The 222,576-nt window shown below is 32.4% G+C and overlaps 7 protein-coding genes and 2 long non-coding RNA genes across 15 annotated transcripts; 5 read left to right on the plus strand and 4 right to left on the minus strand.

The window, feature by feature from the left end:
- The first annotated feature begins 280 nt into the window (after nt 1-280).
- LOC148623707 (fermitin family homolog 2-like) lies at nt 281-32,866 on the plus strand. Its single transcript, XM_088565745.1, has 13 exons — nt 281-435; nt 619-891; nt 11,973-12,206; nt 12,782-12,993; nt 15,105-15,319; nt 18,694-18,796; nt 20,778-20,885; nt 22,417-22,613; nt 23,140-23,264; nt 24,572-24,678; nt 25,994-26,215; nt 27,221-27,367; nt 28,529-32,866. Exons 2-13 carry the CDS (start codon nt 768-770, stop codon nt 28,817-28,819), a joined length of 2,085 nt encoding a protein of 694 aa, XP_088421871.1. The 5' UTR covers nt 281-435; nt 619-767; the 3' UTR covers nt 28,820-32,866.
- Nucleotides 32,867-34,551: 1,685 nt separating this feature from the next.
- On the minus strand, nt 34,552-74,179 carry LOC148623708 (2-oxoadipate dehydrogenase complex component E1-like). The gene is made up of 23 exons (XM_088565741.1): nt 74,038-74,179; nt 70,052-70,169; nt 68,938-69,112; nt 68,146-68,250; nt 64,781-64,892; nt 63,725-63,822; nt 62,710-62,773; nt 61,520-61,593; nt 60,562-60,693; nt 59,233-59,348; nt 57,273-57,348; nt 56,854-57,045; nt 52,955-53,056; nt 52,085-52,216; nt 47,421-47,541; nt 46,419-46,558; nt 45,228-45,384; nt 44,137-44,237; nt 40,620-40,721; nt 39,970-40,215; nt 39,493-39,556; nt 39,172-39,257; nt 34,552-37,620 (listed from the first exon to the last, which is right to left on the minus strand). The coding sequence occupies exons 1-23, from the start codon at nt 74,159-74,161 to the stop codon at nt 37,516-37,518; spliced, it is 2,742 nt and encodes a 913-aa protein (XP_088421867.1). The 5' UTR covers nt 74,162-74,179; the 3' UTR covers nt 34,552-37,515.
- Nucleotides 74,160-75,883, plus strand: LOC148623709 (uncharacterized). The gene is made up of 2 exons (XR_015919476.1): nt 74,160-74,303; nt 75,423-75,883. It is a non-coding gene; the product is annotated as an uncharacterized LOC148623709 (long non-coding RNA).
- A 1,034-nt stretch (nt 75,884-76,917) lies between these two features.
- On the minus strand, nt 76,918-117,480 carry LOC148623710 (phospholipase DDHD1-like). 2 transcript variants are annotated; one of them, XM_088565744.1, is made up of 14 exons: nt 116,956-117,480; nt 114,942-115,103; nt 114,368-114,496; nt 107,896-108,034; nt 107,150-107,265; nt 106,456-106,562; nt 95,846-95,957; nt 93,533-93,609; nt 91,224-91,291; nt 89,722-89,797; nt 88,237-88,386; nt 84,744-84,906; nt 80,883-81,032; nt 76,918-80,598 (listed from the first exon to the last, which is right to left on the minus strand). In XM_088565744.1, exons 1-14 carry the CDS (start codon nt 117,410-117,412, stop codon nt 80,447-80,449), a joined length of 2,058 nt encoding a protein of 685 aa, XP_088421870.1. In that variant the 5' UTR covers nt 117,413-117,480; the 3' UTR covers nt 76,918-80,446. The 2 variants fall into 2 exon arrangements, with proteins under 2 accessions (XP_088421870.1, XP_088421868.1); XM_088565742.1 differs by having other exon boundaries at nt 84,645-84,906.
- Nucleotides 85,449-89,726, plus strand: LOC148623711 (uncharacterized). The gene is made up of 3 exons (XR_015919477.1): nt 85,449-87,466; nt 87,914-88,017; nt 89,598-89,726. It is a non-coding gene; the product is annotated as an uncharacterized LOC148623711 (long non-coding RNA).
- Nucleotides 117,481-122,301: 4,821 nt separating the features above from the next.
- LOC148623712 (neuroendocrine protein 7B2-like) lies at nt 122,302-131,994 on the plus strand. Of its 2 annotated transcripts, XM_088565753.1 has the most exons (7): nt 122,302-122,516; nt 125,881-126,170; nt 126,668-126,769; nt 128,717-128,907; nt 129,540-129,602; nt 130,089-130,182; nt 130,900-131,994. In XM_088565753.1, exons 2-7 carry the CDS (start codon nt 125,900-125,902, stop codon nt 130,920-130,922), a joined length of 744 nt encoding a protein of 247 aa, XP_088421879.1. In that variant the 5' UTR covers nt 122,302-122,516; nt 125,881-125,899; the 3' UTR covers nt 130,923-131,994. The 2 variants fall into 2 exon arrangements, with proteins under 2 accessions (XP_088421879.1, XP_088421878.1); XM_088565752.1 differs by lacking the exon at nt 130,900-131,994 and having other exon boundaries at nt 122,320-122,516; nt 130,089-130,602.
- Nucleotides 131,995-148,758: 16,764 nt separating this feature from the next.
- LOC148623713 (uncharacterized) lies at nt 148,759-172,325 on the minus strand. 5 transcript variants are annotated; one of them, XM_088565756.1, is made up of 7 exons: nt 172,186-172,325; nt 163,190-163,586; nt 161,116-161,697; nt 159,501-159,551; nt 157,308-157,411; nt 152,059-152,152; nt 148,759-150,575 (listed from the first exon to the last, which is right to left on the minus strand). In XM_088565756.1, exons 2-7 carry the CDS (start codon nt 163,559-163,561, stop codon nt 150,522-150,524), a joined length of 1,257 nt encoding a protein of 418 aa, XP_088421882.1. In that variant the 5' UTR covers nt 163,562-163,586; nt 172,186-172,325; the 3' UTR covers nt 148,759-150,521. The 5 variants fall into 5 exon arrangements, with proteins under 5 accessions (XP_088421882.1, XP_088421881.1, XP_088421884.1 ...); XM_088565755.1 differs by lacking the exon at nt 172,186-172,325 and adding an exon at nt 170,263-170,400; XM_088565758.1 differs by lacking the exon at nt 172,186-172,325 and adding an exon at nt 168,907-169,019.
- Nucleotides 172,326-179,908: 7,583 nt separating this feature from the next.
- Nucleotides 179,909-204,442, minus strand: LOC148623714 (kelch domain-containing protein 2-like). The gene is made up of 11 exons (XM_088565760.1): nt 204,318-204,442; nt 198,744-198,908; nt 196,895-197,054; nt 195,044-195,323; nt 191,867-191,992; nt 191,251-191,444; nt 188,295-188,491; nt 185,887-185,978; nt 181,697-181,751; nt 180,817-180,914; nt 179,909-180,483 (listed from the first exon to the last, which is right to left on the minus strand). The coding sequence occupies exons 1-11, from the start codon at nt 204,377-204,379 to the stop codon at nt 180,257-180,259; spliced, it is 1,656 nt and encodes a 551-aa protein (XP_088421886.1). The 5' UTR covers nt 204,380-204,442; the 3' UTR covers nt 179,909-180,256.
- A 4,308-nt stretch (nt 204,443-208,750) lies between these two features.
- Nucleotides 208,751-210,765, plus strand: LOC148623715 (uncharacterized). The gene has a single exon (XM_088565761.1). The coding sequence runs from the start codon at nt 208,801-208,803 to the stop codon at nt 209,626-209,628; it is 828 nt and encodes a 275-aa protein (XP_088421887.1). The 5' UTR covers nt 208,751-208,800; the 3' UTR covers nt 209,629-210,765.
- Nucleotides 210,766-222,576: the final 11,811 nt, after the last annotated feature.

Raw genomic sequence — 222,576 nt, forward strand, 5'->3', positions numbered from 1 at the left:
TCAATTAATTAACATTTAGTTTGCAAGGTCATAATTATGTCATTTCTTTTTGTCTCGTCATTGTTAATTTTAATGTTTTTTGTTTTTTGTTTTTTGTTTTTTTGTTAATTTTATGTGTATGTTTTTTTTCCGTAAAGAAGTATTTTCTACTTAGAGCTGGTAAATTCCAAAAAGTAACAGGAATTCCTCACCTATTACTTAGGGATTACCCCACTGTCATTGAAATTAAAAATAGCATCCAATCAAGATCGGTTTTACAAGAACGTATGCATGCCTATGTGCGCCCCATATAGGGAAGTTGATAAAGTTTGAGTCATGAAAATTGATGAACGAAAAATCTATTGTTTACAAGTGACCTTTTAACAGTTTCTTATAAGAACATAATTCAACAGTTGTTTTGGACTTGTCAGTTTGGCATTTTTAAAACAAAATAAGGTGAGTAAATTGGGAGAATATTCATTGCTTCATTTTGACACACTGGATCGGCCATTTCTTTGCTGAAATTTGACCTACAAAACTTTCTAATGGGAACATTTAAACTGTCATCGTTGACTTTCAGTAATTATCATTGTCTAATTGTGAACAATTTTAGCAATGTTTTTTTTTTTATTCTTACAGGGATGGAAAGATTTATCCGTATGTGTGCTGAATGAAAGTGAAAATGTGATAGCAGTGTAAATCATATCCGTTCAGACCAAGCCCAGTTTAATATTTCCGGATTAACATTCAGAATAATTTCTTAGTGTACCCTGTATAAAATAACAACAATGGCAACGGATGGAACGTGGGAATTAAACATTAATGTGACTGACTTGGCTGTAGACAAAACCCTGCGGGTGTCAGGTGACCTTCACATGGGTGGAGTTATGGTAAAACTAGTAGAGGCATTAGGTATGTTATTCTACAGCACCTTGTGTACCTTGTTATTGATAAAAAGGAACTGAAATTTTGCATTGTATATATCATAATAAACATAGATTGTGCGAACTTTTATACAATCACATTTAAACACAAATAGTTATTCATTCTAACACATTTGCACTAAATGGCTATGACATAGTTAATTGCAGTTAGGGACTTTGCTATATTTATTTGAGGGATGGGCTGGTGCAATTGCAGACAGGGAAAATACTTTTTTCGTAAAAAATAATAAGCAGGGTGATAAGTTTTTTTAAAAGTCTTGTGGCAGGGCATAAACTTTTTAAAACCTAATATTAAAGACATAATAAAAGAACCAAGTTTATTAACCAAAATAAATAAAATAACAGTAAATTATAAAAATCCATGAGTGGTCAAGAAATGTCCTGATTGAAATTAAGTACCTTGTAATATGATATAAAGTAGGGGGTGAACATACCAGAGACAAGTGCCTGTGCCACTGAAGGGGTTATGCAGAGTATAGTATACATATCGTCATGTGACATGCACAGTGAGAAAGTACATTATACAGCTACATTTTTACTTGGGGCCTTTCAGAGCTCACTACTAGATGAGGTTATCCTCATGTTGAAGGTCTTGTGACTGCTGAAGGCATGGGGAAGGTATTAAATTTACCACTGTTTGTAAGAGTGGTTTGCATAAATAGCAAGGCTGCAAGTTTTTTTTTAATAATGTGAAAGGGGGCATGAAGGTTTTTTTATATTTTTGACAGGAGGCAAAAAGATTTTTTAAAAGCTATTGATTGCTGTACACCTGCCCCTCCCTCATATATATTGCACTGTCCCTTATATATATTAATTGATAGTATATTGTTTGAAATTATCATAGACCCGAACCAACATGTACATGTAGCTTTTGAGCAGTTTATCCCATTGACCCTGTCTCGTTTAAGAGATTTTTATGTAAAAGCAATTTTTTTATGTAAAATTATGTAGTATTATTCACAGAAAATAACCATAAACTACTCACAAATCTTACATTTTTCCTGGGAGAATCCAAGTTTGTCATTGATTTTGTGGGAGTCTCCCCTCTAATGTATGCTTGGATTAAAAGCTATGAAATTATTAATAATTATTTTCTTTTTAATGTTTCAGTTGGTCTCATTTATAACAACTGTTTAGTACCTACTACATGTTTTTTTTTCAAGTACATGTATATTATGATATCATGTTTAGAAAGCAATGTCAAACAGTTATAATAAAGCCTGTCCAGTCTTACAAGTCAGTGTAATCAATACATTCATAATGTTTTAGTAATAATAATATTTCTACATATGTATATCTCGCCCTCATTTGATGTATTTGTTATTATTATTATACGATATTTATAAAGCACTTAACTAATATAAAAATACTCTAAGCGCTGTACAATATAAAAACGTACAGAAAATACTACATAAATAAATAAATAAATAAAAAAGTTAAAATTTTAAGACCAATTAATTCATGGTTAAAAATTTCTAACAAGATATGAATGCATTGAATATATGACACTATGAAAATATCATTAATTAAAAATATATATATATAAATAAAAAGGGAAAGTATCAGGCAAGCACGATAAAAATTTACTGAAAAAGGAATAGGAATATCAAAATAGAGTTGAAAAATTGCAAATTATCTACATTTAAAAATAGATAAAAATGAAAAAACACATTATTTACATTGTATAGTAAAAAGCTGATTGAGAATCAAAAAGATGCAATATCTTTTCTCAGATACTGTCACCATAGGCTTGTCTAAAAAGATGAGTCTTGGCAAGTTTCCTAAAAATATCTGTAGATTGCACATGCCGAATATTATCAGGGAGACTGTTCCATAATGTTGTTGATGCTTTGTCAAACTTGCTGTGCTATACATTTTCGTTCGAGTTCGAGGTATTGTTAAGAGTTTGTGATCTCCAGATCTTAAAGTTCAAATTGGATGGTATACACTCACAAGATCTTGCAGGTAAACAGGTGCCAAATTGTTGAGTGTCTTAAAGATATACAGTAAGATTTTGTACTGACTTCTATATTGCACTGGTAGCCAATGAAGTGAGATTAGGACCAGTGTTATATGGTCGTGCTTGCATTTTCTAGATATCAATCAATCGGCAGCGTTTTGTACTCACTGTAGTTTGTTGATGTTGCTGGAGTTTATTCCATACAGCAGCGCATTGCCGTAGTCTAGACGTGATGTCACTATAGAATTTAGGAAGGTTTTTGCAAGCATTGTCAGTTATATATTATCTTATATGTCGTATGTTGCATATTTGTAGAAAGCAAGACTTTGGCATTGTACTAAATTGTTTTTGCATGTTCAGGGTCTTATCGAAAAACATGCCTAGTTTTTTTTGACTACTGACACTTCGTTTTCTATGTACCAGTCAAAACTGATGCTACAATTGACAAAGTCTTTTGTGCATTGTTTTGTTGTAAATATAATGAGGTCGGTCTTGTCATTATTAAGTTTCAGCATGTTTAATTTCATCCATTCAGTGATTTCAATAAGACATGCCTCCATACGAGCTGATATGTTTACCCAATTGTCCGTTGGTTTAATGACTATATATGCCTGGGTGTTGTCAGCGTAACAGTGATATTCCATGTTATGTCTTTTACAAATTTTTCCAATCGGTTTCGAAAACATGCAGTACTTTTTCGGTCCCAAGACTGAATGTTGAGGGACGCCAAACGATAACATTTTTGCTGTTGCTTCCGTTTCGCCTATGCTAACACTTTGTCTTATGTCAGTTAAATAAGATCTAATCCATTTGAATGCATTATCAGTTATTCCAAATGCATACTGCAGACGTTCCATAAGAATAGGATGATCAATCACTTCGAAAGCAGCTGACAGATCGAGCATTCCAAGAACTGTGCAAGAGTTGCTGTAAATAGAAAATAATACGTCAACAAGTGAAGAATATATACAAAATAAATAAATAGAATGTCCTGAATTTTTAATGACATGACTAAATTGTTATCCCAACTGCAGTGCTCCGAATCAACGGAGGATATACACCTGAGAAACAGAACAAGGATATACATTGTATCTTACAATGAATTCCTTGTTATGCCTCATTGAATTTTATGACTACAGTCGAACCTCGTTAAGTCGAAGTTGAAAGGACCATGCAAAAATGTTTGAGTTATCCGAGGTCGAGGATAAACCAGAAATACAAGTAGTTTGGTCCATGATTGTTTCTGTATTTACATCATTTGTTATGCTTGTACATGTACATGTGCTTCACTTTACACTTTATGTTGGTTTAACACAGAGTTTCACTTAGGTTGGACTGATGTGTCAATGTTCTCCCCAAGCCATTATAGCACTGTAATTTGTGGCTTTATGATTCTTAGCACTGTGCTCTCAGTATCTACTTTTAGTTAGAATGCACTATGGACACTGTAGTCACTACAATTTTGGAGGAAGGCCAAAAGAGCTGTGCTGTGCCAGTAAGAACTTTGCTATTTAAAAATTATGTGGAGTACACTGGTTTGTTAGAGAACTATCCTACTGTGAATGTAGTGTATGCAAGACATTTGTTTTGTGGACCTTACAATTTTTCCTGACCTGAGCTTACATTGTAAAATAATTTGATTACAATCATTCATAATTTTGGGAAATTTTTTGTAAATGAACCTGTAATCAATTAATGAAGATAATTGTTCTGTGTCGCTATCAATTGGCAATGTTATGCTAATCAGAATACACAACTTTAAAACCGTTTAAATATGTAAACTAACTGAAAGACACGTTTATTGGATTGAGCATTCCAGAGTTATCGGTCCTTTAATATGCAAATTTATGCCCACTTGTGGTATATTGTAACACATTTGCATATGGCACTAACTAAAATCAATTAAAAGTGTGACCTAAATGGCTCATTTCAACCAGATTATAAGGTAACACAACTTGTTTGTAATTTGAAATACCTGGTAATGTTTTTATTATCAATTACCACTAGTAATTATGACCATTTATCAGACTAATTTCACACTTGAGTGTCCACACTGGACATGTTTACAATTTTGTACACCTGATGTAAGGGCTTCAGAGCAGTTGAATAAGACTAATTAAATTTGTGTTCAAGTTACTCTTTATTGAAAATATACTGGGGGGAAAATGCTCAACTTGATCTCCAATTACACATACGGACAATGAACATGGCTGTATACGATAGACTGGATCTTCATGTTTATTCAAAGTTGTGGTTATGGGTTGTGTTGGAGGGGTGACTGTTTATAAGGGGTCAGTTTGCACTATACATATAGGTTGTTAATGCTTTTGAAATGTGCTGGCATATGACTGGTGGCCATTGGTCAGGGGTCTGTTTCAGACAGGGAGTTCTGTATAACATCAAGAAGCAGTCCCATTACCTTATGTAACCAGTTCATGTCGGGAACTTCCCTACTATTTATGAACACTACACAAAAATGTAGTCCAAATGTACATTCAGTGTTTTTTTTGTTATTTTTTAATGTTATTTCTTTCAAAAATCTTCTCCTCTGACACTACTTGACCAATTGGAACCAAACTTGGTTATTGCTCTTGAAAGGCAAAAAGTTATCTTTTTGAAAGAAAAAAATTAACTAGGTGAGCGGTTCAGGATCCTAGGAGCCTCTTGTTAATGTTATTTCTTTCAAAAATCTTCTCCTCTGACACTACTTGACCAATTGGAACCAAACTTGGTACAAATGTTCCTAGGGGTATCCTGCATAGAACTGGTAGAAATATTGATAATACACACAGAATATTGTGATAACAATGTTTTTTTAATCAAAGAAGATCTACAGGTCTGATCTAATTATTTTTCGCCATTACTTACGAAAATTGCCGAAAGGACATTCACCTGGGTTAGAAATACTCTGACCTTGGTAAAAAAAAATAACAATAATGGATACACAGATAGCTTGTGTCTTGTTTTCATTTCATTTGATCTATTTCTTGATTAGATTGCAAATAAATAATGACCATATTTGAGTCGCATTATATAACATTACATAAATTCCAAAAGGATCCTTATGTTGTTTTTTAATTTTTTTTTTTATGGCTTGAGTCTGTCGGTCTTCCATGCCGTTGAATACCACTTTCACTTTGCAATCCGATTTGTGATTAAAGAAGCGACCTTTACAGCACATGGGCGGATTAAGGTCACCAGAAGTCACATGCATACGAACTTATCTAAGTCGATTTTTTGTCTTGCAAGACAATAAATATATAGACACCTATTTCATGTATGTAATGCATTTTATTTGTGGATATCAAATGAAATTGTACAAGAAAAGTACAATTTAGTGGAAATAATTCAAATTTCATAAGAAACAAAATTCACGAAAATGACAGCTAATGCAGCTTTATAATACATGCATAGAATACATGTACATACACATGTAGGTTATGATTTGGTTATGATATTAGTCTTGGGAAATCCTTTAAAAATATAACATACCACCAACGATTTTGGGGTTGTGACTTGAACCATGAAGGAATTAGGGGACAGAAACAAGCATTTTCTTTTGAGAAAATGATAATGGATTTCTTTGAAATTGTACCACAAGGTGTCATAACACAAAAGAAAGGCTAAGATTGATTTCAGGGAGTTTTGACTGTTTAGGAATCGGGGATCAAAAACAAGCATTTTCATGATGTCTGGACTATACATTTAACTTGATAAATTGTGATTGGATCTCTGAAATTGTACCATAGGGTGTCATACATTTGTACAACCTAAGGTAGGCTGGGATTGATTTGGCATTTATTTCTTAATCAGTTTATAAATTAAGTGTCAAAAACAAGCATTTTCATGATGTCCCAACAATAACTTAACTACACATGTATAAGTGAATTGATCTCTTTGACACCCAGTGCCATACCACAAAAGGATAGCTGGGACTGATAAGGAGAATTAGGGGCCAGAAACAAGCAATTTCCTGATGTGCAGATACAGTGAAACTTCTCCAAACCAGCCAGCACTGGGACAAGAAAAAATGGCCGGTTTTGTTAAAAACAGCAATGCATTCTAAGAGCTGTTTCCATTAATGTGTTCTGTAACCCTACACCTTGTCAGTTTGTTGGTCGTAACATGTTTAATGCCAATTCAAAACTTTTGGCCTTTTATTACATTTCAAAGCTTGCATCATTTGTAAATGATTTGACTTTACAAACGGTACTGCCGGCAAAATAATGTTCATGGTTTTGAAAGAATGTGTATTAAAGATCAAAGGGCTATTGATGGTAATTAATTATTTGTATTGTTTTCGTAAATTACCTATCAACAAAGTCTAATAATTTCACCCCGATGTTGTTTTCGCTTGGGTGCAGGTCACAGTAATTGACAGTTAGAAGATTGTAAAGGTCTAAAGATTGTACTATTAAATGACCCCGGTTGTCTGACGAGTGTACACACCAATTAACAGCCAACCAGTGACAAAATGTAATGTCTGGATTAATTTTGTTGTTTAAACTACTGTCCCCTGATGAAATGCAAACCGGACAGTGAATGAATTATTAATTACATAATATTACATAATCATTTACAGTTTTGTTGACACATTTATTACAGGTGAACAATAACCGGGCGGCTGGAATTGAGAGGTTGTTTTTATTTGAAATATGTAACTAAAACTGTGGAAAAAAACGGCCGATGTACGGTTTTAAGGGATGACTGGTCTATTGAAGACAAAACAAACAGGTTTTAAGGTGTATCGGCTGGGACTTTCGAAAACAGCCGGTTTGAAGTGAAGGCCAGTTTTCTGAGGGTCTGGTTTGGAGAAGTTTCACTGTAATAACTTGAGTGGAAATGAATGAATCTCTTTGATATTGAACCAAAAACCTTTAAAGGAAGTGGGGGTTGTGCTTATTTTGGAATATGGGACCAAATAGGGGCCACTATGATTTGGTAAAATTCTTTTCTTGTGTCTTATGTCAAGTATAAAAAAACAAATCATATTTAAAGCTGTATCAAGTTTGAATCATATATCCATACTTCCTCCAACTGTTTGGGGTTGTATCAAGCTGTGCCCTGCAAAGCATTTTTGTGAACCCTGACTGTACTACAAAAGTTTGAAGTTGTTATATTTTACCTGCACCTGAAAGGTGAAGGAAGGTCTAGACTCTCTCTGTCTGTCCTTTAAGCTTTTTTGGGACTTACACGTACATGTACATTGAGTTATTTGTAACTCTAAATGTAATGAACATGTATCACTTGTAGTGTTTATATATTTTCAAGATGTGCACCTTCTATAATAGAGAAATATGATAAGTCATTTCCTTAATTTTTTAAAGCCTAAATGGGTTAAATAGTATTCATTTGTACAGTACTTGTAATAGTATATACATGTATGTACATGGTATATCAAGCCTGATGTATAATTTACAATGTAATAAGTCTTTTTAAATTTAGCTTATGATTTTGTGTAACTGCATACTTTAGTACATTGTAAATGGTGAGATGATCCATTAGATTTACCTGTAAGATAAACTATTCAAAGAAGTTATGTTGTTATCTGTCATGACATAGTTTTAGATGAATTAACCAAGCAGTTTAATTTGATACTTGTTGGTCAGAATTAAAGACTTCGTGATTTTTTTCTCTCAAGCATGATGTACATTTATCAGTACAAGTGTACATTGCATTATATACATCCATATGCACTAGTATAATGTACCTGAATTCTATTTTATTAAAACAAAAAAAAACACTTTTTAGGATCCTATGTAAAAGGATAAAAATGTACATGTACATGTACTGGTACACTGTATATGTAGTATTTACAAGATAATGACAGTTTCTGTTTCTGTCAAATAACAAAAATGTGGAGTTTGAACAGATAACAATACCCCATTGACTAATGGAAAGATGAATTAAACATTTTCATAAAAAAAGTAATATTAAAAGAACAAACATTTGACCTACTTAAAACATTATTCAATTCAATTATAAATATTCATTTTTGTTTTGGTGTAAAAGGAAACTTAAAGGGGATGTATGTATTTGCTAGTGGTGAAGCTCTATTCATACTGTATGACTCCAAAATATATGGAGTCGTGTAATGGTATTATGCTGTCCTAGTTGTTGTACATACTGTACATGTATGTAGATAATTAGTGTTCAGACAATAACTTGAATATGAGTGTATGGTTCTCTATGAAATTGTACCAATAATCTCTCTGATACTGTGACATGTGGATTGAACACAAATTGAAAAGTTAACCTTGGCTGGCATTGATTTTGGGGTTGTGACTAAACGTTGAGGATTTTAATAGGGGTCTTAAAGGGTCCAAAATTGGCAATCTTTTTATACAACTGCATGCTTGGTTTTCGTATGATTACTTGAGTATTAGTTGGTTGATCTTTATAAAACTTAAAAACAAGGTTTCAAACCACAAAAGGAAGGTTGGTATTGATTTTGGTGGTTATAATCCCAACCATTTTATTATTATTGGCCATCTAATCTTTCATGTTTAGTTACAGATTGAGTTAAAGTTTCGTTCCGCTACGCTGAGTTTTACCAAAATTATGGGTCTTGGACTTAAAAATTCCATGGAAATAACAGTTTTCCGCACTTTTTTTGTAAACCCTTGAAGATATTGAACTGATTTTTTGTATGTGAGTCTGTCATGATTAGTTGCAGAATTAGATAAAGTTTTGTTCTGCTATGCTGAGTTTTACCAAAAATATGGGCCCTAGACTTAAAAATTTCATGGAAGAGTAATCAAGGGAACCAAGGTTATAGCGGTAATCAGAAGAATGTAATCCAGGGACAAAGACCCGACATGGAAAACAGACATACACAACAAAGAACATAAAGTAACTAAAATCATACATACAAAGTAACAAAAGTAAATGAGCAACTCCGACTCTACTAAAAACTGGGAGCATGGACCACGTGCACCGGTAGGGTAAGCGTCCTCTGCTTTTCTAGAAACACCCGCAGAGTTGCTCATAAAAGGTCAAGTCCGGGGTAGACAAACGGGGAAAGGAAAACTATGACCCGCTGAATAAATCAGTTTTCATGGTGCTGATGGGTACACAATAACGATCCACGAGTTAATGATGACAACCATAAAACTTCTGTACTGACGACTTCAATCTTGTAGCAACATAACCCTGTTCCAGAAGCCTGTTTGTTAGAGTTCTAGTGCAATACAAAAAGTCTGTGTAGTTTCAGCAAACTCTGGCATAACGTATGAGTTGTGATATGAACACTCCATACGCAGGAGACGAAGGGATGTTGCCACAGATGAAAGGAAAGTTGACAATTCTGAATGAAAAGTCATCACGTTTGTCGTAAAGTTTGGTCAATAGTTTTCCTTTACCATCGATTTCTAAGTGTAGGTCAAGATATGAGGCTGACTTCACAGTGTCTGTAGTATCCTTTATCTCAAGTTCTCTGCAGTTTTTTTGTAAACCCTTGAAGATATTGAACTGCTTTTTGTTATGTGAGTCTGTCATGATTAGTTACAAATCGAGTATAAGTTTCATTCTTCTACGCTGAGTTTTACCAAAATAATGGGCCCTGCACTTTAAAAATTGTATTGAAATAATAGTTTTTTCGCTTTATTTTTGTAAATGCTTGAAGATATTGACTGGTTTTTGGTATGTGAGTCTCTCATGATTAGTTACAGATTGATTTTAAGTTTTGTTCAGCTATGCCGAGTTTTACTCAAAACCACATGCGGGGGCATCATTTGTGTCTCACAGTCACAATAACACATCTGACAAAGTTCTTTTTAAATTATGAGTTATGATATAGCTGTATCACTTTATCTAGTTTCAAGGTCTGTAATAATGGTCTTAGACTAATGGTTCAACACAGTGTACATGTATTATAAAAATCATAACATTTAGCAGTGTAATTGTCATTTATTATTCCATTTTCTTGTCAAGTAATCAAGATTCTGGTTAAAAAGTTCAGTAAATATAGTAACATCAGACAATTGATATCAAGAATCAATAATATTGTGATTAATTTCATCACTGGCTTTGTTGCAGGAAAATAATTTAATCTAATTTCCTGTAATTCTAGTGATGTTGCATGTACTTATTCTAAGGCCTATACTATAAATTAAAACAATGTTTATTTGCTCCTTTCCCACACATTGTAGTCCCAACGTTCATTGTTGGTAGGAACATGTTCATATTTAGGTTGGAAATAAATATTTTTTTATTAAGAATCCCAAATTTTGATTAAAAAAATGGGAGTAGGAAAGATGTTATCAAACATAATTTTAATTGATGTCTAAATCAATTTCAACTTCGTAATGAAGACTAAATGAAATTCATTTTTATAAGACCCCCAAAAAATGGGGATTTTATGATAAACTAGGCTTGGATTCATTTTTGGGGATTGTGACTAACCCATTTTAGAGTAAAAAAAGTGGCCACAAACAAGCATTATGCTGATCTGTGTACTATAGTAACTAGTGAAAATAAATGTACCATTACCTGCCATACAAAGGCAGCTTATCGTAAACTGCTCTTTGGATTTTTATGAAGATTTTTAAGAAGGTTAAGCAATATACATTTGTACATGTATGTACATTGTAGATGTGCATGAAGAAGGATAATTTGTCAGGTTACTCTATGGGGAGATGATCTAAGATAAGGGTTTAACATAATTAAAGTGGGGAAGGGAATGTTCTTTTTCAGTTATACATGGATTGAATGCATTGTATTTAGTGTTTTATCCTATACTCTCCATTAATGGTCTGTGATAACTAATACAAATGTAGATTTTGTCCAAATGAAAATTTAATGACATTTTTCTTCTGAAATAGAAATGTGAAAAAAATGGTTCGGGCAAGTAGTTGATGAATAGCTTTTGGCAAAGACTGCACATTTCTTACTCATAAACGTAATCCAGTAAATCCATCCTTGAAGATTTTTTTCTCAATTCCAACTTGGGGTGATTTCAGATTCTTTACTTGATATAGTTTTATGGAGATTACATTTGTACATGTTCATTGTACCACAGTTATGTTTGAATGACTGGATAAATTTCATTGACTGTACAGGTTCATTGTATTCTGTAAATTTTGTTACAGATATTGCCATGGATTGGTCAGACCATGCCTTATGGTGGCCAGTTAAAAATATGTGGTTATCTCATCCTAGAACAACATTAGATCAGTATGGTGTGGGTGCAGATGCCAAGCTATTGTTTACACCAATGCATAAAGTAATGAAAGTACAAATCCCAGATTTACAGATCCTTGAGCTGAGAATGGATTTTTCTTGTAAAGTATTTTCTGCAGTTGTTCAACTCTGTAAAGAACTAGGTAATTTTTATTTATATTTCATTGTAAATTCATGATTTTGTAATGAATTAAGAGTTCAGTTGCTTTCATATATAAGCAAGTTTGTTATCATGTGGAACTTATATTAAGAAAGTTGATTTTTGATGATCCTCAATTTTCTTCCATTGTTAAAATTGTTTCTCTTGGAATTTCTTTTGAAGAAAAATTTTTTTTTTCAATTCTAGTCCTTTAGATAAGTTTTAATGCAAAAATGTTCTATTTTTATATAACAGTTATGTCTAGATATTTCATTGCTATAAATCTACATTATTCATGCTTTAATGGAAAAAAAAGCAAGAAATATTATATAAGTAAACTAGTCTCCGACATACATGTAGTAAGATATTTGACACAGAAAACCATACCTTGCTGTAATATTTATTTACCACAATAGTTCTCAGAAGTGTTGTCAGTAAGTTCAGATTTAGTTCTGACATACTCTCAGGGCATAGTGACAGTATGAAGTATCATTTATGAAGCATATTATCACATGATCAGAATTTGGTAAAAGACAATGAATTTGACAGCAAATAAAGACATCTACTTTCAAATTGTAGGTATTCGACATCCAGAGGAAATGTCTGTAATGAAGTATATGGACAAAGATGACTTAAAAAAGAATATTAAAGAAAGCCTAAATCAGAAGAAGAAGAAACAAACTTCTACGGAAAATCTCGGTGTAAATGGTAATGGTTTATATCATTCTCCATCAGGAAGTATGGAACGACTTAGTCCGTACAGCAGGAGTCCAGCAGGACCTTCTCCAACGGTAAGTTTTCTGTTTAAGTTCTTTAAAGTGTTTTAGGTGGTCCAATGTCAGACTTTTGTCATCTAAAACAGGATAAACTATGGTATTGCAGTGTTCATCTGTCAGTCACACTTAGCACAATAACTCATTAATTCTGCAAATATTTGTGAAATTTTGGTGAATTGTTTCTTTCTATTGATGTGAGCTCCCTTTCAATTCATATAAATTTCTGATTTTTCATTTTTGAGTTTTTGGACTTTAGTTGTTAAGAAGTGGGGTAAAGCATTTTACTTGACACATGGACTGAAACTTTGTATGTTGAAAGTGTATCAGTCCTAACTGAGAAAACTTTGATTGTCCTGACATTTTCAGAAAAAGGGTCAAATGTCTGGTACAAAAAGTACAGTGTTGCGTATATGACCTAGAGAATAAATTTCTGTCTGGCAGAACCTTTGAGTTGTTTGGTTCAAATAAGTTTTACGCACAAATGTACATAATTCCACTCATTTATCTTATTAGTGTCATTATTTACCGAAATATCTGAATAGTTTTTTATATGACTGCTATTATTTTGCAGTCCTATAAAGGTACGACACTATCGTTGTCTGTAGGTACTTGGTTTTTGTGTGATGGCTTGATTATTAGTCGGTTGATCTTTATGAATTTTTTTACGTTCTTTTTTTAAACCACAAAAGGAAGATTTGTATTGATTTTGGGACTGATGGCCCCAACGGTTTTGGAATCAGACTTATAAAATAAGCATTTCATAGAACTTACTATGTAACCCTAGTTAAAGCATAGGAACTTCTATGATATTTTTTCACAATTTTCTACCCTGCAATAGTCAGACTGGGAGTTAGGACTTTAACATATTAGATATTAAGGGGGTGGGGGAAAATGGGGTCAGAAACATACATTTTCCAGCCATGTCCAGACAATAACTTGACTAAGTAAATTGATTTCTTGGAAATTTTATTACAAGGTGCCAAACTTTAAAGGAAGACTGGGATTGGTGTTTTAGGTTTTGACTTCTACTTTATTGGAATTAGTGGCCAAATAGGGACCTAAAACAGGCATTTTCCTTATGTCTAGACAATAACTTTAGTTATAGTGGATGGATGATCTCATTTAAATTTTACAAGGCGCCACATCACTATAGGAAAACTGGAATTAATGTTTTGGCTTGTTGAGCCCGGTAAGAATAAAAATAATCTATGTTGTGAAGTGGCTCAAATTAAAAGTCAATAAGAATAATGAATTTGTGAACGATAGTCACATTTAAAAGGTAAAAAAAAGGTAACTAAATACAAATAAAATATGATTAAAATGTGAAAACAAATTGATAAATGTGAGCCCAAAGTATGAATAAGGGGCCAGAAACTACAAGGTGTCACATCCCCAAAGTAAGGTTGGGATTGGTTTGATATTTTGACTGAAACCATTTAGGAATAAGGCCCAAAAATTGACCACTTTGATTCTGGCCAAATATCGTAATAAAAGTTCAAAGCTGTATTTGAATTGTGTGTCAATACTTGCCCTAATTATTCAGGGTTCGACCTCTGCTGTTATTTCAAGCTGCACCCTGTGAAGAATTTTATTTTATTTATTAATCGGTGATGAGAAAAATCCTGCTATAATTGGAGTTAATTAGAGTGATTTTAACCCAATCATTCACATTTTTGTACTACTGCAAAATATATGTATATGACTGTATAATGGTGTCATGCTATTGTCCTTAATCGGCATTGTCAGGGATATTTCCTAACCAGACAAAAACATGAGTATAAGTAAATGGATCTCTTTGAAATTGTATCTCAAGGTCCCCCCCTAAAAGGGAGGCTAGGGTTGATTTTTGGGGTTGTGCTGACTGGGAATTAAGGGGCCACTTTGATGATGGTCAAACTCATTTATGGGTCAAATATATTAACCCTTATTAAATTTCAGAGCTGTAAGTAGCTTGAATAATGGGTCCATTCTTGTCCTAGTTTTTGAGGGGTTAATCTCTGCCATCGTATTAAGTTGTGCCCTGCAAAGCATTTTATCATATAATTGAAAAATGACCAAATTAACAGTATTTACATGTATACCTTAGTATGATTATCAGACTGTCATGTTAGTGTGTCTTCTTTCAGAATACTCTGGGTAGAACACCAGGATATAATGCTGCATCACCATACAATACATTAAATGCCAATGGAACTTTATCTCCTGGATCAATGTACAGTTTATCATTTGAAAGTGCAATGGAAAATTCTCTAGCAAATAGTCCACAAATAAGTGTGAAAGATGCTGCTCAATACCTACAGAAACACAAGAATCTAGTTGAGAAAGCCAGAGTAAACTATGCGTAAGTAATTTATTACTGGAAGAGTTTGCACAAATAATGTTAATTAATTAATTGAGTTTGTTCAAGTATTGTTTTATGACTATCCTCGTTGCTCTCACTTGATAATCTCTTACAGTGATTTTGTTCTGTTGTTGGTGGTTAAATTTAATTGTAGTGTTTTAGGACGTCTTTGTATTATGTTAAATTCTTAAACGAATGGCTCTTAATGAATCTGGTCTAGAATTTCTTGAAATTACTGCTAGGAGCATTGATTAAGAATGTGTAGTGTTTTGTCTTCAGAATAGTCCTGATAATATGATGTGATAGAAGACTGTAGATAAGGAGGAGTACATTCTACATGATTATACAACCATATGACTTGATAAGAGCAAGACTTCTTAGTTCTGTCATGAGATACTCACATCATCACTGCTTAAATAAACTATGGAAATGATCAGTCCACTGAAACAGAGAAAAATATAACATAATTGACAACATTTTAGTTTATGTAGATTTAGTACTGTTTAATCATGTAGTTTAATGTAGAATTTGGCACAGTTAATGATAAAGTTAACAATCTAGACGCTACAGAGTCATGATGTTGAGATAAATATTCCTTAGTATTCTTACTCACATGCCCTTTGTCTCTGATAATGAAAATGCCAAATGTGTGCTGTAATTCATAAGCAGGTGTTCAAATTAGCTTTTAAGAGTACCTAATTTGTCTTGGACAAAGGTTCTCAATGAAGAGTCAGTGTAGGAGGTCCAGTACAGAATCCAAAGGTCCTGAATCAGAAATTGATTTTAACAAGAACCAATATCTACCTAATAAATTACACAGTGTATTTTTTTTTCATTGGGGTTAAATGTAGATATATTGTTTTGTGTTAAGGTATTTGACCCTCTAGGATCAAAATTGTTTTTATGTCACTGGTTCATCAAAAAAAACTCTTACTATTTCTGAACAGTACTCAAAATATAGTCCAAATGTTATTCATTTTGTATCCATGTCATTCATGCACAATACCGTAATCTATCATTTGGTACAAATGAAATAAGATCTAGTATGTAAACAAATACTAGATTGCATGAACTCCTTTTCTGCCTTGTTACCCAGTAATATGTTTGCATCTAGGAAATACTTTTTGCTAGGTTTTAATATTGGCTATATTTGTATTGTTTTTGGAATTGAAAAAAATAAGCTTGCCAACTTTAAGTCCAGAATTTACCATTATACCTTATAGTTCTTGTACAGAGGGTCCACAAACATCAAATGGGCTAAATATGTTCCAGTTAATAAGTCAAAATCTTTATCCTTTCATCAAAAGTTAATGATTACATAAACTGGAAGTAAAATGATTGATATTGACTATACCACTACTCTCTTCAAAGAAGAGATAGTGGAAAACCATAGATCTGTGCTATTAAAAACATTATACATTGTTGTTACTCAAAAAAGATGGTACACCTAGATACAAATATGTAGTTCTTGGTAGTGATTCCTTATACTTTTGTAAAAAATAATTCCAAATCATCTTCAAAATATACCGAAGATGTTTTCAAAATGCTGGAGTTTTTTATCCGCAAAATGTTTGTCCACTGTGATGGGCACGTTTTTCAAAAGACGGTCGGCATTCCAATAGGAACAAATTGTCCTCCTCTACTTGCTTACCTATTCCTTCACTCTTATGAGGCTGACTTTATAGCTGACCTGATCCTAAAGAAGGAACATCAAGCTTGATCCTTTAATCTCGGTTTCCCTATATAGGTGACATATTATCGTTATACAATCCAAGTTTTGGAGATTCGATACATAGCATCTGCCCCTAAGAACTTGAGATAAAGGATATTACAGACACAGTGAAGTCAGTCTCATATCTTGACCTACACTTAGAGATCGATGGTAAAGGAAAACTATTGACCAAACTATATGACGAACGCAGTGACTTTTCATTCTGTATTGTCAACTTTCCTTTCATCTGTGGCAACATCCCTTCAGCATCTGCAGATGGAGTTTTCATATCATAACTCATACATTATGCCAGAGCTTGCCATAACTAAGCAGACTTTTTGTATCTTGCTAGACGTCTTACAATTAGGCTTCTGGAACAGGGTTATGTTGCTACAAGATTGAAGTCATCACTACTACTTGTTGATCATTACAATTTATCCATCTGCACCATAAAAACTGATTTGTTCAATGTGTCATAGTTTTCCTTTCCTCTTTCGTCTACCCTGGACTTGATTTTTTATGAACAACTAATCGGGTGTTGCTAGAAAAGCAGAGGACACTTACCTTACTGGTACACCTGGCCCATGTTCCCAGTTTTCAGTGGAGTCTGAGTTGCTAATTTACTTTTGAGTGGAAGGTCCTGGACTTTTTCAAATTTGAAAGTCAGGCAAAAAAAAATATGTATGTCTGTTTCTGGTTGCTAAGACAAAAAATGCAGGTTGGTAGGTTGGATTTAAAATTGTAATTTTCTTAATCATGTCCTGTGATATTGTTTGCCTTAAATTAACTCCAAAATGAAGTTATTTCCACTATTTGGGAACATTTGCAAATCAAAGGAACTTTGTACAAATAGCTGATGTTGTTATTATTGATCAATTATTTGAAGTTCTTTCTCCATATTTTAAAATGACAGCGAAAATTTTTGGTCATTATGGTATGATGTTGTTGTCCATGTTGTTACCATCATCTGTGGACACTTATTTTCTTTTCATACTCTCAATCCCGATAAACAAATTTCAAACCACAAAAGGAATGTTTGTATTGATTTTTTTTGGTTTGTTGCTTCAATAGTAGTGGAATTACATGGTGCCGGAAACAAGCATTTCATGAAATTTTAAAAGTCAACTCCAGTGTATGGATCTTTTTTAACTTGTATCACAAGCAAAGGTTCCAAACCACTAAAAGGAAGCTGGGATTGGCTTGGGGCTTGTGACTTTAACCTTGAAAAAATTTGGTCCAAAAACAATTTCCTGATTTCTAGGCATTTACTTGTGTAAAAGTGTATGGATGTTGATGAAATTTACCTTGCTGAAGTACCAACTGAGCCTGATTTGAAAATCACCATGGAAAGATCAATTGTTTTTCGCAACTTTTACCATTCCTACAGAATATTACCTTACCTTTTCAGTTCTTTATGATGGGAACATTTAGGTTAAGAGACCTGAAAACAGGCAGTAACAGACAAAATGAGTATCAGTATATGTTATGATTAAAATAGTTGTATGTATGATAGATATAACAGTTCACATACATGTAGTTAATGGACTAATATAGTACATAGAATGTAGATCTTTACATTGAAACAGTTTTTTTCCTGTATTCTTGATAGCAATGAATTGTTGGATGACTAACCCTCTAAATGGCTTATATCATTATTTTTTAGATGGCTGGACTCATCCAAATCACTGATGGAGCAGGGTGTGAAGGAAAATGATTTTGTTGTGATCAGATTTAAATATTTCTCATTTTATGACCTGAATCCTAAGGTTGGTACATAATAATAGAGTGGTTTTTGTGGTCAGCCACCTGCCCACAGCAGGTCACTCATTCATACATAGACTGTGTTTCTCAAGTTATTCAGGCTGTCAGCATAGTTGTTTTGACTGAAAAACAGAATAACCCATCCTTGGCTTTATTACTATAATAAGGACACTTTAAAATGAATGTGAGACATTATTTGAAATATATTTTGAAAAAGTAATGACTTTTTTCCTCAAATTGCCTATACTCTATGAGATGTTATATGATGATTTTATCCAAACATTGAAGCATGTGTGTGATGTTTAGACTTAGGACTGTGTAATATGTTAACTAGGTTATCACATTTCTAGCATTCCTCTCAACAACCTGCTAAAAATCCCTAAGTCTTAGATAAAATCAAAACACAGGTGTGACCCATGCCAAACTAATTAGTAGAAAATAATGAAGTACATTACTGTGATGATATTAACAGATAAATATGTTAATCAGATGACTAATACTAGGATGTCTTAATTGTTCTATAAAAATGTTGGTTTTCAATGTATTTATTTATATACTCGATAAGTGTGTGGGGAGGAAATACTTGGCAAAGATGTTTCTGAAAGATTGGAGCTTGGCCAAGCCTCTACTTCAGCTGCATAACATCCATTAATATTCTCCTGTAGTTTATAGTACAAGCATTGAAATATCTGTCTGTTTGTTAATAAGTAGCCATTTAACAGAAATCTGACCAACAGTACTTTACAGATTATACCTTTTATCATATTACCAAAAAACTGCACATATATTTAGATCAAATTTGTCTTCCAGTTTTGAGGAGGGGATTTGAACCAATTGTTCTTCAACCTATTACATGATTACATGTAGTAAACTACATCTTTTTATGGGTTTTTTTTAGATTTTTTTTTAGTTTAAAAAAAATGAAAAAATTGAATTCAACTTTAAAACTATTCAATTGAAAAGCTCTGTGAAAGAAAAATGATTCTGAAGGCTACAATTCATGATGCATTCATATTCATTTAAGGCAAGTAAATACTAAGTATTTCATCTGTGTTGATAATGATATGGAGATATTTGTATGGTGAAGTGTTCATAATTGTCTGCGACATAATTTATAGCCATTAAATTACAATGCTGTTGTGTTTATAATGCATACACATTTGTTAGGAATTTTAATTTTGAATCATTTAACCTTATTGTTAAAGTACAGAACATTGTATTTATTTTAAATGATGGATAATATGCCAGCTATATTTATTTGATAGATTTTTAAAATACAAATGCAAACTTGTAGTTTTTGATTTACCTGGGTCCTAGAGTAGACCTTTAGCCCTATTGATTTACCATTTATCTTGGACTTTTGATTTTTTTCAAGTGGACCATTAATTTGAAACTTGCAAAAGTTTAGGACTTTTCACTCTAGAAAGTTAATTAGAGCCTCTCACTTGCAAATAGTCAAATAGTTATTATCAGACCAAACTTTGTCCTCTCATCATTGGATTTGGTTGCAAACCATCTCTTTTCTTTTTTACCTAAACCAGCTGGAATATGAATGATTGTGAAAACCCTGACGTAAGTTCCACAGAATTACAACAAATACTTTTAATTATATACTGATCTATAGCTGGTTAGTGATATTTATCTAGTAATTGCATATGTTTTTCTTTTTCATAACCAAATGGTATGCAGGAAAATAATCACATTGAAGTTGTAGGAGTATTATATTTACTATTGTTTTTGTTTGGCTTTCATTTGTTAGGAGAACTTTCAATGCATGAAATGATCCTTAAGACAAGGTGTACAAAAGTTTCAATTTGGTTATTCTATGCAAGGCTTGTATTCCAGTTTTTTTTTGTCAGACAATTGTTTTTAGAGGAACTTAATCTATTTATGCTCCAATAAAATAAACTCATACTCTTTGCTAAGTTTTGTAAAACTTACAAGCTTTGTGTTAAGCATTAAAATAATCTATGTACTTATTTGTAGTATGATGCCATTAGAATTAACCAGTTATATGAGCAGGCTAAGTGGTCACTACTGTCAGAAGATGTTGAATGTACAGAGGAAGAAATGATGATGTTTGCTGCTATTCAGGTACATTAGTAGTCCATATAGACATGTTAGAAGAGAATGCATTCTGAAAGTCGGATTTTGTATTCATTTCAATTACTATTTATCAATTACTGATTATAAGAAATTTATTTGTATGAGTGTCTGGTCCATTTAAGTAGCCCCTTGATTGGAATCTGCTATATTTGTGTTAGTGAGTTTTTGGTGCTGAGTTGTATACACTCATCATACTCAGTTTGACATGGGTTTAATCTTAAATCACTGCATTTTAGTTTTATAATTATTTGGTGATAATGGGTTATGGAAGTGAGAGTTATAGGACATTATAAAGCCTGGTTAAAACCATCATTTCCTTTGGAAATGCCTGTACCAAGTCAGGACTATTGCAGTTGATACCAATTTTCTGGTTTTTGCTTCAGTTTAACCATTTGTCATATGGACTTTCCTATTTGACTATTGCTAAGGTTAATTAATTTCAATAAAATTGTTATTACCCTTTACTTCTACCCCTTATCCAAAGGAGAACAGAGTTTTACTTCTGTCTCTCTGTCTGTTCAAAACAAATATTTTTGTCACACTTTTCTTAGCAACAATATGTCAATGCCACTTTATATTTGTTATACTACCTATGCTAGGGTACAATACTGAGCTTACCAAAGGGCATGAAAGGCTCTTATTGGCCCAAAATAAAGCATCGAGTGTTGAAATAATTAATTATGAATTTGGCTACTGAATACATAACGCTCTCGAAAACAAGGATTTAATTCTTGCATTAAAATGACAAAAGAATCAAGATTACTAAAATATAGAAGTTTTGTGCTTCTGTGCCACCTTCATTTCATATTTCTCTCAGGGAAATGGTGTCTACAATCATGAAACAAATTTATATCTTAAGTAAATCATATGAGAAACATTGAGTAGTGGTAGTTCTTTGGTTGTTGATATAGTTTTCTGAATGTAAATATTAATGAGAAAATAGCATTTGTCAACAGTTTAGGTTATATGACCTACTTAGGCCAAAAATCATTTATTTTATTTATGTATAACATGAAATTAACAACATTAATGTTATAACAACAATGTCGATTGGTTTTTGTTTGTTTGTTGTTTTTTTTTTGGTTGGGGGTGTCTTTTTTTGTATGTGTTGGAAGGGGGGAGGTTTGGCAATAATCACAGCAAAGTGCCCCTTCACCTTAAAACCTTTTGCCTGGGTATTTACTTTTTACTGTCCCACTGTATATTTTCAAGCTTTCATGATTTATGACAATTTTTTTGTGACATTCTGCAACACCTTTTTCTGTATTTTTTTCATGTGGATATAATACATATACAGGGGTGTCACTAGTAGCCATTGGCTCTTTTAAGTTAAAAAAAAATGTTGAAACCTTTTCTTATTGTGTACTTTGATCATTAACTTTGCTACACAATTAACAGGTTGGAAGACATCAATACATCTGGAAGTAGTAATCTGGTGCAATTCTTTATATTTGTATAAGTGTATTAGATTGAGCAACATAAAAGCAAAGGTAAATTAAACCCTATTTTTGTTTTGCAGCTTCAGGTACAAATGCAGGCAGGACAACCTCAAACTAATGACTCTATGATGGATTCCAGTACCATGTCAAACCATCTACAGAGTGATGACATTGATGCTGATCTGACAAACCTTGAGGAGTCACTAGATAGTACAGTTCTATCAGCAGGAGATATCACTTCAATACCGGAACTTAGTGGATATGTCAGATATTTTAAGTGAGTTATTTTCTATTAGGCAAGGTTGTAGTATACTGAATGACATGCCTGTTACTAAGGAGTTAATATCTCTGCAGTCATCACAAAGTCTGTATGTCTGATAGACAAAATTGACAATATTGCCATTGGACAGGAAGAAACACATTTTTTTGTCAGTCAAGAAGTTTGTCGTTCTGGAGCTTAATTGGTGAAAATGTTAAAATGTAGCACCATGTCAGGACTGATATACAACATTTTTTGGTCAAGTAAAGGCTGCTTTTGTCCAGCATTTAAAAAAAATTGGTGGACAGATTATCTACCATTATCTGATAGAAGTTGTGAAGATTGGCACTGGTCATTTTAAGCCTTATACTAATGTTATGAAATAATGAATTCCTCACAATGTAATACATTTGTACTGGTAAGTATCTACACTAATGATACAGATTTTCAATTTTCCACTTATTATCTTATTTTACATCACAAATGTAAGATAAGATAAAAAATAGAGTTGTCTACTTCACTGCTATATTGGACTTTTTTGCAGACCAAAGAAACTAACATTAAGGAGTTATAAGAAAGCTTTCTGTAAATGCAAAGATACTCATATAGCCTTCTATAAATCAGAGGAAGAAGCAAACAGCACACCTGCTATGAAGATAAATATTAAAGGTATAGGGATTTATATTCCCATTTAAAATGAAGTATTATTAAGGTGTCTGTGATGTTTTTTGCATTCAATTTAAGACAGGATGAAAACATCATATTTGATGATGACCCTGTATGACAAGATATTTCTTTGTAATGGTAAATCTGTTACATAACTCATTGATTGTGTAGTTTTACATATAATATACAATGTACTTATAATATGAAACAGTTTTGTTTTGAATTACCATTTCATGAAAGTACAAAGTATGATTTAATTAAATAACTGAAGGTACATGTACTTTTCATAATGTCAAAAAGATGTGATTGACCAGATTTCATCTCCTGTAATTGTTTTCACTCTTTTTTCAGTGAAGGTTTTAATAAAAAAATATTCAGTTATAAAAGTTTTTTAGGGAGAAAACTGTTTTTCCTTCTATTTTTTGAATACATTAGATTTAATTGATTTTTTAGCTCACCAGGCCGTAGGCCATGTGAGCTATTCCCATCACTTTACGTCTGTCGTCATCGTGAATAGCTTTGCATGAAACTTATAAGGGTTCTTCCTTACAGTATCCTGCACAAATTGACTTTTGATTTTTGTTCTGTTAAAAAACATGGCTGTATTACTAAAAATAGAACGCATTGGTCAGACAATAGTTTTCAGCTTATATCTCCAAAACATTAGATTAAGCCGAATTCTGACTGAATAAAAGTCTTCAGCATGATCAGATCTAATTGTGATCAAATTTTCATTTTTATCTGTCAAGCCATTGAGGAGTTATTGCCCTTTTTTGATGCTTTTTTGCTATTTTTAATGTTATTTCATTCAAAAATCTTCTCCTCTGACACTACTTCACCAATTATGAACCAAACTTGGTATGAATGTTCCTTGGGGTATCTTGTTCAAAAGATATGTTATTTTATTGATCCATCAAAAAACATGGCAGCTGTTACTAAAAATAGAACAGGGGTCAGACTGCAGTTTTTCGCATATATCTCCAAAACCATTAGGTTTAGGCAAATTCTGACACGGGTAAAAGTGTTCAGCATGATGATATCTATCTATGGTCAAATTTTCATTTTGATCTGTTAAGCCTTGTATGTAATGGTCCTTATGATAAGTCCTACCAAAGTCTTCTTGAGTCAAAAATTGTTAGACAATTTCTTGTTAAATTTATTGCCATTGAAAGACAAAAGTTAACCAGGTGAATGATTCAGGCTCCTGGGAGCCTCTTGTTTATATTATCGTTTTAAGAATGTTTAAGTTAACATTAGAAGTACTTTCTAACAAGGAAGTAAATAATTAGTTGAATGTGTTGATTGAACAGGATGTGAAGCCCACCCAGACTTAAACTTGTCATCACAGAAGTATGGTATAAAGTTGTTTGTACCAGGTCAAGATGGCATGTCAGAAATATGGTTACGGTTTGACAGTGTAAGTAGCTTGAAATTTTTAATTGGTTGTCCTGAATTTGATTTGAAATGGTAGCCACCCATTGTATAATGGCTTTCAAGGAAGTAGAAAAGATAATTAGTGATTGACTTACTGATCTGCCTACAAACCTCTTTCTCCACCAATTTCTGATAATTCAGTAATTCATTCATAGTATGTTTATACAATTGCAAAAAAATAGAAGTTGTATAATTTTGTGGCAGTGGAACTTACATTATCTTTGTAAACATTTTATTTTTGGACATTAAATTGATTATTGATTTCTGTGAAATTATATCACGAAGTTCTAAACCATTAAAGGAAACTTGGGATAGATTGGTCTTGTGGTGTTCTGGAATTAGGGTTCATAGAAGAGTCAAAATAAGCAGTTTTTAGTTAAGCAACCAATAACTTGAATATAAGGGCATGAATCTCTGTGATATTGTTCCATACCACAAATATTATAATGTATTTCATGCTGACTCTAAATAAAATAAAACTTTTTTTTTTTATTTATTTATTTAAATGGGAGATTGGGGTTGAATTTTGAGGTCATTGTTTGAGTTTATTGTCCTATCGCTAAGAAATAAGGACCAAATTAAATATCAACCCCAACAAAAAAAAGAATTTTTAATTTTTTTTTATATAAATTGCTTATTTCTTTACCATGTGATTTCAATCTTTTGGGGTTCTTTAATACACTGTATCTTACTGTGTATTGAGTTATATGATGTTGTGCTCTGTTGTTAAATTGGTCCACATTAAGGCCCAAAGGTTTCAAAAGTTAATTTTGATTTCAACCAAAAAAAAATATATATAAAAAAATGGTTCAATTTTGAAAAAAAATATTAATTCCATATAAGATCCCAGCCTAAATACAAGAGCTTTAAGAAGTATGATTACCAAATTAACTCTTTATCATTTACTGTTTTTGAGATATGAGATATAAAGTGATCCATGAATGCACTGTGAAGCAGACCTTTATGATTAAATTAAATGTCGAAATATTGTGCAATATTGTGTCCGAATAAGTTGTGTCTATAATGATGTTTAGTGTGTCAAAAACTAATATTGTGTCCATACTTGCCTCAGATGAACAGAGTTCAACTGGCTGCAGTCATATCATGTTGTGTTTGGCAAAGCTTTTTATTTATTATTGGTCTAATTTTGAAATTTTCCTCATGAAAATCCCTGTCTTGCAATATATACAGATATAATCTTTTAGAAGTTTTCTGCGTTGCTGCCTTTCTACTAATGTATTGCACTTTTTAAATAAATATATTTGGGTACACAGGTGTTGTTTTATTTTTCTCAACAGGAGGAGCAATATTGCAAATGGATGGCAGCCTGTAAAATGGCATCCCAAGGGAAGACAATGGCAGACAGTTCTTATGTTACAGAAGTAGAATCTTTAAAGACTTTACTCAGTCGACAGCAACCTTCACAGGCTCCAGCACCGGTCACATTACAGTTTGATGTTAATGTTAATGCTGAAGACTTTGTAGCACCCAGATATCACAAGAGAATTAAAAACAAGACTGTACGTTGCTCTCCTTATTGAAAGTCTCCTCCAAGTCAATCAAGTTAAATGTTAATACATCATTGAGAATCTTCTGATGTTTATTTTCCTTAAAAAAACCAATAAGCTGTCAGTCCGGAATTTTGGCAGCATTAGTATGTAAGGGTAATACATTTTCTTTAAGACAGCTGTCAAAATATATTGAAAACCTGGGTATTCATTACAACAGACATACCAAGATCAATGAAGGACATCCCAACTGTGGTACTTAGGTATAAATATATCTCGAATTATTTTTTCTTTTCATTTCATTAAATAGATTATAGATTTTAGACCTCTAGCCTTCCTCAAGTATTAGAATATATGTTGTTTTTGGGTCAGGTATTTTTTTTTTTGCAGTATGCATTTTTTAAACAAGTTATCAGTTATTCAAGCTTCTAGATGTGTTAAACTGATATAGAATTATGTCTCTGGTTGTCTATCAGAACTATCGGGCAATCTTAATTTCGTACCTCTTTTTTCTATTCTGTATGAAATACAAAAAATATTCTGGTAAAAACCACATTACATTGTGCATATCAGTTAATGCAAAACTTCGTTAAAACACTTTTAATGCAATGACAATTCATTATGATAAATGTATCAAATTGAATACTGTTGATTAAGGAACTAATGCAAGTATTTTCACAAAAACACTTTAAGCATCACCATAATTTATAGTAGTACTGAATATGTTCTGGACTATATAATAAAGAAGAATAATATGAAAAAAAAACATTTTTCTGTTATATCCAGCTTCACTCTACAAAGTATTTCAAATTTCTGTTACATCTGAGTAGTAATATTTGTAGTTTACTCTCATATATTCACATAAAAATATCATTTTCATATTCAACTTTATTCCCATACCAGTTATGTCCGAAGGCAATTACTGAAAGAAAAGAATTGCAAGGATATGCCCTAATAACGTTTTCTTTTGCAAGCCTCCAGTTATTCTTTGAATTAAACTTCTCTTTAATTTTTCAGCTGGTACAAAGAATAATGGATGCTCATACTAATGTCCAGAACCTGAATCTAATTGATTCTAAAATGGCCTATATCAAGGCGTGGCAAGCTTTACCTGATTTTGGTATCACATACTTTGTGATTAAACAGAAAAATAGCAAGAAAGAGGTTAGAAAAAATTGTGTGTTAGTTCAGTCAAAATACAAATTGTTAACTTGTTGGTTTAACATGACTATTGCCGTGTTAACAATGGGATATAAGGTTACAGTAAATATTTTAATGTCGAGTTTCCCAGAATCTGCCAAATAAAGATATTAGTAGGTACTTTGTTTATCATTTTTGGAGGGAGATATTGTTGACAATTTTTTGTCTATGACAGAAATACTAATAACCAGATACTACATTATCAGTGTGTTTAAAGTTACATGGAATGATGTGAATATAGTATAGTATTAAACAGCTATTTTCGGTCGTTCATGCATGTATGAATGGTTCTTGGAGATCCATTCATACATCCATGAACAAATAGCTCTTTAATCCTTATAATTCTATTCCGACATTTGGGAATTGTTTTTTTACATGTGTTGAACCGGTAAATATATTTTTATAATCTAGTTCTGGGGAAATTTAATTTTGGGGCGAATTTACTTGTAGTTAGATTTTAAAAGTTTCCTTGAGCTGAAAATTGCTCTCTGTAAACAAACTGATCCGGTAAAATCACTGTGGATGTAATAAACTATTTTTACGGCTATATTATGCTGTTTAGTTTGTTGCCACACTCTGTCAAACTACACGGCCGCCACATTGTTTTCAAGTTGACCGTCATTCATGCATGTATGAACAATCTGAAGAAGTTCATGCAAGTATGAAATTTCTGGCAAAGATGTTCTTGACCAATCAAAAACAGCTATAAACATGAAGAATGACTGGTTGACCAATAGAAATGCTGTGATTATGGTTATAAGCTATGTATTAACATAGAATACTGTGATAGTATTATTGTTCATGGGATACCAATTTGTGGTTTTTGTGGATGATGCCAACCGCTAAATTTGGTTCCCAATGAATAGGATATTTTACATAAACATGTGTAATTGAGTAACAATGAATTCCAGAATCTGTGAACTTGTGTTTCTGCCAAAATCCATGAAAATTAGAACCCACAAATAAAATTACTTGTACAGTAAATTGGTATTCATTAGTATACTGTACATTTTAGTGAAAAAGATTATAATCTTCAGAATAGATGTAGTTGCAAAAGATGTATCATCAAACTTATGTAGATGCTTTACATGTACATCTTTAAAATTTAATGTAATGTTTTAACAGGAAGTACTTGGTGTGGCTTACAACAGAATAATGAGAGTAGACGTTAATAGTGGGGACGCTGTCAAAACATGGAGATATAACACTCTGAAATCATGGCATGTCAACTGGGAAATTCGACATGTAAACCTGGAATTTGAGGAAGAAACATTGACTTTCTCATGTCTAAGTTCTAGTTGTAAAACTGTTCATGAATTTATTGGTGGATATATATTCCTTTCAATGAGATCCTCAGAAAAAAACCAGACATTGAATGAAGAATTATTCTTAAAATTAACTGGTGGATGGAATTAAAATACTGGTATTGTTCTTGACCTTATAGTGCCTCTAGGTGAAGGTCATTCTGCCATATAGGAAGGTGCTGGGCATTTGGCTGAAGACTCAAGTATGTTATGGGTTTTAATCTGTGAATATTTAATCAATTATGTATTAATCATTGTTCACATTAAATGTGTTTTATACTGGATGCAGCTGTAGTTTGAATATTAAACACACATTATCTGTTGATTAGCCATTATAAAACTGAAGAGTTATAGTTGATGACAAGAGTCTGTAAATGCCCAGTAGTAAGAAATTCAATATATGCTTAATACCATCAGGTACCCATTTGTGGTAAAAAAAATTCTTATCACCAAGGGCACTTAAGCATGCAGGACTTATAAAACAAGTTTAATGTTTTGAATATGTAACTATAGGCATCTAGAGATCTAATGTTGTACAGCAATTATTTTGTATTTAGCATGATCATATATAATTTAAAAAATGGCTAAGACTAAGACTTGGCAAACAGGGTCGCTAAAAATATTCATCCTTTGGCTGGGTGATATACAGTGGATATAAAGTTACACATTATTTTTTGGGTTCCAAGTAAAATTTACCCCTTAAAGTTGATATTTGCATTCTATTATGTTTTTTAAGAAGCAAATTATTGTTTTTAATATTTTATTGTGTGTCTTGTAACTATGCCATGTATGTACAAATATTTTTATCTGTATGAAAATTCCTATGTACTATGGATAATACAATGTATAAACGAGTTAAACGTTTGTATTAGATTTTGTGTTATCAATATTTTTGACCGCAGTAAGATGCAGTTAAGCCTTTCTTGAGCACAAATTGTAGAAAGAGAAATCTCTGAAATTAAGTAAGAAAAAAGGTAAATTTTGCCTTGGTATTAACTAATGCTTTCTTTTGTTGTAGGGTATATATCATCCAACATGCATGTACTGCAAAAAAAAACCTGTTCTGTGTGTAAACTTAAGATTTTCCAAAACATGATTGAAAAGTAAGCCTCAAGATTTAAACACATTCGTTGCCTTGTGGCCTGTGGATTTTTACAACCAGTTTTTATATGACCACAAAAAATTTGCGTTCGTATATTAGTATGGCGCTGTCGTCTGTAGACACTAGGTTTTCATGTCATAACTTGAGTAAAAGTTTGTTGATTTGATGAAATTTTACAAGGTTCCGAACCACAAAAGGAAAGTTGCCTGTTGGTAATGATTTTGGGAGTTATGGCACCAAAAAGGGGCCTCAAACAAGCATTTCATGGAATTTAACTATATAACTCCAATAATAACAGAGGAAGTCTATGATATTGTTCCACAATGGTCAGACTTGGGTTTATTTTTTTGGTTAAACACTTGAACTTTTCAGAAATTAGGGGCCAGAAACATGCATTTCCTGATGAATAATGTTAAATTATGGATTTTTAAACATATTTAATCAAGTTAGGCCATATAACCAAATTTAGGACAGTCAACGCTTCATGATCCACAAAATTATTTATGAACAAGCGTAACTTGTCCTAAAGTTGGTTATGCAAGCATATTTTGGTAAAAATTTGAAACAATTCTTATAATTTGAATTTTTATGAATTCCAGTCCAAATGAGATTTGATCCTTTATGAGAACATAATTTAGTTGGGGATTATTTGAATCGTTGTCTGCTGACCATGGGATAGTATTGACGTCACAGTACAATGTTTGTGACTTAACAAGAAAGCTTATTACAAATCAAATTATTAGTGTTTTAACCATTAAGTTTATGATGAAACATATTGACTTTAATGTATTCTAATGCAGTTATTTTGCAATGAGTTAAGGTATTCTTTAAGAACAGTAACACATTTTCTCATTGCAAACTAAGAATTGTGGAGGCCAAAATTAGTTTTAGTCTAGAAATTTTATATTTTATTTTGAAAAAAATTGCAAGTTGGAAGTTTATCAATGTTGAATAGAGCATAGGCCAAGAATTTTTTCCTAATTCTTTGAATTTTTCTCGGTCCTGTTTTAATCATATGCAGTTTAGAGTTGTTGCCTTTGTAGAAATCTGGTTCAGTTATTTGTAACAAGTGTTATGATTGTCTGTGATATAAACAGATTATAATTGTCATATAAATGCCCAATTCAAAATTTTAAGAGATAAAAGTGTTGTATGAACCCACGAGTCTTACTGAAGTAAGCTGAATTCTTTTTTTTCTCATTACATTTTCCAACAAGAAATTTTCTCTTTACCAATACTACCTCAGCCTTATCTTAGTAAGGTTTAAGGATAATACATTTATATGTACTAAACACATTTCATTTTAAGGAAATTCCTTTGCAAAAATTGAGTAAATCAGTCCTTCTGTATATTACATATTGATATGCCTCCCATGCAGTTTGTACTAGCTGTTCTTCAATATTGAATGTCCATTTCGTTATCTTGGTATTATGAACTTATATGTAGATCCTTGTTCCTTTTTTATGCTTCTTACCAAATACTTTGATATTACTCGGTTTTATACACATATGTAAACATTCAATGTTTGTTATCGTTAAATATTTATTTATTATTTGTTTGGTGTATTCATTTGACAAATTTGCTGTTGCAAATATCATACTTGTGTGTACACATCTACTTGTTAGTTCAACACTGCATGTCAGTCTAAAAAAAGAAATCTGTTTTACTAATTAACAACCTTGCAACTTATAATGTGTGGTATTATCATACAGGTAACTGTATGAAGAAAGAATAATCTGGATCTAAATTGATTTACCATTGTCTGACATTACATGTACATATTTTCGGGTGGGCAAAGTGTTAACTGTTACTGAAGGTAGTTTCCATTACAAGGTACTATTTTGAAATGTCACAAAGTGAGGGTCATTCTAAAAAAAAAAATTTTTATTCCTTAGCGTATGTCAAAATATTTATTGTTTTTTATTGATTAGAAGATTAATAAACATCAGACTATTTCTATAGGTAAGTTAATTGTCATCATCTGGGATTCAATGATAACTTCGATTATAAGTAGCAATAAATGTAACAGGTATAGATTAGTTAATAGTTTAGGGACATTTTATGATGATCGGCCTCTGCTGAGTTCTGCCAAGTTTATGACTGTGAAGTAATTATTTCCTCCCCTCAAAATTTGTGTGAATTGTGTAATTTCTGTTTTTAAGAAATCAGGTATTATTTTGGGTCCAATTTACTGAAGTGGACTGGTAGTTAAAAAAAATAAGAGACATAATCAAATAGATTGATGGTGTATTTATTTGACTGTAGCAGATGATTAGTTAATACAATGGTTCGAGTAAACTGATGTTAGATAATAACAACAATACGGTATATGGAAAACAGATTTCTTAATTTAGCTGGATATTTGTTGAGTACTATTTTTATAGGTTTAACTCCCTGTATGTTCATATGTAGACTAAGGCTGTTTTCATTGCTTTGTCTTCCAAAAATTATAGACAGCTATTTGTAGCTGTGGTAGCCAATAAATTTGAATATTAAAAAATAAGATATTCCACTGAATATTTATTGTACCAAGATAATTTGCAAATAAATTATGTTGGAATTATTTACCTTGTTTTGTAGATGTTTCTACAGCATATAAAGAGTTGAAGTTAGAAAGTAAACAAACATTGAATTCAGCCTTCTTATCAGTTTAACATTTTCTTTGAATGAACAAAGAAGGTTCAGTTGTAATGTATATGTAAAAACACAGTACATTTTTTATTAGGAACTTGTTACATAAAATAGCATGTACTTCCCATACTCTCTTATTCAGTGTAAAAATTAGTTGTTATAGACACTGATATTATTTGTATAGCAATAATGTACATGTATTGGTATACCTATGTATATTGTATAAAACAGTATACCCTCAGATCTCAGTAATAGCTTTCTTCTATCATGGCAGATCTTTAGTGCTTGTTTTTTTGCATTTATCCTGCTGGAATATTAGATATTTTTAAAGTTCAGTAAAAGTTTCATAAACAAGATGTTCTGCAGCAAAAGTTTCAGTTGTATTTCTAGCATTTTTTACTGATTAAAGCTGTCAAAACCTTTGAATTATGTTATAACTATATATTTATATGTTATTGTTGTAAACATGTTCCTGTCCACATTTAGGAGGAAACAAAACCAAGATAACTAATGAATTAAGACTCAAATTAAACCCAAGTTCATGTTTAAATAAACAATAAAGAAATTGTTATCAGTGATTTGACAAATAATATCAATATCTGACATTCTGCAATTTGCATTGGTTTAATGGTATGCTCTCATCGTTATCTAAGCCACTTCATGTCCGAACAATAACTTGATTATAAGTGTGTACATCTTTATGAAATTATACCACAAAAAGATATCTGGGATTGATTTCATGGGTTGTGACTTGAACTGTTTAGGAATCAGGGGTCAGAAACAAGCCATTGAGTACATGTGAATGGATCTCTTTGAAATTTTACTACAATTTGTCATACCACAAAAGGAATAATTCATTTTGGGCTTTATGACTGAACCAGCAAGGAATTAAGGGCCAAAAACAAGAATTTTCATGATGTCTTGACAATAACTTGAATAAGTGAATGTATCTCTTTTAAGTAGTACCCTGTGGTGTCATATACGAAAGGAAGGCTGGGATTGATTTTGGGGGTTATGACTCAAACAGTTTAGGAATAAGGGGCCAGAAATGAGCTTTTTCTAGTTGCCTGGATAATGACTTGATTAAATGTGAATGGATCTCTATGAAATTGTACCACATGGTGTCACATACAAAAGGAAGGCTAGGATTGATTTTGAGGGTTGTAACTCAAACCCGTTAGGAATTAGAGGCCAGAAACAAGCTTTTTTATGATGTCTGGACAGTAGCTTGAGTATAAGTGTACAAATTTTATGAAATTATACCACAAATGGGAATCTTGGATTGATTTCAGGTTGTGACTTTGAACCAGAAACAAGCATTTTTCTGATGTACAGATAATAACTGAGTGGAAGAGAATGTATCTTTTAAATCTCTTTGAAATTGTACCAATGGTGCCATACCCCTAAATGAAGATTGGCATTGAATTTTAGGTTGGTGCTTATCAAGGAGTAAAGGGCGATTGTGATTCTGGTCAAATTCTTTTCCCGTGTCAAACATTTGATGGCAACCAAAATTCAGAGCTGTATCAAGCTGGATTTGCCCCAAATATTCATGGTCTGACCTCTGTGGTTGTATCAGGCTGCCCCTGCAAAGCATTTTATTGGACAATGATTTAGTGTTGGACACAGCATTAGTTTCTGACTACATATGATTGTTGAAGACCCAGTCACAAAGTGGTGAATGGCCTGTGGTAATCAGTCTGTCCATCTATATGTAACAAATCATGTCCAGGCTGTAACTTAATCATTAAAGACAGCGTTGATATTTGAGATGTAGGTAGACAACCTCAAGACAATGTGTGTGTGCCCTGGATAGGTGACCTTTGACCTATATGTCAACCAATATATATACTGCCACACAGAAATGGGTTCTATCTCATATGTACTGTAGTGAATAAATAACCAGCGAAGCCTGACTCAACATGATTTGACAAAAATTAACAAAGCAGTACAAAAAGTAAAGTCCACCATTAACCCAATATGATATACTCATATTACAACAGAGCAACTCGAAAACTGCAAGAGTCAGGAAAATTGTTGAGGAATACAGATGGACTAAGTTAAAGTATGTGCTTTTTGTCACTTCGTGGCAGGGCCATAATAAAAGTAAATGATTTTCCATTTTATTTAAAAGATATCTGAAATGACCTCTTTATCACAGCTTGTAAGTAATGAACAGATCTACAACTAAAATCTAAAACAATTCTTAATACAACCAGTTTATAAAAACTTTTCATTATAGCAGTAAATATATTTGCCTGATTTATTTAACAACATCCTGTTCATTACTTTTCTAAGCAGTCCATTGTATGGTTAACTGGTCTATTATAACTTAATATTGCTTTTTGAAACAGTCCATTTTGATATTCTAAAAATAGAGCTGATACACAGCATCATAAGGTGGAAGTGTAAGGATGTAAATTTCAATTTCTAATTTCTAGTTAAAATGAAACAAAAATTAAAGACCATATTTATATATATATAAAAAATATTCTCTGCTGGTGTTGTATGTATAGCCATATTTACTGTTTCGAATTTTATTATCTAATTTCTACAGACAGTAGCTTTTATGTAACTCTCAGATTATATTATAGACAAATTATTTTGCCATTTTAAATTTGAACTTGTACTGTTAATAAAACTTTGTATGTCATGTTGACTGATGAGGCAAAACATTTGTTTTAAGTAACTGATTGATAAATGTAATAAGAAATGTGCATTTTCATAATACATGTATACCATGTTTTTTGGTACTCATTCAGTAATAATTTTAGTAGTCCTTGGCATTTTTGTACCTAATGCCAGGACAAATTTTAACAACAAATTCCTCCAATGTAAATAGTCTATACAAGCATTTCAAGTAAACAGACATTAAAAACTACAAAAACTGACATTCTTTTCAGAAAAATAGCAATTCTATAGAAATGAGATCTGCGGAAAAAGGACAATATAAATACAGCATTTGGTGCTTGTGACTTGAATAAATTAAGAATTAGTGGCAATAAGCGGAGCAAGAAACAAGCATTTTGATGATGTCCGTACAATAACTTGGATCTCTTTAAAACTGTTCCATAAGGTGTCATGACTGGATTGATTTTGGGGGTTGTGACTTGAACAGTTCAGGAATTAAGGGCCAAAAAATGAGCCTGGAACATACGTTTTTACTATGCAAGGCCAATAACTTGACAATAAGTGAATGAATTTCTTTGATATTGTGTCACAAAAAGAAGACTGGGATTGAATTTGGGGGTTGTAGCATGAACTGATTATAAACTAGGGACCACAAACAATAATTTTTATGATGTCTGGACAATAACTTAACTATAAGAGAATTGATCTCTATGAAGTTGTACCACAAGGTGCCAAAAGAAGTGCTTATTTAGGGTTACGTCTGCAACTAGTGAGGAATAAGGGGTCACTTTGAATCTGGTAACATTTCTATCTTTTTGAATGGTAACATTTCTATCTTGTGTCAATTATTAATAGCAATTGCAATTCAGAGCTGTACCAAACAGTATGTTCAGATCTCCTCCAACTGTTCAAACTCTGTAGTCATATCAAACAGTACCCAGTGAAGTATTTTGTTTTGAAATGGATCCTTCAGGCACAATTTTATACAGAACTCATACTGATATTATTGTTCACAAACAGAATGTCAACTAAAATTGAATTAAATGCTGCAGATGACAATGATTAAGTCTCCATAACATTATTTTCAGCATTTGCATAATAAAAAGCTTTGCCGTGTGCAGTATGATACAACTGCAGTGGTCAAACCCTGAACAGTTGAGGCTAGTGTGGTCACAATATTAATTTTTGAAACACTTAAGCATAGGGATTTACAATTCATTATGGACACAACAACTGGATTGGACACTGTTGCACAAAATTTGAAATTCAAATATAAAAAAAAATCAAAATTGAACCAAAAATTAATTAAGTTAATTTTTTGGGGTGTGGTCCATTTGAACCCTTTTAACTGGACAACCATAACAGATATCTGAAATCTGATTGAAAAAATGCAGGCAGTTATTTTCATAAAAATTCAAATAAGGAAATAAATTATGAAATTGGAACAAAAATTTAAAAAAGTGATTTTTTGGGGTATGGCCCCTTTGACCTGTTATAACTCGAACACAGTCCAAAATGCATCAAATCTGCTGATACATTTGTTTACCGGAATTAAATCAGGAACACAATAAAAAAGGAATCATCATAATTGGAAGAAAAACTAACAATCTACATAGATTTTAATAAAACATCTATTTTTACCAATTTTTGCCACTTCTTCTTAAATCATAGGGGCCACAAACTCTAAATTAAATAGGAACCTTTCTGTAGTGGTTAGTAAAATCATATCAAAATTTCAAAATAATGGGTCAACCACAACTTAAGTTATCACACCAAAACCAAGTATTTACGACCAATGACAGTGCTATACCAATATATGACCACAATTTTTTTGCCGTCATATAAAAACATTCATGTAAAAGATATTATTCTGACTATAACCAAAATAAAAATATTTTAAATGCATTTGTATCTGTTAGTTATTATATAAATTTCATAAATAAAAAAGCAAAAAATAGAAAAAGAAAGGTGACATAGAAAACATGTATTGAATACTACCTGTAATTAAAATAAAACCAACATTTTGTGAGGATAATGACTAGAAAAACCTCTAAATTTTACCATAAAGTCTTTACTTGTACACATCAAATCTCTTCCTATGTGTACCAAGCCTAAAATTATGACAAATAAAAAAAGAATATTTGTAATGTCGAGATCATGTACACATTCCATAAGTGAAAATTCAAAAAATATCTGACTACAAATGATGTTTAACTTTAAAAAAATAACGTTACTATAATTCCAGATTTAACATAATCTTTTTCTAGAATACACAAATATATGTCACCAAAAGCACAAGGGATGCAAGACTGGAGTATTGGAAACTGTAAATAATTGTCAAATATTACTCAACAATGAAGAAATGGTGATTAGTGACAAAAAACACATTAGCTACATTTCCAAACGGCATTTTAAACACACAAACGTATATACTGAAGTAGTTATTATCTGCTAAAAATGTCTTCTACAATCTGAATATTTTCTTTCTTGTGTACTTCACCGATACCTGTAGCTGGAGTACCAAGGTGGTCTCTACCAGCATACTTCACCTATGTTGAAAAAAAAAGAGAATATAAAGTGATAAATTCACAAATAAGATTCAAAAAGTGAACTGTAATAGTTTTATGAGTATTTTGTTATGTGCTAAGTTATCTATTGTTACCTATAAGTTAAATATTGGAATTGAGGAAGTAATTAGCTTTTTTTTTTTTTTCAGTTTGTCAATTTTTGTTTAGATCAAACTAGACAAAGTGAAGCCCACCTCCTGGCTTCACGCTCAGCATGGAAACATGAATTTTACACACAAAACAAAATAGAAAAAGAGAAGCCCCCATACTCTGCATTGAAGCATGTAATTGACATAATTAACTCATATCAAGACTGCCTCAGCAACTTAAAAGGAATGGTGTATATTACAATGTACTACCGGTATATGAAAAAAGGGCATAGTCATATAAAGGAAAAGAAGTGGTATCTGAAAATACAAAATTAAAATCCAACATAACCAGGCAATCTGTTTCGATAAGATAATAGGTTCATTCCATAGAACATTTCGTAATGTAGGGACCAGTTTAATCGGATGCTGATGAGAGGGATTTTAAAAATTTTAATGACACTATTATCAGTGATTGTCACAAAAGTATGTGTTACTGTAGTTACACCCACCAATGTATAAAAAAAAAGGTATAAAAGGGGGGTGAACTCATATGTTCACTTAAAAATTAGCAATTCTATTGGCCATCGTAACATGTATAAACAATCTTCAAAATTTTAAAGCTACAATTGAACCTTGTTAAATCAAAGTCGAAGAGACCAGGCAAAAGTGTTCAGAGTTATCTAAGTATAACAAGGAAAAATTTGGTCATTGATTATTTCTGCTTTTACATCATTTGTTGCATTTGTACATGTACTTCACTTTATCAGGGTACTTCGTAAATGATTTTCATGTCATATCAGAAGATACTTTGTGTGTGTTGTATATCATATTTTAAATGCTGAGCAACACCGAGTGTTTTAGTAGAAATGCCTAGAATTCAATTCTTCTTACAACACAAGCTATTTTGGATGAATTAAATACAAAAATCAAGCCACAACATTGTCAACCAGTAATAACAAAAGCCACACTAATCAATGTGAAAACAAACATTGAACATAGTGTGTAATAAAGCAATCAGTTTTCTGACAAATTAGCTGACTTTGAGACATCAGGGTTAATTAACTTCGAAGCCCTATCCAGGGGACTGTTTGAAAACCTCAAGTTATCTGACATTTCAAGTCGGAGCAATCTGATGTAAAACTGGATTGGAGTAAGGGTAGTTTTGCATGGACAGTTAAATTAGTATGAGTTATCTAAGATTTTGACTCTTCCATGTTCAATATATTAAGGTTCCACTGTATAAAAAAATTACTAGGAGATTGGTCCTAACAAGACCTGTATCCCCTATCCAAACAAACAGACCAATGAATTTATAGGGGAACCTCAATCTGCCCTAACTTGTTTGCATGGGCAGAAAATGGGGGTTTGAATCCCTAGATCAGTTTAGTTAACCTTAATGAAGACATCATGTATGAATCAATGTGAGTTAACAGAGGTGGTATACCTTACATCCTACAAGGTTCTGAAATCTTGGTGCCACAAAGGACCAGGCTCCCATGTTTCTATGTTCTTCTTGGCTCCAAACAAAATCTATCAACATATAATACAGTAAATTTGTCTAATAAGGAATTACATACAATCTCTTACTTTTCAATGAATATATAACTAAACTGGAAAGTGATAAATGAAGTAATGTATGTACTTAGAGAAACTTAGAACTAAAGTTACAATAATATTTGTGTAGAAAACTACCATGTATAACTGGCTTACTGGAAGTAATTTGGGAGAGGTAATTTTTTATATGGGTATGTTAATTACTACCTACCACTTGCATTTGAATATTTTTTTACTTCACTTTGCAACTCTTCGGCAGGAAATGGACATAAACTCTACAAAATAAATTTATATATCATCACTTCAATTTTAATAATAAAAACTCTTCAGCAGGAAATAGGCACAAACTTTACAATATAAAATAATAAAGTGCTTCACAAAAACAGTTTGATACAATAGCAGAAGTCAAACCCTGCACAGTTGGGGCACACAATTCAGGCTTGAGCCTCTCCAAATAATTGAAATCATTAAAAATTTCATAGAAACAATAATTCATTTTCACATTTGAATGAAATAACGTTTTGTTTTTGTTTGTTTGTTTTTGGCCGGTTGCTAAAAAGACCGCAATGAAGTCTTTTGAATGAGTAAGCTTATATTTTCAATAAATATCACTTAAAGGGGCCAAAACAAGTGAAAGTATATATACCACTTCTTCATTTTGGGGGACAATCATCATAAAACATCTCACCTCTAATCGAATCAGTGCAACATCGTCATTTTTCTTAGTGTCTCTTTCTTTATCAAGAATGTAAAAATGTTTTCCACTACAAAAAACAACCTTCTTGACCTTTTCATTTTTGACTTTTTTATCACTGATTACAGGTAGAAATGATGTCCCTGCTTTCATTTCTTCCAAGTGTGATGTTGCTGCAGGAAGTCGTAAAATGACTTTTGGTGCTACAACAACAAGTGGTTTTCTAAAGTTTCTTAATACCTGAAAAATATTTTGAAACAATTGTCCAGTGATTTCCAACTATGAAAGGTAGTCCAACTTTCAACTAAATGTATATCAATTTTAATGAGGGCCCATATAACAAAGTCAGGAACCCTAAATAGTCATCACTTTGACTTTGTTCCTCAAACAAACTATTGTGTAACATTTTTATATATTAACTTTATATTCCCTTATAAAATCAAAGACAAAACATGTAATAGACTTAAAAATCATGGACTTTAATACAGATAAAGAAATTAAAATAGAAACAAGAACTTTACATCATAAATTAAGATGTATGAATATCAATAAAACTGTACAGCCATACAACAATCATACTATCTTTCCTAATAGAGTAACACAATTAAAGTTTAATATGACACGATATGACTATATGAGTATACCTGCCTCCGTAGGAGATGGAAATATTGTGCAGGAGTGGTTGGATTAATGACCTGGAAATTGACATTATCACCATCAACTGTATGTTCACTACTATCTGTCATCTATAAAACAGAAATAGTCATTAATGCTGTAGAAAATATAAGCAGTATCTAACTGTCCAAGAAAGTGAACTGGACTAGTCATTTCTAACTAATAAAAAGAATTAAAATATTGCTTATTCTGCACATCACATGTTGTAACAGCATCATTTATATACTATTAAGTAAAAACATTTTTGAAGGCTTCCTCTGAAAAACTAAATTGTTTATGGTTAGAGTTGTACACAAGAGTTTACATAAAAGTTATCATATCTTAACAAACATATCTTCCATATTTTCAAGTAGAAAAAGACTCAACTCATTTTCTACAAACGCCATGAATGTGCATCATAAGTAGGTGCCAATTACAAACCTGCAAACTCCAATGTTTCAGGGGTGATGTACACAATTTTGACCACTTTACCAACCAACATAAATATGAATGTCAAATCTGACCTAAAACTTTTTTTTTTTGCAAAAATGCTCAAGAAATCCCAAACTCAAACTAAATCATCTCCTAAATTTATTTTTCTGCCTACTTTCCATGTTTACTTGATTAGAAAATACATTAAACTAGCTAAAGGTGTTAATAACTGTAAAAAAGGTGGGGAAAAGAATTAGCCATCATCCTAGTTAAGATTACTACCACAAACTTCAGTAATGCTATCAGCTTATCAAGATTGACAATTGGAAAATAAATCCCATTACTCAGGAAAGGAAATTCAAATTTTCACTATTTGAATGAGACCATCATAATAAACAATTAAACATTATTGGAAATAAATCTGATAAGATGTTCTCAAGTTACAGTGTACCATACTACCTTGAACAAACATTTGTTTACCGTAATGGCAGTTTTAAAAGATCATCCTATAAGAAACACAATACATACAAAATAAACCGCTGTCACAGATACATGTCTAGCCTGTTGCATATGGACACTATGATTCCAAACTTGATTGATGGGACATTGTTACTAATCCTATATATTATGGATAACTTATGATATAAATATAACCATTTGAAACCATTGAAGTGGACATAACTGAATAATCAGAAATCTTAATATGAAATTTAAAGTCATTAGACCATGACTTTAGGGGCATATGCATGAAATGAATACAGGATTCTGATACAGTGATGCTAATGCAACTGTATACCAAATATGATTGACCTAGCACAATTGGTTCATGTTAATGGCAAATCACACTAACCAGTTCTGATGTTAGGAATTTCGTGAAATTTTACTGAAATGTTCTCAAGTGTAATGGCATTAAAATAAGCTTCTTAAAAATATAGGTCACCATGCTTTTAATGAAGATATAGCATTTCATAAATCGTGAAATCGGGAGTTTTTGTCATTTTCTGAATTCAATTCAGACGTCTCTAATCTTGTCTGGAAACAGAAAGAAAAAATAGATATTTAAAATGGCAATACAAAAACTTGACTGTGAGGATACAAACAAAAGACAACAGAATTACGACTGGAGAGAACAGAATATTGGGCAAACAATGAAATATACATAAAACTATTCTAGTATCATGATCGTGTCTCTTCACAAGAACATGTTATAATTCATATTCATAATTTAAGTTACCACAATACTTATTTATACTTCAATAGCCAATGACTTATCAGATCTAAAGTTCAACATTTTCAAATGTACGTGGAGCATCTCAACAGTTAGTAGTAATATTTTTACTGAAAAAAAGGAAGAAAATATCGCAAGACAGCCGCCAGTGAAGTATTTTTACATGTAAGAGAATGCACCTACCATATGTACTTGTACAAGTTTTTGTCTTCTTGAAGAAGCCTACTTTGAATCAAATTAGAAATGAAAAGGCAGGATTGAAATTTTCAAGAAATAAAAAGGCAGGATCTATTATTGTCCTAATATTTTTTGTTTACATTAAAAAATATTTCGGCACTCTATGCTGAAGAAAAAAGTTTTCTCAATATAAAAAGACAGGACAGAAAATTTGATCCTAGACCTCAATAAAAATCAAATGGTTGCTCCCTAAGTAGAAGTAGGAATCCTTATTTTAATGGCAAATATATTCCCATTTCTTACCTTATTTTGATTAAGGAGGAGAACAAACTCCCTTTCAAAGGAAGAGGGAAACTTGTGATCCATCTTTTGATGAAACATGACCCCCCTTATCCTGTTATAGAGAATTTAGATCATCAGTTAAGATTTTCCGAAAAAGCTTGATCAAGAAAATAACTTGGCAGACCAACCTTTTTGGTAAACATACATCCTAGTTATTATTTTTCCGGTGTTCTTACTCTGATACTGTAGATTTTTTTTGCAAATGGACAACAACCAATTATATGCATAAGATCAAGAATTTAAGTGGGGTAATAAATAAAATTTAAAGGCTAAGCGTGGTGATGCAAAAACATTTGTGGGGATAGATATTTGTAAAAAAAAAATCAAGATTTCATGCAAAAAAAAATATATCCTTAAATTTCAGGGGAGAAGCATTTGCCGGATCCAACCATCTGAATCACAGCCTGGATTAGATACTAGGAAATATTTTTCTACATTTTTAACTTAAATGAACTGGTAAATTATCTTTTATTTGCAATAATACAGGACTATCTTTAATATTCCTCAGTTCAACAACTTGTCAGGATTAGGAAAACTAGCTCAAATTCTCCAAGAAAAAAGAACATACTTCGATATCTCCCATCCGACCCTCCCTAAAATATTTGATAATCAAATTGGCATAACTCCCCCAAAACTATTGGACAATGCTGATTATCATTTTTTTTTCAACGTTTAAGTATTAGTAGCATTTGGTATAAGTTTCCTCGGAATCTGTTGTGAAATTGTAGTCGTGAGTTTGTGTAAGACAAACAAACACACAGATGGGTGCCTGGCATTTATGGAAGATTTTCCAAAGCCGCCCTTGAATCTGGACGTCATATTGCTTCTACGGTCATAGGGAGATAAATCCGAGAATTTCATGCAAAAAGCGATGTCACAAATTGATGGCAATGTAATAGTTTGCACCATACAATGTGCATAAACAATAGTGTGACTTGTCTTTGAAGTGACCTAATCAGGAAACTTAACATGAAAATCATACCTTGGACACAGATGCAACACTGTAAAGTACTACCTTAGTCTCACCTTTCGAGACAAAAAAATCATATACTTAAATAATTTTGTATCATTTATCTGCAAAAAGATACTGTTATATTCAAAATTCTGCAAGAAACGGACAACTTCATAATGTTCCCACATAGAAATCATAGTTTTAGTAATACTGGTATCTTCCAATGACAATCTTCATAGGCAGGTGCACTTCATTTATGGATTGTTATCCCAAAACGAGCCCTTATCCCCAAGAGTGCATTATTTCCCTTAAAAAATGGTACCCTACATATTATAATATAGAAGACTTATTTATTAACATAATAGAACCATTATACCTGTAAAAATCTTTCTAGCCTACACGAGGAATGTTCAGGTCCTGCACCATCCATACCATGTGGTAACAACATCACTAAATCACTCTGTAATAACCACTTAACTGTAAACATAAATCATCACTAGGTCAGGTATGACCCAAAATTATAACAAGGTCAGATAGGGCCCAAAAACATTAATCATCACAATTTCAGATGGGGACCAAAAACATTAATCATCACAATGTCAGATAGGGACCAAAATCATAAATAATCCCTAGGTTAGATAGAGACTAAAATCATAAATCATGACAAGGTCAGATATAACCTAAAAACATTAATCATCGCAATGTCAGATAGGGACCAAAATCATTAATCATCACAAGGTCAGTTGGACCCAGAAAAGAGCTTAAAGAAAGTTCTTTTTTCCATAATAGAATCAAAGTCAATTATGCACATCTTACAGTAACAAACTGCTTAATAAAAACTTCCTTTGACTACTATGTGTAGTTTTGACAATTTTCCTTCTAAAAAATTTGAATCTCAAAATCTGTATTTTACGAAACTATTTATTGAACTCTGACCAAAGTTTAATATACACATCACCAAATAGTAATTAATACATGTTAAAAGTTTTTTCGCAGCATAAGATATAAACATTTTACGGTTATATTTGCTCAAAAATCGGACTAATGAATCTGCTAGTTTGCATATAAATGAACACAAATCTTAATCTCATTTTGACCAAAATATGCCATGTTCATCTTTCAATGGAAGTTAAAATATACATTTCAATTCAGTTCAGTATAGAATTTGAAAATTCATGCACAAAAAATCAATTTTAAAATCTACCGGTAACTACGATATTTCTCGACCTATCAGCCAATGAGGAGAATAAGTTGAAATGCCAACTTTTGACCAAAATCAACAAAAAAATAGATAATGTAATACCAGTAAAGAATTTTGTCAATGTATCTTTTTAAATAGCTTTAACTGTCCTACTAAAATCAACAAAAAAATAGATAATGTAATACCAATAAAGAATTTTGTAAATGTATCTTCTTTAATAATTTTAACTGTTTGAAAATTGTGTATTCAGTTAGTTTTACACCTACGTTCTCCACTAGATATGTATGTGTCTATTATGATCTGAGCACCATTAAAGAAGTCACCAAACTGTGCCTCCCATATCACTAAACTGTTAGGATCATCTATACTCATACCATACTCAAACCCTAAAACAGCCTCTTCTGACAAGGAACTATTGGCCAACTATGAAACAAATCATTCATGGAGGTATACAAATGTAAATATATTAAAGCACTTGTGTATCAAGTAAGATGGCTAGCAGACAAATTTTTTAAGAAAGCACAAAATACAAACATCAATCTTGGGTAGAATGAATGGATGTATAAAGTGATGAATGTTATTTATTAAGCTTTCATCAACAAGAATCGAGATTGTAAGCTATAAAGGTCTTACTAGGAATTTCTATTTTTTTTCCTTTTGTAAACAATATTTGACACTTTACATTTGTTTAATTCTTAGTTTATTATATACAAAACAAACAACCAAATTTTTTTTGTAAAACTTTTTAATTAAAAAAAGTTACAAGAAGTACAAAAACATCATTTATCAAAAGTAATGACAAATAATCATTGAATGAATCCTTCTAGAATTTTTAATTAATTTTTAAATGTCCTGACTGATGTGGGGAAAATATTTCATTCTATAGAAAGATTTGAGTTCTCAGACACTGATTGGTCAAAATAGGAATGGGCTGTTGTGTACTTGTGTTGCATTGTCTATTAAATTTCATTGATCGAAAGCATTCTTACACTGTTCTCCTGGTGACATTAGCTAGAAATTCTGCCATGAAACAGATACTGATTGTCAAGTGGCTAAATATTCCAAATGAAATCAAAAAGAAAAAGGTTTTATAACTCATGAAATTTGAATATTGCAAAATATCAACTGGCGTTATTTAATTTCCACATAACATATCATCATAAATTGACTGCACATAACAACCATAATGCTTAAAAATAGATGTTGGGAGAATTTACAATTGGATTGTTTTCCATTTGAAATATTAAGAGAAACGGAATCTGCAACTTAAGCTCTTTGATTATGAAATTTCTTACATCTCGAGAAAAATCAACTCACCATCAGTGTAGATTCTTTATATTTCTAATTCTGGTGGGCTTGTCTCTCAGCAATTAAATAAAAGTATTTTTTTTAATTTTAAGACCACCAGCTACAAACATTAATGATCCTTCTGTATAATAAAACTCTGTATGACTAACCTCTAAAAATCCAGTCTGATTATCAGATATGTGATTCAATGGTACAAATACACTGTCTGTTTTCTGATCCACGATCATACCATGGCGATGACTAAAAGTGCCACGACCAACATCCTGGCCACTGATCCTGACATTGTAACCTTTGAACAATTATATTCATGATTAAGTAATGTGAATTAGTAATAAAGTTAGGAAACTCTTAATGACAATACCCTCCTTAAAATGGAGTAAAATGTAAAAGCCCTTGAATTAGATTATTTTGCTTTTGAAGTCCACCAACAATATCTAAATTCCTTCATTCTTATCTATATATGATGTCAAACCTTCCTTTAAAATTTCATCAAAATACCCCCCAAACTATATTTGTGAGGATACCCCAACCCAAACCAAAAACTGACATAAAAATTCCTAACATGAAGTACATTTTTACCAAATTTGCTGAGGTGACACCAAAACTGAACCTTTTAAGAAGAGGTGTTACAAGTAACAGCAAGGGTCGACAAACTATACAGAAATACAAACAGAAAACCTCTGCACAAATATTAGATTATAGGGCCTTTAGTTGATGCTATTGGAGTAGAATTTTATGCTGGTGACATTTGTAACCTACAAATAAAAGATAACAAGAGCAGTGCTCTAGGTCCTAAACCTTGCAACAAAAGTGATATTTCATGGTATATTAGTGATGAAAAGAAAATTTTATTGCCAAAATGTCAAAGTTTTCGTTTTATATACACACAACACTACTTCATAAAGTATGTGTGACCTTGACCTCTGACATAATGACCCCAAAATCAATAGGTGTCTTTCTTATCCTTTAGCCTCCAACTGTGTAAATGTCACAAAGATCTATGAAGGAATTCAAATGGTGTGCCCAAGAAACCAATTTCGAACAGATGGATGGACAGAAAGAAGGATGGATGGAAAGCAGAAATCTATACGACAAAAATATTCGCTACATTACAGTGAAATTTAAATTTTTCACCAGTTTTCAACACAGACCTTGATGTAACAATGATCCAATAGCTAAAGCTTCAGCAGTGGCCCAGTCTAAATCACATCCTTCTTCCATTTTCTGTAACCGTCTTTCTATATGAGTCTTTTGTATTGTTGAATGAACAGCCTAAAAGATAATTGTACAAATTGTCACATGTAAACCTTGTTTTAGTTCATCTTCATACTTAGCAACAATTCCACTTGAATTGATTGAAACTTGTTAAAACTAAACAACAACAAAATAGCTCTTCCACAATGAACAACCAATATACTTATAAATATGGATTGAACAGTATTTTGTTTTTAATACTGACTTAACCAAATAATTTTCTTGATCAAGTTAGTTTGCATATTAACCATGATCAGAAAAGTAATCATAACTTCATTAAAGAATTTTTTTTCATTTTTGACCAGATAATGCGAAACAACCAACTTAGGGGAAGTTTACACTTCACGAATAAGCTTAAACTGCCCCAAAGTTGGTTATGCAAGCATAACTAGGTCAAAAAATTTTTAAATACTTATAATTTAATTTCTAAACGATGAAAGTCAAAAATAAGATTTGTCCCTTCATCAAAGCCTTATTTAATTTGGAATTATTTGAATTGTGGACCGTGGACTGAACAATGTTAATGATGTCACAGTACCAAGTTAGTATAGGGAAAATAACTTATCTTGCCCAGATGAGAAATAAACAATCAAATTAAATTATTACAGATTAACATCAGTTTTGAAGTCAGGACAGAAAATCTCAAAGTGCACCCAATAGGCCCAGATGTGATATACTGAAAATTGGTATTATTCTGTTCATCTATAATGTCACAGTACATTTGACATAACATTGTCATTGGAAATTGCAGATATTCATTAGTATCAGGGCAGTAACCTGAGATAGAAAATATCTGGCTGTAAGAAGAATAGAACTAGAGGCTCAAGAGAGCCTGAATCACTTACCTGGTTTACCATTTGCTTATTTGAAAATCTTGACGAATGAGACAGGCTAAGTTAAAGACCTAAATTTTTTTTGGAAAACTTAGGATCATCATACCATACTCAAACCCTAGCTGAACTGAATTGCCAAATGCAGTAGGTGCTTTTAATTGCATTTTTATGACCTGAACCAGGATTTCTGACCCCTATGTTCTGTTTTTAGTATAGGCAGCCATATCTATTAACGAATTAAAATTCACAAGTCATTTCGAGCACAATACACTAAAGAACTAATATGCTTATTTTCATTAAATAATATTAAATGGTTTTAGAGAAAAAGATTTTCAAAGTTGCACATGTGAAAAAAAATTTAATAATTGATTTAGGAGCCTTAACTCCTACATCAGTAGAGTCTCACTAACCACTTCCGGGTCAAATGGCCACCCCTCTATATAGTACCAAAAACACACTGAACCTAGACATATGCATTGTAAGTGCATTATTTGTGTATAGTCTAATTAAAAGTAGTAAAAATAAAGCTGAGAATGTGTACTTTAAAATCATATATGTAATTTACTACAAAATTGTATTAATATTGTTTACATGTCTGAATAATTTGCCTCCATGCTGTCAGTTAGCAGAAAAGGTAAAATTGTGGACTTTCAATATTATTTATTCTAGTAAATTTTGTGAAGAATTTCTGCAATCATCATACCATTAGTATAATGATTTTGAAAGCCTTATTTTCCAAGCTTCGCAATGGTATGCAACTTTAAGATGTCATTTGTCCTGGAAATTCACAGTGAAACTTTGAAAATTACTTTTTTAACATGCAAATTAATGGAAATGTTAGAAGTGGTTAGTGAGACCAGATGAATCATTTGAAAAATTTCAGCATTGGTCAGTCTCATGATGCTGAACAATATAAACCTGCAAAAGTTTTGCTAAAAGCAATGGTTTTTGAGTTATTTGCAAAAACTGCCTTCTGACCCCTATGTTCTATTTTCAGTAATGGCAGCCATGTTTTTTCACAGATTATATACCCTAAAGAACAAATATGCCAACTTTCATTGAAATCTGTACAATGGTTTTAGAGAAGAAGATTTTAAAAGTTGCACATGCAAACAAAGAGCTGCGCTTTAAGTGCATTAATGGCCGTTGCCCTTTTAACTTGTCCTTATGCTTTTAATGAATTTATTTGATCAACTAGAAATACTGTGAGCCCTGTCAAATACCCTCCCCCCACCAAAAAAAAAAGTAAATAGAAAATGCACAAAAAAATTTGGCACTACTAAGGCTACCTCAAATTTAACAAAGTTCATTGTCTTGATTTTTCACCCATACATTTCTATCTTCAAAACACACTATTCTGACAAGGTTACCAAGTACCTTTTACGGTATATTTGTTAGTCAATCATCATAACAAATGGTCCTTTTTCAATGATTTTTCAACGATTAAAATTTCCTTGGCTATTTCCGCCAAAAAGAGTAAAACTTCGTAACATGGAAACGTAAAATTTGACATTTAAACAAATCGAAAGGGAGCTTTCTGCAATAGATATGAACAATTCACCGAAGTTTCATAAAAGTTACTGAAAGTGTTTTTGAGTAATTGTGCAGCTGCTCGGACGTTAAACCCCAACAAACAAAAGAGTAATTGTGCAAAAACTTGAAAATCCTCCTCTTTTTAAGTGTAAAAATTCATAACATGGAATCGATAAATCAGAAATTTATAAAGATCGAAAGGGAACTAACTTCAATAGATATGAACAATTCACCAAAGTTTCATGTAAGTTGATGAAAGTGTTTTTGAGTTTTTGTGTGAAAACTTGAAAAGCCCCCTATTTTTAAGTATAAAAATTCATAACACGGAAACGAAAAATCTGAAATTTATAAGACTTGAAAGGGAACCTAATAAATACTGTAAACCAAGAAATTTTTGCGTGATATAAACTTTTGCAAGCCTGTGAAAATTGCGAAAGTTTATATCCGCGAACAAGTCGGGGAATTTGGATTGATCAGGTTGGGTGTCTTGTGTGCAATTCTACCATTGAATTTTCAACTTCCGGTTGATTAAATACAGTTATCTTTCTTTCATTTTAATTTTTCGTCTTAATACCTGAAAAAACATAAGATAGCTATATAAAATATTTATTTTTAATTCACAATAAAATAATGGTTTGTAGCATTTTTAAACTTTAAAACATCCAGTTTAAAATCACTAAAACACAGGGGTTTCAAACGTTTGTAGTTCGTCAGGTACTAATAATAATAAACCTTGTAAAAACTTTTCAAAAGATCAACACCTAATTTACTGTTATACAAACAACTTGACCATCCAATCTATAACAAAACAACTTATTGTAATTGAAATCTCTGACACTAGTATTAAACACCTCCAGGGATTAAAAGGTAAAACAGAAATTTAAAATCCACTTAATTGTGAACAAAATATTGTTTATATAGCGATTTTTACCTTTATTTATTTTGATTTAAGCTTTTATTATTCACAAAATCATTCACCCATAAATATTGATAGGCAGTTGACAAGACAAAGTCAATAATGTTAACTTTACAATAAATGGCGGTTTCCTGTCATATGGGAGGGATATCCATAGAAAGACATGACAAGACAAAGAAAGATAACTCATTTTTATTTGTATTTTATTTGACAAGATAGTCGTAGATCCATGAATATTAATTTTCAGTGATGTCAATATAGTGAAAATTAGTATCCACGAATCAGTCCACTGACAAAAATTTCGCAAAAGTTTAATAACACGAATATTAGTTGGTTTACAGTAGATATGAACAATTTACCAAAGTTTCATAAAAGTACGTGAAAGTATTTTGGAGTAATTGTGCAAAAACTTGAAAGTCCCCCTTTTTTTAAGTAAAAAAATTCATAACACAGAAATGAAAAATCTGAAATTTATAAAAATAAGAAGGGAGCTTATGTCAATAAACATGAACAATTCACCAAAGTTTCATAAATGTTGGTGAAAGTGTTTTAAAGTTATTGTCCAAAGTATTGACGACAGACAGACAGCACAACGGACAACAGTATAGCACAATATGTCCCGTCTTAGACAGGATTATGAAAATGGCAAATAAACTGTTTCAAGGGCCATAACTCCTATATCAAATAATGATTTGTTTTGAAAATTGTGGCATAGGTCCGTCTCATGATGCTGAACAATATTACTCTGCCAGAATTTTGCTTAAGGCAACAGTTTTTAACTTATTTGCAAAAAATGCCATCAGACCCCTATTTTCTAATTTTAATAATAGCGGCCACATTTTTTCATGGATCATAAATCCCAAAGGTCATTTTGAGCACAATACTCTTAAGGAACAATCATGCCACCTTTACATCCTGTCGGTCCAATAGTTTCAGAGGAGAAGATTTCGAAAATTTGTCCACGACAAAGATGACGTACACCAAGTGATGGCATAAGCTCACTTGGCCTTTGGCCAGGTGAGCTAACAACAATACAGCTGCTGACAAAATGAAATTCACTGCAAGTATCAAATAACAATGCAATCAATAAGTACATTCGTACTAGGTAAATCAAATTTCAACTGATGACTGAAGGAAAATAATCATACCATATTTACTCAATATTTGTTTACAATGACCAGCATTTTTTGTAACCTTTATGAATTAAGTCAGGACTCTAAATTTTTGTGTACATTAAATTCTTGTTCAAGACAACTAAACCTCATGAGATTACACCTACCAAATCCTTGGGAACAGTTACAGACTTGGCACCAACATACTTCAATGTATCAATATTTACACCAGTGTCCCATGAAGTAATATGATTTCCAGCTTGCTGACAAACAGACCAGGCATCTTTAAAATTCACTGCCTTGAAATACAAGATAAAGAGGTTTGTTTGAAAATAAGATACTACATGAATGTTTGATTAACAAGAATATGCAACAACAAAAAAAGTTTTTTATTTGAACTGAAAATATCTTCCCTATATGTTTTCAATGTTCATCTGTATTTAAGTGAGATCAATTATTTTCTAAATGAAAGTACATGTTTGGTGCAGTGTACAATCAAAGAAATGGTTAAATATTGGTGTAAAAAAAAAAACTAATTTTAAACAAAAACTTAAAAATCTTAATAATGATGTATTGTTGTTTTCACCCATTAAGGTACATTTTTGAGCATATGCAAAAAAGAAATCTGTGGAATTTTCATTTTTTTTTTTGGTTATGCAAAAAAAGGATATTTTTTTAAATGTGCATACACTAGAGAACTGTTTTGTGTTTTCAGTTCAAAAATTATTATCAGAATGTTACTTCAATAGCCCAATAGAAACAGCACAGGTATCTTATATTCAGTTATTAATTTCATTTTTGAGCTGATTGAATTGTGAGCACTTAATAAAAACAGTGTGCATGTTTCTATAAAGGTCAGATAGGAAGGAATAAAATTCAATGATTTTAATATACTTTGTTTGCAAAAAAAAGCAAATGGGGTTGGAACACAAGCTATAATAACAGCAGGTATATTCTCTCCCTTATAAATCAATGGCTTGAATGTTTAACAACCTTAAAAAGGAAATTAAATAAGGCCAAACAACACATCTACAAACCTCAGGTATGTGGGTTTCAACTTGGTCTAAATTTTCAGACAACACTTTATTCCACTTAAAAACTTCTTCATCTAAGTCTTCTTTGCTACATACACCTTCAGTCTATAAAAAGCAAATCATTGGCTTCTAAAGTGCAATATAACATTTATTTAAAATTTCTTTTTACAAGGTACAAATGTAGTATATAACAATTGGAAGGGAGCAGATTGATAGGACCACAGGCATGAAATGCAGAACAGATAGGGCTATTATAAATTCAACATTCAAAGTGAATGCAGCTTGTAATTTATGATTAAATGTCTTTAAACAAGAACCATATACTTATAGGACCATATAAAATGCAACGAAAGTAAGAAAGTTAAATATTATTTTCATTCACAACCAAAGAGTAATAATATTCATTACATGACTTAGTTGTGAGAGAAAGTAAAAGAAATTTATTTGAAATGATTTTATTCTCAATCAATAAACATGTACACAACATAGTCAATAGTTATCTTCATTCATTTTACAATTGACACCGGTTAAATCAAAAGTTCTTGAAAACAATGTAACATTTAATGTCAAGGAATTAAAACAATCCCCAGAACTGCTAAGGCCACAGTTTTCAATTTGTTGGTTTATGGACTTTTGACCTAAAGAAATTGGGTCAATTGGTTGCAAAAAAAATATAATAAATTGGAACAAGAAATACATATCTACTTTTTGAATTTCAAATAAATATTTTTAATTTTTTTTTTTTAAAGAATCCATCATTTAACATGACATACGTATAGTTTAGAAGTAAATCTTATCAACAGCATGAAGCATAATTTACAAACACCAATGTTAAAGTTAAATTACTCTTAACATCTGTATATGTAACATTTCTAACAGTATAACATAGTTTTGTGAAAAAAGTAGTAAAAAGTCTCAGAGTAATAAGTTCACTAAAATTTTGTGTTCTAAAACAGTGTTGGTCAAAAGTATGTACTGTTTAACTACATTGTTAAACATGAACTGTTTAATGTATTAATCAGCATTGTTAAATATGAACTGTTTAATGTATTAATCAGCATTGTTAAATATGAACTGTTTATTGAGCATTGTTAAATATGTACTGTTTAATGTATTCATGAGCATGGTTAAACATGTACTGTTTAATGTATTCATGAGCATTGTTAAGCATGTACTGTTTAATGTGTTAATACGCATTGTTAAACATGAACTGTTTAATGTATTAATCAGCATTGTTAAATATGTACTGTTTAATGTATTAATGAGCATTGTTAAGCATGTACTGTTTAATGTGTTAATGCGCATGGTTAAGCATGTACTGTTTAATGTATTAATGAGCATGGTTAAGCATGTATTGTTTAATGTATTAATATGCATTGTTAAACATGAACTGTTTAATGTATTAATCAGCATTGTTAAATATGTACTGTTTAATGTATTCATGAGCATGGTTAAACATGTACTGTTTAATGTGTTAATGCGCATTGTTAAACATGAACTGTTTAATGTATTAATCAGCATTGTTAAATATGAACTGTATATTGAGCATTGTTAAATATGTACTGTTTAATGTATTCATAAGCATGGTTAAACATGTACTGTTTAATGTATTAATGAGCATTGTTAAGCATGTACTATTTAATGTATTAATTAGCACTGTTAAATATGAACTGTTTAATGTATTAATGAGCATTGTTAAGCATGTACTGTTCAATGTATTAATGTTTTGTGTCACAGGAGGGCTTAGTGATAAGTCAATATAAACAAGAAGCTCCCAGGAGCCTGAATCGCTCACCTTGTTGAATTTTGCCTTTCAAAGGCAATAAATTAAACAAGAAGTTGTCCAACAATTTTGACTAAAGAAGTCTTTGGTAGGACTTTTCACAAGATCTTTTCAACAATTAGGAGATATATGTGAAAAACTACTGTCTGACCGCTATGTTCTATTTTTAGTAATGGAAGCCATGTTTTTCGACAAATCGAAAATCCCCACATCAATTCTATGCAGGATACCCCAAGGAACATTCATACCAAAGTTTGGTTCTAATTAGTCAAGTAGTTTCAGAGGAAAAAAGTTTTGTATAATTGGTAACGAAGACGATAACGACCCCAAGTGATGGCAATAGCTCACATGGCCTTTGGCAAGATGAGCTAAAAACTACTAAGTACAGGAGGAATTTAGGGTAAAAAAAATTGCGTATGTAGTCTGATTTCATTAAAGCAGAAAAAAAAAAAGGTTTTTCTTATTACATTAGATTTATGATTACACAAATAGTTTTAGACCTAAAAAAAAAGGAATTGAAGTTTATGAAACTTGTCTTTCTTTCCCTATGAATATACACCCTGTCATTAAAAAAAAATAGTTCATGAAATTTCAATAATTATGAAGGGTGAGATGGTAAATAAGACAACAAATTATGTTTTACGGTAATTCTTTCAATTGTATATAAGCTCTTTTGCATATTCCAACACAAAGCTTCTTAAGTTTTAATTTTCCCACTAATTATGTCCCCTTTATTTATCTTCTTTCTGATGAGAATAGTGATTATTAACTTTTAAATCATTTAAATTCTTTTCAATTAAAGGTGTTATGATTTTATTATCACTAGCCAGTGTCAACTGGTTTCCAAAACAACCAAAACCCTTAATCATGATTTTATGAAGTGGTAAAATTAAAGCAGCCATATTCGTTCCACCTTTTTTTTCAATTTTGCCCAGTTTTTGAATTAATAAAACTAAAAGCAGCCATTTCCAGTAGCGTTACTTTAAAATCTGATGTTGCAAATTTGCAATTGCCAATTTCTTGTACCAGTAGTCAGTGGCAGTAAAAATAATAATTGAAAATTAAATTCCACATTTTATTTTTTCCAACTGGAAATATTGGATCAGCAGATCCTTAAACCAACAAAGAGGTTGGTTCACTTTTCAAGATAACTATGGCCTAATTGAGCTTTAAGCTTTGTTTAATCTAGTAGCATTTTTTTGGGATAAATATGCAGGAAAGGTAATTTTTTTAGATTATGCTTATATGAAAAATGAAAATGTATAGGAAAGAAGCTAGACTGTTCCAGTCACAAAAACTGTAAAGCCATTTATTTCTTTCATGTGGGTTTTCAGCTAAATACATGTACTTTGATAATTAACAACCATATAAGATAATAGTATTACTATGTTCGCACTTTTTAATTTATCTCAGGGCGATGTCAGGTTAATTTCATGGTAACTTCCTCCAACCCTCACCTGTCTTTCCAGCTGTATAATTTTAGAATTTTCTCTTTGTAAAAAATAAACCCTCACTGTCCAATTACATATAGACTTTTAACTAGTTAAATACACTAATATGAAGAAGGAACAGCCTTAAATACAAGAAAATAAAACATCTTAAAATAATTTCATACTACATCTCATTAGGCAGATCCAGTATCAAGTTAACTTTGTGGTGATATGAGTCAAGGTAGAACATGAAATTAGCTTGTGTCTTGCATATTTCTATTTTAAAACAATTTCACTTCATAAAAATAGCTTTACATAGTCTTTCATTGAGGACATGGAATTCTTATTTTCATAATTTATTAAGCCTCTCTATTATTTCAACTGAATTATGAAATGTAATGGAAGTTTTACAGTGGTCCATATACAGATTTTAGTAACCAATACCTATAAATTGAAGAACTCCTTTCACTTCCATATAGGAGTACATGTATTGAAGTGAAAAAAAAAATTGGATTAATTTTATTGTTCAGTAAAAACTTGAAGATCAATTCAGATAGCAATATTGCAATTCTAACTTACTTTGGAATTGATTTTAAACTGGGTTGCACCCTTTTATTACATTTCTTCTACCAATCAAACCCATAGCAAATGAATAGGGTCAAACTCAAGCTAAGGGATAAACGACTTACCACAAGGTGTTCTGCGAATGTATCAGGAATACTTTTTTTAGAGTTAATTATACTGTACATAGTAGGCTGAGTAAATGTTGGATCATCAAGCTCATTATGTCCATATTTACGAAAGCATATAAAGTCAATTATAACATCTTTACCAAACTTCTTCTGATATTCCATAGCTATAGATGTAGCTCTAATTACCTCCTACAAATTAAAATACATGTATAGGCTAAATATTTGATTATCAGATAGTTAAGCTAATCACAAAACATTCAAAATGAGAAATGCTTGCTTATACTATTTTACCAAATCATAAATAACCTCATACCTCTGAAAGTCTAAAACAAGACTGCAGTGATTTGAGACATACATGTCTTCCAAAATATAAACATATAATTGAGTATATGTAGAGCTTGTCTACTTAATCTTACCTCAGGATAATCTGCATTCACATGTATTATAGGATAACAGTTAATTTTGGCTAAACAGCTACTGTATAAAGATGATCTGGAAATATAAACACTGACCTTTTATGAACTGGAAATGGAAGAGTTTTAATACCTCACCACTGCATCATACATTGAAGACATCATCATATAATTACATTAGTTGAAGATATATCATACATGGAACATCTTGTAAATTTGTATAGAAATATTTCAGTTTGACCAGCAACAGTATTTCAAATAATGTAATGATAAAATAATTTGTCTAACAAAGTGAAGCATGAGACACCTGCAGAGGTCAAACACTGAGCAAATGAAATGGGAGCAAGTATGAACACAAATTCAAGCTTGATACACTCTAAACTTTGATTGTGATTATATTTTTGACATAGCAAAATACTTTGACAATGTAATTTTACTTCTGTAGGATATGATAAATAAAATTACAAGAGAACTTGCAATAACAGAAATGAGTAAAAGAACAGCACTCCAATGTCCCCTGCGAAAAAAAAAAGTGCAGAAAATTTTAAATTCACTGAAATTTTCTAAGTCCAAGGGCCATAATTTCAATCAACCATAACCAAACTCAAACTTAATCAGTAACTTCTCATAGTAAGACTACATACAAAAGATAAGACCGATTGGTGAAAGCATTATGAAAAAAAGTGCGGAAAACTAAATTCACTTAAATTTTGTAAGTCTAAGGGCCATAACTTCCATAAAAATTATTCAACCATAACCAAAGTCGAACTTGATCTGTAACTCTTCATAATAAGGCCATATACCAAAAACAAACGTATTTGGTAAAAGCATAACAAAAAAAAAAGTGCAGAAAACGTGGACAGACAGACATACAGACGGATGCTAGTCACAGGACACAACAATTCATCAAATTAATTAAAATAGAAACAGACTTTTGAGTTATAGCCTGAAAACAGGAAATCATCCTATTCATGTATGAATCAAGTCACATAAAACAAGAACAAAGAAAGATTTAAAAAGTCACAACAACAAAATTTAAATGTGTCGGCACAACATAAATGTCCTTGCCTGCAGTAGTCCATCAAAGTATATCATTGAATGTGGTAATCAGATTGTATGTTACACAATTTAGTACACAATTTAGTACATTGAAGAACTCAACAACAACCCTTTACATGTTTGAATCATACCTAAAGAAACTTCAACTTTTTAATGTTTTTATAAAAAGTCAGGAAAACTGGTCATGACATTATTTTTTTCTAAGTTAAAGGGGCACAAGCCCATTAAAAATCAAAGAACCGGAACGTAACTCACACTTAATCTGTAACTCATCAATATATACCTGCCTACCAAAGAAAAAAAAACAATTCAATATCTTAAACTGGACATTGCCAAAGGAAGGAATGACAGACAATGGTAAAACTATGTGCCCAAACCACTTTGTGGTGAGGACATACCATAAAAAAGTTTACCAGAATTTCATGAAAATGGCCACAAGAGTTTTGAGTGCAAATATAGGAAAATCCCCTCATAATGAATAGTGTCTTTTAACTCAAAAACTTAAAATCAGAATTCTATTAGAAGAAAAAACAGAATTCTTAATTTATTTTACAAAATTATGACCAAAAACTTGAGAATACCAAAACTTTTAAAAGAATTCTAAACAAGAAATAGTGATTCCCCTGCACTTGATTTAAGCATTGGTATTACAAAAAAACCAGGAGTAGGAATGTGTTAGGAAAAAAAAATTCTGTGAGGGAGAGACAGACAATGCCGACCCATATATGACATCCTTTATTTGAAAAAAAGGCATATATGTAAAATTAGGAGATATCGGTAAAAGAAAAGGCATGTTGAAACTCATAACCAACATTTCTAATTTTGAAAATTACTGACATAAAAGTCATATTAATTAGAGATAATTGGGAAAACCTATCAGATTTTTAAGTAACTTAAAGAATACCTGGCCCGACTAGGTTCAGTTGTGAATCCCAGCTGATTGTTGACAATTATATGTACACTTCCACCAACATTGAAATGTGGACACTCTGCAAAGCTAAATGTTTCCGCAACTACACCCTATCAAGAATAGATACTTGTTCTATTAGCTAAAAAATATAACTGCTGACCAACATCTTTCACCCTGATTTCTGTTCATCCCTGGTCGTTTTGCCTCAATGTAATATATTTCAAGACTTACATGTATCAGGTATTTGATCACATTGATAGAGGATGTGAAGTCCATGTTTCATTGTCAATGCCTAATTGACTAAAACAAATATGTATTTGTTTACATGAACCAAAAAAAAAATTTTAAAAAGTTTATATCTATTTTCAAATATCACATAAGGATACCCTGTTTTCGACTTTCTAGTTCTAGCCCACATCATAAAACTTCTACATCTTTCTTTTATAAAGTAAGCATATTTCCACAGAATTTCCACTAGCCTTCATCAATTTTTGCTGGAATCAAGCAAAGACCAACACTGTAGTTTTCTGATGTGAATAGTGAAAACTGTAAGGCAATTTATTTATAGAATTTGTTCTACATGTTGAGGAATTTTAACTTGTTCTCAATCCAATAAATTAACATAAAAACATATTCAAACTCATGAACTTAGATGTATACATTATTTGACTTAGATGTATACATTACTAGACTTAGATGTATACATTATTTGACTTTGATGTGTACATTATTTGACTTAGATGTATACATTATTTGACTCTGATGTGTACATTATTTGACTTAGATGTGTACATTATTTGACTTTGATGTGTACATTATTTGACTTAGATGTATACATTATTTGAAAAAAAGAACTGTTCATCAACATCTTATTTACTCAAGCAACCTTAACTAAAAGACTTTTTCCTTGTTGAATGCCATTGTTTTTATTGAAGTTGTCATAATTTATGACACCACATTATTTGAAGAAAACAATTTATTTACATGGGTTATAGAAATAGCAAGAAACAACCAAGGATGACAATCAAGCTGAAATAACTAGATACCTTATTATTTGAATTTTATTTACTTCATATTTCATACTAACCAAGAATTCAAACACCAAGACACTATGATCAACATTGCATTATATGACAAAGTTTTTCATGTAAGAAACAGTTCCAATTTAAAAGAAATCTTCATCACAAATGATAATAAAAAGGCATGTTATAATAATGAAAAACAGACTTCCTTTTTTGTAAATGTGGGTTGACTTCTGCTGAAACTTGTTAAAACTGAGCTGAAAATAAAGCACCACCATGAACCTGTACACAATTGTTATACCTGAGCTGAAAATGAAGCATCACCATGGACCTGTACACACAGTACTTTTCTATCATTATTCTGACTATATTCTCCTGCCTTTAATCTCTGTTGTTTGGACCTTGCCTTGCCTACAGCTACTGGGTTGTTCGCCTGTTTAATAGATGTAGAAAACTTCATTAAGTCATCAATCACATATTAGTAAGATTGTAAATAAAAAAGTAGTACATGCTCTTCTAACTTTCACACATAGCTATATTTTACTAAACTATTTAAGGAGTCTTTTTTTTCAATTTTAAAAGTGCAGTTCATTTCCAATAATGTTTCCAGTTCATGTTTTAAGTTGTGTCTAGTCACCATTGTTTTATAATAATACTCAATAGGAGAATTAAGTTTAACAAATCAATTTTGTAAGTACAGTCCTAAAACTCATTAAATCCATGAGCAGTTTAACCAAAATAGGCATCAGCTCTGGAGAAAAAAGACCTTGTACAAGCCAAGTCTAATGATGCTATTTACTGTCCAGACAATAGAACAATGCTTGTTTCTGGTCCTTTTTTGGCCCCTCAATTCTAAATGGCTTAAGTTTTAATCTCCAAAATAATCCCAAATCCGACCTTTGTTTTGTAGAATATTGTGGAACAAATTCACAGACATCCATATGCTTTTACTATAGTTATATAATTGATTTCGTTAAAATGTTTGTTTTTTGCCATTTTTTTCCCTTTATTAAAAATGGTTGGGTTCATAACCCCAAAATCAATACCAGCCTTCATTTTGTGTTTTGAAATCTTTTTATGAAATTTAGAAAGGATTAATCAATTAATATTCATGTTATAGTACAAAATCCAAGTGTTTATGCAAGATGACGACACAGACAATAATGGTGACATGGACAAAGATAGCAACCACATTTTTTTTGTCGTCATATACAAAGAAGGAATAACAGTAAAAAATATGACTATAGAAAAAAAATTACCTCAAGATGAGAAGGGTTGGGAATCAAGGATATATGGACATCTTTTCCATGATACTGAACATCTACAGATGTGTCTGAAATAAAGACAGGTGTGTGATGTAAAATCAATATATAACTATCATTAATTAGACATTGCTCCTAATGGGACTAATAACCCCAGAGCCTGTGGAACCCTGTACATTTGGGGACCAATGTGGGCACACGGTTTATATTGGACACAATTTTTATTGGGGGATAAACTAAGCACTTTTGACACACAATTTTGCTGCTGAAACAACAATCAGTACAATGACAGAATATTACTGCAAATTAACTTTAAACATCAATTCCTGACAATATACACACCAAAATATGGTAATTTTACCAAACTTTTAAGTTTCATAACAATTATGCAAGTTGTTGAGGAGGAAATGTGGACACCACATGAGAACAAGTTTTGCTATAATATGCTGAAATTCAACAGCCAATTTTTGTCCAAACTTAAATTCCTGACAGTATGCACATCTCAATGTGGTTATATTACATCCCACAAGTTTCAATCATAACAATGCTGCAAGCTGTTAAGAAAATAGTTTGGACAGACAGGGTTTAACCTATTTACCCCCAAAACTTTGTTTGCAGGGAGTATAAAAATGATTTTTCTTCACAGCTTTGGTCTTCATTTTCTTAATGGGGCTCAAAGTCTAATTAAACCAAGAAGGGTCCAATATTGTGATTTTGGAACTTGAGTTGACAATGTGATCTGAATTTGTGTAATTTTGAAAAATTTCCTGCATCAGTTATATTAAAAAAATCCATATTTCAAGTTATAATTGTGGCAATTTTAAGTCAAGACCTTTTTACAATAACAAAAATATTACAATTAATATCTAGGCTTACAGTATACTTGGAAATATAGGCAAAACATTTCTTATTACATAATTACAGCAAAGCAAGATTCGGATACTCTTTTTGCAATAATCTCTATTACACCGTGTATTTTACCAAAATTCAATGAATAAAGTTAACAATAGTGAATGCACAATGATTTACAAATGAATTAAGACACATTGCCCATAATACTGATTTTGAATGAAGAAAAACAGCATTGTTTGCGTCTCACAACATCAATCAAAAGCATGACAGCACTCCGAATGTAAATCATTGATCTGGACTTGAGAAAACAAAATTAATCAAAACTACCAACTTACAAAGATGAGACAGAACATCACCAGAACCTTTAAAACCTGGTGGAAATTCACACTTCCCTCTCATCTACAAATAATGATGTAAAATATTGATTGAAACCTGCTACACTACTTACTGAATACTTTTCATTGGAATGACTACTTACAGAATACTTTTCATTGGAATAACTTCTTACAGAATACTTTTTATTGGAAAGACTACTTAAAGAATACTTTTAACTAGAAAGGAAAAGATATTTATACAAAAATGTCATTTGATTCTACCAAGTTTTCCATTATTACATGTTATACCATTAACAATACAAGGAACATTGCTCCATGTTTCTTGCCCACTAAACTAGTAGCAATTTATCATTAAAATTTTATCAAAATCAACTGAGAAATGCAGGCTAACAAAACAAATTTTGAAAAAAGTTTTTATTTCAGAGGGAGACCACTCTAGCACTCTTGAGTCAGTCATTATTGAATAAGAGATTCATAGTTACAAACTCTGGTATAACTTTTATCGAAACCTGCATTGGAACATGGGCACAAAGTTGCTTACAAAACAATTTTTAAAAAATCAAAATTTCCAAGGGTGATACCTCTCACCATTACATTATCATGCCTAATATTACAACTCTATATTTTAAGACTGGTGTCATATTATAATGTATATAGAAGACCTCAAAGGCCTTGGTCAAACAAGTTATTGATTAAATATAAATGTATTACCTGTATAATTAACACATATATTTGTTGTTGTATTCTGTAAATGCACAAAGTTTTTTGGGCATTTTATGATCTACAATTCAATTATTATTGTTACACAACTTAAAAAAACAAAATCTCATAATAAAAGAATGTCTTGGGTATAACCTGAACATCCAATAGTATATCAATTTCTGGATAAATTGTTTAATAAAATCTCTATAAAGATATCTCCTCTCCCCTCCTATTGAATGTAAAACCTCTATTGGCGATCATTACTGAAGTATGTTATCTATCTAGGTTTTAACTGTGTCACTGGTATACTTACTTTTTGAAACATAATCACTGGAGGGAATTGTAACATACAGGACAGAAAATTTAATCTCCCTCTGTGTGGCATACACATTACAATGTTAGAGATATCCTCTGAAAAAAAAAATGTTATACAAACTGTATTACATATAAATTATGAAAAAAAAAAAACAAATAAAAAAATGATAAAATAAACTGTTATATAGAGAATGTTTTGACTGTTGCACCTGGTCACTGTTATTTGATAGTGACAGCAGGGGCATATGCATGAAACATATGGAGGTGTAACATAGTGAAGCTAATGCATGTATATACTAAATACCAAATACCTAGCATGAACTGATAATGTGAAACTGACCATATCAGAAAACTTAACATTAAAATCTATTAAAAAGAAATTTCAATGTTCTACTAACAACTCCAAAATCAATCCAGCCTTCTTGTTGTGACATGGCACCTTTTACAATTTCAAAGAAATGCATTTACATATAGTCAGGTTATTCTCTGGACGTCATTAAAATCATTGTTTCTAGCCCCTCTTGCCCCTAAAGCCTGAACAGTTCAAGTCACAATCATGAATCTGGACATCATGAAAATGCTTCTTTCTGGCCCTAAACAGTCAATGTCACAATCCCCCAAAATAGTTCAAGCCTTTCTTTTGTGGAAAAGCAGCTTGTGGTAAAATTTCATAAAGATCTATACTCTTATACTCAAGTTATTGTTCTGACATGAATTGGCTATGGTCAATGACAATGAAGCCAACATAATATTTTATATCTGCAATATTTTTGCAGTTGCATAAAAAGTTTAATCTTACAATCAAAAGCATGCTTTTTTCAGTAGCAGACATCTATTGCAACAACATGAAATTTAAAAAAAACCTTTGCAGACTCCTTTGTTTTTTGGTATCTTGGAAGTTCTAAGCAACTTATATTTGCACATAAGACCATGAAAATGGCAAGTTTCCATAACATACTCAGTATTTAGTAACTAAAATCAACACCTTAAGAAGTTTAAAGTGTCTACTCTTATGAGAGTTCACAAAAATAACTTTCACTGAAACATACTTCACCTTTTGCACAGTGAGAAAATATCTCATCAAAAATAGCCATCATACTTTCTCCTCCCTCTCCACCATACCGCTTCACTGTTGTAAATTTATTAGCAAGGAAGTGGTCAAATGCCTGCAAATATACACAATACATTATTTCAATGGATATTCAAGTGCTTGGCTGAGGACAGCTAGGCCATATTCCCAGATGTATCTAACTATTTACCAGTGGAATGTCATGCACTACATAGCAATAACATAATGTCCATTTTAAAGATATCAAAGAGATTTACCAACATGTTGAACTTTCAGTTTAAAAAAAAAAGGGCTTTAAACATTTAGGTACTGATAATGTCCTTTTCTTGAATATCTTGTTACAGTAGAAGTGAATGTTCTGTTTTATCCACAAACTGTATATATATTTGTTTATATCTTTAGCCACACAATATGCAACTTAATTTTATCAAAATCATGTAGATGTGACACCTTAAACAGCACAATATGAGTCCAGGGCACACGCTACTGGGCGATTCGGGCTAAGTAGTCACTCACTTCACCCTCATATGACATCTACAGTGAAGTGAAGTCGTTCTCATATTCAGACATCGCCCATGATCTGGACTATACTACGTCTTTAAGCGGTATTTTGACCAGACTTATCTTTCTTCAATAAGGTCTCACTGACCACTTCCAGGTCAAATGGCCACCCCTAAATAGTACCAAAAACACTGAACCTAAAAATGTGCATTGTAAGTGCATTATTTGTGTGTATCCTGATCAAAAGTAGTTAAAATAAAGCTGAGAATATGTACTTTAAAATCATTTTTGTAATTTACTAGAAAAGTGTATGAATATTGTTTACATGTGTGAGTAATTTGCCTGCATGCTGTCAGTTAGCAGAAAAGAAAAAAAATGTGGATTTTCAGTATTAAGTAAATTTTGTGAAGAATTTCTACAATCATTGTACCATTAGCATAATGATTTTGAAAGCCTTTGTTTTCCAAGCTTCACAATGGTATGCAATTTTAAGATGTCATTTGTCCTGGGAATTCACAGTGAAACTTTGAAAATTACTCGCTTAACATGTAAAGTAATGGAAACCTTAGAAGTGGTTAGTGAGACCATAAGCTTAATTATGGTATATTTCAGAGAAATGCATAATTTGATGAAAACTGCCTTTCCTGGTCATTATTTCCATTTTCACTTAATATCAATATAGTGATATTGGTAATCTGGCTATCATTTAAAAGGTGCATTGTGTAAGATATTGTAAAAAAACAACATAGCAACAAGATTTTTATTAGTAATACTGACTCATAACTTGATGTCATTCTTGAAATACCAAACGTCATGGCTTAAGATATTCAAAGTACTCAAATGATCATACAGAACAGACTAAGAATCACACAGTGATGAAATAGGCATATCAATTGTTGGAATCTGTCCTTTTTTCATAATGATTAATGATATTTACTTCAACAACTTCTTGAATGAGCAAAGATATCAAATTGGTAAGACAAGTTAGCCAAAACTGTCATTTTTTAATGATTTAGGGAAAATATCACTGAGGGGCATGATATAAAAATGACCATTTCTTTGTAGTCCAATGTCTGATTTTGATAGTTTTGGCCTTATTAGACTACAATAACACAAGCTTTCATAAATTGTAAAAAAAGAAAAACATAAAAACTCATAAAACGTTTTTAAGGTCTCTCTGACCACTTCCAGGTCAAATGGCTACCCCTAAGTAGTACCAAAAACACACTCAACCTAAAAATATGCATTGTAAGTGCATTATTTGTGTGTATTCTGATCAAAAGTAGTTAAAATAAAACCAAGAATGCATACTTTAAAATCATATTTGTAATTACTAGAAAAGTGTATGAATATTGTTAATATGTGTGAGTAATTTGCCTCCATACTGTCAGCAGAAAAGGTAAAACTGTGGATTTTCAGTATTTTTTATTCAAGTAACTTTTGTGAATAATTTCTATGATCATCATACCATTAGCATAATGGTTTTGAAATTCTTATTTTCCAAGCTTCGCAATGGTATGCAACTTTAAGGTGTAATTTGTCCTGGGAATTCACAGTGAAACTTTGAAAATTACTTGCTTAACATGTAAAGTAAGAAAACCTTAGAAGTGGTTAGTGAGACCTAATAATTCAAACAAAAATGGCGCACATTCGGGGAAAAAATAAATTGTAAAAATCTTCAAAATCTATCAAATATTTGGTTACAAGAAAGCTTTTCATTTCAAACATTTAAGGCAGGGTACGCAATAAACATTCTTCACTCCAGCTTTCAATAATTCATGTTTTATCATTTATATTTTGTTACAAAACATGCAAATTTGACCTGTGTTTTGTTGGGACTTGGATTAAATTTATCTCAATTAATAATTCAATAATAAAAACCAAAGCATTTCTTCTGATCTTATTGTTTCACAACTGAACAGTAAAATCTCCATTTCAACGGAACATTTCTAAAGGTTGAGACAAGTTTGCACCAACGGCTACAAATTATATGTGTCAATAAAGTTTCAGTCATGATTTGTCAGTAATAACTTTTGAACATGATGATTGATATTCTTGATCAACTTATATCAACAGACTGGATATTTTGAACAAGAAATCATTATGGATTAGGTGGGACCAGGGGAAAAAAATAGAACAAAGTGAAAATTCCAACAGAATGTCACTGTCTGATATTTTCTATTCCAATGCTGCTAAAAAGACAAAATCAATAGGACAATGCAACACAAGAAGCTTTGCATTACTCAATCATATATTAATTTTACTGTAATAAATTTAGTAAGGGGTAGAGGTATAGAAATTCAACTTCATTAATATATATGATACAGTCAATCTTTCAGTCAGCAGGCTGATTTTATTTAGTCCAAAATATTTATTTACTTACATAAGTAGCTTAAAGAAAAAGTAACATTTTTCTCAATAAAGAAAATAAACATATGAAATGCCTGCTTGTCTTGCGTGCATGTAAGTAACATACATGTATTACACATATAATTAATTTCACCATGTAAAACCCTAAATTTGGATTATCTCCTTTTGGAGTTTACTGATAATTACTGTTTTTATTCATGCACATCTACATATGATACCCAACCTTCGAAATACAGTATAAAAACTTTATTCTTTAAAAATCAAATAAAAAATACAGTCAAAGATAAATGGCCATTTTATGTATTTTTTTAATAGTTGATAAATAACTAGTAAAATCTTTCCAGTTTATAAATTTAGTAACTCCTAGCATAGACTAGTAATACAGGATTTAGAAGAATGTTCTCTTCCAAATGTAGAATACTGGTGGATTACAAGGTATGCGAGAAATAAATTTCAATATACACGCACTCAATACATACCTGACATTTTAGAAGAAGTTTTGCAAGATCAATTTTTCTTTCACCTGGTATCTGTACATTTCTCTGAGATTCAAAAGTTTTGGCAAACCATTTCCTTTCTTCTGTCTTCAAAATAAACAGATTTTGTTTACTTTTTGAAAAAATACTTAACATACTGAACAGTCAAAGAACTATGCACTTCCAATAAAATGGTCATGTGCAGATTTGGGTGTCAAAAGAAAAGGCCTGTAGCATCACGAAGTATGTCGTACAAGGAGACTAAAAAGCACTCAGAACCCTGACCAGGGTCAGGGCACTCTGCCCACATAGCAACTGGGCTGTATGTCCCAGGTGGTTGAATGGGGTAACCTTGGCATCTTATATGCAGTGAAACGTCGAGCCATAATACTGAAAACATGACTACAAACCACAGTGGTGCACCATGTTAGAAAAAATAGTCCTCACACATTAAAAAACCCTGCTGTGGTATTCGATAGGAGTAAGAGCCTTGGCTTAACTACAGGAGACTTAATTGCCCAACCCAACCCATCTCTCCCTATTTCCAGTGGCAATCTAATTTGTTGACCCTATTATCCTCGTGTCTCATCCCATTTTTCCTTTCATCATCATTTCATGTTCATAGCCAGGATACAGTGTAAAATAACAACCAAATCAAATGAAATGATCTACCGGTATACCTAAAGTCAGAATTAAGCCACATTAAGTCAAACATGTTCCCCACATGGCTTTAATAATACAGTATAACAGTAGTGATTCGTTGAAATAACATGTAAAAAAGCACAATAAACATACCTGTAGGTGGTCAAACTCAACAGCTATAGGTCCACAGTATATGGTTTCAAGTGTGTTGACAAGCTGAGGTACTGTCATTTTTGTTTCACCAGAACCAAGTATCCCTTCTATGTGAAACTCATCTAAACAGTTGGTGGATAGGCCATAATTGGACAAATCTATTTCTGCTGGAATACTGTAGAACATAAGTCAGAACTAGAAACACTTCATATGTGATAGCTTACAAAGACAATAAGCTTAAAGCCCAATTTTCATGGACTCAAATATTAAATCCTTAAATTGGATTATCTACATGTATATTCCTTCATGCACATCTACACGTGCTCCATAACCTTTCTAAAAATTTCATCAAAATCCCTTGAGTGGTTTAGGAAAAGTTGTACTAAAAAGTTTTTACATGCATAACCCTGAAGTTGGATTATCTCTCTTTTCAGGCAGCAGAAAATATTCAATTTTCCTTCAGGCACATATACTTTTGATGCAAAAACTTCCTTTTAAAATTTCATTAAATATTTATTTATAAAATATTGAAGTGCTGTTTTTTCAGTGTTAGTGCCTCCCTGTACTTATTATATACAAGTAACATGTATAATATATACTGAATAAAACATGTCAAAATCCGTATCACATGTTGTATCAACCCATGATTCCTATATCACCCCAAGAGCCACCGGCCCGCGGGAGGATATAGGTCGAGGGTTGATACAGCATGTGATACAGATTTTAACATGTTATGTTCATTATATCATTTATTTTAAAACCATACTTCAAGTATGGTCTGTGAAGGGTTGCAAAATAAGATATGCAATATAGGTCTAGGGTTGTGATACAGGGTATTCGATATAGGTGTAGAGGTGTGATATAGGGTATGCGATATAGAGTAGATGATATAGGGTTTAAACAAACACTTAAATAATGCATATACAAAAAAGTTATATTTTAATCTAAATATATGATATATATCATTATAAAACCGGTCTAATTCTGACATTTGTTAAATACAGTAAAGTGCCTGTTACTTATATAAATTTAATTACTGTATAATAAATACCATAATGAATTACAAAAAATGAACATTTTTTATATAAAGATTTGCATAAGAAATAAAGCATACCATCTTTTTTGAAGACCTAGAGGATCTAATGATGCCTTTCTGTGACCATGTTTTCTATATGCCTCTGTTAGCCTGTATATCTGAAAGTTATCTTTAGTAATATTCTCCTGGACAGTATCTACAGCAAATAATGGAGTTTATCATTTAGTCTTCAATTTGTAACAGTCTGTTAAATACAATGTACTTTTTTTGTTTTTGTTTTGTTTTTATCAATTTAGATCAAAGATCAGAATTGATATAGCAGTCGCCAAAGCCTTTGATTTGTAAAGCCTGGTAGCATCTGCAATTATCTTACACTACCACAGTAAAATTAAGTCCAATTGGCATATCCTATTTAGGTTCAAATGCAGATAGTTAGGTCCATTTTATAGGTACTTCTAATATATCAAAATTTAATTCTATTCTACTTACACCAATAAACAAACTCAATAAACAACTTTTACTGCAAATTTAATAATTATGCTGATTACTTAGGATTGTACATTTGTATTAACAACGATACAATTAAAAATAGTTGACCTCTTATCCCATATCAGTACCTGTTCGTTCCTATGCAATCAGTCGTTCACTGTCGATATGTTGAAGTTGTCTATTTATTTTTAGACGCATGATATAGACAGAAATGAACACCCCACGATACTATAAATAGTCGGAATTCTGTCTTCTGATATTTCATGCAGACCCTGGCGGATATTTATAAAAAGAGGCAGTGGATCTGATCAAAAAACTTATATAAAGAAAGGCGTTCCATGCTATCATGTACCACTCATTTTTTTGTCAAATGTTTTACAAAAGAGTAGCATAACCCCCGAAACTATCACTCAATGGATGGTGCATTTCCATTACGGTTGCCGCCATGTGACATCGGAAGCCCAGAGATGACAAATAAAAATAAAATTTTGCTGATGGCATAGGACTTTCGATAATACATTAATCAGGAATGGTGTCAGTCTGGTCTGGTGATATTGCTTTTTGTAATAACCCTTCTATTGGGCTATTTTGGCCATGTGTATAGATAATAGAGCTGCAGGTGCTCTAGGACCTTAAAAGTGCATGGCTAATGTCGTCTCCACCATACATAATTGCTGAAATTGTGTTCTAAGACTTTGGCGTTTATGTTAATGTACGTGTGTCTGGATGCCCAAGAAACTAAGCACTTTAAATGACACATATGTGTCAATGCAATAACTTGTAGCACTTGAGCTATAAAGCTTATCAACTGAGGAATAAAGCTAGTTGAGGGGGACATAATTTATTTCAATGATTGTTGCGGTTTAAGTTTTAATGATTTGACAGACAGTACAACCTGGAGGTGGATAAATTGAAATTCAACTTAAAAATATTTAGAAACTGGGAAAGGCCAACTAGTAGTTTGTAGTCCAATAACGCAGTATGTCAGAGAGTTTAACGTTCATTCATCTAGGTGTTCCATGTAAACCGACATCGAACCTAAATATTACGCAAACTGGCGCACTGCTACAATGCATTATAGAATTGGTGTGCACTTTTTTGTAATATCCTTCGTAATCAGAATGCAATTTGATGATTATGTGAGGTGTAAAAATTCAAACGATTGATATAAATTGATTCAGTACACAAGTACTTTGATTTTTTAGGACCTAGATGATACAAGATGTTGTATATTTTTAAGTTCTATGTAATACTAGATGAACTTGTCAGAAATTCTTTCCATAAAGTCTGAATGAACAATAGTTGGGAAAATTATTTGATGCAACTGGCATTACTAATTTTATCCTCTATACATAAAGTCAATACTAACTAGATGAGCTGTCCTGTTCTATCACACATTGTATACTTAAGTAAACTGAAGTACAACCCTAGATTAAATTTACAAGGAGGAATCACCAGGCCAGCAAAAACTATATTTTTATAAAGCCTACGTAGCCATGTGGTCCAGGGTACTTGATTTACATGTAGTGCAAGTGATGTGCCTATAAATGTCACAGCAGTAGGAGTACATTTGTACATTGTAAGTTAGTGTCCTAAGCCAAGAAAGACAATCAAAAATTTTTGAGTCAACATTCTAATATATTTGCTAAAGTAACATCAAACAGAAGTGATAAAATATTAAATTATCTCAAAAGCAATTAACAGTAATGAATGAAGAAATGAAAAAAAAAGAAAGATTTTTTTAGCAGATGGGGTAGACCTGGCTGGATGACTGAATAAAAAAACAAAGTTTGTTGAATTATTCATAATTTAATTGATATAAAAAGTTTAATCAATGCAAATAATTGTTTGGTGTTAAGCCATGTCGTGCTACACCCGGACCTGTTCGGGATTGGACCTGGTTCTGCTTTATTGGTTCTGGCAGTGTTAATCTTAGTTTAGGAATGCGCAATATGTGTCCATCTGCAAGCAGGGTGACTGTGCTTTAAAATGAGGCTATCTGATATAGAGTACGTTAAAAAATAACGACTTGAAAGCTAAAAGAAGAGGTTGCGAGTTTCCGCTTTCGAAAAAAAAAAAGAGATTTTTTGGGGGTAGGGTTCATTTCTCGGACCCTCGCCAGAGCAGAATTAATCTGTAGTACTCTATTTTGCCTGGAAACTAAATAAGAATGATTTCTGTCACCACCATTTCCTTGTCAACCTCTTGTAATGACTACCTCCTGTTTTAGGCCAAACAGAAGCCAAAAATTGGAAAAAATTATCATTTTTTCACATGAGTGACCCTTCAGGAGACTCCTGACCCCCTACTTGTGACTGTAACAAACTTTATTTGGCTTCAGTAGCCTTCACAGTGTACAGACTGTAGGATGAATGTACTTTGGTTCCTTATTTACTCCCGTTGAACCCCACATGTAGCAAAAAATTACCAGAAATGGATAAAAATGACCATTTTCAAGTGACAGACCCATTTTTTTGTATTGGAATCCATCTCTGTGAGCCTCATGGTGGTAAAAATGCTGAACATCAGCCTATGAAAGATGTTTTTGTTGATAATTATTGTATTGGTCCCTCAACAAATTTATAGGTAAATGCATCAGTGACAAGTCCTAAAAATTGCTGGAAAATCAGTCATGTCTAACAAAGCTAAGATATATAATGTATGCAATGATCCCCAGTCCAAATTTATAATTCTTCCTCTGAAACCATAAGTTCCATTGGCAGAATGGTAAAACAAGTACCTACTCCAAGAATTGAAAAGAAAAGAAAATTTTATATTTTTACTACAACCAAAAAGAAAATATCTGATGTAAACATGAAAGAAAAAAAATGTATGGTTTTATGTTATAGAAGTACAGTGCCATGCCAAAAGTGAGTAGTCCCATCTTCAAAATTCCCCACAGAATCTTTATAAATTTTTTTTTTTCAAATAAATATTGTGAAGCTGTGCTACATGTATCATCAATCTTGATAGAAGTTTTATCAACAGAGATAAAAAAGAAGTTTATATATCTGTTTAATAAATTTACTTTGAAATAACAAAATTTACTTGCTTTCATGGATAAATTGTGACCATAACTGTTGTTTTAATTTAATCACTGGTATTTTGGAACCTGGCAATAAAAGACTATTTTAGTTACTTTATGTTCTTTGTTGTGGTTTTTCATGTCTGGTCTTTGTCCCTGGATTACATTCTTTTGATTACCGCTGTAACCTTGGTTCCCTTGATTACTCTTTAAAAATGGTAAATTTATTCTCTAAAACTTTCTCCTTCATAAGATGAAAAAGTTTTCTAAAATCACTTGTTTTTTTTTTGTTTTGTTTTGACCACCAGCATGTTGCTGTATGATACATTGCATTGGACAACAGAAGATAGAAAAAGCTAAGGGTTTTGGTACAAGTATCTTTTAACTGTTTGAAATTTGCGAAGGCATAACAATGACATGGCCTTCTCACCCTAACAAAGGAATTATAACACTGGTTGGACACACCTCCATCTTTGACCAATGAAATCGAGTTGTAGGTCAAGACGATTTATAAACAAACTCAAAAACCAAATGTGAGATATGTTGAGACCTTTTTGTACTCTGTCTTTTCTTCCTCTATGACCATAAATTCCATTGTCAGAATGGTAAAACGAACACCTACTCCAGGAATTAAAAACACAAGAAAATTTCTGAACCCTCCACAACTTTGACATGGTTCATGTATCCTAAGACCGAAGTGAGAATGACAGATTAGTTGGGACGATATATAAATGGTACGAACCAACAGAGGAATTAAGTAAGACCGAAAACCCCCCAAAAAATATCCTTTTAGTTTTATCTTGGACACATGATGCAGTGAGTATACTTTTCATGATATCATCTGTAATAAAATTCTCTTGATTAATTATTACAAATGTGACTCTTGTTTTGGTAACAAGATTATAAGCAGCATGGTGTTGTCAAAGGATCCTTATCTATGTAGTGATCATGGAGGGTATATTAGAACGTACTGTAACTATAGTGTAAGTTACATCAGAAAAAATACGACATAGCTAAAATGCTGTTTAATAAGTAAGTCTCGCCTTTTCTTGTCAGTACAATCATGTAATTGGTTGAAACACACAGTATGAGAATGATAATCGTACTGGATCATATCTTTAGAATCCTGTTAATGATGCTTGCTTGATACTGGGGTGAAATGGATCTGATGCCAACCCCCCCTCAGGACTCCCTTAAAATAAGCAAGAGTGATTGCTTGAATGGTGATCTTGTTCTGTTTGTTCCATTGGTAGATGATTCATTTGCTGAAGAGACTTCCTTATTAGTGACAGTTTTAATGTATGTCCCCTGAGGTTACATGTAGGATGTGTAAAGGAGAAACTTGATGGGGTTTTGAACATTTGGTGCAAGTATTTGTAAGTTTAGATCTTATAAATATAGTCCTATCTCTCCTGAAGAGAAGATACACTGTTGGTGTATTTGTTTCTGAGATAGATCCAAGCATTTAAATTTGTTTTAAACTAGTTCAAAGTTCAGTTACATGTACATGTACATTTATGTCCGATTTTATCCACAGGCTCCTCATTGGGGATGTGTATTCCAGACCCACTCTTATAATAGATGTGTATAGAGTTGTAATTTTCTTGTTAGTCAGAGAAGTAAAATAACACATGTACTATATAAGTCCATTTTTTTTATAGCTAGACCTCCCTTGTAATGTTAGGAACATGCTCTGATGGTTTCAGAGTGGACTTGACTTGGACTCCAAGATCTTTTTGAGAACATACATAAGTTAATTAAACTGTCAGTGGCTTTGTCATACAATGAATATATTAAATTACTAGTGTATTTGACTTAAGTTTGTGAAACCTTCAATACTCTTTAAAGTCTTTGCTGACATTGATATTGTTTACTTAGAACCAGTTATATGGTGAACAACTGTACATGTACATGTTTACAATTTTATCTTTTCAGGTAAGTGGTGTCTGATAAGTCTGGTTGATAATGTGGCCACTAATTGTGAACTTTATTCGAGTAAATTCTGTGTATGTGACCTTCCCCTTTGCTGTTGTGATTGGATTTATTGGCTACAACTTTGAAAATATAGTTGGAAGAGAATCAACACCATGGAAAACTAAAAGTATACAAGAGGAAAGAGATGAAAGGATTTTAGAATCCAAAGACATTGCAACTGAAGTTAAAAGTTTGAAGTCTAAAATTGATATTCCTAAAACAGTGTTAGATCGAAATGATAAAAGTAAACTTAACTCTTGACAACATTTTCTGTTGGTAAATTATAAATCTAGGTGCTGTGATCAAACATTAATGCATGGCTATGATTCTTAACATGTATCTCAAGTAACAATACACATCTATGTCTGCAGAATCTTTATTACATTGAATGGTATAATAAAACTTTAAGCTATTGTTATAAATGTGTCCATTGTGTGAATTTATGATTAACTGGAGAGCACGAGACTATGACTTCAATGACAAAAATTGATACCTGTGAATTATATGTTCAGTTGACAGAATCAGTGAAATATTGGCAACCACAAAAATCAAGATGTTTACAGCTTGTCAAATCCAGAAAGACTAGAATATTAAAACATTCCACTACAACAAAATTTGAAGTAAAAATCGTTAAAGGATGTCTAAAAATATCAGGACAACTAAAAATAAGCTCAAAATAAACAAGATCAAGGGGCCTTAGCTCAGCCCCCTCCCCCACCCCAAAAAAAAAATGATTCTTTAACAAAATTCAAACTGAAAGACATCAAGTATCAAAATCAAAATACCAACCCAATACTTCAAAGGACATCTGAAAAAGTCTTAACATGACAGACAGAAGGACAGATTGAGCCAAAAATTATAGTCCACATGGCTATTGAGGGTAGGGGATTTAATTGATTGATTGCAGTTTAACATCCTATGGTAGTTATTTGATCCATTTCAGGAAAGGAACATTTGATTTATTGAACAGACTCTGCATTGTACTAGTCAAACACTATGAGTTGGGTTTTTATTGTGCTAGCTCAATGAAGCAACAGCCTTCAAGTAGGCATGTCATCTCACTACAACCAATTATATGACTCTCAACCAACCTGTCGTTGCTTCTAACTCCTACATGCCCTATGCTTGTTGTGACTCTGCCTTGGATCAAAACCAAAAACTCCAGCACTGAAGGCTAGCATGCTTCCATGAGACCACCAAAGCAGTGTAGAGGACTAAAAATACAATATTAAATTTCATTTCTGTGGGGGTAATTATAATAAATATATCCGAAAATGAGCAGGAGAAAAAATGTCATTATTTAACAAGTTGTGATATTAATCCTATAATTAAGTACATTATGTTGAAGTCTTTTCCACACAGCCAAAAGAGCATCTTTGAATGAGCACTGAGTTAGTGATATCACTCAACACTGATTTGGTGAGATAACTGGCATAGATACGAGGATAAGAAAGAATAGATTGCATTAATAGATAAATTTATTCAAATATGTGAAAGTCAACAAATTGATTTGAAAATTAACAAAAGTTAATATTGCACATGCAAAAAATAATAACAATGCTAACAAAAAAAATATATTTCACATGGTTCAGGGAATGTTATGTACAATAGAAAAATTAAATGGAATGCACAACTAAGTACAGCTACACTACTATCAACACAAATTTTAATTTCTCCACTCTTCTCAGTGGAGATATTTTGAGTGGAGTCACAGTGTCTCCACTCTCCACAGTGGAGTCACCATTTCAAAAATTGTCTACAATTAACTACTCCAGTCTTTATGCAAAGGTATATTTAATGGTTCCAGCAGCTTAATAACATTTCAGTAAAGGACAGAAAAAAATATTTAAAAACTATTGAAATTGGGCATTTTTTTTCTTGGTTTTTACTTTGGTGGAGTCACAGTGGAGGCCATGAGTGACTCCACTGTGAAGAGTGGAGAAATTAAAATTTTGGTTGACAGTAGTGTAGATACAACCTTAGTTTTCAAACCATGAACAGTGGCATATTGATAACAGTATTTTATTTAAAGATTTGGAGGCATCAGTAAAGGTTTTGATGTTCTAAATTTGAGATTACTGGTCAGGTGTCAGTAATCAGTTTAAAAGAATGAACACATTCAAATTTGTTCGCATGGAAAATCTCGAATACATGTTTTTTAATTGCATCAAATGTAGACTATTTTTGGAATGTAATTTCTATGAAAGACAAAAAAAAAATCCACCTTATTTGTTTAGTCAATATACACAATGAAAAAAAAACCTTAACAGATTCTTACCTTTAAGTATTATACAACAATATACTTTATTAGATGTACAGTAAGTAAAAAAAATGAATCGTATATGACAAATGAACAAGTTGGTACAGTTTGTGTCTATTGGTGTTGATAACTAAAAATCATTAACATATTTAACTTCGAACAAATTGACGAAATACAACTGTGTTACTTATTCAACAACAACCTTGGTACAGATAATGACTCATTAACAACACATTTTCACAACCCTTTTCTTCAGTGTCAAACTTAGTTTCACTTAAAGCTGAGAAATGAATCTTCAAATTTATTGTATGATAATGTCTTGGGTACTAAATAAATTAAAACTAAGCAGCATTAAAGATATCGATGTCAGTGCATATTTTCATAAAATTTTGTTAGTTGGTATTACAACTTTACAAATCAATTCAAACTTAAATATACCAATCATGTAAATATTGCAAAATTTGGTATGCTGGGAGTAACCTCTCATCCGCCGTATTAGAACCAAATACATGGAAAGTTCAAGGTTCAAAATTAAATTGTATACGAGAAGTATTTAAAACCAAACAATATAGAAATAGGAAGCCAAAGATCTACCAGAGTATGTCAAAGGAGATACAATATTGTAGCCCAATGTGAAATACAAGGAGCCTAGCCTCTGTGTTTTAGGGGTTTCAAATTTTTGAATTTTTTTTACAGCAAATCTCGGTAACTTAAAACAAGAAAATCTATAGCATGAACTGTCAATATACAAATAACAAAATGTCTCACAATCATTGTTATTGACAATTGGTAAGTCTTGTTAATGTTGTTCACTGTATAGCACCAAGGAAACTTTTTTGGTTTTTAATTTATGTTTATCATTGAAGATGAACACTAAACCTACAAGCATTTTGTAAACATGTTTATATATTACCAGAAACATGAGCTTACTTCAAATATTGTTCAATAATACATTGGAAAAAAATAAATCAGGACTCAACAAATGGAGGAAAACAAAAGGTATAATATATTTAAATAAAGTTAAAATATCACAGCAGTATGAAAGACAGGTAAAAATCAGAGACAAGGTATTCTCTGGAAGACAAATATTAACATAATAATAACTAACTATGACTGTTTAAACTTTTTTTCCCAAATTTTTATTAAAATGACCATGGTTTACTCATTATTCTTAATTAATGTAAAACTTACTGTTTCCCTTTACATTGACTGTACTAAAGCTGAAAAATGTAGCTAGAAAAAAAGTGAATCATCAAACAGAAGAGTTATCCATATGAACTATCTGAAATATTCTACCTCCCTTAAAAAAATGGAAGTGCAATACTCTATCCGTAACAAAATATTGTTTAGGAGATGTACATGTATTCAAAACTGAAAATCATTGTTTCTGTGGTAAAATTGATAAATTGTTTGGTAATGTGTGATATTTCACTTTTTATACATTTTCACTGTCTGTCAATGTAGTCTATACTAGTAAATCTAGTCTTTACAAAAATTTCATAACGTGTAAAATATTTTGAAATATATGGACAGTTCTTCAATTTAATAGTTGTTTGCTGTTAGAAAAAGAAACTAAAACAGTAAGATTACAGCACATAGAGGAAACCAATAATAGTGCTCCCCAACAACAACAAATTAATTCAAGATAACTGTGTGCAAAATCTGGGCAAAAACTAGCAAATGATAGCCTGGACCCCCCCCCCCCTTTACAAAATTTCTGGATCCACCCCTGAAAGTTCCTTATTTATTTTCATTAACATGACAACAGAAAAAAAGAGCAATTAAAATCTGAATCAGATCTTCAACACTATTCAAAATTCAATGCAAAAGTTTATACACAGGAAAATATATATTGTTCAAACATCTATGCCATGAACAAAGAAAAATCCTATGAAGACACATAAGCAACAGACTACTTTAATATGATTTTTTGCAGCTCATAATGACAGAGAAAAAATAAACAGGATTCTAAATCATTTGCACCAAATTACTTTGTAGCACAACTTGTCTGGTTATAAATGGTTGAAAACAAAAGGCATCTTTCAGTGTGTAATGAACTATAAAATGCCATGGTTCTGAATGAGAAACAATCAAATAAAATTTATACACACATACAAAATATAATATTTCATATCGAAGTTCATAATCTTACATGTAAAAATACAGAAAAATCATTTTTGTACTACATCAACAATAAAAAAAATCATAAAATAAATTCATGTCATAGAAACATACAACTTGAAAATGAATACAAATACCTAAATGTAAATATAGGTTGAAATCAGATGAGGCAGGGGTTAAGAGGTTGGCAAAATGAGGCCCTTGTGATAGGGGTTCCCAAGTCTTCAAACATCACAGTGCTTAGAAAGACCCCTCAAGCAACAGTAGCCTTCTTGAAATCAATGTATTTGTATTGTTGAAAAAGAATGCAGGGTATGAACAAAATTCCTTATAATTGTATTTACTTTAAGTTGTCAACATATAAGACATAAGATGTCTACATATTAGGAACTTTTCCATAAGGTTTCATCCCAATCTATTGAGCAGCTTGAGAAGCAGTAGCTGTTACAAGAGATGCAGACACAAATTGAGATGGAATGATGGATACGGTGATTGCCATACACAAATTATTGATATTTAATAACACAATGTTCTTATAATTCTTAACACATGAAATTTGGCAAGATGATTAAGACACAAACTGGTAAAGGCTTTTCCCTGTTGGCTATAAATCTTCTAAGAATGGAAACAAGTGAGTAAGGATAAAGTACGCTACATCTTTGTTGCCCCAGTAAGATGTATGTGAAGTTAGTAGTGAGATGTAACTGTTTGAGAAACCACCTTGTCTAATCTGGTAATCTATTCTATATTCCAAATCTGTAAATCAGAAAATAGTTAATATCACCAACATTCAAAAAATATATAAAGTTTTATAATATTTTCTATTACATGTAGTATTGTTATGCAATTTTCTGTACTAGACAAAAAAAAATCATCATACCATGCTTATCATACCACAAAAAATATAAGTAAAGTACACAATTCTGACATAAATTTGTGTAATAAGTAATGACATGTGTATTAACCTAGATTTTTAAGTTATTACATTTTTTTATAAATCAACATCATCTATCTATAACTATAGACATAATGCTACTGACCCGTGTGTTCAACAGAGCACATACGCTCTATTTTTACTTTTTGGTCAAGAGAACGTTGTATTTCTTCTCCTTCTTTTTCCATTTTTTCTAAGTTTTTTAATTCTGCACTCATTTCATCTTTATTACCCTTCCTCTTGAACAAATTCCCAACTGTAAAAAAAGTTATTGTCAGAATGAGACGAAATATCTTTTGAAGTGACACGTAAAATGTGAAGAGAAGAGAAGACAATATAGAAGCAATCCAAATGGATTGCTAAGGCTGTAAATCTTCTTCTTTCAATAGCACAGTACAGTGTACTAAAATTGTCAAGATTTAATGCATAAATTTGTTTAGTAATTCACCATTAGTAAGAGTATACAACAAAAACAAAATTATTTGGTGGACTGTTCATATTCTTGGCAATTTATATTATGGAAATGAAGAACAGTTATTACACATTATTAAAAGGAGTGAAGCTCACACTGTAATTTATGACCATTAATCCATTTACATGTAACCTTTAATAAATCATAGGATTTTTGTTGAAATCCACATATTTATTTTGGATCTTTTGACCACAAGCTCCAAATCAGAAAAACTGTAAGCAATGCTCACTAAATTTATACACCAGCTCAATCCTTTGATAACATGCACCTTTTTACCTCAAAGCTGATTTAGATCGAAATCTGAAAAAGGAGGTGCGCAAAGGACTTTATGTAATAGTTGTGTAGGAAAAGTAATGGATAAGAAATGGGAACCCTGTGTCCCATATCAGTAAGCCAGGACTCCACAGTATTGTAGAACTGCCTAATTTTGGTCTTGTAATCTGATGCTTTGTAACATTTATCACTTTAAAAATTGTCAAGCATCTGTAAATGAGTAGTCAAGGGAACCAAGGTTATAGCGGTAATCAAAAGAATGTAATCCAGAGACAATGACCAGACATGGAAAACAGACATACACAACAAAGAACATAAAGTAACTAAAATCATACATACAAAGTAACAAAAGCAAATGAGCAACTCGGACTCCACTAAAAACAGGGAGCATGGACCAGGTGCACCGGTAGGGTAAGCGTCCTCTGCTTTTCTAGAAACACCCACCGAGTTGCTCATAAAAAGTCAAGTCCGGGGTAGACAAACGAGGAAAGAAAAACTATGACCCATTGAATACATCAGTTTTCATGGTGCTGATGGATACACCATAACGATCCACGAGTACATGATGACGACCATAAGACTTCTATAGTGATGACTTCAATCTTGTAGCAACATAACCTTGTTCCAGAAGCCTATTTGTTAGAGTTCTAAATCTATATATCTAGAAATAGCTCAAGCCAAAGCCTTCAGGATGCAGTAAAAAATTTCTGGAAAAAAATTACCCACAGTATATAGGGTTACCATAGAAACCATGCAAAAATATGTGAAAATTTGCTAAAAAGTTAATAAAATCAGGTTTAAAAATATCAAATTTCCTGCAAAATATCTGAAATTTTTATTTCATCCCCTGAAACTGTTCAAACTTTTTCCTTCGAAAACCCCTTCCTCATATGGGCATCCCCAGTTAGATTTTGAGCCATTTCACTTTGTAATCCACTTATTAAATTCAGCATGGTGAAAAATTGACTTACTTTCACTTTCACAATAAAGTCAAATTGTCATTGAAAAAAGCCCCTTCAACATTGAAAATATATAAAACATTGCAAAATACTTTTAAAAGTCCCCTTTTTCAGAAAATGTTTTATCAACAATAGACTCTTCATTTTTAATCACTATAGCAACCACCGGTTTCCATTTATGTCATTTTTCATCCCTAGCCAAAAGTGTGAAACTAAACTAAACTGTGGAGTGCTGGCTAAATGACGAAGTCCAAATTTTGCTATGTGAAATCCTCCAAATTGATTTGGATCAAAATATAAAATAGGATATGCATAATGAAAATAAGTAATATAGATTATGTAAAGGTTTCATTTAATTCCATTCTGTGGTGTAGGAGTAATGAATGTGAAATGGGAAACCAATTTGTAATGGAAGGCAGTGGGGACAGAAAGACGTACACGCCCACATCACTTCATATAAGCTTGGGAAATAGTTTAAAAATCTACAGAAACTCAAGAAAACCCATAAAAACCTACTGTTTTCGATTGAGAGTGCCTTACCATTATTCGACAGCAAAATTTGCTTGTATTTGGACCAATTTGGGTCCCTTTTTGCAATACAAATTTAGAGGTCTACACTGCCAAATAATAATTAGAAAAGATGACAAAAGTGCTGTACTATAATACAACTGCAAAATTTTTGTTGTCTTTTAAAAAAATTGGGGGATACATGTACATAGAAACCTCACAAAATATAATTCCTGGTCCTTTTAAAAAAAATAGGGGGCTACATGTACACAGAAACCTCACAAAATGTAATTCCGGATCCTTTAAAAAAAATAGGGGGGTACATGTACATTGAAACCTCACAAAATATAATTCCTGGTACAAATAATCTGACACTTTCCCATTGAGTACTTAAGTGGCAGGCTATAAATATCAGGTGAGTACAACCAAAAAATCCCATTTTGACAGAAAAGGGCAGTAACTCTTTGATGAGTTGAGGTCTCACTTACTAACCCTCTATGTAGCTCCAAAAACACACTGAACCTAGGTCTATGCATTGTAAGTGCATAATTTGTTTGTATGTTGAACAAAAGTAATCAAAATTAGAATTAATATCAGCACTTCAAATGCAGTTGAATGTATAACCCGTGAGTTCAATTTTCTCCCTTTGCAGACCCCTGGCAGTAACTACATTACTTCATGCACATCTACATATGCTGCAAAACCTTCCTAAAATGCTTAATCAAAATCCCTTGAATATTTAAAAGGAGTTGTGCTTACAAGGATTCAACATGTTCAACCTTAAAGTTAAATCATCTTCCTTTGTAGTCCCAGACAGTAACTATATTTCTTCATGCACATATACATATGATGCCAAACCTTCTTATAGTTTCATTCCAACCCCTTGAGTGGTTTAGGAGTTCTGATTATCTTCATTTAGAGTTCCCTGACAATAACTACATTCCTTTATGCACATCTTCATATGGTGCCCAACATTCCTATAAAGTTTTATCAAAATCACTTTAGTGGTTAAGGAAGAGTTGCACTTACAAGAAGTGTGGACAGTGGGATGGATGAACAGAAAGACAGACAGACAGATAGGGTGATTCATATATATCCCAAACTATATCTGCAGAGGGTGTAATAAGCTTAGAATGTGTTCTTTCAAATTACCGGTATATATGTAATTTACTATAAAAGTGTATTAATATTGTTAACATGTTAACATGCATGAGTAATTTGCCTCCATGCTGTCAGTTTGTAGGAAAGGTAAAATGTGGATTTTCAGTATTATCTTAATATTCAAGTAAATTTTGTGAAAAACTTCTACAACCATAGTACCATTAATATTACAATTTTGAAAGTCTTATTGTCCTTGCTTTGCAATGGTATGAACCTTTAAAGACATCACTTGTCCTTGGAACTTTGGAAGCCACATTTTAACATGTACATTAATAGATAAATTAGAAATGGTTAGTTAGACTTGATTTGTTGTAAAAATGTTGTTTGGCAAATAATTATCCAAACAACTGAGAAGAAAATATGAATTTCACCATGCATAGGATTAGTAACTTTTAGGTACATGTACCACTGTAATGTGACTTGAGTGAGAAAAACTTCAAATAAGAAATAAAAAAAGAAAGAAAATGCCATGCACTGTTGCCAAACAAATACTAACTAAATGAAGAGATCCCATGCTGTCGAGAAGGAGAAGAATCAGCACTTCCCGTCACCTCAGGTTCCATGCCATTTACATTACCACTTTCTGATTTGTCACCTTTTTCTGATAGTTTGTCTACAGACCCTGCAGTTTCAAAGGCTGCATATGCCTTGGATTTCATGCTTTGGTATGGCACTTTATTAGCAGTATCATACTTATGTATAGGTAATGGCATTACTGTAGAATAATGCTTCAGTATCAGTGGTTCAATTCTATAAGCCTGGAAAAAAATGTCTCTAATTATATAATTTCTATTTAATGCTGAATAGTTCTGCTTTATTGAGCAACTTTGTCCATTTGGTGGTATTTTAGCCATGCCCCTTTTTAAGGAACTACTTTAATGGGATTCAAAATACACTAAAATATGTTAATTTCAAATGGCACTAATAATCGTTTGATGAGGTTGACAATATTGATCCACATCATAACTAGAAACCCTATTTATCACAGGAGCCCCCGCTTCATTTGTTAGTAGTGATTTTTTTTTTAAGTAAATCAAATTAGGAACATGTTTATTTTTGTATGAAGACATGGTTTGCAGATTCAGAAACCCTTCCAAGACTTGTGATACTCATGGTTCGTTGGTTCAGCTCAATCCTTCCAAGACTTGCAATGACAAACTGTTCCAGTAGCATAACTCAAAAAATTTGGAGATCAATTTGGGGATTAGAAATTCCTAAATATATGCATATCTACATATTGTATCCTGGCCACATAGTGTCATGAAATTCTGTTGTGTCAGACTAGCTGCAATGAGAAAAAGAGTACCGATGGACGGACTGTCACATAAAAAATGTTTATACCCCATAACAAATCCCTAACAGTGTTGCTTGGGATATATTTCTAACAAAAATGATAAAGTCTAACTATCACCCAGTTCCTTAATATTCCAAAGTCCAACTATCACCCAGTTCTGTAATATTTCATGAAAATCAAGATCCTATGACCTTGCACACAACCATTATGTGTAGGAACATCCTGCAAAAATATTTTAGATGAAGAGATAGCCATACAAGCCATATAGTTCTATTTCTGATGAAAATGAGTAAGTCTAACAATCACCAATTTCTGTAATATTTCAAGAAAATCATAATCCTTTGGCCCCGCACACCTCCATCATGTGTAGAAATGTCCTGTAAAATATTATGGATGTAGTTCAAAAACTGCTTGAGGAGATAGCTGGACAAGCCATGATCATGTGTAATCCGGACAGACGAATTGACGAACGGACGGACAGGAGTGAATTAATATGCCCCCGACAGTTTGTCATGGGGACATAAAAAAAAAATTTCATAATATTAGTGTTAAGAAAAGACTAGAAGATCTGTTTGTCACAGGAGCGCCCAAGTCATTTGTTTGTAGTGATTTTTTTAATAAATTAAATGTGTCTGTAAGATACTTATGATGTCCCTGCTAGATAGATTTGCCAAATTAAGAACATGTCTATTTTTGGACAATTTGCAGATTCAGAAAGGTTATGTACTGTTGGTTGATGTAGTAATATTTGGTATGTTAGGCTAAGCACTGCAAAAGTACTTGCGATGAGAAAAAGGGGACTGATGGAAAGACTGACGGACACATAAAAAATGTTAATACCCCCAATAACAAATCCCTAACTTTGTAACTTAGGGTATATTTCTGACAAAAATTACAAAATCCAACTATCACCCAGTTCCGTAATATTCCACAAAAATCAAGATCCTATGACCTTGCACACCATGATTATGTGTAGAAACATTCTGCAAAAAATATTTTAGATGTAGTTTAAAAACTTCAGGAGGAGATAGTCGGACAAGCCATATAGCCCTATTTCTGATGAAAATGATTAAGTCTAACTATCAAAAATTTCTGTAATATTTCATGAAAATCAAAATTCTTTGACCCTGCACACCTTCATCATGTGTAGAAATATCCAGTAAAATATTTTAGATGTAGTTCAAAAACTGTTTGAGGAGATAGCCTGACAAACCATGATTATGTATAATACGGACAGACAGACGGAAGGTACGACAGAACAGGACAGGGGTAAAAGCATCGCACTTACACATTTTTCTTACACTTGTTAAATCCTTGAAACAAGAGGCTCACAGGAGCCTGAATCACTCATCTGCTCAAATTTTTGCCTTTCAAGGGCAATAACTCTAACAAGTTGTCTGATAATTTTAACTCAAAGAAGAATTTGGTAGTATTTATCATAAGAATCATTTCATCAATGAAAGTTACTTTTTATCTATCATAGTTTCGAAGATATTGACTGAAAACTACTAAAAACATCATTTTTTTAATTTTCAAGGTCTATAACTCTAATAAGGAGTCATCTGACAACTTCGATCACTGAACACTTCTGTAGGCCTTATAATGATCATATTTGCAATTGATAAAATTGGCTAAACATATTAGTATTGGAGATAAATACAAAAAAAAATTCAGTCTGACCACATTGTTCTATTTTTAATAACAACGGCCACATGTTTTGATCGATAAAAAATCCCTACAACAGTTTTACCCTATGTCAGAATTTGGCTAAATCTAATGATTTTGGAGATATATGTGAAAAACTGTCTGACCCCTATGTTCTATTTTTAGTAATGGTGGCCATGTTTTTCGACGGATCAAAAATTCCCACGCCAGTTCTAAGCAGGATACCCTAAGGAACATTCATACCAAGTTTGTTTTGGTTTGGTCTTGTAGTTTCAAAAGAGAAGAGTTTTGAAAAATTATTAATGACAACGATGACATATGACACCAAGTGATGGCAACAGCTCATGGCTTATGGCCAGGTGAGTTAAAAAAGGACGATAAGAGATAGGATAGGTTGTCCCTTTAAAAAAAAAATAGTTAAGTGTACCGGATCTAGATAGAGTCAATCTTGTTAATTTTTGTTCATGAAATGTTTATTTCAATTTCAATTTTAATTTAAAGGCTAGTTTCACTTTGAATTCATTTCCTTGACCCATTTCTGTGGGCCTGTCTGATACTATTCTGGTTGTCTAGATGTCTATCATTAGCCTCCCATGTGATGCTTGGTATAAACACTATGCAAGTTAAAAAAATAAAAACTGCAGTGATGGTTAAAAATTTCCTAAAGCAGTGTACCAATGATAGCATATACTGCTGAAAAAATGGATAAGTTCAACATGCTAAAATTGTAGAAAAACATTTGTCAAATTTCTCCATGATAGGGAGTGCACATCAATATTATTGAGTATACACTTTCTGTGTTACAGATTTCATAACATTTCACCCACCACAACATAAAGTTATGAAAATGGCTGGATAAACTGACAGATTCAAGCAGCTACTAGACTTGTTTTCACAACTGGTCTTGCAGGTAAAAACATTTCTTATGTATACTTTCAATTCAAGGATAATCAAACGTTTTCAAAACATAAACTTTATTAAATTTACTTAAAGTTTATTCAACTAAAAATATTTCTATTGTGATTTATTTATTTTTTTTAAATACATGATATATACTGGTATTTAAGATGTAATAAAAATACAATTCAAAGGGTTTAGCACACAATTCTACATAAGCCATCAAACTTACAACAGGATCATAAGGATGGTATAAATTAAACAACCGTTTACAGACTGATGGTGATAATATGTGATCTATGGTTCCTTTTGGCATGGGACGCACTCCTCTCAATGCAAGAAACACAGCTAAAGGCGAACCAACACAAAACATATTTTCAACCTGGAATGGCAAAACAAAATACAATGTGGTTATGAGTAAAAGAAAATATTTCTTAAGGTAGTGATGTATAATTACCTCCACCATTTTATAACAAGTAAACAAGATATATCAAAGGTATGTCCTGTGTAATGTATCAATTGAGGGTTTTTCATAAAAGCTAAAAAATTTCCAGGGAAAGCATTTTTAGGTACTTTTTTTTGTCAACATATGGATACATGTATTGGCAGATAGTACATGTAGCATGTTCTTGTTTAAAAGTAGCTACAAAATACAGAGAATAAAAAGGTTTTTGAAAGAGAAATTTTAATTTATGACAGACAGTCGAAGATCATCAAAAAGAAACCCTCATGATGCAAGATATATTTTTATGCAGATTCATGAACACCACAAAAAAATGCATAACAGGGTGTAGCTTAATATCCAAAGGTCAAACATTGAACAACATTTAAACTTGCTACAGCTCTGAAGTTGATTGTGATTATTTGCCACTAAATAAGATTCTTGCTGGGATGAAATTGGTCAAAGATCTTTAAAATTTGCTTCAGACATAAGAAATAAGCAGTTCATACTTTTTAAAGTTGGTGTATATGCTTATTGCTGACCTATTTTTGGTCCTCACTTCTTAAAAGGTATGGGCCCCCTTGAACTCCATCAAAACCTTTCTTTTATGGTATCAAAACAAGTACTTACATAGCAGAATGCAACAGAGATCCAAACACCTCAATTAAAGTTGTTGTTCATAAACCAAAAAAAATGTTTGGCCCTTAATTCTGTCATACCCAGGTGGTTTGGAACCTCATGATCCAATATCATAGAGATTCATACACATATACTTAAGAACATCAATTTAAGTTGTATAAATGCAATATTTTGGCACCTTTTTGGCCCCATATTCCTAAACTTTACCAGTAGGTTTTAGTCAAACCCTTTCTTTCCTGTACAGAACATCAAATCCACTAACTTACATCAAATTTATCACCTGAAAAGCAAGTGTCTACAGATGGCACAGACAACAACAGCATCATACTATTAAATGATATGCATTTTTTTTATTTGCAGTCACATAAAAAACACAGCAAAGTGAAGTACATTAAATTGACCTTTGTCAAAGGTCAAGGTCACATGAATTTTACCATAGTGTTCAACACACCATATTTATGTGTGACAACCTTTTGCCAAAAGTTTGTGCTAGTAATTATGTTTTCTTGCAGATAGATTTGATCATTCTGAACTGAATGGAATGTTGTTCGATCCTACACGAAGTGACTGAATGGAACAATCAATAGGTCTAATTTTAATTAGATTGTAGACAGACATATAATAAAAGAATCTTACATGAAACTTCAGAGTAGAGTTTTCTAAAGTCTGTTTATCATGTACACCTTGAAGCAAAGATTCCAGCTCACTAACTCTGCAATGAATTGGATATAAATATTACTGATGTCCTAAATCTTAAAGCAGGTCATCTAAGCTTTTTGTTCATAAAAGAAACACAATTTCTTTAATCATTTCATTTATCATATCATTGAGGCATCTATTGTAAAAGTTGTTTTCTCAGGCGCGTAGCTGAAGCCAAATTGAAGTGTAGGCAACATTACGGCAGGGGGTCTGGGGGCCACTTAAGGCCCCCAGCAGGTCTAGGGCGAAGCCCTGGTAGGAGGTCCAGCGAAGCCCCCCAAAGCTCCGCGAAGATAGCGTTCTAGAGCATCATTTATGCCTCTCCTGGATGTATTTTTTCTTAAAAAAAAAAAAAATGGCAAAATTAAGTGCAGGCAAAAGCTTTTTTGTCTAACGGCAGCTACGTGCCTGTTTCTGTTGTTTTGGCAGTTATACAGACTATATAGCATGATTGAATAAGTTGGTAAAATTTGAAAACTTCCATTAGAGAAAAATATTATTAATTTAAGGACAATGTATTTGTGTTGAATTCATTGTAAGCAATGTTTTAAATCAAATTCAAAATAATTCTAAGATCTGGTAAAATATAAGTGACAAAGTTTTCCAATTCCTTAACTTATTGTATTTTGTACAAGTTATCCTTATTTGAAAACAATGAATACAAAATTACAATGTTTAAAGAAGGAACACTGTTATTTCATAATGCACTGGAATTTTATATTCAGAACTAGAATTTCCCATGATGATATACGGTTATATGGTTTTGTTGGCTGCATTCACTATGAATTTGCTTTTCCTTATAATATGCTTAATAATATTAAGTTAACAGAGGCAATGAAAAGTGTTTCACCCTCATGTCATGTATAATATATATTAATCCAAATATGAACTTGATTTCAGACTTTGGATATCTAATATTTTTATAATTTTTTCTAAAGCTAAATATGTATCAAGTTTGTTGAAATATGAAGCTAGAGTGTTCACACGGAAGTTTTGGACAGAAGGATGAATAACATTGTTACAATATCTTTACCTGTTGAAAATAGAATAAAAAATCACAACTAAGTGATGAAATGATAGAATATTATGAGTGAATTATCCAATAAAATCTACTGTGAAAGTATTATGGTTTAATGAGTACTAAAATTTGCTGTTTTTACAGCTCAAATTTACAACGTATAATTTTCAATAAAATGTTATTTTCAATTTATTCATCAATGGATTTATAATCCAATCAATAATTAAAGTATGGTAAGCTAAACTATGAAAATGATATCTGAAATATTGCAAAGCAATAAAAAAAAAATCTACTGCATAAAATCACATTTTCTTCATTTTTCAAATACTTTTGGCAAAATTAAACTGTAGTTTACAACATCCTTAAACTTAAGTCTTTACAGTTATATCATAAATTATCAAAAATTATCAAAAACAATTACCTCTGTTTGGCTTCATTTAATTCACTCAAGAGTTCTGCTGAATTTTTGGCTTGCTCTGCTTCTTCATCCTGCAAAAAAGAATACAAAAAATTGGATAAGCCATTGTGGCATTGACATTTCTCTCCAAAAATGGGAATATATGTATTACCAGTCCTAAAGGTAAAAATAGATTTTTTTACATGCAACATCTATGGCACAGTCAACTGCAAAATTAATTGACAATAAATGACTGAATAAAAAATCACAACAAACTGATGCAATGCGAGAATATTATGAATGAATTATCCAAAAAAGTATCTACTGTGAAAGTATTATGATTCATTGAGTATCAAAATTTTCATCACCATGTCAGGACCATTGCAATAGTTTCCAACTTTCCAGTTTTTACAATGATATTGCAATTTGTTATAAGTACTTTCCTTTTGACTATTGCCTAGGTGTTCAGTTTTACCCTTTAATGTAGTCACTGACCCCTATACATTACACTGCAGTAACTGACTCAATATTTATTACACTGTAGTCACTGACTCCTATTCATGACACTGTAGTCACTGACTCCATATTCATGACACTGTAGTCACTGACTCCACATTCATGACACTGTAGTCAATGACTATATCTATGACACTGTAGTCACTGATCCCTTTTTATGACACTGTAGTCACTGACTCCATATTCATGACATTGTGGTCACGGACTTCATATCCATGACACTGAAGTCACTGACTCCATATTTATGACACTGTAGTCAATGACTCCATATCTATGACACTGTAGTCACTAACTCAATATTCATGACACTGTAGTCACTGACCCCCATTCATGACACCATAGTTACTGACTCCATATTAATGACACTATTGGCACTGATCCCAATTTATGACACTAAAGTCACTGACTCCATATTTATCACTTTGTAATTACTGACCCCTATTCATGACACTGTAGTCACTGACACCATATTTATGACACTGTAGTCACTGACTCCATTTTTATGCCACCATAGTTACTGACTTCATATTTATGACACAGTAGTTGCTGACCCCATTCATGACACCATTGTTACTGACTTCATATTTATGACACCATAGCTACTGACTCCATATTTATGACACTGTAGTCACTGTCTTCTACTTATTAGAGTGTAGTCAATGAGCTGTTTTTGGAGTTGCCCTTATGACATGTAAAACTGTTCAGGCTGATAATTTTCCTTTGCAGGGATTAAACAATATTTATATTCCTTAATGAACATCTACATATCATTGTAATTTGCTAATAAAATTTCATCAAAATCAGTAGAGCAGAACAAGATGAGTCATGCTTACAAGATATGTAGACTGCTCAAGGAATGGACTTGTGAATAGACGACCGACTAACAAACAAGCAGAAAGATTCCTATATGCTTCATATAAAGAAAATCTCAAAACTACCTGATCAAACATAATTTGAAGGTAAACAAATTAATTTTGAACAGGGCTTTCAACTTGAACTGTATATAGTAATTCAAAAATAAAATGCTTTACATGATGCAGGTTGATATGACCACAGAAATCGAACCCTTAACATTGTTTTGCCATATACAGAATGGGTGTATCACTGGAGTAAGAGGCAGAAAGTAAAACTACTGTAAATCCAAGTTATTTCAGATAAAATATCAAAAGAGTGTGCACATGGAAATACATTTTGTATCATTCTGATACCACTATCATCCAAGTTAATGGTTCAGTCCATGTAATTCACGTGGAAACCCATAATATGAATGGACCTAAATCAAAATAGCAGATCATAATGGCATTACCTTATAATCATACCCTGAAAGTTAAAAAAAATCCATTCAATGGCTTATGAGGAGTTGCATACACATTATGGGTATCCACTTAAATGCTTCAAGGTCAATGGTGAACCCATGTTATGCTAATAAAAACCCCAAATTATCAAAATATAAGATGCACTTTAATCATAATCATATTCAATTGTGCATGAAAGAAGATATTTAATGTCAAGAATAGCATAACATATACAATTTCTATCCTCCCCTTTTCAAAATAAAGTAACACAGACATTTGTATACTTAAAAGACACCCTGACGTTGATGGGCATATAAAAATCTGACAAGTTATTGTCCATAAAAATTACAAGCCATCAAAAAATAATAAACCAAAACAAAATCCTAGTTTGATATGTAACCCACCAAGATTCAGTAATATACCAGATATTTCAATACCTGAAACAGTTCAAAAGTAGACAGACAAAGGGACCACAAACTGAATATATTAAAATCAATTTATAAATGTGTATTTTTAACTTACTATTACTTGAGTAACTAACTGGTCATACTGTGTGATAGGATTCCAGCTTGTTAATATGTCATAGGTTATCACAGCACCTACAAGGAAACTCTAGATGATCTGAATATCATAAGAGATTAATCATTAATACAATAGATAAAGCATGTTTTAGGGTGAAACAGAGCAAATATGAAAATGGAAACAAAACAGTTTTTTTTTATTAGAAGAAAACACATCCTTGATTTTGTCTTTCAGATGTCTAGTTAGAATAACAATGAACAATAAGAAAGACAAGTTCAGAGAGAGTCAAAGAAGAACAGCAATACAGCAATATAAAAGAAACAGAAAAAATGAGGAAAGATAAGAAACAGTGGTTAAAAAATATTGCAACTGAAGCTGAAACAGCAGCCAGTATAAAAGGAAATATGAAAGCAGTTTATGACATCACCAAAAAGCTCTGCAAAAATAAAACAACACAATTTGAGCATATAAAAGATAAAAGTGGAATATTTCTGACAAAAGATAGTGAAGTAAAATCAAGATGACAAAGTTCAACAAAGTTCTCAATAGACCTCAGCCACCAGTACCAGCAGAAAGAGTCACTGAAAGAATTAAAACAATTCCTATATATGTAGAACATCTAACCTTAAATGAAATCAGATCTGCCATTAAAGAACTTAAAAACGGAAAGGCACCTGGAAATGACAACATCACCAGTGAACTGCTAAGAGCTGACCCTGAAACATCCTCAAAACAGATTTACAACATGTTAACAAAAATATGGTCATACAAACTGACTTGAAGAAAGCCTTGAGAGTTAAACTACAGACTTGCTGTGGAAACTAGAGAGAATAACACTGATTTCAACATCAAGAATTCTTGGAAGAATCATCATCAGAAAAATAGCAGAAGAAGGGAAGAACAATGTTTAATGTAATTTATCATCATGATATGATTATGTAAACCATATAGTTTTAGCTTTTAGATTTTTCCTGTCATTTATTTATGTGTGTTTATGCAAATTGTATTGTTTGTGTTGATATTTAATCTATCTATCTATCTATCTAATGTTCAAAAATTGTGTCAATACATGATTGATTGTTGGGGTTTAACGCCCGAGCAGCAATATTTCAGCTATATTCAGGCGATGAACATGAAAGGGATGATGAAATGAAAAAAGGGATGGGACACAAGGGTAATAGGGTCGATAAATTTTGATTGCCACAAGATAAAACCAAGGGCATAGTACAAAGGTTCCTACTCCTATAGAATACCACAGCAGGGTTCTTTAACGTGCGAGGAATGTGGCATCTTTCCCAAAATGGTTCACCACTATGGTTTGCGGTTAGGTTTTCTGTATTATACAGCCTGACAACCCCAGCATATAACATGCCAAGGGCACCCCATTCCACCACCTGGGGCACACATCCCAGTTGCTCTGTGGGCTGTGGGCAGAGCGCCCAACACCCCCAACATCCCCCCAACTAGGTGTCTGAGCATTATTTAGTCCCCTTTTACCACAAGCTTAGGGCTATTCTTTTGACACCCAGACCTGCACAGGGCTTGTGTCAATACATCAAAAAGTTCTACAGGGAAAGATTTGGAACATTTATAATGACAGATTAAGAGATAATGATGGTGCTACTAATAGAAACCAAGGTTTTAAAACACCTTACATAGATCTTCTGTCCAGGTGAGCTAAGAAATTAGTTATAACAGGTCAACCTTATGCGACTATATAAGACCAAAAAAAAGTGTGTTTCCCATGTCATTTCAGAACAGGGTAGGTAGGCTTTTAATTGATTTTGTTGTTGTTTCCTTTTTGACAGGGTAGAATGTACATAACCATGGTGTGTTGATTTGTGTAACTAAATCTCCAACTAATAAATTGGGCTGTACCTGGAAAGCAGTACCAGTTTTGGGGTCAGTGCTTGTGTAGCAAGTTACAATTATGTAGCCTTTGGGTAATTCTCTGTGATGCTCTGTGAAAACCTCCAGCAATGTTTGACAATTTTCCAGGCAAAGAATATTGTTCCTGTTCATTTCCAAATGTTAAACCACACAGCCAGCAGACATGTGGCCAACAAGTGTAACTCTAGTGTTGTGTGGTCGCACTTAATTACAGACAGGAATACAGACAAATCACATATTTTTTTCAGGATTTTCGATTTTTCCCCAAATATGGTAAACAGAAAAGAATTTTGGCAGCCTAAAAATATAAGGTAGGTCGGGTAATCAGAAACACACATTTTTTTTTATTATCAAAGTTACAAATTGAATTCTTTTTTTTTTTTATAAATTGTCACATAAAATTTATGTCATCTGAATACTTGCCTAGAGAATGAGCAACAATGGAAACTTTTCCACCATTTGGCATAAAATATGGATTTTTACTACAGAACACATCAAATAATCTGTTTATCTGTGTCTGTAAGCTATGAGTTATCTGGAGTAAACAAATTATATTCATTCGTAAAAATGCTAGTAAACCAACCTGACAGCAAATGATTAGTACAGACTATAGTGTACTTTGAATCAATGTCACTCATAAAAAAACAACTGATTAGTACAGACTAGTACACCACCACACCTAAAAAACAACTAATTAGTACAGACTAGTACACCACCACACCTAAAAAACAACTGATTAGTACAGACTAGTACACCATCACACCTAAAAAACAACTGATTAGTACAGACTAGTACACCATCACACCTAAAAAACAACTGATTAGTACAGACTAGTACCCCATTCCACCTAAAAACATTGATTAGTACAGACTAGTACCCCATTACACCTAAAAAACATTGATTAGTACAGACTAGTAAACCATCACACCTAAAAAACATTGATTAGTACAGACTAGTACACCATCACACCTAAAAAACATTGATTAGTACAGACTAGTACACCATCACACCTAAAAAACATTGATTAGTACAGACTAGTACCCCATTACACCTAAAAAACATTGATTAGTACAGACTAGTACACCATCACACCTAAAAAAACATTGATTAGAACAGACTAGTACCCCATTACACCTAAAAATACAAATGATCAGAACAGACTAGTACTCCATTACACCTAAAAAACAAATGATTAGTACAGACTAGTACACCATCACACCTAAAAAACAACTGATTAGTACAGACTTGTACCCAATTACGCCTAAAAAACATTGATTAGTACAGACTATAAGTACACCATTACACTAAAAAACATTGCAAAACAGTGATTAGCACATCTAAGAAATATAACAACCAAATATGCTTAAAGCTTTTAATGGATTGAATGACTCGCATGTGAAAACAAGCCATAGGTCTCTTTGATGCTATTTTGGGGCTTTTCACACAATAAATTTGATCCAAATGCAAAAAGATTAACAATTTGGGTTACTGCACACAGGGTCAACTCCATCAAAATAAAAATTTCCCTATATTTTTTTAAACTCATTGTTTGTTTCTATATTTATGTGACCTATATCAAAATTTCATGCCAACACAATGTCCATTCTTATCTTTCAATCGCCTATTTGTGAGTCAGATCTATTATTTTACTAGTCCAAATAATAATGCCATCTTAGAAGGCAAATTTTTATTTTGCTTGGTCAACTCTTTTTGACATAAAAACCTCAGCAAAAAATCATGATTATCTTGACTATTTTTTCACCAAATCAAAAACTTGCACTTCAGAAGCAATCACTGTTTTACCAAAATAACTTTGATATGAAACAACTAAAGTATTTTTAAAAGATAAAGGCACACATGCTTACCCATCACCACACTGAAACAAATTATCTACTATGGTTAAGAGCAGCATCCCAAAAAATCACTGTGACTAAAGTTAATTATGATTATTTACTCTAATCATCAGAGACTGTTAGCTTTACAATTTAAACTAGAGGATCTTAAGGGCCTGAATCGATCACCTGGCTTGACAAGTGAAATTCTACTTTGTAATAAAAGTGGCCTTGTTTTTTCTAGGATAAAAAACATATCTAAGGAACAACCAAATCAATTTGAATTCTGTCTGGTAGTTTCTACGGAGAAAATGTTTGAAAGTAATAACATCAAAAATTGCAAAAAAAGATGTCATAAAGAGCTATAACTCCAATATGGCTGAACATAATTATGCAAAAAATGTTATCACAGATAGATCTCATCATGCTGAACACTTTCACCCAATCAGAATTAAAATAAATCTAAGGCTTTTAGAGATATATGCCAAAAACTTCTGTCTGACCCCTATATTTTATTTTTAGTAAAGGCAGCCATGTTTATCATACATGTAGGACTAAAAATTCCCTGATACATTTAATGCAGAATTCCTAAGGAATATTCATACAAATTTTGGTTCAAACTGGTCCTGTAAATTCAGAGGAGAAGATTTTTTTAAAGTAATAACATTAAAATAGCTAGAAAATACCTAAAAGTGGCAATAACAACATGGCTGAACACACAAAAATTTGACCACAGATAAATCTCATCTTGAAACACTTTAACCCAGTCAATTTTTTCATAAACCTATCGATTTGTGAGGTTTATGCGAAAACTTCAGTCTGACCCCTATGTTCTATATTTAGTAACAGTGGCCATGTTTTTATAAGGTTAAACGCAGAATACCCGAAGAAACATTCATAACAAGTTTGGTTGTAATTTAGTAGTATCAGAACACAATTCGTACTTGATCTGTACAAATTGTCATTGTTAAGCAATGTCTCAAGTATAAAATACATATCTGCAAGTGTGACGAAAAAAGTGTGGAAAACTGATGTACTTGACTGACTGACAGACTGATGGATTGACAAACAGCTAGAGTAAAAACCTGAAGTCCCCTTCAGTGAAAGTCGCCGGTAGAGGACTAATAAGAAATCTAGTGGCAAATTATTTGGTCAAGCACAGCAAGAAGTAAAACACTTGTAGAGGCCCCTCTCTGAATCACTCCTGTGAAGTTCGCTTAACTTTGGTTAAGTAAAAGATTATATATTTACTAAAATGTGTTTCCACATAAGATTTAAATGACAACTTTGAGTAGAAGTTGCAACCAACTGAGCCCTAAAGCCACACAAAAGTGGATCAGTCAAGGTCAACACTGTCATGTTCAGTTAAAATCAGTCAATGGGTTTTCAAGTTTCAAAGTGCAAGTTCTAAATTTTTACAAGAAGGGTCAAATTGATTCAGATAGTCAAAAAAAGTAAATGTGCAATGTTGAACATCTCAAGGCAGAACAGAGATATTGGCTTTTTCCTATTGTATAGTCTCTCGGTTTTGTCCGCCATTTTTTATGATTATGACATCACAAGCACTCAGACAGGGGAAGATAACTCCAGTAAAACTCATGCCAATACTACATACGTATAAAGACCAGATAATTAGTTGAACAACATACAATTGATGTTGCCGAAATAAACAAGTTGTTGTTACAGCGAAAATATTTTTGCACTATTTTTGTTCTTTTTTTAACAATTTGTACATTGCTATTACACGTTTATTGATATTTTTGTATTCATGAAATTTAAAATTAAAAAAAAACATCTTTTAATATGAAATAAATCCTAAATAAAAAAAACTAAAAATGACAGTGTACTTTTAGAACGAGTTACTGCTAACAAGCCGTGTTTTTGTTTACCTGCATGTTGGAACTAGCTTGTGAATTAGAGTTTTGACTTATGGCTTATTTCACCAAGACGAACCACCAGATAATTCTCTGCCGAAAATTTACTTGTAAAATGTTATTGGAGGTTGAAGGGTTGAGGTAAACTGTTTTGAAAACAAGTTTGCATTGTTATCAAAATACAAACTCTTACAAGTCTTATAAAAAAGCAAGTTCCAGATTTAAGACTATAGTTACAAAAACTAAAATAAAATTTATTTTTAATGAAGAAATTAATAAAGAAAAAACTACAAAGAAAAACAATTATTGAATAATTAAAAATCATTACAATTAAAAAATTAGCTTTGAACCTTAAAACAGGTATAAAAGTATGTGAATTTAATAAAGTATAAAAAGTTATATTTAGATTTATTACTACATGTAACAAAATAAATAATCTAATAATAATAATAATAATAATAATAATAATAATAATAATAAATTATTGAATAATTTATTACACTAAAAAGAATTAGCTTTGAACCATAAAATATGAAAAAAAGTAGAAAAGGAAAAATGGGTCACACTGGTAATATAGGTAATATTCTAACGATATACCTGTTAAGTAGGACTATACATATGAAATCCGGGCAATAAACACAGGAGGAAATGGGGAAGGAAGGGTAATAATTACATATGACACAAATGACAGGTAAAAACAATACACAGGAAATAAGAGCAACAAACAGGAAAAAGGGGTAATAATTACCATGAAAGTATGTCACCCAGCCTACGACCAAACGGACCATAGAAATACCCAACAAAAACCCAGAATACCCAAGAATACCTCAAAATATACATTTAAACCTAAAATTTCATTGAAATATGTTCTATTTGATGAAAGATAATGTTTTCAATCATTTTTCTGTGAATTTTTTCCCGACAAACACTCGGAATTTAATATTAATATAACCAGTTACACAATGCTAATCATGCATGATAATCCATTTATTTTCTTTGATGTATGTTGACTTAGATCACGGTGATGTATCAATAAATCGAAGTATTCAAGAAAATGTTTGCAATTTAAATAAGTTTAGCGCTAGCCACGTACTGCATTATTCTTTGATGTCATGGTCTGGTTACAATGTTCGGTCAAGCGAATCCGTGCTGGATGCATTTAACACTTCTGTTATATTGACATTCCATCTGTCAGAACTCACCAGTTTAACAGTTTTAATAATTTTTTTTTTTTTAATTTCCATTAAAAAATATCACATCTCAATAGAAAATATATGTTTTCTATAATTATCATGATTATTCTAAAATGTTTTGGGGGTATTCTTGGATATTTCTATGGACCCGGACCAAAGTGTGTAAAAGCATTATGAATTTTGTGCAAAAAATATTCTAAATAATTTTATCATCAATAAAGAGTATTGCAAAAGTTTGTCATAGACGCGCCAAATGTAAAAAACAAAAGATTTCCATATCAACCATATTACATTTTAAAAAATTCTGGCAGTCTGAATTCATTATTACATTGAAGAATAATATTAGCAGCATAACACATATTAAGCGGACCACAGAAATACCTAAGAACACCCAAGAATACCTTAAAATATACACTAGAACCTCCAAATTGATTGAAATATGTTTTATTTTATGAAAGAGAATGTTTTTATTCATTTTTTTTTCGACAAACACCCGTAATTTATCGATTTGCCCAGTTACGCAATGCTAATTATGCATGATAATCGATTTGTTTTCTTTGATGTATGTTGACTTAGATCACAGTTCTGTATCAATTAATCAAAGTATTCAAGATAATGTTTGCAATTTAAACAAATAAAAGTTTAGCGCTGGCCATGCACTGCATTAGGTCAGGTTTACAATATTCAGCGAATCCTGACGTGTGGCGATAATTACAGTGGTAATTTCTGTGATTGATTTTATTTATAATTATTTTCTACTGAAAACTTATTGTTCGAAAATATTTTTTATACAATGATTTGTGGCTAGTTTTTGTAAGAATTCATGATTTACTCACAGCTAAGAAATTCTCAATGTAAACGCAATACCAAAGATCCAACATTGATCAAATATTTGATAAAATATACTCAAGCATTAAAAAAAATATGAAAATGTATAAGTAAGATATACTAAATTTTCATATCATTTGCATAAACAATCACTTGCCTTGTTAATCTCATTTGAATATATTTATATATTAGGTGAGACAAGTCTTCACAGTTGACTGATCACAAGGCTGGACACACTTTGTTTTTACACATTAAAAAGAGAATACATAATATAAGTACGTTTAAAATATATGATAAAATGATATTATGCAAATGCATTAAAACCTGAAAATAGTGAGAATATACAGCCATGGATCTGTTAATATGAACGAACATGTGCTGGGTGCATTTAATCCGTCTGTTGCATTGACAATACGTCTGTCGTAACTCACCCATTTTAAATATATATATTTTTTTTTATTTCCATTGAAAAATATCACGTCTCTATAGAAAATATGTTTTCTTTAGTTATCATGATTACTTATAATATTTTGGGGTATTCTGGGGAATTCAGAGGTATTCTTGGGTATGTTGGGTATTTCTATGGACCCCCATATTTAGTATACATTTTGCACACAGTGGGGTATATTCTATTCACATTTTGATCAACCTATTTCCACAAAGCACAAAAAACCATACCTTTGCTGATAGGATTGAAATTTATCAAAAAGTTCATGGGGGGATGAAAATACTCCGAAAAAATAATATATTGTGGATTTCATTTCTTTTTTTTTAAACCTTACAAACGTTAAAATCTACAATGATACATTACTACCAGAAAAGTTTTAAATTATGATTGATAACAATTGTTTTACTACTGCTCACACAGTGAAAACTTTTTCCTTGGGTCAGGGATGATAAAGACTTTTACCAGAGCCACCAAACATGCAACAACCATCTTCCTTGCACCGCATATTGTAATTGATTTAATCTGTGTATATTGGGTCACTTCGATTTTCGGCCCTACAGTTATTAGACATATTGACAACAATGCCCACAAATGAATACAACGCCACTTGTGACCAATTTAGTGACCTTACGTAAAAGATTCTGATATTTCTGTGCCAATTCTAGGCTTACTATAAACATTTGAGATGTTAAGAGTTGGTTTTTATTGATCAGTATAGTGTTCCACATGCATATGCAAAATTAGAAAAAAATTACACTTTAAATTGAACAAAATGTTAAGTACTTCTCCATCTAAGAATCAGGCAAAATGTGGCACAATTAGGAAAAAACACCGAGATTTGATTGCATTATCCAATTATATATACCTCATCAACTCCTGAAATTACTGTCAAAATGATTGTAAAGTTTGGCTTTATAAGATATTGATAGGTCAAATTTAGTTGGAAAACACTATGGAAAAATGGCAGTCAAAAAATATCTAAGTCACAGATGCTTCTGGATAAGTTTAAAGAAGAAGACTATGTTATTGTGCAAGTCATAAATATCGAAACTAATCTTTTAAATGTTCATGAAAATTAGATTGAAACAAAATAATTTCCTTTTCTTAACTAATTAATCGCAATTTATAATTAAGGAATTTGAATTTCCTGTGCCTATGGGCACCACCATGATCGGTTGAGCTGTGACAACAAGAAGTCAGTTTGTAAAGTGAAAGTAAATAGGTAATCAATTACGATGTCCGAAGAAATCACAATTTTGGAACTTTTCCTGTATAATTTCAACCCAAAATAAATAGAAGAAGAGATTGAGGCACAACATGCAAGCAAATGTCAGACAACATTGACGAACAACAGGATTTGCAACCAGAAGACTACTATGTCAGAGGAAAATTTAATGGCCAGTAATGGCTACTTCCAAAGAATGTTCGTGTTGCCGGTCAAAAAAACTTTTAGAATATTTCTCTTTTATCATTCATGCAATCATAAGATTGACAGGACAACATGTTTTGGTGATTAGATAAACATGATTGTAGAAATATTTACAGAATATTCTTTGCTGACATATTATTTGCAGTACTTTTATCATTACCAAACCGACTTAGTGATGTCACAAGCCAATCAGAAGCTATCAGTAAAAATCAATAAAGTCTGCTTATGATCTTCCTTTAGATAGGAGAGTTCTGCAAGATGGCTATTTACATATATATTTCAAAGATTTCAAACTTTGCATAGCCTTGAGTATTTTATAAAAGCGTATTTTGCATTAAAGGTTATTTATTTTTGTTTACGTGGGTATGATTTATCATAACAGCCTTACTTAATACAAAGGTGGTCTTTCCCTTTAAAAAAACTTAATACAAAGGAGGTCTTTCCCTTTAAAAAGCTTTTCTGTTGTTTTCTAGATGTATTGAATATGTTTGAGGCAAAAAAGACCAAATGGAGAAAAAATGATGTGCCACTCATTGCCTGATTCTTAGACAGAATGGTACTCTAAAGTTTATCATAGACATGGAAGACAAACAACAGACAAAAAGTGATGAGAAAAGCTCAGTTGAGATAAAAATGCATAAAATGATACATGTACAAAATGTCTCACACTAGAAAATGCTGAAAAAGTAAAGGATAGAAGCTACTACATGTAATTGCAAAAGATATTAGAATTCTACTGAACATATTAATGGTCAACTAGAAGTACTGTGAGCTAGCTCACAAAGAGAATACCCCCACTTCATATGGACTTAAACCTAAAACACTTGTTGGAAGTCATCCAACAGTAATGCACAGTGAACTCCTTCATGCACATCTACATATGATAATAAACCTTCCTATAAAATTTCATCAAAACCCCTATAGCAGTTTAGGAGGAGTTGCACTGACGAGTAATTACTGTGAAAAAAAAACTGTCATTTTGAATTATATCCCTTTGGAGTCCTACAAAAAGAATTATATTCCTTTATGCATCAAAAATGATACCGAACCTTTTAAAAATTCCATGAAAATTGAAGGAGTTCACTTACAGAGATTTACCATGAAAAAACTTTAATTTGTATTATCCCCCTGGAGGTTTTTAGGAGGAGTTGTGCTTACAACTTTGTTTGCATGAGGTGTAAAAAGGAAATCATATTTTTGAATAAAAACTAAGTTAAGGCTCTTGAAGAGCCTGATTCGCTCAACTTACAAACCATGCACTATTAACTAAGTAAGTAAAGGTATCATGCTTTGTTACCATGTTTGACAAAAAATTGCTGAAAAAGAGCGTATATTGATGAATGCTTTAAGTAAAAAGAGTACCTAAGGCACTGTTAAAGTTGGAAATGCCTTCAAAGTGTTTTTAGAACCTCTGGAAAAAATTTGTGCTGGGGTCCCCCCATTCCCTGTAATTCCACAGGGTCTGAGGAGGCATTAGCCCTGTATACAAAGTGTTTTTATAACCTCTGTTAACAAATTTGAGTAGGGGTCCCCCTATACCCTGTTATTCCACTGTGTCTGAAGGGGTATTAGCCCAGTATACATTTGCTGAAAAAGAACACAAAATGAAGTTAAACAATGGATATCCAACAATTTCATCATCACCATTCTATCAAGAGACCATGCTTACTATTTAAACCAATTATCATTAAAATCAAAGCAAGTATAAAAATATGCAGGAAATGGACGCCCAGAACATCTTTCATCATCACAATTCAAACATAAAAAATACTTCGTTTTCTGAAGAAACAAAAAATAATTGGAATCTGAGAGAAAATAGTTGCAAAATGGCAGCCATTTTGATTATGGCCACCTAAAAGATAATTTCAATACTGCCAGATAATATCATGTTTATCTTATGAGTAGCTTTCACTTTCATTATTCTTCTATAGTTGAGGAAAAAATTGCAAAAAAAGCATTTTGAGCCCTATATTCTATTTTTACTAACGACTGCCATGTATACGTGAAAAATGATAAAAAAATCTGTTTCAGTTGCCATAAATCCTACAACAGGCAACAAATCATTTTGAAAATTTCAGTGAAGGTTTGTCTTCTGATGGTGAACAATATTACCCTCCATCAGAATTTTGCTATATTCAACGGTTTTTGAGTTATTTTAAAAAAAACTGTATTTCGAATCCTATGTTCTATTTTTAGTAACAGCAGCCATATTTTTTCACCAATCAAAATTCAAAACGGTCATTTTGTGCAGGATACCCTAAAAAAATAATACGAACTTTCATTTAATTCTGTATTAAGATTCTGAGGAGAAGATTTTTGAAAGTAATAACATCAAAAACAGCAAAAAACGTCCAAAAGGGGCAAAAACTACAACCTGAGTCAACAGATTTTCACCAAAATTTGACAACAGATAGATCTCATAATGATAAATAGTTATACCCTTGTCAAAATTTGGTTAAACCTAACGGTTTTTGAGATATATGCAAAAATCTGCTGCTGACCTCTATGTTCTATTTTTAGTAATGGCAGCCATGTTTTTTCACTGATCAAAAATCCAAACCGTCATTTTGTTAAGAATACATTAAAAAACAAAAAAATACCAACTTTCATTGAATTCTGTTAAGTTGTATCTGAGGAGATTTTGAAAGTAATAACATCAAAAACAGCAAAAAGACACCCAAAAAGGGCAGTAACTCCAACATTTTCATCAAAATTACATCACAGATAGATCTCATTATGCTGAACACTTTTACCCGATGTCAGAATTTGGTTTAACTAAACATTTTTGGAATTATATGCAAAAAGCTGCTATCTGACCCCTCTGCTCTATCTTTAGTAACAGCTGCAATGTTTTTTAATAGATCAGAAATTCAAATGGTCATTTTGTGCAGGATACCCTAAGAAACAACCATATCAAGTTTCATCCAAATCCATTTAGTTGTTTCAGTTGTTTGTATTTGTTTGTTGGGGTTTAACGTCCGAGCAGCAATATTTCAGCTATATTCAGACGATGAACATGAAATTGAGGATAAAATGAACATGAAAATATGATGAAATGAAAAAGGGATGGGACACAAGGACAATGGGGTCGACAAATTTTGATTGCCACTGGAAATAGGGAGAGGTGGGTAGGGTCGGGCAATTTAGCCTGGGGTACCCCATTCAACCACCTGGGGCACACATCCCAGTTTGTGGGCAGAGCGCCCTAGCCCCCGGCTAGGGTTCTGAGCACTATTTAGTCCCCTTTTACGACAAGCTTAGCGCTGCTGCAGGCCTATTCTTTTAACACCTGGACCTGCACGGGTGTTTAGTTGTTTCAGAGGAGAAGGACTGTTAACAACGACAACGATGGGTGCCAAGTGATGGCAATAACTCACATGGCCTATGGCCAGGTGAGCTAAAAAACTATTAATAATTCAACTTAATTACCTCGGATCTGTACAAAGGACTTGTATAATACAAGATATCCATGGCACTACTGTTCAATATAGACCTAAATCCTAACATCTTATTTGGTGTAATGGAGTCCACTGTATCTAAAAAGCAAAAAATGTCAGATTTTTCAAATACAATCTGAAATAAACGTACAACTTAAGACCTTTACACTTAAATTGAATTTTAAAATATTGTGCAATATTGTGTCCAAATGAATTGTTGTGTCCATAATGAATTTTAAGTCTCTAAGACTAATATTGTTTCCACACTTGCCTCAAGTGAACAGAGTTCAACTGGCTGTAGTCATATCATGCTGTGTTAGTCAAAGCTTTTTACTGAATATGAGACAAGTTTCTGTAGAATAAGAGGAAATATGGCATTGTCTGTGAAGGCTATAGCCCAAACAGTTTAGAAACTAGAGGCCCAAAAGTACAAAAAAAGCATTAAAAGATGCTCGTTTCTTACTGTAAAAGCTTTGCTTTAAAGTCTTTGTTACAAAGCCATTTCTATGCATATGTTAATGGGTTTTTTTTGGTGACTGCAAAAAAAAGTTGCTGTTGTATAATTCTGTTGTGTTGCTGATAATTTGAGTAAAAGTATATAGATATTATAAGTAAATAAATAACACAGTAACAATATGAATACATTGCATTGACATTTTGACACTAATACAATGATATACTCGTACCTCCATCTAAAGTTAAACTTGATCTCCATTCAACAGGCAAGAATTCGGCTCTTTTGTTGTCACAGTCTAACTGAGGGAATATTTTATTCTTTATAACATTACACTTGTCTCTTAATCTAACAAATAGAAAGATGACTGTGATGCTACTGCTTCCTGAAAGACACCTTTACTTTATGAAAACAATAAATAATAATAATACATTATGTAATAATAAAAATATTTTATTTCGAGAGGGTAACACAGTTAGTAAAACACTTATCTTCCCTGAGCATCTAAAAAATTACTACGAGAACTAAGGGAAAATACACTTAAGACTAAGCTTTTGTATAAATGTATATTTAAGCATTGTAGTGTCCAGTACAGCAACTTCTAACAAAATGTTTTTAATAGAGAAAATATTTTTGTTTGTTTAAGACCAAAATCTATGATAAAAATAGAAGAAAAGTGTCCTAAAATTCAAATCAAAAATCCCTTCTATATAGAAATTCAAGATAACTATGAGCAAGGCCTAAAATAAACAGGCAAAAATGTAATTACACAACAGTGTATTTGACATCAGCATTATCATTGCAGAAGAGAAAGAAATAATCATAAATTTGTAAGCACTTTCTGAGACAAAAATAAGTTCGACTTCAGAAATAAGATATACATGAATAAGAGCCTTAAATATTCTTTATCATAAAACTTTGTATAGTAGTTTAAACAAAGTCTGAAGAAATTTTTCTACTGAAGCAAAAAATTATTACTCTCCACAACTCCTGATGATGCTGCCTGTTTCCATCTTCTGACCAATACCATGAACAACGAACACCAAATGTGTGATGTCAGGAGGTTTATCATCCATTATTGCTTCATATCTGTAACCTCTTTGTAGCCTTTGTCCAGCTGGAAATAAAAACAATTACCAATGGGAGTTTCAATGAATGAACTTCGTAAGAATGCTTGACGATGAAGTAATTAGTTTTAATTTTTAAAAAGAGTCGTAGTAGCATGCTGCAACCAATTTAAAGTTGGAGTTTGATGATACAAATAAAAACAATTTGGGAAAAGTTTCACTGAAAAGCTGCTTCGAAAGTGTACTCGAATAACTAAATTCAATGAGTAACGACTGTTTTTTGTAAATTATTCTTTGTACTGATACGACTACTGATTCACCAAATATAACACTATAGCATGCAAATGCTATTTAATCACCACCAGTATATTCATGTCGCAATGGGAGAAGAAGGTTTTGTGCACTGTAAAACCTAGAATCAACCCACCATTTTGTTTGAAATACCTGTACCAAGTCAGGACCATTTTGGTACCAGCTACTCTGGTGATGTCAGTTTTAGTTTGGACTTGATTATGGATTGGATTAGTGTTCCGTAATTTTGTTCTTATCCTTATTCAAATAGGCATCAATCAAATAAAAATTTCATGGAAGTATGCACAAACCAAGTATCCTTAAATTCTGTTCAGTAGTTTTATAGTTGCAATGACAGTTAATGCTGCAAAGGGCACAGCTTGATACAACAAGAGAGGTTGAACCTTGAACAGTTTGGACAAGTATTGACACAAGATTCAATTGCTACCGCTCTGAATTTGGATTGTGATTAAACTTTTGATACAGTATGAGGTTCTGATTACTAGGAGATGAAGGGTTCAAAGAAATTCAATTTGCAATTAGACAAGAAAAATGAAATTTATACAAAGCTGGAATTATTTCTGACTTCATGGCCCTTGTTAAAGTGCGCGGGTCACAACCCTTTAAATGAAAAAAATATATATATTTCTTTTCTAATATGAAACCTTGTAGTAAAATTTACTCAAGTGTTTGCAAAAAACAAATGCTTTTTTATTATGGTCCGTTTTTTGGTTCCTAATTCCTGAACAGTTTAAACCAAAACCCCTAAAATCAATCCAATTCCCACACTTGTTAACCCCCCCTAATTCTGTCTCCCACAAAGGTTGTGTTTCCTGTGTGGGAGGCATAAATCTCCCACTTAGAAAGATTTCCCACACATTACATTGCTGCCATTTAAAATATCCCACCAAAAGACTACAAATTTATTTGAAAATAAATAATAAATCTGTGAGTGATGACTCACTAATGATTAAAAAGTTCAACTTTAAAAAATATAGATTCAAAATAAAAATACAAAGTCCTGGATAAACAGGAAGTTGTTATCAATTTTTGCTGAAAATGGCATACCAACAGGAAATACATAATAAAATTTCAGTTCGCTGTGATTAGTAGTTGCTGAGAGATCCATTTACTCAACTTATTGTCTGGACATCAGGAAAATCCTTGTTTCTTGACCCTTTTTCATCACCTTTTTTTCTTCATGATTCAAGTCGCAACCCAAAGAATCAATCACATCCTTCTTCTTGTATGGAAACTTTTAGTAAAATTTTAAAAAGATCTATACAGCTACACTCAAGTTACTGTCTAGTCATCAAAAGTCAGTGAATGATGAAAAGAGGACAATGACAAAAACATAATACAACATAATATTTTGCAGTCATATAAAAATAGGATGTACACTTAAAATACATCAACCACTGCAACTTAATTGGGTGGGGTAGAATTACAAAACCAAGCAAATTTTGGGGTTTATCTAGACAGTAGATTGATAAACAGAAATGCATGGTTTGATAAACAATAATAATCACAATTTTATAACAGATCTAAAATAACCTTAAAATAAACACTAATTATTGTGATTATTTTGTATAATATAATAAGAAACATTCCTTAAATTGCATTTTTAAGTTGCGATTTCTATTATCTTGAAGAGTCACATGACTTTCACATTAAATGTCAATGTGTCCGATTACCACAAAACAAATAAATGCAGCGACCTACTTTAACCTTTAGTTAAGTGATTTATTTGAGCTCTGCTAATATTTTGAGCCCTGACAAAGTTTTTTTTTTTTTTTAAATATACTAGTACATGCTTTCTACATTTTATTTGATTTTAAAATCTGTGACTTTTAAATCCCTCACAAAAATCATATTTCTCATTATAATTTATTCCTGTACCATATTTCTAAATTCAAGTTATGTGAAAGTACTTTAATTCGTGGATACCAATTTTCATGGATCAAGGAAGAAACACAATTTTGTGGATTCTTGAATTTTTGGTTCGAAGTTTTCAGTATACATGAAGGAAATCTCCTATTCGTTGGAAACCAAATATCATGGTTTGGCCTACTCAGGAAAACCACGAAAATTGGAACCCTACTGACAACAGAACTTTCCCAGTATTCATGTATTTGTTTTTGCATGCTTATGTCATTTTGTTTTTGCTTTGTGCTAACTTTATTTCCTAAACATAAGTCTTAATCATTAATATTTTCACTATTTTTGATTGTTTAAATTTGTTAGAGGACTTTTTCTGAGTGATAATTGTAATAAAGAGTTCTGGAACCCTTCAAAGGAGTTGGCATAGACAGTACGTGTTGAATTTGATGATCTACAGCATTTTAAAGAAAATTCTTCCTGGCCAAAGCCTTGTGTCGAAATGAAAAGTACTGTATGTATTGGTCACATACGTCAGCACCAGCCATGTGAGCTGTGTAATCTGCAAGTTATAACCATCTTTGCTACCTTTGACATTAGCCATTATTTAGGGTAAATTGCCGGACCTCTCTCATGGTGTTATTATCATGTTGTGGCAGCAATGGATCCCTTTTGTCTCAACTGGCTGTCTCCCCTCAGTCTAATATCAACAAGTTTTTTTGTCACGATTTATTTTAACAAACCTCTTCTGTTGTGACACATAGTTCTATAGCTGCAGTATCATAATTCTTGGAATAAATTGGTAAACAATTCAGGACTTAAAAACAGATTATCAAAGTAAACATGGTATCCTTGTCTCAAAACATCAGCTCTCTCCAGATATTCTACTACAATGCAGCTTACTAATCCTTGTGGTATGTGGGCAGTCTTGCCCTGATAGATTTCACAATACGACATATAGCCTGTGTCAGATGTTGTTGGTGCCCGTAGCTTGTTGCCCCATTGGCATATACTGCTTGAAAGCTACCCTGCCTTTGTAAGGTACCATGCATTCATTGATCATGACTTGACACTTGGGAATATACTGGTCTCTCATTTGTAGGTTGAAGGCGACCATGATATACAAAAGTACCTTACTTTGTGTGTATTGGGTCACAACTGGCTTCTACTCTTTGTGCTACACATTGATGTAGGTCAACATAGTGTAAATATCTCATGATCTGCATAAATCGGTCCCTTCACATTACTGATGAAAAATGTAAGGTTTCTAGACAATCTTTAGAGAAAGTAATCAAGGGATCCAAGGTTATAGTGGTAATCAAAAGAATGTAATCCAGGGACAAAGACCAGACATGGAAAACAGACATACACAACAAAGAACATAGAGTAACTAAAATAATACATACAAAGTAACAAAAGCAAATGAGCAACTCCGACTCCACTAAAAACTGGGAGCATGGACCAGGTGCACCAGTAGGGTAAGCGTCCTCTGCTTTTCTAGAAACACCTGCTGAGTTGCTCATAAAAAGTCAAGTCCGGGGTTGACGAAAGAAGGAAAGGAAAACTATGATACGTTGAACAAATCAGTTTTCATGGCGCAGATGGATACACTGTAACGATCCACGAGTTCATGATGACGCCATAAAACTCTTATAGTGATGACTTCAATCTTGTAGCAACATAACCCTGCTCCAGAAGCCTATTTGTTAGAATTCTAGCGCAATACAAAAGGTCTCGGCAAGCTCTGGCATAACGTATGAGTTGTGATATGAACAATCCATACACAGTTGGATGTTGCCACAGATGAAAGGAAAGTTGACAATTTTGAAAGAAAAGTCATCATGTCTGTTGTAAAGTTTGGTCAATAGTTTTCCTTTACCATCAATTTCTAAGTGTAGGGCAAGATATGAGGCTGACTTGACAGTGTCTGTAGTATCCTTTATCTCAAGTTCTTTGGGGTAGATGCGATGTATCAAATCCCCAAAATTAGGATTGTTTAAAGATAATACGTCCTCTATATAGGGGAAACTGATATTAAAGGATCTAGCTAAACGATATTCTTTCTTTCGGATCAGATCAATTATTAAGTCAGCCTCATAAGAGTGAAGGAATAGGTCAGCAAGTAGAGGAACACAATTTGTTCCCATTGGAATGCCAACCGTTTGTTGAAAAATGCGTCCACCACACTGGACAAATATGTTGTCGATTAAAAATTCCAGCATTTTGTAAATATCTTCTTCTGTATATTTGGAAGATGATTAGGAATTATTTCTTACAAAGTATGAGGAATCTCTACCAAGAACTATATATTTGTATCTAGGTGGACCATCTTTTTTTGGAAAAACAACGATGTATAATGTTTTAAGTCAGGATTTTAACTGAGTATGTGGAATAGAAGTATACAGTGTTGAAAAATCATAGGTTTTAATGCTATTATATTCTAATAATAGTCCTGAACTGATTGTCTCCAAAGATCTTTTGATTTTTTCAGGATCCACATTGAGTTAATACCACTATGGGAGTAACAAGTGTTGTGGTAGGACTGCAAAGCTCTTTTACAGCTGTGAGTACAGAAGTTAAAAGTTTTAAGAGGTTTGGTGGTGCATTTTGCAGATCCAGCTATGTAACCTTGTTTGTATGGATTCTTGTGGAGTTTTAAGAGTTTAAGAATCCAGTGCATAGACAGTAAATCACAGTCATCGTCCTTGGTAGAGAGACCAAAAGGGGATAGCACAGATTTATGGCCACTGTTATTTAATGCCCGTCTTTATATCTTTACCCATAAGGGAGTTGAAATTGTAAAGCTTTTATTTCAGGTACATGTAATAAAGGACAAAGACCAGCTTGATTTGCTTTGATATGGGTGAAGGTCAATTTACCTCTTTCATCAATGTCAGTGTTTTCAATTAGTTATTAGGCAAAAACGACTGAAAAAAGTTGATAATGTCTGTTCAAGCCCTTATATGGTTTTTGGGCCAGTGTTAGTCCTAGGGAAGACCTCTTTCATGTATGATGAACTGTTCACGATATCCATCTTTTTAGGTGCATCACCGACATAATTTGCTAGTGGCAATATTTCATCAGCTCCCTTTCTGGGTCACTTATCACCATTTTGAGCTAATAACATTTAATATTGTTGAGCTGCTAATTCAACTTCTTCCTTTATAATCCCCTCAAGTTTGTCTCCTGAACTTCGAGATAATTTTGGGGATTTTTTTTTCAATTTGTTTCAGACAACATTTTACTATTGTTTACATATATAAGTTACTACAGTGAATAAGAAGAAGGAAAGGGATTGAATAGTTATATTTAGCATTTTCATAAGAGGAGCACAAATTCTTACACTCCTGATAAAATTTCTAATCGCCTACCAAATGATATTTCAATCTCTTATGAATTATTGAAAGAATTTCCTTTAAACTATTCTCCCTACCAGGTGACCTGAATCATTTAGGACTTTGGGGCTGAATTTTTTTGTTGTTGCCAATCAACAGAAGGAGTCAGAGTGTATTATACAACCAAGATGTATAGAATTATTTATAAACATAAATGTTTCTTGCTAAGAACTAGGTAGATTTTAGATCATAATTTGTTTTATGTCAGATATTGGCATTTGTTAACAGTGTGATATCGTATGAAGCGTTAGTAAAATCTAATAGAATTCTTCGACCATTTTAATTCTGGTCAAAATCTTGTCAATTGTCTTTCAAGTCACATTCCAGATTAAAAACTGTATCAAGTTTAAAGGATGCATCTATACTTGTCCCAAGTGATCAGGATAAACTATTTAATCTTATCAAGCCACATCCTGCAAACTATTTTTTGCTCTTACTAGTATTCTATAAATATGTTACATTTTTGGTCAGGTTGCAATCATGCAAATCAACTTATGGAGTGCTGAATGTCATTATTTGTGGAAAATATTTTTGTAACACTTTTTCAGCAATTGTAAATCACAGCCACTAGACATTTTTTAGGCATCTTCAGTATTGACTCCCATATCGTGGGATGTGATTTCAGGTCTGCCACACTTCTACTTCCTACTCATGGCAACCCTGCCATTTCTGTCTTTGATCCATTTTTTTAACATGGGAGAGCATTTTTTTTTAGTTTTCACCTTGGACTTACATGTATGTGAGAGCAAACAAAATGTACATACTAACCTGGTACAGTTGTTAAATGAAGCCTTCCCATGATACAATAAAAATAGGTACCTTTTTGCAATCCAAGTTTGTTTCCAACTGCCCTGGCAAATTTTGACGACATTGATTCACTAAATAAATACACTTCATTTGGTCCATTCCATTCAATGTAGAAATCATCAAACTTCTTGTGATGCAAAACTAAACAGATATGTGTATGGGTAAAACATTAAGACAGACACAAATATTTCCCCTGGAGTTAGTTAAGAATCTATTCTTCATCATTAATTTAAAGATACATTATTAATGATATGTATAAAATAATGTTTGATCACTGTTGTGAAATGATAATACATAAATATACTTCATGTAGTAAAAAACTTCATTTTGTCCAGGAAAGGTGGTTAAATGAAGTAAAAAAGCAGTGTGAAAATTCACAACTTTGATAATAGATCTTTTGAAAGCCAAATTATTATTCCTTTCATTTCTTTAGATATAAATAATTTAATAAAGTGAAAAAACACACACAATGATTTTTAAGAAATATAGCAACCATTATATCAAACAAAATCCTTCAATGCAATATTCTATGTAAAAACACCTCTTTTCCGACATTTGAAGTCCAAAATGTTTGGAAAAATTGTACCTGTTTTCTTGCCTTTAATAGGTGATGGTATATATTCATCCAACCTTCGACCAAGGAATTTTGCAATGTGATCAGTTTCTAATTGTTGACTATGACATTCATCCAAAGGCTGCCATATCTGATCATAAAACCACAGGCCACGGGTTATTTCAAATTCATCTCCTTAAAAGAAAGGTCAAAATAGGATATAGAAGAAAGCAGAACTTAACATATCTTTTGTAGAAATACAAGTACAAATAAAATGATTTGCAGGGCACAGCTTAATACAACAGCAGAGGATGAACCCTGAATGGTCTGGGCAAATATGGACACATAATTCAAACAATACAGATCTGAAATTTGATTGCAATTCGACATTTGACACAGGATAAGAAATATAAAAGATTTGAAGTGGCAACTTTTTACCTACTAATTCTTAAATGGTTCCAGCCACAACCTCTAAAAATATCCAAACATTTAGGGGTATGGCACCTTAAAGTAAAATTTCATAGAGATCTATTTACTGACAATAAAATTATTTTCTGGACACCAGTAAAATGCTTGTTTTTGACTCCTTGTTCCTGAATAGTCCAAGTTTTTTTATTCCCCATAATCAATCTCAGTCTGACCTTTGTAGTATATTACTGGAGTTGTATAGTTAAATTCTATGAAATGCTTGTTTTTTTTCTATTTCCAAAACAGAGGAGGGGGGGCAAAATCAATACTTGGTGACATAAAATTTGTATGCAATATATTCTCAAGTCTTTAAATTCACTCATATTCTTAATTACCAAGAAAAGAAAAACAGTCAGCCTTTCAAATGGGTTCAGCAAATTACATTTTTGTACCGTTTAAAGTAACATGTGCACCTGTTGAACTTTGCCCTAAAGAATTTGCATTCATTTGCAATTGTGATAACTTTAAACAAATCATTCCATCTTAAAGAAAAATTTCTTTTTTCATTCAGTCTTGTGCCCTGGATGCCACTTTTCCTAGAATTTTCATATCACTTAAAAACATGTTGAGAATGTTTAAGTCAGTCTTATCTATCATCATGTTATTGTGCTTCCAAAGTTTTTTAATGTTTTTAATCATTTAAATTTTATGTATTTTTTTTATCATATTTTTCATTTCCTAATTTTTTACTAACATAAAATATACTTCCAAAAAAATTTCAACTTATTTTAGTTAGAAATACATTTTGTCTTTAAGTTAAATACTTAAAAAAAAAACTTTTATTGAACATTTTATCTTTTCATTAGTGTAAACAGTATTTTATTTGAAAACAAAATCACAAAATAAACCTACAAGTAGACAAGGATTGGAAAACAAGTGACACAGCACTTTTATAAATTCCTTTTCTTTACATAATATGACATGTACATGTATTTGAAAATATTTAACTTTTTCTTTGTTTAATTATTTCACATTATTTGTTCAAATGTGTATTTTTAACATCTTGAATTCATTTTTGTTGTCACTTTATTTGCTTCTTGTCATTATTTGTTTTCTTTTTGTTACTTTTTCTTAACTTCTTGACACTTCTTGTCACTTTTCATTGCAAATGAGAGAGACCAAAGAAGTCTAATGTAATCATAAAGTAATCGGAATTACACGATATTTTGAAAAGTAATTGATTAAATTAAATTACATGTAATCAGATCTTTGGCTAATTAATGATTACAATGATTACTTGAAGAACTGAAATAAATAACAGCTAATCCACGATTACAATTACAATTACCCTATCTCTGTCCACTCCTTTTCATCATATACATGCACATGTATATGACTAGATGTTGTTAAAAATGTACATGTCCATTAACTTGTAATATGCAATGTATTAGTTATGACTCTCCCCTTACTTACATACTTTATCTTTATATATTAGACTTTTTATATGTATTGTATTAAATCATGTCATCATTGTTAGAGAGATGTGGTGATGCTAAAAGCATGTTCAAGAAAAATGAAATTGATGTAATGCTTGCAAGGTCCCTTTCAATGCATTGGAATAGACTTTGAATACACCAACCTGACCAATAAACTGGTGTACATATTTTCTGGGCTACATCTACTTCATAGAGACCTCCTCTTACAGCTATAACATCATTATCAATAACATCTTCATCTTCATTTACAGCTAAAAGAGCTCTATATCGGCACTCAATTCTTAATGAATCATAACCAATAAATGAATGCCACAATTTTTCCGAAGTTGACCTGTAAAACCAACGGACTTCCTCTGGACGAAGATGGTCGACGAAATCGTTTACTGGGAAAAGGAAATTTTTCTGTTTGGTAAAAGGAGGTGTTGATCGCGCCTCACTGACACTGGTACCCGAAATTGAGCTACAGCCATCACTATCTGGGCTTTCTTCGTCTGATTCAAAGAGCGATGGGTAGAGTCTGTCATGTGTAGCCTTGCTTGACGACGATATTTTCACTTTTGAAGAAAATATCCCATCGCCTAGCGATCTAAATTCACTCATACTCTCATCTCAATTTAAAAGCAGCTGACTTTTTTGTCGACCTCGACCTACGGTGCAGACAGTTTTTTAGTTTCGTAGGGAAAAAATGATAATATTCTGGATTTGATTTGTAAAGTTGGGTTTTATGATTAACATTTTATGATATAACTGTGTATTCAATATGCTTGTTGAGTTCCTTGGTTTATTATATTCGAAACAATGTACCATGACAGCGCATATCGGACCAATCGTTCCGTGGACGAAAACGCGGAATTTCCAGTCGTTTGAATTTTAACTAATAAAAACGTTACGCTTTAAATGAAAAAATAATAATAATTTGATCTTTGGTTGGTTCCATTCATCGTGAGGTACGATGTAGGGTTTTTAGTTTACGAATGAAATAAGAAACTAGTGCATGTATGAACGTGAAAGTTTAAACTATAGATTAATATATTTTGATCAGATTTACACCACTGCCGCACCATGGTCATAAATTTAGTTTATTGGTAATGTATATTCCATTGTACAGTTTTTGTTCATGCCATAACTATTTACTGTAAATGTGTTTGTGCAAATAAAAATGTGTTCACTTTCATGATAAAATACAATAGGACGAAGTGTAGCCTTTTGCATTTTCTGACGAACTGTTTATCAAAATTAATGATACATTATTTCATATCCTTTCTATTTGGTGACCCCTTGCTTTGTTTGTAGAAGTTGCAGTTTTGGTGTAATTGTTGAAAAAGGAACAAAAATGAACCGAAAAGTTCCTAATTAGTTCCCGATCCTTAACGTGCTCCATTCACGATCAAGCTGTACTCCTACAATGTAAGCGGTTGGAATTCCATTCATCCACACCCCAACTCAGTAAATAGCTTGCCAGACAACCTCTAACACTGCTGGGGTTCTGTAACTTTTATTAATCTATTTACTTAGCTGGTGACAAAAGTAAAAGATATAACTAAAGCGAAATTGGTTTATTTAATAAGGTCCCTCCCGCCGAGTTCCTGCCCCTCGCAAAGTAACATCTGCGACAGCGAGTTCCCGACAGAAAAACAAAGTGAAAGCAAGATAAACAGGGACAATAAATATAAGTAAATCCCCTTGTTAGAACCGAAACACAGTATTAGAGATTATCAATTTCAAATAACGTGCAAATGGAATAAAGATTCTAATACGAGTCGACTCGAATCAAATGACGTTGTTTTGTGTTGTTTCAAGAATCTAATGAATTTATGAACAATGGAAGATTTCGCAAAGTTTTTTTTTATCATGAAAGAACAAAGTTTAAATAATATTATTAAGGTCTTTGACATGGTCTTCCTTAGCTATCCATCTTTCAAGATATCATTATCAAATTTGGACCATTGATAAACCTCATTTAGGACTTTCACAGAATGACCCTGTAAAGAATTTCATCATCCATTCTAGTAGTTATCTCCCCTTTTTTGGCGTTTTTCTTTCAACATGGTCCCCGAACTCATTTTTCAGGATATCATGATCATACTTGGCGAACACGTAGATGTCGACATGTTCTATTAGAAAATGACCCTGGTAAGGATTTCATTATCAGGTCTCACTAACCACTTCTAACGTTTCCATTACTTTACATGTTAAAAAAGTAATTTTCAAAGTCTCACTGTGAATTCCCAGGACAAATGACATCTTAAAGTTGCATACCGTTGCGAAGCTTGGAAAATAAGGCTTCCAAACTCATTATGCTAATGGTACGATGATAGTAGAAATTCTTCACAAAATTTACTTTAATAAATAATACTGAAAATCCACATTTTTACCTGTTCTGCTAATTGACAGCATGGAGGCAAATTACTCACACATGTAAACAATATTCATGCACTTTTGTAGTTAATTACATATATGATTTTAAAGTACACATTCTCAGCTTCATTTTGACTAGTTTTAATCATAATACACACAAATAATGCACTTACAATGCATATGTCTAGGTTCAGTGTGTTTTTGGTACTACATAGGGGGTGGCCATTTGACCCGGAAGTGGTTAGTGAGACCTCATCTTTAAGAGTTATGTCCCTTTAAAACAATTTCTTTCAATCGCTCATGGCTTGAACACCGTAATAGATAGAATCAATCTGAAAACTGTTTTATGTACACCATCAGAAGTCCTAATGAATAAACATAAACATGTTTTTGTTATCAAACCATACAGGAGTTATATCCCTTGAAATATCATACCAAAGTTTTTTTTCGAAAATTATATTTCGAGAACTGGAAGTTGAAGAGATATGGGACATTCATAAATGATATTTGGTCCATGTGACCTTTCATTTGCATCCAAGGTCAAAGGTCATAAAGTGCTAGAAAACCTTCTCACTGCAAAATACAGGCCTTGATATTAAGAAAACGATAAAAAAGATAAAAGTGCATAAATACAGCGTATGAAATGAACCTCTCGATAAGCCCTACATTTTGAGACCAAGTTTACATCTGTCAGACCGTCTGTTCAAAAGTTATGACAATTTAAATGTTTGCAGAATCCGGTTTGTGACCTTGACACAATTGTATAACCTTCACCTTGTAAGTTTTTTTCAAGGTCAAGTAATCCTAAGATTGGTAGTAGGTTCATGTCTCTACGACTTCCGGTTATGGAGTCATATTTCAATAATCATTTTGCTCATAATGAGCTCTGCAATTGTTCCGTAATTTTGTTGCATATATTCTGTAGATTATCATACTGTTTTCAGATTTGAGATATCTTATCTTGTTTTGGATGTATTGAAATTTTATATTTTGAAAATCCACAATAGACACACAAATGATCATTACACAGAATGAAAAATCTACTCAAGTACAACTGTTTGACAAAATACCAAGGACCAATATAAAAACAAACCAACGATACTATCATACTACAACAACTAATAATTTTCATATTTTCTGATGGTTTTGTATGTTTCATCAATACCTATTTATAGAATTGATATTGCATCATTTTTCAACTTCGTCGAAGTGGGTCATGTGATATATTATTTTGAAGGTCTAAATGAGCATATTTAAAAAATTAGAGTTTCAACCTCGATAAGTAATACATTTTCGAAGAGTAGGGTCATTAAGTGCAAACATTTTAAGTTTTTAGAGGGTAAGTTTATTGCATGTCAGGTCAATGAATGCAAAACTAAAGTATTATATGTAGTTAGGTTGTCGCATATCAAATTAAAGGTCATAACGTGTTCATCTTTTGATATACGGATACGGAAAAGGAACCCAGTTGGGGTTAATAAAAGGTGCAAAAAGTTCACAGAAAGTAGGGTTCTTGCATATCTAATGAAAGGTCATCAAGTTTGCATTACAAAAATCATGATGGAAATATTGACAATTGCATTTGACTAGGTTACCAAGTGCAAAAAACCAAACAAAAAAAAACAAACAAACAGAATTGACTTTTGTGACACAAAATTGAAAATTTGTAGTATGCTATAAATTTTGTTAATCTAAATTCATTTTTGTTGAATAAAATTCACTTTCGTTTGTACAAAATTAAATTTTGAGTACAAAACCACAAGAGTCCCATTCGGCACCCCGTAGAAACTGTTTTAACAAATTTAATCTGTACTTTCACAATATCAATGGATCGAATTTTGGAATCAATCTCACTTTTCGCTTAAGGTTTATTGACCAACTCTTACTGCAGTCAGGGGAATTATAGTACTAAAGTTCATGCTGTAATATAAAAAAAAAATTGTTTGTACGCATGATTCAATTATACAGAAGGAAGTTGTTGGATCTTACTCCTGTGTATTTGAATCATGTGTACAAAGTTTTGTAATGCAACCAGAACATTGCTCTAGATACATTTTATAGCATATGTAAAAGTACCTTTGAAAATAACACCAAGATATTTTATCTGCCATACACCGAATTGTGTAATAAAACGAGTAATCAAGGGAACCAAGGTTATAGGGTAATCAAAAGAATGTAATCCAGGGACAAAGACCAGACATGGAAAACAGACATACACAACAAGGAACATAAGGTAACCAAAATCATACATACAAAATAACAAAAGCAAATGAGCAACTCAGACTCCACTAAAAACTGGGAGCATGGACCAGGTGCATCGGTAGGGTAAGCGTCCTCTGCTTTTCTAGAAACATCCACCGAGTTACTCATAAAAAAGTTAAGTACGGGGTAAACGAAAGAGGAAAGGAAAACTATGACACATTGAACAAATCAGTTTTCATGGCGCAGGTCGACACACCGTAACGATCCACGAGTTCATGATGACGACCATAAAACTTCTGTAGTGATGACTTCAATCCTGTAGCAACATAACCTTGTTCCAGAAGCCTATTCGTTAGAATTGTAGCGCGATACAAAAAGTCTGCGTAGTTTCGGCAAGCTTTGGTGCAACGAATGAGTTGTGTTTATGGACACTCCAACTATGTTTACTTAATTTTCGGCCATTTTTATCATATAAACATCATGATTATAGTTTTACTTATTTGTGACGACTCGATATTAAAGTAGCTGCAGTGCTGGTGTGTTCATTTTTGTTCCTAACTTGACAGTGTAACATGATAAGTTAAATGAAGGGGTTGATAATGATAAATCTCAGTCCTCCCTAAAATCGATGGTTGCTTGGCAAAGATTACAAATGTCGTCTGACTTGACTAATCAATAAAACGAAAAATCACAATTTGATAATAATGATTAAACTTAATCTATATCAAAATTGAAATTTACTTGTATGTATCTGTATTATAAATGATTTAAGGAACCATGTACAGCGGTCTGACGCAACCACATTGTGTTTCAATTTCCATAATGATAATGGCTATTTCATAGGGGATATTTGTAATATCTACGAAAACAATTTTGATTAGAAACATTTCGAAAGACATTCGAACTCTCTGAAAATAAAGAAATATGAAATGACAATAATAATAAAAATATTCCGAAAGCGTGCCAGCTATTTCCAATATTACCAATGACAACCACGACAATCCAACAATTACGTATGTGATGCTTTATTGATTTCTCTTTGGAAAATTGTGACGGAAGCAAAATTAATCAATTACAATTCCCAGTAAACCAGCGCCATTACAGAACGAACTCGCAGAAATAATACCTGGACTTCACTCAAAGGGTAAGTACTACTAAATGAATAAACTAAGATGCTTTCAGATCGACATGTTTGCACATTAAATGTGTACTAATTATAAAAGGTTGACAAAAAATAAACGTCCCTACATTAAACCGCTTTAATTTCATGGACCAACTTTCCTATTTTTTTGTTATGTTAAGGTTTATTTATTTGTTTGACTGTTTTTGTTGAAATTAAACCATAGTATTCGGTAATAAAAATGAAAAGATGGACATAAATTTATAACGAAACATATGGTAGCCGTAATAGTCACTTTATCGATTTTACCCCCAAGAATCGTTTGACCGTGACTATCAGAAAAAAAGGAAAACTTAACGTATGGTTTGCTTTTGTCTAAACATTGACGGATTTTTTACTATTGCATGTATGCTGCGAGAACATCATAGTATGGGGCACGGAATTAGTCAAAATTATCATAACTTACCTACCTACATGTCCTCTTCATTCCTCGTGGAGCACAAGGCGAGGCACATATCTCTCCACCTTGGTGAGTCTCTGGCAACCTCTTCTGCTGTCTTCCAACTCTACCACCCCATCTCATTCCTGTCTTTTGCCGTTGTTCTCCACGTATCTTTCGGCCTTCCTAGTTTCCTTTGCTCTCTGGTGCCCATGTTAATGCTATCATTGTTTCCCCTTAAAACGCGGCCTATGTAGGCCATCTACTGGATTTGATTTTTCCTCCGTTGACTGGGTATTCTTCTCTTATGAAGTTGCTGGTTGCTGATCTTGTTCGGCCAAAATACTGTCAGTATCCTACGCGGACATCTGTTCTGGAATGCCTCAAGCTTCTTAATATCAGCTACTGTCATCCTCCAGCACTCAGATCCGTACAATAATACCGACTTTACATTACTGTTGAAGTTCTTTATCTTGGTCTTCATGCTGTATATGTTGGATTTCCAAATTGGACTTAGGATCAGGAAAGCATTTCTGGCCTTCTGTAGCCTGGTTTTTATGTCATCAGCAGCTCTACCTCCCTTTATTACTTTTGATTCAAATAGGTAAATTCAGCTACGTCTTCCATCTCTTTCCTATCAATTTTTACTGGTTTGTCTACATTCACATTTATTCTCATGGTCTTTGCCTTTCCAGCATTGTTCTTTAAACCAGCTTTTTCTACCCATTCTTTAATGGCTGTTGTTTTGTCCTGTATGTCGTTGAACTTGCTCGACAGTAGGGCGATGTCATCGGCAAAATCAAGGTCTTCTAGTTTTTTGTAAACTTCCATCTTATTCATGTATTTTTCCTTCCACGCTGTTTTTTATTTTCCCGTCTAACACCAGTAGAAAAAGTAAGCCAGATATTCCGCACCCACGTTTCACTTCGATTTCAATCCGTACTAAGCTGATAACAATCCGTTGTTAATTATGCATATCTCGTTGTTCTCGTATTTCTTTCTTATTATTGTTGTAAGTTTTGATGGTATTCCATAGATATCCATTATTATCCACAAGGCGTCTCGATATATACCGTCAAAGGCCTTCTCATTATTTAAGGAGGTTCTTTATTATTTATGAACTATCACGATTCGATTTCAGGACGTCCTCCTCAGTTATTTCTGGACCTACACAGTTCGATTTCAGGACCTCCATTAATATTGGAGGAGCTGCGCAACCCGATTTCAAGAGTTCCTAAAATATTTATGGAGGCCCTAAAATCGAATCGTGGAGGCCCAGAAAAAATTAAGGACCTCTTTAATTAAATAATGACAATTTTGACTAATTCCGCAGTTCATACCATAGGTTGTCTGACGTGTATAAGACCATAAATGCCCATAAGGAACCGGTTGGTCAGTCAATAAGGACCAGGTTGACCCCGAATGAGCTCTTGAAAATATGCGGGTCACAAAATAGTGTTCAAACTTATCACAACTATACTCAGTGACAAATACGACATCATTTTATGTACGCCTAGACGTAATTGTGAGTTTTTCGTTTATACAATAAATCGGTCTCTTTCTTTCTTTGTTTGTTGGGGTTTAACGTCCGAGTAGCAATATTTCAGCTATATTCAGACGATGAACATGAAATTGATGATAAAATGAACATGAAATAATGATGAAATGAAATAGGGATGGGACACAAGGACAATGGGGTCGACAAATTTTGATTGCCTCGAATGTTTCTACAAAATGCAAACAGCTTTCTACAGAGAGTGAAGGGGGAGTCTTGACTTACACCCACACGGAATACATAAAAAAAAACATTAAGTTCGTCCTGTTTTGAACAGTTTCTTTTCATTACATGAATATTTTGAGTGTGTGTTTTTACACAAAGTTCGAGACCAGCTCAAGAATGCGTGTCTCTACAACTCAATTTTCAAGACAATAACATTTTTATACATCACAAATATTCACTTGATTAGGTTCACAAACTATTAACATGGTACAGTCGTAATGGGTTTCGGTCACCCGTAATGGCCCTCGACTGCGCCTCGAGCAAAAATACCAGTGATCTTAATCCAATGCCTCTGTTCTTGGACTTCATACAGGTTTGATATGGAAATACCCATTTAATAACACTACACTATATTTAAGTCTAGGGTACATTCATACTCTGGACTCGTTGCGAGGCAGCAAATTTGCGATGCAAATTTTGTCGCTCCCTTGACGGGATTCGAACCCCTTGTCTGCAAGAATGAAATTTGTTTTACTGATAACAAACATCTACACATTGATATAGGGTATGCGATAAAGGGTACACGATATAGGGCTTAAACAACTACTTATAGTTAATGAATATACGAAAAGGTCTATTTTAATCTAAATATATGATATATGACAATAAGAAATCAAATGCAAACATAATAATGATAAAGTGCGTTCTCCACACATTTATTTCCGAAATTGTTCTTATGTTCTGAATTAGTCCCAAAATGATTGAAAATAAGTACTATGTTAGAAAACACTTTTTTTTTCGAAAATAAGATGAAATGCTTTGTCTAATAGGAACATCTGTCGTATATCTCTCATGGGAATAATGAGTCTAGCCGTTGAATTTGAAACCACCTTTGTGTGTCCATATTGGACTTCTCGGAACGCAGTCGATCATAATTATAGCAATATAATATATTGAATATTGAATAGAATAAAACAGTGTACGTTATTACCATATAGATGTATAACCCACTCTATATGGTACGATAAGCGAAAGCAAAATGACCCAAACCCCCACCCCACCCCACCCCAAAAAAAAACAATAAAAAAAACAATTACAACAACAAAAACAATTAAACAAACCAAAAAAAAATAAGCATCTACATAATTAATATTATGTATATGTGGTTGACATTTCTGCATTGTGGTAAAAACCCAACGAGCCCTGTTAATTATTAAATTCTTTTTTAGTATATTTAAAGGATTCGCCATGCTTCCTGTCATACTGGCGACATTTATCACAATTACAAATGGAGCATCTTATACTGACCTCTTGAATGACCTTTCGCAATTGTATCAACTACAACAACCTGGCACTGGAGGCCGATATGGTTACTATGACGATGAACTAGTTGGAAGGAGCATGCCTGACGATTGGAATTTGAACTCCGACGACACGAATTTGTTTAGCAGGGCTTCAATTAGAGACCCAGAGTATATTGAGCAGTACCCAAGCCTGTGGGGATTTCAGTCCGTCTCAGGTAAAGCTCGTTACGTTGTGCTACAGGTTTGACAACAATTAATGTTATTTCGAACTTGTTAAATTGTATATTCATGATTGTCCCGATTTGAGTGTTTTTAGACTTTACACGTTTTATATTTTCATATCATACTGTGTGTGTGCACTTTTTGTAATATTGTTTTTTTTGTAAATATAGATTAAACAAGTGGTTTAAGATCTCTGTCAACGATGAATAAAACTATTAATTATTCAATTTTGGAAAAAATTTTCATAACAAAGAAAGACTCACTTGTCCAAATGAATACACTGCGAAGCATTTTATGTGTATGGACCTGAAAACTTCCTAATGATATAATTGACCCAAACTCGTACCGCCGTGATATCTAAGACAACACCTCCTGCACTTAGTCCAGCGCCCAAGACCATTCGAATAGCTAGGCTATACAAAAATAGCTTTCGCTGGTCTTGTAGGTTTATTCTAGAGTTGTAGCTTTTAAAATGTTTCTATTCACATAGGCGGAACAGGAGATGGCAAAGAACACCCCAAAGAAGTTAAAACAGACAAAGTTCTTCCGGCCTACTGTAACCCGCCAAATCCATGTCCTGTGGGATATACAGGTGAGTCATTTAAATCCTATCCAATCCAGGTCCTGTGGTATAAACAGGTAGACTATAATTTATTACCAACCCAATTCATGGTTTGTTGGAAATACGGGTTGGTAATTTACGACTTGTCAATTTAATGTCCTACAAGTAGGTAAATTTGTACGCCCATTCATGCATGTTGATGTACAGATAAGTCATTTGTAACCCATACAATCCTTGCTCTGTTAGTTAAAAGATAAGTCACTCATAGTCCACCCAAATCCATGCTCTGTTGGATATTCTGGAACTAGAAAGTCATTTGCATCTCACCCAATTCATGCTATGTGGGATACACAGGTTAGTCACTCATAGCCCATCCAATCCATGCTCGCCCCGTGCAGGTCCGGGTGTCAAAAGAATAGGCCTGCAGCAGCGCTAAGCTTGTCGTAAAAGGCGACTAAATAGTGCTCAGAAACCTAGCCGGGGGCTAGGCGCTCTGCCCACAGAGCAACTGGGATGTGTGCCCCAGGTGGTGGAATGGGGTACCCCCGGCATGTTACATGCTGGGGTTGTCAGGCTATAATACGGAAAACCTGACCGCAAACCATAGTGATGCACCGTGTTGGGAAAGATGCCACGTTCCTCGCACGTTAAAGAACCCTGCTGTGGTATTCGATAGGAGTAGGAACCTTTGCGCTCTGCCACAGGAGGCTAAATTGCCCGACCTTACCCATCCCTCCCTTTTTCTAGTGGCAATCAAAATTTGTCGACCCTACTGTCCTTGTGTCCCATCCCGTTTTTTCATTTCATCATCATTTCATGTTCATTTTGTCATCCGTTTCATGTTCATCGTCTGAATATAGCTGAAATATTGCTGCTCGGACGTTAAACCCCAACAATCAATCAATCAACCAATCCATGCTCTGTGTGATATACAGGTAAATCGTTTATAGCCCGCCAATCCATGCCCTGTGGGATATACGGGAAAGTAATCAATTACCTACCTCACCCATTTCCTTTCAGTTGTTCGGGGGTAAGTCATTTACAATTCATTAAAATCTGTTATAGGTAAATTTTAGATCCCTTACATGATTACGAAATCAAGCGCTTTTTGATATGTAGAATACCAATCTATTTTGAGGGGAGTAGGAATGACATTTTTAACATCAGATAATTTGGGGATTAGTATGTCACTATTATATACACCCGCTTTGAAAGCAGATGCTATGTAGTGATCGTGTGTCCGTCCGTTCGTCGTTCCGCACCTTGAATGGAAAAAAAGACGGATATGGCGAAACGAAACAAATGCATAAGCGTATTACCTAAATCCAAAATAGTTAATACTTTCTGATATAACCAAAAGGTCTTCAGCAAGGTCAATGTCTTCTTTTAGCATGCACTGAAGGGCTCTGACAGTCCACGGAAACGGGGCAATCACAAATCGTCAAAACCAAATTAAATGTAATATAACGACACGAAGATGACCAACATATCCTTACTGTGGACAGGCGCATAAAATCAGCGGTGTGCTTAAACTGGTTCAATAATGCCTTAACCACCTCTTTATTATATTAGGTAAAAATGAACTGGAACAACAAACGCACCTTAAAATTCATTCAATAATACACCAAATTCTTCTCAGGAAGTAACCTCAATATACACAATATAGACAAAATGAGATATCGATCACTTAAATAATGCTCACAATTACTGTAATACTCTAAGCTATCTCAGAACATATTAAGGAATGACAATACCATCAAAACTATCAACATTAGAAAATAACAGTTTTAACAAGTCACTTAATGATATTTTGAGAGAAGCTTTATATTTGTATGTCATATTGTGGAAAGGGAGTTTGACGACATCGTTTAAATTTTGATTTTATTGTTGATAGCGGGGATATCCATTAATGAGTTTTGCTCACATTTTTTTTCTTCTAGTTTTAACTTAAATTTATTAACTTTGCATACCATATAGCTGACGATAATTGTGTAGAGAACTTCGAAAACACCCTGGAAAATAACAGACGTCTCCTGAAACAGCAGGATTGTCCTTGTGATGCCGAACACATGTGGTCATGTCCAGAAAGTAACCATGAATCGAAGGATACCGAGAGGGACTATGGGAACTGGATGGACCAACTTGGAAAATCTAATACTGAAGATATGGTATGATACGTTCTGTTGTAGCTAATTATCCCAATTACAATTCGACTCAGAATAGCCAGAACTTCTCTGAATTTTGGATCCACAGATTTATTTATTGCTCCTATGGTACTTATTCAATTGCATTTAAAGGGAAGAAAATTAAATCAATCGAATAAACCTTGTGCTACTCTACTTCAGCAATGCTAGAGGTTGTCTGGCAAGCTATTTTCTGACTTGGTACCATCTGGGGTATGGAGGAACGGAATTCCAACCTAGGTTGTAAGAGTAGTGCTACTCCGACACGCTGAACGGGATTTCTTTATATGCACAGAAGCTGGCCAACAAAAGGCGTGTATGTCACTCTAGCTATGTCCTTTATGCCGCGTATTAAGAGGAGAAGCAGTCAGTTATTCAAAAAACAGTTTTTTTTTCTTCTGAAATAAAAAAGAATACTTCACTTTAAAGTCAATTCTTTGAATTTAGATTTTGTTTTTCTGAAAAATGGATTGCATATACACCCATTCATTGTATCCTTGATGGATAGTCAACCGGGTCCATAAGTTTGCCAAGTTATTTCTCTGGCGATCATGTAACTATATGTCTTCTCTTTCCAAGTTGCGACTCATAACTATGTTCAATCTTCTCTTTCTCAGGAAGATAATTTTACTTTGAGGAAAAGGGAAAAGAAAACTGGGAGTAGTTATAGAGTAAGGCGGGTAAGTTCTTCTAAAGAATACAGTGTCTGCACGGAAAATAGTTCTATAATAAATAATGTATGAATATGTGTCTGATTACAAATTTAAAAGGTTAAACTATCTGATTTGTATGAACCATTATCAAAAACCAGATTAATTTTACTATCCATTTCAAAAATTTGCTTATGGAAGTATTCTCCAGCCATTTACAGCTAGTGAAATAGTTAAATCCATGGAATAGGGTTGGTCTTCCCTTCATACGTATAGAATGACCCGATGAATTGCCCTACGTAGTTAACTGGTTATATGTATTTGAATTTATGGTCTAATAGAAAATTGTACAGTTGTGTACTGAAGATATTTTATCAGTTAATGGCCATTCTATCATATTTCTTTATATCAGTAACACACAATGTTCAATGGAATATGGTTATTAATGATACAATTCGTTCAAAATGTATTATGGTCATGATTAGTTTTTACCCAATTTTACCTAAACTTTTTTAGTCCACCGAAGAAATCCTAGCCATGCTAAACTTGGACAGTAGTGATGACAATCCATATTTACAAGGCGAACATAAAGCCGTCCAGGCCAAGAAAGGTGATCCAGCTATGTTAAAGATTCGTCACTGAACAATTGACCATTAAATTATCGTATATCTACACTGTTTCATAAGGACAAATCTTTAAGTAACTATAAAGTTGTGTTCCAAATAATGTATGTGACAACATAAATTAATTAGAGGTCATTGATGTCACAGAAACTGCCTAACTGAGATTACTTCTACCCCTTCATGAACTTTTATGGATTTACGATAAAAAACAGTCTGATTTATATACAAAAACTGTCTATAATAATTATTGTTGTTAAATTCAAGTGGTACATAACAATACCTCTAAATTCTTGACTTGTTTCCTAGTTTATTATAGGAACATTCTTGCCAAAAGAAAAATATAATGTTGTATAGTATAACATATTGTGGTTGTACTAACATAAAAATAAAACATTTTTCCATCCTGATTTCCGTCCTTTTTTCTTTTACAAAATTATACAATGTTAAATACATATTTCGCGTAAATAATGAACTGTTAAAAACTGAAATGAAGAAACTGAATATCTTTAAATTATGCAAGAGGATACTCGTGGGAGGACTATTTAACATGTTATTGGTATGTTACGAAAAAGATATAAACCCATACACTTTAGAATAGAAACAGCATAGCAGGATAAGATAGTTTGTTCGTTCGAAATGATAGAAAACTAAGTGTTCTGGATCCACCACAAAACGCTAGTTACTGTGTTTCATTGGTCTTTCAGGAGGACAGCACGACCATGAATAATGGCATGGTAATAATGTGGAAAGCGAAATTGAGACCATCCATATATACAATGTAGATGAATAGTCAAGTACAATTATGTGTACAAACTGATGATACGACAAACAAGATCACACACATAGATGTAATATTAAATTTCGCAAATAAAACGGATTGACATCGGGTGCCCCGAAATAGTATAAGAATTTCCTGCCAGCAACACCCGTCCGTATGGATAAACGATGCCAAAAGAATTTTTCTAATACCGATTAGTTATATTACTAAATGAATGGCACCTTGTAATACCTCTAATAAGGAAATTTTGTAATATCATGAAATATTCTCGAATATTAGAAAATAATTTTATGATATTACAAAATCTCAACTTTATACCGGTAATTCAGATTATGAGGACGACCGTAGAACTTCTGTAGTGATGATAGCAACAGAGGCTAAACATTTTAATCCCTCTATTAAGAAAATCAGTGTTCAAATTACATGCACAACAGTAATTGTGAATGCATTGGACGCTGGAGATGTTGGCATATTGCCATCAAGGAAAGGGAGTTCACAAAATGAAGGGTCTTCACCACACCTTTCACAATTGCGATTTCAGACTTCATGCGTCGTCTTTGTTAAATGTATAAGTTGTGATCTGGGAGACTTATAAATATTGAATCTTACATTACATCCGGTGTTAAACGACAATTATTTTACACTTTGAGATAGTTAAATTTTCAAATTTAAAGAGCGAGACTTGTCGAAATCTGAGAAAAAATATTATTAAAAAATCATCTTTCTGCTAGAGGATATTTGGCAATCTATTTTCTTACACGATTAGAGTATGAAGGAACGGATTCCAACCTCTTACGTTGTAGGACTAACATGTTTCTTTCGAAAATTACATCAATGATTAACGTTATTGATACCTTGTTCCCATGCGATCACAACATTTCTGGGATTTGATGTCGGATAAGAATTTTTTTGCGCATGGGGGAAATTTGTATTTATATTTCCGAATCAATCGAAATCAATATTTTTGTTTGAATATGTACCTTGTTAAGTGATATGGAAAATATAGAACCACTTTTTTTCATTTTTTATTTTCCTTGAGGGAGGAGGTTGGCACTTTGTGGTACAATTTCAAAAAGGCTCGCTCACTTCCACTCAAATTACTTTCCAGACTTGAGATGAATGCTTGTTTCTGACCCCTTTTGGTCCTTCACTCCTATCTAAATCAAACCCGACGTTTCTTTCGTGGTGCAGCACCTCGTGGTACAATTTCAGAGATCAATTTATTTGGACTTAACCCTTTGTCAACCAAATATGAAATTGCTTGTTTCTGACTCTTCATTCTTAAATAGCTATGTCTCAACAATCAAAATCATTTACATACATGACACCTTGTGGTACAATTTCAAATAGACCTATTTACTTCCAGTCAATTTATTAGCAGTTTGTGGTCGTATAAAAAGAAAGGAAAATATTTCTTTTTCTTAAATGGTTAATGACAACACTATGTTTGGAACCAAAGGAACAGAAATAAAGAAAATATATTAATTATATTTACATACTGAGACTTTGTTGGTTTACCTAGGGTTAAATAAGTTGCAACATAGCGGGGTACAGCTTGATACGACCACAAGCATTTGCTCACACTATCAAATATGCAACACAACTATAGTATATTCGTGTATATATACTAGTCGGGCTGCTTGATAGTGGGAATAAGCCCTGTGGTTCCAGTCACAACCTCAAAAATTAACCCCAACCTTCCTTAACTTTACTCAGAAATTAGAAAAAGTTCTTCGTTTCGGCCCCTATACGGAATACTGTTTAGCAATAACATGGAAAACCATAAGCTTAGAACTACTGGAGTTGTACAATTAAAGACTATTGAATACTCTTTTTAGCTCACCTGGCCGAAGGCCATGTGACCTATTTCCATCACTTGGCGTCCGCCGTCATCGTACGTCGTCGTCATCGTCGTGAACAATTTTCAAAACTCTTCTCCTCTGACACTACTCGACCAATTGGAACCATACTTGCTTTGAATGTACCTTGGGGTTTCCTGCATTAGAAGTAACGTGGGGATTTTTGATCCGTCAAAAACATGGCCGCCGTTACTAAATATAGAACATAGGGATCAGACAGTAGTTTTTCGCATTTATCTCCAAAACCGTTAGGTTTCGCCAAATTCTGATTCAGGATAAGTGTGTTCAACATAAGATCTATCTGTGGGCAAATTTTAGTTTTAATCTGACAAGTCATGTTGGAGTTATTGCCCTTTTTCGACGTTTTATTGCTATGTTTAATGTTATTTCTTTCAAAAACTCTTCTCCTCTGACACTACTCGACCAATTGGAACCAAACTTGGTATGAATGTTCCTTGGGGTGTCCTGCATAGGACTGACATGGGGATTTTGTATCCGTCAAAAACATGGCTGCCGTCACTAAAAATTGGACATAGGGCTACGACAGTAGTTTTTCGCATTTATCTGCAAAACTGTTAGGTTTCGCCAAATTCTGATGTGGGATTAAAGTGTTCAGCATAATGAGATCTATCGGCGTTAAAAGTTTCGTTTTGAAACTTGAAACTTTTATTTCACTAATGGCCTCCCATGAGGCATAATAGTACAATTAAAACAAACAATAATAATACACGAACTAACATAAATCTGACAGACTAACAATATTTCTGTTATTATAGATATGAACAGAAATAAATTTGTATCTTTCTTGACTAAAATGGGAATACAGTTAAATATAGTGGAACTCATCACCCAATTATTGTTTACTACAATGATCACAGATTCGTTCAGCTCTATTGATACCGAAAAATCTACCAGCCTCAATTGGCAATTTATGACTGCCACATCTAAATTTAATAAGATTATACATCAAATCTGGTGGAAGCACAGAAAGATATTTTTCAAAACTAAAATCAGATTTATAAAGTCTATAATTTACACACTTAGGTGTGTCTTAGCACAGACTGAGAAATTGTTACCAGATCTAACACAAGACTTCGCATTCTGATATAAATTTGTACAATAATAAGCATAAATACCATCAATACCATTACGTAACAGTTTTTGACATGATAATTCCCTGTTCACAGAATCGAAAGCTTTTCGATGATCTACACAAGCACAGTACAGTTTCTTTTTTCTAAATACATACATATCAATACGACATTTCAAGTTGAAAATGTGGCCAACAGTAAAGGCCTTTACGAAAACTAGCTTGCTCTTCACATAACAAACCTGAAGATTCACGGTAATTGAATAATCTATTGTTTAAATACATGTTAAAAGTTTTCCATAACAGCTAAATATAGTAATACCTCTGTAATTGTCCGCATTACCAGGATCACCCTTGTTTTTTTTTGTATATAGGACATATATAACCTTGAGACCAGGAATCTGGTACATTACGACTTTCAAAAACCAAATTATTTTTTTTACATAAACAGGCAATAGTTTGTCAGCTCCGTGTTTCAAAAACTTCTTTAATACCATATCATTACTGCAAGCTTTGTCATTCTTTAATGTTTTAATCTGTTAAGCCATGTTGGTGTTATTGCCCCTTTTCAACGTACATTTTTTGATATTTTTAATGTTATTATTTTCAAAAATCTTCTCCTCTGACACTACCTGACCAATTGGATCCACATTTGGTATGAATATTCCTTAGGGTATTTTCCATAGAATTATTTTAGGGATGTTTTATCCGTGGAAAACATCGCCGCTGTTACTTAAAATAGAGCAAAGGGGTCAGTCAGAAGTTTTTTCTCATATGTCTCCAAAATCGTATAGTTTAGCCAATTTTTGTTATTACTGAAATGATCTTTATTATGAGGCCTACAAAAGTCTTTAGGAATCAAAGTTGACAGATGACTCCTTGTAGGAGTTATGGCCCTTGACAGGTGACAAATGACTTTTTAACAGTTTTTAGCCGATATCTTGAAAACTATGATATATTAAATGAAACTTTCAATTGCTGAAATGATCCTTATGATACGGTCTAGAATAGACTGCAAAGATCAAAGTTGTCGGACGACTCCTTGTTAGAGTTATTGCCATTGAAAGGGAAAAAAATGTTTAGCAGTTTTCAGCCAATATCTCGAAAAATATAATAGACAGAGTCTACTTCAGACAACGACACAGAAACTACCATACCATTATTTGAGGTCGTTTTGCAGTTGTATAAAATTATAGAAATTGTATAGCGTGTTAACAGAAAAAAAAAAACAGGCAATTAAACAAAATAAAATATTTCTAAGTATACATGTTTGATTTTTTTGTTTGTTTTATTGAATATTGATCCTTCACTTTTTATGAGCAACTCGGCAGGTGTTTCTAGAAAAGCAAATGACGCTTACCCTACCGGTGCACCTGGTCCATGCTCCCAGTTTTTAGTGGAGTCCGAGTTGCTCATTTGCTTTTATTACTTTGTATGTATGATTTTAGTTACTCTATGTTCTTTGTTGTGTATGTCTGTTTTCCATGTCTGGTCTTTGCCCTGGATTACATTCTTTTGATCTTGGTTATAACCTATAACCTTGGTTCCCTTGATTAATCTTTAACGGGCTTCTTTTTGAATGTAGAGTTTTTAAAGTTTTTAAGATCATTTTAAGTTTTTGAACTTTTTTCCAAATTGCCCTCTAGAACATAACAAGCTCAATTTATGTTGAAAAAAAAAATTCTGAAATTTCCATTTATGAGTATTGGTTGTCGGGAGTATATTTGAACATTTTAGTGAATGTAAACAATTGACTGTTACATTCTATCTGTAGTGCAATTTACTAAAACAACAAACGCATTATTGAATTCATGAAACAGGTCATGTTTTGAAGGATCTTAAAAGAGTTAAGCCATGAACTGCGATAGGAGAAGAGAAACAAATCGGCTATAAGAGGAGCTCACTAAGTTCCCATTGGAATACCAACATGTCTGTATATAGTATTGTCAAATCTAATAAAATATTGTTATTATACTTTATTTCTGGTAAATCTATGTAGAAACATTGGTATACAGATAAACATGCATATTTTACAATATTAATGTACAGTTGTTGAGGAACAAAGATTGAAGTACAAATAACCAACACACAAAAAAGTAAAAAAATATAAATACAGTGAGGAACAAAGTTTGAAGTATAAATGACAAAACTAACAAAAAAGTAAGAGATCAATACAAAGTAGCGAATAAAAAGATGCGGGTTAATGTGTGCTGGATAGAATCAGGTTGATGAGTAAATGGCTAAATGAGAGAATCCATTTTCTTATTGATGACTCTTATAAATTGACACAACTTAGGAGTGCAGACATTTTGGTGGTATTCATTAGTTTATTGAACTTTAAAACATTGCAATTCACTAAAAACTTCTTATCTATATATACTTTTTTTCCATCATCAAGGACCTGCATTTTAGTATATAATGATATTCATCACCTATATCGCCATTCCCACAAAAAGGGCAGATTCTGTTATCTCTTGATATGTTTTTCCATCTCTCACTTTCAACAGGAAGTTTATGATGTTTGAGTCGAAATTTACATAACATTGCAATATCTTTATCATTAAGTATATCAAAATATTTTTCGATACCATGATCTTGTTTGAATAGTCGGTAATTTAATGTTTTAACACTATTTTCACTATTTGAATACCAACTTTGGATGAAGTGGTCATGAAGAATTTTTTCAACAGTGCTTTTTAGCCATTTACCATCATAGACAAATTGATAGAGCCATATGTATTGCAGGCAACGTTCATTCAAATTGTTTCCAATATCTTTAAGCCAAGATGACGAAAACGATGTCGTGTTTGTTAGGTTAATTATCAGCTTATAAGTAATGGTGCTTAATTTTTGCTCTGGACAGTTTAAGAGTTTCATCGAAAAGGAAAGCATTTTTACTTTAATATCTAAGACTAAGGGACATCTTCCTAGTTCCCCATAACCCATGGAGCTAGGCGTTGTTGGTTAAAGTCGGAGTAGAAGTTTACAAAACTTCAAATGTAGTTTTTCTATAATCTCATTATTACCAAAGCCCCATATTTCACGACCATACAATAAGGTTGTAAAGTTTATCAAACAGATCCAGCTGGCATTTAATTGAAAAATTATGGACTCGCCCTTTTTTCAATAGACTATACTTGGCTTTATTTGCCTTTTCAGGTAACTGATGTTTGCAGGTTTCCAAATTTCCACTCTTCAAAAAATGTACACCCAGGTAGTTAAAGTCATTTACGATTTCTACAGCAGAGTTGTTGTAGACAAAATTCATATTCCATGTAAATTTATTTGTCTTTTTCGACATTAACTCTTAATTTGAGTCCAACCTATTACACTGGCGCTTCTATGGTCGAGGTGGTACTGGTGGGTATTTATCATTTGGTATTTGTTGGCTAAGAAGCACATCTCTGTATTTTTTTGTCTGTTTATTGCAGCTTGAATGTGGATCCTCCGTTTGACAATAAAGCTTTCCTTTAATGTATAGATTATCGCGGACGAGTTTTGCTCCCCCCCCCGGTGATTTTCTAGCTTCCTTCATACAGGATACAGTAACTTTCTCTTGTTTTCTATTTCAGGTGGAAACTGCTCGCTTATACCGAGTGGCTTTCCTTTGAGTTTATATCTTTGGTGAGGCTCGTGTTCGAGTTTTTTTCGGTAAATGAATTGTGCCACTATTGCGCGTTCTCCATTTAGGCCTTTTCCCAAATCTATGGACGTTCCCAAATGACATTCAATAATTAATTCTAATTATTTAGTTCGTTATGTATAAAACTTTGAAGGTTTTGGTCGCAAATTTAACCTTGTTGATACGCAATGCCTGAGAGTATCAAAACATTCTTCATGCTTCAGATCGATTATAGTCTCTTGTAATAATTTGATTGTCTCACTTTCGGGACTTGCTTTGACGATCGTTTCTATCTCCTCAATTTGAGTTCTATTTTGTGAGCAGCGGTCGATCACAGAATCGACAATTTTTCCCAATCCTTCAATTCCTTTCTCAGCCTCAGAATAGTTTGTTTGGATGTTCTCAATTGTCCCTGTTCTCTGGTCGAGTTTCTGCATTTGTTCATTGATATTCTCGATTTTTTTAAAAAGATTTTTAGTAAAATGACTGTATTATCAGTACCCTTTTCGCTTTTGCCACGGCTTGAAGCGTATCTTCTAATGAAAGTTTTGTTTTCTCGGCGGACATATTGAATGTTGTCAATTAAAAAACTCGTTGATATCCAAATATCTCCAATTGATATATTCATTCCGTCTCCAATCACTTAAAAATGCATTGTAGTCAATACAAGAAATGAATTGAAAATCAGATTTTTAATCAAATATAACAAGTGTGGACACAGACTGGAATTGCCCGAGGGGCAAGTATGGACGCAGACTGGTATTGCCCGAAGAGCAAATTTGAACATACTTACGTTTTGTCTTGAATGTGTTTGCATTGTCTAGAAAACTCCTCCGTTTATTGATATCAATAATTGAATTATGCACATGTTGCTAAATATCCATTAAGATATGCAATTGAACATCTAAATGCGGAACAAATTCCACTATGGATTGCCATAAGACAAGTCATATACATATTACAATGCTTCTTCCTTGAAGGTGTACTTGCATGGATGTGTTGAACTAGATATGTCATGTTAAGGATTGTCCATTTCACTTTCTACAAGTTAGCTTGGACTCTCAGTTTCTTTATTAACAGAAACCTACAGTGTGGTGTCTGTCAGTTACATGGATGACCTTTATTTTAAAATGGTAAGGGCCATAAACTCATAATCAAATCAAAATTTCACAACAATTGATCGACCATAGCTATAAAGTCATCGCACGAAAACCAAGTGAATATGGACGACGACATGGACGCCGCCGACGGTGACGCCGCTGTCAGCACCATACCAATATACAATGTTTTGCGATGACACTATTATATTAAATATATACATATATACAGGCTAATTCGGGGTTTGGGAATGCTCCATTTTTAATTCCATAAAAAGCCTGTCAATTACTCTTCCTTAGGAGCAACTTAGTAGTGTGTGATTTGTTAAGAATTTACATCTATAAGGTCTTTGTTTTTACATTAGTCCTAGTTAAATAGTTCTTTAACAAAAGAGAATAAAACCGCATAATGGAAAAAAATTCCCACGTACAGTCATGTACTCAACAGATAACATTCGAAATTCTTATGAAACAAAATTACAATACCGGTATATGAAGGACTTTAAGACTAAATCCATCCATACTGGCTCACAATTAACACTTCAACATTAATATTTCAACTAAATCTTGTAGCAAACAATTTTAATCAACTTCTAAATAGTTATATACGTTTGTAGCCTGAAAAATGTTTCCTTGGACAAAAACTGTATACTATAGTACTTGTTTTGCAGCTGTATAAAATATATTCAGAGGCACTGCCAGTATCGTTTGGTTTCAGTAACAACGTAACATGTATATACACTCAGCATTTCAAAACACTGTCATCGACTTTTCTTTAGAATCTCTATTTCATTAAATCGTGTAAATCTTCACAATTTAATAAAACTTAGTTAATTTTAGGTGTGTAGTATTAATGTCTTGATACTAAACAAAACCTTTATCCTTTTAATAGAAAAGCGATTCGTCCATATTTGTTTATCTGCAAATATAAGAATGTAATGTATTTTATCTTGCATGCACATATGTGTACAACATCATTATAAAATGAGCTCAGACCATAGCCATCAAAACAAAAAAAATATCTCAAGCGCCGAATCCCAAAAGAGATTTAGCCGTGGACTAAGTCTAAAATTTTAACAATGTAGTTGTTTAGTCTTTGGATATTTGGTTTTCATTGTATTCTGAGTTTGGTGTCACTATAATGACTTATTTCATTTCAAAAGGTTTAAATAAAAATAAATCCCTACCTACCGACCCTACAAAATTTCAGAATGGTAATCGGAAACGTAACTTTATTTTTTTCGGCCTTGGAAATTTCTCATCAATTGACTGGCATGCACCAATAAGTTGACTTACCTATCTGTCGTACATGCACTTGAAACTGTTGATTTTATCCCGAGAAGTATTTTGCCGGGTCAAAGATTCCGCAACTGCTGTAGGCTGTACAATTTATGCGTGCAAATAATTGACTAAAACTGTGTTACGAAAGATTTTTTTTTAAATTTTAGTGGTTTATGTCCACAAAGACAGTCGAATTATCAACTCAATTATCTGCTAGAAGCAACGATGTCCTAGCTTTATAATGCAAGAAATGAAGGGCGTAATGGATATACCGAAAGTGCTAGTGCTTTCAACTTTGTCGTTATAGTGTTATAAGTTTATGTGACAGCGTTGTTTATACATTACAGTTGTGGAAGCGATGTCCGTGCAGCCTATGTTTTCACATGTCACATCCACTGTATAATGAGAGTAGAGTTATGCTCATTCAAAGAAAATCTGTTAAAATGCCAAAGAAAAATCAACTGCGTCATACGAATCTTGTAAGTATTAAGGTCGATCTAATACCCAAGTAATAAGGCCGATGCTTGCAGCTTTGTTGTGAAACTGTGTTGTGTAATATAACCATATGAAGATGTGCATGCTGCTAGGAATTTATGTTTGGGCAAAAATTGTAGAAGTGACGGCTGTTTGAACTTTTTTCTTCAAAACTTGGTCTCATGGGTTGTCTGCATTAATTTTTTAGAGTGTACATACATGTAGTTACTTCTTATTTTCATAACATATGAAATTCCATATTTTCATTTTGATTCAAACTTTTCTGTGATAAAGATCTCATTACTTCTCAAATTCTTACAAGATAATTTCCATGGAAAAAAGTTTTCTTTCCATTTTAATTTTTTTATTTATTAGTTTTCTATTTTTAATTAATATTTTTTTTTTTAGATATCATGTGTATTTTGTACGTATGTTTAATGTCTATTTTAAATGTAAAACACTTGGAATAATTATATTTTTATATAATGCCCTATATAAATGCCTCGTAATAATAATAATAAAATATAATATAACATAAGTCTTGGTAGTTGCTCGATGTTTTTATTTGGGTGTACATGGTTCAATAGGCTGCCGCGGAGGTCGGGCTCCGTTAGGGCCATAATCAATAACAAAGTTTTAATAGTTAAAGTAGAGGTTAATAATATAGAAATATTGGTATTATCTACATTTGCCGGAAGAGCAAACAAAACGTCATTTGAACGTATTTTTTTTTTTGTTTTTTTTTGTGTGTGTGAAGTTATGGTATCCAGTTTAAGGTCGGAACGGTCATGTGATCGGTGTTAGTACACAACATAGCAGCTAATTTATTATGTTCTATAGTTACTTCACTTTCTGTAGAATTTGGTAATTGAAAAGTACTCGAGTTGGTTATCTTGTTTTTTTTTTTTCTTTTCTTTTCTTTAAATATCTTAGAAATTGGTAGTTGAGTGTAAAGTGAAATTTAGTTCTTTTCGTGACGTTCAACTCTAATATCTACAATGGTAATTCATTTATTGATAAAATTGTCCAGGGATATTTTATCTACTTTTTCTCTTCTTATCCATTGTTTGCAATAAGCATTTAATGCACCTTTGATGGTATAGCGACACTCGTTCCAATAAATTTTAGTAAGAGGACGATATCTAGGACCCTTCTTCAAATGATTTCTTGGTCTTCAACGATGTTTAGGGCTCCGGTAATAATACAGCCACGGGGCTCATATAGAATTCTTGAACTGGCACAACATCAGGTTGATGGGCAATTTGTATTTATGTCCGTATTAGTAGAAACACAATGTAATCCAAAATAAATATTTCCAGTAGATGTCATATAGGAATAAGGTAAAATGTGGGGGGTCTAGATTTACAAAATAACCAGGTATAATATATTAATCAAATTTAGTCAAAATAGAATTACATATATTTAGCAATACATGAAGTTTTATAATTATGTTATATTATTCTTAAATGTAGCGGGAATATTATTGACGGTGACATTTTCATTTGTAAAGAGATGTTTTAGTAACATAAAATTCCAAAGTCAACAGAGTGTGATTGTGAGAGGTGGGGTGGGGGGAGCGGTGGTGCATATGCATGAAACGAATACGGAATTGTGGTAGAGTGATGCTATTAAATAACACTGCATACCAAATATGATTGACCTAGCACAAACTGACCTAATCAGAATTCTAAACATGGACGCCAATGCATGACCAAGAGCACACTCACGTCGTGTGTGATTACAATCGATTCTAAATATAAACAACCAATATTTCTAACTCCTTGTTTTTCCATCTAGGATAGAAGAAAAACATCTTTGGCTTTATTTTCTTCTTTTTTTCTGAAAGACAATCGGCAGACTTTTTAATTAGTATTTTTTTTCAATATCACAAATAAAAAACGTTTGGATAGGGGGTCTGAAGGAGGGTCAGTAGATGATCGGGAACATTTATTAGGCCTAAACAGGTAGTCTATTTATTACTCCAGCAATGGTAGAAGTTGTGTGGCAAGCTATTTTCTGACTTGGGTTGGGGTATGGAGGAACAGAGTTTCAACCTCTTACATTGTAGTAGTAGTCTATACATATATAGATAATATGAAGTTTGGGTTTTGTGTTTGCAAAAGCGGTTCTGAAATCGATTTTTTTTTTCAAATTGTTAAGCCGGCACTCCAAAGTTAAGTTTAGTTTCGCAAATTTGGCTAGGGTGAAAAATGACATAAATGGAAACCGGTGGTTGCTATAGTAATTAAAAATGAAGAGTCTATTGTTGATAAAACATTTTCTGAAAAAAGGTGACTTTTAAAAGTATTTTGCAATGTTTTATATATTTTAATGTTGAAGGGGCTTTTTTCAATGATAATTTGACTTCATTGTGAAAGTGAAAGTAAGTCAATTTTTTACCATGCTAAATTTAGTAAGTGGATTACAAAGTGAAATAGCTAAAAATCTAGCCGGCGATGCCCATATGAGGAAGGGGTTTTCGAAGGAAAAAGTTTGAACAGTTTCAGGGGATGAAATAAAAATTTCAGATATTTTGCGGGAAATTTGATATTTTTAAACCTGATTTTATTAACTTTTTTTGCAAATTTTCGCATATTTTTGCATGGTTTCTATGGTAACCCTATATGCTGTGGTTATTTTTTTTTCAGAAATTTTTTACTGCATTCTGAAGGCCTTGGCTTTAGCTATTTCTAGATATATAGATTTACAGATGCTTGACAATTTTTTGATTAAGTGATAAATGTTACAAAGCATCAGATTACATGACCAAAATTAGGCAGTTCTACAATACTGTGGAGTGCTGGCTAAATATATTTTCAATGTGGTCCGTATTACTTCATATTTTGCTGAAGAAAAAAACTTGGGTACCAAGGTTGAATAGGACCCCTTTTTACATATCTTAACAGTTCATGTTCCATACACGTACATGTATATCATATATATGAACTTTTCGACGTTTAGTTGCAAAAGATATGGCATTGAGGAATCTGTTTGGTTGGGGTAGTCCAATTAGCTGCATATTACTGTACAATGAAGTTTCGGGGACTGTACATTATACATATAGAGGTTATGTGCACATAAAAGTACTGTGTACATGTAAGTACATTCCCGAGGAGCTAGCTCCAACGATTTTTATTTTTGCTATATATGTATTTGTCAGACTCCATGTACTGACAATTCTTAATATGATTTTTAATTTAACAATTTGTTTATGACTTCGTGCAAATGAAGTAAAATTTGTACATGTACATAAAATTATAATTTTAATCACCTTCATACTTAAACATTTTACATGTAAATATTACTCTTTTTAAAATTGTTTACTATATAAAATCTTTTTAATACTTTAAGTTTAATTATCATTTTTTGTTAACTTTCCGATTTATAGAAAACCGTCACATTATGACTTTATGTATATGATATTGTGTGTAAATAAATTATGAACTGTACAAGTACGACGGGTCCGTCAAGTCTACATTTGTTAAATCAAGTATGTTTTATACATGTACAAAAGTACATTAAGGGTTACCCGGTTAACTGGCTTTTGAAATCAATACACTTAAATACATGTATGTATTATCTTAACTTGACAAACCTTTGATTATTTTTTTCTGTTTATATGTGCATGTATTTGTATTAATCAAGATTCTCCCTCAGTATTATTTCTCCATTCAGAATGGTAAAATTTGATTTTCAACATTGGAGCTTTAGCATAATAAGTGGAGAAATAGTTTGGAAATTGAAATGAGGTAATTATAATCTGCTTTTCTGAGCTCATTTTATTATGATATTGTACGCATATCTTCATGCAAGGTAAAAAACACTGCACATGCAATGTTTTTAAAAAAAATGTTTTATAGCCATAGTGATGTCAGATGATGTTTTCCTTAGAATATTCAACAGACATTGATTTTGAATTGCAGTTAGATTTACTCTATGTGATTATAGATGTAGAGAGACACCATACACTCAATCAACAAATGCAGGCATTCAAATACAACCCCATGTATGTTAAAAAAACATTTTTGACTATTTTTGTAAAGTATTAAAAATAAATGTCTACTCTTTTCCTTATATTTGCAGATAGGCAAATATGGATGAATCGCTTTTCTGTTAAAGAATGAGGGTTTTGTTTAGTATCAAGACATTAATACTACACACGTAAAAATAACTAAGTTTTATTAAATTGTGAAGATTTACACGATTTAATGAAATAGAGATTCTATTAGTAAAGAAAAGTCAATGACAGTGTTTTGAAATGCTGAATGTACACACATGTTACGTTGGTTCTGAAACCAAACGATACTGGCTGTGCCTCTGGATATATTTTATACAGCTGCAAAACAAGTACTGTAGTATACAGTTTTTGTCCAAGGAAACATTTTTCAGGCTATAAATGTATATAACTATTTAGAAGTTGATAAAAAATCATTTTATACAAGATTTAGTTGAAATATTGATTTTGAAGCGTTAACTGTGAACCAGTATCGATGGATTTAGCCTTAAAATCCTTCATATACCGGTATTGTAATTTTGTTTCATAAGAATTTCGAATGTTATCTGTTGAGTACATGACTGTAAGTGCGAATTTTGTCTCATTATGCAGTTTTATTCTCTGTTGCTAAAGAAATGTTTAACTAGGACTAATGTAAAAACATCTTATAGATGTGAATTCTTAGAAAATCACACCAAGTTGGTCCTGAGGAAGAGTAATTGACAGGCTTTTTATGGAATTGAAAATGGAGTATTCCCAAACCCCGAAGTAGCCTATATATATATATATGTATATATTTAATATGACAGTGTCATCGCAAAACATTGTATATTGGTATGGTGCTGACAGCGGCGTCACCGTCGGCGGCGTCCGTGTCGTCATCCATATTCACTTGGTTTTCGTGCGATGACTTAATAGTTATGGTTGATCGATTGTTATGAAATTTTGATATGATTTTACTAACTACTAAATAAATGCTCTTATTTGATTCTGAGTTTATGGCCCCTACCATTTTAAAATAAAGGCCATCCATGTAACTGATTGATACCACATTATAGGTTTCTGTTAATCTAAAAAAATGAGAGTCCAGAATTTTATTAAGCTAACATGTATAAAGTGAAATGGCCAATACCTTAGCAAGTTCAACACATCCATGCAAGTACACCTTCAACGAAGAAGCATTGTAATATGTATATGACTTGTGTTATGGCAATCCATAGGGGAATTTTAAATTATATAAAACAAACTATTGTTCAGAGTTGTATCTAACACAAAATATATTCATAAAGCACAGAAGTGCATTTGCAAAATTTAGATGTGGTGTTGCTCCTTTAACAATGGAAACTGGACGTTATGAAAACAAACCAGTATCTAATCGCATTTGTTTTAATTGTAAATATATTATCGAAGATAAAAAACATGTTTTAACTTTATGTCCATTATATGCAGATCTTCATAATTTATTATTTGAGGAAGCGTGTAAATATAATGAATTGTTTTAGACATTGTCTGATAAATAAACGATAAATTTATTTATATTTTTAATTGTGAAGAATTGTGTCAATTAGCTGCTAAAACCTGCTATAATATTTTGTGTAGGATTAGTTTTTTTTTAATATAAATAGTTAACTTTTATAAATGAGCTGTATATTTCTTCTTGTATTTTATTTTGCCTGTGTATATATGTGAATATATCTTAATACTCTCTCATAATTCTTAATAGAATGGCACTTGAATACTGCTTTTCATACTTTTATGTTTTTTATTGTTGACTTTTCAGCATAAGTATGTTGTATAAATTATGGTATTTTATATGTTGTACAAGTGGTGAGACTTTAATAAAATATTGAATCTGAATCTTGAATCTATAAAATGGTGGCATTCGAGGAAGACACTAATTAAATATGTCTGACAACATGGACGAAGGGGATATTAATATGCAAACAAATGATAGTGGTTAATTGAACAAAAGTATAAAACACATAGGAAAGGATTGTTGTAAAAATATAGTCTTTCCAAATTTAAGTAATAAATTCTATGCAGTTAGAATATTGTTTGACATTCTGGGAAAAAAAACTATGATTTATATTAATTCTGGTTAAAAATTTACCGTTAGACACTTTGGGAAATATCCTCAGTTTGTGATTGGACTTTTTGGGAATATAACGACTAATTAGGTAAAATTTACCTTTAGACATTCTGGGATTACACATTTTAGGCTACAACCGGTAAAACAGAGACCTATAATTAATTAGAGGTCTAGGGTAAAAATAAAGTCCATATGTACTTAATCCCATATTTCCGGCAATTACTAATGGTAACAACGGGTCCTTTTGAAGGTTTTGTGATTCGCAACACCAAATAGTCCAATATAAAATAATCAAGTGCTGAAATCTGTAAGAATCAGGCAAAATTGAAAAAAAGTCATGCTCAGAAAAAAAAAACTCCACAAATTTGACAATGTGGGTGCATAGATAATGGTTCATTGAAGACGAATTGACAGTCTGTTTGTCTAATATGTATCAGAGGTTGCAGTTGACATGTGCAAAGTTCAATAGAAAGGCAGGGGAACAGTGAATTATCTCAATTTGGGGGGGGGGTGTCTTCTCATTTATCCAACTTTGAAAATTGTCTATTGCCATTTATCCAACTGTAGTTTTGGGTTAATTAAGGTGTTGTTTGGCACTAAACAGATGTCTTAAAAAATATGACAAGAAATAAGTTCCTGTTTGATATTCCAACGGGAAAATATGCTAAAATTGATTAAAATTTCAAACTTTTTGGGCCCGTGCAGGTCCGGGTGTCAAAAGAATAGGCCTGCAGCAGCGCTAAGCTTGTCGTAAAAGGCGACTAATTAGTGCTCAGAAGCATAGCCGGGGGCTAGGCGCTCTGCCCACAGAGCAACTGGGATGTGTGCCCCAGGTGGTGGAATGGGGTACCCCTGGTGTGTTACGTGCTGGGGTTGTTAGGCTGTAATACGGAAAACCTGACCGCAAACCATAGTGGTGCACCGTGTTGGGAAAGATGCCACGTTCCTCGCAGGTTAAAGAACCCTGCTGTGGTATTCGATTGGAGTAGGAACCTTTGCGCTCCGCCACAGGAGGCTAAATTGCCCGACCCTACCCATCCCCCTTTTTCTAGTGGCAATCAAAATTCGTCGACCCTATTATCCTTGTGTACCATCCTTTTTTTTTTATTTCATCATCATTTCATGTTCATTTTATCATCCATTTCATGTTCATCATCTGAATATAGCTGAAATATTGCTGCTCGGACGCTAAACCCTAACAATCAATCAATCAATCAAACTCCTTGGGATTTTTTTAAAAGAAAAAATGAAATAAAAATAATATTTTATGAAAATTAAAGTATAAAACATTTATATGATATTTTTTAAAAGGAATTTGAGATGTTTGAATAAAATTAATTAAAATTTCAAACATTTTGACATTTTTTAAAAGAAAAAATGGAATAAAAACTAAGTGGTTAATGAAAATTAAAGTGTAAAACATTTATACAATATTTTATTAAAAAAAAATGACTCAGTTGTTATTGTCAATCAGATAATTTATCATAAAATGAGGAATTGGGCCAAATTAAACTTTTAATTATCTTTATTGAAATTAAAGTTTATGTCAATTTCAATTATTTTAATGATTCTGTGTGGTAATCACATATAACAAATCTAAGCTTTTGTTACACTTTCTATTTATTGCATTAGGCCACCCAATATATTCCAGTGATCAAAGTGTCATCCTGTGGAACAGTGGTATAAATAGGCCCTCAGTAAATAATTCTTGAACAAATGAAAAAAATACAACTTTACCATAAAATGAATATACAAATAAAAACAGCTCAATATTATCATACAAAATTGGTACTCTCGTGTATTAAAAATACTAAAAATCAGAGAAAAGAAGCAAAAGTCACAGTCGATGGTTACTTCATGTACAGAAAAAAAATATCCTGAAAAATATCCAGTCTTTATTTTAGAGTAGTCATATTTCAATAGTCACCAATCACAACCTCTAATTAAAAACCCTTTGTTCTTAATTACTTTTGATCACATTTTTTTCAATTTTTATTTTTTTACCTGTATTACCTGACACTTCAAAAAGTTGGATAAATGGTAATGAAACATTTGGGAGTGCATTTGCAATGCATTTCATATACTTTATATCTGGAATTACTGACACTTCAGAAAGTAAAGAATGCCACTTCTGCATTTCAGATAACATCTTGAATAAGATTTCATGGAAAGACAGGTGTGTTTTTCCCTGATGATTCACTAAATGCTTGATTCTTACAGCAAAATTCGCTTAAATGTACGAATTGTTAATAAATCCATTCCTAACAATAAAACAAAAATTATATATTTTGTTTTTGTTTATTTTAACAAGTACAATGTACAATGTACCCAAAGAAATATACAACATGTGTTAATGTGCATATAGTTAGTTGTATCACATTAAGATTGCATTGACTCTAACACACAAATAACAGAGGAGAATAAAGTATGAACATTATGGCTTTGTATGTTTATGACTAACAGTATGACTTTTAATGTCATTTGACAACACAAATAAAATGCTTTACAGGGTTCAGCTTGATATGACTGCAGAAGTCAAACCAAGAACAGGCATATAGACACAACATTAAAGCTTAATATATCTGTATATTTAGATGGTAATAAAATGTTAAACACAGCTTACATTTCTGAATAGAATGTAACTAGTCAAAGGACTCTACAGGAGATAAGCAATTTATCAGCCCCTTCTTGGGCCTGTTTTCCTACATGGTATGGCTTTAAATCAATCAAAACTTTCCTTTTTTGACATTTTCATAGAAATACAGTTTTAAAAAAAAAGATCCTTACACTTTACAAGAGTTTTTGCTCTTAAACTGGAACTTAAACTTATTTTTCTTTCCTACACAGTTTAGGGCATGTACTCTCAAACAAATCCAAGTCACACCTTTCAGGTATGACTAATACTGGTACACTTTTAATAGAGATTCACAGTTTCATTTAAGATATACAATGAAATTTTATAGAATGCTGTGTTTGTAGGTAAATTGTGTCCATTACCCTAAAATCAGTACCAACTTTCAGCCTTGAAAAATCTTATCCAGATTTAAGATGTTCCATTCCATAAAAATCAAGTGTCCAAGAATGATGACAACAGCACCTGACTTCAAAATTTTTGTTATGAAAAAAATTTGGAAAAAACATAAAAAATAATTATATGAAACCGAGTCATCTAAAAGTATGAGGCATGTTTTGAAAAAACAACTATTGTAAAAGAAATAAAGATAAAAATTCAATGCTGAGCATCTTAAATGATTAGGGAATGTTTTGCCCACTGTACCATGTAGGTCAAAGTAGAACTTACTGTGATGCAATAATAAATGTAACTAGATAATTAAAGTGAATGTCAGCCAGTTTTATTGCAACACTTATCTCAGTTTTACATTTTTGAGTTTTTCCCCTTTAGATATTTTATAATCTATGGATGGAGAAAAGCTGCAAGGACTATCATAGTTTGACATAAATATTTGGTTAATTTATTGTAAAGATAGCAGTGAAAATTATTGAATGTCCTATGTGTACTTAAATAAGTTTCAATATTTAACATGTGATCAAACTTTCTCCCAACCAAATGTCCCAACACTCCACTCTTGTGATATATCTTTGACATCAGTTGGAAAATCAATCATCCAGTCAAAAATATTATTTTTATAAATCATTTGAAAATAACAATTAATTTTGGTGAAAATCAATGTAGTAACAGTAGAATCTTTCATGAACAACCAATATATGATTTCTTAAGCCAACACAGCTTGCAGAATCAACTCAAGCATGAAACTTTGGTTCTTCAAAACCGGTCAATAAATTCAGATATTCATCTTTCTAATAAATGATCCAATAAATGTTTTGAGGCTCTCAACATATCAATTAAACTCAGACTCTTTCACCTAACACACAAACACATCAGTTCTTAGATTATGTACACACAATTTTTCTACATGTTTTTCAAGACACTGTAGATTCATGTTCCCTTGTGAACAATCTTGGTCCATTCTTCTGTAAAATCTTGTTTGTGGTTTTCAGCACCAATACCAAAATATATTGTCTAACTCACAATTATGACATTATTGTCATTACCTTCTGCATCAGATTTGGTAGGCTGAAATTTATATAATAATATATCAATGAGACAGACAAAAGCATCACAACTACAATAAAATGCTTTACTGAGTGCAGACAGATACACACACAGAGGTCGAACCCTGAATAGATTGGGAAAATATGAACACAAAATTGAAGCTTGATACAGCTCTGAATTTTTATTATGATTAAATGTATGACACAGGTTACTGTAAACTGTGAAATTTCACGACAGTTTTATTTTTGCAATTTTCGCGCCAAGATTCGTAATGTGAAAACTAAACTGTCACAAATGTTTTCTTTGAAAAGAACATTACAGTACAAGTTGATGAACGATCTTGAAGTTGGAAAGTGTGAAAGCTGATTAATAGCAAAAACTGTAAAAAAATTCTGTTTTATATTACGGTAACATTGTACCCAAAATGGAAGCAGTCAAATAACTTAAATACTTGAAATAAGACTTTAAAAGATGACATGGACTGACAAACATATGGACAAACAAATGCTTTTTAAAGGTACCAAAGTTTTATTTCTGTAACTGCAAAGTTATGAAAAAAAATAATAAAATCAATACCTAGTACAGAGATCAAACCCTGAACAGACGGGGCATGGATGGACACACCACTCAAGCTTGATACAGCTCTAATTTTGATTGTAATGAAATATTTGACACAGAAAAAGAATTTGACCAGAATTGAAGAGGCCTTTTTTTTTGTCCCTTATCCCTAAATAAGCACAACCCCAAAAATGAATTTCAGCCTTCTTTAAAGGGAATGGCACCTTTTGCTACAATTTCAAAGAGATCCATTCACTTTTTCTCATTATTATCTGTACATGAGGAAAATACTTGTTTCTTGCCCCTCATTCTTTATCAGTTCAAATCACAAACCCGGTTATTCTATTGTGGTATGGCACTTTGTAGTACCAATTTCAAAGAGATCAATTCACTTGTACTCAACTTATTGTCCAGAAATCAAAATCAACTGAAGCCTCTCTTTGGAGGCACCACATGGGACTTATTCAATTACAGTAAATTTATTGTCCAGAAACCAGGCAAAGTGCTTGTAAATGGTGAGATGATACACACCCTTCCCCTTTTAAGAAACCATATTGAAAAAAAAAAAAACAAACAAACAAACAAAACATAAATCATTCTGATGGAAAAGAAAAATTGGGAGGTTCACAATGGCATGATATTACAAAGAACATGTGAAAATTTCATCAAATTACATTCAGTGGTTTATAAGGATTGAGGGATTAGAAGATGTTTTGCATCAGGAAACCCAAAAAGTTATTCTGATGAAAAAATAGGGAAGGAAATACATTAAAAATAGCACTGTGTTGTGGAGATTTTGAGATAATTTCCTCAAATTCCATACAGCAGTTTCAGAGGGATTGCAGATTAGAATTAGGGACAGACAAACGAAAGGACAGCAAAAAAATGTATGAGTAGACACAGCATTTTTTCTTCAAACTGATTATTTCAATAAGTTGTTTATTACCTGATTTGTATTTACAACCCAATTGTCATCAACAATATACTTGTATAGGTATTCTCCAACAGGCAAATCTACTGATACAGTAAATTTATCATCACTGAAAAAAACCCCGAAAACATTTAAAATAGCCTGAAATGATGCATAAGACACTGGTTAATGAAAACCATAAGAATAGGATAAAAATATATAACAAAAATATGGATATCTCAACACTTATGTGTCAACTATTGTTCAGGAAGAGATCATATACAAGCAGTTCTCGAATACAAAAATAGCAATGTAAGGATATGATGTCTCCTGAGTGTAAGTATTTTATTATAAACAGAATAGAAAACACTTCGGAAGGCAGAGTTTAACTCGGCGGCGTTTCTAGAAAAGCAGAGGACGCTACCGGTGCACCTGGTCCAAGCTCCCAGTTTCTAGTGGAGTCCAAGTTGCTCATTTGCTTTTGTTACTTTGTATGTATGATTTTAGTTACTTTATGTCCTTTGTTGTGTATGTCTGTTTTCTATGTCTGGTCTTTGTTCCTGGATTACATTCTTTTGATTACCGCTATAACCTTGGTTCTCTTGATAACTCTTTAAAACAACCACAGAAGTTAAACCCTTAGCAGTTGGCTCAAGTATGAACACTACATTTAAATTTGATACAGTTCTGAATTAGGATTGTGATTATAATTGTGGTATGAAACTAAGTGTTTATTTTTTTTTGTGTAGAGTACCCAGAGGAACATCAATACCAACTTTCATTGAATTCTGCCCAGAAGTTTAAGAAAGGAAAAATTGAAACAATTTGTTAAGAATCGACAAATGATGACAATGAAGACCACAGACACCAAGTGATGGAAACAGCTCACATGGTCTTCGATCAGGTGAGCTAAAAAAGTTTTCTATCTTGATTACAAAAAAAAACAAAAAAACTTTCACAAATGGATAAGTAATAGGAGGATGGAAGACAATAAAAATATTTCATTCAGAGAAGAAAAACATTGAAAAATGTATCCCCACTAAATGGTGTAACAGCTTGACAAATATGGAGGCTAAATTAATATTCATATCCATAGCTTGATTGATTCAGACTGACTACTTGACAATGATTAACAAAAACCTTGATAGAATTCTTTGCAGGGCACAGCTTGATAGAACCATAAAGGTTGCACTATTATCATTTAGAGCAAGTATGGGTACAGCATTCTAGCTTGATACAGCTCTGAATGTGGATTGTGATTAAATGTTTGACAGGATAGTTTTCTGGCACAGAATAAAGTGGTCAAAGATACTTAAATTTTGCGATTTGACATAATAATAATTAACATATAAAAAGTTATGAAAATGCTTATTTCTGACCCCTTATACCTAAATGATAATGGCCATAGCCCCTCAAAGGGCAGGAAACCATCCTTTAGAAGTATGGAACCTTGTACATTTTCAAAGAGATTCATACACTCTCAGTCGTTATTGTCCCGAAAACCATGAAAATGCTTGTTTTTGGCCTCTTTTGGTCCTTAATTTCTTAATTGTAAACATTATAACCGCCCAATATCAATCTCTGTCTTACTGAAATGGTATGGAATTTTATGATTCACTTTCATAGACATTGATATAATTACATATTACAAAAGTAAGCTGCAGAAAATGTTTGTTTTTTTGTCAAATTATCAACATCACATAAACAAAAGACCATTACATGATAATGACACAAAGCTCCAAACATCAAGACCTAGGACAAGTGGCCCGACTTACATAAATGTTTCACTAGAACCTGACATAGCATTCAGATTAGAAAACACATTGAGAGGGCAAGATAGCCATGATACCCTCAATAATGTTACTAGAGCCATCCCCAGGTTGACAGCAGACACGACAAGTGGTTGTATTATAAATGGTACATTATATGGTTTTTCAAATTCTATTAATTGTGTTTAGCCCAATTTAGGCATGATAGATACTCATTTACAAATTCCAATATAAACTAACTTTAATACCTAGTGTTTTTTTTAACCCATTTCATCCCACATCCCAATGAAAATAAAAGAGAAAGTGTGGAATGGGATTAACATTGATTAAGGTTTACTTATGGGTAATCTAGAAGAGAATCTTACAATAAAGAGCAGTTTGTTGTCAGTAGTCAAACAAGAGGCTCCTAGGAGCCTGAATCGCTCACCTGGTTAAAGTTCATCTTTCAAGGGCAATAAATTTAACAAGTTGTCCAACAATTTTGACTCAAGAAGACTTTGGTAGGACTATCATAAGGATCATTTCAGTGATAGAAAGTTTCTTTCTATCTATTATAGTTTTCAAGATATTGGCTGAAAACTGTAAAAAAAAAAGAAAAAGAAAAAGAAAAAACGTTATTTTTTATCTTTCAAGGGCAATAACTCTTACAAGGAGTCACCTGACAACTTTGATCCCTAAAGACTTTTGAAGGCCTTATAATAAGGGTCATTTCACTATAGAAAAAATTTTGCTAAACCTAACGGTTTTGCAGATATATGTGAAAAATTACTGTCTGACCCTATGTTCTACTTTTAGTTACAGTGGCCATGTTTTTCGATGGATCCTATGCAGGATACCCAAAGGAACATTCATATCAAGTTTGGTTCCAATTGGTCAAGTAGTGTTAGAGGAGAAAAGTTTTGAAAAATTGTTAATGACGTCAATGGACGACGATGACAGATACCAAGTAATGGCAATCTAATTCTATGAATAACATACAAATTTGGAACAATACTTTCATGATTTATGCAAGCTAGAAAAATGACCAGAAAAAGGGCTTAAGTATTTTAAATATATGGACTCAATAAAATTTGCTGCATCAATAGGTTCCAACAGAGGTTGGATTCACTATGATGAGCAGTGGAGTCCAAGTTGCTCATTTGCTTTTGTTACTTTGTATGTATGATTTTAGTTATTTTATGTTCTTTGTTGTGTATATCTGTTTTCCATGTCTGGTCTTTGTCCCTGGATTACATTCTTTTGATTAGCGCTATAACCTTGGTTCTCTTGATAACTCCTTAAAACAACCACAGAAGTTAAACCCTTAGCAGTTGGCTCAAGTATGAACACTACATTTAAATTTGATACAGTTCTGAATTAGGATTATGATTATAATTGTGGTATGAAACTAAGTATTTATTTGAAACCAGAAAAAGGCTTGTTTTTTGTCATTTTAGGTTTTCAAGTTATGTTAAAACCATAAAAAATGTTATATTGGCCTTTCAAGGTCCATAACTCTAAAAAGGGTTTTTCACACAACTTGCTCCCTGTGAGAACTTTTGTAGGCATATTCAGAAGGATCATATCAATGACAGAGAATTTTTTTCTATTTTGATTTTATAGAAATAACAAAGAACCACACACACACCCCCCCCCCCCACAAAAAAAAATCCAGATATTTTGCCTTCACACAAAAAATGATTATTTCTTGCCTTTCAAGGGCAATAGGTTAGCAAAGAATTGTTATACAACCTGTACCATGTGAGGACATTTGAAGGACAACATTTAAAATTGTCTTTTTATATCACAGGCCCTTTGGACCATGATTTTTTTTATATCACAAAAAATAATTATTGAATCAATTTGTTTCCATATTCACAGACAAAAAATCTGAGCATAGTATAAACAGTATTAAATAGCATGCAGACATGTCTGCCTGGCCTAAAAATCTAAAAATAGCAACGATGGCTACACACTACCCCAAAGACATTGGTGACCAAATTTGGTAATAGTCCCCTGAGAGGATTTAGAGGAAAATATTTCTGAAGATGATAATGGCCACAAAGTGATGAGATTAGCTTACATGGTTTTTTGGACTAAAGTTTCCTAAAATATTGGTGCAACCTCTTTTGATTTACAATTTCCAAAAGTGAAAATCCCTCATTTTTATGGATGAAGTCCCATAACTTAAAATCAGAACTTTATTATCAAAATGGGGCTTCCATCAATATGAATTATTAATTACCCAAAGTTTCATTAACATTTCTGCAAGAGTTTTTGAGTTACAGTCCCAAAACAGAAAATCACAACATTTTTGTGTCCCATAACTTTGCAGATGTAGCTTGATATGACCACAGAGATTGGACCCTAAATAGTTGGGGAAAGTATGGACACACCATTCAAACTTGATACAGCTTTAAAATTTGTTTGTGGTTAGATATTTGACACAGGATAGGTTTAAGTCACAATCTCCAAAAAAATTATCCAAACCTTTCTTTAGGGCTACTGCACTTTGTGGTACAATTCATTCCTTTTTACTTATGTTATTGTCCAGATATAAATAAAAGATGTTTTTTTCTTGTCCTTTGTGACCCTTAATTCTTAATCAGCTCAAGAAAAAAAAAACTAACATCAATCCCAGACTTCCTTTCCTTGTATGACACCAAATAGTACAATTTAAAAGAAATGTATTTACTCATAACCAAGTTATTGTCATAAGTAAAACTCTTGTTTCTGGCCCCTTTTTGGTCTTCAATCCTAAAAGGTTCAAACCTTAAACCCAAAAGTAAACTTGTTATGGCCCCTTTTTTGACCCATAATTCCAAAACATTTGGGTTCACTACCCCAAATATCAATACCTTCCTTTATCTAGTTGTTTGGAACCTTACATGTATGTTAAATTTTATAAAGATAATCAAACCATTTATTCAAGTTAGTGCACAAAAACCAAGTGTCTACAGACAAGGACAATGACAGACAACAGTGACAGCGTAATACCATTATACAGTTTTAACCTCCAAATAAATTCCAGTCTGTGGCATAGAGTATTATGAAATAAGATTACAGAAATTTCTATTCTTTATTGGAGTAATATAAGTATATTCTATGAAATGCTGGTTTTTAGCCCTTAATTTTAAAACAGTTGGGACCATAACCCCAAAATTCAATATCAACCCTTCCTATTGTGGTATTGAAACTTATTATAAAATTTTATTGAAATCAACCTACCAATATTCAAGTTATCCCACAAAAACCAACTATCTACAGGAATGCTTGTTTAATGGCCCCCTTTGACCCCCTTAAACAGTGAGGGCCAAAACCCCAAAAATCAATACTAATCTTCCTTTTGCAGTTTGAAAAGATCAACCAACTAATAATCAAGTTATGAAAAGGAAACCAAATGTCTACAGACAATGCTGAAATGGACATGACGATTATGGCACCATACCAATATAAAATAACGAATTATAAAAAGTGTGTGGGGGTGAAAAAGGTATGAATATAAGTACTAATTAACAATATCATAACAATACATACTTCTTAACAAGTTCTATCTTTTCTTTCCAATCATTAAATGTACCAGAAACTTGCACTGATTCTGCTGAATCCGTCCAAAAAAATTCTGTTGGTTTTTTTATCTCCTGAAAAAAGTTGATTACAACAAAAACATTATAGTATTGTACATACAAATGGAGAAAAATGTCTCATTTGCCATGTTACTTCTTGACCTACACTTTATAACGAAAAGATTATTATGAGAGAGAATAAGAAAATAATTTTTTTTTTCTTAAAGAATGACTCAGATGCTTACATAATACATAGTTAAAAATGAATGATAATAGTGTTTGACACGTGTCACGGAATTGCATTATTGTTGTTAGATTACTACCGGATTATACTCACTTGTTATATGATGGTTGTCACTGGCGAAGCAGGACAGGCTTACCCTTCCAGAGCATCTGATGTCACCCCCTTTTTAATGTGGAAGTTCATATTGTTAGTGCTGTTTTTTGTGTGAGGTCTTGTTTCCCTTAGGCCAAGTCAACTTAAATGTTAGTTTCTTATCCAACCTTCACAAAAAATCTGGGACAAGTGGGAAGATTTTATTTTTTGTTTTTTATTTCTTACCAGACATTTGCTAGCCTAATTTTAGCAATTTTTGGTATAGATATGTTCTAAATCCATAGTCACATCAGTTTCAGAGAAGAAAATTCTTGTTAGTCACTAAGAAATGAAAGATTTGTGTGTTATAGTATCTCAAAATCCCAATTTTTCTTATTTTTGTCAATTTTTAATATACAATCTCCCTTGAAATGAAATGTCTGGAAAGGAGTTATATATGAAATTTTAATTGTCTAAGGCCTGTGACTGAGAAAAAATCATTTGAATGGAATGAAATGTAATATATGTACATGTAACTTGAAATCAAAGGAACAACCATATAACTAAAATCAAATGTTGGTTACATATGCCACTCCATGGTTGTGGCATAAAAAGTCTCTATTTTAACATGAAGAAAACTGTCAAAGCTATTATTCATTATCTATATAAATAGACAAGAATGTGGGAAAAAGTTTGAAACCTTGAGATTACCTAAGGTCTAATTAACTAAGGTGTTATCTGTTGTAATCAGTACAAAACTTATATGGGTAATAACAGATGATATAGTCCTCACAATGGTAATCAAAACAGGTTTAATTACTGAAAGATTGATGTCAGTCTAACAGGAATCTATTGTGTAAATGCAAAAATGGTAGACCCATGGGACTTACACTCTGCCTCATCACCTTGTGCTGTAGAGAAACCACATGGTTAGACCATGAATCCAAAGTTCATCCATTGTTTATAATTTCTTGACAAAAGTTTAGAACTACTTTTTTTGTTTTTGAAAAGGGCCATATAATTGGGGTTCATCCCTGGCTTATTACATCATCCTATTATAGGTTACACTTGACTCATTCTTTTTCTTGAACAATAGGAAGATAAAGATAATGAAATATAATAGACTGAATTAAAAATAAAAAGCTGCACCTTCAGTAAATGCTACATCAGCCTCCTTTAAACTTGTCTTAATACTTAAAATGAATATTTGTTATTGACTATATATTGGTGAATGAAAGCACTGCTCAATTTGTTTGGCTCCCTTAATAAAAAAAGCATACCCCTACAATATGCATCTATTCACATGATAAGGGTTGCTGTCAGAAATGAATTATTCACCAAAATGTTAAGGAATTCAATGAAATCATACTTGAGTATCGGTAATAGTCAAAACTGGAAAACAGAAAATCCCCCCATTTTTGTATAAATAAAGTCAAAAGAAATAAACAATTCACCAAACTTTGATGAAAATGGTACTTTTGTAGGAAGCATATATTAGATTTAGTTCGAAAATCTGAAAACTTCCCCTTTTATATGAAAAGAGTCCTGAAACTCAAAAACAGAAAATCAGAAATGATTAAAAATAATGGAAGGCAGCTTACATCAACAACAAAAAAACTATTCACAAAAATCAAATGAAACAATATGTCCCACAAAGAAAGACATGCATATTTTCTTCTCGATTTGAAGGACAAGCTTCCAGGAGAATACAAATACCACTTTGAACCTGTGAGCTGTTAATGTCTAATTTAAAATGTTTGCTCATTGCTTTATTTTTGCAACAGGGAAGAGTTTTTTTTCCATAAAACCTGGCATAGCAGTGACAAATAAACCCACTGAGATAAATACCTCCTGTTTTTGCTCTTCTTGATTTCCTGCAGATGTCTCATCTGTTGTTTCCTACAGCAAATTAAAAGCAGAATCAAGTAAACGTCATGAGAAATAAAGCATTTTTATTCTTCATATATATTCATATATATTTCACAGACAGTAGTGAGGAAATGAATTATATAGCTGTGATAAACAAGTAAATAAAATACAATCAAGTTTAATGGTTCATCACTTTTTTAATGAATAAGAAATTTAGGTGATTAGATTGCCATGCTTATGAATTGGAACTCATAATTTACAAGTCCTTATGAAATATTTATCTAACCAAGAACATTGTAAACAAAAATCACAAAGATGTTTTACACATGCTTTAGACAATTAACAATTGTTTAAAAATTTTTTGTGAAAAAGAGTTACAACAACAGATATGTAATTAGGATCTAGTCTCCATAGTGTACGGTCATTTGCACCTAAAATAATTCCCACTCTAGGATCAAGTTAAAGTTGTGAGCCTGCAGATGAAGAAAGCTATGCATAGACAGATTATATCAGAAAAAAGGGAAATTTTCTTTATACCAGATAAGTTTTGAGACATTTGCTTTAGTTCATTACATGTGTTTATCACAGTAAATAATAAGGACGGGTAATATGTTTATTCATTTTTTTTTGGTTTATCACAGCAAACTGATACCAACACTTTAGTACATGCAGAAAGCCATTTAGTACAAGTTTTAATCACAAGGAAGAGATAGTTAAACTTAGTATGACCTATGACACAAAAAACTTCTCCATCTGTTGTAGTATTGAATTTTACAACATAATTCAAAACTTACACAAGAGCTTTCACTGAAGATTCTCAAGAAGAAAAACACTGTGTCCACCTTCCAGTTTTAATACCACATTACCTATTACTCCTATAGACTTAATGAAGAACATAATGTGATGGAAAAAGCATTTAAACCAATATAATCTCAAATTAGTTCAATGCTTACATACATATTTAAGATGTTCCTTTTATGGAAAAATTAGACTATTTTTTCCCTACATTTATCTAAAGCATGTTGAACATTATATTGTGGATGGTACCTACTTCGTGTAATCTGTAACTCAGAAAGTGTTAATCCAATATTACCAGTATTCAAACTCTGCACAATGTTAATACACATAATGAAAATGTGCACCCCTATTATGCAATTTTACAAATATTTGATATGAATTTTTAGCTTTTAAACTTAGCCATTTTTTTTAGCAATATATGCTACCATTCGAACACCTATTTGAGAAATTTGTAACCCACACTGTTGGTGTTAATATATACATTCTGAAGATATTTATGTGCTGACACATATATGACTGTGACACAGGTCCACACATGTTATGGATTTAGTTTAGTCACAGATTATGCAAAGAGGATACCTCCCAAACAGACAAATGGAATCAAGCAGCTACCATTGGTGACCATTGTTGATTTGTTATAACTATACTACTACAGCTTAGTAACAGGGTAGAATAATCTGTCCATCTGTTCTGCAGTGTTGCAATATACAAGGAAGTAGCATAATGATTTAAGCCACAATATTACAAAGTTTAATCCGAATTATATCTTCGACAATGATTGTAACATTTCAATTACCTGTTGTTCTGTTTTTAGTGGTTCTTCCTGAGTTGTTCCTTCAGTTGTATTTTGAGTCTTTGGTTCATTATCATCTGTTGTGTTTTCCACACACTGCTTTGTTTCTACAGACTCAACTAGTTGTGGTTGAGTCTCTGCAGTTTCTTGAACCTGAGGTTCTTCTTTCGATTTGGACATTTCCTCCAGTGTTTCTTCTGTTTTTTGTTCATCTGGTTTCTCTTCTACTTTTTCTTCATTCTGTGTTTCTGGTGTAGTGTCTTCAGGTGTTTGCTCTACTGGTTCAGATGTATCTTCTTGTTTTTGTACATCTGGCACTTCTCTATTATTCTGTTCTGATTTTGTATCAATTTCTAATTGTTTCTCTTCAGAAGCTAGTGCATCACCTGACTTGCATTCTTTTTCTTCAAGCTGTGGCATAACAGTCTTTTCTGCTTCAGACTGTTGTTCTTCAGGTTTAGATGCACTTTCTGAAGTAGAGTCTGATTTCTCATCATTTTTGGATTCACTTTGTTCTACAATTTTAGATTCATCTTTATTCCTTGTATCATCTGTCTTGTTCTCTGTCACAATTTCAGAATTTTCCTATTCATATGGAAGATATATATACATATATGTTGACAATGTATCTTACTAAATATTGAAACAATCTACCGAGTGGTCTCAGAAAAGGTATGTCCACATGGTTTTGTGAAAATCCAATAACTCCAACAAGTAATGATCAAAACATGGTACTGTCATTTTACAGGAATGCATCATACCAAATATTGAAACACCCAAACAAGTTGTGAGATACCATTACCAAGTCCATATATCAACTTGTAGTGGGAATAAAAATACTGCAAAATTTGTTATATTTTCTGCTCTTGGTTTCTCTTTCAATTGTTATTATTTTATTGCAACAAATATAATTCAAGAATTCACCAGAAAAAAAATGTAACAAAACAAGGAGACATAATGACACTTAAGTCTTATCAAAACAACTGACAGTTATATAATTAATCAAAAATTATTTCTGAATATTTCAGCTTCTTTGTAAAATCCAAGGTAACCAAGGTTGAAGGCAAGTCAATAAAATGTTTTGCATGGTACAGATTGGTATGACTCTATACATTTAGAGCAAGTATGGACACAACATTCAAATTTGATTGAGCTTTTAATTTGGATTTTAATTAAAATGTTTTACAAGGTTCTGACAAGAATGAAAGTGCTCAAGAACTTTGAAATTTAGTTTTTAAGTACAGGAAATAAGCAATTTATACAAAGTTGAAGAACATTCTTATTTCTTGCCCTTTTTTTGTTCTTCATTTCAACATGACCATTAACCTTTACATCTATCAATACCTCCTTTTATGCTGTAAAACATAATATCAATTTCATAGAGATCCACACACCTTAATTTGTTCAAGGCATTACCCTAAGAAAGAAAAACAAGTTAGTTTTAATCCCTTATTCCTGCATGGTGATACTATTTCATAGTGATACTAAACATATACACATATGTATGTACTCAAATTATATAGTTAAGTTCTTTTTGCCCCTATATGACACCTTTTTCTAATCAGTAAGAGGTATTACTCTGCCCCTATATGACACCTTTTTCTAATCAGTAAGAGGTATTACTCTAAAAATCAATCACAACCTTCCTTTTTTTTTAATGGAACCTTATAGTACACTTTCATAGAAATCCACTTTTATACAAGTTGTTTCTGGACATCAGTATCTAGTACTTGAATCTGACCCCTTGTTTTGCCCATAATTCCTTATTTTTTCTAGTCACACATTCCAAAATTAATATCAATATTCCTTATTTGGTTTGGCACATTGTGAAACAACATCATAGAGATCCATATTAATTATACTTAAGTTTTATAGTTAAATTTTAAAAAATGCATTTTCTGTCCCTTTCAGGTCCCTATTCCAAAACTATTGGGACAATAACCCCCAAAGTCAATACAAACTTTCCTCTTGTGGTTTAGAAACTTGTATTAAAACTTTCCCTGCACAAATTATTTTTCAGTAGAATAAGTAAATAAAATCCTCCTACATGGTATCAATAACTTGAAGTGTAACATACCGCTTGTTTTGTAACTTCAGTTTGTCCAGGTTCTTCTTTGGCCTCTGTTTGTCCAGGTTCTTCTTTGGCCTCTGTTTGTCCAGATTCATCTTTTGCCTCTGTTTGTCCAGGTTCATCTTTTGCCTCAGCTTGCCCATCCTTGCCTTTTATCTCAGCTTGCCCATCCTCACCTTTGACCTCAGCCTGCCCACCCTCACCTTTGATCACATCTTCTCCATCCTCTCCTTTGATTTCAGCTTGTCCACCCTCACCTTTTATCTCAGCTTGTCCAGCTTCATTATTTGAATCCGTTTTACCAGCATCTCCATTTACTTTAGCTGCCTCATCATCAGACTCTGACTTCTTTTTAGGCTTTCCACTTTTATTTCCCATTATTAAATTCACTTGTTTTATCTATCTGTAAATACAAAAATTACACATATGTGCCTATGGTTCTAACAGGAAAATAAATACATATGATAACAATGACTATCATTTGTGTAATAATAAATAGAACATATTATTATCACATTAGACCATGACCCTTCAAGTACATGCATCAGATGTACAGACTGGAGTAACCAGTGAATAATCTTAACCTCATTTGGCTACAGTTTGAACTACACATAACAAATTAAAAAAAGACAACAAAAATGCATAAGCATCTTAAACTCCTATTTCCTTCTGTAATTAAGTAGAGGTGTACAAAATACAACGGAAAACAGTGAAAGTACAGCAGGATTTGTTTAGAGTGTAATATAGTGAAACCTGAACTGACTTCCTTTTGTACAGCAAGATTTGTTCAGAGTGAAATACAGGGAAGCCTGAACTGAACTCCTTTTGTACAGCAAGATTTGTTCAGATTGAAATACAGAGAAGCATGAACTAAACACCTTTTGTACAGCAAGATTTGTTCAGATTGAAATACAGAGAAGCCTGAACTGAACTCCTTTTGTACAGCAGGATTTGTTCAGAATGAAATACAAATACGCCTGAACTGAACGCCTTTTGTACAGCAGGATTTCTTCAGCAGATGCTTAGTTTATTCTGGCTTCAAATGAATCATAACTGACTCAAATGAAGTCTGGTTTAGACAGGTTTTTTTATTATTTTTGGTTAAAGTTAGAAATGTTATTGTCTGCACTGGGTATAATTCTTCATATTCTGACTTCTAAAATATAAAAAATGACATGACATAAAACCAAGGCAAAAAGAAGTATTACACTGTTTTAAATTCACTGAATTAGAGACTTTCAAGGACTTACAGCCAACTGTCACTGAACATTGCAAGGAAGTATCATTTTTTTCTTTCTAAATTTCCAATAAACATAACTCCTTCCCAGGCTGTCTGATTTGGTTAAAATTCATCATAGGATGTAAATTAATATAAAATTAAAAACAATATCAATTAAAGGGTAATATACATTCTAGAAGCCAGATATTGCTTAATTTTTTTCAGCATTCAGATAACCTTAATAATGCTTACTTATTGCCAATTAAACCAACAGGGTACTTCCAGGGTTGTGAAACCAAGAACTCCACTAAATTAGAATAGAATGCTTTGCAATAAATAACATAATATCACTGTAGAGGTCAAACTTTAAGCAGTTAAGGAAAGTATGAATAAATTAATCTAGCTCTGTATTCAGACTGCCGTTAAATGCTTGATACAGCATAAATGTAGGTGTTGAACACATATTGAAAGAGGTAAGTGAACTTAAAAACTTGAAGAAGGACATTTATCTAATTAGGTCCATATTCAGAATCTAAACATGATTATATTCAGCATATAAAAGAACTCCTGTAATTCATTTTTTGTAGTTAAATTTTTGAACCCTGGGGTTAGATTCAACATATCAATTAACCCAAAAATCAAAAACTTTTGTAAAAGTTCAATTTTTTTAATGAGGAGAACCAAATTGTAAAAATGGGCCAAAATAAAAAATGTAAATACAGTTAGGTTCATCACATCTTTAAATAGAACCCAAAGAGTTCAATTCTTGAAGGGGAGATCAGCTGATCACTATGTATCCTATTTTTGGCCAAAGTATGGCATGCCATTCATTCTCATCAGATATATGAGAGATAATAATTGAACAATTAACAAAAACTACCAATTCACATCAAGAACTTTTAAATAAAATCATTTTTCTGGATATTGACAAGAACAAGAGGCTCTCAAAGAACTTGGCAAACCACGCCCTATTAAGTAAGTAAATGTATCATGCTTTGTTACCATGTTTGAAACAAAATGCTGAAAAAGAGCATATATTGATGAATGCTGTAAATTCAACTGAGTACCTAGGACACTGTAAAATGTAGGAAATGCGTTTTTAAAACCTCTGGAAAAAATTGGGCAAAAGTCTCCCTATGGCCTGTTATTCCCCAGGTCTGAGGGGGCATTGGCCCAGTTTACATTTGCTGAAAAAGAACATGAAATAAATCAAACCATGGCTAGACAACATTTCCATCATCAACATTCAAATCTGAAGATCTTGTTTACTATTTAAACCAAATATCGTTGAAATCAAAGCAAGTATAAGAAGAGGCTCCCAGGAGCCTGAATTGCTCACCTTCTTGAATTTTGCCTTTCAAAGGCAATAAATTAAACAAGAAGTTGTCCAACAATTTTGACTAAAGAAGTCTTTGGTAGGACTATCACAAGATCTTTCCAACAATTGAAAGTTTCTTTTAATCTATCATAGCTTTCAAGATATTGACTGAAAACTATTTTTCCCCTTTCAAGGGCAATAACTCTTACAAGGAGTCTGGTCTCACTAACCACTTCCGGGTCAAATGGCCACCCCCTATGTAGTACCAAAAACACACTGAACCTAGACATATGCATTGTAAGTGCATTATTTGTGTGTATTATGATTAAAAGTAGTCAAAATAAAGCTGAGAATGTGTACTTTAAAATCATATATGTAATTAACTACAAAAGTGTATGAATATTGTTTACATGTGAGTAATTTGCCTCCATGCTGTCAGTTAGCAGATCAGGTAAAAATGTGGATTTTCAGTATTATTTATTCAAGTAAATTTTGTGAAGATTGTACCATTAGCATAATGATTTTGGAGGCCTTATTTTCCAAGCTTTGCAACGGTATGCAACTTTAAGATGACATTTGTCCTGGGAATTCACAGTGAGACTTTGAAAATTACTTTTATAACATGTAAAGTAATGGAAACGTTAGAAGTGGTTAGTGAGACCTCTGAAGACTTCTGTAGTCCTAATAATATGGATCATTTCAGCTACTTAAAAAATTTGGATAAACCTAACCGTTTAGGAGATATATGTGAAAAGCTACTGTCTGATCCTTATGTTCTATTATTAGTAACAACGGCCATGTTTTTTTTGACGAATCAAAAAGTCCCACATCAGTTCTATGCAGTATACCCCAAGAAACATTCATACCAAGTTTGGTTTCAATTGGTCAAGTAGTGTCAGAGGAGAAGATTTTGGAAAGAAATAACATTAAAAATAGCAAAAATCGTTGAAAAAGGGCAATAACTCCAACATGGCTTAATGGATTAAAACCAAAATTTGACCAGAGATAGATCTCATCATGCTGAACACTTACCCCATCAGAATTCAGCTAAACCTAACGGTTTAGGAGAAATATGTGAAAAACTACTGTCTGACCCCTATGTTCTATTTTCAGTAATGGCAGCCATGTTTTTTGACGAATCAAAAATCCCCTCATCATGCAGGATACCCCAAGGAACATTCATACCAAGTTTGGTTCTAATTAGTCACATAGTTTCAGAGGAGAAGAGTTTTGTATAATTGTTAGCAATGACGATGGAGACGACGGACGCCAAGTGATGGCAATAGCTCACATGGCCTTTGGCCAGGTGAGCTAAAAATTAGTGGGGAATGGTTGCCCAGAACAAACTTTTTGTCATCACCATTCAACTAAGAACACAATGTTTTTTAAAGAAACCAAAAATCATTGGGAAAATGGTCACAAAATGGCAGCCTAAAAGAAATTTCAATACTGCCAATCAACTTAGAATATCATGTTTGACTTATGAGTAGCTTTCTTCTTCCATTTCCATTATTCTATAATTGAGGAAAAAATAGCAAAAAAAAAGCATATTGACCCTATGTTCTATTTTTAGAAACAACAGCCATGTTTTTTGCCAGAAGAAAAATTTTAAACGATAGTTTGTGCAGGATACCCTAAGAAACAACACACTTACTTTCACTGAATTGTGTACAGTAGTTTCTGAGAAGACCACAGATAGATCTCATCATGCTGAACATTTTTACCCCCATCAAAATTGGCTAAACCTAACAGTTTTGAAGATAAAAGCTATTTTGCAAAGCTTCATCCAAATCCATTCAGTAGGCTCAGAGGAGAAGATGTTTGAAAAATTGTTTACAAGGACGACGACGGATGCCATGTGATGGCAATAGCTCACATGGCCTATGAGCCATGAACTTTCTCCCTTTCCTTAAGTTAAAAGCAACAAAACAAATGCATCAGAACAACAGGGTTTGAACCGTGAGGTTATCTAACACCACTACTTACCAAGTAGGTTCAATCTAAGGTGTCACATATTTCTTCTTAATACCTAACTGTCACATATGAAATATGACACCCAGTCAAAACAGCCTTCCTAAACAACTGGCATTTTTCATCATAATTTTGTGGATAATTTATATCTCCTAATCAGATTAAAGTGACAGTTATGCCCTTTTAGATACTATTTCTTTTACTTCAAAATTGAATAACAATTTCACAACTTTGTGATCAAATACTTAAAATAATGTGCATAATAATAGTTGTCTAACAACCTCCTCGTGTTTGCTTCTAACAGTAGAATTGAGTCCAGGTTGCTCTTGTGCATGCTATATTAGTTATTTCATATTCTTTCTATTTTCTTTGTTATCCCTGAATTATTACAGTTCGAAACTTGGTTCTCTTGATTTCCCTTGCCAGTAAAGCAAAATAATTAACCTCATAACTGAATGAAATGGAGGGATGGGCTACATGACACACTCACACTGTTTTGTCTTCTATAACTATTACTAACAAGTAATAAATTAACATTCTATAATCTCTCAGACAGATCTTCAAATATGTAAAGACTAAAATATTCTGGACATTATTTTGCATTTCTAATACTGAGTGAAAATAGCAAAATTAGAACCTCGCAAAATGTCCTGCTATAAAAATCTTTAAACATATCTCTTAAAAAAATCTCATTTGCAGAAATAATAATTCAAATATCCACTGAAAAGACAACCAACAAAAAAGGCCAAACATAAATAAAACCCTCAATAGTGAGTATAAATTACCATCAATACAAGATTGATTCAGCATCAAGTATCAAATAATACAGCAATGGATTATTAATGTAACATATGTACATGTGTTACACAAACCTGTCTGGAATCTCACTTCCATCAATAAAATAAATTACTATGTGAACATTTTACATATTCTTACACAAATCTTAAAAATATCAATTATTTCTGTTACCATGGAAACTGGATATCAAATCAAGGACACACAGATTTTAATTGATCCTACAACTTTACATCCATGACAGTAACATTTATAATCAAGTAAAGCTTCCCTATAATTGCAATGAATGCATACATAAAGAAATATATAAGATTCTGATAAGATGCAATTCCCTATAAATTTGTCCTACAAATATTTGTTGCTGTGGAAGTATGTATCACTAATTAAAAATAATAATTGAATAAAACATTAAAAACATACCTGTTGTGCAGCAGTATTGTTATTGTTCACATTTTATAAATTCCATTGATCAAGCCTCATCCCAGTGTATGATTTATATACACCCTACAGCTAAATACTGACCACATTATTGTCACAGTATATCTTATAGACTAAATGTGAACAATGACATCACTATCAAGTTATCTGTAATAATCATAAAACCCCAAGAAAACCTAACACCTGCATTTAACTGCCCTGCACTAAGCAAGATTCCACCCCACCCCCACCCCCCCCCCCCACCCCTAAATAAAAAACTATTCAGAGACAATCCATCATTTTTACTTGATTAAAATTGGACACTTAAACAGGAATATCATCTATTGTGTGTAGACCAAATACAATTATAATTTAAAGGGTGTAGATCTCTAACTAAAACTACCTTCTTATATAATACTTGTTTTAAGGTATTTCTTATAGAATGAAGAAAACTGATACTTCTTATAAATTTTTTTTTTTTAAATTCAAGGATGATTTAATTTAAACATATTTTTTTCAATTAAATAAATTAATGAAAAGGATTGAATATCCTCTCCTGGTGGATGATAACTTCTAATTCTCAAATATGACAGATAACAATGCTCTATTTTGCCACAGCAGTCATGTGCACTTATAGCAAAAAGACAAATGAAAGATCATTTTGAAATATGCTTCCATCTTATTTTCGTAACGGTTAACAATAAAAAGGTATTAACTTTTTTGCTATAAACATTGAACCTATCAGACATAAATAATAACACAGCTAATTAAAATGTAATTTAGAAATTGTTTGGTTTGGCCATATTATTTCAGATTCCTAACATTTGGGTAAATGCAAAATTTATTAATCAGAAAATTTACATTCACCAGTAAAATAGGAAACAAGTTACAAATTATCTTAAATATCTCAAATCAAATACCAGTATGAAATCATTGTGAAAACAAACAAAATATATCAGAAAAAAAATAGACCACAAATTCTCAATACAATGGTGCATATCAACACCAATTAAACTTTTAAAAAATATCAAACTGGGATTTAAGAAAGCTATAGCAATGTTGAATAGCTTGAGATCTTGAAATTGTTGAACAACTCAGATCTTGAATTGGTGAGCTAAATTTTAGCCTAAAATGGGCATTAAATCAAGAGTAAATAAATGTGTTCCAAAATTAAATTTGACCCTAGTGTTTTGACAAATTTAATGGGCCACAGACAGCCATCTACTCATAATTTATCATTATATTGTTGACAATGCAAAAAAAAAAAAAAAACAACAAAAAACAAAAAACAAAACAAAAACAAAACATACACAATCAGTATAACATGTAGAATAAATAAGAGGATGAAACCTGTTTTACCTGCTTTAAAATACAGACACCATGTAGAATGTGACTCTTCCTGGTGAAGATAGACAGGATATACATATTTAATATTTCCTGAATTTTATTTTATTCTTATAGGATAGATAAGTGTTTACATTTATACTTGTAACTGTTATAATCCCTGACAGAGTCAAAGGATGTTTAGACAAGATAATTAGACAAAAACTGCTATTTGTAAATGTCACTGATTCAAACTTAATATTTATTCTGTAAATTAACAGTAGGACATGACTAAATAGTGCAGCCTAAATGGTGACAATATTTATCACAGAAAATCTTCTGTAACACCATCTGCCACAGAATAATCTTCCTTGACACCATCATACAACAGAAAATCTTTCTAGACACCACCTCAAACAGAGAAAATATTCTGTAACACCACCCCACCACATAAAATCTTCCGTGACACCACCCCACCAGAGAAAATCTTCAGTGACACCACCTTACCAAAGAAATTATTCAATGACAAAACTCAACCACAGTAATTTCCTTGATGCCACAGAAAATCTTCCTCAACACCATCCAACAGCAGAAAATCTTCCCTGAGACCACCCTATCACAGAAACCCTGCAGTGACACCACCATCCTAGAAAATCTTCCTTGACACCAACAGAAAATCTTCCTTGACACCACATTGCCGAAGAAAATCTTCTTTGACACCACCCTACCACAGAATAAATTCCCTTAATAAATTAACACCAATTTAAAACATTTGTGGGAAGAGATAGCCAGATAAACCATGTACTCCCAAATACCCCTATGAAATACTGAAGTTTCAAAATTCAGCTATTTCTTATTTTGGCAAAATAAACATCCAACAAGATTTCAAAGATGTAGCTCAAAAACTATGGGAGGAGATAACCAGACAAACCATGTACTGTAAACCCAGTAATTTTTGCTATTTTTGCTGAGGACTAATAGTATATGGTATGACACACTGTGGTATCATTTTAAAGAGATCCATTCATTTTTACTGTTAGGACATTAGGAAAATGCTTGAATCTGGCTCCATTCTGGTCCCTCACTTTTGAACTGTTAAAGTGAAAACACCAAAAATCAATCCCAGTCATGTGGTCTAATATCTTATAGATGCCAATGATGATAACAGCATAAAAAAACCATCGTATAAAAACACCTTTCATTTATTCACTATTTCTATGTAAATGTGAAGACTACTTCCTGTAACCTGCATCTAAGACTCAACTGTTTAAGTTATACACTAGATGTTTACATGTTGACTTTTAAAGTATTAACATCCAAGCATGTTTGATTTTTCAGCTATAAGGTCAACTGAGTACTCCACTGTTTCAGGTGATAAAGCATTAATGTTTTATGTTCCAACTTACAGCTAAAGCTTCCAGCAGAAAAACCTGCCACAAGACAGATAAACATTGACATATTAGATGCCACAAAACTGATAAACATGGACAGAATACACACCACAAGAAAGATGATAATTACAGGATAAAACTACATGTTTGGCCGCAAAACAAATACACATGGACAGAATATATGCCACAAGACAGATACACATGGACAGAATATATGCCACAAGACTGATACACTTGGACAGAATATATGCCACAAGACAGATACTCATGAACAGAATACATGTCACAAAACAGATACACATGGACAGAATACAATGTCACAAAACAGATACACATAGATACTGTTCACACTGTGCAACTAAAACAAGGTTACTGTCATCTAAATAAATTGGTAGGACTATTGATGATTGTAGGTTTTTTGTGAAAATTATTACAATTATGTCATCTAGAAAACACTACTACACACTATTAACTACAATGACAATTATGATAGCACATCATGTCAATACACATACACAAATCAAATTTACATTTAGGAAAATAGATAACATATATGAAGAATACTTACTGAAACTGCACTAGCTTTAATCCTTCAGGAGACTGAATCATTGGATATTGATTATGACTCAACCCCTGTCTACACAGGTCAGCTACAAAATACTATAGGCTTAGGTTTATTGGAGTTAATTTGTATCACTTTTATCTATGAAAATCTCAACAGAAAGTGACAGCTGCAGATAGACAAGTTCTTGAATGATTTATATATCATGCAGCTGAGTACCTCAAGACATCCACAAAACATGTTTTTAATTAATTTAAAAAACAGTGCACACACATAATCATTACATAATTCCTGATTTGCATGGTTAAGACTGATTAAAGTAAGAAACAGGGGATTTTTTTTTTAAATACGTCACTTTATTTTCTCTTATTTGCTGTAACAAATTATTATGTAACAGATTATTTTGATAATCAGACCTAAATTAGCTCCAAAGCTCCATACCAAAATTAAGCAACAAAAAGCAAACAATAAAAACAAAATAAGAACTGGTACAAACATTAAACAAAGATAAAATTAATAATACAGAAAAGAAATCAATGACTGGTTATTAATCCTGTCTCCCACCATTCCTCATTTTGTAATGACAATTTACTTACAGGATACAAGCACAATAATTACTTGAAATATGCAAGGATATTGATAATACATGAACTGGATGGAAAGCAATCAATTAATGGTATTTAATGGGAAACATAATTTGCCATTGTCACTTAAATTTACACAATAAAATAGAGTACTAACCAATTAAGAGATATGGACCAAATTAAAAACAGGGCCCGAAATTGAAAATTTATACACAGAAAGTAGGATTATATGTCTACAGGACAGTTTTTTTTATTATCAAAAAAAAAAAAAAAAAAAAAAAATAAATCAAAGCAAACCTTAAATTTGAGCTATTGGACCTCAATGTGGCCCAAAATAACAATCTCAAACAGTGGAAACCAAATTCAGCATATTAAAAAATCCCAGTAATCCATTACTCTAAATTTCAAATAACTGCAAATAAGTAATTTGTTTAACTTTTATAAAAAAAAATGTTGTTTGTCTTTCTTCTTCAGCCCAAATGTTAGGACCAAACCACCCCTCCTCCTTCCTCAAAAAAAAAAATACAGTGAGCAAGCTCACAAAGAGAATACCCCAGCTTCAAATTTATATGTATAATATGTAAATTCAATTTTCTCCATGTCTGTCTATAGAGTCTTCCAACAGTAACTTTATTTCCTCTTGCATACCTACGCTATGATGTTAAACCTTCCTACAAAATTTCATTAAAATCCTTTGACAATTAGTAGGACTTGGGCTTATGAGGTTTCAACATGCAAAACCTTAAGTTGGATTATCTCCCTTTGGAGTGCCTTGACAATAACTACATTCCTACATACATATCTATATATGCCCAAACTATAAAAAATACATCAAAATTTGCAGTTAAGGAGGAGTGACACTGCAAGTAAAAACCTTAAATTGGATTATCCGCCTTCTAAGTACTCCAAATAATAAATATATTCCTTCATGCACATCTAAAATTTTCACGAAACCTTTCAATGTTAAGGAGGAATTGTGTTGACTAGATTTTAATATGTAAAGTCCTTAGGTCTCAATAACCACTTCTAACATTTCCATTACTTTACATGTTAAAAAAGTAATTTTCAAAGTTTCACTGTGAATTCCCAAGACGAATGACATCTTAAAGTTGCATACCGTTGCAAAGCTTGGAAAATAAGGCTTCCAAAATCATTATGCTAATGGTACGATGATTGTAGAAATTCTCCACAAAATTTACTTGAATAAATAATACTGACAATCCTCATTTTTACCTGTTCTGCTAACTGACAGCATGGAGGCAAATTACTCACACATGTAAACAATATTCATACACTTTTGTAGTTAATTACATATGTGATTTTAAAGTACACATTCTCAGCTTTATTTTGACTACTTTTAATCATAATACACACAAATAATGCACTTACAATGCATATGTCTAGGTTCAGTGTGTTTTTGGTACTACAAAGGGGGTGGCCATTTGACCCCGAAGTGGTTAGTGAGACCTTAAATTGAATTATCTCCCTTTTGAAGCTACGACAATAACTAGGTTTCTTCATGCACATCTACATATGATATCAAACCTTCCCTTCTCATTTCATCAAAATCCCTTGAGCTGTTAGGAGTTGTGCTGACAAGAAGTATGGACAGACGGACGAACTTAGACAGACAGGGTGATCCTACATTACCCCAACCCCAAACTTTGTTTAGGTGGGGTATAAAAATATCATAACCAACATTCCTCTTATGGTTTTTGACAATTCATGTAGATCCATACACTTATACCAAAAGCTATAGTCTGCATGGACATATCTTAACACACTGTGTTACTAAAACGACATTACTGTCAGTGAAAGAAACTTAGTATAAAAACTAAACTTGTAGGACTACAATTTCATGTAGAACCATACATTAATACTGAAAGTTATTGTCAGGATGGATGACGACACCATTACATGATACACGCATTTCGTGGGATCATTTGCAGAATGTAGCTTGATATGACCACAGAGGTCAAACCCTGAACAGTTGAGACAATTACTGACACATCATTCAAGATTGAAACAGCTCTGAAATTTCATTGTAATTCAATATTTGACCCAGACACTACTAAAGGGTCCAGAGAGTCTGAATCCCTCACCTGAAAAATTGAAAATCTTGGAAGTACATGTAGTCAACTTTTTTTCAATTTTAGGAGACACTTAGAAAAAAAAAGATTTTAATAAAATGGCAAATTTGGTCTATAAATTAAAATATCAGCTGGGTGAATCAAACTTTACTCAGAATTTAAGATGTCCCTTAGTCATGAATAGTTCAAATCACAATTCTAAGAAGTTGACTTGACTTTTTATAAGCAATTTGGGGGGTGTTTCTAGAAAAGCAGAGGATGCTTACCCTACCAGTGCACCTGGTCCATGCTCCCAGTTTTCAGTGGTCTGAGTTGATCATTTATATTTGTTACTTTGTATGTATTATTTTGGTTATTTTATGTTCATTGTTGTGTTTGTCTGTTTTCCATGACTGGTCTTTGTCCCTGGATTACATTATTTTGATTTCTGCTAGAATCTTAGTTCCCTTGATTACTCTTTCATTGATCTGGTAAAAGTATCAAAAATGTACAACCAAAATTTCAGGAAGACTTGAATGAATTACAGCAGCAGGAATAAAATGTTTCTAAATTGCAGTGAACATAAATGAATGGCTATTGAGACTAAACAAAAGATTTTATCATAAAATAGTGTTCCTGAGTTACTGATAAAAATCAGAAGTATTAAAGAATGTGAAAAATTATAAGGTGTCTAAATTGATCAGACAAATCAAATAGTGTCTGCTCAAAAGATTTTAAAGGAGACTTAATCTTCTATCAGGGATTAAAATGACCCACACAGGAAAAATTGCAACATATGTTTCTCTTATGTTTTGAAAACACCTGAAAACATGTTTCTCATAAGTTTAGGACCATCATGAAAAACACATATTTGGGAAAAAGGTACGTTTTCATATAATTTAGAAAAAAAAAATTATTTCCATGTGATTTCATAGGCACAAAACATTAATTTCCATATTGGTCCTACACAGATTTTCATGTTTTAAAACATATGGTGCAATTTTACCCGTGTAGATCTAGATACAAGGAAGCTGTTTTACTCAGGATATATCCTCCAATAAATTGACAATTGTAGTTGGTGTGAAAGAAAATTTACAATGTGTAAAATGGCAAACAAGCTTATTCTGGATGCAGGATTCTATTCCCAATCCAATTCCCTTTTTAGGTTGGAATTTTATATTTTAAGCCCTAATTGATTTTCGAATGTTTTTAATGGTCAGGTCCATAATTTTAGTAGGGCATCTAAGTTTGTTTGATGTTGGTACTTAGTGGATGACTGTCTCATTGGCAATCATACCACATCTCCTATTTTCATATTAGCTCCATATAAATAATTTGTCTCTGAATTTAATCCACACTATTCACAAAATGCTATAAACAATGCTCTTTTTATCCCTAAACCTAAGACAGAACTATTCAGACACACTTTTGTTTACTCAGGCACTCTTTGGAATACCCTCCAAAATGAAATAAAAAGTGCAAAAGGCATAATTGTCTTTTTCATCCAAGTTTAAAAATCTTTCTAATAGAACTACAGGCTAAAGAATAACATCAGCTATATGTACAAGTACTTTATGTGCTATGAACAATATGTTCCTTTATTAGTACATGCACTTATGTTTATTGAACTTATTTCAGCATAATGATTTTTGATGGATTTTTGTACGAGTCCCTGGGAAGATTAGTTCTAGACTAAATGTGTTACCCACTTAAAGATTTCATCATTATTACTAGAGTCAATATATCACATTTAACTAATTAATGTAATGCAAATTTAGTAGTTTTTATTTAAGTATTTTCTTATCCCTAAAAGATGTAAACAAGAGGCTTCCAGGAACCTGAATCGCTCACCTGGTTTGCATTTCAAGGGCAATAAATTTAACAAGGAGTTGTACAACAATTTTGACTCAAGAAGTCTTTGGTAAGACTTATCATAAGGATCATTTCAGCGACTGAAAGTTTCTTTCTATCTATTATAGTTTTCAAGATATTGGCTGAAAACTGTAAAAAAAAAAATCATTTTTCAACTTTCAAGGGCAATAACTCTTACAAGGAGTCCCTTGACAACTTTGATTCCTGAAGACTTTTGAAGGCCTTAAAATAAGGATCATTTCAGGAATTGAAATAATTTTGCTAAAACTAACTGTATTGGAGATATATGCTAAAAACTACTGTCTGACCCTTTTGTTCTATTTTTAGTAACCTTGGCCATGTTTTTCTATGGATCAAAAATCCACACATCAGTTCTATGAAGAATACCCCAAGGAACATTCATACCAAGTTTGGTTCCAATTGGTCAAGTAGTGTCAGAGGAGATTTTTGAAAGAAATAACATTAAAAGTAACTCCAACATGGCTTAGGTCTCACTGACCACTTCTGGGTCAAATGGCCATGTCCCTATGTAGTACAAAAAACACACTGAACCTAGAAATATGCATTGTAAGTGCATTATTTGTGTGTATTCTGATCAAAAGTGATCAAAATAAAGCTGAGAATGTGTACTTTAAAATCATATTTGTAATTTCCTACAAAAGTATATGAATATTGTTTACATGTGTGAGTAATTCGCCTCCATGCTATCTGTTAGCAAAAAAGGTAAAAATGTTGATTTTCAGTATTTTTTATTCAAGTAAATTTTTTGAAGAATTTCTACGGTCATCGTACCATTAGATTAATGATTTTGAAAGCCTTGTTTCCAAGCTTCGCAATGGTATGCAACTTTAAGGTGTCATTTGTCCTGGGAATTCACAGTGAAACTTTGAAAATTACTTGTTTAACATGTAAAGTAAAGGAAACATTAGAAGTGGTTAGTGTGACCTTAACAGATTAAAATGAAAATTTCATCAGATAGATCTCATTATGCTGATCACTTTTACTCATGTCAGAATTTGGCTAAACCTAACAGGTTTGGAGATATATGCGAAAAACTACTGTCTGACCCCTATGTTCTATTTTTAGTAACAGCGGAAATGTCTTTCAGCTGATCAAAAATCCAAATGTTACTTTTATGCATGATACCCCAAGGAACATTCATACCAAGTTTGTTTCCAATTGGTTAGGTAGTGTCAGAGGACAAGTTTTTGAAAAATTGTTAACGACGACGATAGATGCCAAATGAGGGCAATAGTTCACATGCTAAAAAAATTGAACAATTTTTTTTTGGTCTGCCAAGGTCAGGAACTCATAAGAAAAATTGTTCTACTACTTTGTCCTAATACATAGTTTTATAATCTTGTTATAAAGATAAATTTATTGTCTTTTACAGTAAAAAAAAAAAAAAAAAAAGAAAAAACTGAGTTATGCTCACTTGATTGATACTCCCCCATTTGATAACATGCACCTTTTGACCTCTAGAATGACTTGGGTCAAAATCTAGCCTGAATCCTTCACCTGGCTTGATAACCAACATTCTATTTTTGTGAAAGTTGCCATGCTTTTTCTTGGATAAAAATTCCTATTAATGCCCATACCAAAGTGACAATCACATCAATTTTCATTGAATTTTGTCCAAAGTTTTTGAGGAGAAAAAAGAAATAACATGAAAAAGAGCAAAAATGTTGAAAAAAGGCAATAACTCCAACAAGGCTCAATAGAATAGTACAAAAATTCAACCACTGATTTTTCCCCGTCAGAATTTTGTTTACCAGTAACCTATAGATTTTATTGATTTTTGCAAAAAACATATTAGTGACCCCTATGTTCTATTTTTAGTAATAACGGCCATATTATTCAACAGATCAAAAATCCCCACTTTAGTTCTATGCACAACACCCTAAGAAATATTCACTCCAAATTTGCTTCTAATTGGTCATGTAGTGTCAGAAGAAAAGATTTTCAAAGAAATACGATAAACAAAAAAAGGAAAAATATCGAAAAAGGGCAATAAAATAACAATTACATGGTGTAACAGATTAACACAAAAATTTGATCACAAAGAGATCTCATCATGCTGAACACTTTTACCCAGTCAAAATTTGACTTAACCTTACAGTTTTGGAGATGCCCAAAAAGGTACGTCTGATCCCTATTTTCTATTATTAGTTACAGTAGCCATGTTTTTTTTCAAGGGATCGAAAATCCCCGCACCAGTTACCCTATGGAACATTCAAACCATATTTGTTTTCAATTGGTCCAGTAATTTTAGGGAATAGTTTTGAAAAATTGTTAATGATGATGAACATCAAGCGATGGCAATAATAAACAATAGTACAATGTAATAAGGATTCTGTGGAAGTTTCATTAAACTCCACTTAGTTGTGAAGGATGAGTTATGGATAGGAGATGGGTAACCCACAACAGGGCATTATTAAGTCCATGTCTGATTCCTCATCTACTGTGAAAGTACTATTGTTTGTGGTTTCCGAGGGACGGCCAAATTGTGAAATTTGGTCCCTTACGAAAATGAGATTCCCTAAGATCTTTGCACTGAAAACCTCAAAACCATGAATTTGGGTTTTTCCCCAATCCATGAAAATTGGTATCCACAAATTAAAGTACTATCACAGTAAAGAAAGCCAAACACTAAATTTGATATCTATCCTACCACTGGGAGCTGAGATAATTACAACAAAGTTTAAACAGAGGGACAGAGTAATTCCAATATACCACTAACTTGTTGAGTGGGGTATAAAGTTTTCAAGATTCATGATAACAATCATCACAGCAGTTTCAAAAGAGATTTTCAATAAAAACTTGACAAATTCAAAGTGACAGCAAGAGCTCATATGGGCCTGTGGTCCTGGCAAGTTAATACTATATAAGAGAATATCTCTCAGTTTTAAAATGAGTTACAGCCAGTTGAAAAGAACCAGTTCCAATTTCAATACAAATCTTGGTAGGCTACTAAATAGTTTAAACAGCTCTCTGGGTAGAAATCTGCCCTACATTATACCAAAGTGTCCTACTTAACTACCACAGAACACCTGTGTGATCTTTTGGAAACTGCCTTTTAAGTTTGAATATCTGTCAAATAATCCCTTCATAAAAATGCAAAAAGAAATATATTCTGCTTTCATGCAGTTAAGTTGAAGTGTATTTAAATAAGGCTCAAATGTCTTTTAAAGATAATAAACAGTCTTATGGAGTGTTTTCATTTTTATTTTATGAATATATATTGTTACAATGAAAAGAGCATGCTTTCTAAGTGTATGCCGTGTGAAGTATTTATAACTTTCATTTTATTAAAATATATTTGAAAAAAAGAGAGATATTTCTGTGATAATCAGGTTCAATTAAAAAAAATATGTATATGTCTCTACTAGTATATAACAAATAAAAATTAAAAACATCACTTACAATTAAAAATGAACTTAATAACTGTTTTGCAGCAAGTAAAATACAAGGAAATTTACAAGTAAATATAAATTAACTGTATCCAATCATTCACACAAACTATATACAACAAATAACATCATCTAATAAGAATTAAACATTGCTGACATCAGTAAGAACTGACTGATCCTCTATAGGATTAAAGGGAATGTTTGCCGACAAAAGATCATGAAAGAAAGATCCATCATTGTCACCTCCGCCAAATATCAACACTTCATCTTGCTCATCATTCTCATGATTATATGGCAGACATATCGCCTGGTGTCCTGCTCGAGGGATAGGACTAGGTTCTAGTTTGATCTTCATCCATGAAGAAGTTGCTGAATTAGAAAAAAGATTTTTAATATTCATGCACTATTACCTATATTTAGCCAAACAACTTAAGTTCTGAAAATTCAGAAACATGTATTTGTTGTATACCTTAGTATAAAGGAATTACTAAAACTTCTTTCTGCTAAGCAATCTTAACATTGAAGATAAAATATATACAGGAAAATATCAAATGCTAATACACCATACTGAATGATTAAATTACATCTAGCCAATCAAACTCATGTTAATAATCCCATCATTTTTATTAATCCTGTACCTTGAACATATGGAGAATGACAAGAAATATCAAGATAGATTAAATTAATTTTCAGTATTCTTACCAAGTGTGAATATATGTAGATCATCTAGAGCCAAGTCACCATCATAGCCTCCATGAATCATAATCCTATTACCACTCAGAGCACATGATGCATGCCAACTACAAATACACCAAAATGGCATTCAATTAAACACCTTTTGCTACATTTCAGGCAAAGAGTCAATAAGGGTTAAAATAAAAGTATTTGTTTTTTTCAAAACTGATTTTGTAAATATTTTGACTGGGATAGTCAACCCAAGTGCTTAAAGATGGTTCTTTTTGTGCAAATTATCTAAACATGCAGTGAATTTGTTACCACATATGAATGAAATGAAAGTGTCTCCAGGCCAGTTACAAAAAGATATCATATCTGTAAGTTGCTTATGACATAGAATATTTTAAAAGTTCAGGAGGAATTATGCTTTAAGATATGTTTACAGATGACTGAACGCTGAAATTCCTAGATCATCCTGTAATAGGTATAAATATGGAATGTAGGTCACCAGTCATCACAAGACTAGTCAGAATTGCTTAAGCTGTTAAATATCCTCATCATCATTAACATACACCAAGAGAGGTTTAAAGGTTTACAGTCTAGAAATGATTTGTAACATCAAACAATTTCATATACTGTAAATGTATTAATTTTTCACGGATCCTGTCAAATGAACATATTCGCGGGTTATCAATTTTTGGCGGTTTCAAAAAAAAAAAAAAAAAAAAAAAGATTAGTGCTGTATAGTGCTAAAAAATCCATTTAAGGGTTATATATGTACTATTTTTCAAAGCTTTCTGTCCACTGTGAAAATAAATATGTATACAGAACCCTTTTTTAGGAAACAATCAGATAAAAATATTCATAAAAATCTTTAGTACATAACAAAATCAGAACCGAAACTTACCTTCTTGGTGAAGGTGGAGTACCATTAATCTCTGGTTTTGTCCACTCAACAATACCTACAAAAAGAACATTGAACTATATATCATTGTGATGCTTCTTTAACTAGATATCACTAATGTGGTTTCCCTCTCTGCATGCCTCACTGTAAATAACTTGAGGTAATAAAATCTTAAAGACAGTCTTATGTTTTCTTACAGGCAAATGTTAAAGATAATAAAGTTAGTCTGGATATGGTTAAATCACTTGCCCTGATTTGACCTTGAACAAAACACATCATCTTGAGGTCAGTTTTCATTGTGGGGCCTCAACAATAATGTACAAATGAAACCAAGTGTAAGAGTCTTCACCTGCTTTCAAAAGTAGAGAAAGGAGATGGTTGTTAGATTCCAGAATTTTGTTCAAGACTTTCCCTGGTACCAGTAAGCTAAGAAAAGTAGCTGATTTTGTCCGGTGATAGATCTTTCAATTCTATACATCTTTTATATGAGATCTAACAGACATCTATTTTTAAATCCCTATTGCTCCTTGCTGCAAGAAGTACCTTTACTCTGTATGAGACAATGTATCAATTCTGAGCGCTTCTGTTAGGCCTACATGTATAAACATCTCTGGCTTCCGAGACAGAAGTTGTAATGTGATTAGACTTTGTCTTCAACTGGACTTTCTGATTTCTTGAAAAATTAAAACTGGTTCTTTTCCAGATTTCATCTTAAACCAACAGTGTTCCCTCCCTTAGACCTCAGCCCTCAGCCCTCAGTCTCAGTCGAACAATTTCACAACGTCTGAATTTTCTGAACTAAATTGCAGATGTAGTTTCTCCTTGATACCTTAACATTTGTTTATAGGTTATAGAACTTTTCTCTGGGAGATCCTTATCAGGCCTGTGGTCTCCTCAATGGTAAAAAAAAACATCAAACTGTTGCACCAAGGCATCAAGATGGAAATGACTCACAAAAATATATGATTCTAGCAACAGACAATTTCACAGTTATTGTGATCTTCAAAGTCAGGGAGGTTACCTAAGTCATAATCTGTTCTCTCATTTACAGATTCACCTTCATTTGACACATTTCAGGTCATCATAATTTATTTGAAGACAGCCTGTGAATTTCATTAGGTAATTTTCAGTTCTCATAATAACCTATATGGTTACTCATCAGGAAGGACTCACGGAGAGGCTTTGCTGAAGGAGCTTTATGCGTGGTTACTCATCAGGAAGGACTCACAGGAAGGCTTTGCTGAAGGAGCTTCATGTATGGTTACTCATCAGGAAGGACTCACAGAAAGGCTTTGCTGAAGGAGCTTTATGTGTGGTTACTCATCAGGAAGGACTCACAGAAAGGCTTTGCTGAAGGAGCTTTATGTGTGGTTACTCATCAGGAAGGACTCACAAAAAGGCTTTTCTAAAGAAGCTTTATATCTTATCTTATTCTAAATTTCTTTTTCCGATCAAAAAAGGTGTTTACAAATATTTGTTCAGTCAATGAAGTGTTCGGTGATCACACGTCTCCTAATTCTGTGCAAGTTTATGAGGTTATCTAAGTTCTATCTGCAGTTTTTCAGTGTTAACAGAGTTCAATGACTGATTACATTTTGTGTTGTATGACTTCTCATACTTAACTTAAGATTTTTTGAATATTAATAAGAAACAAGCATTCTGAGAGTATTGCTCTGCAATACCAAATCACCTTCCTTGAAGAAAAAGCTGTTGAAGAGATCAGACTGCAAACTTCATGCAAAATATAGTAACAGGAAAGTGCTGAAAACTGAGCCTACATTAATTTTCAAAACCCAAGGACCATAACTCATCAAAAACCAACAAACAAGAACAAATTTTAACTTGATCTGTAACTTGTCAAGGTAAAGCAATGTACCAAATATTAAATGCAAACTTCATCCATAATTTGTTAGGGAGAAAAGTGCTGAAAACTGTTTCTAAGTACATGGGCATTAATTAACTCCACGAAAATCAATGAAACAAAATTCGAACTTGATCGGTAACATGTCATGGTAAAGCAATGCACAGGGAAGACAATTCCCTGATAGGAAGGCAACACTTACATACTGCAGTCTTCAAAATTGACCACTGGCCTGACAGCCATTGCTGGTAAAAATGCTGGTGGGCAAGCAGAATTTGGCTTAAATGCCAATGATAACTATATAAGTTCATTAAAATTTTTGAGCTTGGGCTGGTTGTCAGAAATTTATATGGCAAAGACTGATACTATTAAAACTAGTGTTGTGCAATCGGTTGAAAACACCAACCAATTATCTATTACTATTGGTTGGCCTCAATCGACCGATTATCTCTCTCTATCGGTTAAATTGTTAGTCATAATAGAAAACTAGGTTTGCACACATTTGCTGGCTGTTATTGTGTATTTCTTTTGTTTAAAGTCACAGTAGTTTTTAAACTGTCTTTCAAATTTCAATAAACCCCCAAAAATATAATTTTAACATGCACATAGAAGTATTTACTTAAAGAAGACTTTAGCAAAATTTGATTAAATCTCAGTTTTAATGCAGAATGCACTTAAAAATTAAAAAAAAACTACGGTGTCTTTATAAAATTTTTTCGCATGCCCTGTTTGGTTGCATGTTACTACTAACTCTGTTACACTTCTTTTATTTGGTTGACTCTAGGTAATGGTGCATTTCTAACTGATGAGTCCTGAATGCACTGCATGGGTCATTAACACAGAGGACGAAACATGTCCAATAGGCCTCTTTATGGCTTGGCCTTTATTTTTATAAAAAAAACCCAAAACTACATACTTAAGTCTATAAAGCTAACTGTATGAAACAGATTGTAAAGCTATTGCCTATTGGATATGTCTTAGAGCACTGTTTTACATTTTAAATTTACCAAGTTACCCAAATACACTAAGTAAATACAGAGGTTGATAAAGATCATTGCAAAAAAAATATGAACACCTTGACACTTGTTTTGACTTCTGGAGAAAGTCACCAGATTCATCAGTGGCACTTCGCCCAACAGTTGGCAAGATCAAAATTTAATTCGCAGGTGCACTATGGAATTATGTAATAAAGATTCCCTGAAAGTTTCATTAAATTCCATTCAGTGGTTTAGGAGTAATTGCGGATGGCATACTGGTATCCCCTATCACAATGAATGGCAAAGTCCATGTTTTGGTATGGGTAAACCCAACTGTTAGTCAGATCAAAATCTAAAATAGGAAGTGAACAACAGCATTATAAAATAAAGATTCTCTAAAAGTTTCATCAAATTCCATTCAGTAGTTTAGGAGGAGTTGTGGATGGCATACTGTTACTCCCTATCACAATGAATGGCAATGTCCATGTTTTGCTATTGGAAACCCCAAAAATTGGTCAGATGAAATTCTAAAATAGGAGGTGCCCAATGACATCATGGGGATTCTCTGAAAGTTTCATCAAATTCAATTCAGTAGGTTAGGAGGAGTTGTGGATACAAATGTAGGACAAACGGACGGACGGCACAATGAACACTTAAAATTTGAGTGAACAAGCCAGAAGAATAGTCAGTTCCTGGTTGTTGTAACACCACTTATGCAGTATTGCAGTTGGTAGTCAATAGTCAATACATGTTTGCAAGTAATACATAATACTGTTAATATGTTTAATAACAACCCTCATGAATGTCATTTTCTCTTTAGCATGACAATAAACAAAATAAAATTAATTAACATAAACATATAGAATGACTAGAATGTTATCACTCTTCTGCAAAATTTCCTTTCACTTCCAATATCTCTCCATGTTTTTCCTCAGAAAAATTAGCATGTCTACATTTGACGAGTGCATTCTTGCTCTCTTTTTGCTTACAACCTGCCCAGCTAAACTAAATACCCTTTCACTAGATACAGATGAGGCCGGTATGCAAAGATATTTTTTCTAAATCTGGATCAGTTTCCATCGAAACTTCAATATCGTTATTATCTTTCTCATTTTCATCCACAACAACCACGTTGTTGTTGTCGTCAGCCATGTTTTTACTAATTTTAAACGCGGTTACGGATCGGGAGTGGAACTAACAGAAATCCGGAAATTTGCGACGGCAATTGATTGAGCAACTTTCCAATCGATTATCGACATCGCTGACCTAAACCAACTGATTTGCGACTTAAACCGATCATCAGAACACCACTAATTAAAACTAAGATGATAATCCTTAAACTTAGCACTACTTACTCATGTCAAGGATGTATAAGTCATTGTAGCAGTATGGTGCATCCCAACCTCCAAACATTACAAGTTGATCATTGATCAGTGTTGCTGAATGCCTGACAAGAGACAAACATCAATTATACAGTTAGTTGCCAAAGAAAAAAACCACTGGCACTATAGGCAGCAATTTAACAGTCTCCTGTTTTATGGTGCTCAGTCTTCCATAACTTAGTCAGAATTTCAAAATAAAAAAAAAAAAAAAACCAAGAAAAAAAAACAAACAAACCAATCAACTAAAAACATTATTTTTAAATCCTTAAAATCTTTCAGAGCTTTAGTTTAATTTTTGAACACGGGTTTACTAACACCTGTCAGGGATGGTAAATCAGTCAATTTCATGCAACATTAGTTTTGCAATCAAAAACCCAAATTGCCATCAAAAGAGAACATAATACATTTTGTACTACCATATATACATGAGTATAAATTGATCCACCAGACCCCATCTTCAGTCCAATTATAGCTGATTTATTTCTGACAGATGCATTGCTTAAATTCTTTTATTTCCATGATAGTTATGATGGAATCAATAATGTTGATATAAATATCCAGAAGCCTGAATTGTTTTTAAACGGACATTTCTTACATTCATGCAAATTTTGGTATATGCACAACCAATTTTACCAAATCACAGAATCGCAAGTCTCACCTGCTGCACATGGACACTCATTCAAAACTTGGTTGACAGTGAAATTCTTACTTTTTTTTTTTTTTTTTATATATTAAGGACAATTTATAATATCAATACAAGCATTTAACACAACAAAAGTGGACAGAATCCTTAGGTATAATATGTTTGCATATATGGAGCTGTGATGAAATGATGTTTCAGTAAAGTAAAATTTCAAATCAATTGACTGTGATTGTGGGTGCATGCGCATCAAAGAGACAAGAACTGTGAAGTAGTAATGCTAATGCAACTACATACCATATACAATTGATCTAGTGCAAATGGTTAAATAACCTTATTAGAAAACTTAACATCAAACTTTAACAAGAAATTTGTAAGTCAATAGACTAAAAGCACAAAACAGGTATAGAATTGTGATAATTATGATAAGAAAACTGATATAAAATCTCAACATGAAATTTGAAATTTTCAAAGTCAATAGACTGTGACTGCAAGGGCATGTGTATAAAAGGATACAGAATTGTGGTCAATTGTGGTTACATGGTATGCTAATGCAATTGCATATCAAATATGACTAACCTAGCACAAGTGGTTTAGGTTAAACTGACCTAATCAGAAAACTTAACATGAAACATGGATGCTGACACTGGAAAAGTAATACCTTAGTCTTGTGTCACAGAAGACACAATAAAAATAGTACAAAGAATGTTAATGAAACTCTATAGCAACTTACTGTAGAAGATATGGCAGTCAAAATATTAAAACTATACATAAACAAATAAAAATAAAAAATAAAGTGATATGACAAACAAAAACAACCACAATCTAAAAATAAGACATGTGGTATCATTGCTAACGAGACAAGTCATCCACCACAGGCCAAGCAACAAACAATAGTCCTTTTTCATACTTATGGAATGCAAGCATTTTAGCAAGTTTTTAAAAGGGACCTAACCCACCAACATATGGCAACCTGGTTAATGATTTCATTGGGGGAAGGAAGAACAGTAAACATTTTTCTTTGAAACTTTAAGTATTTACACTATTGTAAGTAGCTAAATGGTCTGAAATGAATTATTTAATAGTATCCTAGTACTTACAATAGGTCAAATATTTGAATTTGAAGTTTACTGGTTTCCATTGGTCTAATTGGACAGTATACCAGTCTGTACGATTTGAGAGTTAAAAAAAAAACAAAACAAAAAAACAAATTCAGTCAGGAATATGAAAAAGGTCTATTAAACTTCTACAGGACACCACACAAGTTCTTCCTTGTTTTTTACACCATATTTTAGCATGAAAAGGTAGAAGATAAGGGATATCCCCCTAAAATTGACAGTTGGGTAAACTGTGGTTCTGGCTGCTCACAGTTGGTATTACATATCAAGTTTGGTGTCAATTATTAAGCCTTCAGATATTCTCTAACTGGATTGTTTTTAATAGCTTAGATACTCAATCTAAAAGTAGTTCATTTTAATCAACAAGATATATGAATCACTCACCTAGAAAAAAAAACAGAAATTCTATGGCAATAATATCAAATCATGCAGAACAAAACAATAATTAAGGTCCCTGCTTACCCCTGACATTCCTGCAAAGTTTGCTTCAACTGGGTTAAGTATGGGGAAATGTGCTTAACACATAGGGTAAAAAAGAAAAAAAACTTCATATGGGCTGTTAGTGAAAATATTTCTTGATGAAAACTAATGATGAACAGATATTATACAATTAATTTACCTACCCAGACCTTGGTAATGGTTTTTCTCCATTGACAATGGGTGCATACCAATTCTCCAGAACTGGACTGAAAATATGGACTTCGTTACTACAACCATCAGGCTGAGGATCAGGTCGAGGGTAAACACCACCAAATATCCATAACTCATTTCGATACAATGTAGCACTGTGATATGCTCTTGTTGGAGCCTTTCCTGCCACCTGTAAATAATTAGTTAAGCATGAATAAACAGAGAATTGGACATTAAATGATACTGTGCCACATTGTGTTGTATTTAATATCCATACACATGCTCAATAACAAAAGATCAAATCCTAATTCTAACTTTATCTAGACTCCATAATCTCAAGAGTACTGTTTCACCCTTTTTAAGCCTTCCAAGAAAAATAACTCCAATAAATGAAAAAAAAAAAAAAAAATTCACCTATTCATATTCCAAGAAAGATAACCCTTATTCATCTAAATATGACAGGAAAACACTAAATGAAAGTAAAAATGAAGGTTAACTTTTATATCAAGAGTATTCTAGACTCAGAATTAACACTCACAATTCTTCAATATTCAAAGAAAGATAACTCCAATTCATCCAGATATTCAATCACTGTACAAAGTTTGAATAAGATCCGATGTGATTTCTGAATTTTTATCATCTGGAAACTGTCAAGGGACAGACAGTCAACTATAATATTTTTGAAGGATATCTCGTAATATCTTGCCACTTTGAGTGGTGGGATTTAAAAACTAGAAATCAGACAGCTACCAACAATGGATGATGATGACCAGTTTAGAAATTTATGCACACCAATCTTTATTTAAAAGTATTCTATAATCAGTGTTTTAATTAGGATTTCGAAAAGGCAGGAAGCCAGACTTGAATAGGGCACTTTAATGAACAGAGTATTAATTCGAAAAGGGCATGTCAAACATTGGCTTTTATTATTTGATAACAATTACTGTAATATATAATGTAAATGTACATACAAAGGCAATATCAGTCTTATAATTATCTGCCATGATAAAATTTCATTATCTATCGGTCACTTTGCAGGTTTTTTGTTGTTGTTTAAATCTTCTTTTAAATGTATTTTAGGTTTGGGCATTGTGGTAGAAATAAGAAAAACACACTAATATATAAAATTGCACTTGCATTCTTAATAAAAATGAATAATCGATGAAAATTTATTATTGAATACACATGCTTAAAACCAAGTATTTGTCACACTTTACACTTAGGTCACAATGACTTAATTTGTAGATTCTCTACTCAAAAGGGCCTGACCCATTTTTTTTTTTACCGAGGTGTATGTTTACAGAATATCTTGATATTATTTGGCAGATCTCAGGTTTTCGTTTTTCGTTGCATTGTAAGGGGAATTGAAGAAATAAAGCCTTGTTATGGCACAAACGTAACGGAAAGTACACATTACCAGGATTGCATCAGCGGGAATAAGGTTTTACAAATCTTGGAAAAATAAAAAATAAAATCCTCCCACCCGCCCCATTTTTTTAGTTACTGGTGGATGAGAATCTACAAATTAACTTGATGTGGCTTAATTTTCTTGACTTGTCAATTGTCATTTTGACACAGAAGAGTTACAGAAAAAAGATGGATACCCTATACAGATAATAGTGACGAAGAGTTACAGATAAAAGATGGACACCCTATATTGATAATAGTGACGAAGAGTTACAGATAGAAGATGGATACCCCTATATTGATAATAGAGACGAAGAGTTACAGATAAAAGATGGATACCCCTATATTGATAATAGCGACGAAGAGTTACAGATAAAAGATGGATACCCCTATATTGATAATAATGACAATTAAAATACCATAAAATAATAATAATAATAAAAAAATCATTTTTCCCCCAGTTTTCTAAGCCAATTCTAAGAAAATTTATAGATAAGAAGAGTGCATGAGAGTACTTACAGTGTCATTATGAATGAAAATAAGGCAAAAAAAAAAAAAAAAAAAAAAAAAAAAGTCTGTTTAGGGTTACATTCCTCCCAAAAATAAGGTAGGTCGGGTGGCATTTTCATTTTATTTTTTTTTTCATTTTATATTTTCTCGACTAAAGTTGATCCTATATTTGTAAAATAGCAGCATGTTTAAGTCATGAAAGTTTATGGTTTTAAGTAGAAAGTTTAATTTTTAACATACACACCTATTATTCATGTCTTTCAGTACAATACTTAGTTTTTGCTGGAATTTTGAACAAAATATCAGTAGACTGTATTGATGCTTGGATTTACGTGATATAAATAAGTCTCCTATTCAAACGCTTTTGTGACCTGGTTTTTAACGTACTTTCGGTTTTACCTGAAATGATCCGTATTATACCAAAAATTGGCGGAAATTACCGATTTTGTCAATTTTGGAGAAAAAATGTATTAGGGACGGTTGGGAAACCCGAAACAGACATTTTTTTTTTTGGCCTAAGCGAGTTTTTCTAAGCTCCAAGGGCAATCACTATAACAAAAATGATTATTCAGTCCCTTGTTTTGAACATGTATGAGCTTTCAGAGCTAACCATGTTCAAATAGATGCCTGAAACTGCTGTCCCCACTTCATTGTTGCAGTGGGAGAGGCAATCATTGATTCTAAAAAAGTACATGAAATAATATATGAAAGTTACTTATTTCTGTTGTGTTAGAAAAATTCTTTGAAAACATTTCAGTCTTTCTTAGGAATTATGAGGAGAAACAACATTTTGGAAAGAAGCTTAATTTTTCAACTGAACAAGTGCTGTAACTTACTCACAATTTTTTCTAATGCAAGCATTAAATTGTATTAGTTAAATAATTTACACACAGATACACATGTGTCCTAAATTAAGTTCTTGGTGCAAATAGGCTTCATGTTGTCTAGTTTCATTGCTGTTTTTGCTTTTCCATTAAGTATTGTATTTATCAAAGAAACTGAAATGTTTTCTATGCACAACATTCCACTCACTTTTAGCAGCTGCCATTTCCACTCATCTAAATCTAACATGTGGACATCATGGAACCATTTAAGATTTTTGGAACCACCATAAATATATACACATCTAACAGTAGGGTCGTATGTTGCAGTGTGTCCCATTCTATATTCTGGTTTCTGATTTGGTATTTCACTTATTATTTCCTGGTCTCTCCATTTCCTTGTAACTACAAATATAAGCTTTCAGTAGATTGTATGCATGAATACCATTTGGTATCAAAAGAAAGAAGAAGTTAGTGGTGAACACACTGACTCCACAATATAACAATGAAATATAGTCAGTTTTGATAAATTGATGTTGCAAATTTAAAAACAATTTAAACACCTTTGACTAACAAATATTTCAGTAGTGCTTTTCATAATTCTAAGTTTCAGAGGCAATATTTCAGGGTCTACCAGAACCTTATGATCAAACTGAATCCAAGCTCCAAGACTTACCAGGATCAAATGACCAAACTGAATCCTAACTGATTTGTCGTCTCAACATTTACCAGGATCTAACAACCAAACTGAATCCTCGCTATGTATCTCCAACACTTACCAGGATCTAACGACCTAGCTGAATCCTGGGTATCTCTCCAACACTTACCAGGATCTAAGGACCAAACTGAATCCTTGCTGATTTGTTGTCTTTCGCCTTGACCACCAATTAACACAGCCACATTGTCTTCACCCACACAGAAACTATGTCCCCATCTACTGCTGGGATGTGAAGCTTAAAAATTACATTTCAAAAGTTAAAATCAAGTTAATTTGTAATGCATTAAAGTTGAGCAAACATGGAAAACACTGAACAATTTATATTAAATTAAGATTTAATCAGTAAATCATCATTAACAATGAAATAACATGAAAAACTGTGAAAAATGCTCACTTAATTAATACCACACTCCCCAAATTGATAACATACACCTTGACCTCCAAATTAATTTGTATTAAAATCTGAAATAATAAGTCACAATGGAAATACGTTACAAAGATTATGTGAAAGTTTCTTTAAATTCTATTCAGTGGTGTAGTACAAGTAATAGATAAGAGATGGGTACCTCCTTGTCATCATACTAATTTAAGTCTATGATCATGTTTGGTTGGTGGTATAACAATTTTTGATGGTTTTCATTGTTTAGTAAAACCTCAATTTAAAATTCCCTACATAAGTTGAAATTTTAATATCCTAATGAAACCCACCACTCTTAAAACCAATGTACTAATAAACTGTGGAACCCACAAATATAAACCCATGTAACAACTCAATATTTCAACCATTTCCCCCCATAAAAACCTGGACAGCTAAAAGTTGTCAAGACAATTTTGACTCAAAAGAAGACTTAGGTAGGACATATAAGAATAATTTCATCAATAGTTTTAAAGATATTGGCTAAGAATTGATAAAAAACATCATTTTTCACCTATCAAAGGGAATAACTCTAACAAGTAGCAGTCGGACATCTTTGATCCAATGCAGACTTTGGTTGGCCTTATCATAAGGATCACTTCGACAATTGAAAGAATCTTGATAAACCTAAGATATATGAGAAAAACTTTTGTCTAACCCCTATGTTTTTATTTGTTAGTAACAGTGGATCATGACGGAAAAAAATCAACAAATCAGTTCTATGCAGAATTCCTTAAGAAGCATTCGTACCATGTTTGGTTCCAATTGTTCAAGTAGTGTCAGAGAAAAATATTTTTGAAATAATCAACATTAAAAATAGCTAAAAAAACTTAAAAGAGGCTCCCACACCCCTGAATCGCCCACCTGGTTGAATTTTGTCTTTCAAAGGCAATAAATTTAACAAGAAGTTGTCCAATTTTGACAAGAAGTCCTTGGTAGAGCTTATCACAAGGATCATTTCAACAATTTTAATCTATCATAGTTTTCAAGCTATTGACTGTAAACTTAAAAAAAGGTCATTTTTCCCCTTTCAAGGGCAATAACTCTTACAAGGAGTCATCTGACAACTTTTATCCCTGAAGACTTTTGTAGTCCTAATAAGGATTTCAGCTATAGAAAGAATTTGCCTAAACCTATCAGTTTTGGAGATATATATGAAAAACTACTGTCTGACCACTATGTTCTATTTCTAGTAACGGCAGCCATGTTTTTTTGACAAATCAAAAATTCCCACTTCAGTTCTATGCAGGATACCCCAAAGAAACATTCATACCGAGTTTGGTTTCAATTGTTTAAGTAGTATCAGGAGAAGATTTTTGAAAAGAAATAACATTAAAAATAGCAAAAATTGTTAAAAAAGGGCAAGAACTCCAACATGGCTTAGGTCTCACTAACCACTTCTAATGCATGTTAAAAAAGTAATTTTCAATGTTTAACTGTGAATTCCCAGGACAAATGACATCTCAAAGTTGCATACCATTGCGAAGCTTGGAAAACAAGGCTTCCAAAATCATAATGCTAATGGTACAATGATTGTAGAAATTCTTCACAAAATTTATTTGAATAAATAATACTGAAAATCAACATATTTACCTTTTCTGCTAACTGACAGCATGGAGGGAAATTACTCACACATGTAAACAATGTTCATACACTTTTGTAGTTAATTACATATATGATTTTAAAGTACACATTCTCAGCTTTATTTTGACTACTTTAACCATAATACACACAAATAATGCACTTACAATGCATATGTCTAGGTTCAGTGTGTTTTTGGTACTACATAGGGGGATGGCCATTTACCCGGAAGTGGTTAGTGAGTTTATAACCAAAATTTGACAAAAATAGATCTCATCATGCTAAACACTTTTACTTGTGTCAGAAATTAGCTAAACCTAACGGTTTTAGAGATCTATGCAAAAATCTGCTGTCTGACCACTATGTTCTATTTTCAGTAACGGCGGTCATGTTTTTCGATGAATCAAAAATCCTCACATCAGTTCTATGTAGGATACCCCAAGGAACATTCATTTCAAGTTTTGTTTCAATTGGCCAAGTAGTGTCAGAGTAGAAGATTTTTGAAAGAAATAAAATTAAAAATAGCAAAAATCGTTGAAAAAGGGCAATATTTCCAACATGGCTTAACGGATTAAAACCAAAATTTGACCAGTTATAGATCTCATCATGCTGAACGCTTTTACCCTGTCAGAAATTAGCTAAACCTAATGATTTGGAGATATATGCAAAAATCTGCTGTCTGACCACTATGTTCTATTTTTAGTAACGGCGGCCATGTTTTTCAACGAATCAAATTGGTCAAGTAGTGTCAGAGGAGAAGATTTTTGAAATAAATAACATTAAAAATAGCAAAAATCATTGAAAAAGGGCAATAACTCCAACATGGCTAAAGGATTAAAACCAAAATTTGACCAGATAGATCATGCTGAACACTTTTACCCTGTCAGAATTTAGCAAAACTTAATGGTTTTGGAGATATATGTGAAAAACTACTGTCTGACCCCTATGTTCTATTTTTAGTAATGGCGGACCTGTTTTTTTGACAAAACAAAAATCTTCACATTAGTTCTATGCAGGATACCCCAAGGAACATTTATACCAAGTTTGGTTCTAATCAGTCAAGTAGTTTCAGAGGAGAAGATTTTTGTATAATTGTTAACGACGATGGACACCAAGTGATGGCAATAGCTCACATGGCCTTTGGCCAGGTGAGCTAAAAAAAAAAGGGCAATAATTCCAATATGGCTTTACAGATTGAATGAAAATTTGACCACAAATAGATCTTGTCATGCTGAACACATTCTAAAGAAGTCAGTGGGGAATGTGGACTAAACAGACGTCACTATTCACCTCTACTAGTAACATCTTTACACATAGCCATTACTGGCTTTCCAGATGTTATTGGTTTCTTGTCTGGTGATAACATTCCAAGTGAAGGGACTGATACTTCAATAACATTCTCCTTTTCCTCAGTATTTAAGTCTGATTCATTTAATTTAGACTTGAGTGTTCGTATTCTTGTTTTCTGTTTCTTTGGTATAGGTCCTGTAGGAGTTCTGTCAGATTTTGTCAAACTTGACCTGCGTTTCTGCTTCAGTGGCTTCATGTTTTCATCTTTAAGTGGAAAAACCTTAAACAAAGTTAAAAAATGTAATAGATATGCAAATAATACCAGCCAATTCCACAATTCCATATGGAATGGGCCTGTATTTTTCAATCAATTGGCCACTACACCATATTTTTTGTTGTAGCTTGGGTCCTATCGCTAGAGATTTCTAGACTTTTTATGTTGCAAAACAATGATCCACTTGACTTGAGACATAAATGGCCAGCCAGTGGTAAAACAATGATTAAAATGGAGTTTCCATGATTTATTTAAATTCTAATAGGACAAGTTTCTTCATATTTTTGAATAGACGCAGCCTATGTGTTGCACAAAATGCTGGTCATGTGTTTATCACTTTTTTTACCTTGATTATGGTCTAAAGAACTTTGAAGCATGTCAATATTAGAACAACATTTTTATCACCATTTCACAGCAACTTAATGTCAGAGCCACTTACTGTTTTGACACAGGCTTTATATACATGTATGTCTGCAATATTGTTGGAATTGATTTCAGGCTCAGGTATCATTAACTTCCTGACCATGACTATGAGTGTATTAAGTGGTATGGGACACCTAGCTGGGTTGTACACCAAATATCAAGGGGCTGTGACAAGTAATTGCTCATAAAAATGCGATAAAATATTTTTCCTGACAATACTTGGACTGATAAATAGATGTAAAAAAGTATATCTCTATTCTTAGGAGCAGGGTATAATATGTTGCCTATGTCCATAGTTCTGACTGTGTACATCAACACCTGGCAGTTTGAATACTTTAATCAACAATCATCACCTGTCAAAGTGTCTGTCATGTCGAGTGAGGTTTTTGTCCTTACTATATACATAAAAATAGTCAAAAAAAAATAAATTTGTATAAGTGAACTACACTACACTACTAATTCTCTAACATTTATGTCCACCCTGAGTGAAACTCAGTGTTACACCGACATAGTCTGTATTTAACACCCAGATTCCACCAAGCCAACACCAACTGTTTGTATATTGTACATGTTGATAATTTTTTTATGTCTTTTTTTTAAACTTACAGCCAGGTCCAAGCTGTGGGAGATATCATGTAGAAATATTATTTTGCATTTTTATCAAGTAAAAATGCAAACGTTTGATATTTTAATTTTGCACTTTATAAATTTATAATTATTGAAATAATTAAAAATAAAACACTTTGAAGATATTTCAATCAGGACGGCGAACATTGTCAGTAATTCTCTTTACACAATTAACAACCAGAATATACAATGTCCCAGTTGGGTGGGTGAAACTGACTGACTAGGCATTTCACCAACTAACATGGATTTAAAACTCAGACTTGAGTATTGGAAGAACAAATGTCCCTGAGTGTACTGCATCTTTGAATTCAAGTTTCATTCATTTCACTGTTGTATTGCAAAGATCATTAGTGTTTTTAATGTCCCACTCTCTACTCCCTAGTGCAAGTAATTATGAATGTGTGTAAAAATTATTATTTTTTTTTTAATTTGACAGAAAATACTTTGATTCAAAGGATAACCTTATAAGAGAATGAAAGCTGTTTTTTTTTAATTTCTAGCCAAAGCTCAGAATACATGTAAAAAACCTTTGGAGTGTCTTCATTTTCTTCTTGTAGAATAAAATTGTCATGTATTTCAGTGTGTCTGTCCTGGACTTCTAGGACTAGTTTGGCCATTCCATTCTCTTCTAGTGAAAATACAGCATTATTGTTCTTTTTCGTAAGTCTTCTTTCCCAACAAAGGCACCTACAATGTATAAAATGGAGGCTAAAATGTTTATCTGACCTTTGTACTATCCTTTGCTCATTTCATAAGTTATATATGTATATAGGTAAGCAGCATTTGATCAAAATTCAAGAGTAATACAGATTCACATCTTCAGAAGAACTGTTTTCAATGGTTGGTTAGAATCTTGGATATAAAGAAGTTTGAGTCAGATTACACTGCTTTGCATTTAATTCTATTCAGGGTTATCAGACCTGAAGTCGTTCATATCCAATATTCTCATCAACAATTGAAAAGAATTTTTATAGTCATCTTATTAGTAACATATTTTGTCAACCACTAGAAAAATTATTGAAGTGGGAAGAACTGTTAGAAAACAGAAACTGTAGACTGGCAAAAATATTTTATTTTAACAAAAACATGTTGTTCTAACAGTTATCTGAGATAATTCCTTTTTATACAGGACCAAGTAAAGCCAAGCAATCTGTGTTCTTTTTGAAAACTAGATGAAGAAACCATCAAACATTTATTTTATGATTGTCATATCACCAGGGATGATTTACGAGGTTGTCAAACAAAGTGGAAATTGGTAAAATCCAGACTTCAATTAGTGGAATTCCACTAAAAAGCTGAAAAAAATCATCCCTGTATCACAAAACATTTCTGGTCATCATTTTTGCATCAAATACATTAGTACAACAGAGACTTTGCTTTTACTAAGCAGCAAGAACTATTAGGGTTTCCTGAAGAAATTCATTTTCTAATTTTTATCATAAGATCTTCTCAACAATTGAAAGTGTATTTTAATCTATCAGAGTTTTCAAGATATTTACTAAAAACTTAAAAAAAAAAAGCAGTCATTTTTCTCCTTTCAAGGAGTCATCTGACAACTTTTATCCCTGAAGACTTTTGTAGTCCTAATAATATGGATCATTTCAGCTATTGAAAGAATTTTGCTAAACCTAACAGTTTTGTTGATATATGGGGAAAACTACTGTCTCACCTCTATGTTCTATTATTAGCCATGTTTTTGGCCAGGTGAGCTAAAATCTATACCAAATACGATTGGCCTCAGCAACTGTATTACACAGTACCTATCTCTTGAAAGTTATGTTGTAAACAACAATTGCATATTTGGCAAATTTGAAAGATCTTGGGCTCATTTACAAGCTCTTTTTCCATCATAATTTTTATTTATCAATTTCTCTTTTCTTGATTTCTTGATTTTTATTCCAATTGAATTTCTGTTTTTTAGATACATCAAAGTGCAAACTTGTATATCGTAATGAATGATGTGAGAATGGCAATAGAATATACTTAACTCTTTTTTTTTCATGTTATTTGTAAGTATGTTATATGAATCTATAAAATGTTTGTATGTTAGTGATAATTTCTCAATTAAGAACTCCCTGTATACCATAGTCAGGTGGTGATGTAAGGGAATTGTGTAAAATACTGACAAAAAAAAAAGTCCATAAAATGGATGGTTTTACACAATACCGTGGCAGGATAGTAAAGGCCTATATTTTTATCAGAATTGCCTTGACACCTAGGGCAAGTAAAATTATTTTCCGCTTTCCCTTTGGCAGATAGACAAGTTGAAACTTTCAAAAGGATAACAATAAATTGATTGTAAGAAAGTTAATTTTCATTTTTACCATTTTCACACCGTAAACACCTTATTCTGTCACTACTTCACATATACTGTACCTCTGGTTTCTTGTAATTTTTCCTAGTTGAAGAGACTCATCTTTGTATGTAACTGTAGCCACTATAAATTGTTGAGATTTTGACCACTCTCCAAGAGTAAAAATGAAAATCTCATTTGGAATTGGCAATGGTATGAACTGATAATGACTTTTACCATCTTCTCTCCTGGAAATCAAAAGTAAAAATAATTATAAAATTAAAATCAAGTTTACTTCATTTCAAGACATGTCTGGCATTAAACCATCTGACTACCAATACCATTTAAAATGTTCAACTGATGATTGTGAAACAAGGAAAAGTGAAAAGTCTGACATGAATTTTGTTTAAAGGTACATGTAGTTCTTAAGGATTGTTTAATGACACAATTCAGAAGAAAACAACTTTCACTGTCTAAGTTCTTGCGGTTAAATTATAAAGAACTTGTTTAATGGTATCAACAAAATGACCACACCTACAAGTGATTTTAATTTCTTTAGAGCTGTGGACCTATGGTCAAGCCCAGGGAAGGGAAAACTTTACCTTGGTATAATTGAAAAACAATACAGATAGAAAAAAAATTACCATTGTTGATTGTAAATGTCTATGTTGTAGCTTGTGCTATTTAATATGTCACATTCAACCTAATCATACTTTTTTGGCAAGTTATTTTCTGTGTGAAAGGACACACGCCACGATGAAAATTTGTCCAACTGGAGATTGAGCCATGGAGATCCCTGAGGTCATTAATAAACAAGAATAATTGGGAAATACAGTGCCGATTTGCAATGCATGATGCAAATTTGAATACACACCAAATGAACATGTGGCGCTCATTTGAATTCATGGCCCAAGGAATGTAACACATGGCGCTGCGCCATGCAAAACAAGGCCATGGAGAACCCTGCATTGTTTATCATTTACTCCTCAAAGTGGTTTAAATTAATGTAACTGTAAGTATATGATCGCTGGCAAACAAATATTTTCAATATTTCCATTCTCTGTTGTAGAAATCATAAAAAAATGCAAAAGCCCCACACATTTCAACTACTCAATCTATGAATTGAGAACCAATGACGTAACAAGGACACATGACCACATGGCTAATTTAAATTTGTATGGCTTGGGTCATTGTCGATTTTGAATCAATTTATCTTCAATTAAACAACGTAAATGACTACACGGGGTGTTTTGATTATATATATTAGGTGTAATAAATCAAATAAACTAAAAGTTGAAAAATATTTTTTTGTGTCACATCTTTACAATGAAATTAATATCAAATGAAAGAGAAAAACCTGCTGAATGGCTATTTTTAATAAGTGTGCTTTGAATAACAATAACATTATCACTAAAAGAATGCACCTACATGTACATGTACATGTATGTCTTGAGAAAGAAATATCAAAATTTTCATTTTCCTGAACATTACCCCAGTAAGCTGTTAATTATTATGTCCTTCTGTTTGTTTCACCATATGAATTTACTACCAATTAAGAGATTAAAGAAACTTCTTTAAAATGATGTCCAATTTCATTCTGTATTGATTTCTATGTGGTGTGTAGTGGGTGCACATCGAGAAGAAATGATAATCATCCTCGATGTCCCCACTATCACATGAATTACAAATATGCTTTTTTTTCTCTCTATATTTTTGTACCGACCCCCCATAAATCAATATACAAGGTCTTTTAGACTGAATAAATATTTTACGGAAAAATGACACATTTTCACTCATAGCAAGTGAGTCTACTTAAGTTGATCATGTAGTCTTTGTTCGATTCTTTTGATATAAAACTGAAAATTATTACATTGTTTATTCCAGACCCCGCCATTGCGCCATTGGCGCGAATATTTTATGCATGGCGCACATAAAGTGTGGCTTGTGGGCCCAGTGGGCGTAGAGTTTTCTGTAGGTCCATCTCTGAATTTCTGTACTTTTTTCGATTCCATGTCCAGACATGTATCCATCATTTAAAAGCGCCAATGGCCATGACTGTTTCATAGTAAACATGAGAAGCAAAAGTTAAAACTTTTTGCTGGTCAAAAAAATTTTATGAAACTGCAGGCAGTGTGCAGGGGACACAGTAAAACCTATTGACTGGAATTTTCTGGAATGAACACTGTTATTAAGTTGTAAGTAAAGACGACAGAACCCCAATTTATTTAGTAATTTTTTTACATATGACATCCACAAGTTGTTGTTTTTAACTTCTCTGAACATTTCATAAACTAGTGTATCAGGGGAGTTAAGGATATGGTTCAAAAATTTAATTGTATTCAACTGAACTATTAGATGTAGAGATGTTGTGTTCAGTTCTGCTAAGCAAACAATGTTTGCAGCTTTACTATTTACTCCAAGGTTTTCTTTTATGAATTTCAAATGTTAGTGTTCATAAGGGTCAGAGTCACTGAAAGTTTTTCAAGCTCCCCATACCTCACTTCCAAAAAGAATTACAGGTATTACCTGACAGGTGTCAAATAACTTTTCAAGTAAATTACAAGGAATATTTATAAATATGACTTCTTAAATTTTAAACCAGGCCTTTCTCCCCTTCTCCATTAGTTTATTTGTTTATAGATTCAAATTACCATTGTAGTTAAATGTAATGCCCAGGTAGCAATAAGATTTTACTGCTTCAAGTATATTTTTATTAATACTGAAGTGGTTGAAAAAACTGTAACCATTTGAATTGAACATTATCATTTTTAATTTTTTTTGGTGTTTACTTCGAGTTTCCATGAAATGCAAAAATCATTAAGAATGAGTGCATTTTGCAGGTCTTTTTCTGTTTCTGACAGCAGATTAATATCATCTGCATACATCTGTGATGTAATTTTTTAAATTATCAATTAATATTGGCTCAGTGTTGCCATTTTTGAGCTGATCAAAAATACCATTTATAGACAGATTAAAAAGGGTCAGACTAAGGACATCGCTCTTTTTAACTCCGCAACCGGAAGGGAAATTTTGACTTAAACTGTTTGGAAATTTAATTCGGCATTTTGTGTTTTGATACATAGAATAAATGATATTAAAAATTTTATTCTGGATTTTATGTTTTGATAATATATATAAGAGGCCCTCTCACCAAACCGTATCGAACGTTTTTTAAGTCTATAAAAGTGACAAAGACTTTCTTTTTCTTTCTTTTGTAGTTATCTATTTTTGATTTTAAGGTAGTTCTTGATTTTGGTGTGAATCCAATTTGATTTTTTAACAATTTATTGGATTCAATAAATTGATATAAACTTTCATGAATAATTGTATTAAAAAGTTTACCTAGATCAGAGGTATCACTCTATAGTTTGATGGGTCTAATTTATCACCTTTTTTTAAATATCAAAGAAATATAACTTTTGTTCCATATATTAGGGAATGATCCTGTATTGCATATTACGTTAATGAGTTTACATAGTAGTTTCAGTAAGACTTGTGTACCACACTTGATCATTTCATTTGAAATTAAATCACCTCCTTGTTGAGAGTGTGTTCACTATTGAGATTATTTTCGGCAAGATTATTCCGAAGAGTAATCAAGGGAACCAAGGTTATAGCGGTAATCAAAAGAATGTAATCCAGCGGCAAAGATCAAACATGGAAAAAAGACATACACAACAAAGAACATTAATTAACTAAAATCATACACACAATGCAACAAAAGCCAATGAGCAACTCGGACTCCAACAAAAACTGTTAAGGTTTGAAATTATCATTTTATGAAAATTGTTATTTATTGAATGACCAGAATTAATGTCCTTAAAAAAATTTATAAATTCTTCTTCACAAAACTTTGCATATTTATTGCTTTCTGATAACCTGTTTAGTTTATTTATAAGGTTCCAAAAGGATTTAGGATCCTTATTGACGTTGATGGATATCTTAGTGCTTTGTATTTTTTCTCCCCTTCTTTACACTGTCTTCTATATCTAGAACTGAAAGAATAAATGTTTTTTCTGTACTCACCATTAATTGGATTTTTATTTACAAGTGAACAATATCTGTGTTGTTACACGAAGGTCATGGCAAGATTCTGCGAACCATGGTTGGGGAGTTTCTTTTATGGGAAGCTTTTAATAAGTTTAGTAGAGTTTAAGGCTGTCTTATATAAAACCGTATTTCTGTCTTCATGGTTGTTTCACAGTCTGTGTGCAGTTGTCATGAAATCATTTAACCTTTGATTTATATGAGGGCTTTCAATATTATTTGAGTATTTAACCAGTGTATCTTCATTCCATATGAAGTTGCCCCGAAGGGGTTCAAGGTCAGATTTTTGTGAAATATTAAAGTTACTAAAGCGGCGTCTGGTAGTTTCGCCCTTTTTCCCGTTCGTCCGGGTTGTTTCGCCCTTACTGCAGGGTTGTTTAGCCCTCATTGGATATACATGTGTTTATATATACCGAGTAATTGATGGGTCATTTCGCCCTCCTTAGATTTATTTTCCTGTTAATTGGCTTGTGTTGTGACAGGTAAGAATACATGTTTATTCTGTGAATAAAAACTTGAATGTTTGTATAGTAGGGGTTGATCTAATTGTTAAATTGATAGATACTTGTACTGGTATTCCTTTTTTAATTGAAAAGAAAACATAATGCATTCTATATTGTTTTTGACAAGCTGTCTATGCAGTTACGCAATATTCTGCAGCATTCAAAATTAAACAGTGAACTTGTACGTATGAATATGTACGTTTAGAGAGAGAGAGAGAGAAATCTAAATAAATATACAAACTATTCAACATTTGTAGGGGCAAAATCTTCGATCTTTTTTTTTCTCTAAATAAATAAATAAATAAATGTCTACAGAGGATCGAGAGAATTCAATAATTGCCTAGGGGCGAAAATCTCCGACCTTTTTTAACAGAAGAAATAAATACATAAAAATGGAGGGATAAAATGACTCATCACATAAACGAACTCTTTTTAATGTATCATCAACTATTTATTTGTTGTAATGATATATAAACGTATTAGGGAGTGAATATTATAAACGAATTAGAGAGGGCGAAACGACTCACATCAAGAATGAAGGCTAAAATAGTAGTAAATAATATTTATAAGGAGAAATTCCTTATTAATAAGGAAAGGGCGAAACGACCCACCATAAAGGGCGAAACAACTCAGGGCGAAGGGGAAAAAGGGCGAAACGACCAGGAACCATTAAAGCAAGTTAGCAGTGAGCAGCTAGTTGCACAATGATCTGAAATAGTTGTAAAATCATGAACATTAAAAGTTCCAATATTATTAAAGAGATCATGAGATGCTATAGAATACTCAACAACACTACAGTCTACGTCCCTAATAAGTTATACAAGTGAAATTACCAAGTAAATCACCTGGTTTTCTTAGTTTTATTAACTAAAATCCTGAATATTTTTTTCTTTCCCACTGTTGCATATGTCAAATGTAAATCTTACAGGCTTTAAGTTAAACCAGTACAAAGACCGGGGTGGCACAGTTATTTTTACACATAACATGTCGAGTGACCAGTCTTTGTAATTTGACTAGTATCGGACTTCCTTACGCCAAGATACGTACGGTTAACTATTACAATTTACAGTAGACTTTGCGACAGAAAGACCGTGAGTAAATTACCACCTTTGTAACCTTGTTGGTGGAGAATGTAGATCAGTAACACTGTAAATTTCTGTTTCTGTCATTGTCTCTTTCTACGAATTCATAAACACCCGCCAACTAGGGCGCCAAATCACACCAGACTAAAAACGACAGAAAAAACCGAAACATATCGAAAGTCTAAACATTCATTTTTTTTTATCGAATTATTGACTTATTTATTATTATATACTTTATATGAACTTTTGAATATTTTGAATAAACCATACGATACATGGTTGATAAAAAGGGTGCATTAACCAAAAGATTTCAGACGGTCAAAAATTTTTGAGGTGAAAATTTAGTCCACACCGTATGAAATCAATTCGGAACCTTTGCATAGCCTCAGGCCCGTTACTTAACTTGGAGAAGGTACTATGGTTATAGTAGGTCTAATGAAAATTTCAGCGATTTTTTAATATTAAAACAATGTTATCATATGATCATTTAAAGTGAAGGTGCCGTCGTTGTCGTCGGATCTCCTGTACTTGGCAATCGCAGTATTGGTATACCAGTATTGCTCACCACAATACTGCCATAAGGGCTAAGGCATAATATTTACTGCCTGGTATACATGTTAAAAAAGTAATTTTCAAAGTTTCACTGTGAATTCCCAGGACAAATGACATCTTAAAGTTGCATACCTTTGCCAAGCTTGGAAAATGAGGCTTCCAAAATCATTATGCTAATGCCGTAATGGTAAGATGATTGTAGAAATTCTTCACAAAATTTACTTGAATAAATAATACTGAAAATCCACATTTTTACCTGTTCTGCTAACTGACAGCATGGAGGCAAATTACTCACACATGTAAACAATATTCATACACTTTTGTAGTTAATTACATATATGATTTTAAAGTACACATTCTCAGCTTTATTTTGACTACTTATAACCATAATACACACAAATAATGCACTTACAATGCATAGGTCTAGGTTCAGTGTGTTTTTGGTACTACTAGGGGGGTTGCCATTTGACCCGGAAGTGGTTAGTGAGACCATATAGACAAATTTTCCAGTATTGTGGTTTTTTTTCAAAATTTTGTACAGTATTGTACTTACTGGTATTGCAGTTGTGTCTTTAATTGCCATATAAACACACTGCGATCTCCACAACTGTACCAGCTCCACCAAGATCAATAGGCATGTTCACCAACTTGTTTAACTCCTAGAACGTAAGAGATTGAAATTCAGTTCCTCCATACCCCAACTTTTTACTTCCGAGTGCCATATTGCATAACGCTCATTCCGCCGTTCTTTGAAATCGGCAGAATTATAGTTAACTATTTGCCATTTAAAACGTTTTATATAGTTTCTTTACCATAACACGGCAGAAGGTGACTAAACTGAAGAAATTCAAATGACCTACCTGATGAGAAAATCCAGCAATCATGGAAATCCTTTGTAAAAGCAGTTAAAATGAACGTCATATTTGGTTTTTAGCTTTTTGAGGGTGTAATTCCATTTGATAAAAATTTGCGAACCGAACATATCAAATTAACCAAAGAATTGCCTTTACCAACTTAAGTTCGTTTTGTCAAAAACATATTGTATTCCGTAAAATTAGTGACCTAATTCAAGATGGCTGATCATTTTGACAACTGTCTTCATTATAAATGTTTTCTTGGTATTAAACAAATATTTAGGATTTTTACCACTCGATTTCCGGTAGGTTAAACTTCTTTTATGTGAATAAAAGCTTAAAATATGTTAAAACACATGCTTAGCTAATTCACTTTAGCGGTGGCTTTTAACATGTCAGATGCTGGAGGTTAGGATGGCACCAAGTCAGAAAATAGCTTGCCAGACAACCTCTAGTATTGCTGGAGTACAACTTAGTTGTGCAGACATCACTATGCTGTAACTTTGGTCTGTTGACTCCATATGTAGATGATGTATAACCCTTTGTCTAAAGTGACCCTGGACTTTTCAAATAATGAACCAGTGTGTATGGTACGATATGAATGTCACTTGGTACATCTCTGATTAGTACACCTCCAACCAAAACCATTGGATGTTGTACTATTTGGTCTGCTGACAAACTGCATGGGTTGGCTACAAGACATACAATTACAGGCTGCTGCCAGTAGAGCATGGTTCTTCATGTAGTCTATAACTGCAGTAGGTTCTTTGCTAAAGATGTCTTTTGGTGCTAGATCTGTGTAGAAGCTTGCCATGTTTACTGAATGATGGACATGGCAAATTCAATGGTCATTTATAATCAAGTTCCTCATCATGGCTTGTTTTTTTCTGAAACACTTATCTTTAAACATAACATCAAAGACCTCATGAAAATAAATATAATGAAGATCAAAGACATCAAAAAGTTTTAATTAGATACTGATAACTTAATTATCTAAATGATATATGATTATTTAGAACATCAAAGAACTTTGAAATTAAGTGAATTAAAAGAGTTAATAATAAATGATTAAAACAGAAAGTAAAATAAATGACTGTTGAATAAGAATGCTGTCTATTTGTTTATTGATTTCTATTATACCAAACAATGACCATGGTCATCTGAAAAAATAATAGAAGATATTATTGCTAAATAATGTCACATAACCCTCTAACTGTTTATTGTAATGATCATTTAATTTTTTAAACAATGAAACTTGAAACTTTATTTAAGAAAACACTCAGGCGCTTGATAAGCGCTACAGGAGCGAAAATGAAATAATGAATTCACACAAATTTAGAATACAATAAAGTACATGATTGATTAGTATGATATATATCAGATTAGAAGTCCTATAGTATTTTAGTCAAGGAAGCGAAATGAGTACAACACGCCGATTACAAAAAATAAAAAAAGGAAAAAAAAAAAAAAAAAATTCAACTACTTTTTAATTTATCAATTACTTATCCATCAGTCATGTGACCTAGAGGGGTATGGATGAATTAATTAATGAAATTAATTAATTAATGCATATTCATAAATTTAATCATTGCAATAGCAATTTTAACAGTAACAAAATAATAACTTTATCTTGTAGACACACCCAAATAAAAGTTTGCATTACAATTTAAAAAGAAATGTTTGTCTTCATCAATTTGTTGCATAGTTAACATGGATGTTCTTCTCTAGAAATATTTTTGTATCTTAAAATTTGTAATGGAAGATAACAAGTGTTAATATTTTTATTCATATTATTTCATTTTTTGTCTGGTCTGGTATTTTGCAACTATTTATTTCATGTACATCAGTATTATATATCAATTATATCAAGTATATAGGAACTAGGGGCCAAAACCGGAGAGCACTTCTAATCTGGTCAAATTCTTATTCTGTGTCAAATATTTTACAGCAATCAATATTCAGAGCTGCATACTTCAATTACTTGTCCCAAATGTGCTGTTTTCGACCTCTGTGGTTGTTTCAAGCTGTAACTTGCCTTCAGGATCAAAGTACCTTATTCCCCTGCCATGCCCTGATTCATCAAGGGAACTTTCTTACCGTATTTGAACACTGCACAAAATACAGTTCATGTATAATTCATTTTATATCAATATCTCTACATACTCAGTAAATATGTTTCAGTTATACAGCTTAATGAATTCTATCATTACTGCAAATAAATTTAAAAAAAATCTTTTCTTTATATCAGTTGAAGATTTGAGGGACTTTTTTTTTGGCCTTGAAGTGTATTAAGTAAAAACTTTGTATTGGGAAAATTCAGCTTTTGCAGAAAATGTTAAGAAACATTTAATGTGCTAAACACATTTCATTTAACACATTTTCATGACTTTTTATTAAATTTTATGATTAACAAGCAGAAAGTGAAGAGCAGTAATCTTCACTGAGTAAAATTTGCAGAAAATGTCTTTTGTAAAATCTTACAATGTATGTGTATGTACAGATTTTGATCATAGAAATTATATTGGTTTTATTTGAGTTTAATTACAGTGTAGAAAAAAACTTTGTTAAAATAGTTTTTGAATGTACATGTAATTGAATCTTTATTTTGGGTCAGATTTAAAAATTAGTGATAAAGGTAAAAGTGAAACAAAATGGTTCATTCTCACTTAGCCAACATTTTGAAAATTGATAGTCTCATCTGGCCAACATAGGTAATTGGGGTGTTAAAATAACATTTAGAAATATTGTTTTTATAACTGTTTTATTGAGGCCACCCAAAGGGCTACATTTATGTTGGGTAAAATAAAAAAAAATATTAATGATATATTTTTATAAGTATTTATAAAATAACACAAAACATTTTTTAATTATCTTTAAAAAAAATATATAAATATATATATTTCAAATATAAAAATAAAAAAATGTATGTTTAATTTTTAAATTCTGTAAATAAAATTTAATAAAATGAAATGACTGCTATTCTTAATTGAGAATAATTATTATTAATTGATATTAATTAATATAAATTAAAATAAAGATAAGATATGTTCAGCTTGCACCACTGTACTTGACAGATGCATACTCACTATAGCTTGGGATGCTATGGAAGAGTATATAAATGTGGGGCCAACTAGCAGATTTATCATTTCAGTTCTCATGGCTAACGCTCAAGTACACGTAGACTTTCTTGAAAATGGCCGCAGTGGTCATTTGCTCCATAATGGTTACAAATATTCAATAAAAACTAGACGCAACGACCGTTGCTACTGGAGATGCGTCTCACGTCAATGTCCTGCTACTCTGACAACACTAGATAATGTTCCTGTTACCATAAACAACAACCACAACCATGACTCAGATAACATTGGTTTAGCAGCAGCAGCCTTTATTAATAAAGTAAAAAAGCGTTGCAGGGAAGAGGTGTCACCAATACCTTCCATTTTTGATGAGGAGCTTGGTAGTCTTCGTAATAATGAGTTTGACGATGATGTCAATGAGATGATAGAGAAAATTCCGACGTTTGAAAGTTGTAAAGCTGCACTCTACAGAAGCCGTTCTAAGGTGCTACCAAAGCTACCAAAAACTCAGGCTGATATAGACCTCGAAGAAAACTTCAAAAACACACCAGCCGGTGATCGCTTTCTTCTAATAGACAACACCAACAACCAACATCAGCGAATGTTAGTGTTTGCTACAGACAACAACTTGGAATTGTTATGCAACTCACAAACAGTGTTTGGTGATGGCACATTTTATTCATGTCCTGGGATGTTCTATCAGCTATATACATTACATGGATTCGTTGAAAACACAGTATTCCCTTTAGTGTATGCCTTGCTACCAAATAAAACACAGGAAACATATTCAGCGTTCTTCAACTACCTTAAAAATGCCTTTGTAGCCAGGAATTTGAATTTTGCACCAGAATGAGTACTTATGGACTTTGAGACCGCCTCTAGAAATCCCATTACAACAGTATTTCCCAATGTGAGTTTGAAAGGATGTTTTTTTCACTATGCGCAATGTGTTTGGCGGAAAACTCAGAACTGTGGGTTAGCTGTACAATACAAAGAAAATGACAATATAAAGCAACTAGTCCAACGTGCAGCTGTGTTACCCTTAGTTCCTATTCCACAAGTTGAGGATGTGTGGTTCCAAGCTTTGGAAGACAATACCGACAACAATGATGCTGTGACACAGTTCACAGACTATATTACCGAAAAGTGGGTCGAAGGACAGCCGCTCGCATCATGGAACCACTACGACAATAATGGTCCAAGAACTACCAACAATGTTGAGGGCTGGCACAATAAAGTCAACAAACTTTGTCATCATGCACACCCCAATATTTTCCTAGCCATCAAATTGTTTCACAGCATACAGGCATCAAATGAGGCGAAGATTATTCAGATCAGTCAGGTGGTAAGCAGCGTGCCTCTAAAAGAAAATACAGACAAATGGAACACCGACTTCAAATTCTCAAAGAAAGATTTCAACGTGGAGAAATAACATTAATGGAATTTGCAGATAGTGCTTCTCACTTGGTTCACTTAGACTGAATAAACAATTTCACATTGTACTTGTAGTGCTCCTTTATGAACATATTTTTTAAATGTAATAAATTAAATGTAATAACATGCAGACAATTTTTTTATATGAATATAGTGCTGATTATAAAAAAAATACCATTGCTTTAATATAAAAATATGTTGTTATGTGTTATTGCTTGAAATTGTGATTTGGTCAATTATTATTTCTGAAATAAAAAAATATAAATATATATATATATTTATTACTTTTTTCTATCAAACCCCTGCATATTATAAAAAAACCTCAACAAATTGACACATTTACCTTGAATAATTATTATAGTCCGCATGGAAGAGGCCCCAATCAATTAAATAATTGCAGTAAAAACAATTGCAAAGTCTCACCTAGCCTACATGAATTTAATTACCTGTAGGTACCTGAAATACAAAATGTTGGCTAAGTGAGAAGACACCAACAAAATTTGTAACATGTGAATTTGGATACTATTTAACTATTGATCTACATGTCATATAATGTATATGTATCTTTGAAATCAGTATTAAAAATTAACATTCAATTAAAACCATTAAGAAAAATTAAACCAATTCTAAATTATATCGAAAATGCAAATTTATGACTACAGTTTTGTTTTACATCATACAATCTTTTAAATAGACTCTGTGTTCTACTATTTTCTTAAGGATAAAAAACCTCCAGTGATAACAGTATTTTGATTTTCTATATTTTTTATGTATTGGACATTAATCATTCAGACTCTGCAAAGTGGTCACATTAGTATCAGTAAAAAGTTGATTGTTTATCTTACTTTGATGATTCTTTGAGGTACTGTAAACATATTATTTTTTCTATTTTTGCTGTGGACATAAAAGCACGAAAAATGGTACCCACGAAATCAATTATTAATGCTTTATAACTATTAATCATTTTGTGAAACTGTGAATATTGATACTGCGAATATGTTCACTTGACAGAATCCACGAAAATTAATATGTTCACAGTATATGGATCATAGGCAAAGGTCTTAAAGCAGAACTTCCTTTAACTTTATGTATAGTTCCAAATTTTGTACAGTATTTTGTCCAAACAAGTAGTGTCAATAAACTGTAAACTCCAATGTTAAAGTGTGTCAAAAACTAACATATTGTGCACACTTGCCACAAGTTATCATAGTGCAGCTTCATGTGCTTCGTAATGTTCCTTATTGTTAGGTTGCCCTTGTTTTAAAGATATAACATACTTTCATTTTAATTGTTTGCAGTTTTAGTAGTAGTTCTGGATTGTACTCTGAGCACCATACACAGACATGGCAGTTAAAGTTCATATAGTTTACTGGTGAGTTTGAAAAGTGTTGCATTAATCAGCTAAGGAAATCTTTAGATATGGATATCAATTCTACTGACATTTGATGGCCATTACCATTCTCTTTTGCTTCCCCTTCACCTTGCAAGTTTGTTATTTATGACTTTCTTGTGTGTTTTGGCTATTCAGATATCTGTAGCACCACTAATGTTCAAACAGTTTACACTATAAAGCACCTGTTTCAACAAACAAGCCTCTGACCTTTGTATGAAGCATAAAGCTTTGTGATTGAAACTTTCAAAACTGTGAGGCATTTCATTTTAAGTATCATAATGACCTTACCTCTGTGTGTTTGGAGGCTTGTTGCTGTCCATTTATAGTTTCAATCTATACTATAATATCTAGTTAAAATATTATTGAACTAGACTTATCGCCTTGCATTATCAGTGCCATTACCTATAACAACATGGCAGTGGATCATTAACAAAGTCTTTACTTGAGTAAAAATAGCTCTGTCCCTCATATGCAAAGTTTAAACTCATGTTATTACTTTTGGTTATAAGCATCTGCTTCTTTTTTTAATGTATTTATATCAGTTCAATATTTTAAAATAAAAGAAAAAAGCAGAAATTATTAACATAATCTGCATGGTTCAGCACTATAATCATTACTTTAATTCAATTTTTCTATGTAGAAAACTTCGTAGTAGAATTGCACATTTGTGAATGCTCTTTTTTGTAAAAAATTAGGTTACTGTAATATTTCGTAGCAAATTAACTGTGAAAAGGTGTGTTTTAATTTTTTTACTTATCTTTTTTACAGTGGAGCATGAGGTTACGAGCCCAAGGCAAGTTTTTGTTTTTTATACCCCAACTCAATGAGTGGATGGTATTTTTTTTGTATGTTAGAATCACTCTGTCCATCTGTCAGTCTTTTGAACCATCAATCCCTCCGAATTTTTTTGCTTCTAATTGGTGGATTAATTTCAAATTTGGTTTGTGGCATTATATATATGTACATAGGGCATACTTTGTAAGTGATGCTGGATGCTGTTTGATATTAACTCCCTGATTCGTTTTCCTTATATAGAAAAATGAAGAAAATTTTTAATCACAAAAATCTTGGCTCCCAATGAATGGATTGATTTCAAATTTGATGTGTGGCTTTACATAGATGGGGCATTTTAAAGGGTTTTGTGATGCTTTTTGATATCAACTTCCAGTGAAAGTGGGTGTATACCTTGCAGGATGACACATACAACTAAATTTGTTGATATAGCAGTAACATTAATTACACTAGTATTCAGTACACTTAAATACATGTAACAATGTATTTAAATAACTATAAAAGAGGAGTGATTCAAGAAGATATAGGAACAGATATATTTAGAAGCATGTTGAAACTGATATTTGTAAAACAAATGAAATCACCAAATTTTTCAGAAATTTGTCATTTATTGGTTTATTGTAGTAGTTGAACATTAAATCACTTCACACTTCTTACCTTTTCAAAAAAAAAAAATTGCAATGCTTTACATAGTAAGAAAGGATTTAAAATGTATTACTTACGTTTTTTTTTTTTTTTTCAGTTCCGGAAGATAAAAGAGGAACTTGCTCGTAATTTCCCTGGCAAATTGGAAATCGTAAGTTCTTGAAAATAAAAAATATATTACAAAATGGAGCTTATAGTCATAAATTGTCTGTTTTGACACGTATCCTTTCAAAATTTAATTTATGAAAGTAAAACTTTAAAAAATGGCCAGTTTGACTATTTTGAGAATATGTATGAATAAACTTGATTTTGCTATACATCCAAATAAACTGATAACTATCCAGGACATAGCTGCCTCTATTACTACTATGTTTTAAGTGTGTGAATCTGTAAGAATCAGGCAAAATTGAAAAATAATGAATCAGGAAAAAACACATGAATTTGACAATGTGGGACATAGTTGTGGTGTATATAAGACCAATTGGTAGTCTGAGTGTCAGAGGATGCAGAAGAGTGAGTTCAAAGGTATAATTGTAGTTCATTTCTCATAACTTATACCTCAAATTATCAGTTCTTGCACTTAAATGCCATTTCTGCATTTCAGATAACATTTTGAATAAGATTTTTGTGTTTTTGTCCATGATTCCCCAACTTGGCATACCTGTATACCTTTGGAACAGGTGGCAGGAGATTCATTGACAGTTTCATGTTTTTAACTAAAAAACCTCCCACAAATCTTACACTTTTATGTAAGAGATTGTAAATTTTTCATTGATTTTGTGGGAGTCTCCCCCCTAATGGGAAAGGTTAATAGGTGTGCCTGATTCTTACAGCGAATTGCACTTTATATTTACTTTATCATGACTTTTCTTTAATTGTGAATTAAAATTAACTGATTGGGAGTACAATGTAACATGTTCTTCAAATTGCTGTAAAGAATCTAGATTTTCAGTGTAACAAATGGTGATTGAAAATTCATCATTGACCACTCCTTCAGATGCAATACAGTTATCTTCCAATTCATCCTTTCATTATTGGTGTGTTATACCCCCGTGCAAAATATAGTGATAGGGGTGCCTGCCCGTCATTCCTTTCTTCCTTCCATTACAGAGGGGACCCATCTCTTATCCATTACTCCTCCTATACCACTTAATGGAATTGAATAAAACTTTCACAAGATCCTTATTGTATGTTCCCATTTTGCACCTCTTATTTTAGATTTTGATCCTAAACAATTTTGGGTTTCACATGGCAAAACATGGACATTGTCATCTGTGAATATGGAGACATGTGGGTGGGTGGGGGCATCTCTTATCCATTACTCATCCTATACCACTGAATGTAATTGAATGATACTTTCACAGAATCAATATTACATGTTCTCGTTTCTCATTGTGCACCTCATATTTTAGATTTTGATCTAAATCAATAAGGAGAGCAATAGGTGTATGTTATAGTGTATAGGTGTCATATGACAAAAGGGAGACTAGGATTAATTTTTGGAGGTTGTGAACTGAACCGATTAGGAATTATGGGCCAAAAAAGGGACATTAATTTTTTTTGGTGTGCAACCTCTTTTTTAATTATTTATTATGGATATTGAGTCAAATTAGGCAAATGTTTGAATAGAAATTTTAAAGTTTTTTGAACAGTTTCAATCTGTATAAGAATCTTGAAGCCTGTACTGTACAGTCAAAGTGAAACTTCTCAATAAACAAGTATTAAAGTGGACAGAGATACCTATCACAAGAAACAAACTACATGAAACACTTACAGAGAAGTAATTCATAACACCAATGGCAGAAAGATTGAAAGCAGTAGGGAGATACAATTTGAATGTCTTTTATTTTTTAACATCAGTTAACAAAACTGTGTATCAAATCAAGATTTTTAATGTCAGAATTTTTTTTTAAATGTTTCAGACTGGTGAAGGTACACCCAATTCAACAGGTTACCTTGAGGTTACAGTGAATGGACAATTAATTCACAGCAAAAAGGTCAGATTTACTTGAGGTTCTTTCAGCAGGGAATACATCAACTAGAAATATGTTGACCTTGATGGTTCATTGAAGTTATATTCCAGGCTAAAGTTTTTGGGTATACAGGAATCATTGTGTCTCTAAGTTGTTGGTATGCCATTGTGTGAAGAAAGCACTACTCCCAAACTATTTTTTCATTTTGGATGGATTTTTGTTAATTAACCCTGTGCAGGTCAGGGTCTCAAAAGAATAACCTGCAGCAGCACTAAGCTTGTTTTAAAGGTGACTTAATTACTAGTCTCGTGGACCAGGGTATTCTGTCCATAGAGCAACTGGGTTGTGTGCCCCAGGTGGTGGGATGGGGTTCCCCTTGCTTGCTGCATGCTGGGGTTGTCAGGCCATAATATGGAAAACTTGACCACAAACCTTAGTGGTGCATCATGTTGGGGAAAATGCCATGTTCCTCCCACATTAGAGAACCCTGCTGTGGTATTGGACAGGAAGAGGAGCCTTGGCTTTGCTACATGAGGCTAAATTGCCAAACCATACCCACCTCCACAATTTCTAGTGGCAATAGAAACTCATCAACCCTTATCCTTGTGCCCCATCCCAATTTTAGCTCACCTGATCTAAAAGGCCATGTAAGCTTTCCTCATCACTTGGCATCAGCCGTTGTTGTCGTTTTCTGTTGTTAACTTTTAAAATCTTCTCCTGAAACCTATGAACAGAATTTAATAAAACTAAGTGACAATCACTCTTGGCATGTGTACTCCCAAAATTGTATACGTTACGGTCTTTGCCAAAAAAAAACATGGTGGCTGATACTAAAAATAGAACATAGGAGTATCACCATATATTTTTGGTTATATCTCAAAAACCATAACAGATAAAAGAAATCTGAGACATCTGAGGCTTTTTGACGCGAAGAGATCTATCTTCCTTGAAATTCTAAGATAATCAACATACTAATTTTGGAGTTATTGCCCTTTTTTTGCTAATTTACTTTTTTGAGGCAGTTTTTGCCTAATTTTTAGAAAACGAAAGCATATTGATGATTAATGTAAACTGATAAAATGTTCAATATTTCAATATCTAATTTTGGTTCAAATTTCAGAAAAATCTGTTGACCATTCTTGGAGTTATGGCCCTTGAAAGTGTCATTTTTTTATGTTTTTATCAGTTTTTACCTATTTTATTAGAAAACGAAAGCTGATGGATGTTTAAAGTAATCAATAAATTGTTCAGTATTTCAATATTTTTTTTGTACAAATTTCAGAAAAATCTGTTGGCCCTTCTTTGAGTTATGGCCCTTGAAAGTGTTATTTTTGACGTTTTTATCAGTTTTTACCTATTTTTAAATATTTAGATAATGAAATCAGATTGAAAATTAATGTAAATTGATCAAATGTTCAATACTTCAATATCTGTTTTGGTACAAATTTCAGAAAAATTCTGTTGACTCTTCTTGGAGTAACAGTTCTTGAAAGTGTCATTTTTGACATTTTTTTTCAGTTTTTGCCTTTTATTTAGAAAACTAAGTAGATTGATGATAATTGTAAATTGATAAAATGTTCAGTATTTCAATATCTATTTTTGGTTCAATATCAGAAAAATCTGTTGACACTTCTTGGAATTATGGCCACAGTTTTTTAATTTTGTAGGTTTACAGACCCGCTTTTTCCAGCTAGGAGAAATAAAAAAATATATAATTGGAATTTCAGTTTTTCAAATCTTTTTACTGCCACTGGCTACAAAAAATTGGCAAGTAAAAAATTGGAACATCTACCTTTTAAAATAAAGTTACGGACAATGCCTGCTTCTAGTTTAGTTCATTTAACAATTTGACAATGCAAAATCAGTGAGAAGATTGAACTTCAATAAAATTATGTTTAAGGATTTTGGTAGTTTGGAATTCAAGTTAAGGATGATAAACTAAAATTATTTTTAATTGAAGAGAATGTGAACAGTTTCTGTAAATGATTTAAGAGTTTAAAAACCTTGTGGATTTGTTTTTATTCTCAACAGGAAGTTGATAAATAAAGGGGAGATAATTGGCAGGAAAATTCAGGTCTCACTAACCACTTCTAACATTTCTATTACTTTACATGTTAAACAAGTCATTTTCAATATTTGACTGTGAATTCCCTGGACAAATGACACCTTAAAGTTGCATACCATTGCAAAGCTTGGAAAATAAGGCATTCAAAATCATTACTATAATGATTTGTTGTCCTAGAAATTCTTCACAAAATTTACTTTTATAAAAAATACTGAAAATCAACATTTTTACCTTTTCTTCTAACTGACGGCATGGAGGGAAATTACTCACACATGTAAACAATATTCATACACTTTTGTAGTTAATTACATATATGATTTTAAAGTACACATTCTCAGCTTTATTTTGAGTACTTATAACCATAATACACACAAATAATGCACTTACAATGCATATGTCTAGGTTCAGTGTGTTTTTGGTACTACATAGGGGGGTGGCCATTTGACCTGGAAGTGGTTAGTGAGACCTTAAAGATGTGAAGTTATGTGTGGAAATATGCAGGAGAGCTTATAAAACAATTGAGAAAATTCAGTTGAAACATAATTTGTTGTCTTTTTAATTTAACTTTGTAGTCACTTTTTACCATCTTTTCTTTAACCTAATTATATCATACTGTAAGGAAGGCTATAGATATACTAAATATGAGAAAATTAACATTGTTTAAGTATTGCACATTGAATCTATTGGACACTTAAACATTTTGAATGAGAGTGGTGTTTAAAAATGATGTGTATGATCATGCAGTAGATTAGAATCCCACATCTAAACTTAAGTCAGGTTAGATAATGGAATCTTAAAAAAAAATGGTTTTATTAAAATATAAAAAGTAGATATGCATTTCTGGTCCCCATTTTCTTTTTTCTTTTCATAATTGGAATGATGATTAATGTTTAAGTGTTCAGTATCATGACAAATATCATCTCTGCAAATTAAGGTATTCCACTTTTTAAAGCTATTAAACAGGTGACTGATTCAGGCTCTTGAGAGCTTCTTGTTCACTTCATCATCATTTCACGTTCATTTTGTCATCCATTTTATGTTCATTGCCCGGATATAACTGAAACACCAATCAATCAATCTATAATTGGTAGCTGTATATTAAGGAGATTATTATTACAGAAACTCATAAAATTAGATAATAAAATTTTAATGGTATTACAAGTCAAGTATTGCAAGTTTGTAAGTGCAGCTTCACCTCAACCATCCAAAACATTTGAACAAATGAAAATGAAAAAAAGATGTCAAATAAAATATTATAGTTCAATTTTTCATAGCATTAGTCATTGCGTTTTTAGGTTTTTGATTTATCAAAATACCTTATGTCGCCAGTCTATCACTGGAACTTCCCTACTATTTCTGAACTCTACACACAAAAAAAATTGTCCAAATGTAGTTCCTCTTATATTATTTATACCTCTTTTATAACCAGTAAATATGTTTCTTGCAATTATTCAGCTCAAAAATATTCTATTTTTTTCTGCAAATAGAATTGAGATCTAGTCCTCATATCGAATGAAGATTTGAGGGACTATTTTTTGACCTTGAAAGATTATATTTTGTAATAAATTTGTATTTAGGAAATTTAGTTCTCGCAGTTATGTGTCAAGAAGCATACAATGTATTGGGAATGTTCCATATACCACACTTATTCTCCAGCCTTTCATTAATAGTTGATCGATAATAAACATGTGAAGAGCAGTGATTTTAACCAAGTAAAATTGGCAGGAAAATTCAAATTGATAAAAGTGTCAAGTTTTGGGAAAATCATATGTTCATCAAGGACATTTTTTTCTTAAGCTGAAATTGGTTTTAATTGAGTACATGAGTTTTAAAAAATTAGGGAAAAACTGAAATGGAACACAATTTGTATTTGTGTATGAAATTGGATCAGAAGTATGGATTGACATCCTGTTTATATGTATTAGGGAAAAACAGTTCTTGATATTAAATATGAAAAATGCAAATGTATGACCACAATTTTATTTTACATCATGTAATCTTGGAAATTTTGTTCATGCTACAATTTCCACAAGAATCAAAAACCTCCAGTGCCGGCAGCACTTTGACTGTTTCTTCAGGATCAAAATACCTTATGTGGCCGGCTCATCCCAGAAACTTTCCTACCATTTCTGAAGACTACTTGAAAATATAGTCCGAATGTAATTCCTGTTATATCATTCAATGCATCTTTTATAACCTGTAGATATGTTTCTGGCAATTATTCAGCTGAATAATATTCTGTTTCTGCAAATAGATTTAAGATCTAGTCTTCAAACCAACTGAAGATGTGAGGGATTCCTTTTTGGCCTTGAAAATAATAAATTTTTATTTAAGGAATGTTCTTAAAGTAATGTATCAAAAAGCATTAAATGTGCTAAGCATATTCAATTTAGCACAATTATCAGTCAAAATCTCCATTCCATCATTAATATTTTATGATTATTAAAAAAAAGTGCAAACAGCACTTTGATTTTTTATAAATCTTTGAAATGAGTGAAATAGTAATAATGTCAGATAGTGTGGCAAATATGGAGGATACATTTGGTAATGAGATCTCTCATTGTCAACACAATTATACTGTGATTTCATTTTTATTGTCCCCCGCCTTTTGCAAAAGTAGGGGAGTATAGAATTGGCTTTCCATCCATCTGTCAGTCTGACATTGGTTTCCTGAGCATAACTTTTGATTGCCTTCATAGAATATCACCAAACTTGGGTAGTTGAAGGCTTATGAGGTAAGGAAGACACCATTTGATTTCGAAGTGAGAAGGTCAAAGGTCAAGGTCACATGGACTTCATGAAATTGAAATTTTTAGATGAAATTTGGTTTCCTGAGGATAACTTTTGAATGCTCAATTTGGATAGTTGAAGGTTTATGGGGTAATGAAAACACCTAATGAATTTGAGGTCAGTAGGTTGAAGGTTGTGGTCATACAGACTTAACAAAATATGATATTGGTGGCGAAAATTGGTTTTCGGAGTGTAACTTTTGAACGCCTTCATAGATTTTCACCAAACTTATACTGTTGAAGGCTTATGGGGTAAAGAAGACACCTGTAGAATTTGAGGTCAGTAGGTTTGAGGTCAAGTTCACACAGACTTAACAAAATATACTTTTGAGGACAAAAATTGGTTTCCGGAGTGTAACTTTTGAACCCCTCCATAGAATTTTGCCAAACTTATACTGTTGAAGGTTATGGGGTACGGAAGACACCTATTGATTTTGAGATCAGTAGGTAAAAGGTCAAGGTCACACTGACTTAACAAACTATAATTTTGTATTTTTGAATATTCCGTGAAATTTTACCTTTGTTGCGTTGCTAGGGACCTGGAGCACTGCTCTTGTTTGTTTGGTACTTATTTTTGTGGCTTTTGTTGGTAGAGTTGAACCATGAAATCAAGATTCCAACGAACAATAATTTCTGTGAATGAATGTTTACTCAGTTTAATCTCTGTATAAGTCAAGTGACTCAGGGAAGAAGCCTCAACCAGTGGTCAACATCCTGTTACCCTTAATTGTTTTATAAAACAGAATATCAATTGTTTTATAGCTCCATATGGCCTTGGGGCTACCTTTGTTATGTAATTTCAAGTGATGTTTGGTATTCTTGCCATTTCTTGTCTTTTCGCTTTCACTAAAAGGTTGTCTTTAAAGTGACATTTGGTTATTTTGGAGTTTAACCACCCAATTTATCATACAAGTAACAATGATGCCTCAAGTTTCATTCCCAATACTTTTCCCTTTTACTAGTGATCTACTAAATGAAAACATGAGTGTTGATTCCCTGACAGATATATCATACATATTTCATTTGTAATTAAAATAACGTAAATAATTAAAATACTGCATCATGCACCAAAGGTTATTGTTAATATAGAACTCAGCACAACAAGACTGCCTTTTACATATTAGTTTAAGCAGTGAGAGTGCAGTTCATCAATTTAGTAAAGTTGATAATTGAATTTCAGAATGGAGATGGCTATTGTGACACAAGTGCAAAAATGAATAAAATTCTAGATGCCATTAAAGCAGCTTTGGGATAATTATTGCCCTGTAGCAGTATTGTGTAAGTAATCAATGTTTAATTATAATAACCCCTCAAACATAGTTTTTGGGGTATATAGGTTTCACCTTGTCTGTCTGTCTGTCTGTCTGTCCAAACTATTTTCTAAGCAGTTTTCAGTATATTTATGAAACTAAGTTGTATGTAATATAACATGGGGATGTGCATACTATCAGGAATTTATGTTGAAACAAAAATTGTAGAAATGATGGCTGTTGAACTTGGATGTTTTTCAGCATAACTTGGTATTGTGTCCAACATGAATGGTATGTCCACACTAGTCCCCAAATATACAGGGTTCAACAGGCTGCAGGCGGTATTAGTCCTGTTAGGGGTAATGTCAAGTTGGTATCGCTGTTACCAAATGTCACATTCTAAACTCATATAAAATGTAGATATAATCTCAATATGAGGCAGGTGTAACCTGTAAGAGGACGAAGTTGAATATATAGATATGTTTAAAAATCTAGATGCTTCTTCATGTGTCTTGTTGCTAATTGGTGAGACCAGTACTACTTAAAGTTCATACTTTGGCCTTTCTAGCTTTAGCCATGAAGGCGTACTTTTATGGCATGTCAGAAATGAAAAAAAAAGAATATGAATTTAAATAATTATTGAAGACTATGTAATAAATGCTGTTTAGTGAAGAAGATACAAAAATACCGAATTTTTTATGGGAAGCTCTGTCAGACTGAAATCAGGTTCTCAGTGCTTCCAAGCTGTCTTTATTTTGCATTAAATACAGTTATCAGAGGACTTTATCCTCTTTAAAAGCCAAAGTTAAGTCAGCAGATCACTTGTTATACCCCTACAAACAAAGTTTTGAGGGACGTATGGATCACCCTGTTGGTCCACATAACTTGTAAGCACAGCTGCTCTTAAACAGCTTCTGCTAAACCACTTATGAATTTCATTGAGATTTTAAAGGAAATTTGTATTCATATATGGATGTGTAAGAAGGAACATAATTTAAGTTGGAGGTCTCCATGGATAGATGATCAGTGTTAAGAAGGTTTACATTTAACTTTCAACTTCATTTGAAGCTGGGGGTATTCTCTTTGTGACTTTGCTCATCGTACATTTTGTGTTTCTGGTTAAAAACTTAATTCCCATCATATTTGGAACTTTTATGGACCTGTAAATAAATACTTCAGTCAGGGAAAGGCTTTATAAGGTCTAGATGAATTGTCATGAGCAGAAACATTAATAAGAATTACTTAAGTTGATAGTGTTCTAGCCATTAAACATGATAAAATAAAAGCTGAGAAGTATCTGCATACAAACTCTCATTCTGTCATAAATATAGAAACAAAAATGGGAAGTATTTGCTGTTAATGCATAAGTAAAATATATACTGAATCTTAGAACTATCCATTATATTTATTTTGCTATACTGCTGATTTACATGATTTATTAGTCAGAGTATTTACATTAG

The sequence above is a fragment of the Perna viridis genome, chromosome 2, assembly GCF_037379345.1.
Source record: "Perna viridis isolate PV_CMFRI_1.1 ecotype Kerala chromosome 2, ASM3737934v1, whole genome shotgun sequence".
NCBI classification, from domain to species: Eukaryota; Metazoa; Mollusca; class Bivalvia; order Mytilida; family Mytilidae; genus Perna; species Perna viridis.

Bases quoted from the DNA above. Each gene is read 5' to 3' on its own strand.
- LOC148623707 (XM_088565745.1), top strand. From the start codon at position 768: ATGGCAACGGATGGAACGTGGGAATTAAACATTAATGTGACTGACTTG. The intron at 15,320-18,693 runs GTAAGTAATTTA...ATTATTTTTTAG, and splicing joins AAAGCCAGAGTAAACTATGC to ATGGCTGGACTCATCCAAAT. The intron at 20,886-22,416 runs GTACATTAGTAG...TTTGTTTTGCAG, and splicing joins TGATGTTTGCTGCTATTCAG to CTTCAGGTACAAATGCAGGC.
- LOC148623708 (XM_088565741.1), bottom strand. From the start codon at position 74,161: ATGTCAAAGTTGTGGAGGGTTCAGAAATTTTCTTGTGTTTTTAATTCC. The intron at 68,251-68,937 runs GTATGTTTATTG...TTTATTTTGAAG, and splicing joins TTGAGTTTGACCACCTACAG to ACAGAAGAAAGGAAATGGTT. The intron at 64,893-68,145 runs GTATGTATTGAG...GTATATTTGCAG, and splicing joins AACTTCTTCTAAAATGTCAG to GCATTTGACCACTTCCTTGC.
- LOC148623710 (XM_088565742.1), bottom strand. From the start codon at position 117,412: ATGAGTGAATTTAGATCGCTAGGCGATGGGATATTTTCTTCAAAAGTG. The intron at 106,563-107,149 runs GTACGAGTATAT...TTTGCTTTTTAG, and splicing joins AAGTTTAACTTTAGATGGAG to ATACAGTGGACTCCATTACA. The intron at 95,958-106,455 runs GTAATTAAGTTG...TGTTTACTCCAG, and splicing joins GTCCTTTGTACAGATCCGAG to ATAACTCATAGCTTACAGAC.
- LOC148623712 (XM_088565752.1), top strand. From the start codon at position 125,900: ATGCTTCCTGTCATACTGGCGACATTTATCACAATTACAAATGGAGCA. The intron at 126,171-126,667 runs GTAAAGCTCGTT...CTATTCACATAG, and splicing joins GGGATTTCAGTCCGTCTCAG to GCGGAACAGGAGATGGCAAA. The intron at 129,603-130,088 runs GTAAGTTCTTCT...AAACTTTTTTAG, and splicing joins GTAGTTATAGAGTAAGGCGG to TCCACCGAAGAAATCCTAGC.
- LOC148623713 (XM_088565756.1), bottom strand. From the start codon at position 163,561: ATGGGAAATAAAAGTGGAAAGCCTAAAAAGAAGTCAGAGTCTGATGAT. The intron at 157,412-159,500 runs GTATTTATCTCA...AACTTTTTTCAG, and splicing joins AAGAAGAGCAAAAACAGGAG to GAGATAAAAAAACCAACAGA. The intron at 152,153-157,307 runs GTATGTATTGTT...GGTTTTTTTCAG, and splicing joins AAGATAGAACTTGTTAAGAA to TGATGATAAATTTACTGTAT.
- LOC148623714 (XM_088565760.1), bottom strand. From the start codon at position 204,379: ATGACAGAAACAGAAATTTACAGTGTTACTGATCTACATTCTCCACCA. The intron at 198,909-204,317 runs GTGGTAATTTAC...TTTGATTTCCAG, and splicing joins CCACCAACAAGGTTACAAAG to GAGAGAAGATGGTAAAAGTC. The intron at 185,979-188,294 runs GTAGGTAAATTA...GTCTCTTGTCAG, and splicing joins AAACCATTACCAAGGTCTGG to GCATTCAGCAACACTGATCA.
- LOC148623715 (XM_088565761.1), top strand. From the start codon at position 208,801: ATGGAAGAGTATATAAATGTGGGGCCAACTAGCAGATTTATCATTTCA.